We start from the raw sequence: 288,358 nt of genomic DNA, 5'->3' as shown, positions 1-288,358 counted from the left end.
GGATGGGTTGTGTATTCATAGGTAGAGAAATGCATTTCAATCATGTGGAATAACTTATGGAATTAGTTACTAGTTCAATAATTCCTCTTAGCTGAGATATCCAGTATGGCCCTTGATCTGCCTATAACTATTTCTAACAGTGGCTGGAGTTTGAAAATGTTTAGATGAAAAGTAAAACAATTTAGTCCCTCTTTCTCTCTGGCCTCTATTTTCCTATGAATGAAGCCACCCTCTTTCCAGCTCTATCATTTAAAAATTCCAGTCAATGTGATCTTTCTCATTTCATTCTAGCCACTGTGTTTTCAGGGGTGAGATTCTTGCAAACTTTCCTTGATAGACCAATAGGAAGGGAGGTTTACTGAAAGGAAGTAAGCATTTTATTAAGCACCTAGTAAGTGCTAGGTACTATTCTAAGTGCTTTACAAATATTATGTCATTTGATCCTCACAACAACACTAGGAGGTAGGTGCTTTTATTATCCCCATTTTACAGCTGAAAAAAAGGCAGACAGAAATTAAATGGTTTGTCCAGAATGACTCAGCTAGAAAAGGTCTGAAGTTGGATCTGAACTCAAATTTTCTGAATTATTAGTCCTAGGTTTTCTCCTAGTACAATTTGGCTTCTGGAAGTTAATTTTCTCAGAGCAAATCTTAGAACTAGTGAGTTATTATAAATGACTTGACCAGGATCACATAGCAAGCACATGACTGAGAGTAACTCTCTATGTGCTGTTGCCTTTATAATTGTATATATTTGTATAATTATAATTATCCTGATTCTGTTAAACTACAATGTCTTTTACAGAAAGGATTAAACTAGTCAACTTTATAAATATTGTGTCTACTAAACATGTTCACTACCTTCCTCTGCCTTTGCTTAAAACTCTTTATAGTCACTATCTAATTAATCTTAACTGGGTCCCTAGGAGGTAAGGAACCAAATTTTTATTATGCTCATTTAACAGCAGAGAAAACATTGAGAATCAGCATTTTCCCCTGCATCTCCTGTGGCAGAAATGCAACCCAGAACCAGACCTGCCATTTAAGAGGTCCATGAACTGACCAGTAAACCACCCTGCTCCATCTTCAGATGCTCCAGGGAAAGGGGAGGAGGGTGAAAATGACTCTGAAAGGGTCTCTAGCTGTGATTTAGAGAAATGCTGCTAGAAGGGTCCCCTGAGGATCTGCCTGCTCCCTCTGTCCTTGGAAAAAGCAACAGTGATTTCTTTGAGATGTAATGAGTTTCTAGGACAGAAGTTTCTTTTTCATCTCTCTGGGAAATTTAAATTTTTGGAGTCTGTGTTTTAAAATACATATATTGACATCCAATTATGCAGCTCTACTTTCCTGGCTTAACTTCTTTCATGTGATCCCCATCCAGCCCCAGCTGTGACCTGCTCTTATACTTGGTTTATTTTCACTAGGGAACCATCTCCCAGTCTCCTCCTCCTCCCCCTCTGAGGCTTTATGACAACCTATTCTCCCTCAGAAATACAAGAGGTAAGAGGAGGGCCATATCCTTGTCCAAAAAGATGCTTATTCACAGAGTGAGCAATCAGAATGTGGTCAGGGCTGGTCCCAGGCAAAATGGCTACGGAAAAAATAGCCATAAAAGCTACCCCTATTTCCCCTCTGGTTCTTCTTCACTTCAATGTTCTCCTCCCTCACCCACACACAAAAAGCATACTATTTCTTGATGCTATCAAGGTCCTCCTACCTGGACTCTGGGCCCCAAGTCCATGCTCTTTCCCTCCATTCTCCATTTTCCAGCTTCTCAGGCACTCAGATCCATAATATCAGTATCATCTTCAATTCCTCCCTCCGCTTCACCTCATTCAGCCACTCAATAGCTAAATATGGTCAAGAATATTCCCATTCCCAGGGACCTGTATGTGCCAAAATGTTTGTGGCAGCCCTGTTTGTAGTGGCGAGAAGCTGGAAGATGAAAGGATGCCCATCAATTGGAGAATGGTTGAGTAAATTGTGGTATATGAACGTTATGGAATATTATTGTTCTGTAAGGAATGACTAGCGGGATGAATACAGAGAGGACTGGCAAGACTTACATGAACTGATGCTAAGGGAAATGAGCAGAACCAGGAGATCATTATATACCTCAACAACTATACTGTTTGAGGATGTATTCTGATGGAAGTGGATCTCTTCGATAAAGAGATCTAACTCAGTTTCAATTGATCACGGATGGACAGAAGCAGCTACATCCAAAGAAAGAACACTGGGAAATGAATATAAACTGCTTGCATTTTTGTTTTTCTTCCCGGGTTATTTCTACCTTCTGAATCCAATTCTCCCTGTGCAACAAGAAAACTGTTCGGTTCTGCACACATATATTGTATCTAGGATATACTGTAACCTATTCAACATGTAAAGGATTTTTTGCCATCTCGGGGAGGGAAGGGAAAAATCGGAACAGAAGTGAGTGCAAGGGATAATGCTGTAAAAAATTACCCTGGCATGGGTTCTGTCAATAAAAAGTTATTTAAAAAAAAAAGAATATTCTCATTCCCTTCTTTCTACTCAGTGCCCCCCCCCCAGTTCAAAACCCTCCTCACCTCCTGCCTGGATTATGACTGTATACTCCTAAGTAACCATTGCTTCACTTCTCAGTCCACTACTATCTAATGTCGACCTCAGTGATATCAAGAAACTCAAATAGAAACTGGGGCCACTTAAACCTTGATAAGGATCCTTATGGTGGTTTGTTATTGACTTAGAAAACCACATATTAACTTTATCTATGTTCTATTGTATTTTCATTTATTTTGTTAAATACCTTTTAATCTACTTCAGGCTGCACTTGGGAGTATTGTTTGATAACTCTGTTCTACATAGCTACCTAAGTTATTTTAATAATTCCTGGATCTGGAAATATCACATCCCTGCTCAATAGACTCCAATAGATCCCTATTACCTCTAAGATAAAATATAGATTTCTATCTGGCATTGAAAGTGTTTCACAGACTGCTCCCTTCCTACCCTTCCAAGCTTATAATACATTACTTATTTTTAAAATAGCTTTTTATTTTTCCAAATACATGAAAAGACAGTTTTCAGCATTCACCTTTGCAAAATCTTATATTCCAAATTTTTCTCTCTTCCTCCACCAGACAGGAAGCAATCCATTATAAGTTAAACATGTAACATATAACTTATATCCATGCAGCTTATGATCCATCCATACTGAGAGATTTGCTGCTCTCAAAAGTGAGACTCGTGTTCTCCATATCTGACAAATTCTTTCTCTTTACCTCTACTTCTTGGAATCCCTAATTTTTTTCAAAACTTAGACATCACCTTCCACATCAGTCTTCCTAATCAATCTATTTCTGGAATCTCCCCCAAAAAAGTGGCTTTTGCATATACTTATATATGTACATATTTTCTCCCGTATGAGAATGTAAACTCCTTGAAGGCAAGAAATATTTTACTTTTGTCAGTCTGTGTTCTCATCACTTAACACAGTGCCTCTCACATAGTGGATACTTAATAAATGGTTATAGATTAACTGATCTGACCTGCTTCCCCAGAGCCTACCTCTGTGATGGATGACAACTAGCAAACTTACTCAAATAAGCCATCAAAAAATAATACTCATTTATTTGGTCCTTCTAAACTTACAAAGCACTTTTTTCCACAATGATCTAATGAAGTATGGAGTGTTCTCATTATCATCCACAGATTCTAATAAAAGTCAATTAGTAAGTATTTATTGAGTCCCTACTCTGTGCTGAGTGCTCCAGATCCATAGAAAAAAAAGTCAAACAGTTCTTTGCCCACCTTCAAAGACTTTTTATTCTATCAAGTTTTCTAGCAGGAGGGGTCTCTAGAAATCAGTTAGGTGTATACTAAAGAGAACCTCCAAAGTCTTGTTGAGCACTCTTCCTTATCTAGGATTTCGTTTCTGATTCTGGAGGCTTCTTCTTACCTTATTGTTCTTACTTCTGTTCCCCTTTGCTCCAACATTTTCTTACCTTACAAGAATGAGAGTTCGATTTCAAAGGTATCTCAGAGATGGAGATCTAGGGAGGACCTTTGAGAACACCTAATCTAATTCCATTTTCCAGATGAGGAACCTAAACCCCAACAAGTCACATATGTCGTTAAACTAGAGTCAGAATTTAAACTCAGTCCACATGATTCCAAGTCCAACAATCTTTCCACTCAATCAGGATGCATCTATCAACCACCAGAATTTCTTAACCTGAGGTCCATGTTGCTTTTTAAAAAATATTTAAACAACTGCATTTCATTTCCTTTGTGATCTTATATATTTCATATTATGGATTTTAATGCATTATTCTGAGAAGGCATCTCTAAGCTTTACCAAACTGCCAAAAGATCTATCACACACACACACACACACACACACACACACACACACTAATGAAGAGTTGCTAGTCCCACCATCTCATTTCACAGAAAATTGAAGCCAATAATAAAGACTGAGTGACTTTTCTCAAAGTCACCTGGCTAGTCCCAGGTAAAAGCTACAACTCAATCCCACATCTTCTGACTGCAGGCTCAATAGTTCTCCCCCCCCCCCAACCAGACAAACAGGTGGCTTAGTGGATCTGGTAGGAAGACCTCAATTCAAATGCAGCCTCAGAAACTTATTAACTCTATGAATCTGGACAAAATACTGTGCACTTCCTCAATTTTGAAATAGGGATAATAATAATACCTACTTTCCAAGGCTTTCTAAGGATCAAAGAAGATAATGTTTGTAAAGTACTTAATGCCTGACACATAGTAGGTATTTTATTAAATAAACACTTGGTCTCTTCTTTTTCATATTAATATGATTATAAAGGAATAGGGCTTAATATGTTCTCTATCCCATGGATCTTTTTGAAAGGACCTTTTTAGGATGCAAACTTTTAACCCAAAGGAATCATCCTATTCCCAGTGACTGAAGATGGTGGAAGAGATATCTGGAGTCAACCCCAACCTTTTTTATCTCACTATGCAAGGATATATTATTCCATCTGTGTTTAGAGCTAATTCTAGTGGCAACCTAAATCATTTAAGTCAAATTTCAGCATTTTCCGCTGACCAAGACAATTAGCAAGTGACCCTTGATTTCCCACACCTGCCCTGCAGGAATGCATGCTTTAGCAATATGTCCTATAACAGGTCTTGCAAGCCTCGTTTCCCCCCATGCTTTTGCCCAAAATTCCAATATTTCATCATAAGATCCATCAGTGGACTTAATGCAAGGAGAGACATATAGGTATTTCTGCAAATTCTCTGTTTTATTTGCTGGTGACCAAATCTTCTACTTGCTGGTAGTTCCCGACAAAGTTAATTAAAATGCAAGGAGTTAGCATTCCTGTCTAGATATACAAGATAAAATTTCAACAACTGAAACATCTGGTGTCACAGCAGCACAGATGTGTGCACCACACATTCAATGTTTTTCCCAGTGGGCACTCAAATATTTAATCAATGGTGATGATGACATTATAGAGGGTACATTTCTTCTAATGCTGTTTTCCTTCATTTGAATTCCTTACTTTCCAAATCTGTCTCACCAACTTAGGTTTAAATGCCAGTTACTCAGATAGAAATTCTGCTTCATCCACATATAGTGCCTTTGCCCAACAACAAGAGACTTAGACTTGGAAAAATCTGACTGTGATGTGCTTTGGTATAGTTTATTTAGCCACACAAAATCAGGTACTACCTTAGGAGTCTAGAAACCTGGCTTTTTGGCCCAGTTCTACCATCAACCAAGCATATAACAACCCCCCAGGTTTACTTTCCTCATCTATAAAATAAGGAGTTGAATTAGATTATCTTCAAGGTGCCTTCCAGATTTAGAAATATTTTTTTATTTTATGATTCCTTCCAGAATTGCCTTTGCGTAATAAATACATGCTTGAAGCATATTACTGAGCATAATGACCAAAAAAATTCCTGGGTTATAGTGAATAGTGGGATGGAGAGATGGAAATGGCACATCAGGTACCATGAGGATGCTGTTCAGTCTCCAAAGGAGCAATGGTCAAGTTTTACCAACATTATTAAGAGGCCTGAAGCTCCCATATCTTCTCCATACATTCCAGAAAGCACTGCTACCACTTTTCTTTCTTAATATCACTTCTATGTGCTTACATACATACAAAGAGAGACTGGTAGTAGTTCTCAAAGTATTCCATCCATACTTGCCTCTTCTCCATAAGCATCAAGGTAAGGACCTAGGATAGGAACAAAAATTTCCAAGAAAAAAGAAAAAACAGAGGAAGTTACCACGTCCAGACTTGTAAGCAAAATCTGAGGCTTTTCCTACATTTTTTGCTCCCCAACCCAGCTCTCCAAGTAAACATTGATGAAAGTCTGATAAGGATGATTATTGATACGTTGCCCCAATATACATACCAAGAACCTCCCACTGTATCTTCCCATCTTCTGACCCTAATAATGTGGTACATAAATCTAATGAATATTAGGTCCTGGAAGAAATGAAGGAGAAACATGGAAAGACTTGCATGAACAGATGCAAGGTAAAGTAAGTAAAATCAAAAAATATATATACACAATAACTATAACAATGTACATGAAGAGAATAACTCACAAAAAAATCAGAGGTTAAATGTTGCATGACTCAAAAAAAGAGCTATGAGAAGATATTCTCATCCCACCTATTTGCAGAGATTGGAAGTTTCATAAGTGTATTCTGCACATATTTTCAGACTTTTTTTGACATACTGATCAATTAAGTGGATTTTTTCCCTTCTTTTTGTCTTAAAAATAATATTTGTTCTAGATGGCACATGGATAGAGCACTGGTCCTGGAGTCAGGATGTGAATTCAAATCCAGCTTAAAATACTTACTAGCTATGTAACCCTAGGCAAGTTACTTAATCCTGATCACTTCAAAATAATACTGTTTGTTGGAGCAGCTAGATAATGCAGGATAAAGTACTAACCCTAAAGTCTTCCTGACCTGAGCTCAAATCTAGCCTCAGATACTTAACACTTCCTAGCTATGTGACCCTGGGCAAAAAACTTAACCCCAATTGCCTCAGCAAAAAATATAGAATATAGAAAATAACATAGAAAAAAATTATATAGAATGCCTCTTAGGGAAAGGGGGATGGATACTGGGGAAACATCAGTGATGTTAAAACAAGACGTCAATGAAAATTATTAAAATAATAATAGCTGGCATTTGTATAATACTTTCAAATTTGCTAGCATACATGTGACCCCATTTAATCTTCCTAACAACCTTATGAGATAGATGTTCTTATTATATCCATTTCACAGAGGAGGCAGCTGAAGCTGGATTTGCCCCAGGGTTATACATCTAATAAATGACTAAGGTAGAATTTGAACTCAAATCTTCCTGATTTTAAGTCTAGTGCCCTAATCATTACACCTCTTATATGCTTTCTCCCTAATTCCCTAGAAAGTTAGAGTAGAATTCAGGAAACTAGGATTCAAGGAGCTTTTATATACACATTTAAAATATACAGATTAAAAATACAAGATAATTTGGAGTGGAGGAGTACTTTAGGTTGTCTGGAGGTTCAGGTAGAATCAGGGAAACTTCAGACAGATAATATATAAACTAAGCCTTAAAAGAAACTAGAGATTCTAAGAAAGGAAGATGAGTTTCCTTCAGGAATAGTAAAACAACTTATACAAAGATTGTACTGGGAAAACATACTAACATTGGTTAATTAGAATCATGTCAATGTAATTTATTATTATTATTATTACCTTGTGATTTGGGCAAGTCACATTTCTTCATCTGTTAAAAAAAAAAAAAAAAAAACGACAATTGGATAAGACTTTCCATCTTGAAATCCTATTATCACACTGCTGATAAGGACAAAGGAATTCTTACCTGGAATACACAAGGATTGTACTTAGCATTACATAATGTTTTTGACAAGAGTCACTATCATTCTTCTTCTATATAACAACTTCAAACATATTAGTTCCTTTTAAGAACACTATACATATACACACATCCCTAATCTCCTCCATTCTTCTCAATTATCATCCTCAACACTTCACTATCCTCACCACCCATATCCCAATTTGTTGCCAAGACACATCAATTTCATCTCTGTAATATCTTTCCAATAAGCCCACCTTCTCTGCCTGGTGCTCCCACCTTGGTCCAAATGCTCATCACCTCACACCCGGGCTATTTGCAATAGCCTACTGGTGGGCCTCCCTGCTTCAAATTTATCCCTACTCCAGCCCATTTTACATTCAACTATCAAAGTATTTTTCCTAAAGCACAAGCCAACCATGTTACCCTTCTACTCAATAAATTCCAATGGCTTCCTATCACATGCAGTATCAAATATAGACTCCTCTAGCTAGCATTTAAAGCCTTCCACAGTCTGGTCCTCCTATCTATCCAGTCTTCTTATACTTTATGTACAGCTCCATCATGATCCAGGAACACTGACCTCCTTTATTTTCTTCAAACAAGATATCCCCTCTCTATCTCTGGTCATTTTCACTGGTTCCCTCATTTCTTTCTCTTCATCTCTGCCATCTGGCATCCCTTAAATTCTGATTAAAACCTTATTTTGTATGCATTAAGTCTTTCCTTATTCCTCCTAATAATAGCGCTTCCCTCTGCTGGAAAATTGGGTTTTCTTCAATTTATCCTATATATATAGCTTATTTGCATATATTCATTTGAACCTGTTCTTCCCATTGACTGAGCTACTTAAGAGCCTATTTTTTGCCTTTTTTGCCAGTGCTTAGTGTAGTACCTGATACAGAGTAGATGCTTAATAAACATTAAGTTATTTATTGATAACTTAGTCCAGTCTTCTATGCTACTTCTACTTGCCAAAGTTAACATTCCTACATACATATATCCTTGATTTCATTCCACCCAAGCTTCTCTACTATCATCCCTAAATAAAAACTCTCACTGGATCCTATGTCTGTTGTCTATCATCTTATTATTTCTACACTTCTCAATTAAGTACCTTGAAAAAACCACATATGGCACCTATTCTTCTTCCTTGACTCTTCTAAATCTTCTACAATCTGACTTTGGAACTTATTGATCAACTGGAACAATTTTCTCTAAATTTATCAGTAATAATCTCTTAATCACCAAATCTGTTCACCTTTTCTCAATATTCATTCTTTTTGATCTCTTTGCAGCATTTGAAACTGTTGGCCACTTTCTTTACTTTTACCTTTACCTGATATCCTCTCCTCTACATTGACATCCTTTTTAAACCAAGGTACACAAAACTGAACAGTCTAATACTGAATACTCTAGTGTCACTGAGACTTGGTGGGGTATCATTCATGACTGGAATATGCCTTTATGAGAGTAAGTCTTATTCAAAGATAACATTTTAGATAAAACAGATAGTAAAATGATGTTTTATATTAAGAATATATATTTATGCAAGAAAAACAACAAGATATAATGGAAAAAGTAAAGTGGTATTAGAATCATTGGAAGAACAAAAAGAAGTATTATTGATAGGATATACCACTCAATCAAAATCAGAGATGGATGATGAATGGATATAAATTCAAGAGACAAATCACACAAACTGTCACAGAGGCATAAAATGGTATTAAAGAGTACTATGCCTGACTAGACATCTATTTTAGAGTGTCTATTCTGACACTCTTCTCCTCTCTTCTTTTTTGATTGTTCTTTCTCAATATCCTTTCTTGAATCTTTATCTACATCAAACCAGCTAATCATGGTATTTTTCAAACCTTTATCCTAGATTTTCTTCAATTTTCTCTTCTTGCCTGATGTTCTTATTAACTTCATGGGTCCAATTTTATCTTCCCTATGAAGATCATTCATAGATTGATATATCTAAACCTTATCTACTCCGACATTTTGAATTGTATATTCTATAGATATCCCAAACTCAAAACACCCAAAATTGAACTCATAATCTTTTCCTCCAAACCCTCTCTTCTTTTGAACTTCCTTAAATCTGCCAACTACCATGCTTCTAGTTACCAGATTTACAACCAATCATCAATCTGTCCTCTTTTGGATACACTCTGTTATATTAATATCCTTTTTAAACCAAGGTACACAAAACTGAATACTCTAAATGAGCTCCAATAAGGAAAGAGTAGAGTAACACTCTTAAGTTCCTATTCCTAGAAGTTATGCCCTAATTAATAAAGTACAAGTTCCCATTAGCTTTTGTTGGTTATTATACTTTTGACTCATATTGAGCTTTTATTCCACTAAAATCCACAGATATCTTTTAGAACAATACTCTCTAAGCATTCATTGCAAAATATGGAGGCAAATTCAAAAATAAATAGGTGCTGGTTTACAAAATGGTGTCTGGTAATGAGATTTGTATTTTTGACATAGACATGATATACTCCTACCCAGAAATAGAATATATTGAATTAAAGCCAATAAAAATATATATAGGGACTTTTGATTCTAATTAAGGGGTATTAAATTAAAGCAGAAAGCAGAAAAAGAGAGAAAACTGCCAACATATCTACCAGGCCAGGTATGACAGGGCATAGCAGACTTAATCTAGATACAAGAACATCAGTGGAGAGAGAAAGTAATTCAAATCAGACAACATTAAAACAGAGTAGCAATAAAATCCTTGGCCTCAGATGTGTATATACAAATTTGCAAAGGATGGGTAATAAACAAGATAAACTAGATATCTTAATAAAATGAAGCAAATTTTACTTCCTAAGTGTCACTGAGACTTGGTGGGGTATCATTCATGACTGGAATATGCCTTTATGAGAGTATGTCTTATTCAAAGATAACATTTTAGATAAAACAGATAGTGAAATAATGTTTTATATTAAGAATGTATATTTATGCAAGAAAAACTACAAAATGTAATGGAAAAAGTAAAGTGCCATTAGAATCACTGGAAGAACAAAAAGGAGTATTATTGATAGAATATACCACTCAATCAAAATCAGAGATGAATGATGGATGGATATAAATTCAAGAGACAAATCACACAAATTGTCACAGAGGCATAAAATGGTATTGAAAGGGTACTACACCTGACCAGACATCTATTCTATTCTTTCTGTGTCTTCCTCTCTATATGGTTGTCTCTGTCTCTGTCTCTCTATCCCTGTTTGTCTGTCTGTGTCTGTCAGTCTCTGTCCCTCTGTCTCTCTCTGTGTGTCTGTGTGTGTCTGTCTGTGTGTGTGCATCTCTCTCTCTCTCTTTTTCTCTCTCTTTTTCTGTCTCTCTCTGTCTTTCTCTTTCTCACACACATACACACAGGCATATATATTTTTTACTTCTCTTATTAATATTCTTCAAAATGTGAATGAAAGGACCAAGAGATAAATGCTATTCTGGATCTGATTTTCACCAATAAAGAGGAACACTAAATGATAGGATCTTTAGAATTGCATGTCAGCTTAGTCTTAGACTTTGTAAAAGATAAGGAAAAAGCGAGTTTAATCTGATTCATACCCTAGATTTGGAGCAAATAGATATCAAAGAGGCTATAAAAAGTAGAAGTAAATTTTCCATGACAAAATCATTCCAACAGAAATGTGAAGTTCTCAAGAATCAAACTCTAAAGACAAAAATCAAGGACTGTGATACTCAACAGAAAGAAGAATATTACAATAAGACCCATGTAGCTATGTAGAAATTCATCAAATAAAATGGATTTTAAAAATACATATATACATATAACTTTTAATCTATGGATACTTGGATCACTGAGAAGGATAGAAGAACATTTGTGTAAGGAACACTAATAAAATCAGATTAAGAAGAAACACAACCCCTCAGATAAAAAGTGTCTGAGAAAAGATACAGACTGTTCTGACAAGCTGAGTGAAAATTACATCCCAGATAAATGTCCTGAGAAGAATTGTTTTAAAGCAGAGCAATGATTGAAGTAAAGATGACTGAATCTTCATGACACTATGTTCCATCAACTCATTTACACATGACTGTTTTCAGTTTTGAAAGGTATAAACGATAAGCTATAAATCAAATGACTGTTAGGGGAATATGACATGATTACATAAGGACTGATGGGGTCCTACCTGAAATAATGGTTTTTTTTTTAGTTTTACAAAATAAATCAGAGATGGATTACTTCCTTTAAAGAGCCCTGATTTGAAAATAAATAAATAAAGTGGAAGAATGTGAGTGCAGAAGTCAAGGATAGAAGCTAAAGAAGGTGACAGGAGAAGGTATTTAGAAAAAAACAGAATACAGATACTGACAAGAACTGAATTGACAGGCAGGTTCCATTGTTATTTTGCTGGAAGTCATGGTAACTGAAAAAGAAGCATTTCTTAGGTGACAATTGATTGGCTAGAGAGGGGCTGAGTCAACTAGATGAGCTGACGAGGCAGAAAAGCTCTGCAACTGCTGAAATATGATTGGAGGAAATATTGGAAGAAAGCAGAATCATCACTTTGGATAACTGTCTATAGATTAAAAGAAGAGTTAAGTGAAATGGAAAGACATTTTATAGCTATTTTGAATTATAGAGGGATAGTGTACTAAAATGAAAATGTAACACTTTTTTCAGTATCCTGCTAAGAGTAGCTATGTCCTAAAAGAACTTAATACTATTTCAGTAGCCCAAGAGCAGCAAAGGATGTTTGTCCAGAAGGAAAGCTATGAGGATCAAAGGAGGAAAAGGTAGCAGAGAAATGATTTTACCCAAAAAAGGCATATAGTATAGACCCTTCTCTGAAGAGACTAATGACATTAAAATTTGCCTCTAGCATTGTAAATGTGGAAAATAGGTTTCTTTGCTCACATTTTTTGGTCCTAAATTTTTTAATATTTTTTTAATTACATGTAAAAATAATTTTTAACTTTTTTAAAATTTTGAGTCCCAAACTTTCTCCGTCCCTTCCACTTTTTCCCCCTCATTGAGAAGACAAGTAATTTGATAGAGTTATTATGTGCAGTCATGTCTGTTAGATTTCTATAAGTATATGCCGATTCTCTTCCAGGTTCTCAATAGATATTGGTGGGAGAGTGTGAAGCAAGTTTGTGGGCTGACTATTGGTTGGTTGGTTGTTGCCCTTAGTTCTCGAGGAAGACCAAAATGGTATCACTATATTAGAGTTGAGTTACAAGGTGTCCAACTGTGGCTGATCAGAGTGATACAAGCTCAGAATGCTTTGCCACAGGTGGGACACAAATAGTCCCTATGGACATTTGGTCTGGTTTCTCTAGCTATATTTTGGTTATATATATTTTTGCCTTCTGTTGAGAAACTTTTATGACTCTTCTTGCTTTTGTTTCCTAGTTTAGTAAATATTTTATGTTTAATGGACAATAGTTATTATTGTAATATTTTATGTAAATTAAAGACACACTAGTGCTACCTACAATGGGAAGTAGCAATAGAGTACACAATAGAACTTACCTCTAGGACTTTATGAGAAAGAGTAAATAGTAGCTGTGTGGCCTTCCTCTCTTGGGAATCATCCTGACCTGATATAAGTGAGTATAGGAACCAGTTAGTCTGGAAAGGAACTATAACTTGCAGCATCTAGAGCTGGGGCACCAGCCGTGAGCTTCATCATCCCTGTTATCCAATCATACAATATCCAAACCACCACTAAGGTCTCCAGGACCAAGCCAAGAGATGCCCTGGGGTGGACAGGTTCTCACCCCACTTGGCTGCTCAGTTCTGGCTCTGGTTCTTGGCTCTGGGTTCTCTTTCACCTCTCCAGGTCAAAAAGTCTTACTTTCACTTATACCATTGCCACCCTGACAGGCCTTCCAATCCCACCATTACAGTTATTCCAATCCCACTTTCTCAAAAGCAGAAGGGCTGATGTCCATTCCACTCCTATAAACCACTGAAATCTTGATTCCTACAGCTGATGGTAACACTGTAGTCATTTCAGGTATTATCACAATGATCTTCATAAGCTGATCTGCTCTTAGTCTTGATCATGATTAAAATTTACTTATAAAAGAAAAAGGCAGTTATATCACCTATTAGTCTTGGAATAAGGAGTCAATGCACCTCTGTAATGGAGAATGACTCAGTCCAAGATAAGGAAAAAGAGGAGCATTTCATCTAATAATTCCCAAGCTCCAAAAGAACTTCTTTGCCCTCTAAATAGAAATTTCACTAAGTGCTTAATTTATTAGGTGAAAGATGCATCAAAAGCTGGACATAAGTGTTGATAATTGGCAATGTAATTACTCCAGGTTGGTATCTAGAGACATTCCTGATCCAATTGCCAGCAGCAGAGACTTAGAAAACAAAAGGAATCAGAGGAAGCAAATTCTATTGCCTTTAGGTAGATCTCTGTCATGAATTCTAATGTCATAGGGCAAATAGTCTTTATAACTGGACAGGGTAGGGCTAACTCATTGGGCATACGGTCATTTACCCAGTAACCTCCTATTCTCTTATTTGATGGGGAATAGTGATGGGAGTTGCTCAGTTCCGGTCCATACTGTACATCCTAGCGGCATCATGTAACTTAAGAAGAATCCTAATCACTGGTCCCAAAAAGTTATCTGACATCCTGATTACGAATGCAGCCAGTTTGGGAAGCAGGAGGATGATAATAATGGTGGAAATGGTTTAACGTATTAGCTGACCTTTCCTGCTGATATCTAGGTCTTCCTTTTCCTTGAGCCCCTGTTTCCCAACCCACTCTCTTATTCCCAATCCAATCTTGTATTTGTGATATTTTTCATATCAGAATTAAAACTTCATTATTTGAGTTCTTAATACTCATTTACAGGAAGCAGAAAATAATAGTAAGCATTAAATTATGCACATTTGGGATTTATCTGTTCCAATTCTGGACAAATCTGTAGCTTACACTCCTGGAGCTAGCGAGAATATAAAACACATATGAATATTATCCAATATGTGCATGTTTACTTAGTCATAAATTATAAATGTGTGATTCTGTACTGATAGCTATATATATTATATAAATGGCAAAAAAGACATTTAAAAGGATTAAAAGAAGATAAAATAATATATGATACATAGTTGGGGAGTAACATGATAATTTATGCTATTTAGGAAAATCGCTTTTTAAACTATTTGTGGAGCACAGGTTAGAAATAATAGAAAGAGCTGGAGGCAAAAACTTCTGCCTAAAATGACTTCTTGAACCGAAGCAGGTGGACTAGCTCCCACATGCCTACTCAAGCCAAAAAAAAACCTAAAAAACTAAAAATAGCAACACCAAATAACGATCAAAAAATCCAGTGATAAACAGCAAGTGATTTCATCAAGCTAAAACTGGACAAAACATTGGAAACTCTTGGGTAATAGGAAAGGGGGACCACCAAAAGTGTCAACTTTAATACAAGTAACCACAATGAAAACCTTCCAGCATGACCTTAGAGATTGGCCAAGGTCATCTCTAACCTGCTATGAGCAACAAGAGAAAGAAAAACTGTCCTGAGGTGCTCAGAAACCCACAGAATGATCCTTGAGAGCAACTTGGAGCATCAATTTTCTGTCTAAGCTGCTCCAGGTTCAGGAGCTCTGAGATCTATAATGTTCTATCCTAAAATGCTTGAAAATCTAGTTATGGACATCAATTATGCATAAAGAATACATAATAGACTTTTCAAAAATTAAAATAGATTAAATGAAAATCAATTACATTATGAAAGAAAAAATATTTAAATAAAATAAAAATGTTTTTAAATAGAAGATATTATCTATTAAAAATAACTGACTTGAAAAATAGGATAATTTAAGAATCAATGGACCCCCTGAAAAAAAAAATTTAAGAACACTTTATTTCAAGAAATCATAAATAAAAACTTCTCCAATTTAGTAGAACTAGAGGGCAGAGCAAAAATAAAAAGAATCCACTAATTACTTCCTGAAAAAAAATCCCCATAATCCCAACTTCCAGATCAGAGAGACTTGAAGCAAGGTGACCAGTTTGTAGGCCTTTACAATAGTCCAAGCAAGAGGTAATGAGGGCTTGAATTAGGGTGGCAACTGGATGAATACCAAGAAAAGGAAAGATAAAACAAATGTAAAAATAATAACAATAATGGCCAAAATTAGTCATATGAGATAAGGGAAAATAAGGACTTTAAAAAATTTTTAATTTTAGCTTTCAATTCCAAATTCTTTCCCTCCCCCACTTATTGAGAAGGCAAGAAAAAATGCCCATTATGCATAGGAGGTCATGCAAAATATATTTCCACATTAAACATGTGGCAGGGAAGCAATAAAAATATAGAAAATGAAAAAATGAGTATAGGGAGGATACCTTGTTCAGGGAAAGAGAAAGCATGGGGAGAGTTGGAGGTCAGTAACACAGTCAGGATACATATAAATTATTAAGTAAGCACAGTAACTAAGATCAATTACAAAAGAGTGACAATCTTATTTTTGTGTGTTTTTTTAAGTGTCAGGAATATTCTAATAAAGCTCAGAATTATCTGAGGCTAGACACAAGTGCTAAAGTCAACAAAAACAAGCTTTGTAAGCTATGTTGGAGGCCAGAATATAACAATTGATAACAATAAATAATTGATTTTGGAGAAAGCCAACCTATGCAGAATAAAAAGTCAACCTTGGAGCCAAAAGGTCTAAAGTTCAAGTCCATGATATATACTGATTATATGACCCTGGGCAAAGTCAAACTTAACTTCTCAATATTTGGGGCAATTATAAGCCTTTAAGTTACACAGAAGATGCTGAGCTCTTTTGATAATGAAAGTTTCCTGTTTAAATGAAATCATAAGTCCAATCCCTACCCTGTCCCTAAAGAATTAATAGGATGATGCTCTGGGTGTATGGGGCAAGGACAATAAGATGACAGAGAAATCAGAACTATTCAACTCTGAGTGAGCTTCCATTTCTTGGCTAAAGAGAATGATCTTCAGGCTAAGAAAGATAGACTATAAAAGTTAACATAGAGTAGAAATGAATACGTGAGGAGATGATAATCACTATTAAGCAGCTACTATGTGCCAAATCTTGCGAAAGAACCCATCTGCCCTCAATAAGATCCCAAATGAATTCTATCTTAAAATAACAAGAGGAATGCCAGATGTGATTGTTAAAACTTTGCTGATATTCCTAGATAATAGAAAGGAGATTAAAGATTATTGTTTTTGTTGTTTTTTAGTCATGTCCTATTCTCTGTGACCCCATTTGGGGTTTTCTTGGCAAAGATACTGGAGTGGTTTGCCATTTCCTTTTCCAGATCATTTTACAGATGAAGAAACCAAGATAAATAAAGTTAAATGACTTGTCCAGATCATACTGCTTTTAAGTGTCTGAGACCAGATTTGAACTCATGAAGTTAAGTCTTTCTGACTTCAAGCTTGGCATTCTATCCACTGTGCCACCATTTTTCAGATAGAGAAAGAATGTTAGTCATAAAACTATTGAGCAGATAGTTTTACTTGGATTAGGAGCAAAATTCAAAAATATATTACTAAAGGGATGCTTTGTTAATGTTTAGATAGGGAAGTAGGGGGAAGATTCTGGGAAGAAAGCAGAGTAGTTTGGTAAATTTCAAGCTCTCCCCATTTTCCCCACAAATAGAACAAATTTGTGCCTCTGGGAGAACACAGACTAGTGAAAACCAAGAAGACTTTGGGCAGAACAGGGGGTCTTCCAGATACCTACTGACAAGATCTAAGACCCATTAATCTGTCTGAAGTGCAAACATCTCCGGGATAACTCTGCAGAAACATCAAGTGGGGTAGCCCTGGGGCTAGCTGGATATAGTTGGAGCCTCAGCAGGAACCACAGACACTTTCACCTCCTGAACTGTTTCTTAATTTAGGGTTTCAGTTCAGAAAAACTGAGGGAAATTCGACTGGTTAGGAACACCAGGGCTGGCTGTGCTGCTGAGACGTGGCCCTGGGGGAGAAAGACCTAGCACCTGGTGAGTGCAGAAGCAGGTGGGCAGGGATGCTACTGGCTGCAGGCACTTGCAGGAGGGTGGATCTCTTGGTTTTGGGGTTCCAGGTCAGAGGGGAAGACCTGAAGGGAAGTTTGAGGTATCATTCCCCTCTCCCCCACTCCACCGCCACCACAATTAGAAATGCTTACACTAATACCTCTTATTTTTAAAAAATGAACCAGTAAAAAAGAAAGAACTCCACCATTGAAACATATTATAGAAACAGAATACTGAGACTCAACTCATCTTTAGAGGAGGACACTTTAGTTTAAAAAAAAAAAAGCTTCTACCCCAGAGTAACATGAAATGGCTCCCAGTCCAGAGAAAATTTATAAAAGAATTCAAAAAGTAATTCAAAAATCAAATGAGAGACACTGAGGAAAAACTAAAGAAAAAAAATAAAACCAAACAAGTAAAACAAGAAGATTATTGGGGAGGGGGGAGTTAACCACTTAGAAAAGGAGGAATGGAGTCTCAAAGATGAAAATTAGAATGAGACAAAGGGAAGCCAGAGAAGCTATGAGAGACCAAGAAATAACAAAACAGATTATAAAAAATGAGAAATTAGAACAAAATATGAAACATCTCATAAGAAAAACAACCAATCTGGAGAACAGATCAAGAGAAAATATTAGAATAATTGTACTGCCAGAAAGTTGGGACCAAAAAGAGAACCTTGACACAATAATATAGGAAATAATCCTAGAAAGTTGTCCTGGAGTGATAGGACATAAGGGAAAAGTAGAAATAGAAAAAAATCTATTGATCACTATCGCAAAGAGATCCTTCGTGGAAAACATATAGGAATGTTATTGCCAAATTTCTAAATCCCCAGATCAAAGAGAAAAAGACAAAATTGTACAAGAAACAAGAAAAAAATTCAAATATGCCAGAGCTATAATTAGATTTGTACAAGACTTACCAGGTACAATAAAAAACTACAGATCCTGGAATCATATCTACAGACAAGCAAAAGAACTAGGCCTGCAGCCAACAATAGCATATTTAGGAAAATTGTCTATAATTTTCAATGAGAAAAAAAAATAGACATTCAATGAATTTGCAGATTTTCAGGATTTTCTAACAACCAAACCCAAACTTTAAAAATTTACCATATAAGAGTCAATATTAAAGAGCAATTTTAAGGAACTCAACATCAACAAACTGTTTAAAACATGAACCAACTGTTTGTTTTTTTTGCATGGGAAATGTTTACTTTATGTTTAAGATTTACATCAACAATAGGGTAAGTTCAAAAGAAAGATTGGCAGAGTAAAGGTAAAAATAGTAATTATGTTATGCAAATGAAGTACAAAAGAAGAATAGATACAGAGGCATTAAAAGGGGAGGAGGGCTCATAGTTCTGAAAATCTACTCACATTTGGAATGGGTTTAATAGGCAACACTACATATATACCATGAAGCGTATAGCATCCTCCAAAATCTATAAAGAAAAAAGGAGGAAGGGATAGGTGTTGGGGAAGCAAACTGTGAGGGAAGAAGCCAAGGGAGGGATCCTTGAGGGGAAGGAGGTTAAGTAATAGTAAGGCAAGTAATGGAGCAGAATTTCATGAACGAGTCAGCAGGGATAGGAAAGACATGTGTATGTGGGGCATATATATGTGAGGGTGTGAGTGTGTGTATATATGTATGTATCTACATATGTATACATAAATATATCTTTTCTCTACATATGTATACATAAATATATCTTTTCTTAACTATAGCTTGCTTGAAAGGGGATGAAAGGGAGATATATGTCTGTGTGTATGTATATGTACATATCTACACATATATACATAAATATATCCTTTCTTAACTATAGCCTTCTTGGGAGTTGGGGGAAGGGGGGATGAAAGGGGGAAAAAAGAATAAAGTTAATAAGACATGCAGCAGGGAACAAAAGTACAATTTACAAGGAAGTGAAGAAAAGATGAACACTCATGAATATAATTTCTTCTACTAATATATATCTATATATTTTTTTCTGAAATTGGTATTTGTGGTCATAAATTTTGAATCCTTTCTGATGTTCTGCTGAGCCCATGACAATGTTCTCTTTTGTTTTATTTCATTTTGTTTTGTATTGCTTTTCTGTTTTTCTTTTTGATTATTCTGTTTCTTCAAGAAAAATTAAATTAGAAGAAAAAATAAAGGGAAGTAGTGAATACTGAAAGCAACATCAGTTCAGAAACAAGTTACTTCACATATATTATTTATTTATTAAAAGGTTTTTTTTTTTTTAATTAAAAAAGAGATACTAAACCGATGGATCAAGTAAATATCATAGAATACTATAATAACTAAATTTTGGCATGACATTTGCCACTGTTTCATGCTTTTCTTTCAGTCAAGATGGAGAGATGTAGACTAGAGGACTATAAAGTTTGGTACCATACTCCACCAAAACTGTAATTATTGATGTGTTGGTATCAACCTGAAGGAAAGGCTTTAGTAGGAGTGCCTTTCTTAGCTTTAAACTGATTAACTTTTTTTTTCCCAAGAGATTCTGATGGATAAAATTTTCAGATAACAAGAAGATTAGAAGTATAATAAACACAACAGATGACAGAATCCAAAAATATTTCAACAGCCTTGAACAATGGATCAAACTTATTAGGATATTTAACAGAAATAAATGCAAAAATTGACATAGGTTCAACAAATAGTCTTACAGAAATGCTATCTAAAATGCTATATAAATATCATTATCATTATTATTATTAATTACATTACTATTAGTACATTGGGGTTTAGCAAGACAATCTATGTTCATTCTGTCTGTCCCTTTTGAGACTGAGATTATGAATTTAGGGCTGGAAGGAGCTTACAAGCTATCTAACCCAAATCCTTCATTTTCACAGATGTGGAAACTGAAGCCCAGAGAGAGATTAGATGGCTCCCCCAAGGTCACACAGATGGTAAGACCTGCAATTTCATAGCCCTCAATTCTTCTCAGATATTAGCTTGGTGTACTAAATGTTTTAAACACAAATTGTGCACTTAGTGAAATTTTACAGTCTGAAGATTTTTGTAAACCCATAAGATGGTGAAAATGTCCTTGAAAATGCAACCTCATCCCAAGGCTACTTGACCTCTATGGCTTCTCACAGCATCGAATCTTATGATCCTATGATCCTAAATTCACCTCTGCAGTTACAGAAGAAAAGAACCACCATATCATTAAATCACTGTCTGGTGTGTGACGGGTTTTTATTGGAACATTAATTCATTTCCCTAAGCCAATAAATGTTAATTCTTCACCCTGGAGTTTCTTGTCAGTCTGGTTTTATCCTTATCAAGCCCCTGAAGCTGCCATCAATTACTCATGTTTAGGTTTATGTCTCGTTATGGGATCACTTTAGCTAGAACTACCGGGAAGTGGTATGACAATAAAGATAAGCTTTGTTCCAAAAGAAATATAGTGATGATGGTAGTCACCTAAGCCCCATTATTCTTTCCAATCCCCCTTTTTGGAAAATGAAGGTTTCTGCTGCAGTGATCTCTTATTTTTAGATTCCCTACAAAATATTCATGTTGACTAATAAAGAGTATTCTGGGTATGGGGGCAGGTGTCTGAGGTTCAATTGACCAATTGGCCAATGATGGCTTTTGTGTCCTTAGAAAAGATGCTCACCCTTTCTGTGCTTCAATTGTCCCTTCTGAAAAATGGGGCTGATTATATCGTTCTCCACTTTATCCCACTAATAAGGATGATATCAATCAACTTTGGAAAGTTTACAGTTTCTTTGAAGAAGAAAAGCTACATTAGAACAAAGTCAAGCCAGTCACAGAAGAATTGGTCTATTTTTTAAAAGTTGAATATTCTCTCTCTCTCTCTCTCTCTCTCTCTCTCTCTCTCTCTCTCTCTCTCTCTCTCTCTCTTTCTCTTCTCGCCTCTCTTTCTCTCTTCTTCTCCCTCCCTCCTTTTCTCTCTGCCTCTCTCCCTCCCTCTATCTTTCTCCATCTTTCCTGTGTATCTCTGCTCTCTGTTTCCCCGTCTCTCTGTCTCTCTCTCTCTCCCTCTCTGTCTTTCTCTGTCTCTGTCTCTATCTCTGTCTCTCTGTGTTTCTCTCTCTTCCTCCCTCTCTGTCCCTCCCTCTCTTTCTCTTTCTTCTCTCTATGATGGGGAGATTTCTCTTTAAAAGTGTCAGCTTTTTTCCCCCCTCAGAAAATGGTTTCCTTTGTCTGCACCATATATAACTTCTGAGGGAGGAAAAATGCCAACTTAGCAAAAAGTAGAGGTGAACTGAAAGCTTGTACATCCCATTCAGGATAAACTGCCCTTGGTGTAAAACAGTCAGTAACATTTTACAAGGGAAAAGTGTGGATAAATGACTGCAGTCCCAGGATGGTGCTGCTGGTATTTTTTTTATATAAACCTTTTGTTCTGCTGCCTGAGCGCCTTTATTTCTACCCCCCCTTATTTTCTTTATGCCATCCCCACCTCCACCCCCATCCAAGATGCTTGCATGCATACACACACACACACACACACACACACACACACACACACACACACTTCTGTAGTCCCAGAGAAAGTATGTACAATGTTTAAAGGATGCTCTGATGCCACAAGCCAAGAGAAGGGGAAGTCTGACTCCCACCCACTTGCTAGGTAATTCTGTTTTCTGGGCTATACCTTTTTGGTCTACAATCTACTCCTGTGAGTCACCAGGTATAAAACTGAGTTGGGGTTAGGGGCAGAGGGCAGATAGGAACTAATGGTGGGGGTGATTCATGAACAAGATTTGTAGAATTAGAAAGTTGAATTTTAAAATTAGAAGGAACACTATATAATTCAATCTATTCATTTGACAGATGAGGAAACTGACGTTCAGAAAATAGACATGATATAAAGCATGATATAAACCTAGAAAACATTTAGAAAAAGCTTTAAAACCTTTCCAATAAACTTTTATCTGACTCAGCAACTGTTCTTGAACCTACATGCAGTAGCATCCAGGCTCATGCAAAGATGTCCTATATTTTCTATTTCTTCCACATACACACAAACCAATGGTTATTGAAGAAAGTCATGATCACTAGATCTCAAGCATCCACCTGGGCAGGGACCCTCAGGATGGAAACACTCAAATATAAGTTCACATGAATATCTTGCTAGGTAATTTTAAAAAGAAGAGTAACATCTTAATAGATCTTGGTTTCAGTAAGGAATTTGAAAGGTAATCTGATGTCAGAAAGAGCACTAGATTTAGAATCAAAGGGCCAACCTATGTTCAAATCCCAGACCTTAATAAATGGGTGAATCATTTAACTCCTCTGGACCTCATTTTCCTCATCTGTCAAATAATGCAGTTAGAATAGATGATTTCTAACATTTCTTGCTCCCTATAAGTCTGTTTTGCAAACAAGGATGCAGGACACAAATACTATTATAGTGGATTTGGAACTAGCTGAACTAGACACAAGGAGTATTGACTAATGAATTAATGCCTAACTTGAGGTAAGTGTCTAAGGTAGGGGCCTATTACATGGTGCTGTAATGGGTTCACAGACTTCCAGAGGTAGGAGGGGCCTTAGGTTGAATCTTCTCATAATACAGTTAAAGAAAGTAAGATATAGAGAGGGAAGGCTCATGCCCTTTGCCAATGATTGAGATGAAGTTGTACAAGGAACACTTATCAGATTAGCAGATGACACAATATTGGAAGACATGACTAATACAGGGGATAAGAAAATTGAAATTCAAAAATATCACACACTGAATTTATAGACTTAAACTCCCAAGATGAGACTTAATAGGGAGACATATAAAATCCTGCATTTAACTTCAATCAGCTGTACAGGTGCAGGATCAGGGTATGAAAGCTACCTAGGGAGTTCTCGTTAACTGCAAAGCCAACATGATCATAGAGTGAATATAGCAACTGGAAATGCTAATACAACTTTTGTGGAGGGAGGAGAGTTGTATGTTAAGGTTTGTGTTTGTTGATAATTGAGTCATATATTTAGAGCTAGAAAGAACTATGGAAGTAATTTAATCCAAGTCTTCAATCTACAAATGAAGAAATTGAGATCCATAGAATCAGAGTAATTTGCTCAAGTTTATATTGTAAGCCCAGGAAGTTAGGTGGTACAGTAGCTCTGGAGTCAGGAGGATTTAGTTCAAATCCAGCCTCAGAGACTTACTTATCTATGTGACTCTGTACAAGTCACTTAACACTGAATTGCCTGCCCCCTCAAAAAAAAAAAAAAAAACTAAATTGAAAGCAAGGAGCTAAAAGTGCCAAAATGTGAAACTAGAATCTCTGACTCCACGCTCTGTGACAATGCCACCAAACCATGCTTATGGGGTCCATAAAGAAATATATATATGAAATATATATATATATGAAATATATATATCTATAATTTTTAAATGAAAATGCTTTGAGAATATATGATAACAACATTTAAATGGCATTTCTAGGTTCACAAAGCACTTTACAAGTTTTTTTTTTTCATTTCATCCTCACAACAGTACCAGAAAGTAGAAGCTCTTATGAGGAATCTGAGACAGATTAAATTATTTTCCCAGTCACACAACTAGTAAGTCACTGAAGCAAGATTTGAATTCTTAACTCAAAGTCCAGCAAATGTTCAGAACACATACTTCATAACCTGAAGTTCATACTTCAAGAATTAAATACAATTCAACAAGAATTTATTAAGTACCTATCATTTGCAAAGTACTGCGATGGCCCAAAAGAGACAAATATACCTTTCACTCAAAAGATTACATAGAAGATAATGTAAATGTTTAATATATATTGGATTACTTGCCACCTAGGAGAGGGGGCAGGAGGAAGGGAGGGGAAAAATTTGGAACACAAAGTTTTGCAAGGATGAATGTTGAAAAATTATCCATGCATATGTTTTGAGAACAAAAAGCTTTAATTAAAAAAAGAAGGTAATGTGAAGAGGGGTAGTAGACTAACAGTTCAGAAAAGTCAACAAAAGCTCAAGCTAATATTTGAAGAAAATTAAAGATTCTAAGAGAGACGAGGAGGAAATGCATTCTAAGAATGGAGGTGGAAATAAGACAATGGCAAAGAGGCTAGTTTGATTGGAATGTAGAGTGAAACAAAACATGAGTCATTTCTAAAAAGGTAAAGTAGATCAAATTATCAAGAAAAGTTTACAATTCATACAAGAAGTAATTGGGAGACAATGAAAATTCTTGAGTGGAATAATGACATAGTCAAACAGATCTATACTTCAGGAATATGACATCGGCTATTAGAGCATAAATCAAATAGAAGAGATAAACTACTTAGAAGTAATAAAAATAATCCAGGTAAGAAGAAATGAAGGCTTGAATTAGGACAGTGGTCATATTAATGGACAGAAAAGATATTGGTGGCATAGAATTAGCAAGACTTAGCAATTATTTGGATACAGGTGAGAAGGAGAGAGAGCAGTTGAAAATAACTCTAAGCTTGGATAACTGGAAGGATGATTGTACCCTTAATATAAATAAGGAGGCTTGTTTGTTGTAGGAAAGAAGAGGTTTAGAAAATATGATTATAAGTTCCATTCTATATATGTTATATTTGAAATGACTAGTGAATATTTTAAATTGTTGCTGCAAGACTGGAATTCAGGAAAAAAATACGAAGGCTAAATACACATATACATATATGTGAGTATGTGTATGTGTGTGTGTATACACACCTATAGATGGACAGGAAGAATACCAAAATAGAGCAGTCTTACAAAAGTCAGAAAAAGGGAAGATGTGCAGAAAAACACTTAAAAGATCCATAGGATGATCAACTTACTGCTAGTAGAATGGACCTTGGAATTTATAAAGTCCAACCCATTTGGTTAAGAAAGCTGCATTCCCTTCATTCAAACATCTCTAACTCAAAATGTCTAAAATGTCCCTATTTCAGTCAAGGACCACTGTCCTTCTATCTCTCAAGATAACAGTGTTGATATTATCTTCTTCTACTCACTTTATCAATAGACTCCAGTGCCTCCATATCACTTTTAGGATAAAATATATGTGTGTGCATATATGTATGTATGTATGTATATATGTATGTATGTATGTAAGAGGGGGATTAAGCAGATTAAAATGTAACTAAGAAATATTCAATAAAATAAATAAAAATATAATACAATATAGATAATATTAATTTCCAAATCAACATGTAGCCTTCAAGGATCCATTTCCATTTGAGTCTGACACCACTTGTCAAGCCAAATTGGCCTTGTTAATATTCTTCACAAATGGTTCTACATCACCTATCTCTATGCCTAATCTCTTCCTTCTCTTCCATCCCCTTCTTCTCTGAATTGCTTTGTAATTATCATGTATTTATTCTGTATATACTTACATAGAGACATGTTGTCTTGTCTTTGTGCCACCAGTACCTGGAATAATATTTGGAATTTAGTAAATGCTTAATAATAAATGCTTTCTGGTTTGTGTTGACCATTGATACATATCACAACATGCCTTCCATGTCCTACTAAATAGTGTTCTTGAATTTCTGGAACTAAAAAAAAGAAAGAAAGAAAATACTTTCATCATCTGGATACACACTTTTCCACACTTCGTTAGGATGCTCCATGTTTGAAGCCAAATTGTGTTCTTCTTTGTATTCTTCTCAAACGATTCTGTTGGCTTCTATCCACAACACTGAGGCATCAGAATAAGGTTCCAGTGGAAGTGGGAATAGAATAAGGAAAGCAATCCTACTAGCTCAACAGTAGTTGAAACATATTTAGAGCTTTGTCTTGGATGCCACATTTTAAAGGAAAAGACACTGGCAAACCAGAGGGCATCTAGAGAAGGTGACCAGGACTGATGTCTGGAAATCATGTCATAAAAGGAACAGTTTAGGAGAATAGGGATATTTAGCCTGAAGAACATAATAGTTCAATGAGAGCTAATAATTGTTTTTTTAAATATTTAAAGGATTTTTATATAGAAAAGAGATTAGACTATTTTAATATAGGTCCAAGGACAAAATTTAAACCAGTGGGTGAAAAATAATAATACTGACATGTATAGATGTCTATACATATAGGTATATGTATACATACATATAGAATATGTATAGATAGATATAGATATATGTGAGAATCTCTCCAGGAGTCCTCAAACTACAGCCCGCTGGCCAGATGCAGCAGCTGAAGACGTTTATCCTCCTCACCCAGGGCTATAAAGTTTCTTTATTTAAAGGCCCACAAAACAAAGTTTTTGTTTTCACTATAGTCCAGCCCTCCAACAGCCTGAGGGACAGTGATCCCCTATTTAAAAAGTTTGTGGACCCCCGATTCTAGACATTGCAAGCATTATATATATACAGAAATATATGCATAGATGTATACATCTGGTATTTATGTATATGTGATCCAAATCCTATCCACCTTTCAAATATAGCTGAAGCCACTGAATTTTAATGGAAAAATGGACTTTTCATCCCTCTTCTGTCACCAACTAATTATGTGACCATGGACTTGTCTTTCAGGCCCTCTAAATCTCGTTTGTCTCATCATTGTAAATGGAAAATTGAGTTGTTAAAATCCTCTCCCTACCCAACATACTTTATATTTCTTTCTCTGAATTCATTTTTTCATCAGCAAAATATAAGACCTTTGAGTATAGGACCTATTTTGTATTTATCTTTGAATCCCTAGGGCCCAACTGCACATCATGCACATAATACTTATTCAATGAGTCAAAAGTCAGTATTTCATATACTCAAATATTCACCCAATTTATCAATTCCAGTAATCCCACTGGTATTGCAGATCTCCACCCATAAATGTTCATCCATCTTCACTTGGGTCAGTTCCATCTCTTTTTCCCATCATACATGTCCTTCATTATATCTTTTGTGGTACTTTTAACAAACATTATTGCTAATATGTTGCAGTCCATGTATATATACCATGTATCTTTCTACTGTGCTTTGAATCACCTACATGAGATTACATGGGTATTCTGTGATATATAGCATCATTAGGGAAAATTATCACTAGAGCCATGTTCAGATCCTTACAGCTTGATAGAAACCTCTAAAATCTAAGCTCCACTAGCATAGACTTAAATATTCCACAGGTCTTTTGACACCACATTGTTGCATGGAGTTGGATTTCAGTGTAATTGTTTTCTTGTATTGTTCTCTATAGTTTGCTTCTGTGTATATTGTGTGTTTATGTGTGTGCATGAGTTTAATAATGAATTGTGAGTCTCTCTACTGTGTTTTCTCCACAAGATATTGCATGTTTGTCACAATCTAGGTGCCTGATTCTTATTGACTTAACTAGATGTAATGGGAGAATTAATTCCCATTTTTTACATGAGAGCATGAATTATAGTGGGTCTTTTTTCTGTGTTCTCTAAAGCACTAATTGTAAAGACCATCTGTAATTAGCAGGTAGTTTAGGGAGGGAAAATTGCAACTGTGTGCATTTGACCTATAGACCTAAACTTAATTAATAAGCTTAACAGGTATTGAATGAATCTCAGACAGGACTTTCTGGCATAAAACTAGGGGCGCTGTTTTTCCTTGTTTTATTTTTGATATTACCAAAATTATGATAATGAAATTATTTTGGTATTTTGCTAATGACAAATAATAATGATGATCATCATAATAAAGCTGAAAATTCTGTTTCTGATGCCTCACAAATCCTGTTTGTCATTTTGAATTCCAATCCTCTGGGGAGAGTCACAAATCCAGATAATGATCTTGAGTGTTACATTGTTCATTTGGATCTCTGATTTAGCTAAACTGACAGATGTTGGGGGAAAAACATGTCTAGCCTGAAAACTCTCTAGTGGCTACCCAGCTGCGGCTGCTAAGGAGAGTGAAGTTCTTTACCAGAGTTTCAAATTCATTTGCATTCAGAATTTGACATCAGATTTTCCTTGTTGTAATGATATATGTAAGAGCACAGGGGTATTTGGGAATGATCTTCTATCCTAATTCTATCCTGGTCTAGATATAAACTACACCAACAGTTTATCTCAGAGTCGCACAAGTTACTTAGATCACAAATGCTTAGACAAAAGATTTCAAAGTAGAAGGTTCAACCTTTTTCCCACCCTCATCTCTGCCATTTTGCAGAAAAGGAAATTGAAGTCTAGGAAGTGATTTGACCAAGATCACAGACCTAATACTAGTCACAGAGCTTACATACTAAGCCAGGTTATAGGATTAGGAAGAGCTGTCACAGGTCATCTAGATCAACTCCTTCATTTTATAGATGAGTAAACTGAGGCCCAGAGAAGTTAAGTCACTTATCTATAGTCATGCAGATAATAAGTCCAAGAGCTGGTCCTCTAATTTCAAAATCAGGGTTTTTTTTTAACTTCTCACACCAAATCCAGCATTCTTTATATTATGTTAGATTCCAATTGTTTTTATAAAAGTGAGTTCTTCATTACATAGTCATTCTTTATACCTGAGACCCCAAATTACATTAAATAAACTTAAAAGTTGATGGAAGAGATATTAGACTCACTTTCTCTTGACTCTAATTTTCCTACCATCAGCTTGCATCATAGATGCCACTGAAAGAAATACAAGAGGGAATATGGCAGGTAGATAGTGTTGTAGATAGAATGTCAGGTCTGAGTAAGGAAGATCTGAGTTCAAATCTAACATCAGCTACTTATGTGAGACCTCTATTTCACTCAGTTTTCTCATCTGCAATATGGGGATAATAATAGCATCTACCTCCCAGAGTTTCTGTGAGAATCAAATGAGATAATAATTGTAAAAAGTTTAGCCCAATTCCTGGAACATTATAAGTGCTATATAAAGATATAGCTATTAGATTATAGATATTGTGTTATGCTCCTGGTAAATAAGAGAATTTATTGTTGATTTCTTGAAAGTCACTTCTCTCTCTAGGCAACAATTTCCTCCTCTGAAAGTAAAAAATAAAAATTCCTTGTTCTTAAGGAAGGAAAGTATTCTATGTTGATATATAAGATGCCAATAGATATTTAGTAGCAAGTCAAAGTTGAATCTCCCTCTATAGAGGTCAGTAATTAAGACCAATGCATGGAATAAAAAAAGGATTAAATGAGGATGAATTTCAATAATCTACAGCACAAAACTTATAGCCCCTATGAGGTTATAATGTTTTCCAAGAAACAGATGCCTTACTACGACTTGGAATGTATGAATTGGGACTTCGGGCACCAATGTTTAACACACTGAAGGTTAGCAACTAGGAAATGGAGGACAAATTCATAAAGGCAGTAATATACAATGCAGTTGAACTAATTTCTAAGGAGAAAAATTTTGATTGTTCACTTGTCATTGTTTTAAATTTAGAATTAGTAAGAGAAGAGTTAGAAAAGAGAACCCTAATTACAAGATTACTTTTAGTTTTGATAGTTCCAAAAATCAGAAATTGGACTTAGCAGGGGGGAAGAACTTTAACCAAGAGGGTACAATTCATTTTGGGGGAAAATCAGTAACATGGAAAACATGTTAACAGATTGTAGGGTGGGTAGGAAGCTTTTGATCCACAGTCCTCTAGTCATCATTGCTTAGATTTGGAAGTTCAGTCTTTTTGTACTTTTTTTGGTCCTCAAATACCCAAGATTCTTAAAGACTATTTGGTGCTATCTATGATCTGAATTCCTTTAAAAGCCAGTTACTTCAGGTCAATGATTATTGATCTTCCACTGAAGTCCTACTCCAATATATCATCACGGTGGAAAGGTGATTTTAGTTCTTGAAGAGTTTGATATGCAAGGTCTGCCAGAGCATTCCAACCCTTAAAGGCTTTGATAATAGTCTGCAACAAACTATCATTCAAAGCCTAATTGAGATAACTTCAGCATAATGCATCACCAAATATTGATCAACAGATTATGAATTTGGGATGCATAATAACTCAAAAAACATACTTTGGCACAGAGTTTGTGATTGGAAGTTGTAAAGTTAATCATCACACCTTGAAATCATGATTCTTTTGAAGTATCAGAGTGACTTTAGTAACACTGCATCTTTCATGTTTCAAAAATCCATGACTTTTTTAGTGATCCCTAACCAAATACAACTCTTCAATATCTTGGAATGGTCAATGAGAGTTTCACTGGCTGAAAAATTCTTTCAGTAAGTACCTCCAAATTGAGTTAGGTCAGTCTTTGAAGCACAGATATTGAGTTTTCTAGCAGTTCCACACTGCAAGTCCCTACAGCTTGGTGACGCCTGCCAGAGCTTACATTCCACCAGCATAATTTTTGATATCCAGGAGTCATCTCCATGTCACAATAGGGCATCCGAGAATGACTTTAGTGGAAATGTTTAGAACCTACCACTTCACTTTCCCTTTTCCATTTACCAGCTATAATTTCACTGTAATAAGCAAAGACAAATTAGATTATATATTCTTCCCACTAGAAGCAGCTACTAGTCCAAATTTATCTGGTATATCAGTTTGTTAACTACCTTTTCTTAAGCAAATACTATGTGCCAGACGATGTGCTCAGTGCTGGAGATACAAATACTAGTAAAAAGAAAAACAGTTTCTTCTCTCGAGGAGCTTATAGTCTAATGGAGAAAGGAATAGGGTAACAAAGGAAGAGTAGATATGGCAGTGGTAGATATGGAAAAGGAAGTCAGGAGATTAATTTGGAGAATAATGAGACTTGGTTAACCTAGGCATCCTTCTTAAAGGGAGTTTGGAGGGAGAAGCCATCCAATCAGAGGGAAAAAGCCAGAGGAGCAAAGAGTACTTCCAATATGTGAATTCCAGGGCTGGAATGAGCTTCAGTAAGTGGGAACTTAAAAGAGGGAGTCTAGAGTGCAACCTGAAGAGGAATAAGACATTGCTGGCATGAAAAGAGCCATTCAATCAGAAAAGACTGGAGGCTTATAATTTAGGGTTCAAGTCAATAAAAAGTTTTATTGCATTCTTAATTACGAGCCATGGCATGGAAAAATATTGGATGGCGCATAGAGCAGGGAACGGAAATCTCTACAGGGCAAACATAATTCTGAATATGAGCCCTTTCCCACAAGTCTCTTCCTTTATAATATAAAGAAAATTAAAAACTTTTGCTGGTTTCACAAATAGTCAGCCACAGGCCTTGGGACTTTGTTGTATTCCAGAGCCTTCCCAATATACAAGTTTGTTTTTGGCCTCAAGATCTAGGACAAAGGAGACTATTTGTCATCTCAACAGCCTAATGCAAGGACTGGGCCAGAAGAAAGCAAAGAAATGGATAGGAAGAGAAAGGAGATAACTGTCCATTTATACTGAAATGGAGCCTAATTCTTAAATAAAGAAAGTGAAAATGCAACCCCACTTCTCACCTCAATATGGAATAGTGAGGGGGGGAAAGGTATTGTTCTAATAGCCTATTCTCAGAAAAAATTCCAGAGATTCATATGTAAGAGTGTTAGGCTAGTAAGCAGTCAGGCAGATTGTCAATCATTTAAGTCCTACCCATATATCTTTTGGGGAGGTTCTAAGTACTCTTTCATTAAAGCATAATCTTTTTTTCCAAACAGCACCAATTGCACCTTCTCTAAGGAGAATTTGACCAGTCCTTCATCTTCAGGTCCCATCCCTTTAGTGATGAATATCCATTCATTCTTAATTGTGTGTCCCTAGTTAATTATAAATCTCTTTCATATTAGGTTGTGAGTTTCTTGAAGACAAAGAAATTTTTTGCTTTTCTTTATAATTCTAGAGTTTAGCTCAGTGTCTACAACATAATAAGTTCATAAAAACTGTTGTTTGACTATGGGTTTTTAATTGTTTTATGTCAGTAAATATGACACTGATAATTTACAAAACTCTTAAGTTAGCAAATTATATGAAGGAAGAGACTCTGTTCCTTCTAGAACATGATATATCTCCCCCTACCATCTACTACTAGTATTCTGTCTACTGTGGGTTCTCAGTACATATTTATTGAGCTTAATTATGTGATCATAGGAATTAGAGTTGGAAAGAACCACAAATACAACTCCCTCATTTTATAGATGAGGAAATCAAGACTTAGAAAACTTAAATAACTTCATAGTAAGTAGCAAAAATGAGATTAAAAACTAGGTAACCTGAGTACAAATCAAAGATACCTTCTTTTTTGTTCATCTTTTTTTTTCTTTTGTGAGGCAATTGGGATTAAGTGACTTACCCAGAGTCACATAGCTAGGAAGCTGGATCTAATTGCCCCATCTGAGCTACTTTCTACTATGCCATGAGGAAACTGAATGGCTTACACTTCTTTGTATCTCTAGAGCTCAACTCCATGAGCTCCCACAGAAGATATACAATGGGAGTTTATTATTATTATATCAATAACTACAATACATTGTATTTGGCAGTTTATAAAGTGCTTTATATATATTATTTCACTCGATCCTCTTGATAACCTAGTCAGGTGTGCAGTTTAATTATAATTACCATATTATAATTATAATTATAAATTAATTTTTACTGATAAGAAGGAGGAGGCTCATAGACATTACACAGGCCATACAGCTAGAAAGTTGCAAAGATGAGACCTAAACTCTGGCCTTCTTAATATCAGTCTATGACTTTTCACTATATCATAGTTGCTTTCCACATATTTGATGATGATGATAACAATAATGATGCTGTTGCCAATGTAGCAGCAAAACATGAGGCTCTCCTTCTATGCTCTTCTGCTCAAGGTTCTAAGAATATTTCATTCTATCTTGGTTTTCTAAGGTCAGCGTGTATACCTAAGGACTTAGGTAGGATTTGCTAGAAAGTTATGTGAGAATAAAGTCAAAGGAAAGGACTCTCCTTGACAATTTAGTTATCAGTTAAAGGACCATCTACCATAGAAAGAAAATAGGAAACATGGCTAGAGATAGCACAGTGCCATTTATTGAGGGGCAAACGACCTTAATTCCAGTAAAATGGATGTAAAAATAAAAAAGCAAGTTTACAGCAACCAGCTCTCAGCTGGCAATCAGTGGGTATAGAGGAAAATGAATCTAGCCTTTTGTTGGATTAACTGCTGGCCTTGTAAAACGGAAGCTGCTGGGATACAGTGCCAAGTTTAGGGCTCGCTAAATCAGGTGGAAAGTTCCGGTGCTAAAACATACTCCCAGACATTGGCTCTCTGCGACAGCAAGACAAATGGGCATTGCTGGCCCAGTCATATTTGGTGGAGAACAGCTCAGCCAGGGACACAGACTGACTCCACTCCTGCCATACCTCAAGCAGCTTTGAACTTTTTCGACTGAACTAAATCCTCCAAGCTTCATTAAATCACGCTTTAGGACCACATTGTAGGTCCGTCACTGTTCCCAATGTTGTACGTCAAACCTGTCTCTTCACCGTCTCGGGTAATAAAATGTTTTATGATTTTGCTGGATGATTGCTCTGCATCGTTTTTATTTTCAAAATGGCACATAATAAATACCCCCATGGAGAAAAGCCTGATTTGATGGAAGACATAGAACTGGGGAGAGCCAAAAGCAATCAGGCTCACACGGGAATGACAGCACAGCTGGTCAGGGTTCTGGAGTCACCCAGTTAACAAATGTTGCTTTAGTCATTCAGAGAAAACAAAACCAGGATGATGAATCAGTTTGACCCAAATATGTAGACTATAACTTAAGTTGATTCAACTGATTTGCTTAGACTTGCCATCAATCCCATCCATGGTACAAATTTGGCCAGCTACATATTTGGTCAAAGAAATCAAGCCAATTTTTAAAAATTAATTATCATTCATTATGGGAACAATTAACAATTAACAATTTTATTGTTTCTTTTTCATATATCTACAAATTCCAAAGCCTAATTCAATAATTCCCAAATCTGTACTTGACAGTTTGGCTACAAACATTCTCAAATAATACAAAGAGAAAGAAAAAGGACAACTGTGAAAACAGAAAAACGTTAGATAAGGAACTCATCAATCAATTTAGATTGTTTAAAACAGATGCACAGATGATGGAAGCAAGGGCAGATAATAAAGAATAAATATCAGAAAGTGTTGAAAATTTCTTAACAATTAGAGCTTTCCAACAGTGAAATGGGCTACCTCATTAAGTTATGAGCTTCCCCTCACTAGAACTTTTCAGACAAAAGCTGGATACTTGTTGAGTATTTTATTGAGGGAATTCATGTTAAAGGATAGAGTGGACTAGTTGTTTTGTGAGGTCTCTCTTTATTCAGATCTGTAGTTCTGTGAGTCATTCATGCAATAATAATTTAGTAAGCACTTAGCATGTGCAAAATTAGCACTGGGAAAGTTAGAATATAATGAATGCATAGTCCCCCAAAGCACTTATAATCTAACAGCTCAAACAATCAAACAGAACAAACAGTTCAAAAATGCTCCTTGCATTTTTATTATTATTAATCATAATAATTATTAAATTTTGATGGCTATATAATTTAATCAACAAGCCTACTCTTTACACCAGTGAAGACTAAAACCTATCCTCAGCTTCCCATTCTGTGTGATTCTTGTCCATATCTTCTAATAATGTTCTACCAATGAAGGGAGGCTTCTTCTAGGTCTTTTGAGAATACTAGTGTAGCACTTCAGATTTCAATCTAATATATCTTAGCCTCACTGGCCCATCTCTTTTTCCAAACACATATTTCTTAATGATATCCCATATGGAATTTCTTCCATACAAATCATTGTTGGTAATATGCTAAAATCTACTTATACAGCTTATGAAGTAAAAGAGAAACAAGCATGACTACTTCAAGTATGAGATTCATAGTTCATAATAAAGTGAAAAAAGCAGGGAACCTAGAGTTAGAAGGGCTGAGTTCAAATCTTAAGGCAAATATTATCTTTGTGATATTGAAGAAGTCTTGACTTGCAAAAGAACTTCAATTTCTTTATCTTTAAAATGAGGCAATTGATAATGACCTCCAAGATCCCATATCTGTGTAATTGTGATTTATGATCCCCATTATTCTCTAAGATCTTTGTTATAGTTAGATTCCTTGTTATACAAATTTAGATGTCCATGTATTATACTGTTATCAGTAGATTCTGATACTGTATGAGAAGGCTTATGTGAGTACTAATTCTGTGTCTCAATATTACTATTTAAAGCAAAGGGATGCCATCATATTTGTTTCTTTTAAATTAAGGTCATTTTAAATCTTATTTTCCTTTTTTCTTTTTTTTTCTTTTTTGTTTTACATTTCTAAGATAATGACAACTTTTGACTTGCAGTGGCCCATCTATTTCATCTATAGTATTGTGAGAAAATAACCAGTAATGATTGCAGGGTAAGTAGAATATAATTTATCAATATGCTAATTGTTCTCTAGTAGGATATTAGTTAGCATTTAGTCTTACCCTGTGATGAACACATGGGACTTTGTTTTGTCTTTGTCATATCACTCAAATTAAAGCAAGTTGTCCTTTTCTAAAAATCTCAGTCCCAATGTAAGATAGCATTATCAGTTTGGGGGAGGGGGCGGGATTTATCTTAAGTAAATGATCTAGAGAACATCCTACAAACAAGGGCATTAGATGCTATGTAGCAAAGTGTTTCTTAATCAAAAATCCTCAAGAGAAAACTCATTCCTATTCAACAAACTCTTATTAAACTTTATTCTGGAAATGCAATAGTGAAGGGAAGAAAATAGAGATAGCCCCTGACTTTGACAAGTTTAGAATATAATGAATAGGGCATGTACATAAATAACTATAAGTTAAATGATACATCAGAGGAGAGATCATATACAGTGATATAAGATTTGAGAGAAGGATCATTTTCAGTTGGAAAAGATTTCAGAGAAATTGATTTGAAACCCATTTGATCTGAGTTCAAAACTTTGCTCTACTACTTATTACCTAAGTGAATTTGGGTAAGTCATTTAATATCCCTGGGTCACAGTTTGCTTCTCTGTAAAATGATAAGATTGGGTTAAATAATAGCAAAGAGCCTTTTATAACTCTAAACTGCATGATCCTATGAGTAGACACACATAATGGGCCTTAAAGGAATGAAGATAAGTTGATTCCAGGTTTGGAGGATGGAATATATTTGCACATGAAAGTAGGAAAGGGCAGAAAGAGATTAAAGAGTAGAAACTAATCTCATTTGGACCAAGTTACATAGTTCATAAAGAAAAAGAGTGAAAGAAATCTCAAAAGGTAATTTGGAACCAGATTCTAAAAGGTTTTGAATTTCATATTTAAAAGTCTATATTTTGTTTGATAGCCAATAAAATCCCTGAAGACTTTTGTATAAAATGACCTCATCTATGTATTAGGAAGATTATTCTGGAAATCGTGGGAAGGATAGATTGGGTGGGCAGAAAACTTCTTGGCTTGCGACCAGCAGAGTACTTATCTAATATGTTCTTTTTCACACTGGGGGAGAAAATAAGAATGTCATCTAAGTAGGGCACAACGTGTTGGTCAAAAAGATCTGCCAACACCCAATTAATCAAGTACTAAAAAAGTGTATTAGCCAATTCAAAGGGCATAACCAAATATACACAATGTCCAAGATTGTGGCTTTTGCTTGTCATAAGCCATACATCTAGACCTACATATAATTCTAGCCTGATGTATATCTATGCTTCCTGAACCCTAGTCAAACTATCTGAAACCAGAGGATGATGGTTAATGATGATCACAATCAAGTAACAGTCAATGAAAAAGTGCAAAGTGGAAGGGAAGGGAAGGGAAGGGGGAAGAGAAGGGGGAAGGGAAAGGAAGGAAGACAGAATGAGGTAGAGAGGGAGAGAGAGAACAGTAATAAAAAAGAATATGACATTAACGTGGTGAATGAGGTATAAAATGTCACACAAGATAGATCTATTTTTCACTCTTCCAATGGGGCATTAAAATACCCCTACTTCTCCATAAGTTTGGCTTATTCCTCCAACCTGTTCCCATTAGTAGATTTAAGTTCCCAAAGATAAATTATCACCTTACATCAAAGGTAACCCTACTCACCACCCTATCTCTTAAGCCCCCCTCCAATGTGTTTTCTATCTATACAACCAGCCACTGACTATAATCACATTTTTGAATCTTAAACATAACCACTACTTTCTAATGAGAGAAAAAGAAATAATAATACAAACATATTAGAATATATATGTGAAATTAGATTGTATTCCTTCACCAATATACTCAACAGATATAAAAAAGAGTAGGTAAATGTCTATAGAAGTCTAGATGGGAAACATGAAAAGTCACATGCATGGGATAATTCATAAACCTAGTCTTCAGGTTTCAATGTTATTGGTCCATTTAGGAACATCTATATCATATCAAAATGCTTCTGCCTCCCTGCTCCTGCTTGAGTATTAAATTTCATTACTCTTCATTCTGTACTAGAATATAGACCTTATATGTTCTTTCATTTAACCAATACCCTTAAAGAGAATGTTTAGAAAGTATTAATTCTTAATGTGACTATCAGTTCTCTTTAAGCTAGAGAACTATATCGATTGTCAAATTGTCTGTCTTTGACAGGCTGGGCCAATCATGCACTCCCCCAGATGCTGTACTTCTCAAACAGAATAAAGTCACAGAAACATTGCTCTAGAATACCATGAAACAAAAGCCCAGTCCACCATTTCTTTTCAAGCCACAGGTGGCAAAAAGGAGCAAGAATGTTTTAAGAAAAGCTACCTTTTTCTCAGATTCTCAGGGATGTTGAAAGCAATAGCTATCACTGGAGCTTTTGGCCAGTGAACTCAATTATTGCTCTCTGTACAGGAATCACTCAGACTGAGGCTTCTATCTTCATAATGTTTCTAACTGCCATTATTCCATGGGAGCAGCTCCTCAGCCCTCCCTACTGTGTTTTCAATGCTTCCTCAGTTCCTCTTATTCTCCTGCTGCTATACAGTCTGTTTTAACTCTGCTCTTTAAAAAATCTCCAAATTTCTCCTCTCAAACAAATAGTTCTTTTTTAATCATATCTTGGTCTCCAAAGTGAGAGATTATGTGATTTCTCATTTTCTTGGTTTTACCCATTTTAGTCATAAAAATCTTTATGTAAATTAGCTGACAATCCATCATTTCAGCTCTCTGAAGTTCACAACACAGTCTTATCTCTTTTGTACCTTTGGAACTATGTTTCTTTACATATACAGCTCTCTAATTTTTAATAAATAAAAGATCTTCCTCTGCCTCTTTATATTTTTAACGGTTCCCACAAAAGCAAGGTGTCACTCTACCTTGCTGACAAGTGCCAAGTCCTCAAATGTATACCATAGATCATTTGCTCTCTGAAACTGTCCAAATCTCATCTCAAAGCTGTTTTTTCATACACATAAATTAACAGTTTAAAATAAATTTTTTCTTCTAGTCATGTGAAATATCAAAATGTTCATCCATAAAAGCAAAAATATCTTACATCTTTTGACACTCAATGTAAATCTCTTTCTTTATACAAAAGTACATTTCTTGTCCTTTTCATTATTAACTGCTTATAAAAAGGACCTAAGGAAGATAGTATACTTTGCAGAAGGAAAGAACTTATTGATGACTAGGAATAAACTTTTTTCCTAAATACTCTCACATTGTATCTTCACAACCCAGAACTGAAACCATCAAATTTGGCATAGTAAAAGAATGACTGCCCCTTTTGTTGTGTTTCTAAAATTATAGTTCTTGCATCATGTTTACAATAAGGTAGTTCAACATCATTAAGAGTCTACTTTAGAATTTCTCAGTATAACAATTCTGTTTTTTCTTTTTTTTTCTACTGCATACTTTTCTTATTTATTCTTTTTTTCCTTTTTCATCCCTTCCCACCTCTCCCAATCAGGCTATAGTTAGACATCACACACACACACACACACACACACACACACACACATACATACATACATATATAGGATAGATGCATACAGAAAGACACATATACATGCACCCACACATACATATATATACATATATATTCATAGCCACCCACAGACTCACACAAATATATATACATACATAAAGCTATATGCATACATATCTACATATACTCAGATACACATATACATATATAATATGTACATACATACATGTATTTTTATCCATATGCAAACATGCATCTAAAACAATCTTAGCATGGCTGCCATATAATGTAGATTTCTCTCTTGTTGAATCTTTAAATTCAATTTTGTCTAAGATCAATGATTACTAGCCATACTTTTTTTCCTAATAGATTCTATTCCTGTTCCTTGTAAAGGTGTTTGTATATATCTTTTCTTTCCTATCCCTGCTAACTTTTCTGCTTTAATTTTGTTTCTTAACTTGCCTTTCTATTACATAACCTCCCCTCACCCATGGATCCCTCCCTTGTTTTTGTTCCTCACCCTTTGCTTCCCCTTCTGCCCATCTTTCCTCCTTTATTTCTTTATAGATTTTGGAGAGTACTATATTCTTGAAAATGTATATGTAGTGTTACCTACATACCTACAGCCATTGCTGATATGAGTAGGTTTTCAGAACTACCAGCCCTCCTACCCCCTTGAATGCCTCTGTATCTATTCTTCCCCCACACTTAATTTATATAACATAATTACTATTTTTACTTTTTCCTAGGCAATTTTGCTTTTTGAAGTCAGATCATATTCAACTCTGTCCTAATCTTTCTTTTGAGCTACCCAATTGCTTATGCTAATCTTAAATATATAATAAACATTTCCATGTAACAAACATAAACAATTTATCCATGTTAAGTTCCTTGAAATTGATTTTTGATACTGACTCTTCTATGTTAAATTTTCTATTGAGTTGTTAGGGTTTGGTTGAAAGAAAGTCCTGAAAATCTACAAGTTCATTGAATGTCCCTTTTTTTTCATTCAATATTATGGATAACTTTGCAAATGATAACTTTTTGGTTTCCATTCTAATTCTTTTCGTTGCCAGTATAGATGATTCAGAACCTGCAATCTTTTATTGCGACTGCTAAATCCTGTACAATTCTAATTGTAGCTCCAGTATATTTAAATTGTTTTTTCTTGTTTCTTGCAATTTTTTTCTTTGATCTGGGGATTTTAAAAATTTGGCAATAATATTCCTATGTGTTTTCCACAAAGGATCTCTTTGAGGTGGTGATCAGTGGATTTTTTCTATTTCTGTTTTCCCCTCATGTTTTATCATACAGAACAATTTTCTTGGATTATTTCTTGCATTATTGTGTTGTTCTTTTTTGGTCACAGTTTTAAGATATTCCTATTATTCTTATTTCTCTTCTTGATCTTTCTCCAAATCTGTTATTTTTCTTATAAGATGTCTCATATTCTGTTCTGTTTTTTTTTTCATTTTTATATTCATTTTTTATATTTTTATATTTTTTATGTTCATTTTATATTTATATATATTTTATATTTATATTTTCATTTTTATATTTATATAGATACAGAGGCATTCAAGGGGGTAGGAGGGCTGGTAGTTCTGAAAACCTACTCATATCAGCAATGGCTGTAGGTATGTAGGTAACACTACATATATTATATTTATATAATAATATATAATATTGAATATTTTATATTCATTTTATATTCTGTTTTGTTATTTCTTAGTCTCTTATAGCTTCATTGGTTTTCCCTTGACAAATTCTAATTTTCAAAGAGTTATTTTCATCTTTAAGACTCTGTATCTCCTTTCCTGGTTGGTTAACTTTTTTTCATAATCTTGTTTTTCTTGGGGATTTTTTTAAGCTTTTTTCTCAATCTCATTTGATTTTATGGGTTTTTTTTTTAGTTCTACGAATTCTCTCTAGGCAGGGAGCCATTTAACATTACTCTTTGGGATAGAAGAAGCTTTTTTTACTTCTTCATCTCCTCTGAAGATGAATCCCATTTTTCCTATTCCCATGGTAAGTTTCTATGGTTGGGTTCTTTCTTCTTTGCCAATTCATTTTTTAATGAGTATTATGTAAGCACCTCTAATTGTGGGGTAGGGAGATGACACTTCTAGTTTCATTTCTGCTCTCCCCTCTGACCTAGAATCCCAAAACAAAAGGTTCCCCGACTCCTGCAAGTGCCCACAGCTAGCAGAATCCCTGCCCACTGTTTCTGCACTCCTGGTGTGCTGGATCCTTTTCAACCAGGGAGGCATCTCTGCAGCACAACATTACTAATCAATCCAGGTTCATTCTGTCTTCCTGGACTCAGACTCCTGACTCAGCACACAATCTGTTTGTTTTTCTGAAGTGAAAGTTTCTCAAAGTTCTTGTGAAAGCTCCAGTCAAATCTAGGTATCCTCAGGGAAGGGAGGGAAGGGGAGGGGAGGGAAGGGAAGGGAAGGAAGGGGAAGGGAAGGGAAGGGAAGGGGAGGGGAGGAAGGGGAAGGGAAGGGAAGGGAAGGGAAGGGAGGGAAGGGAAGGGGAGGGAAGGGGAGGGAAGGGAAGGGGAGGGAAGGGGAGGGAAGGGAAGGGAAGGGGAGGGGAGGGAGGGGAGGGAAGGGAAGGGAAGGGAAGGGGAGGGGAGGGAAGGGGAGGGAAGGGAAGGGAAGGGAAGGGAAGGGAAGGGGAAGGGGAAGGGGAGGGAGGGAAGGGAAGGGGAGGGGAGGGGAGGGGAGGGAAGGGAAGGGGAGGGAAGGGGAGGGAAGGGGAGGGGAGGGAAGGGGAGGGAAGGGAAGGGAAGGAAGACAGAATGAGGTAGAGAGGGAGAGAGAGAACAGTAATAAAAAAGAATATGACATTAACGTGGTGAATGAGGTATAAAATGTCACACAAGATAGATCTATTTTTCACTCTTCCAATGGGGCATGTAAAATACCCCTACTCACCACCCTATCTCTTAAGCCCCCCTCCAATGTGTTTTCTATCTATACAACCAGCCACTGACTATAATCACATTTTTGAATCTTAAACATAACCACTACTTTCTAATGAGAGAAAAAGAAATAATAATACAAACATATTAGAATATATATGTAAAATTAGATTGTATTCCTTCACCAATATACTCAACAGATATAAAAAAGAGTAGGTACATGTCTATAGAAATCTAGATGGGAAACATGAAAAGTCATATGCATGGGATAATTCATAAACCTAGTCTTCAGGTTTCAATGTTATTGGTCCATTTAGGAACATCTATATCATATCAAAATGCTTCTGCCTCCCTGCTCCTGCTTGAGTATTAAATTTCATTACTCTTCATTCTGTACTAGAATATAGACCTTATATGTTCTTTCATTTAACCAATACCTTAAAGAGAATGTTTAGAAAGTATTAATTCTTAATGTGACTATCAGTTCTCTTTAAGCTAGAGAACTACATCGATTGTCAAATTGTCTGTCTTTGACAGGCTGGGCCAATCATGCACTCCCCCAGATGCTGTACTTCTCAAACAGAATAAAGTCACAGAAACATTGCTCTAGAATACCATGAAACAAAAGCCCAGTCCACCATTTCTTTTCAAGCCACAGGTGGCAAAAAGGAGCAAGAATGTTTTAAGAAAAGCTACCTTTTTCTCAGATTCTCAGGGATGTTGAAAGCAATAGCTATCACTGGAGCTTTTGGCCAGTGAACTCAATTATTGCTCTCTGTACAGGAATCACTCAGACTGAGGCTTCTATCTTCATAATGTTTCTAACTGCCATTATTCCATGGGAGCAGCTCCTCAGCCCTCCCTACTGTGTTTTCAATGCTTCCTCAGTTCCTCTTATTCTCCTGCTGCTATACAGTCTGTTTTAACTCTGCTCTTTAAAAAATCTCCAAATTTCTCCTCTCAAACAAATAGTTCTTTTTTAATCATATCTTGGTCTCCAAAGTGAGAGATTATGTGATTTCTCATTTTCTTGGTTTTACCCATTTTAGTCATAAAAATCTTTATGTAAATTAGCTGACAATCCATCATTTCAGCTCTCTGAAGTTCACAACACAGTCTTATCTCTTTTGTACCTTTGGAACTATGTTTCTTTACATATACAGCTCTCTAATTTTTAATAAATAAAAGATCTTCCTCTGCCTCTTTATATTTTTAACGGTTCCCACAAAAGCAAGGTGTCACTCTACCTTGCTGACAAGTGCCAAGTCCTCAAATGTATACCATAGATCATTTGCTCTCTGAAACTGTCCAAATCTCATCTCAAAGCTGTTTTTTCATACACATAAATTAACAGTTTAAAATAAATTTTTTCTTCTAGTCATGTGAAATATCAAAATGTTCATCCATAAAAGCAAAAATATCTTACATCTTTTGACACTCAATGTAAATCTCTTTCTTTATACAAAAGTACATTTCTTGTCCTTTTCATTATTAACTGCTTATAAAAAGGACCTAAGGAAGATAGTATACTTTGCAGAAGGAAAGAACTTATTGATGACTAGGAATAAACTTTTTTCCTAAATACTCTCACATTGTATCTTCACAACCCAGAACTGAAACCATCAAATTTGGCATAGTAAAAGAATGACTGCCCTTTTGTTGTGTTTCTAAAATTATAGTTCTTGCATCATGTTTACAATAAGGTAGTTCAACATCATTAAGAGTCTACTTTAGAATTTCTCAGTATAACAATTCTGTTTTTTCTTTTTTTTTCTACTGCATACTTTTCTTATTTATTCTTTTTTTTCCTTTTTCATCCCTTCCCACCTCTCCCAATCAGGCTATAGTTAGACATCACACACACACACACACACACACACACACACACACATACATACATACATATATAGGATAGATGCATACAGAAAGACACATATACATGCACCCACACATACATATATACATATATATTCATAGCCACCCACAGACTCACACAAATATATATACATACATAAAGCTATATGCATACATATCTACATATACTCAGATACACATATACATATATAATATGTACATACATACATGTATTTTTATCCATATGCAAACATGCATCTAAAACAATCTTAGCATGGCTGCCATATAATGTAGATTTCTCTCTTGTTGAATCTTTAAATTCTATTTTGTCTAAGATCAATGATTACTAGCCATACTTTTTTTTCTAATAGATTCTATTCCTGTTCCTTGTAAAGGTGTTTGTATATATCTTTTCTTTCCTATCCCTGCTAACTTTTCTGCTTTAATTTTGTTTCTTAACTTGCCTTTCTATTACATAACCTCCCCTCACCCATGGATCCCTCCCTTGTTTTTGTTCCTCACCCTTTGCTTCCCCTTCTGCCCATCTTTCCTCCTTTATTTCTTTATAGATTTTGGAGAGTACTATATTCTTGAAAATGTATATGTAGTGTTACCTACATACCTACAGCCATTGCTGATATGAGTAGGTTTTCAGAACTACCAGCCCTCCTACCCCCTTGAATGCCTCTGTATCTATTCTTCCCCCACACTTAATTTATATAACATAATTACTATTTTTACTTTTTCCTAGGCAATTTTGCTTTTTGAAGTCAGATCATATTCAACTCTGTCCTAATCTTTCTTTTGAGCTACCCAATTGCTTATGCTAATCTTAAATATATAATAAACATTTCCATGTAACAAACATAAACAATTTATCCATGTTAAGTTCCTTGAAATTGATTTTTGATACTGACTCTTCTATGTTAAATTTTCTATTGAGTTGTTAGGGTTTGGTTGAAAGAAAGTCCTGAAAATCTACAAGTTCATTGAATGTCCCTTTTTTTTCATTCAATATTATGGATAACTTTGCAAATGATAACTTTTTGGTTTCCATTCTAATTCTTTTCGTTGCCAGTATAGATGATTCAGAACCTGCAATCTTTTATTGCGACTGCTAAATCCTGTACAATTCTAATTGTAGCTCCAGTATATTTAAATTGTTTTTTCTTGTTTCTTGCAATTTTTTTCTTTGATCTGGGGATTTTAAAAATTTGGCAATAATATTCCTATGTGTTTTCCACAAAGGATCTCTTTGAGGTGGTGATCAGTGGATTTTGTCTATTTCTGTTTTCCCCTCATGTTCTATCATACAGAACAATTTTCTTGGATTATTTCTTGCATTATTGTGTTGTTCTTTTTTGGTCACAGTTTTAAGATATTCCTATTATTCTTATTTCTCTTCTTGATCTTTCTCCAAATCTGTTATTTTTCTTATAAGATGTCTCATATTCTGTTCTGGTTTTTTTTCATTTTTTATATTCATTTTTTATATTTTTATATTTTTTATGTTCATTTTTATATTTATATATATTTTTATATTTATATTTTCATTTTTTATATTTATATAGATACAGAGGCATTCAAGGGGGTAGGAGGGCTGGTAGTTCTGAAAACCTACTCATATCAGCAATGGCTGTAGGTATGTAGGTAACACTACATATATTATATTTATATAATAATATATAATATTGAATATTTTATATTCATTTATATTCTGTTTTGTTATTTCTTAGTCTCTTATAGCTTCATTGGTTTTCCCTTGACAAATTCTAATTTTCAAAGAGTTATTTTCATCTTTAAGACTCTGTATCTCCTTTCCTGGTTGGTTAACTTTTTTTCATAATCTTGTTTTTCTTGGGGATTTTTTTAAGCTTTTTTCTCAATCTCATTTGATTTTATGGGTTTTTTTTTAGTTCTACGAATTCTCTCTAGGCAGGGAGCCATTTAACATTACTCTTTGGGATAGAAGAAGCTTTTTTTACTTCTTCATCTCCTCTGAAGATGAATCCCATTTTTCCTATTCCCATGGTAAGTTTCTATGGTTGGGTTCTTTCTTCTTTGCCAATTCATTTTTTAATGAGTATTATGTAAGCACCTCTAATTGTGGGGTAGGGAGATGACACTTCTAGTTTCATTTCTGCTCTCCCCTCTGACCTAGAATCCCAAAACAAAAGGTTCCCCGACTCCTGCAAGTGCCCACAGCTAGCAGAATCCCTGCCCCACTGTTTCTGCACTCCTGGTGTGCTGGATCCTTTTCAACCAGGGAGGCATCTCTGCAGCACAACATTACTAATCAATCCAGGTTCATTCTGTCTTCCTGGACTCAGACTCCTGACTCAGCACACAATCTATTTGTTTTTCTGAAGTGAAAGTTTCTCAAAGTTCTTGTGAAAGCTCCAGTCAAATCTAGGTATCCTCAGGGATTCCCACGTGGCGTTTCTGTGAAGCTAGCCTGGATATGTTTGCACTTCACACAGGCTATTCCCTGGTCTGAGGTCTTTCTGTGGATCTTATGTTGTAATAGGGGGACCCATATTCTGGCCCAAGTCCTCTTGATTTTTCACCAGTCTATGTTTACCCTGAGATGCAAATCTGTTCTATTTGTGGGAGAAATATGGAGAGCTTGAAATTTCCTGACCTACTCTGCCATCTTCCCACAATCCTCCCATGACTCTGCTCTTTCAATGAGAGAATTATCCAATCAAGAAAGGAATTTTCCTTTAACAAAAGCCACCTCTATCTGATCTGCTGCAAAACTGTGAAGCTGTGTGTAAAATGCTTGAGTTTACTGGGCCTTGAAGATGGGAGACACTACATAGAAGACTTAGAGAAAGTTGGAGGTACAGTGACTTACAATATTGAAAGGGTAGGCACAGTAACAGAAGTCAGCCTATATAATCACTACCTTTAAAAATCACTTACTAAAAGTAAGGTAACCATTCTCTAAATTTGGAACAATCTTACTAGACCCTCTGGTAGATAAAAGAAGGGGGAGGAAAAGAGAAGAACTCATATTGCCAGGAACATCCTTGTGTTTGGATAGCTCAAGGACTCCTAGGATTGAAAGAGCAGAATATCAAATAGATACAATATCTAAATCCAACCTGACCTGCTTTAGGAGGTTCAGATCATCACTGGCTTAAATAATAAAGAAAGACTAATTCCTGGTCAATAGGAAAGCAAAGAGTTGTGCCACAGTATACAAGATGCTCACCAGGAGGGAAACCTCTCAACTTCACATGGGAAAACTCTTCATACAAAGATTATCACAATCTTGATGATATGGTCATATTCATCTGGATCTTAATCATTCTCCAGTTACTTTTATAATTGTAGATGACAGTCCCTAGCCTCTATAATAACTATCAGTGTCTCACAACATTTCAGTGAGAGTATAATACTAATCCTCATCAGATTTCCACAGTCTTTTGTTTCCTGTTGGCCTCATCTATAAAGCCAAAAACACAAAAAAAGATCCAAAAAGAAGGGGCAAAAAGTACAGAGATGCAAGCCACTGTAGACCTTTCAAAAGGTAATGATTTAAGATCAAGAAGGAGAAATGACAGAAGATTTTCTCTCCAAGCCTAACCTATCTTAAACTTTACCACATTGTTCCATTAGTGATGAAAAAGTCATACAGAATGATTAAAATACTGTATAGCCAAACCAACGAGAAATCATGCGAGGAAAGAGAGAACTGGGTTGGAGATTCCTGCCAGTGACAGATTTTTGAGGGAAAAAACCTGAGATCTTAGGACCTAGTTTCTGATTTTTTTGACTTGACTTGACTTGACTCTCTGGATCCATAGACAAATAGCTTGCCTAGTACCTTGCCATATTTCATTTTATTCCTTTTATTTTATTTAATTGATCATGAGTAAAGATACTTTACATAATTAAGCTAAGCTTCTATAGTCATTTCCATTATAGCATATTCACATGATGCATTAGTAGAAATGCCACAGAGAAAGCAAAGTCTTCTAGTATGTGGGGCTTAAATTAATATTAAAATTGAATAAATACACATTGACCACAGCTCCTGGATGAACAAGGTGAGTGGCCACCCCTCCCAAAGAATAGAACTATGAAATAAAAATATCAGCACCCTGACACAATAGCAAGATTGGTTCTTCCCCAACACCCATTGGTGTTGGGTAAAGCAATCAACTATTTGGGTGATAGGATTATGAGACCATTGGTACTTAAATGTCTAGATAACTAGATAAAAAAGCCTCATAATAAGCTAAATTTCTAAATTCTTCACTTCTTTCTCCCAAGATTCTATTGAACAATCAAGATGACTAAGACTTTGCCCTAGATTCCAATATTCTAAGAGAGGATATTATCAATGCTCTTCCCATAGTATCACCACCTCTATCTTTGTCCTCAGTTCTGGCTTCCTAGTTAAACTTGCTCTATCACCTAACATCATATTACCACATTCAGGGTTCCATACCATTATATTCTTCTCCCACAGAACCTTCCCACCAAGATTTGAATGACTATTTTAACCTCAATGAGTTACATGCCCTGGAGACCCACATGTTGCAAGAATCCCAGGATAAGTAAAGAATAAGCACAGTGAGGTGAGCAATGAATAAAATTCACCACTAGCTACACTAGCTGTATTATATCCCCATAGCACTCCCCAGTCCTTCTCTGCCATCACTTTCTGTTGCATCCTTTGGAATATTTGCCAGTTTGGGGATGGTGAGAAAATGGCTGGATTTAGAACCAGAAAACTTTAGTCTGCATTTTGATTCGGCTACTTATTTCCTATATGATTTTGTATTTTTGCTACTGTGCCTCCTAAAAGTCTCAGTTTTCCCAACAATAAAATAAAAGGGTCTAAATATCTTCGAAAATCTCTTCCAGCTCTGTGCATACGATTCTTTGATAATAGATCTCTTTCTCAATCTTTCCACTTTTAGTGTTTACTGAAATCTAGTTTTCTTCTGAAGAAATGTTAACAAATCAACAAGCATTTGTTGAGCCCCTACTCTATTCCAGACACTGTGAGAAGTATTGAGTATATTAAGAAAGTTTAAAACAGTCTCTTTCCTTAAGGAGCTTCCATCCTAATGGGAAGACAACATGTAACCAACTACATACAAACAATAAATATATGGGCTAACATAATCTCAGAGAAAAGGCACTGGAATTAAGGGGGATTAAGAAAAGTATAGATGAGGTGAAAGAGTATTGAAGGCATGGGGGATGGCCAGTGAAAACATAGAGTAGGGACATGAACCATCTTGTGCAAAAAAATAGCAAGACCAGGGTCACTGGATCTTAAAGCATATGAAAAAGAGCAAAATGAGCGCCAGGAAATGTAGGAAGAGGCCAAAGTATTAATGACTTTAAAAGTCAAAAAGAGGATTTCTCTCTAAGATTGGGTTGCTCCTTTCTCACACACAGGGCCAGGAATAAAATATGGCCTAATTCCAGATCTTCAGTTTGCCATCATCATTCAATAGCCATCTCTCCTTTAAAGTTTATTCTATGCTGTCAAGCTCCTTTTTATCATCTATGGACTCCTAGATCACTCTTCCTCCCTTTAAATAAGTTCAGTAACTTTATCATTTAAAGCAAATTCTTATCTATCCCAACCCCTATCCTTTTCAAACAAACTGACTTCCCAGTTTCTCAACCCTATTAATTTCCTTTCTTTATGCTACCTCAACCACAAACAGTAACAGTCATACATTAGGCACGTTGCCCCACCATACAACTGAAATTTTCTAACATGCTAGTTCTTAGTTATGATTCTGACCCTCTATATATACTTTCTGGCAGACAGAATAGCCTCATTTGAAACTGGATCAGTGTTATCCCTTGGCACAGTACCAACCAAGTGTATTGCTCTCCCCTTTGCCATTGCCTCTGGCCATGGTGCTGACAGTAGCACTTTTATAGCATTTGCCACATTCCACCTCATGTTACTTATTTGTGTGCATGTGTTGTCTCTCCTATTATATTATAAGCACCCTGACAGCAAGAAAATATGCCCTCTTATTCTTATTTCCCACAGTGCCTAGTATAGAGGTATGCAGATAGTAGACACATGATGAATGTTTAAGAAAGGAAGGAATAAAAAGGAATATTGAATCTGCCTACAAACTATAAAGAGATGTAAGGCTTCTCTTAAATGCTCCCTGCTGAGTGTAAACTAATGACTGGAAGGAGGAAACATGAAATGATTCTGCCTCCTTTGAAGACCTGGGAACACAAAAGAATTTTGTTAGGTAGGGAGTATAAATCAGAACTTGGATAAAATGATCCATTTCATGTATCTATTACAGAAAATTGAGTCAGATTCCTGTCTTCAAATGATTTCTTTTCCTATGCAAGATAAATTGCAATATTCTCTTTTCCTGGTCTCTAAAGGCAGAGTTTTTTAATAACTTAGATATGCTGATCACTCATCTAAGAGAAACTAGTGGAAGTTTGCAAATTCTTACTAGAGACTATCTCTGCAGAGACTTTCTGGCATTGGGCAGGAGCAAGAGAATCATTCTTCCTCCCCTTTGAAAGTAATGGAAACTGGGGTCCTGTCAACTAAATGAACCTTTTCTTTGAAAGGCTAACAAATGACAAAGTCTTGGTTGAGAAAGAATTTTGGTTGCTTGCCTACCCCCTCATAGCACAAGCTGTCCTTATCAAACCACCTCTCAAAGGGCCTCTAGCTTCTCAGTAACCTTTTCAACATCTCACTCAACTTGATCAATAGCTTTCCATTAGTACTTTCAGAACCCGAGGGAAAGGAATAGATGGAAGTCGGTGAGAAAGATGACAAATATTAGAGCCACCCAAAGGCAAATGACCATTTCATACAGAAGCTCTGGGAGAGAAATTCAACTTGAATGTACAAATTTCCCAAGGAGGAGTGAGTGGCTTTGTCACTCTCCTGGGTTCTGAGCTGACTATTAGCTACTCAAGTATTAACCTATCTTTTCCTTCCTTTCTTTGAAGAATGAAAGCTCTTTATTAATATCTCTCCTGAGAAACTCCTAGAAACAGGGAACTTAGAAACTGCTCTCTATGACTGAGATATATATACCAGTCTGTTCACAGATAACCCCAATATACATAAATACACCCAAGCAAACATACATACACTATAATTTTATTGGAAATCTAGATCTATAAATAACAAACAGAAAATGACATATATGAATATGTATTTTAAGGCTCCTTTAGAATTATTTGACTTTTATAAGTACCTATTTTAAATAGGTAGTTCCCCAAAGAGGGATATTATGATATTATGACCTTTAATTGCTCGTATATATCAATGACATTGGAAAGAACCTTAGAATTCATCTAGTCCAACTATTTAACTTTGCTAATTAGGAAAATGAGGTCTAGAGAGAAGATAATGCTTAATCAAAATCACATTAACTATTTAGTTTTGGAGAAAACACTAGACCAAGGATTCCTGATAATTCTCTGGTTCTCTTTCCAGTGGATAGAGAGATCTGAGCATGTTGGAAGGTGAAAAGGAAGAATCAGATGGAAAGGATAGAATCAAAGATACAAGAAATAGAGAAAGTATATATGATGAATTTCTGAAAAAGATTGAAAAGGATATGATCAAGGAAGCAGGTTGTAATGCAATGGAATTACAATCAAAAACATTCAATTTGGACACTTCTATTAATAGAAACAGGCATTCCATTAGTGACTTTTTGGTGGTCACATACAACTGCTGACTCATTTTGATCTTGAAGTTCACTCATACCTTAGATTGTTTTTCATTGTCCAGCAATTGAGGGGAAAAGGATTCTGACTCACTGAAATACTAACATTTTTTATTTGTAAAACATTGTCACTCTTTTATGTAGATCTTTATTTATTGAAAGGAGCAAGAAAATGATTCTTGTGAGAAACACAGGGAAAAGTAGCTTAAGGAAAATCACAACAGTTCTGAGGATTTGAGAGATAACCATCCTTCAAATAAAAGGACTTAGAAAACTTGAGTGAAAGAAGCACAGAGACTAAAGATTGATGTTAGAGGTGGCTGAAGTGCTTTTTTTTCCATTAACTAATTTGAAAATTATTCTTTTCAAGATTTTGGATTTTATTGCTGGGAAACTCTGAATCAAAGATGTGTTTGAGTACAGTGGGGAATTTTATTAAATATTTGTATCAGTGATAAAAGTTGCTCCCCACATGCAGAATAGGGATGCCATTATAGACTTCAAAGGTAGACAGACTAGACTTTTCTAGCACCTTCTTCTCCATCCTTCTCTATAAGAAACTTTAATTCCTGCTGAAAGGAAAAGGAGATTGGAGCTAGAGTCCATCCCTTTGCTCTTTTCAGAAAAAGGGGTACAAGATTTGAATTACATCTGCTTCATTGAATATTATTAGTGTAGGATATGTAGTTTTAAGATTCAAATGACATGTTTTATTGCTGTTTCTCAAGAGGGAAATAAGGGCCCTACACTTTATATCTATGTCATCTCCTTTTCTACAAATGCCAATTCCACAATGAATACTAATAGCAAATAGTAAAAAATAAATAAATAAATTTATCTAAGTTAATAGCAAACAGAAATCAGAGAAAGCATACTTAAGAAAGCATATATACACATTACATGTGCAAATACATTTGTATATACATGCACATTGTACATACACACATATGTGTGTGTATATACATACATACACATAGGTATACATGTACCATGTATTATAAATAAAAAAGGTTTCCCATTGAAAGCAAAGTATCTTAGTTTAACCAAAAGAAATAATCCAAGTTTTCACCCAGGGGAAATTCCCTAAAGTATGCAATGTAACAAGCTAGGGATAAGAATATAATAGAGGTTACCAGCTCCTATCATATTAGCTTAGTCACAGAGTCTTTTTCTCTCTTAAGTAACTTGAAGTAGAATTGGGACCATCCATTTTATCTTTCAAAGCTATAAATCAAAAGAGCCAAAAGTGACTCAATAAAGCAAAATGACGGCTAGAGTAAAAAGAGATTTCTCTTTTCTCCAGCCCTCAGTACCTCCACCCTAATACCCTAATGTAGGCACGGCACTAATTTTTCACCAATGGATAGAAAATCTCCACCCCAATGGGCTTCTAATGGTTTGAAGGGCTCAAATGATATGTCACAAAAAGGTGAATCTGTAATTTTTCAGCTAAAATAGAGGTGGATCACTACAAATGAAAAAGTCCTGATTTTAGAAGAGTCATTAAGAAGCAAGATGTGAAAGAAGATTCTGGCAAGTTGACAGTGTAAGCAGAAATTTCCAAATTCTCCAGATTTCTCCCACAAACAAAACAAAATAACACCTCATAGAGAATGTAGAATGGTAAAAGTAAATAAGAATTGGGGCAGAATAGTGGTCCACCTAGGACAACCAGAAAAGATGTGAAAAAAGATAAAAGGAGGGAGGTTTGGTCTCTGTGAAGTGAAAAGACCTCCAGACTAACATCACTGAAACAGCAAGCTATAAGCCCTGGACACACTAGATTTGGGAGATAGCCTCAGCTTCAGCCTCAGCCACAGTAATTTTCACTTCCTGGACAGTGTGAAGAGTCAAGGGTTTGAGCTGGGAAAGACTGGAGGAACTCCTGCTGACAAGGGATGCTGGGCCCCACTGTGCTTCTGAGACATGTACCGGGGTGAAAAGGAACTAGCTCAATCTTGATGTGCAAAAGAAGCAATGGGGTTGGGATGATGCAGGCACTTACAGGAGAGAAGAGTTCTTCGTTTCAGTTCCAGGACAGAGGAAAGAACTTAGGAAGGACCTAAAGCCAAAGGAATCATTCTTCATATCCCAGAAGTACAGATGATTACAACAAGCTGCTAAAAATAATTTTTAATGAGCAAGCAAATGAGAAAAACTAACCACAACTAACAGAAAGTTACTGGGATTTATCTTCAGAGGATACTGACAAAAAAAGCCTCTCCTATACCCAAAGACATGTCAAATGTTTACCTGTCCAAAAAGAATTCATAGAAGAACTTTAAAAAAAACTTTTCAGTTTTCAGTTGAGAGAGATTAAGAGAGTTTTATAAAGTAGGAACAATCCAAGAAAAACAAGATTATGAAAAGAAAGTCAGCCAACTGGAAAAAAAAGATCTAGAATCTTAACAAAAAAAAATGACTCCTTGAAAATTAGAATCAGGCAAGAGTAAGCTAGCAAATTTATGAGACCAAGAAACAATAAAACAAAATATAAAGGACAAAAAGATAGAAGAGGATGTGGAACATCTCATAAAAAAAACAAGCAATCAAGAAAACAGATCAAAAAGAGAAAACTTAAGAATAATTGAAGCACCTGAAAGCTACAATAAGAAAAAAGGAATCTTGGAACAATAATATAAGAAATAATTTTTAAAAGTTATCCTGAAATGTTAGCACAAGAAGAGAAAATAGAAAAAAAAATCCACTGATCATTATCTGAAAGAGATCCTACAAGGAAAACCTATAAGAATATCATAGTCAAATTCTGAAACCCCTAGCTCAAGGAGAAGATATTATGAGCAACAAGAAAAAAATAATTGTAATAAGGCAGAACTATAATTAGAATCACACAAGACCTAGCAGTAGCTACACTAAAAGACTGCAAATTGTGGAACATGGTATGTCAAAGAGCAAAAGAATTGGGATTGCAGCCAAAAATAGCATACCCAACAAAGTTAAACATAATCCTGAATGGAAAAAAAAAACCAGAATGGAAAAAAACTTTCAGGATTTTGTTCCAAAAAGATCTAAACTTAATACAAAATTTGACATATAAGATCCAAGAGAAATATAAGGTAAACATCAAAGACTAATTACAAGGGACTCAATAAGTACAAACTGTTTATTCTTTATGTGTGGAAATATAAACTGTACGTCTAAGATTGTCATTAGTAATTGAGTAGTTCAAAAGAAAGATTGGGGAGAACTGAGTATAATGTGATTCTAAAAAGCAAAGCAGTGTAGAAAAAAAGTAAAAAGAATAATTATCTTATGCAAATGAAATGTGAGAAGAAGAACTGACACAGGAATTAGATGGGGAGGCAGCCTGGTAGTTCTCTCTCTCTCCTCAGGAATGGGTTAAAAACAGAAAATTTAGAAGGGCATAAATTTTTTCTAAATTCAGAAAGACATAAGAGGCTAAGGGAGTAGGGAGGGGAGATAATAAAGGAGGGATTTTTATAGGGAATCCTACTAACATCAGATCTGGATTTTTAAAAGAGCAACTTACTTAAAAAGGAATAAAAATTTTCTAAAATTCTAAAGAAATAAGAGGTTAAGGAATAGGATAATGGGGTTATAGAAGGATGTGTAGAATAACAGGCAACAGATAAAAAGAGAACATACATGTATATACATACATATATATAGTTATAAAAGTTCTCTACATTCAGATAGAAACAAGATAGTAAGGGCATTGGGTGGGGGAAAAAATAAAGGAGAGATCCTGGAGGAGGTAGGGGATAGATTAAATAATAGGAGGGCAAGGGAGTGAGTAGAAGTAAAGCAAAGGAATCAGAAAAGAATAGAAAATAAGAGCTACATAAAAATGTAAAATGAAGATCAAGAGTAAAATATATTAGGTTTAAAAAATTTGGGTGGTAATCATGATCTCAGACAAACTTAAAGCTAAAATAGATTTAATTAAAAAAAAGAAAAATGTGAAACTATACTGTATGTTAGCCATATTAATCAATATTGTTTTCAACTATTTAGAATAACTAAGCTATATAAGACTGTAATATTGCTAAGGTGTAGGAAATGATGAGCTGGTGGATTTAGAAAAATATGCAAAGACTTGAACTCATAAAGGAAGATATTATCTACCCTCAGAGAAATAGGACAAATTAGTATAATACAGTCTCACACAGATGAATATGAATATATGTGTGTGTGTGTATGTATGATTATAGATATGTATGTATAAGTGTGTATATCCTAATTAATTGTGGCTTTCTTGGGGGAAGTGAGAATTAAGAAAGAGAGGGAAAGAATAAAGTAAAAAGTACATAGCAGAGAATAAAAGAAAATCCACTGGGAAGCAAAGAAAAAATGGATAGCTCCAAACACAATGTGTAATATTTATTAGCTAGGCTTTCTTGAAATGGAAATTCATGGCTTTATATTTTGAATCTTCTCTTATGTTCTGCTGGAAACATGGCAATTTTTTATTCTTTTTCTATTTTGTATTTAAGTTGTAAATAAATTAATTATTTTTAAAAGGAATCAATCAGTGATTTCATGATACAGGCATAAAGTTAGATACTCTTTTCAGGGAATACCTTTTAGTAATTCATTCCTTTTTCTTATTTTCATTTCCTTAATAGAGCCAATTTTCAGAAAAGACTCTCTGCTGTGGTTTTTTGTTTGTTTATTTATTTTAATGGAATATATATTGCTGGTTTATCTCTCTCCGGGAAAACACTGACTGCATTTCTAGCCTTATACTAAATCATCGAATAGCAAATATTTTATCCCCTATTAAAGGAATTTTAGCCTTTAGTGAGCAGGTAGAGGAAAGCAGGGGAAATGAGGAAAAGATATTAAATTTTGACATCCTTGAAACTGCCATGTAGGTGGAGATCTACCTGAGAGGTATGTGATATGGTGGAAGTAGACTGAATTAGGAATCCAAATACCTGGATTCTTCTATCAATTTAGCTTCTATTCATTTTCTCATCAGTAAAATTTAAAGAGCTAGATCAGTGGTATCAAGATGAAGTGGAAATGAATCCCTACAGACCACATATTGTCTTAGAAAAATCACAAATATTGTAACCTATTCAACATGTAAAGGATTGCTTGCTATCTGGGGAAGGGGGTGGAGGGAGGGAGGGGAAAAATCAGAACAGAAGTGAATGCAAGGGATAATATTGTAAAAAATTACCTGGCATGAGTTCTATCAATAAAAAGTTATTTTAAAAAAAAAGAAAAATCACAAATTAACATTACATTTTATTAAATTTTGTTAAATATTTCTTTATATAATTTTAGTCTGGTTTAGTCAAATGTTACAGGCCTCAGGCTACATTTTTAATATCTCTGGACTAGACTAGATGGCCTTTCAGAAAAAAAAGAAACAATATGAGAAGTCAACGCTCAAGAAGATATTTAAAAAGTCAAATTTGGAGAAGCTGACAAGGTAAGCTAAAGAGAGAAGCTATTTACAAAAGACAGAAGAGAAAAGTCTACAATGCTGAGATTCAGGAAAAGAGAAATTAAAAGAAGGTGACCCAAACTAATACAGTTGAGAAGCTGATAGAACATAAGCATAACAAATACCAACTGATTGGAAAGCTAATTAGTTTAAAGAGTGTCTTGCTCCTTAATGCCAGCTATAATGTGACAGAATAGAAACCCTTAGCTAAAGGAGCTTAACATGGCTTCAGTGGTCCAAAAGTTTCAATCAATTAATGAACAAACATTCATAAAGCACTTATTACCTACCCAAAAAAACCTGTATTAGGCTTTGGGGATTCAAGTACAAAGAATGAAATAATATCCACTCACAAGGAGCTTACATTCAAATGAGAGACAAATTCATACATAAAAATATTCAGCATAAAATTAAAGTGAATTAATAGAAATATATACAAAGTCCTAAAGTCCAAGATAGTTTGGACATTTGAGGGAATCAGGAAAGATTTAATGCAGAAGTTGATGTTTAAGCTGCATCTGAAAAAAGAGAGGGACATTGTAAGTTGAGGGTGAGGAAAAAGAGAATTCCAAACATGAGCAATCCAAGGGAAAGACACAGATAGTATATAGAGGATAGTACTGAGGAATAGAAAACACTAGTTTGGCTAGACCACAGAGTGTGGGAAGAGGAGTAATCGCCAATGAAAATAGAAAGCTATATTGGGTTCAGTATGTAAAAAGTTTTTTAAAAAACCAAACAGAAGAGTTTATATTTGATCTTCAAGACAATAGGAAGCAAGAGGAGTTGGAATTAGTTGAATAAAAGAGTCATATAGTCAGAGAATGGTACCACATCATCTTCAGAAACTACTATATATCAATTTAGAACTTTATACTGTTTTCCCAAAAGTCTACCTTATATCATTTAAGGTAGTGTTTCCTCTTTATAGGGAAGGAAAATTAGGTCCAGAGAGGTTGTGACTTGCTCAGTATTAAAGTCACTCCTGTAACTGGAACCCTCTAGACAAAAAAAACCTAATTAAAAGCAGAGCTGAGACCAAAAAGTTTCTTGTTTCCTAGTCCATTGTTCCTTCTGCATAAACCTTGACTCAACTGAGAAAAAAACAAGTGGTGATGAAATAAATTTCTTTAAAAGATCCTAATCAAAAAGCATGGTAGAAAGGCGAATGGCAGGAGATTAAGCATGACTTTGGGATATATTTGTTGCAGGAGATATTTTGAAAACATTTGTGCCAGTCCATCATTTTTCTTCCACTTGCTTTTTATCCTGGATAGCTACCCCTTTCTCATGACTTACTATACGCAACCTCCTTGGGCATATGAGCCCAAAAGAACAGCAAGAAGATTTTAAAAAATAGGTAAGTAGAAGGAAACTTCCTTGTCTTTAGTAATGGCCATGAAAGCTCTACTATTCCACTTAAACTAGTCTAATGTCTACACTTCTAATGGAGAGCACATCAATGAGGGCTCAGTCCTAAGAAGATGTACACCCATATGGTGAGTCTTATTTTAGATGTGCTTGATGACATGATATAGAAGATCCTGGCCCAGATTTACCATGACTATTTCCTGTGTAGTTATTGCAAAAAGGAAAAAAAGAATTTTTGATTGAGTGCTAAGATGGAACTAAGAGTATAACAAAAGGCACTAATCAGATAAATAAATCTCTTTGTGTATCCTACTGGCAATTGAAGCAAAGACTATTCTAAACCTCCAGGTGCAAAGTAAGGCACTGATTTCCCCTATTCAGATCAACATGAAGTTGAGCATGGTATGGCTGTTTTTCTCTCTCTTTTATGTCTACATCTTCCTGCTATTAGGTGACAGTATATTTAGAGAGGGAAGACAACTAGGTTACAAAGTTATGAGTTTTGAAAAATCCAAAGAGTCACCAACCAGAGTTTCAGGATCCAGAATTTATACCAGAGTTGAACAGAAGCCAAATCTAGAAATCCCACAGCAGTGAATAGGAAGTGAGAAGCCTTGTTACATAAGCAAAAGTGAATTTGATAGGACTTTTATAGCACCTGCTTTAACTTTCAAGCTGGTTTTCTGAAGGACAGAAATGGTGAGGGGGGATTATATTCCAGGTATCAGAGAAAAATTCTCTGTAGCTTCTGATCTTGTCATGTCTTCTTAGTAAAATATATAAAAGTTTATTGATTTTAATTGATTAAAATATTAGGGTGATATTAGTCATTGGGTCAATCACTGACAGATGCAAAATAGTAACTCTAAATAGCATTGATGATATCAAAGAGATAACTGGTGAGTGATATTCTGCAAAACACACCAGAATAGGGCTCAAGCTAACAGCTTTAGAAAATAACTCCTCTGCCTCTTGGGCATACCACAGAACCCTAAGGGGAAGAAGTAGCTATACTCTAAGAGTACAACCTGCAAGTATAAACGGGAATTAGGATAAAGGCCCTCAAAGTCTCTTTTTACACTATACACCTCCTAAACAAATCCCCAACCATTGCACAAGAAGAAAAAATATTTCCAGAGAATCTAAGCAATTCTTCAAGGATACTTATTTGGGTTACTAGACATAAGAGGTTAGAAACCAAGTCTTTACATTTCCCCCCCAAAAAAAACATCCAAGGATTTGCCCATGACAAAGAATGTTCATTCTTTCTTGGAAGAACAGGCAACCAGGTTTGAAATTAGATTACAAGCTGAATTGCAACCAAATAACACTAAAACATGATGCTCAAGTTTTGGGTCAGGAATACAGGGTCTTGACTTTGATGGGGCTTAAATGAATCAAACTGAATTACCAAAACTAAATTCAACTAAATCATGTCAATGACACAATCTAAAGATATTTCGGTGTCTGGAAAGAGACTTTTAAGTAAAATAAAGCTCTACAATCAAGTAACATTTCATATGCTCTGTGGCACAAATAAAACATTAAGAACTTCACGACACTAATGTAGGTACAATAACTTATCTTTTTTTAATACTTAAAAGTATAGATAGATAAGGAGGATGGAAGGAAAAGAGGGAGAGAAAGAGAAAAAAAGGAGATAGAGGAAAGAGAACGAGAAAGAGAGAAAGAGAGAGAGACAGAGAGAGAGACAGAGAGACACACTCACAGAGGGAGAATATTTATTACATGCAAATGCAAGTAGGAGAAAAATCGTATCATTGCCCTAGAGTACCTTATATTCTAATTGAGAAAGATACCTGAAAGGGAAAGTACCTGGAAATCATGATCTGGACCAGGCTTGAAGTGAGTGTGGCTCACATGAATGCTTCCTCAAATGGAAGTTTCAAGGAAGAATTTAGCAGTCGGAGGAAAAAGTAGAAACAATAGGGGCAATGACAACATAAAAAGTTCACTGGAATGCAAGTGGGGAAATAGGCAATTCATAAGCTAGAGTGGTTCTGAAATGGACATAACTGGCATAAGTACTTCCTCAAATGAAGATTCTAGGGAGGTTTTGAAAGTGATTTCCTCACACCTCAAGATGTGGTATTCAATATATCCCTCCAGTTTTACAGATGAGAAAACTGAAACACAGAAAGTTTAAATAATTTATTTAACATCTCACTGAACAGCCTGTGGTAAGACCATGAAAAACAAGAACAAACAAAGGTCTAGCCTCTTCCCAACACTAACTAGATATTTATAAGCTTAAAATCATAAACATTTAGGACTGGTGTTTTATGTTTGGATTTTCTTGTCTTTTATCAGTTTAAAAATAAAAGCACACAATTCATGTCCCTGTCGGGCAATTCCATTCTACAATGCCAAGATACGAAGAGAAGAGATCCTCATAGTTGGTATTCATATGCTTCTATCTACTTAAAGCCATTTGGGACCTGTGATAAAAAAAATGGTAAAAAACCAAATTTCCATTCTTCAGTTTTATATCCTTAGGATCTTTGAAATAATCCCCAGCAAGATTTAGTAGTGTAATAAATATCATTCTCATACTTCTTGGGCTAGAAATAAGTTGAGTTAAGTGGAGAAAAGAGTCAGCTTGGAGGTAGGATAGAGAATCAGACTTGTACTGAATTTAATTCTCAAATATCTTAGTGCTTTTGGTGGAGAAAAACAAAAATTATAGCAGGGGGTCTTCAAAACCAGAATTGTTATGAACCTCTGCAAAGCAACAAGTTGAATTCCATCTTGCACTTTTTATTGTCTCAAATGTTTGCTTTTATTTTATTTTAAGCATCATGGCTCTATCATCACAAAGAAAGAATTGTCTTTGTTTAAACTCCAAGTATTAAATCTAATTCATCACATATATATTGATTGCCTACTATGTGCAAGAGACTATATTAGGTGCTGAGAGAAAAACAAAGTTGAGTTGGAAATGGTCCCTCCCTCTAAGAATTTATAATCTAGTAGAGAAGACAAGACACAGCCATGGTTACATAAATTACTTTTGGAGTTAATCTTAAAGGCAAAGTAGTTCCAAGTGAAATCTAAAATTCAGTCATAACCTACTAACTGGCCAGATAGAATTGGAGGAGATAGAGTTGAGAACAAGAAGCCAGAATGTTAAAAGTATGAGTAAATAAATGAATTAATGTTTAAATCACTCAGAAAAAATGATTCACATCCAATAAAAATGACATTTTACAATGAAAACAATACTGATATTTACATTAAATTTTTTCCCCAGAATACATCTTATCTATCTACTCTCTTTTACTGTCAAGTGCCTAGAAAAAAAATCATCTGTACTAGCTAGCTGCTTCTACTTTCTCACTGCCTACTCACTTATTAATCCCTTGCAATCTGTTTTCTGACCTCACACTCTATTGAAATTACAATCTCCAAGGTTACCATTGTTCTCTTAACTTCTGCCTGATGCCCTTTTCTCAGTCCTCTTCTTCTAGCTATCTGAAATTTTTAATGCTGTTGAAAATTCTTTTCTCCTTGGCGTTCTCTCTTCCTTTGGCTTCTTTGATTTTGTTCCTCCCTGATTCCCCCCCACCCCAATCTGACTACTTACTCCTCATTTTCTATTACCATCTCATTGATTTCTTGACACCTTAGAATGAGTGTTCTCCAGGATTTATCCTGGTGTTTCTTTGTTTTGTTTTGTTTTACACACTCTCTCTGTCTTGGAGATCTCATCAACTTCCATGGGTTCAAGTATCACCTCTGTGCAGATGACTTCCAAAAGCAGGTATCTAGAACTAAACTTTCTCTTAAATTCCAATTCTGCATCTCCAACTTCCTGCTGGAAATTGCTGCCTGGATGCCTCAGGGATATCTTAAACTCAGGATACTGAAAGCCTAATTCAAACTCTTTCCCCCTAAAATCTCTCCTCTTCCTAACTTTTCTCTTTCTGTTGAGCACATCATCTTTCCAATCAACCAGGTTTATGATAATTTAGGCATCCAGTAAGTTTTCAAAACTGTCAATTCTGCCACCTCTTCCATCTGTCTTCCCCTCATACCTCAACCACACTAGTTAAGGTTCTCATTACTTCTTGCCTGAATAGTCTCCTAATCATATTATATCCTTGTTTTGGAAATGGTAGTGGTGAGTAATTTTTCAGTGATATCCCATTTTTTATGACTCTACTTGGATGTTTCTTGACAAAAATATTGGAGTAAATTGTCATTTCCTCCTCTAGCTCATTTTACAGATGAGGAACTGAGGCAAACAGGATTAAGTGCCTTGCGTGGAGTTATACAGCTAGTAAGTGTCTGAGGTCAGATTTGAACTCATGAAAATTACTCAGCACTCTGTTCACTGGGTCACCATCCTATACATGTTACCAATTGATATTCTTATAGCCTAAATAATACCCTGCTTAAATAGCTCACTCAAATAACTCTCACTTTATGTATCAAATACAGATTCTTCTATTTATCTTTCAAAGACCTTCCCAAGAAAACTCTAGCCCATGTTTCCAGACTGATTACACATCATCCCATTTCACACACACAATCACAACTGGCTTATTAGCTATTCCCCAAACATAAAATTCTATCCTATTTCCATACCTATTAACTGGCTGTCATATCTGAAACATTCTCCCTCTTTACCACCACATCTTGGAAACTCCTAGCCATCTTCATGGCTCAATTCAAGTGTCATTTCCTTCAGGAGACCTTTCTTAATCCCACAAACTGTTAATTCTCTATCCCTAAAAGTATTTTAATTTATTTTATATATTCTATATTACTTATCTGTGGATGTGTTATATCATGCCAATAGAATGTATATTCCTGGAGGGCAAAAGTTTGTTTCAGTTTTATATTTGATATACACTTTATGAAAAGGAAACCTTGGTAATAATTCATCACTGCAAGTCTTCAAAAAGAGCCTTCATAACCTCTTTTCAGAATGCTATAGAAGGGATTCCTGTTCAGAAACAATTTTAAATAGATAATCTCTGAAGACTTTTCAGCTCTGAAATTTTGTGACTTTATGTTTTTATAAAATCAATGTTAAGTTTCTTAAAGACAGAGAACATAAGATCTAATTAGCTTTTCATAATGCTTAGTTTAATTTGGTGTTATGTAGACAGTAGGTACATATGCAATGACTTTCAAAAATGTAGTCCTTCAAATTTGTATATAAAACAAATTTTATGTGTCATCTTGTGTTGTTTCCATCAGGCTCTAAGACATTGCAGATACTTCTTCAAAGAAGTTTGTCCCATCCATAAACACATGAAAAACCAAATGGAAGAATATCTATAGCCCAGATTTCAACATGCATCCAAATATTCATCCAATAGAATTTATCTAGCAGTATGTATATCTGAGGTCTATAGAACAGATGGGCAACAAACTGGGCAGTGTCGAAAAGAAGGAATAGAATTGACTAGATTGTTTCAGGAAATTGTAAAGCCCTCCTACTAACATCAAGCTTTTTCTAAATGAAAAAAAAATTTTTTTCAATACAAACATTTTAGTAATAAAGCTATGTGGCAGTGAAATATCATTGCCTCTACAGTACAAAGGATAAGTATCATACAAAGGGCAACAAAAAGGCACATGGTCTATAGCATATAGCCAGTGAGGAACTCCAAAGAATAATGGAAGTAAAGAATGACATCAAGAAATTGGATAACATAGGTAGGGTTGAGAGAGAATGTGGGATGACAGATGGATGGCCAGAATGCTGCACTGATACCATAGGCATGTTGGAAGAAAGCAAGGAAGGACTCCGGCACATTGAGTGGACCCCCTCTGGAGAAATTTCAAGAGAACAGGGAAAAGAATCACACCAGATGGACAGGCATAAACAGGTGTTGATTAGCATCTTTGGAGGGAACTCTGAAATCACAGATCTCTTTGAGTATTGAAAGCAAATTCTATCTTCCCCATTGACCTCTTTCAGTGGGATAAAAGATAGTATCTTAGAATGGTAACTCCATTTTACTTCTCCCACAAATTATAGATACTGGAACTATAGTCATCACTTAACAATTCATTTTTCCTTTACATTATCTTCCCACTCATTTATACTCTACCTCAAGTTTCCCTGATTCTAGACTCAAAGGTCCTAGAGATTTGCTCCTTTCGTCCTTTGTGTCTGAGTATTTATGAGGTCTAATAAGATTTTCCCTATGCTAAGCTTGCCCTTTACCAATGGGTAACAGATTATACAATAGCCTATAGTCTACAAATTCTCTAATTTTAAGACTCAGGATTCTGCAAAATGAACTCCTTTCCTACTCTATCAATTCTATTGTTTTAGAAATTCTGAATATTGAGTTTACTTATAATGGAATATATATTAAATCCCCATCCAAATGGAAGTTCAAGCCCTAAAAGAATATGATTTGAAAATAGCTCTCTATTTCCCAGTATGCATTTTGTAATGGAAAACCACACTGATCCTTAACTAGTGTTGTGACACATGAAGTTTTAATTATTTACAAGTTCTTAATGCCTGATTCATAATTAATATCGGAATGCAGTTCTTTCCCTAGCTGCTCCTTGATTGTTGCCATTGCTATGGCATTAGCATATCAAAATCAGAATCATATTTTCTTTGGAAATACATGAATATGTATCCAGTTCATTGAAGGGGAAGTTTGGAATGCAATTTACCAAAGCATTAAAGAGATAATGGGTGGTTAAATTGATAATGGTCATTTTCTTAATTTGAATTGATTTAATTAAATTTAAATAAAATATTAATATATCTAGGAAACTTTATTGGGCCTTTGCCACACAAATAACATCAAAATTATCTTCAGATTTTTTTTAAAGTGGAATAACTAGAAATAATTTCAGCATTGTCCTTGTGAGATTCTTTATTCAAGAGTCCAAACTACAAAACCATTTTCATGTCTCTGTATCAAGTTAGCAACATAAACATTCTTTTCCAGTAGGTGGGATTCGAATAGACTCTCTTGTGGTCATTGGTCAAAATAACCTGGGTTACTTATCATTATTTCTCTGGCTCTCCTCTAGTCAAAACCATTTTCCTAATCAAGATTTATCTAAGAGTAAAATAGATTGTTTAAAGTGGTTTTGGACTTTCTAAATCTGCTTGCTTTTCTGGAAAAAATGGAGATTTTTCTCAATAGCAAATAGAAGATCTGTTAAAAATCAACCACTAAGAAAACAAGTTAAACCTCTCTTTAGACAAATGATGCTAGACCCAAGTTTCTATGATTGGTGTCTGTTGAATACATGTTTTTATTGATTTATTATGAGGTTGGATTACAGAACAATGAACTCATCAGGATTGAGTTTGTCCAGGGCATCAATTCAACTACCCTGGTCTTAGTGGTAATTTGACATGCTGGGAAGAGTATTGGATTTGGAATTAAAAGGTGATGGGTTCAAATCCAGGCCCTAATACTTTCTGCCTGTGTTTCTTAAGCCAATCACTCTGGTTATAACCAAACCTGCTACATCTTTCACAGAACTTTCCTACTAAATGGAGAAAAAAAGACCATTAGACTCCATGTAACTGTGAAGGGCAAGAGTTTGGGGAAAGAAAGGCATTCTTCATTACTTTTTTGAGAGAGGACACATATGGTTCCAGACTGCCTTAAAAATTAATTTGCAACAAAGAAGTAGGGGCTTTGGAAGGCTGACATAAAATGAAGTTAAATTCTCAACATTTCCCTTTTTTTCTGCTTGCCTTTTTTGATGTTATGTGGAATTTCATCTTGGGTGACAGTGGAGTTTCTGTCTAAGGGACAGATTGTCTGTCTGAGGGATTGTCTGAGGGAAGATTTCATTCCATCCTATCAAAAAAGCAAATAAGCTTTTTTATTACTTTTTTATTTTAAGTTTTTATTTTTATTTTAAAATTATTTTAATTAATACTATTTTATTATAAGAGTAAAAATACTCTTTTATTATATTCTATTTTATATCTGTATTCTCCATTACATTCTATTTTATAGAACATCAGTTTTTGTTGTTTGTTATCTGCTTGGATATAGATTTAACCACTATCACTATTTTTCATAGTCTTTTGTGTAACTAGCATTTAGTTGGAAGAGATCAAGTTTGAGGGAATAAACTTTGGCATAGCGACCAAAGAAGCTGAGAGTTTTTTTGTTTTGAACCTTAACTAATGTGGCTCCAGAAAAAACAATATTTATTGGAACAGACGGATTTAACTTTACTCTGATATCCCTCTCGTAGGAGGAGGTCAAAGTAACTGTCAGTAATCACAGTCTTCCTTAGAAAGGTGGGAGCAAAAGTTCAGAGGTATCTGCCTCTCTGGAATCTACATTATACCCTAGTTTCTTAAACTGTGGGTCACAACTCCATATGGGGTCACATAACTGAATGTGGGGGTTGCAAAATTATGAGTGATTATCAGTATATGTTGAGTTTCTATTTCTAGTTTATATATCTACAAGCTTGGAATCACATAGAAATTTCATGGGTGAAAAAGAGTTGTTAGTAGAAAAGAATTTTAAGAAACTCCAAATTTTAGATAACCTAAGAAGACAAACATACTATACATTAGCAATATACATTACATATAAAATGAAGTAGTTAAACTAAATTAAATTGTGGCCTCTTCCAAATCTAGATCTATAAACCATTTCTAGCAAATTAATAAAAATGGATAACCGAACTATTTGGTCTGTCTATGTATTTGGTCATCTATATGATCTAATTAGATTCTTTTATTAGTGATTTAATCTACTATTCAGGACTCAGTTGCTTTGTCAGTAGGGAATGGTTTCTCCTCCCCATCCCTCCCCTAAATATTCTAATCAAGTCTCCATAAAGACACAATCTAAAACTTCTCAGAAATTCTTCTCTTCTAACACTCCCACAGAACAATGCACCTAGTGAGCCCTTTGTAAATATTCATTAAATATCACACTGTGCATCCATCCCCCAAAGACTTTAGCATGATAAGCTCTTCTGTCCACATCACTTTTCATTAAATGCTGTCCACAGTGCCCAAATAGAAGGCATTCTATGATTATACACCAGCTAATTGACTTTCCTTTCGTTTCACCTCAGATCATTTTAAAGAAAGTTTCAAGGGACCAAAACCAGTGCTCGGTCTTGCCAAACAGAACACATTCCCCACAAATCCCAAAGGCTGCATCAACACCAATGCTGGCAAAAATCAGACCTCAGAACAAGCCTCCTGGTCTAAAAAAATGAAAGCCGATGCATGTGGTACAATTCTAACTACTGTTGTGGTTCAGCACCAGGCCCTGTCCCCAGTCAGGGAAGCAGGCATTCAAGTGAGCTGATGACTCCCTTAGAGAACACACTGGAGGTGGCCCACTTAGATCTTAATTCTGGTAGACATGTGCTGACATCAGAACACATTGGGTTTGAATTGTCTCTTACTACAGCCTGCCCTCCTGAGCCATAAAAGGACAAGATTCCCTCTTCTCCTTCCCCCCTCCTAATTCAAGTCTTGCAAGGCTCACAGCTGGTCACCCCGGAGAGTCACTCAGCCACTATTGCCTCCAGGCTCTCAGCTGCCCAATAGCTGAAAATATTTTTTTTTCTGTGTGCTCCAAGGCAGTTCAGTGGAAATGATGATGGAGTGAGAAAGGAAGGGGCTCTTGGTAGGTTATAATCACTAAAGAAATGCACAAGCTGATTCTAGGCCCTGTAGCCGTATACTGAAGACAATGAACTTAAACGTCTTCCAGCAAACACAGGTAAAGAAAATAACATACATGCAATCTTTGAGCAGAGCCATATTTAAGATCTAGTAAATTAGGGAGGTTACTTAGACAGGAATTGAGGAACTCTGCCCTGCTACAACTTACCTGCTAGATGATGATGATTCATAGAAGTAGGATAGGAATGATGTGGCTCTGCCAATTCTAAAAAAATTTCTGAGGTTGATTATACATGGATACATGAATCTCTATGTTCCCACCTCCAGCACTGCCATGACAAAATCAATGGTGTCCCCTTACTTCTACCTAGGGCTCCAGTTTAAGAGCTGGGAGGAATGGGACTTAAAGGTCATCAAATCCAGCCCACTTATTTTATAGATGGGGAAACTGAGGTACATCTATTAAGTGTATGGAGAGGGACTTAACCCAGATCCTCCTAACTCTTTGTCCAATTAGTCTAAATCCCAAGGAGTCAATATAATATAGTATAGAATAGTAAAGTATAGAAGAAAGAGTAGGTCAGGAGACCTGAGTGTGAATGCTCACCCTGATATTTAATGGTTACTTAATTTTGACTAAGTCATGCAAGCTCCCTAAGACACAATTTTTTCCTCTGCAAAATCAGAAGGAAAGTACTTGAACTACCTACCTGCCTTTCAATAGGCTTACAGTGAGAAAAATGCTTTTTAAGTATAAAGTACTATCTAACTAAGTTGTTGCCTATTCTCTATCTTCTTTTCCCCTTTGTGGTAAGAGCAATATTTACTAGACATACTGGATAGGCTTGTTCGTGTTCTTCCCCAAAAGGGCAAGAGAGCAGTTTTCCAGTCATCTCAAAGCAGGGTGTGCTGGTAAAAGTTTAGCAGTCAGTTTTCTGGGAAAGATGTATGTGGGGATATGGATGTGGGGGGATGTATGTGCACCTGCATACACTCTTAGGACAAACTTTTAAGTTTACTAACATTTTCTCTATAACTTTTTCAAGTCTAGACAGTCAAGAAAACAATAAACAAATGCACCAAGATTTCTGAGGTGCATAACTGCTCACCCACTAAATTTAATAATGAGTTCTCTCAAGCCAGTTCCATCCCAATCTAAAGGCACAAAAAAGGCCAAGCCATGTAGTGAAGCAATGTTCCCTCAGGCTTGGCAGATATTCCATTGACACTAACTAGAGTAGTTTCTATAAGAGTGATCTCTATCTATCTGATTAAGTATTGTGTTCTTGGATGGTCCTTATCATATAAATACCCAAATAATGGCCTTTTGTTAGTTAATAATAGTTAGATGGTCAACAAGTATTCAATCTTGACCTTGAACTACCAGATTTACTGTCCTTAATAATCTTTTTTTAGCTTAATTTCACATACCCACAAATGATAGGGAGTCAATAATAAAATATACCATATGCTTTTCTTCCCTTTGTCTTTGCACTATAGGAGTATTTCTGGGCTTAAACCTCCCCTTAGGAAAAAAATGCTACCTATGAGGAAATTCAAATTGCATTTACAACTATATCTCCCCCACTATGAAGAGGAAATTGAGTCTTTCCTTTCAGTTAATTTCAGGAAGGTGTTTGAATTTGATGAATTATTTCAATCAATCAAGTATATATTACGCCCTACCATATCCTAGCTCTGTGGTGCTAAGTATATATGAAAGTGTTGTATATTATAACTAGAGAACCATTAAGTGTTTTATTTTGTTTTGTTTTTAATCTATGTGTTTTTCCTTAGAGGACTGGAGCTGAGCCCTGAAAGTGCTGCTGAGTATTAAATAAATGGAGAGGAAAGAAGGACATTAGCAAAGTACCAGGAGATGGAATAGGATATGGCATGTTCTAGGGAGATACCCATGTTTTAACTTCATTGTCACTTTGTCCTTTGTTCTCCTAAACTAATCAACCAATCATGAAGTATTCATAAAGTCCCCATCCTCTTCTGGACGTTGTTAGGTGCCGGCAATATAAGGACAGAAATCTTGTCCCAAAGACCAAAAACCCATCTCCTTCACCAGTTTCCACTGCCTTGGACAGAGGAAGAAGGATCCGCTGCAGCTGTTGCTGCTGCTATTCTGGACAGACTTTTCTAGTCCCTCGGGCTAAACCTAATGGAATCCTTTCTAAAGCATCTCCATTCTTCTCCTGGGTAAGAGGGGCAAGAGTAAGCAAACCGGCATCATTTTCTGAATGCCTATAGGGAAACAATCTGCAGTTGCACGCTTATAGAATCAATACATTCAGAGAGCGAAATTGTAGTGTATTTGCTGGCCAGCCAGGAGGATATTTATGTGCACATATATTTTTGTTATTTCCCCTAATAGGTTCGGGAAGATGGATGAATGTTGAGGTCCATACTAATGGGATACACCTCTCAGCCTTATTGTACAGCAGGGGTCGCCAGAGCTACTAGGGAGCCTGCACTTGGACTAGACTTTCAAATACATAACCTCACATACACACATTTGCCCCTTCCAAACACGACTATTTCTTCCTGTAAAAATGAACACCCAAAATGAATTCCTTCTCACAAACTATTTTCTCCCAGCCTTTGGACCTCAGCTGAAAGCGAATAGCTCCGCCGTCAATTCACAAAATACAATTATCCGCTGTCTGGTTTTTTGATTGCCATCCTTTGTGGGGGAGGGATGCAACTCTAGAGTCAGCTGTTGGAAAACCTCAACTCTAGAAAAAGGGGAGGTAAAAGCGGGGCACACACCAGGACCCGCACCTATTTCCTAGAGCATCCAAGGAGAGAATTGAAAAATTTGCACTTGTAAATTAATAGCGCAAGGTTAAAGATTCCAATCTTCACCATCACAAAAAGTGAGAAAGGTTGTATTAGTTTGTTTCCGTGATGCTTTGGAAGACAGTGTTTCCAAATTTGGGGTTTTCTGGTTTAGAAGCCTTAGGAATGAAGTAAGGAAAGCAAGGTAGAAATTTTGGATCACATTCTATGATCTCATTCTCATATTCATTCTCTCTCTCTCTCTCTCTCTCTCTCTCTCTCTCTCTCTCTCTCTCTCTCTCTCTCTTTCTCTCTCTTTCTCTCTCTCTCTCTCTCTTCCTCCCTCCCTCCTTCCCTCCCTTCCTCCCTCCCTTCCTTCATTTAAACCCACACAGATTGTTCTCCATTAATTATCTCTTCTCCTTGGTTTATGGATATGTAACTCCCACTAACATGACTGGGAATATCGGACCCAATTCTGTCATGAGCAAGAGTGAGTGAAGTAGTCTCTAGGGGAGCACAGTGCTCGCTTGTGTGAGGTAAATTACCTTTTCTGGAGTGCAAAATGGTTGGGATCCTACCATTTGGGCCCAGGAAAACACCCTCCTGGGAGCAATATGCTCAACAGCTTGTGATAAATTCAGTCTATTTTTAAACCATTGTCTCTGAAGTGTCTGAGCATCAGTACAGGTGAAGACACATACAAAGGAAGTCAGTAAAGTTAACTTTTTCCTCTATTAAGAAGATTCTAAGCAATTTCTTTTTCTTCCCTGCTCCCTTCTCTCACACACACTCTCTACACGTGATCATATTCTTTCTCTCCTATTTTTCCTCCTGCTGCTTTCTTTTTCTCTGTCCTCATTCTTGTTCTATCCTGTATTTCTCTTTCCTTTCTCCACTTTTCTATGCATGTCTTCCTGTGTCTTGTTTCTCTTTTGGCCTGAATCTTCCTCCTTTTTTTGCTGTCTTTCTTTCTGTCTCCTCCCACTCACTTCTCCTAAAAAATGAATTATATTAAACACATAGCTTCAGGTTTCTACTACCAAAAAAATGGCCAAAAAATTCATTTGTCAGGAAGGGGGGTAAAAACATGGTCTTTCTAATGCAAGATTTAAACCTTTCAAAGGCTTAATGAAATTTTGGCACACATATAGTGTGTGGGGCTTGCATCTCTGCACTATAAATCTGACATCAGCTCATGGATATAATGACTTTGGCTCCTTGCCTTCCTAAAAGGAGAAAAAAAATGTTTGCACTCATTATTGGCATTACTGTCTAACCAGAGAAAGGAAGACTCTAATTATGACTAGACAAATCATGAGCAAGGTTCATTTCATTGCAGTCCTAGAAAAACAATGCACTGGGGAAAATTAATGAGGGCAAGAGGTGGATAAAAGAGAAATGTCTTTAATTTGCTGGCTGTCCTTGGCTGCTCCCTCAGATTTAGCTATACTCCTAGAATACAAGCTTCCTGCCCAAGTTAAGTCTCTGCAAGTTCTCCCCTTGGGGTTTTAATGCTCTATTAAAACTGCCTCCTCTCAGACTGTCTAAAGATCTACCTTGCTTTTCACAATAGAACATTTCAAGGAATCCTTTTGTAAAATGAAGAATTCCTTTGTTGTTCAAATAACCATCCCCTTGTGTCTGATTTTATAAATTCTCATATTCATAGATCAGGTTTTCTTAGAGTTAGGGTACTAAGTACCATCTAAAGCTAATTGACAGTGTCAGAATCATAGCAACATAGATTCAGAGATGATAGAGACCTCAGAAATCATACAGTGCAACCCCTTGCTTATTTTGTTGTTGCTGTTAAATCATTTCAATCGTGTCACACTTTTCATGTCCTCATTTAAAATTTTGTTAGGGGATTCAGACAAAGAGTGGAATGGTTGCTATTTTCTTCTCTGTTCATTTTACAGAAGAAAAAAACTGAGGCAGAATTAAGTGACCTGGCCAAGGTCACATAGCTAATGTCTGAGAAGAGATCTGCACTCAGGAATATGAGTATTCCTACATTCAAGTCCAACACTCTATTCATATTGCTACCTAGTTGCCCTCCCCTTTCTTCCAAGGAAGGGTAAGTGATTTGCCCTGGTAAGAAGTATTAGAAGCAAGATATGAATATTGAGACTGGAGATCCAGAGTTCCTTCCACTATGAAACCTTGAATCATATACAAACAAAGTTCAATACAATACAATTCAACAACTATTTACTAAGTGATTGAGTCCTAGGTGCTTGGGATATAAAAAAAAATCCCTCCCCTCAAAAAATGTGCAGTTTACTTCCTATGCAAGGTAAGAAGATTAGCTGCTCAGATAATAATTCAAATGAAAGATTCATCTCTAAAATGAAAAGATAGATTACATGATCATCTATGATCCCATCTAGTTTTAAATCTATGTTTCTATAAACTTAGGACCAAAGCCTCAGAAAGCACCAAGTCAGAGATTCCCCACTGCACATTTTGGGCTAATGTCCAAGGAATTACGAGGGACAGCCTGAACCCTCCTATGATGGTTTCAGCAAGCTGCCCCTCCCCCTAGCCTCAATTTAAAACTGTCATTCCCAAAAGTCTGCTGCTCCACTACCACCCACCCCCAATTTCCATCTGCTGATGGAAGAGAGAAGGAGGAGAGAGGAGAGAAAAAGATATATACCCACATTACCTCATTATTAGTGAGCGAAAAAGGAAAGTAAAGGAGGATGAGGAGCAGGATTTAGGGGGATAAGAAATCTGAAATCCTCCCTAATTTAAGACCTAGAAATGCTTTACCATGGAAACTAACCCTAGCATATACCACAAACCCTATGTGGCCTTTGGATACTCAATCGATTTTTGATGAAGGCAATAAGGAAGATGATTATACAGCACTGGGCTATTCAGTTGCTGTTAATACACAGACTTCCAGACTTCTAACTTCCTCTCCCTTTTTGGATATTTGGCTATTCACTACTGAAGCTCATTAGCCAGTGCTGTTGTTTGTGCAGGGAGAAGACAGGAGGACATTGTTGGGCTTAAAAAAAAACAGTTTTTATTTCTTGGATGTCATTGATCTAAGCTATTCCAGGCTCCCTTTGCCATGTATAATTGAGAATAGCATCTACCTGCCCAGGGATCTCCAAAGCTTGTTTTTTCCATAAGCAACCACTGTAGAAATATATAAATGGGAGGAAAGTTAGATATATTTTTTTGTGCTGAGACAGACATGTTTTTGCTTCTCCTAATAAGCATGCACGTGCAGTGGCATGTGATAATCAATATTTGGCGTTGTGTTTTATTTAGTACTACCTTCTATTTGAAAAATGCTAGAACCTCATTAATTTGAAATGCAGGGAGGGAAGGGGAATGACTGAATCAACTCATTTCACATTACCTGATATTTTCTATTACAGAATAATGGGGCATCAAGGCATCTGGGGAAGAGCAGTTGCTTCTAATTAAGAATGGTTTTGAATAAAGCAATATTGATTTAATGATGTTTTACTATAGGTCAGCAGTTCATATGTGCACAAATTATTGACCTTCCAAAGTCAAGCCCAAAAATGGACGATAGGCCTGGGAAGGAGAAAGTAACCTACATTTGTTCCTGGGGAAATGCAGGGGGAAACTTAGAAAGAGCATTTTCCACACTTTATGTGACTGCTTCAAATGGCACAATCTATAGTATGTCTACCTGTCACTCCATCAGCTGCCTAGAGGAGACTGCGTAGGCTCAGGGGGAAAGGAGGCAGCAGAATGAAGATGACAACTTGGGCATCTATTTGACAGAGCCCTAGTGGTATTGCTGAATGTCTGGATTACAAAAAGTATCTATTTCTATGCCTCAGTTTCTCTTTAGGCAAAATGAACATAATAGGGGGGACAGTAAAAATTGCTTAACCTAAAAAAAAAAAAAACCATGTCTTTGTATGTTTCTCAGGACACCAATTGGTATTCATTTAATAAAACAAACAAGGTGTTTTTCACTTCCTTCAGAGGCAAACAAGAAAAACAACTGCTACCATAGTATCATTTTCAATTTCTACTTTTTCATATTAAAATTAGTATGATTATCTGATATATAACTAATGCCAACCAGTGGTATTTTTATTCCATCATAGAAATCATCTCATTTCTATCTACATTTGTAAATGTCTAATCAATATTCAAACATGTATATATTTTATTAAAATTACCCATATTATCTAATTTGTTCTATAGACCTCTGGTAGGTAGGCAAACCAGATAATGATTAGTAGTATTTTATAGATAAGGTTATATAGGCACACAGAAGTTAGTGACAGATGTGGAATTAAAATCTTTATCTTCATATTTTATGCCCAGTGTTTTTCCTGACTCATAAAAACAATAGGCTTGTACAGGGAGAGCTGGAAAGAAACTCACCAGTTATCTACACCAACTTTTTCATTTTACAATGAGGAAACAGAAACCCAGAGAAGCTTACTCTAAATACCCAGAAAGTGAATATCAGAAATGGGATTTAAACCAAGAATATTTCCACTGAACCCTAATCTCTTCCTCCACTCAATCTTTCATACCTCTCTAGTTCTCCCCTTTCATTCTCATTTTTGTTCTTCAACAATTTCCCCTTCTATTACTGCTTTCACTATTTCCTGTGAAACCTCCATCCTGTTAATGGCAAACTCTATTTCCCTTAATCTTTTTTTACTTCTCTCTATATCCTCATTGTATACGTAGTCTGACTGTCCCCCAATGACACATTTTCCTCTACCCTTCCCTCTGAATGTCTTGCCTCCCACTATGGGGTTAGCCAATTTCAAACCACTGATTAACAGTCTCTTGTTCTATCTATTCATTTACAGTTCATGACACACCATCTCCAAATCATTGCTATTGTAAGACTGCCAAGCCCCAAGATCTATTTCCACCTTTCTATAGGACTTCAGTACTTGGCTTTTATTTTTCCTCCCAACTCTTTCCCATGATGATTCTCAGCAACGTCAGTATCTATTTTGATACTCACAACACCAATTTCACAGTTCATTATTTGTATTTCAAAATCTCAATATCAATATTCCCAATCCCCAACTATAACCACTTTATCTGTCATCTTGGCCATCTTCCCACTGCCAATAAACCCAATCTTTACCTTTACTGATAACTTCAGCTGCCCAGCCCTGGTTATGTCTGTCTCCCTATACAGCAAGGATTGCATGATCAGCTACTCAAAAGTAATACTCGCATCGCTCAATGCTGCATTGCTTTCTTTATGCATTCAAGGAAGACCTATTTCTCTGCTGATCCCTTTTAAGGGCTGCTTTTCACTTTCAGTATTCACCTGTTCCACCTAATTCTGTGACTCCAAGAAACTGTAGCATGAACAGCAGCCACATCTCAGTAAATAGTTTCAGCAGAGAGGCTAAATAAGGTTGAAGGTACCTGAGGGATCCCAAATCCATCAATTAGTTAAGGGAATGTCTACCCCAAGTATGTGAAGATTTTCCCTAGTAGAAAGGAAGGGTGAGAATAATTTGTACCAATGGCCGCTGGCTGAATTTAAAGCTTGGTTAGACACTGATGATGTCACAGTCATGTACTGTCATCAGCAGTCATTTTGACCCTGTCCTGTCTCTGGGAGAAAGAGTAAGACCAACAACTTTGTACAAATCTACCTCATTTAAATACAATTTATGCATCAATCTTTTGATTCCAATGCACACACATACACACTGGTTCTCAGCTCAGGATCCCAACTAATATTCATTTTCTCTGCTCATTGCTACCAAATGACAAAGTGCTGATAGAAGAAGGTGCAAAAAACATGAGAAACCAGCCCATTGTAATTTCATACTATCTGACCAGTATAATGAAAAGAGCTATGCATTCAGAGTCAAAAGATTTGGATTCTAGCCCCAGCTGTGACACGAATAATGATAATAACTAAGAACTTTCCTCACAAATCTCTAAGAGCTGAGGTATACAGGGTGTTCATGGAGGACTAACACTTTCGTGAGGATTTGTTGCGCTTTTTTCAGGACTATTCATCCACTTTGGTGCCCATCTTCACCCAATTTTCTGCATATAGTACACACAGTATCCACATTCCAGTCCACAAAATTGTTTCAGCAGATGGGCTAAATCAGTTTAAAGGTAATCAACAGGACTCAAATCTGCCAGCAAATTAAGGAGATGTCTACTCCTAACATGTGAAGATTTTCTCCATTGGAATGAGAGAATGAGAACAATTTGTTTCAATGGCTATGAAGACGAGTGAATCACTAAAATTACCTCTAAGACCTTTTCTAGTTCTAGCATTCTATGACTCAGTCTTTGTATATAACTTTAATTGGTCTCTCACCATTGATTGGTCATCCTTGAACTCATCTCACTAATGTTGATTGAAGTCTACTCAATACCCATTTCAACTTCTCTATCCTCAAACAATCAGGTTCATTCACCATCACATTAGTGCCACAATTGCACATGCATATAAGAACTACAATTAGATTACCTTAATTCCTGCTTTACCAAGGTGAAATCTATCCTGTGTATATTCTATCATTTATTTTCTTTTCCTTTTCAACATACCTTTGTATCAGCTTCTGTCTTTTTATTCATCCCAAAACAGTTCATCTATAAGAAGAAATGATCATAAAAGCAATTTGGAAGTTATTAGTTATTCTCCTTTTGACAGAAAGAGAATTCAAGAATCAGAAATCCTAACTCTGCCACTTACTACTTTGTGACCTTGGTCAAATCACTTAACTCCTCTCATCTTATAATTTCTTCAACTATAAATTAGAGGGTTAGGTTACATGACCTCCAAAGTCTTTTCCATCTATAAATCTATGATTTTATGCTTTTATGTCCAGAAAATTGAAGCTACCTATACTACTATATCATGTCATCATATCAAGCTTATGATCTTTTTCTCAAACTCCTCATCTATTTTTTCTTTCTATCCAAGTGACCTATATTTTTTTAGGCATTTTTCACTTGTGTCTAACTCTTCATGATTCCATAAGGGGTTTCTTGGCAAAATACCCTAGAATAACTTGCCATTTCCTTCTCCAGATCATTTTACAAATGGCAAAAGTGAGGTAAACAGGATCGAGTGATTTATATAGGGTCACACAGCTAACAAATGTCTAAGATTAAATTTGAACTCAGGAAGATGAGTATTCCTGAGTGTTCCTGACTCCAGATCCAGGATTCTATCCACCTAACATTCTATCACATCTGTTTATATCTTCATTGATGTTTACCCAAATTCTCTCCACCAAGCTTTACCTTTTGGGTTCAAGTATTTGAAGAATTTTCATGTGGAAGAAGGATGAATTTTGTTTATTTTGTTCCCAAAGGGTTTAACTAGGAACAATGGTAAAAATTGCCAAGTAGATTTGAGCCAATATAAAGAAAAAATTCCTAACAATTAAGAGATGATAAGTGGAGTGAGCTACCATAGGAGGTACTGAGCTCCCCATTACTGAAAGCCTTCAAATAATTAATGGATTTCACTTGTTATGGATCCCTATTCAAATATGGGTTGAATCAAATAAACTCCTCTCTGAATCTTTGATTCCATAACCCTGACAGACAATAGTAATATAATTGGCATCCTGAATAACCCTGGCAAGGCAATCTGGCAAGTCACACTATCACTATGGACTCTACCCCAGTACCCAGTACCCAGTACCGGAAAAGACTTAATGGCTTTGGCACTGGCAGGGTAAATAGAACTACAGAGATTTGCACAGTCAAAATATACCAGGACTGTGAAGCTTTCACCAACATCCCCAATTGTAGTGACACTGCTGCTGTCCAATTCTGCTATTGTCTATATCCAGGGCACTCCCTAGGCCAGTACTGGCTTGTCTTTAAGTACCAGCCATAGACCTTTTCAACATAGTTGGCAAAATACGTTTTATTGTGAGCATATTACACAAAGCTAAGCTGGGCAGTCCTTTTATTTGGGACAAGAGGAAATCCCTGATAAGGAAGCATCATCTGTTTAAAGGAGGAATTCTGGCCACTTGAAATTTCCTCCATCACAAGCAGGGCTTAGCCACTGCCATGCTAGAACTCATACTGGGAATATGGACTTTTATAGCCAATATAAATTAATTCCACCAACTGAGAGCCATCTTGAGCTTGGAGGAGGCAATGCTGATGAAGTGTTTTGAAAGGGCTTAAATGAGAATTTTAAAGACTTCTTTGTAGGGTATTCTATGTCTAAGGACTTGGAAGACAACTGATATAACTGTATACCTAAATAACTGCCTCTAAGACTAGAAGTGGGAGCCTAAGAACACTAAATAAAGGCACTGGGGTAGGAGGAGAGCCCTGAGTCATGCTGTTATTGTTCAATCTGAGATTAAAATCAGCTAAGAGGTGGGAGCTTCTTGTGTTGTACCCCCTATTCACTTGGCCTACTAGTACCAGTGGGCCAGAGATTGGAGCTATAGAAGGGAACAAAGAAAGATGGTCATTATTCAAAAACACATCAGCTAGAGACACCCTACCAAGGTACAACTATTTTATCCTCCAGTGTGAGGAACCCAGTGTTTCAGGTAGCAAGTACTGGAGTAAGGTAGAATAGAGATTCTATTCTATGGCATAGAGACATATAATCACTGGTTATCTGTGAGGAATTATTTTTCTTAGGTTACAGTAGACTAGACAGAGTAGATGGTTTAAATCCTGATAAATCAATGATACACATCTAGCTGTCTTCAATGAGTCCAATCACCTGGGTCAAATAAAAAACATCTTAGGATTTTGAAAGAAACTGTAATTACTGATCCATTCCCTATCTATGATCTTTAAAAGGATTGATTGTGTAGAAGAAGAAAGGCACAATTGGATTGAAGAAAGGCAAATATCTTAATGCTAAAAAAAATACTATTAGATACTGCAAAATATAGACCAACAAGCTTAATTTCTATTCTTGCCAAAATTCTAAAAAACATGATTAGTTTGTGAGTTTATATAAAGAGAAATAGTAATTACTAAAAGCTAGCATGAGTTTATCAGGAAGAAAATTTCATTTTTTTTTCTTTTGATACAATAACAAGACTGATAGATGAAGTAAATTTTATAGCTATGGTATATTTACATTTTAGGAAAATATTTTTAAATTAAGTTCCTTAAACTTTATATGTGGATAAAATATGGAGATATGGATTATATACTCACATACTATGGTTAGGCAAACTTGATACCATTTGAAATCCAAATAGCAATTATTACTGGATCAGTATCAACCTGGAAGGAGATGTCAAGTAGAATGCCCCTGGGAAATAAGCTATGTTGGCCCACATTTTTATCAGTGATTTGGATAGATGGCATGGTTACTAAACTTGCAGATGAAACAAAGTTTGAAGAGATAGCTCACATATAGATAAGAGTCCAAAAAGACCTTGGCAAATTAGAGTGAAGGCCTAAATCTAATCTGATAGAATTTCATAGGCATAAATGTAAATGTATTGTAAAGCTGAGTTCAAAGAATCATTTTCCCAAAGGAGAAGAACTGACTAAATGGTAATTCTTATGAAAAAGATCTGGGGATATGAATTGACTAAATGCTTAATATTATTCAACAGTATAACATGGTTCCTCTCTCCCTCTCCCTCCAAAAAAAAAGTCTCCAGAATAAGAGCTAGAATTATACTTAGACTATGACCTAATTAGATCACAGCTGTAGTCCTATGTTAAATTAGCCTCACTAAAGGGACCCCTCTCCTGGACCCACTTGAATCAGGGCCACTCATGGTAGCAATTTTAAAGAGGGCTATTTCTGTGAGTTCTAGTTATGGAGTGAGGAGACTTAATCAAGACACTGAATGCACTTCAATCCCTACATTTGGTAGCAAAGGACTCTCCAAATGAGTGATTAGGTAATAAATTAGCATCTGCAAGAAGGAGGAAGAGGTAAAGGAGAGAAAAGAATGCACAATCAATCAATGAACAAGAATTTATTCAGTGTAGGATATTGTGCTAGATTCTGGGAACACAAATACAATAAATAAATAAATAAATAAATAAGCAATCCCTACTTACAAAGAATTTACTACAATGTTCTAATGGGTGAGGAGAAACAATATTTAATTAGAAATATATAAAGAGAACAAATACAAATAAAAAGAAGGTAATTAAAATACAAGATAGTTTATAAAAAAGACATTAACAGTTGGAGGGAAATCAGAAAAGCCTTCTTGTATAAGATGGTACTTGAATTGTAACTTTAAGGAAGTTAAGGGGGCCAAATCATCCCTAACCTGTTTTACCAAAGAATTCCAATGGCTTTGGAGGATAAAGTGAGACTGGTGACTTTGCACAGTCCTGCCTCGGTTAAACCACTTGCAATTCAAACACCACCCTCTTGATATCATTGGTCCTCTTCTATACTGAAGGACACCCAGCAGCAACAAAGAAGAGGTAGTAAGAGATAGTAAGACATGAAAGAAAAATGTATCCCAGCATGAGTAGCAGCCATACATGAAGATAGGAGATTTTTTTTAAATATAGCTAGATTGAAGAGTATAAGAAGGAAAGATAGGTAAGTAAAGGTTGAGTTGTAAAGGGCTTAAAAACCAAAAAGTAGTTTATATTTTGTCCCAGAAATAATAGAAAATGGTTAAATAGAGTATGGTTATAGCTGTGCTTCAGGAAAATTACTTTGTCACCATAGTAGAGAACATATAGTGGAGAGAATAAATAGTGGAGAGAAACTTGAAACAAGGAGACCAATTAAGAGGCCATTGCAATAGTGATAATGAGAGCTTTAACTAAGGCAGAAACTGTATGAATAGAAGGGATGAGAAAAAAAGATATTGTGAAGACAAAAATGTCAAAATTTGATAATTATTATATATTTAGATATATAGATAATTACATATTTTAGATATTATTAGATATATAGAATGAGGAAGAAGAATGCAAGGATAGTGCCAAAGTATGGACCTAGAGTAAAAGAATGGTAGTATCTTCAGCAGAAATAAGGAAATTTGTTGAGAGATTTATTTGAGGGGAAATATAACAAGTTCAATTTTGGATAGGTTGAGTCTGAGGTATCTCTAAGATATCCAGTCTGAAATTTTCAATAAGAAACTAGCTATATAGCACTGAACATGAGCAGTCTTGGACTAGGTAGATAAATAGATGTAGGAATTATATTAATAGACAAATGATGAAGCTAGTGAAGTTGCCAAGTAAGAATGTACAGAGAGAAAAGAAGTTCCCAGACAGGGCTATGGGCAATACCACTAATTAAGAGCATTATATAAATAGTGATCCAGCAAAAGGGATGATAGAGTAGACAGCCAGATAAAAGAAATCAAAAGATAATATTGCCAGGTAGACCCAGAAAGGAGAACTTATCCTAGGGTAAAAAGTGGATAGTTGTATCAAATCCAGCAGCAAGGTCATAAAGGATGAGAACTGAAAAAAAAAATACCATGTGATCTGGCAATTAAGAGATCACAGATAACTTTAGATTGCTGAGAATAGTTTCAGGTGAGAAATTAAATCAGAAGACAGACCCCAAAAGTTTAAGGAATCAATGAGGGGGACTATAGAGTATGGAAATGAATATACATAGATTTTTCCCCTAAAAGTTTGAGAAAATGAGGAGAGATTCAGGATGGGTAGCTTGAGGGAATGGTAATGTCCACTAAAGGATGTTTTGGGGTTTTTTAAAGATAGGGAAGCTTTGGGCTTACAAAACTGTGAATACCCTTTAAACCAGCAACTACTAGGTTGCTACTAGGTCTATATCCTAAAGAGATCAAAGAAAAAGGTAAAGAATTAATATGTACAAAAAAAATTTATAACAGCTCTTTTTGTAGTGGCAAAGAATATTGAGGTGGGATGCCCATCAATTAGGGAATGGCTGAACAAATTATGACAGATGTTTGTGAGAGAATACTATTAATTAAGAAATGACAAATTGGATGCTTTCAGAAAAACCTGGGCAAACTTTATATGAACTGATACAAAGCAAAGTGAGCAAATATTGTTCAATCTTGTCAGTCATGTCTGATTCTTCATAACCCCATTGGGGTTTTCCTAAGCAAAGATACTAGAATGGTTTGCTATTGCTTTCCCTATCTTATTTTACAGATAAGGAAACTGAGGCAAACAAGAGTTGTCTAGTAATCACATAACTAGTAATTAGTAAGTAAGGGCAATTTTCAACTCAGGAAAACTCATCCTGATTACAGGCTCAACACTGTGCCACCTAACTGACCTTCTTACTTCTGCTTTTGTGAGCAGAATCAGAACATTGCACACAGTAACAGCAATATTGTAATGATAATCAACTAACTGTAAAGGGCTTAGCTACTCTGATCAATACAATGATTCACAATTCCAAAGGTCTCAAGATGAAAAATGCAATCCATCTCCTGAGGGAGAACTGATGAACTCTGAGTGCAGATTGAAGCATATTTTTTACTTTATTTTTCTTGCTTTTTTTGCAAAATAACTTGGGATCATTGAGAGCAGCTTCAATTGAGTGATAAGATCAGAAATTAGATTATAAAAGCTGGAAAGCCAGTGAATGAAAAGTATAGATAAAGAGAATAGAAATGGGCATACATAGATTTCTTTTTGGTAGGAGTTTGACTGAGAAAGTGAGGTTGTTGGTAAATGTGGAAATAGGTTTTGCATGGCTTTATATGTATAATGTAGTTCATATTGCTTGCCTTCTCAATGGAAAGGGACAGGACTAAAGGGAGAGAGAATTTGGAACTCCAAATAAAAAATTAGTGTTAGTTTTTTTTTAATGTATAAAATTAAAAACAGAAAATTATAAAGAAAATTTTAAAATAGATGAGGAAGCCTTGGGTAAGTTGATGACAGTAAGTAAAGAACTAGTAGATAGAAAAAAATCAAAGAATATAGAGAGAGGACATGGCAAAGAAACAAAATTTCTGGATGAAAATGAGACAAGAACAAGAGTACAAATAGGAGAAGGAACACCTCATTATCAGTCTGGCATAAAAGAGTAGAGAATGGAGAGTAATGTCAAAGAGTTTTGAGGTGGAGAGAAGGAGAAAAGGGGGAATTCACAGCACATGACTGGATAAAATCTCACTAGGGCATAGTAAAGAGTGAAAAAAAGATTAAATAAATTCTGTTTGGCACCAAAGAGCAGAGTTAGGAGAAATGATTGGGAGTTGCAGAGAGGAATAATTAGGCTTAATATAAGGAAAGGCTTCCTAACAATTACAGCTCTCTAAAATTAGGATGAGTTGTCTCTGGGGGTGGTGGCAACATACTCCCCCTTGATGGAGAATGACAAACAGAGTTGAATTACCTCTTATTGAGTATGTTGCAGAAGGCTTTCTTCTTCAGATATGGGTCATACTAAATGACCTCTGAGGCCTATTTTCCCTGTGATTCTATATAATTTTGAGAATTATACTTCTTGCAGTTTACCTGTGAAGTTACATAACACTCTCCAGGGATGGTTTCCTTCAACAAAATACTCAGTGGAAATCCCCCTGTGAAAGTTGGTATGATAAGAACCCACTCCTAAATAGCCTGACTTGTCAGAGGTTCAATCAGACTGGGTCATTTCAGAAGAAATCAAGCAGGAAAGTCTCTTCCCTGTTGGAGTTCACATTGATGTTTCTCTTCAGAACCTAATTCAGAAAGGCAAGTCTTCAATCCCTCTAGAGGCTCCACTACAATGGCTGGAATCCTACTCAAGATGTCCCTAAGGAAAAATCTCCCAATAATAGTGGAAAGCCAGAAGACTGGGCTCACAAGGGCAAAGAGGAGGGTTCTTAACAAATAAGCCTTTTAAATTTCAATTTAAGACCAACATCAAGAAGTTCTCAACAAGGGACAGGAGCTGGCAATTTACTCTTCCTGATAGAACCCTAAAAGTAGAAAGATGGAAGAAAAATAATTGTATTGACCATTAGAACAAACCATACCCTTGAAAGAATGGGAGGAAAATAGTGTAAATATAATAAGTTCTATAATGGATCTTCCTGGTTCCTGTTTCTAGTCTGTCTAATTTATTCTATGGATAGCTATTGGGTTGATCTTCCTAAAATGTTTCTTTCATCTTTTGAATTTCCCTTGGTAACTCCCCAATGTCCTTCAGATATCTCAGATTGCCCTTTCTGCTCCACTAAAGTCCCTCTTAAAAGATTTCTACAACAAATGCTTAAAAGGAGGTCTATTGACAGCACCTCGAATTGCTCTTTCTATAACTCTAAAGTCTCTCTTAAATATTCTTACTACAAATGCTTAAAAGGAGAGCTATTGGCAGGATGAGGCTGGCATTGGCTGGTAGCACTTAGACCACCATCAGTAACCACACAGTGGTACCAAATGAGGGCAGATAAACAAGGGGCTTCTGGATTGTTTTGTTTTAGCATTTTTCATTCTTTCATAGCAAGAGAATCCCTTTTTATAAGTCATAGAATCATAGCACGTAGAGCTGTAAAGGACCTTGGAGAGCATCTAGGAAAATCTCTTCATTTGACAGATAAGGAAACTGAGTCTTAGTTTATAAAACTTCCCCAAATCTATACAAATAGAGACAAAGAGAATATTTGAATCCAGGTCCATTTATTCATCATCCAGTGCTCTTTCCACCATGTCAAGCAGTTTCTCCAACCAGCTCTCTGTTAGGAATTTCAGTGGAATGCCTTCCCTTCCCTTTCATGAGGGAGAGACCATTTCCATCATGCTTCCACCTCTCCTACTGTTGGGGAGCCTCAGATTCCAGGCCAAAGGAGTCTTCCAGATCAGAAATGCACTTTGGATATTCAGCTACTTGATTACAGTGCTTGGATGTGGTGACTGCCAGAGTCACTAGACCAATGAATGCAGTAAAAACAACAATTTGCATCTGCAAAGTGCCAAATAATGCCACATGGAGTCAAACCGAGATTTTTATGCTGCCATTAAAGCAAAGTATTAGCAATTCCTCCGGGAGAAGGAAAAACCAAAAGTTCAAAGGACACATTAGCAAGTTTCCCAATTAAATGCCAGGCAGTAATACAACTTTGTTTTAACACCCTCTTACTTAGTCATTTCATTTTTCTTGGAGAAAAAAAAAGGAGGGAAAGCAAAGGAAAGCCTCCAGGGTGCAGAGTCTAATACCAGACTAAGCAGACGGATCTAATGTTTTCTCAGAGAGGCTACCAAGCAATATATCTGATTATGTCTATTTCTGAGCAGGAAAATTGATCAATTAAGAGAAAAAGAGGTTTGCAGAGCCAAGCACTGCAGAAGAGCTGCAGGCATTGCTCCTATTGGGAGCTAATGAAAGCTAAACACTCAAAGTTAGAGTCAAAATTGGAGGCCATGAGAGCCGTGTTCGCCTCAATCGAAGCAAAGCTGAAGAACATTTTGGAAACAGGACTAAGCAAACAAAGCTACCGAATTTACTCAGTCAATAAGCTTTCCTTGGGTGCAGGGTAGCTTTCTGCAGGGTCTGATCTCTGTAGCTTCTGCCCTTATATCCTTGGCACCTCCCACAGTTTCCTGAACAGAATAAGGATTTGAGAAATGCTAAATGAATGAATGAATGTCATTAGTATCTTAGATTGCCAGTTCAGAGATGCTACCGATATTTAATTTGGTTTGCATAATGCCCAGCACATTTCCACCTAATAAATGTTTTTAGAATGGGCTAAACTGGATGGAATTTAATTGAATTGAGTTAGAATGAATTGAATTGAATCAAATCAAGTTGAACTAAAATGAATTAAATCAAATCAAATTGATATGTTGTATTTCTCTGTAGATATATGAATTCCCCCCTTACTTCCCCAGAATAGAATCTCTAGTTTCCTTCAAGTCCCAGCCTACATGAGTTCTTTCCTGAGATTCCCTATAGCTACTATCTTCTCTGCAAATTACTTTGTAATAACTGTATAAATATTTTCATTTCATTATCTACATTTATGTTGTGTGTCCCCCCTCCTAATAGAATGTAAGGTGCTTGAAGGAACAGAGTATTGCATTGCAATACTTTGTATTGACAAAGTACCTAACTTCACCAGTACCTAACACACTGTAAGTGTTAAATAACTGTATGGGGAGGAGGATTATCAAATGCCATTATTGTCTTTAATGTCCCCCTAAAAAGTGTTACCAGTATTTCATTTGGTTTGCATAACATCCAACTGGTACCTCAGGTATTTAATAAATCCCTTTCCTATCCATCCATTCTTTCTTTCAGCAAACATTGATTGAGTGAGTATTAAAACACACTTGTACTTGAAATATCACTAGTGGGACTTGGAGTAAGAAGATTTTTTAAAAACAAAAAGTAAGAAAAAGTGAAGTATCCAGATTGAATACTCTCAAGAGATTCCACAAAAAATTCTGAAAAAAAAAGAGTGACACTTTAAGAAAGACTTTGGTGACTAGCTAAGAATCCCAAATGAAACTCCTGAATGAAAAAAAACCATATATAGTCATTGTGATATATAATGAGCCTCAACACATCAGAAAGTCAATCTCTCTCTGAACCAGTCAGCACTGCCTAAAATAGAGCCATCCACCCAACACGCGAACTGTGTTGCTAGTTTGTGACATGAGAAAGGTCAATAGAAAATCAGGACAAGGAGAAAGAACAACTGAGTATATTTATTTTTCCCAAGAGATCTTTAAGAATATTGAAAAACATCTGTGCAAAGGGCAATATGGTAAGAGTGAAAATAACTCTGCATTTGGAGACAGGAAACCTGAATTCAAACTTTGGTTCAGCTACTACCATTTGAATAATGCAATACACAGAATACTAAGTCTGTTATCAGGAAGATCTGACTCCAAATCCTGTCTCAGACACTATCTGACTTTATCTCCCGAGAAAAACTATTTTATTTCTAGTCTCAGTTTCTTCATCTGTAAAATGGAAGGAGGGGCAGATTTCATGGATCTCAGGTTCTCTTCAGCTTTATATCGATGAGACTATGAATTTATCATTTGGGGCAAGTTATATAACCTCTGGGTTTCAGATTCTTCATCTATAAAATGAAGATCTTGAACTAGGTCCCATTTTCTTAAACTGTTGTTTGTGACCCCATCTATGTCTTATAACTGAATGTGGGAGTTGTAAAACTATGATTTATCATCAATAAATATAAATAAACATATATATTATTATATATATCATATATTATTGCTATAAACATTTGATTTGTATACCTATTTTACATACCTGGATACCCAGGGTCACATAAAAATTTCTTAGGCAATCTTGGGGAATGGCTGAATAAGTTATACATATAAATGTAATAGAACATTATTGTTCTATAAGATATGATGAGCAAGCTAATTTTAGAAAAACCTGGAAAGGTTTATATGAACTGATGTTGAATGAACTGAGCAGAACCAGGAGAATGCTGTACAGTAGCAACAAAATTATATGATGATCAGTTGTGATGGACTTGGCTCTTCTCAGCAATGTGATGATCCAAAACAATTCGAATAGTCTTGGAATGAAAAATGCCATTCACATCCAAAGGGAACTATGGAAACTGAATATGGACCAAAGCATAATAATTTCATCTTTTTTGTTTTATTTTCTTTTGTTTTTGCTTTCTCATGGCTTTCCTTTTTTGCTTTGATTTTTCTTGCACAACCTGACAAATATGGAAATGTGTTTAAAATTATTGTACTTGTATAATTTCTATAAGATTGCTAGATGTCTTGGGTAAAGGGAAGCAAGACGGGGCAGGGGGAGTTTGGAATTCAAAATCTTACAGAAATGAATGTTGAAAACCATCTTTACATATATTTGGAAAAATAAAATATCATTGAAGGAAAAAAAAACTTTCTTGGGTAAAAAGGGGTCACAAGTGGAAAATTTTTTAAAGTCCTGGACTAGATGACCTTTTTCAGTCTCCTCCAGCCTATTTCTCACATCCTTATTAGTGGATAAGGGGATGAGATATGGACTACATGGCTTATGAAACTGTCTTTGAGATGTTGGGGTCTATAAACATTAGGATGTTTCATAAAGACCCCACCATACCCCACATATATATGCCCACACACTGATTTTATCAAAAGCTTCTCTCTCCAGGGTTATTTTTATTTTGAAAAATAAATATAGCCTCTTTAATAGCATCTAAATACTAGAAAGAATCTCATAGACTATCTAATTTAATCCTTCCCCAGTTAAGAATGCCTTATGTAATAGCTGTCTCAACTACCTGGGGACCATTATGGGTAAGAGATATTAAACTTACTCTATTTGGACCCAGGACACAGAAACAAGGAAATCACAAGAAGACAAATTTAGATGTGATTTCAAGGAAAACATTAATAACAATTAGAATAATCCCCCAAAAGGGGAATGGGTTACCTAAAGAAGTGATAGGTAGGTCTTCTTACTTGGAGATCTTTAAGAAAAAGCTGAATTCCCTACTTAACAGGTAGAAAATAGTGAACATTCCTTTAGGTTGTGACTTGGACTAATGACATTTGAGGTCCTTCCATTCTCCAATGTCATTAGAATAGAGTACTGGATCTAGAGTTAGGAAGTCCTGACTTCAAATCCACCTTCCAGATACTCCAGATATTTACTAGCTGTATAACTGAGCAAGTCACTTAATTCTACTTGCCTCAATTTTTTCATCCATAAAATGAACTGGAGACAGAAATAGCAAACCACTCTAGTATCTTTGTCAAGAAAACTCCAGATGGGCTCATGAATTGTCCAACAAGATTTAAAGAAATGAACAACAGCAAACAGTAACCTCAATAGATTTGGCTTCTACCCATAACTACAATTATGAGAACCAGAAGGTATTTGATAAAAGAGTAAGATACATCAGTCCTGTAGCATGTTTATTTCTCATCTCATTTAATTTCTCATCTCTAATTTCTCCTCTTTAATAATTTCATCATAAATACTGGGTATTGGACAGGGGAGGCCCAGCTGAATTAAACAGGGAATGGAGGGATAGAGTTATGAAACTTTCCTGAAAAGAACACAAGGAAGAACTATTCTTAGTGTCCAAGAAAGAGGTAACTTGATACAAGTAAGTCCCGTGTGTCTCAGAGAGACCCATATGCTTCAATATTTTTGGACCATAATAGATTCCCACATCATGAAGTTTCATCTTGGGCTTCATAAAAATTTTGGGTGGTTTTCTGGCCCCAGTACAATTCTAAGGAAAATTTTATTTTCAATATTTGTTTTAGTCCCATCCAAAAGAATACCAAACTATCAAGCCAAAAGTTATCTTCTGAGAGTCTTAACATCTAGAGTCATATCTCTTCAGGACTGAGAGCAGCATAGACATGGGCAGAATTAAGACCCACATCAAACTTGTGATGTCATAAATCTATTTATCATTTACTAAGCTCTCAGGGAAGGCTAGGTTCTGCAACTTCTCAGAGAAGAAAACTCCCAATACTTAGAGCACTCACTTGGTAAGCATCAGGCCTTTTAAGAGTCCCATCAAATCACAGGTTTAACATTGCTGCTCAGAGCCCACACATTCTTCCCATTTTTCCCCAAGACTTGTGCTTTTTTTCTATTGAATATGGCAGGGAGGGGCTGCAAATCCAGAGAGATTCCATATATGTCAAATTATTTGCTACATGAAAAAGATAAGTCTTTGAGAGAAGCCCATGGAATTTTGTGTTTCTTTCTTGTTAATTTGTGAGTGAGAATGCTCTCACATAAGGCAAGGCCAGAACTCCCATCATCCAAGGCCTGGGGAGTCCTGTGGTGAATACAGACTCCCAATTACCCTATCCCTCCCTCCTCCGAGTTTAATTGAACAGTTTGCGAGCCATATGGCAAAGGTTGAGGTCAGACAGATAAAACGTTTCATTGCTATGAAGAATGGTTAACAAACGAGTGAATGTAAATTCTAACACATCGTAAAACTGTTGCAAACTAGGCTGAAAAGAGACTTTAGCTACGGCAGGAAATCTGTTTTCCAGCTCCACCCTCGCCCTTCCAGTTCATTACAGGTATTGTAGAGAGAAAATAGAGTTTTGTGTTCTCTCCTGGCAATCTGGGCCCTGCTCCTCTGCCAGATTTCTAATGACCTCTCAATGATGATTTAGAGGTTTTGTGCCCCAGGAGTTGTAAAGGATTTCAGCTCTGCTAGCCCTCTCACATGCATCCACCAAGATGCACAAGCACAATCTCCCAACAGCAGTACCAGCATCAGCAACTTTTGTCCTGGCTCCGCTTCAGTGCCCACTCTCAGCTCCACAATGCACTAGGAGGTCAGTGGATCAAGCCAGTGTCAAGAGAAATCCCCCCCAAAGCTCAATGGTTTACATTGGAATTGGATTCATGGCAATTTGTAAACTGTGTTGGTGGCAAGACCACCCCCACCACCAAAAAGAAGCAACTCCCCATGACCCCAGAGAGGAATTTGAACTGAAAGCAGGCTCTGTCCCCACAACCTGACAGCCATCTCACAGCCCCCTGGCCCCTAATGGGGCAGCATCTAGGAAAGAAATCTGAATACCACCCAGCCTTCTGCCTCGAATCTTCAGGCAGCATGAATTCAAGATGGAAAGAGACCAGACTGTACAAGAAGAAATGAGGGGACCGTCAATATAGTCAAGTTTCAGATCTTGCAAAATTTCCCTAGACCCTACTCCCTGGACCACCATAGTCAGCATACATTTACATGTTTCCTCCCCTTCTCAAACTCTCTTCACATTCACTCTTTCCCACCCCTTCTCAATAATGGGTCTCGCTGCTTCAGGTTCCCCATAGTGTCTACCATGATATTCAGATGGATGTCCTATTCATCAGGTTCTTGGACTCATTTAGCTGAAATGGGACTGATAGTGGCCCAGGGGTGGTAGTTTAATCCATTTTTCTCTCCTTTTGACATGGGAAAGACATTTAAGTTGAAGGAAAAGTAGAAGTTCTGTAGAAAAGGGAGGTCACAACCAGGAGTCCACAATGCCCCCTTCTATTCAATAGTACTTTATAAAGAAGCACGGATTTAGAAGGGACCTCAAAGATCATTCTAATCTAACCCCCTCCTTTTACAGATGAGAAAGCTAGGACCCAAGAATGACCAAAATCATGCAGATTGTAAATGACATAGATAAAATTTGAACTCAGACTGATTGAAAGGCCAATGCTCTTTCCACTGACACAATTTATTCCTTCCTCAGTTTTTCTACCTGTGAAATAGAAGCTATTATCTTTTTTTTCTTCCTCTCCAGGAGTAACAAAGCCCTAGTTATCTTTTGTTTTCTATGATTTCTGTGCAGCTATTTTAAGTTAATCAATAAGTTGGCCTGCTAATTAAAGAAATGAAGTATAATGAGAAAGTCAATGTATATTAGATCACTCTCCTCTACATTCTGTTAAACTTAAAATTTTTTCAAAGATTCATGTTTTCATTTAGATAAATACTCCCTCCCTGACACAGAACACCACCTTTCTTTACCTTGACAGATAATCTGCCTAACTTTATAGAGCTAGAAAGAAAAGAGGTCAACTAGTCCAAACTCTCAATAGTCAAAGAGCAATTTGGTCAAGGTCACACAGTAGTAGTCAGAGAACAATTTTGAACTCATATCTTCTGACTCCAAAGTTGGTGATATTTCTGGTCTATCATGATGTCTCCCTTATATGGAGTACAATATCTCTAGTTGGATTTGCCAGTAAAACATTTTATCATCTGGTGGAAGGAGAAAAGGAAGGAAAGAAGGAGGGAAGGAAGGAAGGAAGGAAGGAAGGAAGAAAGGAAGGAAGGAAGGAAGGAAGGAAGGAAGGAAGGAAGGAAGGAAGGAAGGAAGGAAGGAAGGAAGAGAGGTAGGGAGGGAGGAAGCATTTATTAAATACCTCTACATTGTGCTAAGCACTTTACAAATATTATCATATTTGAACCTCACAACAAGTCTGGGGTGTAGGTGCTTTTATTATTATTATCCCTATTTTACTGTTAAGGAAAGTGAGGTAAACAGTAGTTAAGTGATTTCCCCAAAACTATGCAACTAGTAATTATCTGACTCTAGATTTGAATTCGGGCCTTTCTGATATGAAGTGGACCTGTGATTTCATTGATACCGGGAACTCCTGAATGAGGAAACTCCCTCTTCCAAAGCTGATCTGCACCTGCTTGAATTTTAAAGAGCTGACTGAAACTTGGAGAAGTGATTTGGCTAGAGTTCCACAGTCAGTATATGTCAAGGGCAGGATTTGAAACCAAGTCTCCTGTTTTGGAGACTTCCATCCACTGTGACATGCTGGTTCAATATGCTTTCCCTAGCCATTTCTACTTGGAAGTGTTAGTGGTTACGACTAGCTTTGGAACCATCAAGGTTCATCTTAGAATACAAAGTTTTCTTTTTGATATTTGGAGATACATGTCTCCTCAAAGGCTGTGGGAATGTGTGCTCCAAACAATTCCTCATCTAGTGGCCAACCTTCTGAAAAGCCTTCCAAAATCTGATCCAAACAATCAATAATCATTCTGTTATTTTGCTCCCAGTCCCCTATTAAAAAAAAAAAAAAAGACTGTCTCTGGCTCTGGAAAAGGATAATAGCTTATGGAATAGTAAGAAGCAGTTTCTCTTCTGGGAGTTTTTGAATTCTGCTGAACCGTCTATCTTTACTGAGAAAAAGTGAGGAGTTTATCCCAGGAAATCTTCTTAGAAACAATTCGTAAGATGGAGTCTTCAGTCCTGAAGCTTCTGAGAAAGATTCTTTCAAGCATCACATCACAAATATGGCATTAAATTTCTGGTTTTATAAACTTTCTGACTTATTTTGTGAATCTCAGTCAGCAATCGTTTTAAATTGATCAAAGGGAAAAAAATCATAACTCCAGGTTTCTGAGATCCCATAAGGAGATATATAAATAAAGATATATATATATATATATTGTTAGATGGGGCAGAGGATGTTGGGGAGAGTCTGGATGTTCAGGATCAGGGAGGGGAGAGAGGAGGTCTCAAGCTATAGAAGATGAAATTTATTTATAACTTGAAAATTATTTATAAGAAAGCTTGTGAAAATGGCCCTTTCCCTTTGCATTAATAATATTTGAATAGAAAAGGAAACTTTTCAGCCTTTAGCAAGCAGTTTGGGACCCTGCCCCATCCCTTTGCCTCAGCTCCTTCCCTCCTCCCACATACACCCCTCCCCACTCTGTCCCTCACCAATGATTGATAGCTGATATCAGAGACACTGACATTCCCTTTCTTTTCTTCCATTTCTTAGGCTCTTTATTTCCCTTCCCCCCATACATTCTTTCTTCCCTTCAAGAAAAGAAAGGCTAGGGGAAAAGGGAGGGGGATATATTCTTTCAACTCCAAGCCTTAAAAAGAAAGCTTTCTCTGAGGGAATAGGGAACTGAAGTGTCATTCAGGAACACTTGGGGAGTGTTTGCTTTTGACTTCCAGCACTATATTGCTCCCCCTTACTTCATTCTCCTCTCTGCCTCATCTGGTTCCCAGTGTTTGCCTCTCTTTCTTCTCTCCAAGACTGGAGTCCTCGGTATCTCCCCTGGGGCATCACTCCCTGACCCAACTGGAAGAGAAGCGAGCCCAGAGGAGGAAGGAAGATCGGGTTGTGTTGAATGCCGCTGTCTGAGGGTGCTAGGGAGGTCACCCATTATCAAATGGTACAAAGGATGCATCAGCACAATAAATTGATGGCCTGTTGAATTTTAGCATCCACTTATTTTGATGATTTTAATTAAAATTCTTTGTGATCTTAGGAATAAAGACCTAAAATAAGAGACCATTACCTTCACACTTAAATGTTTAATAGATACATGTTAAGAGGCTTCATGCATAAAGAAGTGCATAACAATAAAGGGACATTTATGCCTTGTCCTTAGTTATACCTAGGCTAATGGAAGAATCTAATTCTTTTTCTGGTAAAACACCATCCCTGCTGATGTGCTCTGCTGAGTATACTTCTGTCAAATACCTATTCAATAAACAAACAGCAGGAAATAAATAACAAAGCTCGACATAGACAATACCAATGGATTTTTCCTTCTTAGTAAGAGCCCCTAATACTTCTATCACAAGTGCTTATAGAGAAAGAGCCTTAATAAAGGGGATCAACCCCCAAAAACCTAAATCAAACCATTCCAAATTACCCAGAGCCAGAATAATGCTGAATCTCTGAGCTATCTTATAGGCAGTTATCTCATGAGTAAGAACTATGCTGTGTATCTTATGGGCTCCATTTTCATTCAAATTTTGTTTTCCTCAGCCACAGGATTTCTTTAAACTCCCAATTCTCCTCAACCCACCGCACTCCACTGCAATTCCTCATCTTTATTTTGTATATTAACTAATATAAGCTCCTTGAAGATAAGAACTGTTTGATTTTTGTATTTATATCCTTAGGTAGCCCAATGCCAGGGCACTTGATAAAGGCTTGATGGATGGATTGATTGACTTTTTTTGCATTAAGAAGGCTAAGCTCAAGTTCATGTTGATGGTTGGTCAATGTCCACCTCTAAAACCTCATTCTTTTAAATTCTAAGCAAAATTACATTGGTAATTTGCTAGGTTCAAATACCTAAAAGAACATTATTGCATCTTTTTTTTTTACTCTTGAAACTATTAATCAAATTATGATCTGAACAGTTAATCTAGGGACTTGAAAAGTTAAAATTTAGGTTCAGTATGCCCAAAGGGCTATCAAACTGTGCATACCCTGTGATCCAGCAGTGAATCCCCTGGGCCTGTATCCCAAAGAGATCATAAAAAAGGGAAAAGGACCCACATGTGCAAAAATATTTGTGGCAGCCCTTTTTGTAGTGGCAAGGACTTGGAAACTGAGCAGATGCCCACCCGCTGGAGAATGGCTGAATAAGTTCTGGTATATGAATGCTATGGAATATTATTGTTCTGTAAGAAATGATCAGGGGGACGATTTCAGAGAGACCTTGAAAGACTTACATGAACTGATGCTAAATGAAGTAAATAGAAGATTATACAAGGATCAATTCTGATGGACGTGGTTCTTCTCAATAATGAGATGATTGAGGCCAGTTCCAGTGATACTGTGAAGATGAGAGCCATCTACATCCAGAGAGAGCACTGTGGGAACTGAGTGGGATCACAACATAGTATTTTCACTTCTTTTGTTATTTGTTTGAATTTTATTTTTTCTCATATTTTTTTCCTTTTTGATCTGATTTTTTGATTTTTTTTGTGCCACAAGATGTATAAATATGTATGCCTATATTGGATATATATATATATATATATATATGTATATATATATGTATACATATTTACCATGTTTAACATATATTGGATTATTTGCCATCTAGGGGAGGGGTGGAAGAAAGGGGGAATTGGAACACAAGGTTTTGCAAGGGTCAATGGTAAAAAATTATCCCTGAATATGTTTTGAAAATATGTTTCAATTTTTTAAAAAAGTTTGCTTACCTTCTGTATTTGGCATTTGTTTCCCAAGGAAACAATTTTATATAAGATATTGTTCATTGTTCAGATGAGTGTCCTTGAGGGAATATACAATTGAGTGAGGCTTGGTTGTTCAAGGATACAAGGCAAGGGAGAGATTCTATTTCTAATTGGTGGAATTACCACCTGGAGGCTTGAGACAAACCAAAGAGATGTTATTGATATATATTATTAAAATTCCCCCAAAGCAAAGGAAAGATTAAATTAATAAAGATCATTCTGGATCTTCTTAAGACATAAATGGATCATCAGTGTTCTAGTAAAAAAAAAAAAAGTTTGTTAAGTAGCAACAGGGGAAAGTCCATCTAAGGCAGTGGGCTCCTCCCTCCTTACCCTTCCCTGTTAGTGATAATGTCATTTTTAGGCAACATCCAACTCTTTGGGACCCTTTTTGGGAGTTTTCTTGGGGAAAATACTGGAGTAATTTGCTATTTCCTTCTTCAGCTCAATTTACAAATGTGGAAACTGAGGCAAACATGGTTAAGTGACTTGACCAAGATCACACAGCTAGTAAGTGTCTGGAACTAGATTAGAACTCTGATCGTTTTGACTTCAGGCTCACTCTATCTGCTGTGCCATCTAGCTGCCCTACAACAAATCAAGGAGTTCCATCCTTTCCCCTTCCCCTTAACAATAAATAGGAACGAGTGATATTCATAGAGATATCCATCAGGAGAATGTGGGAAAGAATAACTGTTCACATGAGACCAACTCCCAACCACCATTAGACTAACACTAGCCTTGTGTTTGTTATAAATGGTTTTGTGCTTATTCATTCACACATTCCCATCTTGTTCCTTTGTGACAACTAGATTAGGTTCAGTAGGGAAGACTAGAAGAAAAAAAGGGATGTTCCTGGACATCTGAGAAAATAAATCACAACATAAGAGGAAATTAATACTTATGATAACTTTAGAACCCACCTCTGGATTTCATTTCTCTGACAATTCACCATTCTTTCAATCCAGACTATTAGTCTTCTCCAGTTAAAGGCTACATAAAATAGGAGATGTAGGGGACAATAAGCCCACCTGTAGAATAATCAAACCATCTAATTAATATTGATTGATTAGCAAGATATTTATTCTTTCAATAAACCTGTGTCTACTATGTACAAAACAATGTGTTAAATCATCATCTTATTCATTCAATTTAGTGACACTAAAAAGGTCATAATCCAAAGTTTTTGAACTCATTTTCCAGACTCTGAGGCCGTCCCTCAATTCCATGACACTACATTGTTTTTCTCAGAGGAAATGTGAGCAGTTCAAGTAGGGGTATTTGCAGGACTCAGAAGACAAACTAGAATTAAAAGGAAATCTAGTCCCTTAGGTAATAAAGTAGGTTGATAGCTAAGTAAGCAGCTGACAAGACTGGAACTTCTCAATCAAGCTCAACTACTCATGAGGATACTAGACCTAGAATTTGGGGAGTCACTAGGAATAGAAAAGCTCAGAGATATCAAAGATTATTTTCATGATTTTGCTGTAAGTGGATAACGTACTCACATGAGTAATCACATGATTAATGTCCCATTGAACTCAGGGGGCATCCGATCTTTAAACCAATCATCTTGCCTCAAATCCTATTATGTCACCCACTAAGCCACAGGACATCCTCCTAGACTCAGGTATATTTGACAAGTAAGCTTATTTAACATGAGATGATATAAAAGTAAAGAAGGTAATGTTTTTGCTCCTGAGATCAGGATTAGAGTCTGAAGAGAAAACTATTTCCAGAATTTCTCTTTTCTCTTTCTACAAATACCCCAACCCCTTCTGGAGTGTCAAAGCAGGGAGGTGGAGGATGTGCTGGAGGGTTGATGTCTTTTGGAGATCTGCCTACTCCCTCCAGGTACCTTTCTGAGTACTGATTTGCATAAGCCCTTGTCTTTACTGTTCTGTCTCTTTTCCAATAAGCAGTTTGGTCCCTAGGAACAATGTGTCCCCGCTTTCTTCTCAAGCCAAAGTGCACTGATTGTTTGGATGGGAGGACAGGAAAGGGGGGAGATAGAATAGCACTGTTGCAAAGAGTCACACCTTACCGCTCAGCGGAGGAGAGCTGGGGCTCTCCACATCTGCCAACACTCCTAATGCTACTGTGCACAGGAAGGCCCCAAGACAGATCCAGAAAGGAGCAAATTAATAATTGCTGGCAACTGAGTTCCCACAGCCAACCAGTTCTTCCCCCCTTGAGGGACTGTTTGCCCTTCCCCAAACTGTTCTAGCAACAACTTCTCAAACTGACTTCTTTGTAAAAATGAAAGTTGAGAGAATCCTTTGGAGCTGCCTCTGTCAACATACCCACAAATCCCCATTTCCAGATGAACAGTATAGTGGCAAGACCACTGGATTGGAAGTCAAGAGCCTTGAGGCTATCCAACCTTAAACAAGTCATGTCCTCCGTCAAAGTCTCAGAGAGGTGGTTCGAAGAGATGATTTATTACTTGGTTTATGAGATAGTGAAAAGAATACTTGATTTAGAGCAGAAGTTCTTAGCCTTGGGTCTTAGCCTTGAATTAAAAAAAAATTAGAAAATGGTGTTTCAGCATAATTCCTTACTTTTGTAATTTTAAGTGTTTTCTTTTATGCATTATTTTGAAAAGGGGAAAATAGAGTTAAGCAACTTGCCAGGATCTGAAGCTAGATTTGTACCCAGGAAGCTCCCTCATCTAATTGTCTCTACCTAGAAAATAAAATGAGCCGGACTTAATGCCTATGATCTCGAAGGCCCTTTCTAAATGTAAAATTCTGATTTCATGCTTTCATGATCTACTATATTACCACAACAACTAGCTATGTATCTAATCAATAGACCTTCAGTCTCTAGACCTCTGTTCTAAGTGTCTTTGGGAGCAAAAGACATAAGAAGCTTGGGAGCAATGGACAATTATCTTCTGGCATTTATTTCAGTGATGAACTTCCCAAGCTTAATGAATGTGAGAAAATATCTGAGTACATTACAATGGGAAAACATAAAGTCCTATTGAAGAGTCTCCCTTCTACTGAATTTCTAATTTGGAGCTTTTGCCCTTTCCAATCCTCCCATCCAAACAATTGTGCACTTTGGCTTGAGAAGAAAGCGGAACACTTTGTTCCTCTACTCAGCTTTCCCTTTCCTTTCCTTTAGCACTTTAAGTTAAGCAGCAGCATATTTACTTCATTCCTAATAAATGGGAATGGGAATTTTTGCTGGGATTTCAGAATATAGGGCTGGAATGTAGCTTGAAGTCTAATATTTCTTTTCATTTTGTAGATAAGGAAACAAACAGAGAAATTTCACTACTTGCCCTAATTTAGTGGTATTAAATTCAAATAGAAATAGTTCTTATTATGAACTATACATGAGAATTTCTGCTGCAATACTCACTGACATAGAAAAAGCACATGTTAACATTATCTGTGTTTTATTGTATTTTATGTATTTTGTTAAATATTTCCCAACTGCATTTTATTCTGATTTAGGCAGTCGCATTGTAGGATGCTGCGTTTGATACCTCTGTCCTACATCACAGAGCTGGAATTTTTATCCCATGTATTTTAATTCCAGATTTCGTGCTCTTTTCACTGCACCACAAGCCTCCCCTTTTAAACATGCACCAAAATTTTGGATGCTTGAGGTGCTTGGTTGTTGGTATTTGTCTCTTAGTGCTGTCACACAAGGCGTGACGTGTTCATATGGTAGGTTTCACAGTAGCTCAATTCCTAGAACTACTGCTCACTTTTTCAAACTGAAACCCAGAAAGCAAGAACACTGGTGTTTAGGGCCTTAGATGAGGATGGCCATGGCATAAGACTGACAGGATGCCTTCTTAAAATAAGGCTATGGGAATACTGTACAGGTCTGCCATTAAACAACTGTGGGACCTTTAAAAGGTCACTCCACCTTTCTGAGTCTCATTTCTCTAAGTCTACTAATGTATTAGGATGAAACAAAGACTTGGAGCAGGACCTAAGAGGCAGACCAGTTATTGGGCCTAAGAGATAGACCAGTTATAAGCATCAGAATTGGGATTTGAATCCAGGTCCTCTGACTCCAAAGCATTATTCTCTCAGTTAGGCGAAAATGACTTGCTATCCACAAAGCACAATATCACTGTGAATTATTGTTATTTTTATACTGCCCAAGAAGAGTAGAAAGAAAATTATAGTTCAGAGTCAACTTAAGGAAACAAGCCTGAACAGGGGGATCTTGGGACTTTCCTTGTGAGACAAAGAAAGAAGGAACGTCCAAAATCCTGAAAGATGCTCCTTCTTCTAGTGTGTAGATATGCCATAGGGACCTCCTGCCTCTCACTATTCAGAATGAATATGAGTCGTGCGTGGAAGGCACATCTCCCCTAAAGGCAAATGCATCCACCTACTTACCCCTTCCTCCATGCTTTCCTCCCACCCGCGGTGCTGAAATAGCAGTACTGGGGGAAGCTCACAAAACCACATGGCTCGGAGTTTTTGATAGGGAGGGAAAGGGACCATTTTCAAGAAAGGAAGCAAATGTTATCCATTCTGCTGCCTCTTTCTGAGCCACACATTCCAGGAGCGTTGAAATAATCTATCATACTGTTTATCACAACACATCCAGATGCTCTGAGCAATAAAGGCCCTCACAAGGCACAGTCATCCCATTTAGGAAAGATGTTCCCAATCACGCCTTCCCAGGAGATCTTTAAGAACAGGATCGACACCCATCTGTCTGGGAAGAGGTAGTGCTGCCTGAAGAACTCCCTTCCAGCCCTGTGGCATGTGCAGTGGGACCTTGCGTGCCAGTGGGAAATGGCAATAAAACCTAGTCCAACCGAGCCGGCAGCCATTTATGAGGTTTTTGTAATGCATTCATCAGAACAATGCTCCTGTTTAAAATAGAATGTGCATTTTTGCTGTGGAAGGAAAATAAAACTTTACAGAAAGAGGTTTCTACTAAATGACTGTTTCTAATTCAGAGGGCAGTGGATTTGGAATCCAAAACCTTAGGTCAAATCCCAGTTCCATTGCTTTCAAACCTGTCAGAGGCTAATAAAATAATCTGACCTCTTTGGGACCCATCTTCCTGATATATAAAATGAAGCCATTATTTCCAATTCTAAGAACCTATAGTCTGGAATTAAAATGGAAACTCACTTGGGAGCTACTATGTTGGATCACTGTGATTTTTATCTGCATAAGTAATACTCTTTCAAATTTCTATATGTACTCTCTCTCTCTCTCTCTCTCTCTCTATATATATATATATATATATATATATATATATATATATATAATATATACACAGATATATCTGTGTGTGTGTATATATATATATATATTACTCTTTTACTTTCTCTGTATATGTATATATACATATATAAAAATACTCTCTCCCTCTTCTTTCTCTGTATCTCTGTGTCTCTGTGTCTGTGTCTCTGTCTCTGTCTCTCTAGGTAGGTAGGTAGATAGATAGGAAGATAGATAGTAGCAATGTGTATTTCCTCTTTCTCTGACTTAACAAGTAATCAATCTATATGAATAAGCAGTCTTCCTTAAGATTGGGTGACCTCTGAGGAGCTAAGAAAGAGCTAAGACTGAGGCAACAACAGATACATTCATCAGTTTATTCTATCCCCATGCTTCCTAACTATCTATCCTGGGCTCTATTCTCCTCAAATGCTACTCTCCAATCCAATTTAGCATACTGTGTCTTTCCACAGTCTGTCTCTGCTGCCTGGAATGTATTTCCTTCTAACTCCTACCTCTTAGAAATGCTAGCTCCTTTCACAATTCAGTTTATATGCCATCCACTGCTAGAGGAAGTCTTTCCTTCTCCCTTTAGTTGTAAATTAAATAATCAAGTCTATATTTAACTGTTTACATTTTATATCCAACTCTTCCTCACTCTATTCCCCAAAAGAATATAAGCTCTTTAAAGTCAAGAACTTTTTTATTTTGTATCGATAGCACTTAACACAGTGAGACTTGGAAATAATAGGTTTTTAAATGTTTGTTGGATTGATTTGATTGGATAAAATTAAAATCTTACTTATTCAGAATTGCTGGCGCTAGTAAAATTGATAAGTATTAGTTGGCAGGACAACTGCTGTTATTCAAAATGAAGTTCAGAATGTGTTGATACCAGAATGTGTTTTCATGTGTTCTCTGTCCCAGAACAGGAAGTTAGTGGTTGCCATAATAAAAGCTACCAAAAAAAAAAAATTCAAGAAGCCTGTTCCTACAATCTCAAAGAAGGATTTTTCATACTTTGCATACAAGATTTCAACAGTGTTTATCTAAAGACGATTTTCCCTCCACCAAAAGTATCAGCTTTAGTAATTTCCAGATAGACTTTAAAGGGTGTGATATTATAAACATGATGTAAATATAAATTCATGAAATTCTTTCAGGATATTTTCTGAATCTCAAAGAAAAATTAAGCTTCAGAATAGTTTTAGTTTTTAAGTACATCTTATTGGATACCATTTGGGTAATTTTATTCCACAAATCATGCATATATAGTAGTTTTTTACTAACCAAAGTAATTTATTAACTTCAACACTTCCCAATCTCAACCAGCTAAGACTAGGTTTGTTGTATTTTCCTTTAAAATCTACAGAGAAATCTATATTGAAAATATTCACTTTTCTGTATAAATTCAAGTATTATAAAGTTAAAAGATGACAACTTGATATAGGTTGTTTGGGATTTTGAGGATTTTCATAGCCTAAGGTGATACAAAAGTGATGTCTAGCAGCTAACATTAAACCATTTGCTTGTGTCCGTGTATATATCCATGTGAAATTCATTCAAACTGTGCTTATCTCCTGAGTCCCTGATTTGTATTAGTTCCTTTGACTTCTAGAAATATAGTCAAAGTTCATAATCACCAACAAAGGAAAGAGAAATTAATTCCTCTTAAAGACATCCAAACTGCTCCCTAAAAAAGTATTTTCTTTGCAAATAATTTCTTTCCACCAATTCATTTTTAAGGAGAATAGTAATTAGGGAACAGATGCAAGAAGGCAAGACACAAATAACCAGATCCCCTCCACTCTAATATAATTTTAATATATAAAAATACAAGGTAATCTGACATGACCCCAGTATCAATTAACATGGGAGGTTATTGGATTTAAAAACAAAAAAGATCAGAGAGAAATTATACCTTTTGTTGCTTTGCTAAAAGTGTTGGTTAAGAAGTATAGTTAAATATCAAGTGGACCTAGAAAAGTTGTCACTAAAAGGAAGGAAAATAGCTCAAAAGATATATTTGAATAAAATGACTCTTGTTGGATTGGCTGGGTACAGCTGTAGGTCTGATTCACAATAGGACTGAAATAATGCTGAAGCTACAGACTATGCCTGCAAAAGTTATAAGCATTCTCCTTCAGAAAAGAAGCTATATAAGAAACTGTAGTTTTTTTTGGAGAACCAGCAGATGTCATGAACCATTCAAAAGAGTGCCGGCAGATGGCAGCTCAGAGCAGAACTAGGAGATAAAACTGCAGCTCTGTGAAAAAGCCAAAACATCAACTTTAGAGGCAGAAGATTGTTTCCAGCAGGGGTACAGCCTAGGAACATGAATTTACTACATGTATTGCCTCTCTTATCAGTATAGAAATATGTTTTAAAAAAAAGTGGGGGGAATGTGTCTCTCTGTGTGTAGAGGGAAAATGTTGATATTTGCATTACTATTGTATTTTTAATTCTATGGGGGGATTAGTTAATGTATCTAAGAAGAAGAAGAAAGAGAAAGAGGAGGAGAAGAAGGAGGAAGAGGAGGAGGAGGAGAAAGAGGAGGAAGAGGAGGAGAAGGAGGAGGAAGAGGAGGAGGAGGAGGAGGAGAGGAGGAGAAAAGAAGACGAGAAGAAGAGAAGAAAAAAGAAGAAAAAAGAAGAGAAGAAAAAAGAAGGATGAGAAGAGAAGAAAAAGGAGAAGAGATGAAGAAGAAGAAGAAGAAGAGATGAAGAAGAAAAAAGAAGAAGAGATGAAGAAGAAGAAGAAGAAGAAGAGATGAAGAAGAAGAAGAAGAAGAGATGAAGAAGAAGAAGAAGAAGAGATGAAGAAGAAGAAGAGATGAAGAAGAAGAAGAGATGAAGAAGAAGAAGAAGAAGAAGAAGAAGAAGAAGAAAGAGGAGGGGGAGGAGGAGGAGAAAAGAAGAAGAGAAGAAAAAGGATGAGAAGAGAAGAAAAAGGAGAAGAAGAGATGAAGAGGAGGAGGAGGAGGAGGAGGAGGAGGGAAGAAAGAACAACTGCAAGAACAAGAAAAAAGAAGAAGATAAAGTGGCATTGGATAGGGGCTCATGAGCTTTGATTTTATCAAGTCCTGATTCAAATCGTGTCTTAAATAGCTTCTGGTAGTCTACAATGATGAGAGGCTGAATTCAATAAATTAATTCAACAGACATTTATTAAGCACCTATTATGTTCACTATCTTCTGTTAGGTGCTAGACATACAATAAAAAAAAAAGAATTCATACCTGTCATCAAGGAAGCAGCATCCTATTGAGATGGAGCATACAAATCAATACAGGAAAAGAAAAATTCAGGAGGGGAAAAAGCAATATAGAATAAGGATGGAGGAGAATGAATTAGGAAGTAGCACAAACATAATTAGGGTAAAAGATGAGAGTATAAAACATTGATATCAGTCATATGCATGGAATTGATGATTAGATCTATGGAGGCTCATGAGATCTCTAAAAGACCTTTTAGAGAGAGAAAAGAAAAGAGTATATAATACCGAATCCTGGAGAATACCTACATTAAGAGGCCATGAGATTCAACAAAGATGACTCCAACAAAGGAGACAGAGAAAGAGTAGCCAAACAAGCAGAAGAAATATCAGGGCAGGGGAGGGGAGAGAGAAGTCTTCATAAAAGCGAAAAGAAGAGATTAAATTCTAGAAGAAAGATCTTTTTTTCCAAAAGGAGAATAAAGACCCTCCAAAAACCTATTGGGTTCAGCAGTTAAAATACCATTTTTAGATTTCCAGTAGTAACCCAGCTCTCCTATACATACTCCAGCAAAAATCTAAAAAGCATACCCTACTGAATAATGATCAAGAAATCCAAAAAGAAACAATCATAAACTCAGTCATATCTCATAGGACTGCACAGTGTTTGAAAAAATCCAAAGATCCCAACTAATGGGAGAAGGACTTATTATGACAAGTACTAACTGAAAAGCTGGAAAATGCCTTTTCAGAAATTAGTATACATATTATCTATACATATATAATATATAGGATACTAGAATAAGCTCCAATAAGGAGATAGAGGAGGAAAGGTCTTGTTCAACAAAGAATAGAGAATATAAGACATAAAATGGATAATTTTTATTACATAAAATGGAAATACTTTTCTATTAACAAATTTAATACAATTAAAACTAGAAGAGAACAAGTTAAGAAAAAAATCTTTGCAGGAAATTTGCAGAAAATAAAGGTCTCATTATCCAAGATATATAGGGAATTAATTCTAATCTATAAGAACAGGATCCATTTGCCAATAGATAAATGGTCAAAGGAAATGAACAAGAGATTCATAAAAGAGAAAAAGCAAGCTATTAACAACCATATGGGAATAAAACACTTCAAACCATTAATATAAGTGAAACTTCAGAAACTTCATGGCCTCTAAGATTTGCAAGGATGACAAAAATGGAAATGATAATTGGAAAAAATGTGAGATAAAGACATACTATTGTACTGTTGATGGAATTATGAATTGATCCAATCATTCTGGAAAGTAATTTGGAACTATATCCCAAAAGTCACTGAACTATACATATCCTTTGAAAATCAGTGATACAACTAATAGATAGACATACACAATAGAAAAAAGAGGGAAAGGACCCATTTGTACAAAAAATTTTGCTACTGCTGTGGCAAAGAACTGGAAACTAAAGGTTAAAAGGTGCCCAATACTTTAATAATAGATGAACAGATTATGATCTGTGAACATAATGGAATATCACTGTGCTATAAAATGATAAAAGGAATAGATTTAAAGAAAACTAAAAAGATTTGTGTAAATTAATGCAAAGTGGAGTGTGCAAACTAGAAGAATAACTTATGTAGTAATTTGTAAATAAAACTGAAAGTCTAGAGAACTCTGACCATGGGATACAAAGAAATGATGGCAAAATGTACTTCCCATCTCATGTCAGAGAGGTAATAGATGAGGGATACAGAATGAAACTTATTCTGAGAGATGGCTAATATCTGTTTTTTGTGCTTATTGGGGAGGGGAAGAAAATGGAAAGGGTAATAATAGTGATGTCAAAAATAAAATCAATTTAAAACTTAAATACTTGAAAGAATGCAAAGAAGGTAATAAAAGGAACTTCAGAGTGAGACATAGACAGGCAGGACAGCTTTGAAACTGTCATTATGAATATATTATAAGAAAAACAGTCTGGATGTAATGTATATCATGATTTTATATGCAGTGTTTCTTTTCTGTCCTAATGTATTGATATTTGTCATGTTCAGGTAAAAAGAGTTTTTTCCCTTAAAGATAATCAATAATTCTAAAGACAGCAATTTCAATAATAATGTTAGAAGATGACCAGGGATTAAAAATAAATGGATGCTGATCTAAGAAGAGATATAAAACAAGAACTCAAGGGGATGGTAGGGTCGACTCCTGTTGGAGTTCTCTGAACACATAAAAAACCCAGATATCTTGCCCTGATATTCAGTATTTTTGCTGTTGTGGAGTCATGTCCTACTCTTCATAACTCCATTTGGGAGTTTTTTGGCAGAGATACTAGAGCCATTTGCCATTTCCTTCTCCATCTCATTTTATAGATGAGGAACTGAAATAGACAGGGTTAAATGCTTTTTTTTCCAGAGTCACACAGCTAGTAAATGCCTAATGTGAACTCAAGAAGATAAATATTCTTGACTTCAGGTCCAGCATCTGTGCATTATAGTCTCACCTAGCAGCCCCCATGTGCACTATGGCAGGGTCCTACTGTATCTGATATACAACAGGGTGTAGGGACAGGGTTTGAACCTATAATTTCATTGACAAAAGGAAGTTCCAAATGAGAAAACTACTTACCAATCCATATCACTGTCATTTATAGTCTTAAAAATTGCCTAGACTTCTGAGAGATTAAATGATTCTGTCAAAATGTGTAGGATTGGATTAATCCTATCTACTATGACTTATTGCCTTCCATAAATCTAATATGCTTTAAGGGAAAGGGAAAGAAATAAGCATTTTTAAGCACCTAAACACTTTTCAAATATTATCCCATTTGATCCTCACAACAACACTGGGAAGAGGCAGTGTTAGGGACCCCTATTTTACAGTTGGGGAAAATGAGGCAAACAGAACTAAGTGACTTGGCCAGAGTCACACAGCTACTATGTGATTGAGATCAGATTTCAATTCAAGCCTTCCTTACTCCAAGTCTAGCATTTTTTCCACTGTATCTCTCCAAAAAGATATAAGGCAAACTGTCCACCTAACCTTCAAGAAGATACTCATAAAATGGATTCTTTCTCCCCTCACATGGATCTGGTGATGTCAATAGGAATTCTATCAAGTACCCAGTTGGGTTTTTTCCCAACTGAAAAATGTCATTGGTCCTTTGAATGTTTGGTCCTTTGTGATGTCAAATTTGTTAAATCAAGTTTTTGTTTGTTTGTTTTTGTTTTTTTAAGATACCAAACCAAAAAAATTTTTGCAAAGTGAAATGTTCTCCTTCTGAAATATTAACTAGGAAATAGTCACTAATAATAAAAGACTATGAAAGAATGCTGGCCAGGATCCCTTAGATTCCTACAATATTCTGAGTTGTACCAAACAACTTAGCATTTAATTTATATGCTATCTTAGATTGTCTATAAATTCTACTTATTCATCTTATCTCCCCTTGAGGTCTGAAACCATAAGCTCTTTGAGGAAAGAGACATATCTCAACTTCTGTAGCACCAAGGAGCTCAAGATATCGCTGCCCACCAAAAGACTAATTCTAGTCAACTTAATTGGATGCAACAGATGTTTGCTAAGCATCTATTGTGTGCAAGGTGCAAAGACAAAAATGAAGCAATCTCTCCCTTTAAGAAGCATACCTCGAATGGGCAAGAGAGAGAATATAGTACGTGCACAGATACATTTATGACAAGAAAATTCAAGAGAAAAAAATCTAAAAAAGAAAACTCAAGAGGAGAAAAAAAATTAATAATAACTAAAAAATAATGCTAAGCTTTGCAAATGGCTTTACTTAAATTGTCTTGTTTAAGCCTGAATTCAACCTTCTAAGATAAAGAAACTGAGGCAGGCTAAATGATTTACACAGGATCACACAACTAGTAAATAAACATATATTAATATTTGAACAAGCATCTTCCTAACTCTAACTGCAATAATATAACTGAGGGAGAGGAGTCAAAAAGATTTTTGGGGGAAATAACTGATTTGAATCCTGAAAGAATATAAGGATTTTGAGAGATGAGATGAATTGACTTACTGATTGCTTGCTTGATTGTTAAGAGATTGATCTTTTTAGTCACATTCTTAAAAAAAAAAAAAACAACTTCTGCTTATTATTACCTCTATATTATTATTTATGCCATATCTAACATGTCTTTTCCCTCCTCTTCCACTTCCATTTCCAAATTCTAACCTTACATCTTTCAAAAAGCCTTTCCCTGATTTATCCCGGATTGTTTCCCTTACTCTGGATTCCATAATCACTGAAGCACTATAAAGCTGCATGCTGTTCATGGGTTGCCTTAGACTGTCCTTTAATTATGTTGTATTCATATGAGTTAGCAGATGAAGCAAAAAGACCATTGTATTAGGAATCAGGAGACCAAGCTCTGCACTAAATTAGCTGTATGACATTCCTTCTCTGAACCTCCAATTACTACTCATCTGGAAAAAGGAGAATTAAATTAACTAATTTTTAGGTCATTTCTATCTGTGATTTTAATATTTTGGCTTGTAAAGGTCTGAGGGGCAGCTAGCATATCTTTTAATTCTTTCATATACCCACAATGAAATCAGCTTAGTACAGCATACCTAGTCATAGCTAAGTACTAATTAAATGAATATACCCCTAGCATGACCATAAACTCATGGACCTTGACATAGTAAGGACCTCAGAATCTAACTTCTTCATTTTAAAAGATGAGAAAACTGAAGCCTGCAGAAATTAAGTATTTGCAGTTAGCAACAACAACAAAAAAGATGCATTTTGAACCCAAGTCCCAAGACCAGAACCAGTGCACTTCCCATCATACCATGCTGCTTATAATCTATAAATTGATGCCATGTGAATGACTAAGAAAATATGAAGAAAAGTCCATCCATCATCAATGTCAAACTGATTTGCATACTTATATTACTTGTATTGATAATTTAACATTGATCAGAAATATCACTGCTGTCTCCATGAGAGTCTGCAGCCTATGTTTATATATTAATAATTCTCTGAGTGACTAATTTAGAGCTCATTATTTTGGGCTGTGAACATACCATATATATTCCATTATTTCAGATAGTTAATTATGCACTTGTCTAATTGGTATCTGAAGATTTCTTTACAACTATTTATATCTTTCAGCCACAGACTGGTATTGAGTCTCCCTTGAGGCTCTCCACATTTCTGAATTTTGTTGTTTGTAAAATAACTAATTTGGTTGCAAAAGGAGATCTCAAAGCATTTTAGGGCATTCATTGACACATCATTCCCATAAAAAAAATTCATGACTTCTGGGCCAAATATGGCTAAATTAGAGAGAATAAAATCATTTGTTCATAGATTTTGTGCAATTGTGAACTTAATTCCAGTGGCTCACATGTGTATCTGGATTTGAATTTTTACAGTGTTGTCTTTACAGTGGAAGCCATACTGTGATTGACAAAAAGAAACAATGCACAAAGGCAATGAAAAAAATTAAACATCATCCACCTTACTCTATGGGGCCCTATGTCACCCTACATTATCTGCATTATCCTCCACTGTCATAAGTTATCCAAGACACATGTATCATAAGGGTAAAGGTAAGGTAGCAACAGACAAAAAGACCAGCTAGATATGACCAAGAACAGGCAGGTAGAAGGAAACAAAGGAGAGAGTCACATAAAATCTTCATGAGTTGCTAAGATGTACTGAAATGAAAATCATGATTCAAATACAGCAATAGAGAGGTATAAACCTTATGGGGAAACAACAGATTGGATAAAAGGAATGGTAGAATAGCACTGTTTATCTAAAATATATATATACATATTATATATATACATCTTTGAGGAAATCTATGAATCTGAATGGGGAAGCATAATAAAGAACATTTAGATGAAGATAAAAGCAAAGAGAAACAGAAGAGATAGTGTAGTGGAAGAAAACTATACACCTCCCGATTGTAAGGAGGGAATGGATAATAAATTCCTATTGTAGATCATCAAATTGAAAAAGGCAGGATATGATATTAGTTATGATAGGGACATTCATCTAAATAGATATTAACCAAAAGTCTTAGTCTAGTATCAGAACACTTGATAAATTCTTGATAGTTTCAACTTCCAGAAAGTAGAAAAAATGACAAAAAAAGCAATTCTGGATCTAATCTTGACTATCAAATAAGATGAAGTGAAAATAACTGGACTCTCCAAAGTAAATTTTTATGCCACCTTAGAATTCTCAATAAATAAAAGAAGGAGGGAAATACAATGTAAAGTGAGACATGGACCATAAATTTTCTGAGAACAGATTTCAAAGAACTCAAAAAAGGATAGGTGAACTCTCATGGACCAGAGGTCTATAAGGAAAATCAATTCAAGATGGTGAGCTTTTCAGGATCAAAGCCTTATGAAACAAATGTTCCTGACTCTATCAGGGAATTAAAGGTAGAAGGATCTAAAGAGACAAAAATATTTGCACAAGGAACCTAACAAGTTATATTTTTAGAAAGTTATATATTTTAGAAATTAAGAAATAACTGGAGATAAATATAAAAGTGTCCTATAAAAATGACATCCAGAAGACCACAGTTTAGGGTAAATTTGGGCTTGTGTTAAATGTTAAGGACAACAAAAAGAGATGTGGAAGACAAATTGGAATGAAGAGGTATTTGAAACAGAAGATAATTTAGGAAGTCACTGGAAGAGTCCAGATGAGAGATGAGCGTATTGGCTGATGTAATGATTTATGAGAAGGGACAAGGGTTTGGATACAAGAGATAAGAGTGAAATTTAACAATTGATTGGATATGTGGGATTAGATAGAGTGAAGAATCAAAGGTATCACTAAGATTATGAATCTTGAAGGATGATGGTGCTCTCAATAGAGAAAGGAAAGTTTTGGTAGAGGAATGGGCTTAGGGAGAAAGAAAATATATTTTCTTTTAAATAAATTGAGTTTGAGATGTTTCTGGGATATCCATTTTGAAATATTGAACAGACCATTAGTGATACAGGACTAGAGCTCAGGAGAAAAATTGGAACTAGAGATATAGATTTGTGAATTATCTTCATAGAGATTATAATTAAACCAATGGGAGCTGATGAGGTTACCAAGAGAGAGTGTATAGAAATAAAAGAGGATTCTGAATAGAGCCTTAGGGTATACTAACAGTTATGGAATATGATATGGTATGGATAATGACTCAGAAAAGGAGTCTAAAAAGTAGACATACAACAAATAGAGAAATGTCACACACAAAAAAAAAAAAACAGAAAGGAGAGAATACTTAGGAAGATAAGTAGTCAACAATAAACTAAGCTGAACCAGTAGCTTACCAGCTACCAGAACCAACTCATGTTCCAAAGAAACAATTGAAAAATCTTCACTGGTGAACAACAGCTTCCAGAATTCTCTTGCCTGAGCCTTGTGGGAGCCATGAAGCTATGTCTTATATATATTTTAACAGGTTTAATATATATTGGATTACTTACCATCTAGGGAGTAGGGGAAAGGGAAAGGAAAATTTGGACAATGGTCAATGTTGAAAAATTATCCATGTGTATGTTTTAAAAATAAAAAGCAATAATAAAAAAAATTTAAAAGAAACTATGTCTAGAATGAGATGCCCCTTCCAATTCTAGGAAAATGGGAAGAAGCTAGAATTTGAGAGAAGAAATACTCATGAGTACTGAGAGGGAGTAAGGTGTTCTGAGAATGAGATATGGCTTCCATAACGAGAGTGAGTTGGATCAATGTCTTTGCAAGGAGGATAGAAGGGGGAGGAACTGCTGCCCTTGCTGCAACCTGAATGCCCAAGACAGAACTGTGAGTGCCCTGCCATGAGAACAAATTGAGACACCTCAAATAACAGAAACTATTGACCAGGGCCAAAAGTAGTCTGACAGATATGATATAGGGAGCCCCGCCTATAGAACTGCTGAGAACAGATCTGACAATCTCTATTCTCATTCTGTTTTTCTTCTGTCTCTATTGCTTTCTCAAAGGAAAGATGAAACTGTTTTTCTTTTTCCAATTCTTATTTCTGTTAAAAGTTTGTTCACCCAGATTGTTTTGTAGTGGCAAGAAACTTGAAACTAAATAGATCCCCATCAGTTGGAGAATGGTTGAATAAGTTATGGTATATGAATTTGTTATAGAATATTATTGTTCTGTAAGAAATGACCAGCAGGATGATTTTAGAAAAGCCTGGAGAGACCTATATGAACTGATGCTGAGTGAAATGAGCAGAACCAAGAGATCATTGTACATGGCAACAGCAAGACTATATAATGCTCAATTCTGATGAATGTGGCTTTTCTCAACAGTGAGATGATTTAAGCCAGTTCCAACGATCTTGTGATGAAGAGAGCCATCTACACCCAGACAGAGAACTGTGGGAACTAAGGGTGGATCATCACAAGGTATTTTCACTTTATTTGTTGTTGTTTGCTTGGATTTTATTTTTTTTCTCATTTTTTTTCTTTTTGATCTGATTTTTCTTGTACAGCAAGATGATTGTATAAATATGTATACCTATATTGAATTTATATATATATATATATTTACCATGTTTAACATATATTGGATTACTTGCCATCTGCAGGAAAGGGGGGGAATTGGAACACAAGGTTTTGCAAGGGTCAATGGTGAAAAATTATCCTTGCATATATTTTGAAAATAAAAAGCTTCAATTAAAAAAAGTTTGTTCACCTTTCTGTATTTGGCATTCGTTTCCCAAGGAAACAATTTTATATAAGATATTGTTCATTGTTCAGATGAGTGTTCTTGAGGGAATATACAATTGAGCAAGGCTTGGTTATTCAAGGACACAAGGCAAGGGAGAGATTCTATTTCTAATTGGTAGAATTACCACCTAGAGGCTTGAGACAAACCAAAGAGATGTTATTGATATATATGATTAAAATTCCCCAAAGCAAAGGAAAGATTAAATTAATCCAGATCATTCTGTATCCTCTTAGACATAAATGGACCATCAGCGTTCTAGTAAAAAAAAAAATTGCTAAGTAGCAACAGGGGAAGGCAGTGGGCTCCCCACCTTATCCCTCCCTGTTAGTAGTAGTAGTAGTGTCATTTTTAGGCAACATCCAACTCTTTGGGACCCTTTGGGGGGTTTTCTTGGGAAAGATATTGGAGCGGTTTGCTATTTCCTTCTCCAGCTCAATTTACAGATGTGGAAACTGAGGCAAACATGGTTAAATGACTTGATCAGGATCACACAGCTAGTAAATGTCTGAAACTGGATTGGAACGCTGATCTTTTTGACTTCAGGCTCACTCTATCTGCTGTGCCATCTAGCTGCCCTACAACAAATCAAGAAGTTCCATCCTTTCCCCTTCCCCTTAACAATAAAAAAGAATGAGTTACATCCATGGAGATACCCATCAGGAGAATGTGGGAAAGAATAACTGTTCATATGAGACCAGCGAAAGAAAAGAATAGATGGTGGTCCCCTTCAGCCAAACGTCTCCTCCAACTCCCGACCACTGTTAGACTAATACTAGTTTTGTATTTGTCATAAATGGTTTTATGCTTATTCATTCACACATTCCCAGCTTGTTCCTTTGTGACAACTAGTCTGCCTTTGCAAGATTCCGGACTATGATGAAAGGTCTTCAGGATCATAGAAGAAAACGAAACTATTCTTCCCATGACCTTATTCTCACAGGATCCATGCTCTAACCCATTAAATCTTGACTCCTATTCCTCAAGGGTGGGGACTGAGTTAGTTTCCATAGATACTGCTCATCATTGCCTCATTAAAAAGAAATGTCATTCAAATTCAAATACCCATCACTGAAATTCAGAGCTGTGTTTTCCCATTGAATTCCAGAAATTGTTGACATGTAATCAGACAGAACCTGAAAACAAGTTATTGAAAAAGGCACTTACCAGATTCCTTCTTCTCTGCCTTTAACTTTCACTTAGAAGGTATTTGTCTGGTTTAAGGCAAAGATCCCATAATAAAAAATAAAAATAAAAAACTATCATTTGAGAGTCATAAAAAAATGAAATACCTGCTAAAATAAACAATGTCTTATATAAATCATATTTATTACCAGCCACGGCTAGTACATATATTAGTATCTAATCCCTCCTTCCTTTTTTGTTCCCTGCCCCAATATCTACCTTCCATTCTTCTCCCACCACCCCCCTTTTCCTTGAAATATTCTTATGCTCTCCCTTCTCTATGAATACATTCCATTTAGCATGACCTTCCTGCTTTTTACTAAAATTATCTCTCTCTCTTGTCTTTCTTCAGTACCCACCACTGGAAGGAAATCAATGTGATTAAAGTACTCAAGGTCTAGAATTATAGAGGTAGAAAACACTTCAGCAAATCCAAGCCTCTCATTTTACAGATGAAGAAACCAAGACCCCATACAAGTCAACTTGCCCTAAGTCCCACTGCTGGTTTTGGTGGCAAAAATAGTTAAACTATTTAAAATAATTAGACTGTATAAGATATATAAAATGATGAATTGGTGGTTAGACAAATATGGAAAGATTTGAATTTATGAAGGAAGACATATCCACTTTCAAATAAGGCAATCATAAAATAGTTTTACATAGATGCATATGAATGCATATGTGTATATCTGTATATGATTATAGATATCTGTGTCTATGTTAATATGTGTGCATATATGTATGTATATGTACATACATACACATGCTTAATCGTAGCCTTCTTGGGATAGTGGGGGGAAAGAAAAGGGGAAAAAGAATAAAGTAAAAAGGTACACAACAGAGAACAAAAGAAAACCTAGAAAGATGCAAAGAAGAGATGGACAGCTCTGGACACAATGTATAGTATTTATTATATAGGCTTTCTTGATATGGAAATTCACTATTTTATATTTTGAATCCTCTCTTATGTTCCCCTTTGCTCATGGCAATTTTTTTTTCTTTTCCTATTTTGTATTTAAATTTAAATAAATGACATAACAATTAGTTAATTGAATGAGTCAATAAGGTATGGACTGGAACACAGGTCTCCTTGCTCTCAGACTAGTGTTCCTTCTGTCTTAATCACTTTTCACAATAATTTACACTAAGGTACAAATTATTTTTAGGTCCAACTTTATGTGACAATCATCTCAGAGGCATCTACCTTTTAACTGAAAAGACCGATTAAGCTGAAGAAATTAAATGCTAATGGTGGAACTACAGATAGTAAAATGAAGAGCTTCAGATTGTGCTAATTAAGTAATATTTATGTGATAAAAGATTTCCTTAAGAACCCTCGAGTTTTGTCCCATATTTTATTCTCCAAACCAAGAAGGGCTAGAATAGCCAGAAATTGTAGTTCCACCATTAGCATTTAATTTCTTTAGACCAATAAACCTTCTCTTTGAACCTATATAAAATACTAAAAGGAAAAAAAATTTTCCTTGTGCACAACAGAACAAAAGAGAGGATTTAAAATATAAAGTAACCAATTTCCATTTCAAGAAAACCTTTGCTGTCAGAACAAATTTAAACCATTGATTGGATGTTGTTGAGACAGTGAGGGAACATAGGAAAGAGAGTAAAGAAAGGCCAAATTTCAGAAAATCTTGAACTCTGTCCTTCTCCCATTCCCAGAACTTTCCCCATCCATGGAAAATTTCAGCAGATGGAGACACGATTTTAAAAGCTATATAAAAATTAAGCCTGAAGAGCAACAGTCAGGATGATTCAGTAACTCAGGGTGGTAGCAAGTAGGAGCTGAAGGTGACATCAGCAGCTTCCAGCCAGGCTAACAGGCAAGAACACAAAGGCTGCCTTGCTGGCACCCTTCCCAGCATCCTCACACACTCTTCGAACTGAGCATTGCCTCTGGTGAGACCATCTCAATTTTGGAACCTTCTTTTCTTGCTCTGAGTTCCATTGACCAAGGCTGCCTTTAGTGTTTAATCATAATGAGACACTAACCTGTAGGGAGGAAAATGTTCCAGATCAGGGAAATTTCCTGATCACAAGGTGAGATTTTGCCCCCTTCCTCCATTCTCCTAAAATACACACCTACTTTCTCTGCCGACACAAACCCAAGCTTGGCTATGTACCACAAACTTAAAAATTTTATGAGACTAGAAATACATTTACCTGTCCTCCAGATTTTATTCATAACAATAACCAAAACAACAGCAATAGTAAAAGTATTTATTTTTAGTATTTATACAACACTTTATGGTTTGCAAAGCATTTTATGTATCTTAACTTCATTTGATCCTCACAATAACCCTGGAAAATAGTTGTTATTATACCCATCTTGTAGACGAGGAAAAACCATTAAGTGGCTTGACCAGTGTCTTACTAATTATCTGAAGTAGGATTCAAAATCAGAGCTTCCTCACTCCAAGGCACAAACTCTACCTTTTGAGCTAGATTTTTTTGTCATACTTGCCAACTTTAACATAGTGGTGATTCATTTGATGGAAGGAAATAACAGTCAAGATTTTATTCATAACAATCACCAAAACAGCAGCAATAATAAAAGCTAGTATTTATACAACACTTTATGGTTTGCAAAGTATTTTATGTATCTTAATTTCATTTGATCCTCACAACAACCCTGTGAAGTAGTTGTATCATACCCACCTTGCAGATGAGGAAAAACCATTAACTGGCTTGACCAGTGTCTTACTAAGTATCTGAGGTGGGATTCAAAATCTGGTCTTCTTCACTCCAAATCCTGAACTCTACTATTTGAGCTAGATTTTTTTGTCATCCATCTTCAACATAGTGGTGATTCATTTCATGGAAGGAAATAATAGTCTAAAGAAGAACAATATTTAGAGGGTTTTTTTTCATTTTTATTAAATTTCCTATCTTTCTACCGCTTGATTTCATTCATGTTTGGGCAGATTGCATTCAGTCCTCCACCCCATCCCTGTAAAAGGAAATTATTTTTGAATGACATTTTAGTGTTTAAAAAATACCCCTATGGAATATTATTGTTCTGTAAGAAATGACCAGCAGGATGAATATGGAAAGGCTTGGAGAAACTTACATGAACTGAAGCTAAGTGAAATGAGCAGAACCAGGAGATCATTATATACCTCAACAACCATACTGTTTGAAGATGTATTCTGATGGAAGTGGATTTCTTTGACAAAGAGACCTAACTGAGTTTCAATTGATAAATGATGGACAGAAGCAGCTACACCCAAAGAAAGAACACTGGGAAACGAATGTGAACTATTTGCATTTTTGTTTTTCTTCCCGGGTTATTTTTACCTTCTGAATCCAATTCTCCCTGTGCAACAAGAGAACTATTTGGTTCTGCAAACATATATTGTATCTAGGATATACTGCAACATATCCAACATATATAGGACTGCTTGATATCTAGGGGAGGAGGTGGAGGGAGGGAGGGGAAAAAATCGGAACAGAAGCGAGTGCAAGGGATAATGTTGTAAAAAATTACCCTGGCATGGGTTCTGTCAATATAAAGTTATTATTAAATAAAATAAAATAAAATATTTTAAAAATACCCCAAGTTAACTATTGTTGCAACAATTTTATACAATAATTTCTCCTGAGGATGACTGTTTATCCAAAAAAAAAAGACTGCTTTTATTTCTGTACCTCGCTTGGGAATTGCCATACTGCTAGTTAGAATGAAATGTCCTGGGGAAATTTGTCCCTAAAGGAAGATACCTATTCCCCAATAAGAGCTGGGAAGGTATTAGTTAGCTGTTTAATCATCCCTCTCTTCTCTGGGCTCCCCAAACCTTCCCTACCTGTACTGAACATTTATACTACCATTTCATGTCTCAAGGATCTGTAACTCATTCTCTCCACTGGGCTATAAGCTTCTTGAGGGGAGGATCTGAATTGTGCACCCCTTTTCACAAGCTGAAAGTACTTCATGGCACTACTTCATAGACATCATTGATTAGGGTTTTCAGGAATTCCAATCCACCCTCACAGACAAATGAATAACATTTTACCATGAGTGCTCCTTCCTTTTATTGTCTTCATCTTAAAGTCTTGAGCAGAGGTCAGTCATCCTTCGACTGCCGCTTTTAGCCTTAGAACAGGATTTTCTATTCAAGTGTATCTTTCCACCCTCCCTAAAACCCTGCTAGTTCTATTGATCTTCTGGGAAGGGAGGGTTAAATGGAATGAGTGGCTGATTTTCTCCAAATGGCACATTTCATTCATGATGCATGATTGTAATCGTGGCTGCCTGAAACCCACCGTCGCTGGCTCTGGGAGAGAAACGGCTATTTTCTGGAGTGAATACATTGAAAGGGCAAGAAATCCATATTCATTTTCTTGCCTTTCGGCTGGGCTCTACATTTTGCAGGCAGGTGGAACAAAAATCTTTAAATATCATGCTGATCCAGAGAACGATGGGCAATATTTAAAGAGCTTCATGGGCCCACCTCACCGCTGCCTGCCAATGCCAGGAAAGCAGCCACCAAGCTACGGTGAACTAGCCTGCAGACCCAGGGTTCAGATTAACTGGCGCGTGACCTTTACAAAGTACTATAGTTTATAGGAATGTTGAATTTTTCAGCAGTGCAGGAGGCACAGGAGCAAGAAGGGAGCAAAGAATGGGAAATCGCTGTAGGACTTTTAAACCTCCAAGGGGAAAAATGAACTCGGCCTGGGCTTTAATTATGTCTGCCAGCCTCAGTAATGCACATGAAAGACAATGTACTGCTACAATTCATAACGATTTCCTTGCCATTGGCATGATAAATAACTTTAAAGGGCTCTTCAGAACTTCATTTTGAGCCTGCCTTCTCCCCAAGCAGCTCTCCTGCCCACCCCCAACTTCCTTTTCTGATGGCAGATGGCTGAAAATCCCCAGACTCTCTAGTGCCTTGACCTCCTGCAGATGTTGGGATAGGGCTGGGATGGTCCTAAGACCGTCCAGAGAAAGAGAAGAAAACCTCTTAATGTACCATGGCCGGGCGAGCCGTGGGGTGGCCCACTAACTACTTTATTACTGTCACTTACCAGCTCTGATTCTCCTCTACTTAAAGAGTTATGTCAGCAATTGTAAAGGAGCTGAGAAGGAGACTGATGCATGTGGTGGCAAAGTATTATTGGAAACCGGGTCAATAGGGGATGAATGAAAGATGATGAGCTGGGCAAACGACCACAGTAAGCGATGCTGCGAGGAACTAGACATTGATACATTGTCCTCTTGGAGATGTTCTGACAGGCTATTATGGCGCCCCTAATGAGGTTGTCATGCATTTCTCTTTATGTAGCCATTAAAATCTTGTCTACATCTGTTGAAGTTTTCCTGGGGTTGGGGGGATTGGGGATGGGGGGGGGGACAATGCTCAATATTTTCTCTGTTCTGCAATCTGCCTTTTTTTGAAAGAGAAAAAAAGGAGGGGGCACTTGGGCTTGACCCCACAGCAAAGACAGCCCTTTAAAGAGATTGGAATGGCGGGAAATGGTTCTGATTTTGAAGCATAAAATGTAAATGGGGGAAGGGGGAGGGAGAAGCCCCCATCTACAAAGCAGCCGAGGGGATGCTGATCAAAGGGCCTTGTGGAATGGCCATGGCCAACAAAGTGACACTTGTTCCGTCATTTCTTGATCATCCCAGATGGCAAAATAACATGGAATGTGATTCTCATCAAGGAAAAAATCCTTGCATGTCATCTGTGAATGGTAACGGCAGCCAACTCCACTTGATGCTGAATCTGAAACAAACACTTCAGTTTTTGTCATAAGAAAAGGAGAAAGAGAGAAGGAGGGAGAGGGGAAGAAGGGGGGATGGAGAAGGGAAGAGAGAGGGGAGACCAGACAGACAGAGACAGAGACAGACAGACAGAAAGGGAAGAAAGAAGGGAGGGAGAGAGACAGACAGACAGACAGACAGATAGGCAGGTAGACAGAGAGAGAGGAAGAGAAAGCGAAAAAGACAGAGAGAGAGAACAAAAAGAACAAAGAAATAGAAAAAAGGAAAAAAAGGAGAAAAACAAGACCAATAGCACAGTACATGATTAATTTATCTATTGCCTTCCTCTTTTCAATACATTCTGCTAGTATATAACTAGAGGGCACATATGTGTGTTGAGCATGTGTGGGTGTGTGATGTTCTTTCCCAATTAGATTTTTAATTCCCTATCTTGACTATTCTTTGTTCCACCGAAGCTCTTTAAGGGAAAAATCACACATGCTCATCAAGATTAACTTTGGAGTGAAAAGCTCTGAGAAGTTTAAAAGCAGAGGCCTAGGACAGATACCTTCTCCTATAATTAAGCTGCTCAGGGATTTCAGTCTTAAAGATGGGTGACATATTCTGCTGACTTCTTGGAAACATATCCTAAAGTTGGATAGTACTAGGTACGGTTTAAAATTGAAAAGCTCACCTTTTTTTATGCTGAACAGTGACAAAAGCACACATTCAGATGTATGTGCCATAGCCAGCAATTGGTGTTAAAAAGTCCCCAGAGGGTTGCCAATGAATAGATCAGGGTCTGGAAATTGCTCCACAAGAGTCATGAAATGAAAGTTCCCTCTACTCCGAGGAGGCAAATTGCAATGGGTGAATGCATTTTGATGCACAATACATCAGTGTCTGGTTTGTTTTAGTGAAACAGTAACCTCTCTCCCTTTTTTCTGGGTAAATGCAATACAATAGACCAAAGCCACATGAATCTATTATGTCTTCTAGGGCTTTTAGCAGGAGTATGACTGTTTAACCAGGCAGTGACACGAGAAGAATTACTATTAGACACTCCAGCTGAAAGTAGAGATTTTATTGATTCCCCACACTGGCCTGCCTTTTTATCTTTGATTGAGAGGCTTTCATGAATCCAAAAAGGTAACACTCTTGCATTGAAAACAACAGCAGGCAGTCCAACCCTGACTGAAACCATCTGTCAGTCTAAAAGAAAGATGAAGGTGCTTCCCAAAGTATCTCTCTATCTACTTTGCTCCCTCCACAGACCCATCCATCGCCTTCTCAGGAGGGAGCTGGAAGACCCAGCTTCTTGGTTATAGGGCTCCGCAAGGCCAGCTAAATCTTGACAGAAGGTTTAATGAAGAGATAAGCAAAATACACCTTCCTATAATTAGGACACTAATTACACCCTAAGTCAGAGTAATTATGTCCCTCTTTTTAGGAAAGCAGTTAGTCCCACATATTTCAGCTCTCCAGGTTTTTGCTATCATTATTTTTTTTATTGTTTCCAGGGTCTCATTTGAAAAACGATTGGATTTGTCTCTCTGTTTACTAAATATCAGACATGATGTACAAACATCTTTCAATTAGGTGTTCTGCTAGGAGCCTTGCTCCCCCACCTACCCCCTCTCTATTTTAAACAGAACTCATTTGCATTCATGGGCAAATTAGAATTCAGAAAAGCGTATGAGCAATGTGCAGGTTTACACTTCAGTGAATATTCATAAAGTCCCGATTCTCCTTGCAACCATTTCCCTGCAAATGGCACTCCCACTAGGAGCCCGGTGTTTGTCATTCAGGGGGCTTCTTCATTTGTTCTCAAGTGCTGGGTTTGGAGAGACAGCGGAAATGTGATTGGGCAAAGCCCTGTGAAATCCAGAAACTGGAGGAAATGGTATTTGTGTTCCATACCACAGCACTCCAGGCTTGGCATCCTAGCAATTAGCAGGGCCACCTCCTAGAGCAGGTGTAAGGGACATCATCAAAAGTGACAAATGGGTAAGGCTGGAAATAGAAGCAAACAAAGCCCTTGCTGCTCTTGGCCATGGGAGCTCATGCTAGTGACACAGAATATGTGTCTTTGGAGACGTGACTTAGTCCCACTGAGAAAAAGTGGATTTCATCCCTTTTGGCCTCAGCCCTGTTTGTTTCCACACATAAAGAGCAATTTACACAGCAACTAGCATTTGAAAAAAAGCAAATGGAAAAAGAGAATCCCATGGTGTTTTTGGAAAGCACACTGGATCTGGACTCAAGGGAGCTGAGTTCAAATCCTTACTATCTATGCTTCTTGTCACCTATGTGACCTTGGGCAACAAACATTATTTTTTTGCATGTTATTGGTAAAGGAATAGACGAGTTCTAATACCCTAAGAGATGAGCCTAAACCTCATTACTCAGATAAAAGTCCGAAGAGCTGCATGTTTTTCTATTTTTGCTCCAAGCTATCTCTTTAAAACACAAGAAATCACTGGGGCAATAAAGGAAAAGAACCAAAACGGAAGACATGGCACAGAAGAAAAATAACAGTGAATTTAATGTCTAAGACCCTGGATTCATATTTTAGTTCAGTCCATAATTCTATCTATTTGATCATTGCCTCTATGAACCTGAAGTGTCATATTTGTAATAAGGATCAAGGATTCTTAATCTTTTTTCAAATTGATGAACTTATGGAACCCTCCTTCTCAGAATAATGTTCTTAAATGCATAAAATAAAATATGTAGGGTTACAAAGGAAACCAACTGAAGCATAATTATAAAATTTTTTTTAAAAAACAAGTTCATGAACCTCAGGTTAAGAACCCCTGGAAATAGTATTTCTCTAAAGCCCAGTTCTAAATCAATAGGTCTTTGATGAGCCTGGAAGCTAACTGTTTGTTTGAACCCTGAACAGTGCTACCAACCCTCCCCTGTATTTTGTAGTTTAGATTGAAACATCTGCTTGCATGATGCTTGGAAGTTTGCAGAAAACTGGAGGAAAAGAGAAGAAAGAAAAGCACCCAATAAATTTCTTCCACATTTTAAAATGTTATAGTATATGAATGTAATGGAATGTTATTGTTCTATAAAAATGATGAGCAGCCTGAAATCTGATGATTTCCAGAAAAACCTGGAAAGATTTACATGGGCTGATGCTGAGTGAAGCGAACAGAATCAAGAGAACATTGTACACAGCAAGAAAAAATTATGCAATGATCAATTATGATGGACTTGGCTCTTTTCAATAATGTGGTGATCAAAGAAATTCCAATAGACTTAGGATGGAAAATGCTATCTGCATCCAGAGAGAGAAAACTATGGAGACTTAATGTGGATCAAAGTAAAGTATTATCATCTTTGTTGTTTTTGCTTGGTTGCTTGTTTTCTTTTTCTTTTTTATGGCTTTTTTCACTTTTAATCTGATTTTTCTTGAACAACATGACAAATATGGGAACATGTTTAAAAGAATTACAAATATTTAATCCATATCAGATAGCTTGCTGTCTTGGGAAAGAGGAAGGTAAGGGAAGAAGGAAGAAAGGAAAAAAAATTGGAACACAAATTTTTACAAAAATGAATGTTGAAAATTATCTTTACATGTATTTGAAAAAATAAAATACTATTGGGGGAAAAAAAACCTCTTCCACTTCCTATCTCCCAAAAGAGGACTTCTGAGTAACTTACCCTTTGGATCAATTTTTTTCTGGGATGCCAGTATATAGTGTACCTACCCACAGATCAAATCAAAGTCAAAAGAAAAGAAATTTAAAACAATAAAATTCAGAAAGAAGGAAGCAAAACTAAGTTGTACAGGGGACATTGTAGGGTAACTGATTAGCAGGTAACCTTGAAAAATAAACACCTTTTGAAAATCATGAAATGACTATGATGGAGATTGGTTCCAGAAGTTACACAGAATCACTCTTTTATTCAAACAAAAACTTCAATAAGAGCAAGATCCCAATAGACCAATGAACCTATCATCTTGGGAACAAAGACAAGTAATAGTTTTATATACGAGTAATCAGCTAAGAAACTTTGCCCATGGTCTCAGAGTTAGTTTGTGTCTATGGCAGGACTGGAGTCCAGGGCTAAATGATCCCAACACAAGCTCCTAATCACGACTCCATGCTGTCACTTCTGAATTTTGAACAATTCAAAAGTTCTCAGGGCTTAGAAACAAGTGAGGGTGATACATCAGCACATGAGCTGGAATTGGCAGCTTTATGCAGATTGTTAGTGCTAGGGATATGAGAACCATTTCAAGAGAAAAGATTGTTAAATTTCCAGCTTCAGGGCTGCCATGTTGGGACAGAACTAGTTGACTGTCCATTTACCTGAATGGCTTCCACCTCTCCAGCCCACTCCAACTTTATTGATTTTTTTTTAAATAAAGATTTTAATCTGTATGGATTTACTGTGTCTGATTTGTAAGGAAAGTAGGGACAGAAGAAGTATTTTTTAATTTGGGTATTTGTTTGGAGCATTTACACCTCCAAAATTGGCAAATGCTACAAAGCGGGACTTGATTTATTGTTCTGTTGATTATCTAGACTTAACAGAGTGTTGGAAAAAATACTAATACCGATTAAACTTAAAAGGGTATCTTGGGCACAATTTTAAAACATCTGGTTATTAAACATTTACCAGCACACTCGACACTATAAAGTAGCATTATCTGTGTCTTGTGTTTTCCTCTGCTCACCTGGGAGCTTCTCTGAAGCAAAGAGTATCCTGGCTCTTGTACATTATAAATATAATTCATTTGATCCAAAACAACCCTGTGAAGTATGTCCTGTATTTTTCCCCTCAGGCAATTGGAGTTAAATGACTTGCCCAAAGTCACACAGCTAGGAAGTGAGTATGTCCCATCTTTTATTCACATATTACAAATGAGGAAATTGAGTGAGTGAAATTGATAAACTTCTCAAAATAATGTTCTTAAATGCATAAAATAAAATATATAGTGTTACAAAGGAAACTAACTGAACCATAATTGTAAAAGTTATAATAATATATTATTGTAATATAATAAGCATAATTATAGAGTTAAGTAATTCATCCAGAGTCATTAAGTAAATAAGACAGAATTTGAACTCAGATTTTGTGACTCCAAGTTCAGTATTCTATCCAAAATATCACCAAGATGCCTATTTCTGCCAAGAGTCCTTTTCGGTCCCATTCCCAACACTAGGGAAGAAATAGCTTGAAGAAAGAGAGTTTAAGTTGCATCAGGAAACTGCTGAGTGGGATGATAGGAAGGCGGCTGTAAAGGAAATTTCATCTTCTTGCTGGAGGGGGAGCACGCAGAGATCACACACCAGCATCCCTGAGTGGGCCCACCCTTTGTGGCCTGGGCTGTTAGCCTCCAGATGAACTGGCTGATGAAGGAAGCTGCTCCACCGCTGAGCCAGCGCCAGCTGCGGCTTTCTGAACACGTTTGGGCTTTCCTTTCCAACGGGGAGTTATTGCCATTGTCACCCGCTCCTCAAAGCTCAGGGCTGCCAACCCAAAGCAGGACCACCTGACCCGCGCTGCAGCTGCTGTCCCAGATTTTTCTCATCCACCTCTGAATGACACAACCCAAATTCTGGCCCTTGAGAGCTCCCACTTCAAGGCTGCCATGTTAGGGCAGCCCTGGCTGACTGTTCATTCTCTTGGATGACTTCTGAGATCCTGGCCCACTCCAACTTTATTGATTTCTTTTCAAATCAAGATTTTAATCTGTGTGGATTCAGTGTTTCTGATTTGTATGGAAAGTAGGGACAGAGGAAGTAATTTTTAGTTGGGTAGTTTAATGATTCCAATGTAAAAAGAAAAAATCAAAAATGTTAGATTAATAATCTCAGATCTTAGGTCCCAGATAAATGGGAAGACCAAAGGAAGAAAGGGATAAATCACTTCTGGCTGTGTCTCGGTTTCCTTATTGGTAAAATTTAAAACTGGATTAGATGCTCTTTCTAGTCTCTTCCAGTCTAATGTTCTGTGGTTCTGGGAATTCAATGCTGTGCTAGCCCAAATGCAGATGCTGAGAAGGGCTGCCATCTTTGATATGGGATAGGACATGCAATAATGCAGAAAGCCCCAGTCACAGAGAAGAGACTCTGCTTCTGGGCCAAAGGTTTCAGAAAATGTGTTGGGCAGATCCGTCCAAAGGCAATTAACTGCTTTGCTGTAGTTTTTCCCCTAAGCTGCTTTTGGATCTTCCCTTCTCTTCAGCCACCTTTTGGCCTGAAATTAATTGCTTCTCGGCAATTTGGCCATTTCTTTCTTCTCGCTCCCCCAGATAACCACAAATATTAAAAAGCAGCTACAGTATAATGTGGCAAAAGCGGGGATGAGCAGAGGGGTCTGCTGGAATTACAGTCTCATAGGGACACTCTGACCAAAACACACATGCTTAAGGAACATCACAGCAGAATCATATTTCAGATTTTTCATCTTAAAATTTCATTGCTTTTCATTTTCTCTCCCTTCTTCCATGTCTGCCTTGCCATGTCAGGGACACCTGGATGTTTTCCCTCCCCACCTTCAGCTGCACAAGAAACCTTGCCCAGCCACCCGCACCTGCTCTGAGGGGACAGTGATCCCTAAGCACCTTGGGAGCTGTGGGGCTGCTAGAAGTGCCCATTCAGAATCTCCTGTGCATAAATAAAGCCTTTGGATTGCCACAGTGACTAATGATGGTGTACTGCCTTGTGTCTATGGGATTTGGTTAATAAGGATAGACTCCAGAACAGAAAAAGTGGTTGTTGCAGCTGCATCTGAATTCTTGCCCACTGAAAGAATAAGCTGGCAAGCAACAGAAGGCAGAGCCCTCACCTGAGCTGGCGCAGAGTCAGTGATACAGAGCAGCTTGGGTTGGTGCCAGCCCTCCTCCAGAGCCATCACCCCTTCCTCTAATACACTACAGCTGCTTCAGATTCTCCCCTCCCACTGCTTCTTTCTCCCTTGCCCAGCCCCAGCCCCAGGCACAGTTCCTAAAGAAGGAAGACCTACTACAGAGAATCCCATGGCTTTGCAGAAAATCAGCCTTGAGCCAGGCCTGGAATGGTATTTTTTAATTCTTTTTTTTTTCTTTGTAAAAAAAATATATTCATACTTTTTGTTTTTACATAATCTTCATTTCTGAATATATCCCTTCACTCTCCCTTACTCAGCAAACCATCCTAAATAACAAAAACTAGAGAAAAACAAAACAGTTCAGCAAAATTAACCAACAATTCACCTGAATCTGACAATATAGGAAGTGTTTCATGGATATAGTCCTTCCTCCCCTCTGCAGATGAGGAGGGCAGATATTTTATCCCTCCTCTAGGGTCAGGCTTGAAGACCTGGCTCTTCCCAACTCATCTCTCAAGCAGACTCACAATGTGACCCCAAGTTATTCCCTTGATTTCTCTGTACCTGCTTGCTAGATCTTAAAATGAAAATCACTATCCTACTTTCTTAGGTTATTCTGAAAAAGAATTTAAAACTTTGAATAACCAACCCTAAAATCATATCTGAGAAGCTTCATTCAAGACCTTTCCATCAACAATACTGCTTCTGAGTAGATAAGGATTCAATCAGGCTGAGCTACCAAAGTTTGATGAAGATAAAATCCAAGTAGATAACAGAACCTAGATGCAAGTGGAACACTTGTATGAGAAGACTGTCAGAATATGAATGATAATAATTGCTCAAATTGTTAATTATTGTTTTTGTTCAGTTATTTCCAGTCTTGTCCGACTCGTTGTGACCCCATTTGGTTTTTCTTGGCAAAGATACTGGAGTGGTTTGCCATTTTCTTCTCCAGCTCATTTGACAAATGAGGAAACTGAGGCAAACAGTGACTAGGATCACAGAGGTAATAAGTGTCTGAGGCCAGATTTGAACTCAAGATGATAGATATTCCTGATTTTAGACCTATCATTCTCTCTACTGAACTACTTAGCTGCTTTAAAATTTGCAAAGCACTTTACATATTGTATCTCATGCTATTGCCACAATACCCTGGCAGGTAGATGCTACTATTCTCAGTTTACAAATGGAGAAACTGAGGCAGAGTGGCGCACACTCCTAGTAAGTGTCTGAGGAAGGATTTGAATTCAGATTTTCCTGTGTGCAGACCACCTACCTGCAAGTAACACCTTGAAGGATTTTTCTTGACTCATAGTTCTTTTAAGCAAAAAACTTTGTGTTGAGAAAGCATTTTTTTTCCATCAGGACTTGCTATTTCATAAAGGCAAAAAAAGTTCCTAATGAAGCAGCTTCCCACTCATTCAGGGCAACTTGCTCAGGAACATTTAGCTACTATTTGTCAAAGAAAAGCCATGAGTCCAATTCTTCCTGACTACAGCCCTCCACATCCCCATTAGGTATTCATAAAGCCCTGGAATCATTTAAATTCCTAAAGATGAAGGAAGCTTTTTCCCCACCAAAAACACCTGTCTTTGCCAGTGGGGACGGGGATAGAAGAATAGGAGGAAGAGAGAAATCTCTCTCACTCCTTCCAGCTTCCTGCCATCCCTCATATTTCTCATCAATGCTCTCACCAGCTCTCTTGATTCTATCATTTGGTGCTGCTGTCTCCCACAATGGAAAAAGAAGGGGAAATCTTCCATCGCCTTTGTCCTCTCCCTGGTTATCCTGCCTTCTCTCTCCCTCCCTTTCTCTTTTTCTTTATTCTTTTTTCCCCCAGCCTTCACCAGTTAAGAAACGGCTGATCACAACATAAGCCTACAGGCAGATACCTTTTTTTCTCTCCTAACTTACTGAAATAAGAGAAGGAAGGAGAACGAAGAAATATCCCAGCACCTACTACATTAATAGTCTTATATAACTTACATTCATAGGGAACTTTATGGTTTGCCATGTATTTTCACACATCTTATCTCATTTAATGCAGAAAACCTGTGTATGGCTCCCACTCTACAAATGAGGAAATGGATTCAAGAACCTAAATTACTTACTTAAGGTCACAGGACTAAGAAGTGGCGATCAGGACTCAAACTTAGGTCTTGGGTCCAAGTCCAAAGATTATTCCTCTACAAAGCCTCTCAAAATGTATCCTTTATCCCCAGAAAAACACAAGAATATTTCTAATTAAACAAAATAAAAGCCTTATGTTTGTCCGTGACTCGACAGTGTCATCAAACTTTTAGTTGACTTGTTTTGGCTAAATCTGATGGAAAAATGAAAAAACATTTACAGGTTCATTTATTTATTTAGGGATTTTTTTACTAGGTGAAAGAGGAGGTTCTTTTCCTCAATTGCTACCTAGCCTTAATTACTGAATAAACACAATTTCAGTCAAACTGAGACCTCTTGAAGACCATAGCTGAAAAAGACCCAGGTCTCCCATTTCATCCAGGGCCATTTCCAGTAGTCTTGATCTATATCTGGCCACTAGACCCAGATGCTCTGGAGGGGAAAGTGAGGGAGGTAACCTTGCACAGCCCTCCCTCATTTAAGTCCAATTCACTTGCATGTCATAGCATCACCTCCCTGATGTCATGATCCAATTTGAGAATGAAGGACAATCAACAACAACAGCAAAAAGTGCTTAATATGCGCCAAGCAGTTTGCAAATTATTGACAATAGAAATATAAAAGCAAAGACAGTTCCTGTCTCCAAGAAGCTTCCATTCTAATAGAGACAACATACAGAGAGGGGTACTTTGGTTAGGAAAGTTTCAGAGATGGTGAGTGGGGTTATGGGGGGATGGATTTGGCTCAATAACCTTCCTGGAGCATAAACCACAGAAAAAACAATAAAGAATTGAAAAGGGACATGTCTCTGGGTTTCTTTAGAAAGAAAATAGTTACAGCATACTTTGGTGAGCTCCATTTCTCTTCTCCCAAGAGAAGTCATAGACCTGCAGTGTTGTGTAGTAGCAAATTATTGAATGGGATATTCCTGCTGTCACAAGATGGAAGGCTAATTTTAGTATCAGTTGCTCTCTCATATTTCTCTATAGGGAAAGTGTACTCCTTGAACCTATCATTGTTCTTATACTTTCCCTTTGAGCCCAATAATCTCCAAGATTGGTCTCATGATATGATCCCAAAGGGGTATGTGATCAGATTATAGGAACATACCACATTCCCTAAAATAGCTAGACATGAGGTTTCTCTCCAATACATCTCTGCCTGTCCTTACCCTACATCCCAGGTGCCCACCCCAACTGGGTAAGCTCCCTGACTCCCTCAGGGCGGTCATAACATAAACATGGTTTCTCAGATGCCATTGGGAAAACACACACCCTTGCTCCCCCAGTCAGCTCTTATCGATAGCACAAGTCCCTTGGAAGGAGGGCCCTATGCTCAAGGACAGTGACCAGCAAGAGCCCTCATTGTGAACACTAAACTTGAAATCAGAAAGACCTGAGTTCAGATCAAGTCAGATTTATTATTTATTAGCTATGTGACTCTTGAGAAATATCTTAATCTCTTGGGACCTCTTTTTCCTCATTAATAAAAAGCATGCACCCAGGCTTAATGATCTCTAAGGTCCCTTCTGGCTCTAAATCTATGATCTTGTATTCTCCTTATTCTGGCTGGAACACAATGGTGAGTCATATAACATGAGCAGGTATGGATAAGTTTTTACTGCATCACAGATCTCATTACAATCTTTCCCCCAAAAGTAATCCTTCTTCCAAACTTCCCTATTACTATCCCCGACAGCACCATTCTTAGAGTCCTAATTTTGCCATTTCTTGTCTTTTGGATCTTTCCCCCTCTTTCTACTCACCTAGTTCACCACCACTCTAGTTCAGACCCTCTTCACCTCTCCCTGGACTATTGTAATAGCTTCCTTACAGGCTTCTCTGCCAGAAGACTCTCCCCTCTCTAATCCATCTTCCAGACAGCTGCTAAGTGATTTATCAAAATTACAGATTGGCCCATCCCACTCCCTTACTCAATAAATTTCAACAGTTTCTTATTGATTCTGGAATCAAATACTATTATTTCTTTATCACCTCCTTTTATAATTTCATATATATATATGTGTGTGTGTGTGTGTGTGTGTGTGTGTGAGTGTGTGAGTGTGTGTGTGTGTGTATAATGAATACATATATAATTTATAAACAAGAGGCAGCCACGTCAGTCAGTGAGTAGAGCACTGCAGTTGGAAAGAAGTTGCATTCAAATCTAGCTTCAAATATTAGCTGTGTGGGCACTAAATTTCTTTGGTTTTTCTCCTCTGTAGAATAGGAACAATAATAGCCCCTCTTTCCCAGGTTGTTGTGAGGTTAAAGTGAGAAAATAATTGGAAAATGCTTTGCAAACATTAAAACATTGTATAAATGCTAGTTGTTAATATTACTATTGCTAAATAGATGCATTGAGAGATATGCTTTTTTTTTTAGTCTTATGGATCGTGCAGCCAAAAAATGTGTAAAGTACTGTTTTAGTCTGTCCCTATCTCAACACCATCCTAAAACTTTTGGCTTGAATTTGAAACTCTTCTGCCTTTACCTAGAAGTATAATAGTATGCCCCCAACTATCACTTTGTGCCCACTCTGCAATTCAAAGACTTCATTCCCTTATGTGCTTTATATATATATATATATGTATAGATGTATATCCACATATAGAGAGAGATATATATCCTCAAATTTCTCTTCAGTCCAGTGAGCAAGTAGGGGTGGGAAGAATTAAGTATATACTGGCTACCATGACTTCCAGGATGTTCTGCAGTTTTGATAATATGTAGATTTCTTTGACTATAACAAAGAAACACTAGCTATGAGTAGCTGATTATTAAATTTTTCATTGTGAGCATTTACATCTCAGAAATCAGCAAACACTATGAACCAGTTTTTGATTTATTATTTTATTGATTGCCTAGACTTTAAAAAGTGATGGGGAAAACATTAATGTCACAGATTAAATTTTAAAGTGTCTTTTGTTTCCTCCCCCCCAGTCAATTACTAGCACATCCCTGTACTGGGATTGTGTGAGAAGTATGATAAATCATTTGATGCCTTTGAAGTGCTTTGAGATTCTCATGGGTATGGACTGGCCTCCTGTGATTTCACAAACATAGGGAACTTCCAAGTGAGAAAAATTCCATACCGATGCAGATCAGCACCTTTTCTGCAATTTTAGGTCTTAGGGAATGTACCTGGGGAACTGAGAGCAGTACAACTACAAGTAGAATCCAGGTCCTGAATCCATGTTCTGCTAACTTCAAGGCTGGTTCTATAGGTCCTATATCATGCTGCTGTCAGGGAGAAGCATGTTTTTAAAATGACAAAGCTGTGCTTTATCAGCACATTCCCTAACATCAGGGGGTCAATGGGAGGGAAAATTGGCCTGATTGGATATTAGCAACCTGAGCAGAGACACCTGACAGTTGATTGTCATTGCAGAGTTCCATCCTCATAATGACCGTCCAGTGACTGCTATTGACCTTCCATTGACTTCTCCTGAGATGCTGGGGTTATATGAAGAATGGGAGAAAATGGAAACACTGAAATGACTTTTCTATCAGGGGAGAAAAAATCGTTCTAAACTTGGGCACTGAATTTGTATCAATAGATTCAGTATGAAAGGATTTCCTTCTAAGAGGCAGAAATGGAACCTTAAAAGGCTTCTTTTACTCCACAGCAATGCCTTCCCCCCTGACTTAAAAATAGCACCTCTTTTTGGCAATATAAGACCTATTTCCAAAAGCTGATGGAAGCATGGATTTTCTATTGACTTCAAAGGGACCTTTGTGCTCTTGTCAGCCTCCAGGCAGGAGGAGGTGGAGCAAGGAGCAAGATATGCTACCTGCCCTTGCTCTTTCCAAATTCACACATTGTCCCTTGCAAAATCTTGAAAAATCTGTCCGTGATGTTTTAAGCTAAATGTGCTAAGGTCCCTTTCTACCGTAAGATTTGGCCATCTTTTCATTTCTGATAATAGTGGAAAAGTGGATAATCTAGTGCTACTGTCTCTCAGATTTATTCTTTTCATATCCTAAAAGTCATCAAACATTTAGTAAGTACCCACCACGAACAGACAAATCAGCTAGCATTTATTAAGCATTTACTATTTTCCAAGTATTGTGTTAAGCACTGGGGATACAAATATAAATAAAATGAAAAAATCATTCTTTGGCTCATTCTAATGAGAGAAGACAATCTATAAAAGGGAGCTGGAGACAACAGTGGGATAGGACAAAGGCTAGAGAGAAAAAATGGCAAATTTAAGCTCTTCCTCAAAAACAGGTCCTGAAAAGAATTCACCAATGGGAGAAGGAGACCTCTGGTATAGAAAGAGAAGGCAACTAAAGCATGGTGGCAAAGTCCTATGGTAGAGTGGGCAAAGACCAGCTTTGGAGTCAGGAAAATCTCAGTTCAAATCCTTCCTTTTATATGCTCTCAGTGGACTCATGGCAAGTCACAAAGCTTCTCAATGCTTCAGGGGAGTAGTGAAAGGACTTCAATTTCCTATTCAAAGTTAGTCACATCCATCATACACAAGCTCAAGAGGCCCCAAACAGGCATCCTAATCGTATGGCAATCTGTCTCCACTGTTACCTAATTGTCCAGACTTCTGGTTTCTTCATCATTTTAATTCCTGTTTTTCCCATTATTGTTTCTTCCATCACCTATCATCCTACATAGCTTTTTATGCTTTTATCTTGGAGGAAGGAGGGTAGTTATTTGACATTATTTACTATACTCCTTTACACATTATATTCTTTTAAAAGTTCTATTCTGATAAAGCACTAAGTGATTTCAGCATAGACATTTACCCAGACCATCTACTAAGACATGGGAAGTGTTTTAAATCTGAAAGATTGTTAAGAGCTCCATAGCAACATCACAAATCTTTGAAATAATCAGTCAATATATAAGCATTGAGTGAGTACCTACTATTTGCCAGTCACGATGCTAAAGGCTGTTGGTACAAAGGCAAAAATGGCATGATCACTTCCCTCAGAGAGCTTGCATTCTATAGGAAATCAACATGTACACATTACATACAAATCGATAAAAAAGAAATACATTAATTTGGGAGTGGGAAGAATCAGCAATAAAGAGATTAGAAAGCTTCATGTAAAAGGTGTCACTTGATCATTCAGCATTAAAGGGATAATGTTTAAGGTTATTTTTTTGTGGAAATTAAAAATCTAAAAATCTAAGATGAGGACATAGGAGAAAAGGTCATGGAAGATACATACAGTAATGAGTAGTCTCTAAAGTCTCATCTAGTTCTAAAATCCCATGATCTAGAATGGAAATCTCCAATCAATTCTATAGGAAATTGGACCTGAGGAGAAAGAAAAGCTAGGAATACAGATGATAGACTTTTAAGTCATGGGGTTTTAAGCTAAAAAAGAATCTAAAGAGCCTGTAGTCCAACTTGATCCCTTTATAAATCAAAAAGCTGTGAGACCTAGAGAATTTTGTAGCTTTCCAAAATTCATGGGACTCATTACCAACAATAGCAAAAGAGCCAAATTCATAGAGTGCCAATCTAAAGCTTTTCTCACAACTCTATGGCCTGCCTCAGGGTGAAGGGAAGAATCAGGTTCACAGGCAGGAAAAATATGGTTTAGAAATCTAGAAAGATGGTATTGTGCTGATGAAGGGGAGGAGGAGTGGGAAGGGATGCTCAAACAATTGTCACTGAAGTTTTTGTGACCATTAGGCTAAGGGAAAGAATTTAGCTGAGGAGATCAGCCATGGACACAAACACTTCGGCTGGGTGTAAGGATTATCACAATCAGCTCCAGTTTCCATCATCACCATCATAATCACCAAATTTATAAAGTTTTAAAGTTTGCAAAGTGTTTTACATATTTTTATCTCATTTAATCCTCACAATAATCCTGGGAAGTAAATGCTATTACTGTTCCCATTTTATAAATAGGGAAACTAAGACAACTAATAAGAGTCTAAGATAGGATTTAAATTCATGTTTTACTGACTCCAAGTCTGATACTCTATCCAATGTGCCAAACTCCAAGAATAAGGTTCGTCTACATGATTCCCAAGTTTTCTTCCCTGTTTCTGTCATCTAAATATGCACATAGAATATGATAAATAATAAATCTAACTTCTAATATCTGGATTGAATGAATTCTAGGAGTTCCTGAGGAAGCTGGACCAGATAACCTCTATTGTATCCTCCAGGTCTAAATCCTGTTATCCTCTGCGCACTAATTAAACTTAAGTGGTTTCAATGATCTGGATGCCATTTGCTTTTTGAACTGTGCATAATCAAAAGTGAAGGTAGGACTGAGCTAGTTACTTTCAAGAACAGAAAGACATTTTACATGGAAGGTGATGTATAGTCACTCCCTATTTCCAACAAGAACAGTACCAGAAATCATCGAACTTTCACTGAAACAAGGTGAGATTTAGGTTAGACATTAGCCTGTAAAAACTGTCACACTATATATGATCAATTCTCCTTTGTGAAATTTTAAATAATAGATAGCAGTGGTTCAGAGAGCAGTCACTGAAGATCTCGTTTGATACCTCACAGTGGTATGGAGTCAAACCTATATTCTCTGAGGTTATGTCAAAGGGACCCAAACTCTGGAGGATACCCCAAAATGGAATAGCTACAGGTCTATCATCTGCCCAGAGTAAGCTCATCATCAAGTCAGATACAAGGGAACAATACACTTTTCAGGCACCACAATTCTCAAAAATATATAAACAAGTTATAGAAGGGTTCCAAAGTACATTCAAAGAATGCAGATCCTTAAAGTATTAAAAATTGTTTCCAGGGATATTTTAAACAAAAATAAGAGAATGTAATCAATGCCCCTGGAGGTCCTTTTCATCTTCCATGTTTATACAGCACAGTAAAAAGCCCTTTGCAAGGGTGTCAAGGGGGCAATAATAATTTTGATCTTATAATTACCAATGCTAAAAACTGTGAATGCAGAGGATGTAATGCAAACTGAATGATTTGATTCAATGGCTTATGATTTAAATCTTCAAGGACACTAAGTCCAAATCCCTCATGATCTAGAACTATTAAAATGTAATTTGGGAATATTTCATTAAATTAATAAAATACAATAAAATATAGGTAATGCTAATATGTGATTTTCTAAATCAACATATCTCCACAGCAATCCTTATGTATAGATTAATGATCCCTATTTCTTTTTGATGCTGACACCATTGTTCTTTATCATCACTTTGCTTCAAGACAATCTAAGAAAGAGTTTAATTTTTAATTCATTTTAAAAGAGATGTCCCTTACCCTGATAGCAATACAGGATAAGCTGTTTGATGTTTCAGCTTTCAAAAATGATGTTTTAAAGTGTCTTTTTGCAGCATTTACACAAACATGAGGCTCTCTTACTGCTTTATTCCTACTGTATTCTGCCTGAGTCCAGACTTGAACAAGTATTAAGAAATTCATTCACGTCAGCAATCTCTTCTTTTCTTTAGAACATCCTTTATTTTGGGCTACTCTCAACTGAGGGCATCATTCTTAAATAAAGACTCAGGATCCAATCCTAATTTGAAAAACATATGATCCAGGATCAATAGTCCCTGCAAAACTCAACTGACCAAAAGACTGGGATTTTGGAATTCCAGTGCCATCTGGTTTTAAATCCCTGTATTAGTGCCTTGAGCCAATGCCCCTTTACTGGCCTCTCAGCACAGACCCGAAGCAATGAATTGTACATGGATGACTGGAGAAGAGGTATAACCCTGAAGAAGCCAATCTTGTTCTGGGTGAATAGGGTTCTTAAAACCCAGATGGACTACCCCCCTTCTTCCCCCACCATAAGCCCCTTCAGGACCTGACTGCCTAGGAAGGCCTGAGGCTGCCATTAAAAGGCTACACTCGTCCAAAAGCTTCTTTTTTTTCTTTTTTTCTTTTTTTTCTCTCTTTTTTTTTTTTAATGCTGGGTCTTCCTATCATGCCCAAGCTAGAAGCACAGAGACTACTGACAATCCCCACTGATCCTGTAAAAGCTGACCTCATCTACTTTTTGCTACTACCCTATCTCCCCACTCCAAGCCTACCATGTTAGTGCTAGACTTAATGGAAATGTTATTTTTATTGTTATTATTCCCCTTTCAATGTTTCTTTATATTATCATATATATTTTTCTTACAGCAAAAAATACTCCATTAAATTCATGTGTCATAATTTGCTTAGCCATTCTGAAACTGATGGGCATCTACTTTACTACCACAAAAAAGTGCTGCTACAAGTATTTTTTTAATCATTGACGTCCTTGGGGTGTATGAATCTCTGAGTCAAAGGTTATGACATGTTAGCATTTTATTTGCATAATTCTGAACTGCATTCTTAATTAATTGCACTAATTCACATTTCTACCCAAAAATATATTACAGTGTTTCTCTCCCCACAGTCCTTGCAACATTAAGGATTCTCAGATATTGCCATCTTTGCCAGTTTGCAAAGTATGAAGTGAAACCTTAGGGTTGTTTTGATTTGTATATTATTATTATTGTTTTGAAGCAAGGTAATAATATTTAATAATTCTTCTTTTAAGAAATATTCATCATAATCTTTGCTTATCTATTGAGGAATGACTTTTTGTGATATAATTCTATTAATTGTCTATATATCTTGCATACCAAATCCTTATCTGAGAAATGCAATATAAAGATTGTTTTACAATTCAATTCTTTCCTTTCTTGTTCTAGATACACATTTTATTTGTATAGAAATTTGTCAATTTAGTCATCAAAATTGCCTGCTTTATCTTTTCTAATTGCCTCTATCCCTCATTTGATTTAGAATATAGGTGCTTTATAAATGCCTGTTGATTTGACTTGACTTAAACACCTAATCAATTTAGCCTACTATTTAATTCCCAAGTTCAAGCAATCCAGCAGCCTCAACTTCTCAAGTAGTAGGGATTACTAGCACATCCTGAAGACTTCCTTCTTCACAGTTCATGACTCTAGAACAGAACCTGCTGGTTGCTTCCAATTAGAAAGCCCTAACCCCCTTACCTTATTCATTTCTCTCATCCTGACCCTACCCCCCTGACCTCACACATCTATCCAAATAGATGGAAACTTAAGCAATCCCCATCACATTCTCTCTTCTTACTCCCACCCAACCCCTGATCAATCCTCTCCCTATCAATCCCACTGTGCTCTAACTAATCTACAACTAAAATGCCTTCTCCAATGTTTTTTTTTTTAAACAAGAGCTGCCCAATTGCTACAACTCTTCCCTGGGGAGCAGTCTCCATTATTTACACTTTTGGTTCTCAAGGAAAGGCAGAAAAGGCCTATAATTCCCTTCATAGGCTATGACAAGGTGCAATACATAATGAACAAAATGTCATAATAGCTTGATAAAGGCACTTTGTAAAACACATGGAAAAAGTAATTAAAGAAAAAACTAAATGAAGATTCAATTCCAAGGGGAAGGATGCCTTTGGGTTTTTTGACAAAGCAAAATATTCCCCAACCCAATTGTTTAATAGGGCTTTCCCCAGAAGCACTAGCACATATTAATTCAGATTTCAAGACAGTGTGTTTATTTTAGCTTCAACCTACTTTCATTGGTGGGTAATTAGGGAAACTGAAAGTGCATATCTTATTGCTTAATTTAGAGTCTACCACTGTGTTACCAGGCTTTTCTGAGGATGTTTTAATGATAAAGAGCCAGGAACAGTTTTTATTCTACTCCTAAGTCCTTGAGAAAGGCAGAAAATCAAAATGGACATTCTCCACCTGTGTATCAAGTTCCATAATCTGATTTCAAAGAGTGATCACACATTCATTATTGGTTCCTCAAAACAATTTTACACATGCTAATTAAGAGCCCAGATAACAAATTTCACCAAAGATCTCAAAGCACAATAAAATGTCTTTGAAGTCTTGAGCAAGTATCATAATTATCATTTCCATCTCTATCACCCGATATTTATTGAATGTCCATTGTTTCACGAATATTTAGAGTACAAAGCAAACAAAATTATCATTGATGTTTGTATACAAAGTACTTTGCATTCATTATCTCTTTTGGTTCTCATAACCAACCTATGAAGTGTATAATACAGGAGCATCTGTGATCCTGAGAGTGATCAAAATCCCTAGTACATATCACTTGTAGTAATTATATTAAAGTTAAGTCTATATTCAGGGAGCTCACTATCTAATAGGAAAGATAAGCACCTACAATGGAAACAAGGATAATTAGCTCTATAGAATTCTAGACTTAAGTAGGAAATTTGAAAGGTCCAGAAATCCAAAAGCCCATTCATTATAGGATTGTCTTTTACTACACTCATTTCTAGCCCCAATTTAAACACTTCCAGAGACAAGGAGCTCACTACTACCACAAGGGATCCCAATCTATTTTCAGATAGCTCTAATTATTAGAAACGTCTTCCCTATATAGATCCTAAATCTGTCTATCGATAACTTCTTCCAATTTGTCCTGTTCCTACCCATTGGAGTAACAAATAATGAATTTAAGTATGAATATAGTGAAAGGTAATATATTGAGGACAAGAACACATAAGTAAACCTATTCATATAGTTTTTTTTAATTTCTGCAGTTAAAGAAGGTTCAAGAAGATTAAAATAATTGTTATTGACTCCATAGAATGAGAAACTATTAAATGAGAGATACTACCCTAACCACAAATTTTGTCTTTTAAATCCATACTTTGGTAGGCATAGAATTGGTTTTGTATCATGAGTACAATTCTATCTTCCATGCCAAAAGGCCACTAGCAAAATACCCCACAAAATACAGAAGATAGGAAGCTCTTTCCCAACCTGTTCCCCTTAGACTTGGGCTGATGCTGCCAGCAAGCCACCAATTCCCTAACAGCACAACTGAAAGCAATCTATGAAGTAGGAAGGCAATTTTCTGGAATTCCATTTGAGGGGAATTACAAAACCAGTTTGCCATGAAATATCTATCCTCACTACAGATACTACCTGTCCCTGAACCCCTTAGTAGATAATCAAAGCAATGAAACCAGAAATACTTTTCCTATAAATCCTGTATTATATTCAAGGCAAAAAATCAAGTGTTTTAAGTAAGGTCAGGGTCTTAAGAAAGTGTGATACAAACCCACTTTGTGTCCCCATGGGTCAAGAGAAAGGGGAAAGAAGAATTAAAAGACTATCTGTGGAAAAGTTGATCTGTGACCAAACTCAGACCAAAGAAGCATATAATATAATCACCAAGTGTTAATGAGGTATTAAAATTAATCGTAAAAATCTGACTACACTTAACTATAACTTTATGGGGTTCAAATGTCTTTCTGAAATAGAGAAGGAAACCTTACTGAATGAGCCAAAATTGTCTTGCAGACACACCCTAGTTAAGCTTCTAAGGAGTTAAAAACAGGAGCTGCCTGTGGAGGAGACCTCTCAAAGGGAGAGTATAGAATTTCTCTTTTGAGACAAAACTACTCTATCAAGAGGAAATCAGAGACACTTTGTGAGATAGTAGAGCTCAAATTTATGGGATGTGGGAGAATACTTAATTGTTGTTCAGTAATTTTTAAGTCATGTCCAACTCTTTGTGACCCCAACTAGGGGTCTTCTTGGCAGAGATACTAGAATGGTTTGCCATTTCCTTCTCCAGCTCATTTTACAGATGAAGAAACTGAGTTCAGTAGAGTTAACTAGTATATGTCAAAAAACAGATTTTAACTCAGGAAGATGAGACTTCCTGACTCCAGACCTGTCACTTTATCCACTACATCACCTAGCACACCCATTTTTACTATGTTAACTTAGTAAATGTCTTTGTTACCTAGCTATATTTGTTTCTTGCGTCTCTTGGCTGATTATTGTGGAGACTTGTGAGCTATATAGTATTAAAAATGTAGTCTCACAGTTGCAGCCACCCTCTGGGGTTCCAATCACTAAAACTCAATTTAGCACCCTCTGTTGGCTACTGCTACTCTCAAACTGAACTCATTTTAGTGAGTTGGATTGAGACAATTAGCATACCTGGCAGGTGTAAACCACAAATAAAACTAATTGTGACTCCCCTTGTGAATAATCCCTCTTCCATTTAGACTAAGTAGAATGTGCTCCATAACAATGTCAAATATTTTTTCAAGCATGTTTATCCCTGTTATATGCCTTGTTTGATATTAATAATCAGAAGATGATTGAACTAAGTTATTTTCATTTTTGTATCTTTACTGGAATCTTGTATGATTTTGACTTATGCTTGGAAGACACCTGGTTGGTGGAGGGTCTACCAGAAATTTATGTTTTTTGATAATCAACAAGCAATAAACACAATGAAATCTTGTTTTTTTTTTAAACTTTTTTAGTCAATCTTGTGACTGTAAAGATGTGATCTTCTGCAGAATATCATTTGCAAAAACCTGTCTTGCTTTTTCATACCTTCATCAAGTATGTCCTTGGTACGTCTGTAGATTATCCTCACAAAGAATTTATAGAGTTGAAAAAGTAGGCTTATGGATCAATAGTTATTGATTTCTTTTCTTTTGTAACAGTACTAACATCTGTAAATTTTTTTTCAGTTTTTAGGTATCTTCCCCTTTTTCAGATATCTTGAAAAATGATCCTCAATGTCCTCAAAATCATGTGGTCTCCTATATGAACTTCCTTTGTGTAATCTTTTTTTCTTCCAGCTATTCTTTTCATTATTATTGCCCTTCATTCTGTTTCTACTGCCTCAAACACCACCATGGGATGAGGTAAATATGAGAAGGTAGAGTATGCTCACCATTCAGGAATGAGAATTAGTGACAGAGAATCAATGACTGGAGAGAAAGAATAAGGTGACTAGACAGTTCAAAGCCTTCCCGTGAGGACCAACCTCATGGCAGTGGTGAGGTAATATACTTGAGGTCCAGCCCAACTCTAAGCAAGAAGGAACAGACAAAAGGGTGACCTTAATGAATTCAGACAGTTTGAAGCAGGTCTGGTCCCAGAAATAGTCTCTGGTGCAATGGAAGAGGCCCTGGGGTGAAGAAAGAAGCTGGGAAACAGGTGACCTAGATCTGGGACTGACACCAGACTCCCAGGAAAGGATCTGGAATGAATAGGCTAGAAGTGTGTAACCCAGATCAGGGACAATGGCTATACAAGAAAACAAATTCATTCAACTCCTTTTTAATTTTTTTTGGAGAAAAATCTGTAAGGAACTCTTCCATTCAATGACAACTTTCTTATATTTTCTGATTCTATTTATAACAAGAATGTCATTATCAATAGGATTCCTCCAATAATACATCAGCTCATCAATCAATGGGCAAATATGTCATATTTAAAGGATCAACAATCAAGTTAATCTTTATAGAAGGTGGAAAAGCTGGATGAGTCTTTGTTCCTTGTAGTAGCAGAAGGCAATTTTATATGTTTTTTCCTTTGTTTATATGCTTCATTACTTACTATGGCCAAGATTTTCTTACCCAGTGACCAATGTACTCATGAAGAGTCACTACTTAACTTAACTACACTAACTTAAGCTAGCCCTTAGACAGCACACATAGTGTATCTCCAGGAACACCACCAGGTTACTTTCACACCATGGTAAGGCGTTAGGGGAGGACCTTTAAGAACCACTATACAAGAAAACCAATTCATTTAACTCCTTTTTAATTTTTTTCTTGGAGAAAAATCTGTAAGGAACTCTTCCATTCAATGACAACTTTCTTATATTTTCTATTTATAACAAGAATGTCATTATCAATAGGATTCCTCCAATAATACATCAGCTCATCAATCAATGGACAAATATGTCACATTTAAAGAATCAACAGTCAAGTTAATCTTTGTAGATGGTGGAAAAGCTGGGTAAGTCTTTGTTCCTTGTAGTAGCAGAAGGCAATTTTATATGTTTTTCTTTGTTTATATGTTTCATTACTTACTATGGCCAAGATTTTCTTACCCAGTGACCAATGTACTCATGAAGAGTCACTATTTAACTTACTATACTAGCTTAAGCTAGCCCTTACACAGCAGACATAGTGTGTCTCCAGGAACACCACCAGGTCACTTTCACACCATGGTAAGGCGTTAGGGGAAGACCTTTAAAAACCAAATCAACTTTGCAAGAGAGAGGATAAAATTGGATTGTAAATTAAATCTTTTATGGAATACTTCATACATATATCCCACTGGCATAACTTCAAGACTGGGTCACTTCCATACCATGGTAAAGCATCAAGGTAGGGTCTTTAAGAACCAAATCAACTTTGCAAGAGAGCATTCTTCTAGGATAAAATTGAATTTACAATGAGCCCATTTTTGATTCTCTCATATCAAGTAGTCAAACAAAGGCATATTGAGGAAATGGATTATTTGCCCTTTCATCACACTCCACCTCTATAATAAAGAAAGGTGGTTTATGTTTATATTGATGATATGAGATTGGCGGTCAGGAGAAAGCCAAAAAGGACTACCCCCTTGAAGAAAAATGTCTTGCCTAAGATTGCATACATAGTAAGTGTTTGAGGCAGGATTCAAATCCATAGCTTTCTGAAACCAAGTTCAATACCACTATAGTAACATTTATTCAGAGCACCCTGCTCCCTTTGCAAAGTCCCACATAGAAACATAAGTGGACACAGTGACCATGTACATACCCCTCACTCCAATGTGCTTATTTTCAGCCTGTGATGGAGGCTCCTTTGCTACCGTAATAAGGCTAGGGAAAGGAAGTAATTGTGGCAATAATGGAGCAATTCCACAAGTTAGATACTTGATGCTGAATGAGATTTAGAGATTATCTGGTTCAACCCCTTTCCTGTCCTTTTACAGATAATGAAAGTGAAACCCTAAAAAATTAAGTGATTTGACCACCTCAGAGAATTCAGAAAAGAAGAGTGGATTTCTCCTCTCTGTATACCTCACTCTCACATGAAATGTGATATGTGACCTCCCAATGACAGGGGAATTGAGCCCCAAGCTGGATGCCAGAGATATTTGCAGGTGTGAATGGAGTTTTTTTTTCCGCTAGATGTAATAAGCTAGAAGAAATCATTTTATAGTGAGGCTGAGAAAATTCATCTATTTCTCTTGGAAAGTGTTCAACCACTATCTATGAATTTTACTTGCTGACCTTTCTCTGCCCCTCTGATTCATCCCAGATCCAAACAGGAGAGGAGTTCAGAGGATTTTAGGATTACCTGGACCAGGGCTGTACTCCTTCCAATTAAAGGTAAATTGACTCCCCAATATTGTTTGTATGTTTCAATGCCCAAAAGAAAGGGTTGCGCAAAAGATTGCTGAAAACTATGGGGAAAACCTCTCCCCTATCCATTTTTAATTGCTATAGATTGCAACAGCATTCTCTGAAAAATAAATACTTAACCACCTTCCCTGAGATTTTTCAGTCCCGGAGGACCACGTGATGTAGAGCCTTCAGTTAATAGCCAAGTTTATTCTAGTGTCATTTCTTTTATTTCCTTTCAGCTTTTTATTTATGGCTTAAATTTTTTTGCACCCCAGTGCTGGGCCTGCTTTCCTCAAGAGGATAATTAAGAAAAAAAGAATTTAGACATTTCAGGCAGTTTTTACCACGATGCTTGAGGCAGTGTGTGTTTAGAGGAAGAGAGGGAAAAGAGTAAGAAGGGAGCTGAGGCCCTTCCACTTCCATCCAACCCTAAAAATAAAATCTGCTATTTCCTTAAGTGCGTTAACATGTTATTCTCAGCACTTGTGGTAACACAATCTATTATTCTAACACTTGTAGCATTCTGTTAGGTAAACAGCTAAATGACAGGACTATGTTGTGTGAACAAATGACAACAGAAATCATCTGTAACCAAAAGGTCCTAAAACTGAAATGGGATCATGGATGTCTGAAGTATCTGTCTGCCCTATTGCTGACCCAATCTCACTTCTTCTTCGGGTCTCTGAGACAGCGGGAATGGAAACGAGGGCCACAATAAAAATGAAGGAGCATTGCTCCCATTATGTAAAGTTCATGTTTAATTAGATAGGGGCCATGAATTGCAGCCCTTAAAAAGGGAGAAGTTTCTCTGTAAGTGACTTTTTTGTGCCTCTGAAGACAATGATAATGACACTGACAAATACACCTTAGAGGATGGCTTTGAGAATCAAATCGATACATTTAATAATTTAGGAATTGCTTGCAGCCATATCACCCATTAAAATCTGAAGGCCATTGTATTCTCTACTTCCTTGGTCCTTTTTCTTCCTCTTAGTTATGCTTCATGGGCTTTAATAAATAAGTAATACAGAAGAAAAAAACACTTATCTGGAGTGCTTTGCAACAGCCCTGAAGCTTCTCTGATTTTTTCTTCCTCAAAATGGATGGCGTCAAGGACAATCATCTCTCCTAAGAAAAGTGATGTGGCAGGGTTAAACCCCTAGATGTGCCCCAGGCAGTCAAAGGCCCCACAACATTGACTATTCAACCAAGAAAGATTTGAGAGCAAATGACAGATTAAGAGAAATTTCAATAAAAAGATAGATCTTTCTAAGGGGGAGGTGAATAATGGGAGACTTCCCATTCCCTAAATGGCATGAGATTAAAGAGTCTCATATAGGAATTCAGCTATCACTAAATCAGAATATAACTATTAGAATTTGGGCCAAAAAGAAGCTTGTATAATTCTACTAAAACTTTATTTTCTTGTGGTAACTTAAGAAAACTAGAAGACACACAAACTTCTATATTGTTTTAGGGAAAAAAAGTTAATCTCCTCAATAGTCTGCTGATTCTCCCCCTTCTGGGTTAGATATAAGCTAGGTCTACATTCAGAGTCTTAACTAAGAATTCCTGAGCTTGTGGTAAATTCATTTGAGTGTGGAGATGGGGCAGAGTGGGATGATAATAGTAATACGGTGGCAGCTCAGGGAATTGTCAGACCACAAAAGGCAATTGCATTGGGATGGAGGATGGCCCATACTATACAGGCCCATACTGTACCAACTTCATTCCCAGAAGATGGAGAAAATGAACCACAGTGATAAAACTCTGGTCCTAGAAGCCCCAATAAAATTGTGATACATGCAAGCATGGAATAGAGAAATTAAATAAGAAAGGGATTGGATAGTAGTTGCCATAGAAATAAAGTATGTCCTTCCCCCTGGAAAGGAAATATGCCTCTGAAGAAGAATTCACCCACCATTAATGTTGATGGACTGAAGCAAAACACATTCCTCTTGCATTGGTTATAATCATGTTGAAACTCATCTCTTCCAAATATGAAAGGATAAGCCCCCAACCTCCCCCTTTGTGGAAGTAGAAGATCCACAAGATGTTTCATGTTCTACATGTTTTTGGATTTTTTCAATATATTGATCAGTTATGCTGATTTACTCCTCAACTTTTTCTTTTCTTATTTTAAATATTATTTTTCATATGGGATAGCTCTCTAGGAGAGAGAAATACTGGGAATAACTGTGTTCAATCATTTTTCATTTGTGTCTGATTCTTTGTGATCCCATTTGGGATTTTCTTGGCAAAAATATTGGAGCAGTTTGCCATTTCTTTCTCCAGCTCATTTTACAGATATGGAAACTGGAACAAACAGGGTTAAGTGACTTGCCCAGTTCACAAAACTAGTTATCTAAGGCTGGATTCGAATTTAGGACCTCGAGAATCAGTATTCTATCCATGGTACTCTCTAGCTGCCTCAGTTGAAAATAACTATAATGATGTAAAAATCAGATGATGTCAATAAAAACTAATTTCAATTTTTTAAAAATAAACTCATTTCTTTCCTTGAACTCAGATTCCCTGAGAGATAAGAGGTACTCCAGTGACCTTGAAATAGGTTTTTCTACTCTTTGAAGGACCCTTAGAGAATAACAAAAATAACCTACCTAGATGGTAAATTCCTCCCCCCTCAGCCAGCAGAGCACCAAAAATCCAGGTTAGGATAGCCATAAAGCACAATTAAGCATTTGCCATATAGTTTATAAACTATTAACATTTTATACCTTACTAGAAGTAGGTGTTTTGTATGCCTAATGCTTACCACTTACACAACTCTAGTTGTTGGAAAGAGGGAGTAGACTCAGTGATACTATTCAAATGGGCAATACTCTCCTGGATATGAACACAATGCTCATCAATCACCACCTACTTTTCCAATTCTGCAACTGGCTATGTAAGGACTGAATCTGAAGTGTGAACCAAGCCAGACATCTGTGAATACCTCTGCTACTCATCATCACAATGAATATGCAATGGGAGGGAGCCTGCACACTCAGGATGCTATCACTACATCCTATCTTCTACTCTCAACCAGTCACACCCCAGTTTCATGCTCTGTCAGCAAATGTTGTCTCATTGCCAAGTGTTGGCTTGTTTAACCCAAGAATACAATAGCCCCCTGCCCGCCATTTGGCTCCTTTAAATATCCTGGCAGAAGTGGCAATACAATCCACTGCCACTCAATTCTGCTCTTTCCCATTTGGGAAACATCCCAATGGAATCTCTCATGCATGGAACAAAATGCCACCTGTGCTCTCTTCTACCACCATCTCCAGCCCTATTCTTCCTACTGTAGCAACAGTATTCTCCCTCTAAGATCCATCTTTGCCTTCTTCCTCCTTCAGGAAGGGACAACAGTGTCTTTCCATGCACTCTAGGGGGGACACCAATTAGCAACTGCCAAGTGCTTTGAGTAGCTATTAATCAACTCTTTTCTGATAGGCAGGTGTATCTTCAAAGGAAAAAAGCTTTCATATCCTGTCTCAATGCTTCCCTGTCTAGCATTCTCTGACCCTTCTTTCAATGAACCTCTCTTTCATTCTCTGCCCTTCTCTTTGAGAACTGGATTTTATGAGAACACAAAAATAGTGGTCCTTTTTGTAGTATTAATTTTTCTCCAAGAAAGGCAGATTATCAAATCCTGACATTTTTTCTCTTCCTACAATTTCTCCACCTAAGGTGGCCCATGTGTGGAAATTTTAGAGAACCACATTTGGAGATGATATTTTTTTAAAAAAAAGACTTACTAAAAGTTGCAGTGACATATGTAAGTATTTCTTGAAAGAACTGGGAATGATCAGACTGGAGAAGCAAGAAGTCAGGAAACATGAACACTTTCTTCGAGTATGTAAAAGGCTATCCAGATGAAAGTAAATTAGACTTGTTCAATGAGAAAGCTGAACAAGAAGGAATGGGTGGAAGGTACAAAATGGAAAATTTAAGCTTTGTGTAAGAGAAGTGAAAAGTTCTGTTGAAGTCTAACCTGTCCTAGAAAGTAGTGAGCTGCCTTAGACATCTTCAAGCAAAGTCTGGATGACCATCTGTCAGGTATAACAATGATAAGAATAATAACAGTTTTGTAGTATCTTATGGTTCGAAAAATGTTATATGTGGGGGGGTTCACTCATTTAATAACATGTTCAAGTCTAATTCAGTCAAGTAGTATTTATTAAGTATCTATTATGTGTCAAGCACCAGGGACATAAAGAAAGGCAAAGAATGGTCCCTGCTCCAAAGGAGCTCCTGGTCTACTGAGAGATACAATGTGGAAAAAATACATATACAAAACAAGCTACATAAAGGATAAATTGTTGATGATAAACCAAAGGTACTAATGCTTCTTATAAAAGATGAGACTTAAAGGAAACCAGGAGACAGAAATGAAGATGCTGAGAGAATTATGCAATTCTCCATTATGGAGGACAGCCAGTGAAAACATCTGGAGTTGAGATATGGAGTAGGGTGTGTGTGTGTGTGTGTGTGTGTGTGTGTGTGTGTGTGTGTTTGTAAGAGAGACAGACAGACAGAGAGAAATGAGAGATAAAGAGAGAGAGATAGAGAGGAGGGAGGGAGGGAAGGAGAGGGAGAGAGAAAGAGAAAGAGAGAAAGAGACTGACATATAGAGAGATACAGATACAGACAAAGAGATACAGAGAGAGATGCCTAAAATTACTACATCATACAGACTATATGTGAAGGATGGGCAGGAAAGAAAGGGACATAAGATAATAAGACTGAAAAGTTAGGGAAGAACCAGATTATGCAGCTATTTAAAAGCCAGAGAGGATTTTTATATTTGATCCTAGAGGCAATAGGGAACCACTGTAGTTAATTAAAGGGGAGGGAGAGAGTGATATTGTCGGACTTGATGTAAGAGAAGCCAGAAGTCTAATTAGACTATTGAAATTGAAGTCTAATGAGCCATCCATAGGTAGTGGATTCCCCTGCCCTAGGAAGATCAATTTGGTAGTTAAATGGTTAGGGTAGAAGGCCCCTGAGATCATTTCTAACTAAAATTCTATGTCTCTGTGATTATCTCCCAGTTGATAATACTCTCTCCTTTCTCAATTTTTCTGATACTAACCTTAATTTCTGTGCATATTTTCTCCTACCCTACTCAATTCCTTGCCAATTCCTTGAAGGAAGAGATGGTTTCATTTTTGGTTTTGTATTCTTGGGGTTTTGGAGCTAGTAGGTGCTCAATAAATATTTAATTTGAATTTACATTGAATTAAATGTACCTAGGAAAAAGCACGGTATATATGTAAGATTTACGTCAGTACTTCTGTAGTCAGTCTTTCCTGTCAAACTGATATCTTGGCCAAAGTTCCTAACAATAAGAGCTCTCCCAAAGTGGAAAAGGCTATCTAGGGATGCCTTGAATTCCTCTTCATAAGCTACTTGTCAGCATTGTTATGAGAATTCATCTGAGGATATGGGTTGAATGATAAGGTCCCTTCCAACTCTGAAATTTTGAAATGAATTTGATATTTCATCAAATTTTTTACCAAAATTTTGTAAAACGTAGTCCTGATCTTATCAATTTAGTAACTCCATCAAAAAATAGGGTTATTCTGGTGAGATTTTTTTTGTTGATGCCATGCTGTCTCCTAGGGATCATTATTTCTTTGTTTTAAGGTTCATTAAGCATCACTGTTATACTATGCTTTAGAATTTTACCAGAAAGCAAAGTGAAGTCTAGTAGTCTATTGTTTAAAGACTCCATATTTTTTCCCTCTTTAAAAAATCAGAACACTTGCCCTCCCTAAGTACTTTGGCACTTCTCCTATCCTCCATAACCTTTCAAAGATCAGTGACCCTGATTCAGTAATTACATCCACAAGTCCTTCCCTTATATAAGGGTGAAGTTCATTCAAGTCTGATGACTTGAATTCCCCAATGACAAAATAGATATCCTATCATTTCTACTCAGAAGATCATTATCCTTGGCAAAGAAACAGAAACAAGGCAATAATTGCCCAGGTCTCCTGGTTCTCAATTCATTGTCTGTTAATCATCATTTCATTTAACCCAAGAGCAATCCTATTCTTTTTTGATATCTTTTCCCCAGTTACAACTTAATAAAGAACTTCCTATTGTCCTTAGCTTTCTTTGCCTGAGCTTTTCCTCAGCTCATTCTCTTGTTGCTACTTCTGTACAAAGACATGGAGATAGGAGACAGAATATCAAATATGGGAAATAGCAAGTAGGTCAAATAGGTTGTAATACAGAATCTAAGAGTGGGAGTAGAAGGGAGGGGAATCGAGGTAATGTATACTTAACCTAGAAAGATAGATTGGAGTCATATTGTAAAGGGTTTTTAAATTCCAAACAAGAGAATCTGTATTTTATTGTAAAAACATTAGAGAATCATTGAAGTTTTTTGAACAAGGAAGTAGCATGATGAGATGTGTGCTTTAGTCATCACTATTTTGAAAAATTACAGAGGGATCAAAGAAGATGTGGAGAACAAAAAAAAAAGTCATTGGATTTAGGAATCAAGAAATCTTTTTGAAATGGCAGTTATTTGAGTTGTGTGGATAGAAACCAGACCACAAAGGGCTAAATATAAATTGGTTTTAAGGAAATGGAGACAGTGAATGTGGATGACTCTTTCTTGAGGCTTAGCAGTGAAAGGATGAATAGATATACAGCAGAAACTTGGGAGAATGGAAAGGTCAAGTGAAACCTTCCTGTAGAGAGTAAACTCAGCTGGTACAAATTAGAAAGGCAGCTCTAGCTTGCTCTCTAACCACAAATCCCATCATCACTTATTTTCTCATTTCTTATAAACACTGCGGGGGAGTCCTGAAGTTGCACAAAGCCCAAATGCAGATTGAGATAGACAACCCCAACCACCCTCCATTCACAACAATACTTGAAAAGGAATCCAGACACATTGATCTGCCTCCATCTATCACATTTCACTCTCTACCACCAAAAATTCTATCATCAAAAATAGACAGATAGATGATCAATAGATACATAGCTAATGAATAGATAGATGATAGATGAATAAATAGATAATGGATAGATAACAATAGAGAGATGAAAAATGAGAGATAAATAGTAGATAGATAGATGCATCCATCTATAGATGGATGTTAGAGATTATTTATTAAATGCTTACTGTGTGCCTATCATTGTGCTAAGTACTAGAAATACAAATACAAGCAAAAATACAGTCCCTACCCTCAGGAAGCTTACATTCTTGCATAAAAGAGATCTTTAAAGGGGAGGTGCTGTAAAGGTATACACTCATAGGCAAGATGGGGAAGTAACCCAGGAAATCATGGATTGGTCTGGGTTAACCAAGAGTATTAATACACCAGCACCCACCTATGATCTTTTTCACCAAATAAGCAGAAATTGGAATAAAATTATTTGCCACTGGAGTCAGCTATTTTCTACAACCCTGGTCCCATGGAGAATATTTTAAGGGAATCTCTTAGGCCAGGATCAAACATCCCTACACTTAATTCTGCTTACAAAGGAGGATAAATAAACAGTAAAAAGAGACATTCAAAGTCACCTGTCTCCCCTGGAAAATCTGGCAACATGGAAGCTTCCATAGCATACTTTGTAATCCATCCATTCCAGAATCAAACAGGCACATTGTTTCCATATAGCAATTCTCTCTTCCAAGACTTTACATGAGAACACTTTGTTCTTTAATGTTCTGACTGGGAAATGAGCATGGGACTGAACTTTTCAGATGAGCAAGGAGTTCTGGAAGATGTGATATTCTTTGAACAACCCATAAGAGCACAGAAGGAGCCTCAGCACCTCCTTCTCCACCTTTCCCTTGTTCCAAGCCCTCCCATCTCCACAAATTTCTCTGCCAGTAGTTAACTTATATTCCAATATTAGTTCCATACACAATTTATGAAGTCACCAAATGTTAGTGCTGTAATGCACCCCTGGGATCTCCCAGTCCAAGCATTTCATTTTACAGATGAAGCAATAGAGGCTTGGAGACTGGAAGCAAATTACCCAGTGTCACGTGGGGAGTTACTGGCAGAACAAGACCTAGAATCTGGGTCTCCTGGCTCCCTTTCTACTACATTAGATTTCTCTAGGACAGCCCATGCCAGCCATGGTGTGCTGCTTCATTTATGGGAGAAAATTAAATGCAAATGTGGAAATCTGCCCTTTGCTTCAGAAAAACTTTGGTATTGGCAATAATGGTCTGGCCAGGAGCTTATCCAAATGCCACCATCTGTTTTCTTTTTCCTGTAACAAGAAGTCCCACTCCATTTATGCCACAGAGCCCACAACACTAAACAAATATATGACTGAATTTTTTCCTTCTCAAATCTAAACATTGGGTTATTTTGGCTTCACGGGGACAGAGCTACTGGGAATTAAAGATGCTTTGGCCTGATAAACAAGCACTAGACCAGGTCCATACAGGCAATAAATTGCCCTACTGGACAACATGGCTTTTGTGTTCTTTTCCCTCAAAAAATCGGATCCATTCCTGTAACCCTATCTGATAGCAAGAGGGTACATGAGACGCCTTCTCGAGATCCTTCCTTATTGCAAAATTCTATGTAATAAGAAGGAATAGAAGGAAGAGATGAAAACAAGCCTGCCAAACAAGAGAAATAATTTTCAAATAGGCAAATCTGTTAGCTGGCTTTTTAATATACCATATCTGGTCTGGGAAAAAGAAAAGGTATTATGCAAAATAGAATATTCTTACAAATTCTCATAATGTTTCTACCTATGTTTCATTTAGCTGGTAAGCTATATTTCAGACTATATGTAATAGAAACTCAGGAGACAAATCAGTAGTGCTGCTATCCACAGACCCTTCTGAGGAAGGATCATCTATTTTCTACATATCTCTGCTGTTATTATGGCTTAGGATATTTGCATGAAAACCAAACCATTATCCCCAGGGGGTGGCTCATTTGCAGGGGCTTCGCCTTGCTTAAAGTTGTAATTCTTCAAACCCTTTCTCATAATCAGCTAGCTCCCTGCCAATGAGGTAAGCAGTCTCCACTGAAGAAGCATTAAGAGACATGACCGCATTCTTAGAAGCTGAGGGTCTACTCCTCCTCTTTATGCTACCCTCCAATTTTATATTTTCAAGAGTAAATAAGACAGGTTCCAAGTTCCACAGAAAATAAAATAAAATCAACTCATATTTATTGGGCCATAATTATTGTGGAAGGAAACAAGCCCTTGTAAAGTCACAGGGGCTGTGGCAATGCACATTTACTTAGAAGGGGATAGTCAATAATGGTATTTAAAGATGCACATTAAACACTATTTATTATGAATACTCATTTTCAAACATCCTGACTTTTGCATGTTATGTGGTAAATACATATTTATATATCAATATCTATCTATCGATTTCTATAGACAGCAGACAGCTATAGAGAGAGACAGGTAGGTAGGTAGATAGGCAGAGAGAGATGGATGGATAAATAGAAGAGCGAGAGAGATAGGTAGAGAGACAAACAGACAGATAGATAAGCAGAGAGAGAGATGGGTAGAAGATAGAGAAACAGGTAGACGGACAGATGGATAGACAGAGAGAGAGAGAGAGAGAGAGAGAGAGAGAGAGAGAGAGAGAGAAGAGAGAAAGACAGGTAGACAGAGAAATAGGTAGAAAGAGAAACAGATAAACAGATAGATAGACAGACAGATAGGTAGATAGATAGGAGAGAGATGGATAGATAGAAGAGAGAGAGAGAAAGAGGTAGACAGAGAGAGAGACAGACAGAGACAGACATACAGACAAAGAGACAGAGACAGGGAGAGAAGTCAAGCTCCCTGCTCCTATAAACTTTCTGCAAATCTTGTCATCCTGGACATCCACATAGCCTCCTCTGAGAAGGTCTTCTGACTTGGTCATCACCTTTAGCAAGGAGTTGGTGAAACTTTAGTTCAGGATCTCTCCTTATCCTTCCTCCTCCTCACAAATACTAATGGAACATTTCCAAAGCACAGGTTTGATCATCTCACTTTCCAGCACAAAAAGTTCCAGAGGCTCTTTGTCACTTCTAGAATCTATTGTCTTGACAACTTGGTTTCTGCCTACCTTTTCAGAATTATTACATACCACTTCCCTTCCTGCACTCATGACTCAGTCAAACTGGCCTTCTGGCTGTTTCCCACCCATAGCACTCCGTCTCCTTGCTCTATTCTCTGGACAAGGCTGTCTAAACTCATTCCCTCATTATCCACCTCCTCCTGTTAGAGTTCCTCACCTTCTTCAAAACTCAACTCAGTGAAATGAGCAAGACCAGGAGATCATTATATACTTCAACAACAATACTATATGATGATCAATTCTGATGGACGTGGCCATCTTCAGCAATGAGATGAACCAAATCAGTTCCAATAGAGCAGTAATGAACTGAACCAGATACACCCAGTGAAAGAACTCTGGGAGATGACTATGAACCTTCACATAGAATTCCCAATCCCTCTATTTTTGTCTGCCTGCATTTTTTATTTCCTTCACAGGTTAATTGTACACTATTGAAAAGTCCGACTCTTTTTGTACAGCAAAATAACTGTTAGGACATGTATACATATATTGTATTTAATTTATACTTTAACAGATTTAACATGTATTGGTCAACCTGCCATCTGGGGGAGGTAGGAGGGGGAGAGGAGGGGAAAAGTTGGAACAAAAAGTTTTGCAATTGTCCATGCTATAAAATTACCCATGCATATATCTTGTAAAGAAAAAGCTATAATTAAAAAAAAAACTCAACTCAAGCATCCTCCTTCTGTCCTTATTTTTTTTATTCTGCTAGAGCCTCCCAACCCTAATCACCTTGTATTTACTTTGGATATCTTGAACACAAGAGACAGAGACATGGTGAATAAAGAATTGATCTTTGCCTTTTGTCCTATCTCTGACTGTGTGACCTGGACAAATTATTTAACTTCTCAGTGCTCTGAGAAATGTTCCATAGATGATGCATTTCAGAGAAGGCAGCCATCCATATCTACAAGGAGAGTTAGTTGCTAAATCAGTGAAATCCCAAGGATAATCCCCCTCCCTATATTTTGTACCTAGTTTTATATGAATGTAGGGAAGCTACAGGATAGAGTGCCACATCTAGCATCAGGAAGATCTGAGTATATATGCTCAAAAAATTATCAAATTGTGCACACCCTTTGTCCCAGCAGTGTTTCTACTGGGCTTGTATTCCAAAGAGATCTTAAAGGAGGGAAAGTCCCACGTGCAAAAATGTTTGCAGCAGCCCTTTTTGTAGTGATTAAAAACTGGAAAATGAATGGATGCCCATAAACTGGAGAATGGCTGAAAAAGTTATGGTATATATTATTATTGTTCTATAAGAAATGACCAACAAGATGATTTCAGAGAGTCCTGGAGAGGCTGATGCTAAGTGAAATGAGCAGAACCAGAAGATCATTATACACAGCAACATCAATATTATATGACGATCAATTCTGATGAACGTGACTCTTTTTAACAATGAGATGACTGATGCCAGTTCCAATAATCTTGTGATGAAGAGAGCCATCTATACACAGAGAACTGTGGAAATTGAATGTGGATCACAACAAAACATTTTCACTTTTTTTGATGTTGTTCACTTGCATTTTTTCTTACTCATTTTCTTTCCTTTTTTACCTGATTTTTCTTGTGCAACAAGAGAATTGTATAAATATGTTCACACATTGGATTTAACACATATTTTAACATGTATAACATATATTGGATTGCTTGCCATTTAGGGAAGGGGGTTGCGGGGAAGGAGGGGAAAATCTGAAACACAAAGTTATGCAAGGATCATTGTTAAAAAATTATGTGTTCATATGGTTTGAAAATAAAAAGTTTTTTTTAAAAAAAAGGAAGATCTGAGTTCAAATACAACCTCAAACACTTATTAGTCATATGACTACATAAGTGGCTTAACCCTGTTTTCCTCATCTATAAAATGAACTGGAGAAGGCAATGGGCAAACCACTAGAATGTGAACTCCTTGAATAAAGGAGCTGTTTTATATTTTTCCTGTATATTCCCAATGCTCACATATTCAGTGTTTGATAAATACTTGCTGATTAATTGATTGGTTGATTTCCTGAGCCCAAAAACAAAGACTAAAATGGTAGGAGTGAGCAAGATGAGAATGGATCCCCTTTTATCTCTGATCAATCAGTAAATCAATTATTCATTAACGTTCATTAAGTGCCTACTATGTGCCAGGTGCTATGCTAAGTGTTAGGAATACAAAGAAAAGCAAAAACAGTCCCTGCTCTCAAAGAGCTTACAGACTAATGAGGGACACAACATAAAAACAACAATGAACAAACAAGATATATCAGGATAAAATGGAGAAAATCAATGGAATGAGTAATCAAAAAGCATTTATTAAGCTATAATAAGCCAGGAACCATACTAAAATCTAGGGATAAAAAGAAAGACAAAAACACAGTCTCTGCCCTCAACTAATTCACATTCTAATGGAGAAAACACATGTACATAAATATTGTCAAGATATTAAGAACCAACCTATTTTCCAGAGCTAAAACCCAACAAGCAAGCTTTGCCCTGAGGCCGGCACAATTCTTTGCTCTCACCCTCTGACAAAGTCACATAATAATTTTATTGATTTGTCCAGCAACAAGTATTCTCTGAGCTCCGACAAAGCACTGGACAAGTTCTGGTCATGAAATCCTGCTATGAATCAAAGTGCTCTCAATGTTACTGTTAACTCTCATTGGCAGAGCTACCAGTCACTGTGCAGCCATCACCATAAGGATCAAGATCTCCCCACACTACCTCAGGTCCTCCCACTAGGGACAGGGCCCTGGCACATGTATCTCATTTGACTCTGTTTGCAAGCTGTTTCCCTCACTTTGAAGTTAAGCTTCTATTTGGTTCCTAAGTCTCCTGTCTCCAGGCTGCTCTTTTGGGCTTATGCCATCCACAGGTTAGGGCCAGCTCAGTCTGGCTGACAATATGCCCTCCCAACATATAAAGAGTGTGGGGAAGGTGACCTTAGAAGTAAAGACACTGGCACCTGGGAACCACCTTATGCAGAAGGTGATAGTAGAGCAAAAGGAAGTAAGAGATTCTAAAAGTGCAATTGAGAGAAAAAGTATTCCAGGTATGAAGGATAGTCTCTTCGTAGACATAGAAATAAATAACAGATGCAAGGTAAATAGTGAACAGTAGCAAGTAGACTAGTATAGCTGGACCATAAAGTTTATGGAAAGAAGACTAAGAAAATCCACTATTGTCCAGGAACAGTCTTCACTGCCCTTTTTTATGTGAAGAAAACCGTATTCTCTCAGCACACAAGCTTTATTCTCCCCCTCATAGGAGCATAATTCTGAGCAAATGCTTGAACCAATGTCAGACATGCACAGTCAGCATAGATGATCTCCTAAGTCATATGATTTGGGGGATATCATTGAAGACCTTCCCTGCTGAAAAATACTCTCAGGCACACTGTCAAAGATTCTTTACTTTATTCTACTGCCTGAAAGTCAACCAATTAGAAATTCAGTTGCCAAGTCTTATTGCTTTTCTTTCCCTAACATCTCTTTCATCCATCCCCTTCCCTCTTCTCAAACAGTCTTTATCACCTCTCACTGGGACCATTTCAATAGTCTTCTAATTGGTCTCCCAGCTTCTAGGATCTCTGCTCTCCAAAAACTCCTTTACCCTAGCTGCCAAATGGATATTTCTAAAACAAATCTGACCCTTCATGCCCCTGTTTAAAAAAATCTTCACTAACTCCCTACTGTTGATAATATAAAATACAAAATAGTCCTAAGTTTTACAAAATCTAACTCACATAAACTTCTCAAGTCTTATTTCAGATTACTCTCCTTTATTCACTCTTTATTCTGGCCAAACTAGTCTACTAGGGTTCCTAGTCTACTAGGGGTCCCTTCTACTTGACAGTCCTTTTCCTGACTCTTTGCCTATAGAGAAGTTGAGGTGTAGAGAATGAGGTGGAAAGAAGAGGTCTATTTGGAATATGGGGCACTACAGAGAAAAAGAATAATCATGGCTTGGCCACCAAAGCATGGAATATTAGGCAGAATGAAGGTGGTAAATGTTTAGGATGAAGGGGAGGAATGTCAACATCTTCTAGGATACTGCCCAGTGCTTAGCATAGTGCCTGGTACAGTTGTGTTTTTTGTTTACTGAATAGAATGAAATGGAGAGGACCTGAGATGGTAGAGCAATGTGGGAAAGGATGTGGATAAGCAGCAAAAATAATCTTGACCCACTTCCAAATTTAACTAGAGCCATTTCTATTAGAACTTAAAAAGGATGAAGAACAAGCCTTCTTCTTTATGCCTCAGTGTATGAAATGATCCCCCCCTATGCAAAACGTGAAGAGGAAATAAGCTCATAATGTTTGAAACTACTGTTAGTTCTACAATATATAAATTTCCTACAGTCAGGCCTTCAATCTGTCCTTTTATGACATTTGCCCTTACTTGTGTAACATTAACTCAACAATATTCCCCACCCAAACTTCCAATTTTATAGAAAGTTTATTGAATTTAAAGTCAAGAAGCTTTGAGTCTAAGACTTGATTGTAAGCTATGTAAACCATTTGACTTTTTTACTCCTATAAAACAGGAACAACAATATTATAGCATAGGTTTCTTATAGAGAAAGTACCTTTGAAAACTTAAATTATATATTAGTGCCAAAAAAAACTTCAAGCAAGTACCATGTAAGTCAGTGTTGACTCTGTTCCCAAACTTCAATGATGTGTGATTTTGTTGGCATGGATACTCCTTCTACCAAAACAGATGGCAACTCCTCTTTGCCTTATTATAAGCTCTTCATTAGTGTCTGTGACCAAAAAAACCCCATTCCCCAGAGTCCCACCTTCTGGTGATGAGTCTCTGCCTGCTGCCAAACTAGGCTGGATCTCAAAGGATAATAATAATAGCTGACATCTCTCTAACACTTGAAGATTTACAACACACTTTATATAAGCTATCCCTTTTGATTCTTACAAAAATTCTGTGAGATAGATACCATTGCCTCTATTTTATAGATGAGGTAAACTGAGACTGGATGAATTTGAGTAATTTGTTTATACTGAGAGGAAGACTTGAATCCAAGTTTATCCTGATTCCAAACCCAATTGTACCATATGGCTTCTGTTTAGTCAGCTGGTTCGCACTAATACCTTTCCTCACTTGGCAAGACTGGCCAGAGCAACCTTTCCCCAACACAACCCTTCAGAACACAAGCCCATCACCAAGACAAGATTTTAGTAGAAATAAGCAAACGCCATGGAAATTCTAAATCTTCAGGCTAAAGCTTTTTTTAAAGAGATCCCAAAGTAAGTGTTTGGAGTCTTCCTTTGTGTTAAATAAGGGAATTAAGGAGTGAATAAGTTTTCCTCAGAATTCACCTCAAACCTATAATAAGGGGCCTTAGGCAGTGGCCAACAGATGCCATTTCAGGGACAGCCAGAACCCTCCAGAGGACACTAAGTGTTATGGTTAATGTCAAGATTAACCCTAATGGTGCAAAGAAAGAGGAGAAGTAAAGGAAGCAGGTGTGAAACTGGCCCCTCTTCTCCTCTTCCCAGAATTGTCCATCTGCTGTGGGTTACCACAGACAAGTGCGAAACACTAGAACTGCCTCTCCTGAAACGTCCTCCCAATATAGTCGTTAAGTGAGTGGGGGCATTCTTGGGAAGAGTCACTAGACAGTGTGGTCTGCTCAAAGACCAAAAAGAAAAGAACCCATTGATGAAAGGAAAGACTTCTTCCCTCTGGACCCCCATCAACTACCCCAGCACAGGTTACAGCTGCTCTCCACTGGAATAAGAGGAAAGTGCTTGAATGGGATAATGTCTACGTGGGGCTACATGAGGAGGGGGGGATGGAGAGAAGGTAAGAGCTCCCAGCTTCAGGAAAGTTGGGCCCCAACCCCTTTTGGAATTTAAAGAGAAAAAAAAGTTTTATTCATGAGTTGTTAACCATTTTGTTTAGCAAATCGGTTTATCCCAATGACCTCTGCAAAGGTAGCAGATGGCTCTAAAGAAATCCTCCTAAAGACTAGCCCAGGCTGTTTGCTCACACTGAGCTCAGGAATCAGCATGCAATGCACAAGTCTGGGGGGAAAGGGGAGTGGTTTGGGAGAGAAAGATTGCTTTCGTCTGGAGGGAATAAAATAAGATACATCTCAGTGCTCAGGATGAAGCTCTTTGGTTTGTAGTCAATCGTTAGAAGAATTTTTCCAACATTTGCAAAAAAAAAAAAAATTGCTCTTTACAAATGGACGAGCAACCCTGAAATGGAGGCTTTTCCCATTCGATCCTTGAGAAGCCATGATATAAACACATACACATTAATTTTAGAAGCCTTGAGCAGACAAGTATGACCATTTGGTCATGGATTCAGGAGGGGGCGGGGACCACAGGATAATGGGAAGGGGGGAGGGAGCAAGGAAATCCATGAGAATCAAAAGAACTGGCAGATCAGGTGCACCTGTATGAAAATACAAATAGGAACAGGGCAGGAGTGTTGGTAGGGGCAAAGGGGATGGCACTTTTAACTCACTGATTCAGTCAATAGGCTTGTAGCCAGCCTCCTAAGCCATCTGGTCTCTTCTACTGTATGGGAGAGACTTTGCAAAGCAGATCCTTTGGCCAGGCGCCTGACAAAGATTCTGAAAAGGAAAAAGACAGATCAGAGTTTTTCGAGGCTTTATTGCCTTGAGTGAGGGGGAAGGCGGGTGGCAGAATGACAATAATGAGCAGATCTGCCTTTTAAAGTTGTATAAAATGGCATGTTGGGGGGGATTCATTAACCAAGCTAAACTGCGCCTTTCATCTGTGTCTACTGACAGACTCTACCTGGCTTAGTAAGGGAGAAGCATCCCCAAGTCTGTGTCTGAGGGCTATTTCACCACCTCTTGCTGTTTGTTTATAAAGATGTTTAAATTTCCGTGATCTAAAATAGGGATGCAGCAGCTCCTAAGTAGGAATCTCAAGGGCTTTTTGATGATATTTGCAGCCTGTTAAGTTGAAAGAACTTCCCAGAGTATGGAAACATATCCTACCAGTGGTCTCCAAATGCCTTGTTTCATTACAAAGCGCAGCTGCATAAAAAAGATTGAATAAGACTGGATTTATTACACAGCTTTGCTTTACTGCCTCAGTGATGGGGAAGGGGTCAGAGAGTGAGTCATCTGCCCTAACACAGTTTGGCATGTACTGTCATTGGGAGCCCAGAGAACTTCTCAGAGAGGAGGAACTTGTGTAGTGGAAACTACAATCCAGTTCTACAGATTGTACTTTTGTAGACTCGGTGAACGCCGTCTAGATGCATTCACTTGATTCCCTGCATTTTTTCCTCCGCTATCTGCCACACAATAAAACCAATAACCACCTTGTAGCACGGCAGGTTACCACTGTAATTCTAGCAGCAAACCACTGACAATGTTGTGAGTTCAAGCCATAGAGATCAATTAGCCAGGTAGCATGCCGTGAGATGCCATGATCAATAGCACTATTAGTTTTTTTTCCTCTCTCCATCATGAGGTGGAGGCTCCTGGCATCTCTGAGATCTGGAGAAATTTCCTCACGCCATAGAATGAGAAGGAGCCCATGATGAATTCTGTACAGATAGAAATACCACTTCTTTCGTCTAAGTTCACCTGGTGATAGAGGATGGGTTTTCCAAACAGTTGCACCAGTGTTTAAGGGGGTGGGAGGTGGGGGGAAGTGAAACCAAGCAAATTTTAAAATGAACCCAATGATTGAGTTACAAAGAGCAAAAGCCTTCCATCAAAAGATCATACATTTGAAACTGAAAGAGTTCATCTAGAGCAGAGACTCTTGACCTGTTTGGGGTTGAGGTCTCTGGCAATCTATTGGAATCTTCATTCAAATATTAAAGAAATGCACACTTTCATTTACAATGAAAATAAAGATCTCATTTTATTCTCATGCAAGTTCACAGACCCCTGAAATCTACCTATGGGCCCTAAATTAAGAATTCCTACGCTAGATCATAAACCCTTATTTTACAGATAAAAATCCTGAAACCTGGAGCAATTAAATAAGTTAAACAAGTTAATTAAATAACCAAAATCACACAGAGCCAGAATTTGAGTCCAAATCGTTTAAATCTATATTTATTACTTCCTTTTGCAAAACATTGTTTTGGGGGCTATTTAATCCCACTTTCATCTATACAACATCTGGATTTGACTACCATTGGACTATTACATATTATCTCCAGAAGATGATCCTGTCCATATCTCTATCCTAAATCCCATGTTCTTCTTCCCTTTAAAAGCAAGCAAGCCTCCTAGACCATCTCATGAAATTTTATCTCATGTAATGTAATTTGCACTTTTAAAGTGCTATATAAATGTTAGCTACTAGCTACTGCTATCAAGGAAATACTCAAACAAATCCTGAACAAGTTTATAATGCCATATTTAATAATAATAGTTGACATTTACATAGTGTTTTTTGATTTGCAAAGCACTTTACATACTTTATCTCATTTGATCCTCACAACAATCTAGTGAGGTAAGCATTACTATTATTTTACAGATAAGGAAATAAATAGTGAGAGGTCTGAGGTGGATTTGAACTCCATGTAGCTGGCTCCAGTAGCCAATATTAACAGCTGATTATTTATATAGCACTTTCAGATTTGCAAAGCATTTTAAATGCATCATCTTATTTGATCCTTAGATTCCTTTTATAAACTTTCCCTTCAAGAAATGTTGTTGCTTAGTCATTTTCAAGCATGTCCAATTCTTCATGGGAAGGAAAGGAGGGAGGGGAGGAAAGAAGGAAGAAGGAGAGGAAGGAAGGAAGGAAGGAAGGAAGGAAGGAAGGAAGGAAGGAAGGAAGGAAGGAAGGAAGGAAGGAAGGAAGGAAGGAAGGAAGGGAGGGAGGGAGGGAGGAAGGAAGGAAGGAAAGGAGGGAGGAAGAAAGGAAGGAAGGGAGGAAAGGAGGGAGGGAGGGAGGGAGGAGGAAAGGAGGGAGGAGGGAAGGGAGGGAGGGAGAGAAATAGAAGGAAGGAAAGAAGGGAGGGAGGGAGGGAGGAGGAAAGGAGGGAGGGAGGAAAGAAGGAAGAAGGAGAGGAAGGAAGGAAGGAAGGAAGGAAGGAAGGAAGGAAGGAAGGAAGGAAGGAAGGAAGGAAGGAAGGAAGGAAGGAAGGAAGGGAGGGAGGGAGGGAGGGAGGGAGGAGGGAGGAAGGAAGGAGGGAGGAAGAAAGGAAGGAAGGGAGGAAAGGAGGGAGGGAGGGAGGAGGAAAGGAGGGAGGAGGGAAGGGAGGGAGAGAAATAGAAGGAAGGAAAGAAGGGAGGGAGGGAGGGAGGAAGAAAGGGAGGGAAAGAAGGAAGATGCAAAGATATTCCCTTCCTTTCCCTTCTATTTCATTCTGTTCTATTGCATTTCTAAAGCACTTTGAATATATTATCTCATTTGATCCTTCATCAATCAAGATGAAATTTCTGACCTACTATTACAAGCTATATGTTATGAATTCTTTCTTTTCATTGGTAGGAAGTTTTCATTGAAGTAGTCATACTTTCTTGCTTACTTGTCCTTGAATCAAAACCATACATTTGCAATAATGTCTAAGCAAAGGGAATAGACATTTTTAAAAATGTAAGTTTAAAAAATATAGTACATTTCTCTAAGTTCTTAACTTACCATGGAGGGACTTGAGCATTAGGAAGAAAACTCAAAACATTTATACAATGAAAGTTGATTTTTACTATTAAAGAGATGTATGTTTTATATATAAAGTTGATTTATTTTCACTTGTTCAGTAGACCAATGGTTTCCTGAATACTTTGCTCTTAGTTCTAAAAGTATCAAGGTCTGTGTCTGGGGAAACTGATGACAGTACCATGGTGCTGTCCTGTCAGATGCAAGAAAAGTGCTGTTTCAAACTCTTGAATAAATAATCCTTAAAAGTAACAAATGTGAGCTAAAGGGAGAATTTTGCTCTAAACACAGCCATTTATATGTAGTCTTTGAATCTCTTAGTCTCCATTCTCCCTTCCACAAGGAGCAATGTTCCAGTTAACTGATGATTTCTTTCCTAACAGGGACCCAGGAGTGTTTTCTAAAGGTTGCAATTTAAACAATGTATATTCAATGCTTAATCATCATCACATCCAGAAGTATTTTTCTATGTTAGATCCTTTTCTCTATATACCAAAGTCAGTACCTTAATATGATTTTATTCCCTACTTCCTTCTCCTTACCAAAACTCAAAAATCCATACTTTTTTTCCCTACCTCAATCCTCAAAGTGTCCCTCCCTCTCATTCTCTAGCTAAATCATTCCTTCAAGCATCAATTCTCTCTTAACATAACAGCATATTCTTTCTCTTTGATTCTCGTCTCTCTGACCCCATATTTATGATGACTTTCACTTGGTTCTATTAATCTAATTTCCAGTGCAGTTTTACTCTGATGACTCATTGCATTCCTAAGTTCTTCATGGTATCCCCATATAGTATAGCTGAATTCTAAATGGTTCTAGATTATGAGATCCCTGAGAACAAGGACTTGTTTTTTGGTTTTATCTTTTTTTGTATCTCCAGTGCTCAGTAAAATGCCTAGAACATTGGAAGCACTCAATAGATGCTAGTTTACTGGTTGACTGCAAAAAAAACAAATTTAGACCTGGCAAATGAATGATACTTGTCACCCCAGAACCAGTAGAGTTAACTTCAGTTTCATTACCAGAAGATTGGCCTTGAAATAATCCATTGTCTTTTGGCTATGAGAACTCTTGAAGACCAACCACTAATTTGAGAACATTTTCTAAGTATTTACTATGTGCCAGTCACTGAGCTAAATGCTAAATATACCCTTCCAAAAAAAGGGCAAAAATATAGTCTATGTCCTCAGAGAATACACATTCTAATGAAGGAGATAGCATGGAAACAACTTCATAGCTACAAGATTTACAAAAAGTACAGGCTTAGTTTCAAGAGTTGCTATGTACAAAAAATAACTCATTATTTGTGTCACTGGAGGGAATACTCATACTAATAAAATCATAGACAGGATAGAGATTAATCCTGTGACTTCAGTAGTATAGGGAACTTCCAGGGGAGAAAATTCCCTCTACTAGTCACCCCTTCTCTGAAACTTAAATTCTTAAAGAGATGACTAGACAGGATGAGTGGCTTGCCCATGGTCAGAGGCAGGACTGTCAGAGGATAAAGAGGCAGCTTTCCATCCATTATACAACATAAACTCACAGATACTTAAAGATAAACTAAAAAACTTTGTCCATTTGACATCCTTCACTCTTGCCACATGAGCAATACATTTTTTTTCTGTGATACAATTCACTGATAAGAACCTTTACTCCTGTTCTTCCTCAGAGTTCCTCATTGGTCTTTGGTGGCAGCTGGCTCACAGCCCACCAAGACCCTCTCCATTCTCTTTCTTATGAGACTCACTTTTAGTTCCTTGGAGGCAGTGTTGTTCAATGTCTCACTGCTACAGAGGAGCACCATTTAGAATGTTAGTATTGAAAAGGTGAGTTTCTCTTCAACAATGAGATGATTCAAATCAATTTTAATTGTTCACTAATGAAGAAAGTCATCTACATCCAGAGAGAAAACTATGGGAAATTAATGTGGACTACAACATAGCATTTTAACTCTTTCTATTATTGTTTGCTTGCATTTTTGTTTATCTTCTCAGGTTTTTCTTCTTTCTTTCTAGATCCAATTTTTCTTGTACAGCAAGATAGCTGTATAAATATGTATACATATAATGGATTTAATACATACTTTAACATATTTAACATGTATTGGACTACCTGCCATCTAGAGGAGGGAGTGGGGGGAAAGAGGGAAAAATTTGGAACAGAAGGTTTTGCAAGGGTCAATGTTGAAAAATTACCCATGCATATGTTTTGTAAATAAAAAGCTATAATAAATTTTAAAAAATAAAATAAAGTTTGTAAAGAAAAAAAAAGAAAGGAAAGGTGAACCTTTGATTTTATGGGAAATTGGGGTTCAGTTTTTACAATTTCTCCAAAATAAAACAAATAATTCTTAACCCATCAGCATTGTCTATTCCACATATGCATACTATTGAACAAGCTTAATATAAAAGTGTGTCCATATGCATATTGAAATATGGACAATAGACATTCTTCATCTTCTCAGTCTTTCCTGTGTGGATAGACAGATCAAATTCCTTTGGGGGATCACAGATCTCTTCCAAGAAAGTCTTGCAATTTGGAGGGCTTAACTTGTGCAAAATAGAACATCTAGAGGAGATCACAATCACCATGGACTATGAGCTGGATCTGTTCCATTACAGTGCTCTTTCTTTCATGTCTCAGCTGATATTTATTATTAGAGGTCATTATTAGAGGTTGGGTTATTTCTGCTGTTATATTTTCCAAGAATTCTTTAATGATCTGTTAAGCAGAATTGTGTCCTACCAAGCCAAAATTTTCATAATCAACAAACAATAAGTACCATAGGACTTTATATTCTCCACATCTTTCAACTAATTATGAAATGATAAAGACGTAGGCTATTGTTTATCATTTGCAAAAGCTTGCTTATCCCCAACTAATATCCTCATTAATAATGCCCTTTATTTGTATGTACACGACTCACAAAATTTCTGACTAGATGACAGAATAGGTTTATAAGTTAGTGGTTACTGATGTACTCAGTTACCTTTTTTCAGGATGAATAAAGTCTGAGACTTTTTTCATGTTTTTAGTACCTATGTGGCCTTGAGTACCAGGCTTGGAATCAGGAAGAAGAGAGTTCAAATCTGCCCTACTGTGACCTTGAACAAGCCATTTAATACTGTTTGCCTCAGTTTTCTCACCTGTAAACTGGATATGATAATAACAGTATCTACCTTCCAGGGTTCTTGTGATGATCAAATGAAATATTTGTAAAGCACTTAATATCTGCCTAGCACATACTAAATGCTATATAAATGTTATTTTTTATCTGCTACTAAATATCATGTATAGTGATCCCTCTATTCCTCTATAATTCTGTCTCTTCCATCATAGATTTCCTCTATATGTTTAGTCCAATTTAGTTGCTTTTCCTTTTTTGTTCTTTTTACTAACACTTACACATCTTTTATAAGCACATATGGGACATGATTTTATAGTCCAAATGTGGTAGTTCTACAATTCTTGGTAGAGAAAACAGTTTGTTAAAATATTTTTTGAAAATCTTTTTCCTTGTTTTTCTTCTATTTATGATTCTTCATTTTCATCTTGGAATGATTCCCTTGGAATGGCTTTGATTAGTTGGATAATGTTGCCAAGTTTTCTTTAAATGAGTTTTACCTTTCATTGTTTCTCTATGCTTTATAATAAGACAGTATTGCTCATAATCGTACATCATCCTTTTAAGATTTACAAATTAGTTTATATTCTAATTCAGGGTTGCCATTGGCAACTATCTCTCTTCTTTGACAAGTAAGTCAAATGTTTGCTAAGATTAACTCTGGACTCTCAGTAATTTCCTTGTGATCATTAATTATATTGGTTACGTTTCTGGGTGAAATTATTATACTCAGTGTCAATGTCATTTCTGCTGTCCATTTCCTACTTTTTATTTTTAATTACTTGTAAAAATAACCCAGGGCTAAGCAATTTCAATTATATACCATGTCTTTTTCTTACAATTATTCTTTCTTTTTTTTTTATTTATGATCTCATTTCTGACTGAACAAAGACAAATAGGAAATTCAAGGACAATTGTGTTTTCTTATGAGTTAAAATAGAATATAATTTATTCTTTATGGTGATATTTGATGTTTACCAGTATCCCATCCCTGCCAATTTTGGAGGGAATAATTGATGCAAACGATGTGTGAAGTTTCTGAGTAATATCTAACACATATAAGAATTTTTTAAAAAACAGAATAATTTGAAAACAGAGATCACTAACAATTGAAAAGCTAAGGAAAGATTTCCCATAGAAGACAGCATCTGAGATGAAGCTTCAGTGATTCTTACGTGCATGGGTGAGATAAGAATGCATTCCAGATATTGGAAGCAGCTTGTGAAAAAGTATAGAGGCATAAGATAGAATACTTCCTGTGCTAGAGAAATAGTAAATAGCCAAATTTGGTTGAAGCATATGAATGGAAATAGTAAGGAATTAGTCTGGGAACATAGGCTGGAGCCAGGTTGTAAAGGGATTTAAGTGCCAAGCCAAGGAGTTTATATTCTAGAGGCGAAAGGGAATCACTGAAAAATATTGAATAGATGACTGACATAATCAAATGTGTTTTGGGAAGATGACTTTGGGAGCTATGCTAGATTAGAAAGGAGAAAGACTAGAAAAAGATAAATCAATTGCAATAGTCCAGGTAAGAGATGTAAGAGTAAAATGGTAGGTTCATAAAGAAAGAACAAAATACGCATGCAAGATATGTTATGCATGTAGGATTAAAAAGACTTGGCAACTAATTATATTTGGAAACTGGGGGAGTAGGTTGACTGTCAGAGTCAATAATGACTCTGACATTACAAAACTGGGTGACAGGAAGGATAATTGTGCCTTCAACAGAAACAGGAAAGTCTGGAAGTGGAGTAGGTTTAGGGGGAAAAGATAATTAGCTCCATTTTGAACATAATGAGTTTAAAATGCTGCTAGTACATTAAGAAGCTAATAATATAGGACTAGATAAAGCTTAGTAGAGAGACAACTGCAGTGTCTATATAGATTTAGGTATCATCTGCCTAGAGATAATACTAGAATTCATGAGAGAAAAGATACAAGAGGCCAGGACAGAGATTTGAGCACATCCACAATTAGAGAAGAAACATGCATAATGATCCAGCCAAGAATATTGACAAAAAGTCATCATACATGTAGTAGTAGAGCTCAAAAGCACTATGTAAGCCACTGAAGGAGAGACTATTAATGAGGAAAAGTTGGTCTGCAATATCAATAAGTGCAGAGGTCAAAAAGGATGAAGACTTGGAGGCAGACTTACAAATGATCAAAGGATATAAAAATAATTTTCAAAAGAAGCACAGACAATATATAGACACTTTAAAAAACAGGTGCAAAAACCATGAATAATAAGATAAATGAAAATTTAAACAATCCTGAGGTATTACCTCATATCCATCAATCTAGCAAAGATGGTAAAAGATAAGAAAATTCATTACTAGACAGGTCTTGGGAAGAAAAATGCACAATTTCACTGCTGGTAGAGCTATGAATTGGTTCAATTGTTCTGGGAAAAAATTTGGAATTCTGCAAGAAAAGTTATCAAGTTGTTCATACACTTTGACCCAGAGATTGCACTATTGAGACCTCAAGGAAGTTATTGAGAGTAAGAAAAGACCCATATGTATTTATAGTAGCAGAATTACTTGCAGTGATAAAGCTGGAAGCAAAGTAAGTGTCAAAAGAATTGGAGAATGCTGAATAAATTATGTTATATGAATGTAGTTGAATAATATTGTACCATAAGGAGTGGCAAATATGCAGATTCGGAGAAACATAACAAGACTCTCATGAAGTGTGATAAAGTGAAGAAAGTGGAACCCAAACAGAAATATGTAGTGACTACAACAATGTTAGTGAATTGAACATATAAAGGTTAAAAAAAACCCTCTAGTCAAATACGATAACCAATATTTGTAACATATTGACATGATTAAATGACATATCTCTCCTTTCTGTTGCTATCATTAAGTTAACTTTTTTGAGGGTGAGGAAGTCTGTTGAATCCAAATAAAATGTACAAATAATTCTTTTAAATGTACACTAATACACAAAAAAATAAATCAATCTTATGGAAGAAAAGGCAGAGGGGAAGAAAGGAAAGAAGGGAAGGAAGGAAAGAAGGAAGGGAGGAAGGAAGGAAGGAAGGAAGGAAGGAAGGAAGGAAGGAAGGAAGGAAGGAAGGAAGGAAGGAAGGAAGGAAGGAAGGAAGGAAGGAAGGAAGGAAGGAAGGAAAGAAGGGAAGAGGGAGGGAAAGAAAAAGGAAGAGGAGGAGGAAGAGAAGAAGAAAAAGGAAAAAAGGAGAAGGAGAAAAAGAAAAGGGAGGAAATAATGAGTCTCAAGGAGCATTAAAATCACAAAAATTAAATTATAGCAATTTAAATTGTAACAGACAGGAAGCAACTGGTGCCTAGTATGGAAATAATTTCAGAATCCATTGCCTATATACAGGAAATTAGAAAAAAAAGGTTAAAATATGATTAAACTAGAAAAAAAGACTGAAGATGAGAAAATATGCCTGCCATTTCAACAGTTTCAATCTGATCTATTCAATTGAGCTGCTAAAAACAAAAGAGAGAGAGAGAGAGAAATGGAAAGTCAAAAATATTGACCTTAATTATCACTATTTCCTGCAAAAATTTAACTACTACAACAATGAGCCAAAAAAAGGTCAGAAAATATTTTAGCCAACAAATACTTGACTTCCTTATCAAACAGACATCAACTAGAGAAAATCCCAATTTAGAATATAAATTAATTTGCAAAACACTGTAGAGAAAGATGACAAAAGATTGTGAATAGTATGACCCCATAGAACAGCAAAAAGCAGTTGAGGTGAAAACATCTGCAAAACACATGGAATGAAATTAAACAAAGCCACATCATACCAAGTGTGTATATAAATGAAACTGTCAGCATGACAACAAATAGATGTAAAATAGAATGAGTTTGCCCATGACAACCTATTTTCATCATTAGTGTCAGCAAAACCACCACATTTGCAGCCAACATCTCCATCCTCACTATTGAAAACAGAGAAATAGAAAAGACATTGAGGAAAATGAGGTGGGGAAGACTCATAGGACCAGACTACACAATCATGAATGTATCGAATGGTTATTTTATAATATATCTCAGGGAAGGGAAGATGCCAAAGGAAAAGCGGAAAAAACCATAATAATGGAAAAAGGAGACTGAGAATAGATGAATAGATTCATATCCCTACTTTCTCATCTCTGAAAAATCCTTATGAGAATAATTTATTATAGGTATCAAGGGTATCCTCAATAAAAATATGAGAAGGTAACAGTCAGGTTTTTACAAATTATTTTCCACTAGAAACCACATATTTACAGTCCTACTATTGACTAAAAAAAAGTGCAAAGAATACAAAATCTCATTGTTTGTTGACTAAGAGCAAAACAAAACAAAACAAAAACCCACTCAGATTTCTCTCACTAGAGCAAAATGTAACCTTAAAAGCTCCATTACAATAATGCAATATCATACAAGATGCATTGATAAATAAACACAAATAAAATTGTTCAATAATAGGATGTAATAAAATTATTTTTCATTATAATAAAAACTTCATGATGTATGAAATTGTTTGTTATATCCCCAGGACTTAGCATAGTATTTAGCACAAAGTAATCACTTTATAAATACTTATTGAATTAAATTAAACAACTTTTTGATTTTAATGTCAAGTGAAGTATGAATATTTAACATTTTTATGGAAGAGAGAAGGTCATGCCCAGAATGCTCATGGAAAAGAAAAAATATAATACAATCTTTCAAAAGCTTCCATAAATATGGATTGCTTCAATTCCTAGAATACAACAGATCCACCTTACTGAGCTCTATGAATAGTCCAAGAAAGTGGTCTAGCAATCTATACAGAGAAAACTAAATGGATGAAAACTGCTTACGATTCTATCAGTAACTCTTTCTATAAATAATCATTTTAGTAATTCTGTCAGTTAATATATCTGAAGCAGACAAGATATAAGGACAAGAAATTGATCTCAAAATTGAACAAGAGGAGGATAGATCTAGATTGCATTTCAAAAATTGTCTAGTGCTTTTATTGATTTCAACCTGCTCCCAATCACACACACACACACACACACACACACACACACACACCTCTCTTTTTAACACAATTATTCTCCAAGTATTGCATATCTTAGAACACATTAATGAATAAGTCACAGATCATCCAAAGACAATAGACATGTGGGAGATACAAGTAAACTGCAACAAACCTTAAGAATGACCTAACGCAAAAAAAATTAAGATTTTCAAGAAAATGTATGATCATAAATGGAAGGGAAATAAGCATACATTGAGAGCAAGAGGTGTCTCATCTTTTCACACACACACACACACACACACACACACACACACACACACCTTAGTTATTCCTGTTTTAAATAGGGCTATGTTATTTATGATAACCCATGGCCTATGTTCCCACCCAAAGTGATTCTTTATTATTAGGCATCTCAGAGACATATAAAAGGCAGGGTTGCATGCTTTGGAATCACGGATATCTTCAATGAAACTATGAGAAGGTAACAGTCAGGTTTTTACAAATTATTTTCCACTAGAAACCACATATTTGCAATCCAACTATTGACTAAAAGAGTGCAGAGTACAAAATCCCATTGTTTGTATACTAAAAACAATTTACTAGATGTATAATCCTAGACGAGTAACTTCACTTCCTTTTGGCTCAGTTTCCTTATCTGTAAAATTAAGATGCAAATGACTGTAATACCTGCCTCACAGGATTCTTTTTTCTCATTATTGCAAACAAGATAATGGATGTAAAGTGTTTGGCAAACTTTAAAGTAATATAAATATATCAGTTATTATAAACAAATCCATAAGCAAAACATTTAATTAAAATGAAAAAGAATGTAAATTAAAAGGAAGATAATTAAATAATAAAATGTTCTCTGCATTCATATACAAAGGAATGCAAATCTCCTACACCTCCAGGGGAATTACAATATAATTTCTCCTTCAATTCCTCTGATGCCTCAGCCTACTAGGAGGAGACTATTACTTTGTCATAGTCCAAATATGGTGATTCCAACACGGTCTCCTTTTTGGAACTTTTTCCTGTAGTCATCCAGGCAGGCTGGAGAATAGCTCTCATTTTAGCTCCATAGTCACCATCATGATCCAGACTGGAGGTGGGATTCAGGGTACTGTGACTGTCACACCCACTCTCCAGCCTAACTACAGCTTTCATCCACTTATCCTTCCCCTCATGCTTTGAAGAGCCTCCTCTCCAATCAAAGTTCTCTTTCACAGCCCTTCAGGAGATGCTGTCTCATCACCACATTGTAGGAAATTAAATCATTATTATCCCTTTAAGAGAGATATCTCAAGGGCAACATTATATGAAATGGGGAGGGGGGATCTTGAAGACTTTCCGGGAAGTGGCCCCCAGAGGATATGTGCATTTATGTTGTGGGAAGTCATTGAAAAAGGTAGGAGAGTGTCCTCAAGGTTGGTCAAGGACATCGACAAGGACAGGGAAAGAGTAATATAGTCACACAGCTTGAATTTCAAAGGAGGAGAGGCTGCCAAATGCATCTCCATCACTTCCCAATCCTGTGAGTTGGGAGCCAGGGAAATTGAGGGTGGAATAAGGGAAAGAGCCTCTAGTACTGAGAGAGGTACCAAGCACTGTGATCATCTTCATGGGAAAGTCAAAGGCTCTTTTAGGGTGAGAAGTAAGATATATTGGGTGCAAGGTAGAGCTATCTCAAAATCAGAACCAAACTGTAAATTTTCAGTAACATTTTGTTAGTGTCATTGAGTCACTCCAGTCATGTCTGACTCTTCATGACCCCTTTTGAGGGTTTTCTTGTCAAAGATATAGAAATAGTTTGCTATTTTCTTCTCTAGTTCACTTTCCTTGTCCAAAGTCATATAGCTAGTGAGTGTCTGAGATCATATTTGAACACAGGTCTTTCTGACTCCAAGCTAAGTGTTCTATCCACTGAGCCACTTAGCTACCCTAAGGAAAGAAAAATAACACCATAGTTTGAAGGTTTAGCAGTATCTCAACTAGTATTTTTATTTTACTTGAATTACTAAATTTGAATGAAATCCTAAGCCTTTCTTGACATGTTTCTGAATAAGAAAAATAAAATTCTAAAACCAAGGGCAAGTGCTAAGAATTCTGACACCTAAAGCATAAGCAGTTGAGTTGTGACTGGAGAAACAGTATAGTCTAAGGCAACCCTTCTTAAGACTTTTTCCACTTACCCTTTTCACCCAAGAAATTTATATGCAACCCCAGGTATATAAATATATTAAAAGGTCTACAAATCAAACATTTACTGATAATAAATCATAAAGAAATATATTTTAAAATAATTCTTTGGCATGCAATTAATTTTACTATTTATTAAAGACCAAAGCAAGTTTACTTTAATAAGATGAACGTGCTTTTTCATTTTTACTTAAAGAATTAAAACTTAGAGGCAGCTAGGTGGTGCAGTGGATAAAGCACCAGCCCTGAAGTCAGGAGGATCTAAGTTCAAATTTGACCTTAGACACTTAACATTTCCTATCTGGTTAACCCTGGGCAAGTCATTTAATCCCAATTGCCTCAGCAAAAAATTATTATTATTATTATTATTATTATAAAGAATTAAAGCTTGGTAGAATATTTGCTATTCTGATATCAAACTTTTCATGACCTCCACATTCAGTTATAGGGTTGCAACCCACAGTTTAAGAAGTTTTGTTCTAAGGCATATGGTAGAGGCATTGGAGACTAAGGTCACAGGAACTGAAAGCTGAGGACAGGGTATTATTCTACATGGATCGTGGGTTAGGGGTTAAAGAGGAAAAGATTATGGTTGGTCTAGCACTGAAACTACTAGAAAGAAAAGAAGTGACCTAGATGCCTTAGAAAATGGCATCTGTGCAAGATAAAGGGAATTTTAAAGAAGAAATAATTACCAAGAAAATGGTAGAGGGAGGTCTGGAATTAGTCATGGAGAGGAAAGAGAATGCCAATTTCTCCCATTGGCCCTATTTGCCAGACAATGTGATATAAGGAGCCTTGTATGGAATCTTCAAGAGAAAAGCTAGTTTCAGTGAATACTAGAAGATGAAAGGAATGTGAAAAGAATAGATTTTAAGCCATAGAATCAGGATTTAAACTCATCTCCCTCACTCTAAACCCAGCAATCTTTCTACTATACCATAATTTAAGATCTTAGAGGGCAAAATATAAAGCAATGATAGAAAAGAATAGTGACTGAGAGAGAGCTAGGAGTAAGTTTGTTATGGGGAGTATGGAATAAGAACAAATAGAGGTCAGCTAGGACAACTACAGCTAGAATAATTTAACAGTAATATGTTCAGATCTTTATGGTGAATATGAAAGCCATGTGAAGTATGTATGGTCCCAAAACGACAGAAATTAACCACCTGTAGTATATGTTTATAATATAGCACCTAGACCAGTGTTTGCACAATTTAAACTTGGTTTTCTTCTTTGACTTTGAAGAAGTATAACAATCTTTCTTAAGTCATCAATCAGCAAGCATTCATTAAGCACCTACCATGAGCCATAAATTCTTCTAGGTACTGGGGTTACAAGAAAAAATAAATAGTCTCTATCTCTGACTACTGAATTCCCTCAGACAGTCATACTTAATATCACTGTTATGATATTATATCTAGAGATATTATGCAGCTGATGTCACAGCTACTCTCCTAACTATAACCATGACCAAAAAAAGACCTTTCTATTAATTGATTTCCAATGGATGAAAATAAGAGGACAGATTAATCCTAGAAACTACATCTCCCAAGTGTCATTACATAAGCAGAAAAAAATATTTAAATGAGAGTACCAACCACAGGACTCTGCTCAGTTAGAGGCCAAAGAGAAAGTCTCCTTCCCTGAGCAAGACCTGAAGACATCTTCCCTTTTGTAGGTTTGCCACTATCTTATTGTCAATCTCTGGATCACTTTAAAATTTAAATTGTTTATATTTTGACTATTATCATCATCTTAGACCTTTATAAATCATGGGCAGGATTTACTAGCTTACTCCAAGGTGAACATTCTAATTGACCCTTGATAGGAAGGGAAAGGGTCAATAGAATGTTCATTTCAGCATGTTCCAACACACTCAGAAACACTCAGCCCATCGGTCTCTGTACATCTGTCTGAAAGGGTAATACGTAAAATATCAGTGAATATACAATAGTTCAGGTGCCATAGTGTTCCAGACAGATTAAAAGTTCTTAATCTTTGTTCTTGCAAAAGTATTAAATAGCAAAAAAAAAAAAAAAGAAAAGAAAAGAAAATGGCTATGGTTGTAGGGAAAGTTCTTTCATCATCATAAATCTCTTCTTTAATATCCCAGGATGTATAGTGTCTCTCCTTTGGCATTGAGGACTGTTCCAAAATATATAACAGCCCCGAAAAGGCAGAGTTAAGATCGGAAAGAGGAATTCTGCCATGTTACTTTCAAACCACTAAATAGGCTCCCTAATGATTCTGGGCTAAGGAGTTTTGAGTATCTGAAAACCATAAGAGACACTAAGTCTGCTGAAAAGAAAGGCACATGTGGGCCAGGTTGGCGCTCTGATCTGGACATCATTTTAAAAGTGAGTGATCAGTTTGATAAGAACAATATAACTCTGCAACATTTTACCATTATTATATTGGAGGGAAAGGTCATCAAAGAGCCCTTGGCCTTCCTTGGTGCTGCTTACTGCCCCAACCATGTTAATAGCCTCATTGCCACTGCTTCACCACAGCAAGGTTTTATACATATCAAAAATTTAGACATTAACCCCTATTTACAACATTTGTTCGAAGCATACAGCAGAGAACCTTTTTAGTAAATCACTTGAGATAAGCTGTCTGGCCCCAAATAAAAGATGTTTGCCAGTTTCTTGGTGAGGCAGGAGAAGAGCTCTTTATCAAAAGCATATTAGCATATTTTGCCTCATTAATAACTTCACTGCAGCATTAATTTGCCTAATTATCACATTTAGAATTCAACATGGTGGCTAATTAATTCAAAGCCTGAAAAACAAATCCAGAATTATAAAACATACCGACATGTTCCTGCTTCAGCATTTCTCCTTCCCTGTGTGTATATGTGTGTTTGGTAAAATTATATTTCATTATTCTGTTCCCAAGGAACATGAAGTAATTTTTTTAAATAAAAGCTTTTGCATCTGGTAAGGGTAACATTCTCTGTGTCTTGAAATTTGATTTTTTGAGCTGTTTTCCATTCAATTGCTTCAGTTCACATTTCTATAAATTTTCTTTCTCCTGGGTTCTCCCCAAATTTTTCATGGGTGTGTGTGTGTACCTCAAAAACACAAGGGTCATGTCTTTGGCATCTGGAGATGTTTTATAGCTCTCTTTTCCCAGCTAATGCCATCAGCATTAGGTTAACCAGCAACATCTGTCCCCTTATCCTCCCTACAGAGAAAGCTCTTCTAACCTATTTTCTAGTAATCCAAAGTGAACATCAGTCTGTACTGTCTAGAAATAAAAATTAGACAATATTAACCAAATAGAAGATAACCAACTACTTTTAAAGTTTTTAGCTTAAAAAAATAAAATTACAAAAATCTCCAGCTTCAAAACTCAGAGCAGACGCTGAGCCAGAAGCAATGGCATCCTTTCAACTACTAATTCATCCCTCTTGCTTAAATCTGATAGTAACAATGGGCCATATGCTGCCATTGTCATAAAAAGATACAGAAAAGACTAAGATCTACATAACATTATAAGAGAAAAAAATAGTCATTTAAGTTAATGTGTTCTAGCTAGGCAGCCCAAAAGATTAAAAAAAAATTCCTTAGTCAGAGCAATAGCCATAGATACAAATGGCTGCTAAAGGTCTATGTATTACAGAAACCCAATTGGAGAGCAACGTAGAGAATGGCCCAACTAACTACCTGGGAAGAAAAATACAACTATTTTTGTACCCCTAATACTCTGAAATCAATGTGGATTCTTAACTAAAAAATCAAATACTCCTGTAGGAAAGAGCATCACCCTTATTCAATCACCTATTCAATCAATCATTTTCCTAGGATTAGAGATTTATAACTAGAAGAGACTTGGAGGCCATCCAGACCAACTCCCTTTTTTTACAAATAAGGAAGCTGAGATCCATGAAGATTACATGATTGCTTAAGATAATAAGTATCCTAAAGTTAGCATCCTTCCCACTACACCCATATTGGACAAAGAATTTCTTTTATGAACTTAAATTGTTACTATTTCTAAATTACATATTTCATTCTTTGACTTTACAATCTAGTACTTCCATGGCAATAAGTTCATATACCCAAACTTAAATTAATTCTAACCATTCATAATAAGTCAAATTCACCAGTTCACCTATTTACTTAGCCAAAGAGCCTGGTGAGGGAGGAGAGATATGCAATTAATAAATGAAACCAACACTTAGCACAGTGTTTGTCACATAGTAGGTGTTTAATGAATATTTAAGGATTGATTGATTGTAGTAACTTTCTCCTTGGTACACTAAATACAACATGTGTCCATATATTTCTAGATCTCTTTAAATAATTGCTCTTCATACAAACAGCAACACTTTCACAAATCTCACACGAATCCATTTTCCCATTGTAAGACAGCAGGACAGAAAAAACAAGGTCTTCTAGAGTTTGGGCTCTCAGAGACATCGGTTTCAGTGTAGGATGAGAGGAAGGGGGAGGAGGTTTCATGGCAAGTTAGGAGGTTGAGTGCCCAGGCCAAAAGAACATATGGGCCGATAAATCTAAGGCACAATAATCAATCCATGTCAAAGACATCTATTAAAACAATACTATTCTGTGCCATCTCTTTTTCTTGTATTTTCCAAGGGACTGACTGATCAAAGTTTGTCCTTAGTTCACCCATGTACATCCTACATATGGGAAAAATTTAATAGAACACATTGATAAGGATAGAAGCCTGCTCTATCTAGGCTTCTAGTCTTTTAGGAACCAGTTTAAGTCCCCAATTAAAGAGTCTTTCAGGCTACTCTGAAAACAGGCATGAATCCACATCGTAAAACTGCCACACAATCAGGCAAGATTTAGTGTTTATTCAAGAGACCCAGAGAAGTAGAATAACAGGGGGTCCGAGGTTAAACAACATGACCAAGGAGCTGTTTGAGCAAGCTGCACCTGCCAACATTAGAGCTACTCTAACCAATGTGTCTTCCCACTCACTGGCAAGGGCCCTGGATTCATACATAGCCATTTTTTAAATCTCAAGAATTTTCTAAGAACCCCAAAAGCATTTTTTGGATCCTTCATGCTCAATAAAGACCGCGCAGGCATAAAATCCCTCATTTAAATTGCTGCAGTTTTAATATAAAACGTATTCTACAGAAAAAAGGTTTTATTACCACTAAACGCCTGCTGCAATCCAACAAAAGAGGAGACTGACCTTGATTTTGAATCTCCTGCTTTTCCTCCTTTAGTGTCTTCAGTTTGACTTGCTACATACACTTTCATTATTTCACTTCCTTTCCTAAGAAATAATGATATTCCCAAGAAGGTTAGAAAACGTGTATTGTTTTCTCAAGACAATCAAACATATTATTTTGCAAAGAAAGGCTAGTACAAAAATATTCTCTACCCTAGAGACCAAAGCAACTCAATCTTTGAAAATCACAAAGGAAGCCAGTTTTCTCAGCACTTGCAGACTCTCAGTATGAAAAATAAGGCAATAGAAGTGGTAAAGCAAAAGGAGAGTAAAAGGGAAATAAAATTATTTGGTCATTCTAGCAACCATTTCCAAATGAGGGATTCTTAAGAAAGATACAGGGACAGAGGGATAGAAAGAGAAAGAAAGACAGAAAGGTAAGAAGAGAGGGAAAGAAAGAAGAAGAAAAAGAAGGAAGGAGCAAAGAATGAGAAGGAAGGAAGGAACAAAAGAAGGGAAGAAGGAAGGGAGGGAGGGATGAAAAAAGGGAGGAAGGAATGGAGGAAGAAAAGGATAGAGGGAAGGAGGGAGAGAGGAAGGGAGGGAAGAAAAGAGAAAAAAATACCCTGGCCAATAGAGTCAAATATTAGGATAGGGAGTAAATAAGACTATAATCATATAGCTAAGACCAGTCATTAATGGTTCAACATCATTTGAAAGGTCTCCAATAGAGTGCCACAGGGAGTCTGCCTGTGACTCTGTACTGTTTTAATACTTTTATCAATGACTTAGATAAAGTATAGATGGCTTGCTTAGCAAATTTGCAGATGATACAAAGCTGTAAGTTATTACTAATGCACTGCATGACAGAGTCAGGATGCAATAATATCTCAACAGGATGGAACATTGAGCCAAGATGAGGTTTAATGGGAATAGATGGAAAGTCTTATATTTGGGTTCAGAGTCTCAAGGACAAGATGGGGAGGTGTGGTTAGACAACAGTTTTCTGAAAAACAAAAACATTTCCAAAATAGAACTCATTATTTTTTCACTAAATTCACCCATTCTCCTAATTTCCTTACTTTTATCAAAAACACCACCATTCTTCCAGGCACCATATTCACAAGTTGTTATGACTCATTCCCCAAGCTTTACTCTCACTTATCACCAGCCCCTTAACCAAGAAGTTGACAAGTCTTGGAGATTCTACTTCCTCAAGATCTCTTACACCCACTTCTCTCAATTTGTAAACAACCACCCTCGTTCTGGCCCTGGTCTCTTTTCACTTGGACTATTTCAACAGCCTTCTAATTACTCCTCTCTCTATTCATACTCCACAGAGAACTGTCAAAGTGAGAAAACTAAGCTTATACTTGTCCATGCCCAAGAAGTGTCGCTGACTTGTAACATAAAAGACAAATTTTTTTTTTTGCCATTTAAAGCACCTAACTCCTGGCTATTTTTCTGGCCTGATTATACATTACTGTCCTTCCCATTCTCTATTCTCCAGCCATACTGGCTTGCCTACTATTTCCCAGAGACAAAATTCTACCTTCTGCTCTCATGTCATTTCACAAGCTGTTTTCCCTACCCCAAGTCTAAAATGCTCTCCCTCCTCACTTCTACCTCTTAGAAATCTTAGCTTCATCCAAGGCTCCAGAGTCCCCCAATTGCCAATGATTTCCCCACTTCCCCCAAATTAATTTGTATTTGTTTATATATATAAATAGTGTTCTCTCCTCTTCCTCCCTCTTTACCCCTTTCCTGAATATAAGATTCATGAGGGCAGAGATATTCTATTTTTGTCTCTGCATCTGTAGCACTTAGCATAATACCTCATATAATAAATGCTTGTTGAATTGAATTAAAAAAGAATCTCAAGAAAGGAGACCAGGATAGTGAAGGGCCTTCCCATTTTATGCCATTAGAGTCAGGTGAACTAAACCAAAATGTTCAGCTCAAAGACATGAATGACCTTCAAGCTGTCACACAGAAGAGGGAGTAGAAATGTTCTGGTCCCAGAAAGCAGGAATTAGAAGCAACATATAGAAACAAGTACAGATTTGAGGGGAGGAAGACCTTTCTAACAATTAGAGCTACACAAAAGTGGATTTGGCTCCCTGAGGAAGAAGAGGAATTGGGGAAGCTAGGTGGTACAATGAATAGAGTATCAATCTTGGAGTCAGGTCTCAGATACTCACTAACTATGGGGCCCTGGGCAAGCCATTTAACCCCAATTGCCTCCCAAAAAGGAAAAAGAGGTCTTTTCTCCCAGTTCAAGATTTTCTAATAAAAGCTGGATTTGTTGGATATACTACAGATAGAATTTTTGTTCAGATGTGGTTCAGATTCAATAACTTCGACATTCTTTTCAACGGTGTGATTAGGTGATTCTGTGGTATTTGAACCAAACATGGTGGTGTTCAGTCATTTTTCAGTCGTGCCTGAATCTTCATAAGCCCATTTGGTGTTTTCTTAGCAAATATAGTGGAGTGGTTTGTCATTTCTTTCTCCAGCTCATTTTACAGATTAGGAAACTGAGCTAATAAGGATCTGAGGCCAGATTTGAATTTGGGAAGATGAATCTTCCTGACTACAGACTAGCTTGGTATCCACTGTGCCACCTAACTGTTCTAAATCATGGTAATTGTGCCTTTAATAGGCAAGAAAATGAACTGGAATATAAAAATCTAGGAAAACTGGTTTTTTGGCCCAATTTATTCAGTTTGACTTTTTTAAACAAACAATAAAATTAAACTGAATTAAAGTTAAACTGAATAGAATTAAACTATCTTCACATATGGACACAGCAGCCTCATGGCACCAGGAAGAGGGGAGAATCATCTAGCCGAAACCCTTCTTTTTAAAGACAAGAAAATGAGGTATTAAATGACTCTGCTGATGTCCTATGGATAGCAAGTGGCTAAGTCAGAATTTGAACCCTGTCCCTGACTCCATATCAAGTTAGCCCACAGTATGAAATTGATCAGTTACTCCACATCCTTTCTTGGTTTCTAGGATTTTGCTCAGAAACAAATTACAGACCCCATAGCCAGAGAATTAGTCAGCGAAGATATTCTCCCAGAATCATCTGCCTCGCTCTCTGGCAATCTCCACAGGCAGCTGCACTGATAGCCCTAGAGTTGCCTCTGGGCATGTCATGTGGTTAGGCTAGAGTGGCTCTGGCGGAACATCTTTGTCCTCCTGGACACAGTTTCCCTTTGATTCACCTTAAATCAAAAGCATACAGGCGCTGTTATTGTACTTAAAAAAAAAAAATAGGTTATTGAATAAATCCCACACAGGAGCTTGACAGTGGTCACATTTAAGTAAAAAGGCAACTGTTTCCTTTTGTCTTTGGTGTAAATCTACATATTACTTCTAAAGCCCATTCACCTCCTAGTACAAAAATTGCTTGTACTATACTTTTCACGAGATGTGAGGAAGGAAAGTTTACAGCTCTTCTGTACTAAAATGTAATAACTTTCTCCACATTGCTGCACAAAGGATTTCTCGGGGAACAGGGGACCAAGTTTCACAGTTGCATAAATATAAACTAAAGTAAAAATCCATCTTTAAGCCTGCTAGCACATAGTCAACATTGCCATTTTTCAAGATTCTGAAGGTCATTCTTTACTATGTGTTCTTTCTGCTAGGCTTTAAAGTTAAGCTAGTTTAATAATTCATGACATCATACCCATTAAAATATGAGTATTTTCAACCAAAGGAAACAGCGGCTTTTCGTTTTTGTCTTTCACAGTGGAAGGAATTCAGACGAGCCCTTGAACTCCTAAATTTCCACAAAAACACTTGTTTCCTTCTTTGTCATTGGATATAACAATTTAAGGGAGTGAAACTCACCATGAACCAAAGGAGACAAGGCAAGACTTACTTAACACTTCTGACAATGATTCACCTGAGTTTCTAAAAGAATACACAAACCATGTCAGGGGGTGTGGGGAGGAATTAATACTGTTAAGAAAAAAATGAGCCTAATATTATACAGGGATAGTTATTTGTTTGAGCCTTTTTATTATTTATTATTACTATATTCTCCACTCACAGATTTGGGAGCTTACTGACAAAATGTCAAAACAGATACAATTTAAATATTTAAGGAAGGTTGTGAAACTGTTTAAAAATAAACCTTTTAAAGAAGGGCTGCATTGTACCTACGTTGACAGACTAAACTAAATGATACAGCTGGCCCAGCTCTTTAAAAGTCAGTAGACTGGATAATTATTACCTAGGTGAGAAATGAAAATTCTTCAAGTTATGGATCTTCCATGGAAAATGGTTTCAGGAGCCTCCGGCTTGTCTTAAGAGCTGTGAGAGAGAACAGAGTCTAATATAATAATAAAAGTTTACTTTTATATCACATTTTAGAAAGTATTTTGCTTAGAATATCTGTGTAGAGAACATGAATATTATTATTAGCACAGGAGGGGGTTCTCTCTTTCCTTCTCCTCCATATACCCTCTAACAACAGGAATGAAGAATAAGTGCTTCCTTCAAAAGCTTATCAAAGTTTCAAAGTCATTGTCATGGTTCTGATTATCATGGGCATATCAGGACTTGAAAGGAATTCACTCTAATCTGAGTAAAGTTGAAAAGGGTCTCAATAGATATTGGAGGGTCCCCTTTAAACAAAAACTCTAATAGCTTCTGGCTTTATATAACATTTTGAGGAAGTGTTCAAAACACTTTATAAATATTGTCTCATTTGTTCCTCACAACAACTGGGGGATATGAGTGTTATTGTGATTCTCATTTTATGTTGAAGGAATTTAGGCAGAGTTTAAATGATTTGCTCAGTATCTAGTACTGGACATCCTAGTTCTAGTTCTAGTTCTGGAGGTTGGATTTAAACTCACCTTTTCCTGATCAAGCCCAGAGAGTTCTATCACTGAGCCGCAGAGCTGCCTTGTGTGTTCCACAGTGTAACAATGATTCTAACAAAATGTCTTGAGTAGTCCCCTAGTATGTTGTCCAGGTCAATGTCACATTTTAAAAATAATTCCTTGTGAAGATGAAACACCAGCAAAAGATGATAGAGGCAAAGAAACTACAAAGGACAGTCGTGGAAACAGAGTAAAAGCAGTTTTTTGGGTGGAATGGAATAGCAACAAGCTATAGCCAGTTGTCAAGAGGCAGAACTGTGAGAGGTGCTGTAGATTCAATTCAGTTCTAGACCTGTGTTGTCTGGATTGTGTTCTCTCACCCATTTTGTGGGTGGTTGTAGCTCTTGTGTGTATAGAGGATATAGAATGATTCTACTGCTTGGTTTTTAATTTTTATTTTTGCTATTCTGATCAATTTTTTTTTAAAAAGTCTTAATACATATTTGATTTATGATTCCTGTCTGGTCTCTTACTACTTGGTAGTACCAGTAGAGGTTGGTAATGAATAGGATCTCAGACTTTATCTCCATGATTACAATTACCCAAAATACCTCTAGATGAATGTGGCAGAGCAAAGTTGTTGCATAGTCACACAAAAATCAAGTTTTGTCCATTTTATGGATGATGAAACTAGGACTCAGAGAGGTCATGGTTATATAATTTAAAAGTAGCAAGCTCTGTAACTTTGACTGCCATCAAAAAAAGAGCCTAGCAGTGCCCACAGAAGTAACAATCAAAATAAGAGTTGAAAGAAGGAGATGATACAACAGTGGAGAGAAACAGAGACAGACAGACAGAGATAGAGAAAAAGAGAGAGACAGAGAGATACAGAGAGACACAGAAAGAGAGATACAGAGAGACACAGAGAGAGAATCAAGTGGGGAAAGGGATGGAAGGAAGATTAAAAAAAAAAAAAGAAATAGGGAGAAATGTAGAGAAAAGTCTGACAACAAGCATTTGAATAAGTGCCTACTACGTGCCAGGCAATGTGATAAGTGCTAAGGACGCAGAGAAGACAAGTTAGATTTATTTTAACTTACAGATAGATTAGGCTGTCTGTGGTACTAACTCCTTAGGCTATGAGAACAAGTCATACTCTCTTGGGCTCAATTACGAATTCCACAGTTGGTTAGAAGAAGGCTGATGAGCTCAAGGAAGACTGAGGGAGGCTCCAGGCATGTACAGTTGGTAGGAGGTAGTAGAAACTGCAGATGGTAGGAGATGTCGAAATTGTTTCAGGTCTTATTCAGGGATACATGAAGCTTAACCAAGTCTAGATCTAAACCATTCAGGATTTTACAAACTTATGTAAACTGTATCAGTTGAACTCAGAGTCAGATTAAATAATCACCATCAGTCCCATATCATTGGTTCAGGGTAGTTTAGTCCCATTTCTAAGGAAATACATTCTATTCTTAATGAAACCTCCAAATAAACAGAAAAGACCTTCCTGCACACACTGTGTTGCTGAAAAACTGGCTTGAGCATGAGTTCCTGCCTCTATATTGTTTTTAAATGCCCTGCCTCCAAACCAGCAATCCTTCCCAATTTCCTCATTAATTGTTGCCCCATTCTCCCAGTCCTTTGAGCTTGTCATTTTAGAGTAATTTGACTTCTTTACCTCCATCTCTAATATCATTAAATCCTATTGATTATTTTCTCATGATGCCCCTCATATGCATTCTTTCTTTTCTGTTTGCATAGACAGGACCAGGATCTCAGTTCTTATTACTTTGTATGAGAACTATAATTTCAACTATAATTGTTTCCTATCCAGTATGTCTAACTTTGTGAATTCCATACTTAATTCCAACCTTTACACAGAAGCTACAATCATTACCCACCCCAATGCAATTTTCATCTTCTTGTTCCTCTGATTAATCACTTATGACACTTTCCAACTACTTGTCAATGAAGTCCCTTGGTCAAACTTTCAAAACTGTATACCAATTGCTTTTTCATACCCACATCATACACCCGTGCAACTCAACTACTCATCCAATCTCTTCCCTGGCATACCCAACACTGCACAAACATCATTTTTTGGACTCCCTATAAATTTATACCCCAGGTTCTCAGTCATGTCCCAAACATCATTTTGTTAGATCTGCCCAATACAAATTTATGTCACACATACATTCGCGGGCCATATCTTAATTTCTTGAATCTTAAAAGAAAAATGTCTTTTAAGTCTGAAATCATGCTGTACATTGTTATACTGTAACACAAGTTATTCACCCTAACAATGGCTTTAGTTGTTTTTATATGACTATTGTTATTCTAATTGGCCAACTGTGACTGCATTTAAACAGACCATTTTGCTTTCCTAGTTTCCTCATTTTTCCAAAAGTCAGAATGCCAGAGAGTACAAAGTTTTGATGGATGGAATTTGCTATCAGTTTAGAATACAAACATAAGCCTTAGGAAAAACATGAATCAGATGGTGTAATCTACAGCTCTTGTTCCTCCAGTTTTGGTTTTTTTTTTTTTTTAAATTTGCACTAGTGGTGATATTACTTGACCCTTTTACGAGTAAAGAATTCAATTATTACAGTCTCTAACTAAAAGAGGAAGGGACCTAAAAGATGATCTTGCCATCACTTTAGTGATCAAGAAATTGGGATCCAGAGAGGAAGAGTGACTTTCCTAAGTTTGGAAGAAGGATAGGGGAGAGGGAAAATATATGAGCATTTATTAAGTACAGTGCTAAGAATTATACGATACTGTCTCACTTGATCTGCACAACAATCCTGGAAGGTAGATACTATTATTATCCTCCCTTTATAGTTGAGAAAACTGAAGCAGACAGATGTTACACACTTAGCCCAGAGTCACAGTTATCAAATATCCGAGGCTGCATTTGAACTCCAAAACCAGTACTTTATCCTCTATGCCACCTAGGAAAGGAGCTACATTTTTAACAGAAGCTCTGATTGCAAGTAGGATTCTCTTTCCCTGGCTCTATGCTCTCTTTAATAAATCACTGGAGTCATTATGTAACATATTTGCCAGCAACTTTTCTTCCTTAGGACCTTGTCTGATTTTAATAACTTAAGGAGTAATTATGTCCTTTTGTTTTAAGTTTCCCTTTGACTTATAAGTTTGCCTTTCTCTTTATGTCTCCTCTGTGTGTATCTATATAAAGAGTTGATCAGGGGAGTTTATGGAGGGGTACACCTAGGTGGAACAGTGAATAGAGCACTGACCCTGGACTTAGGAAGACTGAGTTCAAATCTAGTCTCAGACACTTACTAGCTGTAAAACCCTGGAAAATCACTTCATCCTATTGACCTCAGTTTCCTCACCTGTAAAATGAATTAGAGAAAGAAATGTGAGCAAGGTGCTTGGACTTTAAGTCCCTGCCCCAAGTCATAGAGAGGAAACAGCAACATTGCAGGGCAAGAGAAAGAAAATGGAGTTAAGCATTCAGGGAAACTCTAGTCTTTGAAAAAGTGTCAAAAATTCCAGAATCCAACTTTCGAGGGTTAAAAAGGAAAGTCACTGGACATCACCAGCCTTTGGAGAGAAGAACATTATTTACACGGCCCCAGGACTGGAGAAGCAACAAGGAACTTACTGAGTCATAATAAAGCTATTCCAATGATATCTCCCTGGCAACCCCGAGTTTGTCTCCATCTGTGGGAATTCAAGCTCTTAAAATAATACTATAAAACTGGAGGTCTGCCTGTATAGGTCCCCAAAATTAAAATAAGGACTCAGCAAAATGAAGGGAGAGCTGCTTCTCTAGAAAGCCCACGTTCTTTTCCCTTCTAGGATAGAGCCCCAACTACAGAGTGGAGCTTAGAATTGGGTAGATTGTAGATGTGGGGCTCACCAGAAAGGGAGGAGTACCCTTATTGCTTAGGAGTTACTTTGAGTCCTTTGTGTTTCCTGCCTTCTCTCAGTGAGGCATTTCTATGCCAAATTCCTTCAAATGGTTACACTGTAATTGGAGGGACACTAATAAAATCAGTGGAAGCTTAGATACAATCTATATTATAAGATTCTATAGGGAAACTCAAAATGGGTAAAAACAAGTTAAAATTCAAGATGGTGGAGAGGGGAGGGGAGAAAAGCCCACTCCAAAGCCTCCAGGTTATTTGTACATGTAAGAGAAGAAAACAGACAGAAAGAAGAAAGATGATTCTTTAAGTAACACTAACCCTTTCCCTGTTTTGTTTTTGTTATTTGTCACTTACTATTACAAGATAATATGTCAAGTTCTAGGAATGAAATAACATAAATAAGATAGTGCCTAATGTCATTACATTCTATCAAAAGGAAACATGGGCACAGAAAATAGGATTTCAGAAGAAAAGATAAAGTAACTAATTAAATGGATCAGGGAAGGGTTCAATGAAGAGGTAGCACCCTATGCAATCTGGCATCTAACCTCATAATTCAACTGAAAACTGCCTTCTCCCATAATAATATTGATATCTTAATTGTTCAATCAATGTCTGTTTCTTGATTATTTTCTTTCTTGACTTCTCTGCAGCATTTTACATTCTTGATCATCTCCTGGATATTTTCTCTTCCCTAGGTTTTCATGACAGTATATGTCTACTTGTATGACTTTTTCTCAGTATCCTTTGCTGGACCCAGGTTACATCCACTAACTTCAGGAGTCCCCCAAAACATTGTTCTGTGACAGATTCCCTCTATACTCTCTCACTTGGCAATTTCAGCAGCTTCCCCGGGGTTTAATTATCGTTTCTCTGCAGATAATTCCCAGATCTATGAATCCAGTACTGCAACATGCTGAATTTTGGATATTTCAGAATGCATTCCTGTAGGCATCTAAAATTTAGCATGTCTAAAAAAGAGATTATCTTCCCCTCCCCCAAAATTCATCCCTTTTCTGAACCTTCTTATTATCATCAAATATGCCATCATCTTTCCAGACACCTAGATTTATAGCCCCACATCTTACCTTTTTTCTCTTAACCATTTATGCAATTATTTGCCAAATTTTGTAAATAGTAATATTTGCATCTGTTTTTCCCAGCTACCACCCGGTCCAAACCCTCATCACTTTTTGTCCTAATCATTACAGTAGCATTCTAAATGATCTTTCTGCTTCAATTCTCTCCCCACTTCAATCTATCATCCCTTCTAAAAAAGTGATTTTCCTAAAGTATTTGTTTGATTGTGTCTAGTGGTACCCTATTACCTGTAGGATCAAGTGTAAGATCATCTGATTGACTTCTAAAGTTTTTTGTTGTTTTTTTTTTTATAATTTAGCTCTTCACAAACTCTATAATCTAGCCATGATGAACTATATGTTACTCCTTACACAAATACTACATTTTTAGTCTCTGTATATTTGAACTGGCTTTTAACCATGCCTAGAATGTTTTTTTCTCTTTATTTTATACCTGCTATTTTCCCTTATTTATTATGACTCAATCAAATTTCATCTTCTATTGGAGACCTACCCCTTCCCCAGTAGCTACTAGAGCCTTTCTTTCTGACATTACCTTCCAACAATTCTTTGTGTGTATATGTGTATTTATGAGTGAGTACATATGAATGTATGCATGGATATATAGATATACTTATTTTAAATGTTATCTCCATTATAAGAATACAAACTTCAAAAGGGCAGGAACTATTTTTGCCCTTCTTTGTAACCTAGTAATTGTCTACACAGGGTTGGTACATAGTAAGCACTAAATTAATGCTGTTGGCTAACTTACTGTTTTATGTCTTTTAAAAAAATAATAATTCTGAGGAGTACAGATGAAAAGGAAGTATATTCCAAGGCTGGAGAACTACTTTTAAGCTGCACAAATGCAAGAGATAGAAAGTCAGATTTGGAGAAGAGACATTCATTCTGAGTGGTTGAACTAAATCATTGGTACCTTTGCATGACACAAGTGATAGCAACTTGGTTTTATCACCAGTTTCCAAGATCTTATATGATATGAAAAACTAAGAGAGTAATTATATATTTTGGCTCCTTTTAGTTTCCTCTAAAAGTCAATAGACTAGATAATTATTGGCTAGGTGAGAAATGAAAGTTCTTCAGATTATGGATCTTCCATGGAAAATGGCTTTGGGAACTCCAGCTTGTCCTAAGAGCTATGAAAATGCCCAGAGACTAAGATCATAACAAAAGTCCACTACTGAATAGCATTGGAGGCTTACAAAGCACTTTATATACATTCCCTCAAATGATCCTCACCACAAAACTACAAGATAGGCAGTATGAGTTTTATTATTCTCCCATAAGGAAAATTTCCCCCGATATCAATATGAATGTCATTGAATGTGAAGTGAGGCTGAAATCATAAATTAAAGTCAGATTATGGAAGGTCCCAAATATCAGGCCAAGGAGTTTGGGTTTTATTCTAGAGTTTTTAGTAGGTTATTCCCATGATCAGAACTGTGTCTTAAGATTTTCTTATCTGCTTTGCAGAGAATGGATTAGAGAGATGAGGCTAGGAGGAGCAACCAAGAATCAATTACAGTGATTTTCATGAAAGGTGATCAGGGCTCAAAGTAGGGTGGAATCTATGTAAGCTTAGATGAAGGGAAAATTAATTATAAAATAAGAACAGCAACTAGCAAAATTATACAGTTTTAAAGTTGCAAAGTGCTTTACAAATAACTCTTTTTATTCCTGTAACAACCATGGGAAATAGCCACTTTTATTATCCCCATTTTACAGATAAAGAAAATGAGGCAAACAGAGGTTACAAGACTTATCAGAATTTCACACCTAGTAAGTATCTGAGGCTAGATTTGAACTCAAATACTATTGACTTTAAGCCTAATGCTTGTACACTATAGTACTACCTAATTATCTCCTGTGGAATGCTGAAGATGCTATATAAGTAGAATCATTGAGATTTGGTAGCTAATTAGGTACAGGATAACATGTCAATAGAATAAATGAAGTATTTATTAAATATTTCCTATATGCAAAATGCATATATGTGTGGCCTGGGAATATAAATAGAAAGTGCAGGACAATCCCTGCTTTCAGGAAGCTTGTATTCTAATGTGGTTTCTAATTGATCACTAAACCCAAATTATCATTTACTTCAAGATCTATAAATTCTCTAACTGAATCGACCATCTGGTAATATCCCTTGTCCTTTCTGTTATCCCTATATCCCCATTCTACACATGAAAGAATTTAAGATTTGTAACTGAAGGAGAAAATCATTCCAGATAGCTTTAAATCTTTTAGTCTATCTCTCAGACAACAGGATCTAGACTTGGCTATGCAAAGAAAATGGGCCTCTGTTTTCTGCCAAAAACTATAACTTCTTGTTCCAAATGATTCCTGCTCTGTTTCTCATTGGCTTGGGGTTTAAAGGCCTCCTGTTATAAAGTATACCATTGCTCACACATTTCATCAAGCAGAAACTTATGGTAGAATTGCAGCCAGAGCCAGAATCCATTGAGTCTTTGATCCTCCACAAGTACACTCCTCATCTCCACCCACCTTCCTATTTGAGTGCTGTGCAGTCACAGGCTGTGACCCTTCCTGAGCCCTGCCAATCAATGAACTATTGACTCAAAAAGCCTCTTAATAGCATGAATATACCATCATCAATTTTTTTTTTAATCTGGAGCTGTGATCTCATTGTTGTAAAGAATTCCTGATCATTCAACTCATATAAATCATGTTTGGCATATTCATGGTAGTTCGTGATTAGCAACTTCCAGCTTTAGAAAGCTGCTATAACACCAGGAGATTTAAGCAACCTACCTAGTGTCTGGGTAGGATTTGAACTCAATACTTCCTGATGGAGGCCAGTTCTCCATCTTCTATATCACATTGTCTCTCCTATACTATCATCACATAGAATTTTCACCCACTGTAAAGAAAGCAAGGATCAAAGATGGACCTCCTGAATGTTGTACTGGTATCCATGAAAAGTGTTTAATTCAATTAAATTGTCCCAGAACAAGACATCCAGTGATTTTCTGTGGAGGTTTCTATCCACCATTGAAAACATAGAGACCATACCATAGCTTGTGATGAATCATAGAGTGGGTTGTCTCCAGAAATGACATTCAGTCAGGGAGGGATTGGAGACCGCTTAGGGACAGGTTCCTAAAGGACATCAACTCACACTGCTTCATCATTATGGAAGAATAAGCACACTGAAGAAATTATGGAAATAGACAACTAGGTAAATTTAGTTCAGATTAGCTATTTGTACCCTCAGGTGTCACTTGCACATTGATTACTCATTAGATAATGCAATTGCACTCGACAGAAGGCACAGCATGGGGACTAAATGATTTTAAATACCATTCTCACCATTTGGGGCTGAAACATACTGAGAGTAACTAAATGCTATTTTTCAGATGTTATACCTGAGTACAGCTTTTTTAAATGCTCATCAAATGGGTCCAAAAATATGTCATTCCCTTTCCAGATTTGCTATTAAATTTTGATGATTGTCTCTAACATGTTTGTTTTCAAAAGAGAAAATAAAAACTTGCAGATTGGGGGAAGGCATGGAGAAGGGGTGAGGGGAAGGACCTGAATTATAATTCACTTAGGTGTTCCTACAGATGTACAGACTTCTTACAAGGTGGGACATAGGAACACCAGTGCCATCAACATCTTGTTCTATGATTTCATAAAATCATTTTCCTGTCTTTGGCCTGTTTTTTATTGGCCACAAGAAACCAGAAGTCCCTCTTGTGTCTAGGAGACAATGTAAAAGAAAACTCATAGAAGTGATCATAATACCTTCTGAAAATAGCAATGGCCGATACATCTTTGGCAGTTACATGCCATCTCTATCTTTCCCTAGGCATATGGAACATATACTAAATGTCAGAACCTCATCTTCCAAATGTATCAAACAGATGGAGTCTGTTTCAGGTTGTGAAACAAGGGTCAGTACAACCTGTATACCACTAATCCCAGAAATAGTAAAATCCAATATCAAATATTTCTTCATCCATTCCTGACATTCAGAAAGAAGACATCACTTTGAAGAGTCTGCCATCTGCTCCAAGAAAAGCAGTACAGTGATCTTCAAATACCTTTTTTCTCCCATATTTTCACCTTGTTTATATCACTACTACTTTCCCAATTTCCATTCTATAAAATTTTAAGATTAAAAAAAATCATTATTAAGAGTAGACATTCTAAGTATGTGAGGATGTGTTCTTATTCTCTGACCATATTAGAAGTCCTTCTCTGGACTTCAGTTTTCTCATTTGTAAATTGGGAAGAGGGGTAGAATGAATGAGCTCCAAGTTTATCTCCAATTCTGAAATCACTGTAGTAGTCATAAACTTGGGGTTGTGCATTTAATATTTATGTACACATTCCTGTCAAATCTATGCATATGTATTATTTAGAAGTTGTTAATTATTGCTTTTGCCATATTAGAGTTTTTCTTCTGGGATATGGGGAGAAAGCTAGATTTTTGCCTCACGGGGTTTTTTGTAAATAATAGCAATGAGCTTTCATAACAGCTGGAATGTAAAGGCATGGTTCCAAATCAAAGGATTATGGGATGTAGATCAGTGTGGGGTCTTAGGAAGGCACATACACATGCATACATATGCATACATTTATACACTCTTTAAAAATGAGAAAATTGATGCCCAAAGAGATTTGCTAAAATCCCACAGGCACTTGAACCCCAGATCTTACAACTAACTCCAAATCCTGCTCTTTCCATTGCACTATACTGTAAAATGATGTCATGAAAAGAGTGATGAATTTGGAGTCACTTGTCTAGAGTGTGAATCTCAGCTTTCTCACTTGCAACTACAGAACCTTGAGCAAACTATTTCAACTTCTGAGCCTTGTTTTCTTTCTGTTTTCTTCTTCCTTCCTTCCTCTTTTCTTCCTCTATTCCTTTCATTTCTCCTTTTTTCTTTCCTTCCTTCCTTTTTCTTTCTTTTTCTTTCTTCCTTTTCTTTCCTTCCTCTCTTCCTTTCTTTCATTTTTCCTTTTTCTTTCTTTCTTTCTTTCTTTTTTCCTTACCCTTTTCCTCCTTATCTTACCTAGGCTGAAATATAGAGACCAGTTACAAGAGTCTGGTCACAAGTCTGTTTGGCTTGGGAACTTTGACCTACTTCATTTCCAATTCAGATGAATTTGTACCTTCTTAAGCAACCTGCTGCCTCTTCCCTTCCTGGGAACTCATCATATCAATTCTGTTAGATTTTTTTTAATTTGCTGCTTTTCAAACTCAAATTATCTTTAAGATTTTCCATGTTAGTTATGTTATAAACAAACAATGAAAAGCAAGAAACATAAAGAAAGTTTTAAAAGTATGCTTCAATCTATACTCAGAGTTCATCAGATATCTCTCTGGAGGTTTATAGCATTTTCATTATGGGTCCTTTGAAATTGTCTTGGATCATTTTCTTGTAGCTGTCTTTCACAGTTGACCATCATTACAATATTGCTATTATTGAGTACCTTCTTCTTCTGGTTCTGCTCACTTTACTTCGTATTAACTCATTTAAATTTCCAGGGTTTTTTATTTAATGTTTTTATTTTTCCCCAGTTACATTTAAAACAATTTTTACTTTTTTAAAAACTACAAGAACTACAGATTCTCTCCCTTGTCCCCATCCCTATCCCCATTAAGAAAACACATGTGAAGTTACATCATAGCATTTCTGAACTTAGCAGAGAGATACAATTGGCTCAGTCAACTGCAGCTCAGAACACCTAAAATCAAAAGATCCACCAGATTCAAGCTCCCTGGTAGCAGCAATTACAATACCACCACACTCAGCTGCCTTTTTTTTCTCAACTGTAAAATTTGTGTGTGTGATGAGGTACATTATATGATCCCTAAAGTCCCTTTCAGCTCTAAATCCTATGATTCTAGACATTTAAAATCCAAATTTATGTGGCATTCCATCCCCTAAGTGGACTGTGGGTTTCTGCCCTTACCTGTAAGAAATTAGGTTTTGCCAATCTCTACAGAGATTTAGGAATAAAAGAAAAACGTGAAACCCTTGGTTGTCTGCCAAACTCCTAGACTCCTCACTTAAGGGATAAATGGCTTTAACACCTCACTAATAGCTGTCTCACATGTAACCCTCTCATCTTTAAAAGTGCCCTTTGAAATTCTGATTAACCAGGGGACTGCTGATTCTGGTAATCATACAGCCTGCCAAGTCAGAAATCTTCCCAGCTACAACAATTGCCAGGGTTCACAGATGATTGAACAATATCATTATATTCCCCATTCTCCCTTCACCCCCAGGCCCTAGAAGAATGTCTGGTAGATTTGCCACCATCAGATCTGTAACTAGGAACTGTCACACCTGGGACAAGTACTAAACATCATTCCCAGGTCAAGCAGCACACATTTAGTTCTTATTGGGGTGGAAGGGGACAGTTAGGCATGGATATCACCCAATTGGTAGGGGAGAAAGAGACAAAGATTTAAGGATTACAAATAATCAGCTGTGTCTTCAATAAGGTGTTAAAATGGGGTTGTAAGTCTTACAGAAGACAGGTGGATCTCTTAGAGAAGGAGTGAAAAAAGAGCATAAAGACAGCTCCTCCAGAAAAATCCTCAAAGTATCAAGTTAAAAGCTGGGAGGGAGGTAGAATCCACTGAAATCTAAAACTCATAGGATCAGAGATTGTTTGAGCTAACAGGGACTTGGTTCAAGATCTTTTTTATACAAAAGATGTAACTCCTAGAGTGAGTATCAGGAAGAGATTAGAACTCGGTTCTCCTGATTCCCAGTAAAGTTTCAATCAGATTAATGAAATTTGGCAACCTCCAGGGACATAAGGCGTTGGGAGCATCAATTCTTCTGAAATAATAGCCTCTAGTGTCATGATTCAGGACAAAAAGCTAAGTGGGTACAGGATTCCTTTGATTTTCCTAAGTCCACCTTGGTTTCCCAGACTTTGTTACCCATACACTTTGAAAAAAAAGACTTAGTAGTTTGAAAAAGCTTTTAGGAAAAGAAAAATCCTGAGGATGTCTGAAGCAGATATTCAGAGGTGTTCTAAAAGTTTACAATTGCACCAAAACTTTGGGGACACCCTCTATTTACCAGAAAAGGCTGAAGGGATGGCTTCAACTTCTGTTTTGCCACACCTGTAGCATCTGAATACAGATGTTTTCAGAATTGGAGAGAATTCCTAGATCTAGAGAAACTTGTAACTCAGGGCAACCTAAAGTACCCAGCCCTCTCCCCTCACAAGATGGCCCACCACATTTCTAACCTGGCCCTCTTTCCCAAAATCAGGGCTTTCAAGAAACTACACAAGGAAATAAAAGGTCCACAGAATCAAGAGAAAATGTACCAAGCAAGGCTCAGTCACTTAAAAGGAGAGGAAATGCTTTCTCCCTTTTCTATCATCTCTCTTGCTTTCCTTGCATATCCAATACCACTCAGAGGAAGAGGCTCTGCTGATCTTGCTTCTGTTCCAAGGCTGACCATAGTTCTACATATCTAACCAGTTTCTTCATTTCCACTTCCCACTTCTTCATTCTTTAGAGAAATATAATGCCTTATTCAAATATAAAAACAAATTCTCTATCCTTGCCAAAATACTACCCTGTTTTAGTCACATCTCTGCCTACCACTATGGAACAACCACTTCTAAGGAAGATTCACTATACATTCTCTACTATACACCTCATTACTTTATTTCTTGTGAAGGGATGAAGCAAGGTTTCCATGGTAATGGCCATATAGGACAAAAAAGCCTTTTCAGGCAATCAAAGGAGGAAGAATCTGAGAAAGGGGTTAAGGGAAGATTTTTGTCTCTTTGCATTAAACAGGATGTACTTCTGGTAACTTCCTAGGAGGAAAGGGAAGAATTAAGTATATGAGAGAGAAAGGAAAAATAGAGACAGATAGATAGATGGATAGATAGATAGATAGATATACATAAATATATATCTATGTGTACACATGGAGTTTTACTGAGAAATTAATTAATGGAAGGAAGGGAATCAATTACAGGGAGTAAACAAGGGGCTCCTTTCACAGCATAATACCTCTTGTCAGTTTGTGGGTCAACTCAACCATAAAGAGATTCAGAATCTAGAACTGGGAAAATTTTTGTAGTCTAGCTTCATGTGTTCAGGCATAATGATGTTAACAGAAACTATAACAACCTGTATTCATACTCTACTTAAAGGTTTACAAAGTAATCCCGACACACATACATTGTAAGGGAGAGGGATGGGGATAGAGAGCTCACTATGAGGTAGTTCCTCTACCAATGCTACTTAAAGTATTCAGAATTTAAGTCATTTATCCAGCATCACACAACTGGTATATGTCAGAGACAGATTTTGAACCCAGGTCTTCTGGCTCTGATAACAGTTTCTGATCACTAGTCACTGCCTCTCATATGAAGTAGATAGTGAGGCTAAAATCTCTGAGACCAACAGCTGCCTATCTTCTTTTTTAGTATCTACTAAATAGAAGAGATTCTACAACCTCTCTTGATATTCCAGTGTTTTATCAGCCCAATGTCAAAAATATTTTTCTATGTTCAACATAGTAATGTTTTGGTATAAGTTTATTTCACTCAGAAAAGAAGAAAAGACAGAGGGAAAGGAAGGAAGGAAGGAAGGAAGGAAGGAAGGAAGGAAGGAAGGAAGGAAGGAAGGAAGGAAGGAAGCAAGGAAGGAAGGAAGGAAAGAAGGAAGGAAGGAAGGAAGGAAGGAAGGAAGGAAGGAAAGAGAGAGGGAGGGAGGGAGGAAAGAAGGGAGGGAGGAAAGAAGAAAGGAGGAAGGAATTGCTTTTATTAATAAATAACATTTATTATTAAACTCTTTCTATGTACCAAAGACAACCAAGACTCAAGAAGACTACATGCACTCCCTGATTTTCTGCATATTACTTTTATCTACCTGTTTGTTAAATAGATATTTAAAGGGGAATGTGCTATTTTGCACATTCTACAAAGCCAAAAATACTTTGGGTCATACTCAATATGTCCTGGCAACAATATGTCCTGGTCTCCTGTATAAGAGGCCAGACCAAGTACAAAGAAGCTTATCATCAGTGGACCAGCTCCGATGAATTCTTTGGCCATGGCAACCCATATAATTGAAGACATTTATCAAATGACCACTTAACTTTCTCTTCTCCAGGCTCAACAGTCCCAATTTCTTTAAACTTATCTCATACTATACAAGATATTACATATAAAAGGGCAATTTTTATTCTTGCATATGTGTATTATTTGTATGCCCTGGGGGGAAAACTCTATAATTATTATGCTATATTCTTAATTCTTTTATTTATATGAAGTGCCCCCATAAATCTACACATGCAAAAACAATTGAAGCATCACTCCCCAGTGGTCACAGATCTGAAGTAAAATGCCAAAATATTCCTAGAATGGAGTTGGTTGTAATATTCTAGCAACCATGTAGATTAGCACACTTTTTGAATATCTAGTGACTTCCCACATGTTCCTATTTTATACTTAAGCCATTACCTCCTCTGTTGTTATAAGAGCACTAAATGACTGAGGACTGGACATTAGGATTTCCATGAGGATTTCTATAAAGTAAGTTAAAATCCCATCCCCTTTTTCAAACCCAGTAAAATCTGATTACCAGAGATACCATTGGATCTTTTGTAGGATTCAGGCTCCGGGGACAGGTTCAGAATGCTGGGGGGGGAAGCTGCTAAAATTCAGTGCAATTGCATTTACACCTCAAAAAAACTCATTAGCATGTGTCAGAAATGCATACTGAGTACCAGTGTGTGAAGTAAGAAGGAATGAGTCCTACTGCTGTGGAATTCAACTGCCTGACAATCCCAGAGGCTCTGTCAACCATGTAAGCCACAAGCAGACCCAAGAGAACTAACTATACTCCCTGGTTCTTTATGTATCATCTCATCTACCTTGTTTATTAAACAGAGACTAACCCCGAGGTTTTTGTGGCTTGAATCTGTCCTGACTCCACTGAGTTTATGGTTGAGTTTATCCTAAGCCAACAATTCATTTGAAGGTCCCTATAATCTATTTAGTCAATTGGGAAATGCCATTAAATGTGGGAAAGTGTTAAATGCTCCTGATAAATAGTGTTGAGTTATTCATTAATGGTTGTGAAGTATTCTGGGACTTTGTGTCAAGTGGGTCATAGGGAAGAAGGAGGGAGGCTAGGATCAGAGAGAAAGTAGAAACAACAGCATTTTCTAAGTACAAAATGATGAAAACGTAAAACTAAGCTGGTCACAATGATGAATGAAAAGGAAAGATTTCCAAAAAGTCACTAAACTGTGCATAACCCTTTAACCCAGAAGCCCCTATTAGACTCATACTTTGAGAGATCAAAGAAAGAGGAAAAGGACCCATGTGTAGAAAAATGTTCTTTTTTTGTCATAGGAAAAGAAAAAAGTCAACAAGCATTTATTAAGCATCTACTGTATGTCAGGTACTAGGATAAGCACTGGGAATACAGAGAAAAAAAAGAATAACAAAAGTCCCTGCTTTCAGAGTTGGTTCCCATCAACTGCGATTCACCTGAATGATTGTGGTCATGAACGCAATGGAAAATAATTGTGTTGTAAGAAATGTCCAAAAGGACAGTTTCAGAAAAACTTGATGCAGAGTGAATGGAACCAGGAGAACAAGTTATACAATAATATCAACATTATAAAGACACAAAGGGCAGTTAGGTGATGCAATGGATAGAACGCCAACCCTGGAGTCAAAAGGATCTGAGTTCAACTGACCTCAGATACTTATTGGGCAAGTCATCCAACCCTATTTGCCTAGATTTCCTCATCTATAAAATAAGCTAGAAAAGGAAATGGCAAACTACTCCAGTATCTTTGCCAAGAAAACTCCAAATGGGGTCAAGAGCACAACTGAACCAATTGAACAACAACAGAAGACAAACAAATTTGAAAATGGAAAAATCTGACCAATAAAATGACCAACCATGATTCTAGAGGACTAATGATGATTTCTGTCACTCACCTCCTGACAGAAAAGTGAGCAACTCAACATGTAGAATGAGATGTACATTTTTGACATGGAAATGATAGGGTGGGATTTGTTTTGTTTGAAGATACATATTCATTACAAGACGGTTGTTTTCTTTTTTTTCTCAGAGGGGAAGGGAAAGTTGAAGAGAGCAAATATAATGCATGTTAAATTTAAAAATACAATAAAATAAAAATGACACATTTTTAAAATATATGACAGCTTTGGGGGGGAACAAAAAACAAATACACAGAGAAAACAGGAGAAAGTTCAGAGGAAAACACAGACAATAGGACAGTTTATAAAGAAATGTGTTGAATTTATTAAATACTTTTTAAAAGGACAAGCTACACAATACAGTGACCTAAAACAATTCCAATAGATTTAGGATGGGAAATGCCATCTGCTTCCAGAGAAAACTAAGAAGACTGAATAAGGATAGAAACATACTATTCTCAACATTTTTTTGTTTGCTTGCTTTTCCTTTCTTGTGGTTTTTTCCTCTTGTTCTGATTTTTCTTTCAAAATATGGCGAATATGGAAATATGTTTAAAATGACTGTATATGTAACATATCAGATTGCTTGCTGAATTAGAAAAAGGGAGAATAAAGGAAGGAGGGAGAAAAAATCTAGAACTCAAAATCTTACAAAAATGAATGTTACAAGCTACATAAAATATAATTGTGATTTCATGTGCAGTCCTATTTATCTCTATTCTACTTAGTAAAAGGATAGAAATGATCACCTCTTTTTTTGGTATTTGTTAAGTGCAGAATAATATACACAGGTCATGATGAAATTATCAATAAAGGAATGGAATGAAACAAATAATTTAAGAATCACAGAATTGGAAAGTTTCTCAAAGGCCTCTTAAATCCCAGAATTGAAAAGTGCCTCAGAGGCCACTTAATCCAACCTATTATTCCAGGAATTGCTTCTAAAACATTCCTAGTTTTTTTTAAAAAACATTCCATCTAGCCTTTGAAATACCAAAGTTTAGAATCCATGTGACAAGGAAAATAGAGGTCTGCTGAAAAAAATCAGGGGAAAAAGCCCAGGTTTTCTTTTTTGGAAAGAGGGCAGTAATAATAACAACAACTAATATTTACATAGCACCTAAATTGTGCTAGGCATTCTGCCAAGCACTTTTACAAATATCTCATTTGATCCTCATAAAAACCCTGGGAAATAAGTGCTATTATTATCTCCATTTTACAGATGAAGAAATTAAGGTAGGCCACAATAAAGTGAAAAGCCCTAAGACACATAGCTAATAAGTGTCCAAAGCCTGATTGAACTCAGGTTTTCCTGACTCCAACTCCAGTTTAGTTCTCTATATGTTGACTTTAATATGATCATCAAGCATACAAATAAATATATCCAATAAGCAGTTAAAGATAAAGATATGGGATTCAAGTGATTAATCAGAGCAAGCTTTGAGAGTTATCTACACAGAAGAGACAAATGAACAATTCAACAATTCCTCTAACATGTCCTATGTTATTAACACTACCTTAATTTAGACTGGAGCTTCTTAACTTTTTCCACCACTGACTCCTTTTCACCCAAAAAGTTTTTATATAACCCCATGTAAATAAGTATATAAAACAGGTATAAAAATCAAACACCTAACTGATAATTAATCATAATTCTGTGACCCCCACATTCAGTTATAAGACATCACATGAGGTAACAAAGCACAGTTTAAAGAGATGTGATTTAGACACATTTCTCACGTGAGCTATTGTATTAACTAACTAGCCTTTTCCCCAGTCTTCCCACTTATACTCTGTTCCCTTCCAGTACACATCACACAGCATTGCCAGGTCTCCCTGATGATCAGTAAAAGAAAACTTTCTATGACACTCTATCTACCCAATGAAGCCCAGTGATCTTAATATCTAATTAGTCCATTACAATCTGACTTTTATCATCCTTTCCAGGCCATGAAATAGGACTGCAATGCTAGAGTCACATACTCTTTGCTCCAGATAATCGTATTTTGTACTCAATTTATTTATGTGCATGTATCATTACTCACTGATAGATGATAAGTTCCTCGAAGACAGGAGTTGAATTTTATTTTTTTATATCCCTTTTAACTCTTAGCATAAAGCATTGCTTATATTAGGTGCTTGGAGAAAATAAATGCTTTTTCATTTAAAAAATAATTTAAAATAAATAAATAAAAGTTATGTTTGCTTGGGGGAAAAAACATTGAATCAAATTCCTCCAGAGGATAAACGACAAGAGCATATAAAGTGAAGGTTGAGGACTAAGTATTGAAAAATGTTCACAGTTAAGAGAACAATAAGAAAGGTGAACTGCTGAAAAAGATAGAAATAGAATGATATGATAAATAACTTCTTCCCTAGTTATACATATTATAATTTTACCTCTTTTCTGATATTGATTCTGAAGTAATTCCTATAATTGAATCAAATCAACTTTTATCTGTTAAGAAGTAAATTTAATGTTTTTGTTGTTTTTCATTGTTCACTATGTCTAGCATATTTTGGCTTTCTTTTTGAATAAAATATTGCTGCAAAGAATTGGAAAGTATTGTACAATCGAGTAACATCACAAAAAAGTCAACTTAGCTCTGTACCGCATGAGATCAGATTTTTTCCTGCTTAGAACAAAGGTAAAATCAGCATCAAATTAGGAAAAAAAAAGATTAAAATGAGAAAATGCTGTGAGCCATCACAGCAATCCCAACCCAACATGTTTCATCAAACTTCTGACCTTGAAAAATGAAAAATGGACAAAGGTAAAGAAATTGACTCTACTGCCATTTATTAAATAAGTTTAACTGACACAAAACAGTTACTATAATGAAGAGACTTTTCAGTCAGAAAACAACACATCTTTGCCATGCTGACAAAGATATGGCAGCCAAAGGGTGACATTAGTTGAAAATGCAAGGTTTTTTAAGAAACATTTCAGAGGAAAATCGCAGGAGATTATGAGCAGTATTACTTGAGGAAAGGGGGTAAATGGAAAATTACCTTGCCCAGAGCTTGACAAGAAACACAACTAAATCAGAACGTAATGAGAGCATTTGAATATGAAATTATAAGGGAAATTAATGTTTAACATGGAACAAACTCGTGTGTCCTGTGAATCTATTCTCATTGACAGTAATAATGGAATTGCCACATTTTGACTGCATTAACTCAATACCCATCTACTATTTGGAGAAGTCACAATAGCACTTAAAGGAGGAAGTAATGAAGGTTGCTGAACCTGACCAAAATGTACACAGAATAAATCCATGAAGGAAGTGATTCAATTTTCTAGTCACTCAAAGATCAGTTTTCAAATAAGGACAAAGAGAAGTTTACAAAAGAAGGGAGTAAAAACACAGATGCACTTTTACAAAAATAAAGAGAAGGAAAGAAAGAAGAGAAAAGAATGAAGAGGAAAGAAAGAAAAAGAAAAAATGGAAGATAAAAGAAAAAAGAAAATACAACCATCAATTTGCTTTCTTATCTCTGCCAAAGCTTTATGAAAAATTATTTATGTGCACATAAAAGTTATAATTGATGGAAATATAAGAAAGAAACCAGCATCCCTCACAATCATACAAGTGACTGAAAGACATATGTAATGTCAGATATTTCTGTTCTATGGCTTATTAATTTTTTAATTGACTGTAGAACAAAAAATAAGGCCAAATGACTACAAGCTATCTCCCATGCATGTGGGATAATTTTATGAGGTGATTCCATGGGATTCTATTAGAGATACAACTACAGAAATGTGCATTAATGGTCAAGAATCTTTAACCTCATCCCTGTGAGTTAATAGATGTGAGAGAAAGAGAGAGAAAGAGAAAAAGAAAGAGAGAGAGAGAGAGAGAGAGAGAGAGAGAGAGAGAGAGAGAGGCTTTTGCAGTCTGTCCTTAAAGTTTATGTCCTCCCTTCTCACTTCTATCTTTTAGAATTCCTTAGCTTCCTCTAAACCTCATTTCAAATGACTCCTCATATATCAGGTCTTTACCTGATGCCCTCCAGCCTCAAAAGGGTTCCCTCTCACAAAAATTACTTCATATTTATTTTGTGTATTTTCTATATTTGTCTATCCAAGTACCTGTTATTTCAATGGAAAGATTTCAAGTTCCTTGAGAACAATGATTTATTTCCTGTTGTTATATGGTGCCTAGTTTGGTATAAATGTTGTTTTGATACATATATCTTCAAAATTGTACATATGGACAATAAATTGACATAAGAAGAGGAGATCAGGCTCTATAACATTGAGAAATCAGTCAAGGGATACCTGTTCCCACTCTATTCATTTCTGCATCTTTTGTACACCAGTTTTCTTTAGTGGTGCTATATGATTACAGATCAGGGAAAACCACAATCTCAGAAGATTCAAAATTATAGGTAACTAAAAGTGTGAAAGAAATGTGCATGGCACAAGACAATTATACTGCCAAATGTTACCCCAATTACTTGAGTGAGGGGACATAAAAAGAAGCCACATGTATTTTTAAAAGTGAAAGGAAGTGGGACAAAAAAAAAATAGCACAGGATAAAAAGGCATTGGATGGCCTGCAGTTTCCACTGAAAAAGTAAGCATACGGATAAGATCGTGGATTCATTTCAAGATCGAATAATTTGCTATATAAGTAAACTTATTTTATAGATATGACATAATATATCATATGCTTGGGGATTTGAGGGAAGGAGAGAGAAAATTCCAGACAGAAAGGGTAACCAGCATAAAAACACAAGAACTAAAGGTGGAGTGTTGTAAGTGAAAAAACAGCAAAATAAAATAAATTTTGACCAAGAGAACTGACATCAGGGAATGATATGTAACTGGTAGGAAAAGGAATATATATATGTATGTGTAAAATGCATACATAAATACATACACACACATATACACATATGCATATATATTACCCTTAAAGATAAACAAAATCTCAGGCCCTTTTCATATGGATTTTTGCTCCAAATATTTTTCATATTTGATTTAGATCATCATTCCAGACTGTCAAGGTATGCTCTGAAAACACATCCATTTCTATCTTTTATGTAATTTGTTTTCTTTTTCCCTTAGTTGCCTATCTGTGAATCAATAAGCATTTATTAAAGCATCAAGCACAATGCTAAATGGTGGAGATACAAAGAAATGGGGAGACACAACAGATACATATATCAGTTCATACATGATAAATACAGAGTAGATAGAAAATAGCCTCAAAGGCAAAAGCAGTAGCAACTGGATAAACCAAAAAAGGTCTCCTGCAATGAGTAGCATTTGAGCTGCCTTAAAGTAAGCTAGAAATTCTACAAGGCAGAGGTTAGGAGAGAGAGAATTCCAGGCAGAAGGGGCAACCAGTGAAAAACACAAGAACTAAAGATGTAATGTTGTAAATGGAAAAACAGCAAGCAGACCAGTATAGCTGGATCCCATAGTACATGGTGGGGTGTGATGCATTAAGAGACATGAAGAGTTTAAATAGCAAACAGAGGACTTTATATTTGAACCTAGAGGTTTATGACATAGAAGGCTGAGATGGTCAGATCATTTTTGGACCCATGTGGAAAATGGATTGGAAAAGGGAGAGGCTTAATGCATGAAGTCCATTCAGAAATCTATTGCTATAATCTAGAGAAGAGGTAATAACAGCCTGAAGTTGGCTGTTGGCTGTGTGAATGGAGAGAGACAGAGAGGTGTAGTGAAAGAAATTAGAAAATTTGAAATCTGATTGCATATGTGGGGTAAGAAAGAGTAAAGAATGAAAAATGAAACTGAAATTACAAACTAGGTTATTCAGGATGATTTCAGAAAGGCCTGGAGAGACTTACACGAACTGATGCTGAGTGAAGTGAGTAGGACCAGGAGATCATTATATACTTCAACAACAATACTATATGATGATCAATTCTGATGGACCTGGCCATCTTCAGCAATGAGATGAACCAAATCAGTTCCAATGGAGCAATAATGAACTGAACCAGTTATACCCAGCGAAAGAACTCTGGGAGATGACTAAGAACCATTACATAGAATTCCCAATCCCTATATTTTTGCCCACCTGCATTTTTTATTTCCTTCACAGGCTAATTGTACAATATTTCAGAGACCGATTCTTTTTGTACAGCAAAATAATGGTTTGGACATGTATACTTATTTTATATTTAATTTATACTTTAATATATTTAATATGTATTGGTCATCCTGCCATCTAGGGAAGGGGGTGGGGGGAAGGAGGGGAAAAATTGGAACACAAGGTTTGGCAATTGTCAATGCTGTAAAATTACCCATGCATATAACTTGTAAATAAAAAGCTGTTAAAAATTAAAAATTAAAAACTAGGTTATTAAGAGGATGGTGATGTCCTCTACATTAATAGGAAAGCTTGGAAAAGGGAGATATTTGTTGGAAAATATCAGTTCTGTTTTGGACATGTTTTTGGTCTGAGATGCCTACAGAGAAATTGAAATTTCCAGTAAGCAGTTGGTAGGAATAAAGCTCAGAAGAGATTTTGGTCTGGATGTATGACCTAGGAATCATCTACATAGTTGTTATCCTTTGTTCTCAAAGAGAAACAAAATAACATCACTAGGTTAGAGTCAAGTTACAGTATGTCTTGACTGGCTGATCAAAACAATACACAGGTCAATCACAAACAATCACAAATGTGAACATTTGGAGTGCATCTCATGTTTCTTTTAAGCTACTTCAATTCTGCTTTACTCATAGAGCAGAACACTTTCTCTAATGAGGGTACACCATCTGGGCAGTCCTGGGCCAGTATCTCCCATATCATGCAATAAATTCTAAAATTCTTATGAGAGACCATGAAAGTGTCCTTGTATGGTTTTTTCTGACCACCATATGAAGGCTTGCACTATGTGAATTCTCCATAAAATAGTCTTTCTGGCAAGCATACATTTAACATTAGACTAATGTGGCCAGCCTATCAGAATTACACTTTCTGCAGGTGAGTTTGAATGCTTGACAGGTTAGTTCAAGAAAGGACCTCAGTGTCTAGTAGCTGATCCTGCCAGGTGATCTTCAGAATCTTCCTAAGACAATTCAAATAAAAGTGATTCAGTTTCCTGGCTTGGTACTGGTATCTTGTTCAGGTTTCACAGGCTTACAGCAGTGAGGTCAGCCCAGTGGTTCTATAGACCTTCAGGGTGGTAGTCAGTCTAATATCTCTTTTCTCTTTTACTTTCTTTCAGAGCCTCCCAAACGCTGAACTCACTCTGGCAATGCATGTGTCGTTATCAATGTGTACATCCCTGGAAAGTAAACTGCCAAGGTGAGTGAACTTATCCACAGCATTCAAAATTTCATTTGCTATAACTGATGGTTCCACCTATAGGTGGAATGGTACTGGCTGATGGAGAACCTGTTTTCTTGGTGTTAATTGCTAGACCAAAATTAGCATAAACATCAGGGAACTGATCCATATTTTGACACATCTCAGCTTTGGAGGCTGCATTGAGTGCACAATCATCTGCAAGCAAAAAATGATGCATCAACACTCCCTCCACTTTAGTCTTGTCTTATAGTCTTTTCAAATTGAAGAATTTGCCCTCAGTGTGATAGTTGACCTTGATGACATGTTCATCTCTCTTTAAGGCACTTGACAACACGGCTTAAAATATCATGCTAAAAAGCATGGAAGCAAGCCCATTTCTTTGTTTCCTTCCTTTGGTGACTGAGAAAGCATGAAAGCATTATTCATTATCCAGGACTTAAGTAATCATCACAACATGAAATTGATATACAATACTGATGAATTTCTCTGGGCAACCCAATTTTGACATAATTTTCCATAATCCCTCATGAGCAACAGTATCAAAGGCCTTGGTCAGATCTACAAATGTGTACGAGCTCCTGGCATTTCTCCCAGAGTTGTCAGGAAGCAAACATCATACTGATCATACCTCTGCCTTTTCTGAAGCCACAGTGGTTCTCAAGTAGATGATTATCTTCCAGGTGAGACTATTAAGGAGGACTCTGGCAAGAATCTTTCCAGCAATGACTAAGAGAGATACACACATACCCTCACCACTATATTGTCACAGAACAATCTATTGCCTTTTTCCTTTATAAAGATGGACAATGGTGTTATCCTTGAACTCCTGGGGCATAACCTCCTCTTACCATATAAACTGTAAAATTTCAGTCAGTTTGTTTATGAGCCATGGACCCCCCCACCAGCAACTTGTAAATCTCAATTGGAATAAAATCAGTCTCAGGTGCCACTTTTGCCATATTTTGGCATTTAAAACCTTTTCATTGGAACTTCAGCTAGGGAGGGATTGATTTCAACCTGAGGTAAAGTCATGACTTCAGCATTGATTTTATTGAGAACACTATGGAAATGTTCAGTTCATCTCTTGAGGATCATGTCCTTATCATTAATTAATGTGTAGAGTAGAGATGCACCCTAGGTCATTAGCTTATAAATAGCCTTCAGAGCACTAATAAAAATGCTTTGGGTTGTAACTATCCTCATAAAACTGAGTTTCCTCTGCCTTCCTACTGAGCCAAGTATCCTGTATCTCTCTACACTTCATTTGTACTATACTTTTGCTGGTATTGGATTCTGCCTTCTTAGAAATGGATGAATTATCCTGTTGGCAAACCCTGTGGAGTTCTCGTTTTTTCATTTAGTAGCTTCTGAATCTTCCCCATCATTTTTGTCAAACTAGTCTTGACACTTGTGAGTGTTCTGACAAAGATGAGCAAATTCAATGCAGCACATCACCAGATCTCTGAAAGCTGCCTACTCCTTTTCTGTTTTGTTGTTGCCAGCTGTGTGTTGACTCAACTTTTCCTCCAAGTTAGCAATAAACTATTCCCACTCAGAGAAGTACTATAATCCATTGACATTAATCCTTCTGGTAGTCATTTTGCCTTAGGTGCCTTTGTCAACACTTTTTTTGAATGCAAATATTTAGCTTGAAGAGGATAAGTTTATGATCAGTAGAGAAATCTGTACCACACATTGCTTCATCACTCTTACATCCTGTCTGTGTCTTCTCCTTACAATTACACAGTCGATTAAATATCAATGTTTGCTGCAAGGGTGCATCCATGAAGTCTTATTGCATTTAGGTATTACAGGTTGGTGATGAGAAAGTCATGAGATACAAAGGTCTTCATAATCACAGACTACGGCTGTTGCAGTTTCCAACTCCATCCTTCCCAAGGACTCCCTGCCATGTCTAGCATTAAAGTCTCATAGAATTATAAGATTGTTCTCTTTGGGCACGTTGATGATAAGGGTCCCCAGGTTTTCATAAAATTTGTCTTTGGCTTCATCAGGTTCATGATAATGGAAGTATAGACACTAATGATGGGGGCAAGTGGCAATCACATTGTCATGAACCTGTCATTCACTCCTTTTGGTAGACATACAAGCTTGTTGACTAAATTAGTTTTGACTGTAAAACCTACACCAGCTCCCCTTCACTGTGGCCACTCCAGAAAAATGTGTATATAGCTCCAGCTTCAGTAAACTGGTCTTCATTTGTCAGTCTTGTTTCATTCAGGACTGCTTTTTGGATGCAATACCTGCTGAGCTATGTCACAACAAGATCTTTTGATCTTTGTGAAGTTTTTACCCTTTTTTATGTTTCGACCACATGGTGGAATCCCCACTTGTCACAATAATCAGGTCAGGGTTGAGTAAGCAGACAATTTTTAGAGCACCTTTTCTAGCCCTTTCCTCACACCAGGAAGTGAGCAGTGTAATCCTTAAAAAACTGCTCTGATACCCAGGAAGCTGCTGAATTCCACCACTGCTTCCAGTGAAAAGACCATTCTATGGCCTGAGCTACCTATGGGTTGCGACTACAGTTCCCAGTGTATCCACACTTGCAACTTCATCACTTTGTCTGTTGCCGTAAGACTTTGAGATAAGTAAAAATGGTGAAATGGCATGGGTGATGTCTTTTGATTCAGATATGAATTGGATTTAAATGAGGCAATGTTGCACCAGGTAATCAGCCTCACTCTCTCTTCCAGAGATGTCAATAGTCCAGTGGTAGGACAAAATCAAGATGACTGGTGATGGCTCAAGAGGCAGTGGATACCCAGACAACTTCAACGTCTATAAGTATTCCACAGCACCTGCCTTCATGCCCTTTGGAATTGTTCTATCTGTCCCATTACACCAGGGGAAGACATTCCCTTAACTCATTAACAGGTCTGAGATCCTTCAATTACTCTCCACCTGGTTTACCTTTTCTACCAAAATAGTTTACTAAGGTGTGGCCATTGTGCATGCTACAGTTTCTTGGTGCCATAAATGAGAGTTAGTGGATCAGGCAAACACCAGAGGTGTAAAACATCCATGAAAAGGCTTGGTGACCTTCACACCAGAGATACTAGTCTTCCCTAAACATCCCCTACATCTCCATCTGCATAAAAATGATCATTGAACCTATGAAATCACCAAGTGAGAACATATCAAAAAAGAAAAGGAGAGACCCTAGTTAAGTTCCTTTTGAAAAACTGTAATCTAAGATTAAAAAGGTATTCATCTACTTCTGTGCCAAGAGCTGTTGGAAAGTTAAAAACCCTTAAAAACCATAGGGAGTGCTAGCAGCACGTATTCCCAGATCCCGGGAATAGCAGAGAATGTAGTTATTAAAGGGATGAAGACATTCAAAGAAATTTATCAACAAGCCTTTATTAAGCACTGACAGGCACTACATTAGGCATTGGAGATGGAAATACAAAGAAAGCCTAATCAGAAAGAGCTTATATTCTGATATGGGAGTGAAATACATAGAGGTATATACAAAACAACAGAAAAAATGCAAAGTAATAAAAACTGGGAAGGAGGGGGGCAGCTAGTTGATATAGTGGATAGAGCACCAGCCCTGAAGTCAGGAGGACCTGAGTTCAAATGTGACCTCAGACACTAAATACTTCCTAGCTGTATTACCCTGGGCAAGTCACTTAACAACAACTGCCTCAGCCAAAAAAAAGAATTGGGAAGGAGATCAGTAGCAATTGGGGGTATCAGGAAAAGTTTCTTATACAAAGTGCTTTCCTTTAAAGCACAGAAGATTCTGTGGATTGAAGAAGAGAAAGGGCATTCTGGGCATGAGCAATGGTCGGTACTAAGACAGAGAGAGACAGAAGATGGAATGTTATATGTAAAGAATAGCAACTAAGCAATTTCACTGGATAACAGAGTGAAGAAAGGGAAGTAATACACAATGAGGCTGGAAAGCTCTTGTGATGGGTTTCAAAAGTTAAACAGAGAGGTTTATATTCTGTCCTAGGGGATAATAGAGAGCCACTAGAAGTGATTGAATAGAAGAGATATGGTCAGAGATGCACTTGAGAAAATCACTTTGGCAGCAGTAGGTACGATGGTTTTAAGTGGAGAGGGACTTGAAGCAAGGAGATCAATTAGGAAGCAGTTGCAATAATCAAGGTAAGAAGTAATTATAGAAGGTGGTAGTTATTTAAGTAGAAAGAGTGAGGTGGAAGAGATGTTATGGAGGTAGACAATGGCAATTGAATATTTTAGATAAAAGAAAGTGAAGATTCAAGACACTGAAGTTACAAACCTGGGAGTCTAGAAGGACAATAATGCCTTAGAAGTAGTAAATCTTGAAGGGGGTTGGGGTGGAGTTGGAGAAAGATAGTAAATTCAGTTTGGGATATGCTGAATTGGTGATGTCTCTGGAAGGTCTAGTTTGAAATTTTTACTAGTCAATTATTAAAGTTCTGGGGAAGAGACTGAGGCTTAGTATAGGACAAAAAAAACCAGCAAAGTTTCAGCTTAAAAGGTTAATTGTTTTTGACCTGAGGCATCTTCTAAAGTCACCAATCCTCTCAGTTTCTTCCTAGGTTAAATCCTATGCCTGAAACAAATCACTCTCTTCCACAACCCTAGCTCACCGAGCTTTCTGTTTCAATAATCTACTGAAATCCAATCTTCTCCCCATGGTTCTATCCTATTTTAACATGCAATAAATAAATGAACAAGCATTTATTAAGTATTTACTATATGCCAAACATAGTACTAAGCATTAGGGATTCAACTAAAAAAATAGTAACAACATTCTCTGCCTTCAGGGAGCTTACCTTGCAATAGAGGAATACAATTCTTTATGAAATGCATTGAAATTCAACAAACTGTTGTAAACTACATAACTATATAAACTATAAAATACAAACTATTAAAGTTTTGTATTAGGTGATACATCAAGCAATATACACACAAGCATCAAAATATCATCATCGTCAAAGATCTTACATTCTATGGAGGAACAAGTGCAAGGGAAATACAATACAAAATGCCCACAATACAAAGTAATTGTGTTAGCAAATTACAGATCCAAAGTACTCTTTTTTTTCCTCATGAGGCAATTAAGGTTAAGTGATTTAACCAAAGTCACACAAGCTTAACTGTCTGAGGCTGAATTTGAACCCAAGCCTTTCTAACCCCAGGACCAGTACTCTAACCACTGTGCAACACTCAAAGTATTCCTGAATAATTGGAAGAGGAAAAGATCACTTTAAATTGAATAAAGGTGGAAGGAATAATTAGGGAAAGCTTCTGGGAGGTATTAGTACCTGAAATGGTCCTGGAAGGATTTCCTTGAAGAGAGATAAGAGAAAGTATTTTATGCCTAGGAAATAGTAAAGGTAAAGAAAAGAAGGTGGAAAACAATAGGATGTAATGGGGAGCAAATACCTCAGTTAGGTTAGAATTCAAATTAATATAACTCAGAATCATTTATTATGTGTCAGGCACTGTGCTTAGTAGTGGGAATACAAAAACAAAAATTAAACAGTCTTTTGTTTAGGGAATAGGAACAACTTATATATAGATAAGTAAATACAAAATATAAAGTGAATCAGAAAGAGAAGAGAACAGATGATTAAGGTAATCAGGAAAGGTTTCATATAGGAAGTAGCATTTGAGATGAGTTCCAAAAGTTAACATTAAGTGAAGTATTCCAGGCATAGAGGAAAATCTATACAAAGACATTAAAAACTAGAGATGCTGGTATGGCTGGAAGGCAGAGTACATAAGGTGGAATAATATGAAAATAATCTGAAAATATATATTGGCTCTAGATTGCAAAGGCACTTAAATATCAAGCATAGAAATTTGTATTTTGTGTTAGAAGTCCCCTAGGGAGCTACTGAAGCTTCTTGAGTGATGGAGTGTTATGGTCTATAGGAATATCAATTTGGCCTCTTTGGAGAGGAGGAAATGGAGAGGAGAAAAATTGGAGATAGGAGAAACAATTAGGAGACTATTGCAATCACACAGGAAATACATTTTAACTAGGGTGGTGACTATATAAATGGAAAGAAAGGGACAGATGCAAGAAAGGTTTTGGAGGTAGAATCAAGAAGATTCAACAATAAATTAAGGGAAGGGAAATAAGGAAGAATGAAGAATAGAAGATGACTTTTAAGTTGCAAACCTGGAGATTAATAGGGACACCAACAAAAATAGAGACACCAACCTAAGGATCAATTAAGGGGGAAATATGAGTTCTAGTTGAAAGACATTGCATTTGAAATCTTTTGAAACATCTGGGTAGAAAAATTCACCAAGCAATCTAGGACTGACACTTAGGAGTGAGATAAGGGTTAGCAATATGAAACTGGGATTCACCTTTATAGAGATGATCATTGAACCCATGAGAGCTGATGACATTCCTGAGAGAAAAGAGAAAAAAGCAGACAGAGTCTTGTAATGGGCTCACACGTGGGGAATAGGCAGTGAACATTGATTCAGCAAAGGAAATCAAGTACAATCAGTCATACAAGTAAAAGAAAAACCAAGATAGAGCAATATTGAAAAAAGCAAGGAAGTAAAGAATGGGCAGGAAGAAGTCAAATGGCCAGTTGAGTCAAATGCTGCAGAGAGATAAATAAATAGGAGAGCTGAAAAAAAGACCAGCTCTAACAGTTAAGAAATAATTGAAAACCTTGGAAGAGTAGAGACAAATGGTCGAGTTAGAAAATATATTGCAAAAAGAAATGAGTGAGATGTAAGTGTAAGTGATAAAAAGGAGAGACACTGAACTTTAGGACATGGAAGAGTGAGGTGAAGGGTGTTTTGGTTGTTTTTTGTTTTGTTTTGTTTTGTTTTATGAACGTGGGAGACCCAAACATGTTTATGGGCATCAGGGAAGGAACCAGTGGACAAATAGAGATTGATGATTCAAAAACAAGCAGTATTGATGAATGTTTAGAGTTCTAGAAGAAGTCAGAGGAGCTAGGATCAGACACAATTGGCCTTGGCAAGGTCATCTCTTCCTCAATATTAGAGCAAAGAAAGAGAGAATTGGGAATGATGTTGAGGAGAGTTGAGTTGTAGAACTGGAAAGAAAAGAAAGTTGATCATAGATGACGTAATTTTCTCTCAGTAAAGTTGTAAACAAGATCCACTACTGAGAAGGATGGATGAAAAGGTAGTTGGTGAGGAGCAATTAAATAAAGAGAATGGGATGGAAATAATTTTAAATGAAGCTAGAATGGTAGATTGGATCTAAGTTTTGTAGAGCTTTAAATGTCACTGACGAGTTTATATTTTATCTTGCAAACAGCAGAGAGCTAGCAAAGGTATATAGAATTCTATTTAATGAGCATTTAATTTAGAGAACATTTAATTTAATGTTCCTCTTCATTATTTGTTTAGTTGCCTTCATTATTATCACCTATCTACATGCATGATGTTGTCTCAAATGATAAACTTGTACATAGCAGCAACGATATCTTTTTTCCTCTAATAACAGCAATGATATCTTTTTCCCCCCCAAATAACAGAAGTTGTTTAACTGGTTTTACAAGTATAAATATGTACATTATTTAAATGTATATATGTATAGAATTATGATAATGATGATCATTAAAAAATCAACAGTAAGATTTTGATTAATGAAAATGTCCTTTGGAAGTTGTCCCCAAGCACTGGCGAGGACAAACAATTCCATTATCACTGCTCAGACTTCTACTTTCTGAGGCTTTCCTAGCTAATCAGTCAAGGTTAAGAAATTTATCACATAAGCACATTTCTAATTTACTTCTGACCTTCTTTGGATTTGAAGACATATATGCCTTTGAGCAGTGCTTTTTCCAACTGTCATTTTCTACAGCAAAGAAAAATTAAATTATATGTTCAAAACCTCACTTCAATGCAACTGGAAAAAAAACATTTATTACACACCTACTATGAGACAGACATTGTGTAAGATTCTAGAAATACAAAGGCAAAAATGAAACCAGTAGCTGCCCTAAAGGGGTTTATATTCTATTGCCTCACAAGTCAAAATCACATCCCAAAATTAAACAAATAAACTTTGACTAGGAGCATTATATTAGGCACTGGAAGAAATGCTGAGTTTAGATAAGATATGGTTCCTAACTTCATAAAGTTTATAATTCAGTTGCCTGAGATGCTAAGACTTCAGATTTGTCTGTAAGCCATCTGGATCTGTACAACCTCTCTACCACCAAGGTCAGTGATGACAGAACAAAATTCATTTTGCAGGTGAATATGTTATCACAGCTGGAAACACAACTTTTAACAAAATACGCAATTTTTTTTTCAGAATTCAGTCGAACAAGTTTATCCCCACAGGTAACTTCAGTGAATGGCCTTTTTAGCCCTACAGAATCAAGGACTTTGCTCCAGGATAAATTCCTCCAAATCCTCTTTCTCTAGGAAATCAATTCACATGATTCCACTCCCCGGCAAAGAGGCTCCATTCCTCCTTTTCCAAAAGTCCAGCAATAGACTTCACTGGGGTTTTGATGGAAAGGTGTGTAATCCATCACACATCCTATATTGTTCCTCCTCCCAGCTCTCAGCTCTGCAGGGTATGGGGCCAGGCAGGGCCCCCTGGCCACAGAGCGCACAGGAGTCACCCAGTCGCCGTGTCCTGACAGCTTGTCACATTATTTTTCCCTGTGGGGGCTCTGATCCTTCCATCTAACCCTCTACTCAGTCCCCTGAGACCAAGGATCTCCTATACAAGGGCCTCGAGGCAAAGCAAAGCAAGATTGATGCCCTACAAACTGCTGTGCCCGGGAGGGCTTGCAGTTCAATGAACGAAGAGGTTTATTCTTCCTGATTTCAGGTTCCCACACTGGACACCAAAGCAAAGAGCTTGGAGCCAGGGCAGTGAGAATTCAATCTTCATTCTTCTTCCAATACAAATGATCTGCCACACTCCCCTAATCTCCCCAATTCCAGACCTCTCACCTCACCAACTCAAAAACTTTCTAAATGGGCCTAGAGGCTCCTTAGGGTAACAACATGTAATTCACATTGCCCTTTGGACAGGGAGGGGAATCAACAGGGATTCAGGAAGTTTTGTTTTTCCATGGGAAAAAAATACATATACACATATAATTTAAATATTGGCAAGGCTAATCCTTACCTTCCATTATAACCCTCCAATTCTCCACTCTCTATTTTCCCTACTAAAATAAATAAAGCATTGTGAGACTAGAAATAGGCAATTCTTCTGTCTAAGAATGAAAAGCTATGCTTTGGCTTCAATGTGACTAATATGTGATGAAAGGTTATTTATATCCACAACTCCCTGTACACATAGACACATAGGCATAGAGAGGGGGAAAAAAAACTCCTTAAGACTTAGCCTTTGGAGCTGGGCAATGGGGACATCTCAATGGACTTCAAAATAATATGCATAAGGAAGACTGGATCTAAATTCCCTAGATAGTTTCACAGATCAAGATGCATGGGAAAGGCACATAAACAATTGTTTAATTACCTGGGAATAGCTGCATATAAAATAGGGATGAGAGGGATGCAGGGTTAGGACTGTGAAGATTGCTACAACTAATCCAACTAGCTCATTTCTTCTCATGCATCTGTAACTAAAAAAACAAAAACAAAAAATCACCCAAAGTTGTAGCCAATCTCCATACAGTTTATCATTCCTCACTCCATCTTGTTCTTGAATAAATGAGATCAATGGTCTAAAAATGCTTTCAGGTGTATAAAGAAATTTATAACACTAGACTTCCACTTGTGTTGGGCAGAGCCAGTGTCCTGTGGTCCTGGACTCAAAAGGCCAGAGTAGGCTTCATTTCCATATCAAAAGTGAACTGTGACCATTTGCAGAAGCAAAGTTCAAAGTATCAGATACAGAGAAAGATCTAAGTTTTCTAAGCTTGGAGAACAATGACTTTGTACAAAAAGGCTAGTAAACTACATACAAATTTACTCCTACCTTGAAAAAACTGTAGCTTTCTACCTCCATTTCTCCTAGGCTATGTATTTTATTAATAATAAGACTTTACATTCACAAAGGTGTATCTGTTGTATTTTTTAACAACTAAAATCATCCAACTACTTAGTATAAGGACAAGATTTAATTGATTACACAGTTTTGACAGGAAATTATGAGCGCTCTTCATTGATCATTCACATGGACTACCATAATCTTTGTTTTCCATCAAGAACCACCTTATCCCAAAAAGTGCTGCATTAGAACTCACCACTTGAGCAACAAATGAAATCCTTGAAGTCCTTACATTTCTTCATTGTTCCATACTTAAAACTTCAAAATTTTGGCTCTGTTCCCAGTCATGAAGAAATTGCAGGATTCCAGACTTCCAAACAAATGGGATGAGCAGTCAACAAGATACATTGAAAAATCACTTAAATTTTTCCTGTCTAAAAATTTACTTGTAAGTCCAAATCAATAAACATTTATTTTAAAAATACATTTTATTAAATACCAAAAACATTTATTAAGTTCCTACTATGTATTATGTTGAGAAGAAGGGATACAGAGACAAAAGCGAGAACAGTATTTTACTGGACAATGCCATTTTTTAATACTTGTATATTTCAACTACCTTTTCCTAGAAGAAAGATTGATTCCCCTTCTCTCTTTCACCATATTCTTCCAACTAAGCCAGACATGTTCCAGGATCTACAAGATCTTTTTTTCAGGCCTCCTTAATCTGAGGGCTTGCTGAGATAATTTCCAATTTGCCCTATATATATTGTGGATGTGTGTATACATATATACATATAGAGAAATATAGATATACACATACACACATGTATACACACATATATATTTTTGTGTGTATGTGTATAGTATGTATGTATAAAATATGTATGTATAGATAAGTCTTGTTTGTATATAGTTGTTTGCATTTTTTTTCTCCTTCATTACACTGGGAGCTCCTTAAGATTTAAGAATAGGGTATGAGGGAAAATTTTTGGCCCCTTTTGTATCCTCAGTGCTTCCCAGAGTGCCTGACACATCATAGGTACTTAATTAATGTTGATGTGGAAAATGTTGCCTAATATGAGAAGAAAATTGCTCATAAATGCAAGCATTCACTAGGGCTAAAAGAAAATTACTTTCTAAATTTCTTTCAATCAATTTTTTAAAATTTTCTCCAGAGCCAGGCTCACAATGTACAGTACCAAGTATTCATGCATAAGGAGAATCAAATCACTTTTCATTCAACCCATTTATAAGCATGATAGCATTCTATTACTCTTAAAACAATTTATTGCCAATGCTAGGGTTGACTATTGGGCTTTTGTGGTGTTCTCTTCCTTAAAATATAATGGTTCTCTCTGGGAGCAGGTTTCTTGGGGAGGTTTTCTGGAGGCAGCCTTAGTTTCAGTTAAAAGTAATAATTACTCCAAATGCAGCCAGGTGATAAAAGTTCAGATCTTTTATTGCTTCTTCCAAAATAGCCCTGTTAGTTTTCTTGGAGGCCTATGGTTCCAAGAGCTCCCTTTGAATGTCTCCAAATCCAAAAGTTTGTCCTTCAGCCTCCAGCCAGCACAAAGGTGGAAAATGGAATGAATCTCTTGTCTCCTTGCCTGGGGCTGGGCAGCTTTCTGGAGAGCCTTTCAGACCAGGGGGGGAAGTGCAGGAGGCCAGCCACCACAGTGGTGTGAGATGAAGATGAATCTGGTTGTGCCTCTGAGAGAGAGCTTGTGGGCTTCTGTATCTCCCAGAGTGCTCTTGGCTCTCAATCTCCCAGAGTGCTCTGTGGCCCTAAGAGCTTCTTGCTTATATGAGCTCTCTAAAGGTGTGAACACAATCATTGTTTCTATCAGCTCCACTTAGTACCTTGTTTCTTCTGGCCCATAACATCTCCTTGTAAGATCAGATCAATCATACTGAACCATGCTAAATTAGATAATTATTGTCTCTACCAACTCTAATGAGTTAACACTTTGTAAGGATTCCAACAGGGTTTGACTTCTTTATCTATAAAATGAGCTTAAAGCAGATGACTTCTAAGGGGGGAACAGGCATGCTGACAAATGTTTAACAACTGGCTCTCCGTGAAAAAAAAAAAAAAGGCATATGTGACACCTTTTTAAGTCTGATCTGCATTATTAACATTTTTTAAGTCTAGACAATCAACAAAACAATAAACCAAGCCTTGGTTTGAATCATTTGCTGATTCCTAAGATATAAATGTTTATATTGAAATTTTAACAATTGATTCTCAATTCTATATGAGCTGACTCTAGCACATCCCTGCTTCTAAGTTTAGTTTTTCAGCTCTAAAATCCAATGGTACTCCATCCTGATTCTGGATGTCATAAAATCTATTTAGAACACTAGACATGAACTTCTACTAAGCTGAGTTAATGACCTATGATCCTGAACTCAGTTACCACTTGTGTAAGATTCATTTCCATATCAAAAGTAGATTGTGATCCATTTTTAAAAAGCAGTTTAAATCACCATTTCCCCTTTACTGTCCTTTCCTCACCACTCTTCCTTTTTCTCTCATTTCCCACTATTCCTAATAAATGTACTAATTTCAGGAAGAACAAGGAGAGAATCACATATTGATTCTCACAGACACTAGTGAAGCATTCTTCTTGAACACTCTGTTGGCTTCTGTAGCATCAAATGTTTTAGAACATTCCATGTGCTTATTCAAGAATTGAAGGCAGCTATTTCTCATTTCCCTCTTCCCTCATGACGATCACCATAAGTGGGAATAGATCCACATCCACTAAAATAAAATTTGCTAAGTCATTTTACTTCCTAGATGCTAGATGCTAGGATTAAAAAAAGAAATGATACAATCTTTATCTTTAAGAACCTTACATTCTAGTAGGGAGAATGAGCAGAGAACACCAATAACTATGAAACCCATCATAACAGGATAAATGTTGGGGAGAGACACAAACAAAAAAGTTGAGGAAAAAAGATAACTTATACCTGGGGAAATCATGGGAAGAGATGTTTCACAAAAAGAGACAACATATGAAGGACTTGAAGGAAAAAAGAATTTCAGTGATTGAAAATGCATACATTATGTCCTTCACTCTGTAATTGAAATTAGTCAACAGTACTTGACATTTCCTACATATAACATCCTATCTCCATCTCCAGGTTTTTGGACTGACTAGTCCCCATCCATGGTACGTTCTCCTTTTCCATACTGAACTTGTTAATACTTTATCTCCCTTCAAGGCTATGCTCAACGGCACTTCCTATAACAGGCCTTTCCCATTTTCCCAGTAGTTGGTGCCCTCTAAAATTATTTTGTATTTATGCTGTATACATTTTTATTTACTTATTGCATGCATATCATTTTTACCCTTCCTCCTCCAAGTAGAATGTAAGCTCCTTGAAGGAACATACTGTTTTATTTTTGGTCTTGATAATCCTAGCACCTAGAACAGTACCTAGAATATAGTAGGTGCTTAATAAATGCATTTTAAATTGAATTTAATATAGGAAAGATCATTCCAAGGTTAGGGAAGATCATGGGCCAGAGCACAAAGGTATAAAAAGGGCAAAATGAGATAAAGTCCAATCTTGCTAGAATGTAGAGTGCCTGAAAGGTAGTGATATCTGATCATTTGGGAAAGGAAGACTAGTGGGTCTTGATTACCAAAGAGTTTGTATTTTTATGATAAAAACCAGAAATCTGTAGAAAAAAAGTAGTTACACTTGTGCATTATGAATATTATCTACCAGTGGAGTAAAGAATGTATTGACATGTGAAAAAGCTTGGAGGCTCAAAGACCAATTAGGAAACTAGTTCTAATGTAGGCCAGGTGTTAGGCATAATGCAAAAGGGTTTTGTGAGACCCATATCACTCCCAAATATGGCCTTAACCAAATTAAAATGAAATTCCTAAATATTGAATAAAAAATATAGGTGCTGCATTTTAAAAATTAAATCAGTGTGTACTCAGTAGAGGTCTTCATATATATAATTTAGTAGCCCTCCATTTCTATTTGAATTTGACACCACTGGTCTAAACAAAAAGGTAATATAAGCTGGACTTAGGCAATTTCAATAAGGATGAAAAGGAGGGAACAGATGAGAGAGATATCAAATGCATGAAATTAACAGAACTTTACAACTGACTTACTGTTGATGGATGAGGAAGAAAGGAAGAAATTAAATATCATTCTTAGGTTTCAAGCCTTAGTAACTAGCTAAAAGAAAGATGGTGACAAACACAGATAAAGAAGCAAAGAGGAGGAACAAATTTTAAAGGCAAAATTAAAATTCAATTTTACACATACTGAGTGTGAGGAAACAAGGCACAAAGGTGATAATGTTCAACTAACAGTTGGAAAAATAAAGCTTGGAAATCAAATAAGAGATCTGAACTCTGATTTGTGAATCAGAGGTATGATGATACAGACTTCACATTCATTTGTAGAGAAACTAGTAAATAGAGGGCTTAATTTTTGAGTCAGGAAGATGTGAGTTTGAATTCTGTCTCTTTTTAACTAAGAAACTGTAGCCAATCAAGTCTCTTAACATTTCTGAGCCTCAGGTTTCCTTTCTGCAAAATGTGAACAATACTTGTAGTACCTACCTCATAGAGTTATTGTGGAAATCAAATTAAATCATCTTTGTGCAACACTTTGAAGATGCTAGTATTATTATACAAACCAAGAGAGAGAATAGACAGAGAAAAATCAAGAATATAGTTTTAGGAGATGCCCATATTTACTAAGTATTAGGAAGAAGGAAAGACTTCTTCCTTCTTCAAAGGAGGAGAAATCAAGAAGATGGGGAAAATGAATGAATGAAAAAGCATTTATTATTTGCTAATTTTATAGAAAGCACTGTGAAAAATATTGGGGTTGCAAAGAGAAAATTAAGACAGTCCCTGCTTTTAAGGAGTTCACATTCTAACAGAAGAAACTACAATTCAGACAAAAAGGCCCAATCCTCCTTTGGGTGCAGTGGTGAGACAGATGGTAATACATCTTCTTTAGTGCTGTTTTCTTTGATAAAATATTATCTGTTGAAAGATTTGACAGTACTAAGAATGTTAGTGGTGATAACTTTCTTTTCTGATTCTTCTGTAGTTTTGACTACTGAAGAGACAATGGCTATCCCTACCAAAAAAAAAAAAAAAAAAAAAGGAGAGCCAAAAGAATAAACAGTCAAAAATTCAAAGGATAGAATGCCCATTAGTGGGTGGCCACAGTGTAAAAAGCTGAAAAGGAAGTCCAAGAAAATGAGAACTATCAAGAGGCTCTGAGACCTTTCTTCCTCTCCTCTTCCTCCTACAGGAGCCATCGCAGTACTCATCCAGGACTTCAGAATGAGGCAGAAAGATCCAAACCTATTAGGATGATCTTCCCCCTTGTTTAGGCACCTTGGTTCCCTCTACTGGCCTAGGCATTAGGGCAGCAACAATGAACATTCATCTGAGTGCTCTTTGAGATTCACTGTTCCCTGCCACATGCAGGCCCCAGAATTATGCTGCTCAGATGCACTGAAATCCCTCTCTGAGCTATTCCAAAAGACCTTTTTGGACATTTTCTTCAATGAACGTGTTATAAGTTTTACCTGAGGTTGAGAAACAGTGGTATGACAATATAATACTATTTTATATTTCCTTTAAGTTGTCTTTCTTTGAAGGCTGAATGTTCTTCTTTTTCCTAAAAATCAGAATCTGGCTCCCGAATCCAAAACAAAAAATTTCTAATTCTGCTTTACCTGACTTAAACTATGGTACATATCCTCTACAGAAATGGATGAAAAAGTAATTGGAACTTCCTTCCTGTCAATATTTGGTTGCAGCTAGGTGGAGAAGACTACTAATATATTTTGCAAAGGCCTGAGAACAATAATATAGACTTCATAATCCATGCTCCTATCACCATGTTTACTTCTATAAATGGGATTAGACTTTTTGCCAGGAAGCAGATTCAGAGCACAGATGTTACTGAGGCAAACAAACAGACATGGAAAATGGTAATTATCCAAAATGCATTATTCCATTACAGCATCTCACATGAAGTACTAAAGATTTGAGTAAATAGTAGTGAACATCCTTTTGAGGAATATTGAACATTCAGTTTTCACTTTTATGATATATTTCTCATCTGAGATGTATATATCTCATCAAATAATAGGTTTGATTATATGATTTCCCATCCAAGCATCAGGTTGTATGATTCTATATGATTAATATTTAAAAAGGAAAGTTGAAAGGAAACCCTGACTAGTTTTGTGAGAAAGATTCAGAATTTAGTGGAAGGGAGAGTCTGGGACTCAGGCCTAGAAATAATAAAGGATTTTTGTTCCTCTGGAAATAGAGGAAGTTGACACATGATAAAGTTAATCAATTGAGTTAAAAGAATACATTTTCACAGTAGTGAAAACCCTAATGCCCAAACACATTCCCTACTTTCTAGATACTGAGTTAGGATTGTAGGAATCAAAGATTTAGGGTCAGATCTTACATTTAAGAATGACTGTGCCAGTACTGACAAAATTTTTTAAAAGTACATTTTTGAGGCAATCCAAAAAAAAAAAAAAAAAAGAACCTACTAGTGAGAATCCAGACTATGGAAAAGACAAGAGTTCAACTTTTGCAAATCTAACTCAAGCAAAGTCCAATATCTTCGACCCGTAAGAGCTATTCTGCAAAATATGCTTCCCCTACAAAAAAAAATGAACTGGATGCATCTGAAAAGCACCTTCTGATCTCTGCTTCACTGAACATTTGATACAAACTTCTCTGGGAGGTTTATTCCATGAAGAGAGTGTGTGAGGGGAAAACATGGTCCTGAGCTCTAAAAAGTTAAAAGGTTAAAAAATAACCCTTCTTTCTGCATCCATCCTTAGAATTGCACTTTCCAGTAGCCTAGTTTCTCTTTCCTGGTAGATCTAATCCTAATTAAAAATAAATTACATGCTGTATAGAACTTGAAATGGAAAAGATAATCCTATTACATATGAGAATATATCCTGATTCTTTCCCCCTCTAAACTGTGGGAGATATCAGATCAAGCTGAGCCACCCATTGTCGAGTCTTTGAAAACTTTCCTATAGATCTAATCCATCACGTGACACCCATGTCAATCTCACTGTCTGCACGCGAGTTTCACAATGCTGGTATTAGGCTGAGTCAGAGAAATCCAGCTTTTCTGAGCCCACAACATTTGCATTCCGAGAAAATGCCAACCATTGTGGGCCATGTTTGTTCTCATGATTGCAGAGACAGTTGTCTGCTAAGTTGCTAAGATAAAGAAAAAGGGGCTCCTTTGAGGCTGCCCAAGCCTTTTGGTATGATAACAAGGCGATTTGAGCAGCTTTTGTAGAGCCAGATCAGCGTCGGGCGAACTTTTTTTTTTTTTTTTTTTTAACCCTGCTCCTTCCTCTTCGGGGATTTGATCTGGGCGCTGATGCGCTATTTTAAATCCTATTTCCATAATCTGACTGCTACAGCCAGCAGGGCTGGAGAATACTGGCAATCCGCAGGCACCCGAGCTCACTTCGCTCGCGTGCCATCACACCTCTCGTGGTAATTACTTTTAAAAGGGATCTTAAGCACTCATTACAGACCTGGGCTGGGGGTGGGGAGGTGGGAGGGGGCTTCTTGGCACTGCTCCGGTGGCTGCTGCTTCCATAGCGATGAAAGACCTGACGGAGTAGAAAATGAAAGAGGAAGCCCGCTACCTACATTTATTATTTCCTTCCTCGTCTCTTTCCCTCAAGCTATTCCCTCCTTCATCTATCAGCCCTTCTCTCTCTCTTTCCCTTTCCCTCTCGTTGTCAGCCTGACCTTCCGCCTCATAAGCAAATCAAACGCATACAGTCTTTAAAACTGCGTAACCCAAGCCCTGAGACCCATGACTCACAAAGAGAAAGTAGCTTGACTTTGGAACAGGATGTTCCAATTCTCTAAGGTAGAGAAAGAACACAAAAATAAACAGCGATACGCAATTTCCCCCGGGTCTTTTTATGTTTAGGATGTAATAGGTTGGTGTAATAGGTTGTTTCCCATCCAAAACCCGTGGACACACACTGACAACGTGGGGAGGTTTTCCGAGAGGAGAACTGAGCAACTAGAAATGCTGCTTATCGCTCAAAAGAATTCATGCCGCTACCAGCTGAGATTTGGGCAGATGTTAATACTCAGGGTAGCAGCTGGAGTCACCTTTCCCCGATTCAATGACAGATAAGATTTTGGCACGGAGCATTCAGTTCACATCTTCCTCGACTTCTCTTGGCAGTTAAGCTCTCTAGGTGCCTGACATTTTCCTTGTCACCTCTGGCAACAAATTCGCTGTCCGCAGGGGTTGAGTTCCGAACTGATAGCAGTCAGTGGCTTTCGAGAAAGGGGGAAGGGTGGGTTGTGGAAACGTAGTGGGTGTCTAGAGTAGGAATTGGATCAGTGAAAGTTTCTTTCCAGAACCCTAAAGAGGATTGAAAAAAAGGCAAAATTACTTTGCCTGCACATAGGATTCCTTCCTAATGGAGAGAAAGATGTTACTAGGCAGTTGTGGGGAAAGGTGGAAAATAACCACAAGGACGGCGTTCATGGAAAGAAGTCACCTAATTGCCCTGAAGTTTTGGATACATTCCATTGTGTCCCAATTTTCCAGTACTGAAGATAACTTGCCTCATTTTTTTTTTTAAGCAAAAAGGGAGATGAGAAGGGGTAAGTAGGCCTCAGGGCACCAAAGAAAAGTTATGCAACTTATACTTTATGAGGTTCTCTTTTTCTCTAAATATGGGACTTTTGCAGTTTATTCAAATGTCAGATAATTACCACACTGTTCTTTCTCCCCTCTCCCTCTATAGACTACTTATGTGGGCAACATCTAAGCAAATACAATTATGAAAACCTGGGAAAGTCATTCAGACATTCAAGTCATTCAGATTCTTTATAAAAATCAAGGATTATTAGTTAACTATTTCAGAATATATATCAGAATTTCAATAGAATCTACATAACAAGTTCGTAGTCCTATACTTGTTCTTTCTTTCCTTTGTTTATTTTATTTGATTGCCTCAAGAGGGATGTATTTGTAATCAGTCTATAGTCACCTTCAGTACAGTCACCCTGAACATCAGAAATTTTTTTAAGAAAAAAAGGAAAAGTATCCAATGTACTTCATATATTAGTAATGTTACTGTATCCCTCTGGATCAAGGAGCAGTAAAACTTAATGATTCACTCTGCTCTGTCTTCTTACTTTTGTAGGCAGATGGTTGAGTCCCCTAAGGTTCGTGCCAGGTTTCAACCTCACGCTGTTATTTTGTTCTTCTGAAACGAGACTAATGTTGCTTCCCAGAGAGGCCCTATTAGGACAAAAAGAAAATCCTCTAACTAGGCGTAACAGGGCATCAGGAGGGATAGGTCTCTAAATGTACTTTAATAGGAGCTGGGCATTGTGTGTGATTCAGCGCCCATCATCGTTTAGTCAAAGAGTTATGGCAGTGATTGGGAATGAATAGAGACACATAATGGATACATGTGGCGTTTGCTCATTATATTCAACTTAGTCCAACTCTGCTGTGGAAACTGTTCAACTTTCTTTCCCTTTCCCTTCTCATACTGAAATAATACAGACATTGGTGCCTCAAATGGGATAGCCTGCCATGCTATTATATTTCTACGGCTAACGAGAGCTTCATAAGCCTTTGATACAGTCTGATCTTTGAAACCTTTCCAAATATCCACAAGCTTATGCTAAATCCTATTTGGACCTTTCCCCCCTCCCTTGACTGCTAGCGCCCACGGCTTAAAGAAAGCCATTTGGACAGTGACATGAATACTAAAATATCCCAGGAATATTTTTTGAAAGACAAATCACTTCTCTGATCGCTAGATTTCACATGAGTAAAACACAATTAGGGACTCAAATTTGAATAAAATCAATTTCCAGTTATCCTTCCGATTCCCTGGTAAGTGGGAAGGGCTAATCAGATCACTATTGACGAGAAGAAAAAAGAAACCAATATCTCAAAAGCCAGGGAAAGTATATATTGAGAGAGGTCAGTGGATGTATGCATATATAAGAATTGTAGTAAATACAAACTAGAGTTGGGGGGGGGACCAAGATTAGGTAGTAGTGAGCGACTAGTTCAAATCTCCTGATACTTGCACTCAAGGCACCTGTTCAGCAGCAGGGTGCTTGAGTGGCACAATTAACAAAACACTCAGCTTATTTTACTCCACGCTCCCAGTGCCAACTCATCTGCGGATTGCTCTCAAAAATTTTTCTGAAAAAGAGTTAAAGAAAACAAAGAAAAGATTCCCTAATTTTCCTTTCTTGTTTTCCTCTCTAAGCCTTTCCACATTAAAGGGATTTTCTGAGAGGCATTCAGGAGAACAGTGTGAAAGGGACGCTTGTCATTGGCTGTAAAGCTCAGTCAATTTGCATATCCGCGTCTACTAAAGGCAAGATCTTGCAGCTCGGCTCTGAAGCCAGAGAAGCAGGAGCGGGGCGGGAGGGAGGGTCCATCGGCATCTCTAGAGCTAGAAGGACTCAAGCTGCAGACCGCACGCTCCATTTCGTAAGAGAATTCGAGCAAAGCATGTTCACGGAGCCTGACGAGCGAAAGGCTTTAAATTGAGAAATAAAAATATATAGTAACTGCAAGAAGACTTGCCCCTAGCCTTTCAAAAAAGCAAATCGGAGCAGGTGGCATGACTCCTGTCAGGCAAGGGGGCAGCCCCTACCTTTTTTCTTTGCAGTTTTTCTGCCTTTGCTTGCTATTCTCACTAACTCTGAGCAAAACAGTGAGATATAGCACTTTTGAAGAGGATGTCCCAGGTACAGTTATAGGTACATTGGCTGAAGATATGCATATGAAAGCATCCGGAGAAATGAGTTTCCGTCTGATGAAGCAGTTCAACAGCTCTCTGATTCGGGTGAGAGAAGCTGACGGACAGCTGACCGTCGGGGAGAACGGTATTGACCGAGAGCAGCTTTGCCGGCAGTCCCCACAGTGTATCCTGGCTTTCGACGTGGTCAGCTTCTCCCAGGAACAGTTCCGGCTGGTGCACGTGGAGGTGGAGGTGAGAGATATCAATGACCACTCGCCCCGCTTTCCCCGCTCCCAGATCCCTGTGGAAGTGTCAGAGAGTGCGGCTGTGGGCACCCGCATCCCCTTGGAGGTAGCGGTGGACGAGGATGTGGGTTCCAACGCCCTCCAGAGCCTGCGCCTGACCGAGCCACATAGCCCCTTCCGTGTGGAGCTGCAGACGCGGGCGGACGGCGCTAAATGCGCTGACCTAGTGCTACTGCAAGAACTGGACCGTGAGAGCCAAGCTACCTACAGCTTAGAGCTAGTGGCCCAGGACGGGGGACGCCCTCCACGCTCCGCCACAGCAGCCCTCAGCGTTAGGGTGCTGGATGCCAATGACCACAGTCCAGCCTTCCCGCAGGGCGCTGTCACCGAGGTGGAGCTGGCGGAGGACGCACCCGTGGGTTCCCTGCTACTCGACCTAGACGCCGCAGACCCGGACGAGGGTCCCAACGGTGATGTAGTGTTCTCTTTTGGTAGCCGGACCCCACCTGAGGCTCGGCGCCTCTTCCGCTTGGACCCGCGCTCAGGCCGCCTCACGCTAGCTGGACCTGTGGATTATGAGCGGAAGGAGACCTACGAATTGGACGTGAGGGCTCAAGATAGAGGGCCAGGGCCCCGCTCTGCCACCTGCAAGGTCATTGTGCGCATCCGCGACGTGAATGACAACGCGCCAGACATTTCCATCACCCCTCTGGCGGTAGCCACGGCCGCGGTCCACGACCCCCCTGGCTCCCACACGGCTGCCTCCTTCGCAGCCCCAGTCTCGGCCTCCTCTGCAGGGCCTGGAGGATCGGAGTCTGGGGTAGCCTCGATTATTCCGGAGGGGGCGGCGCGAGAGAGCCTCGTGGCACTGGTCAGCACCTCGGACAGGGACTCAGGAGCTAATGGGCAAGTGCGATGCGCCCTCTATGGACACGAGCACTTCCGACTGCAGCCGGCCTACGCGGGCAGCTATCTAGTGGTGACGGCGGCGCCCCTGGACCGCGAGCGGATCGCCGAGTACAACTTGACCCTGGTGGCCGAGGACCGCGGCTCCCCTCCGCTGCGCACTGTGAGACCCTACACGGTGCGTGTGGGAGACGAGAACGACAACGCTCCGCTCTTCTCCCGCCCTGTCTATGAGGTGTCAGTGCGAGAGAATAATCCCCCGGGCGCTTACCTCGCCACTGTAGCAGCCCGAGACCCGGACCTGGGCCGCAATGGCAAGGTGACCTATCGGTTATTAGAGGCCGAAGTGGGTCGGGGTGGGGAGGCCGTATCCACTTATGTGTCAGTGGATCCATCCACAGGGGCTATCTACGCTCTGAGGAGCTTCGACTACGAGGTGTTGCGCCAGCTGGACGTGCGTATCCAGGCCAGTGACGGCGGCTCCCCGCAGCTCTCGAGCACCACGCTAGTGCAAGTGAGGGTTCTGGACCAGAACGACCACGCACCAGTTCTTGTTCATCCCACGCCGGCCAATGGCTCCCTGGAAGTAGCTGTGCCGGGGCGCACAGCCCGAGACACTGCTGTGGCGCGCGTGCAGGCCCGGGACGCAGACGAGGGGGCCAACGGAGAGCTGACCTTCTCCCTGTTGCAACAGGAACCCCGAGAGGCTTTCTCCATAAGCCGCCGGTCAGGGGAGATAGTGCTCACTGGGGATCTGTCCCAGGACCCCCCGGGTCGCGTGTTCCGCGGTCTGTTAACAGTATCGGACTCTGGTCACCCTCCACTTTCCACCACCGCCACTGTTAGCTTCGTGGTGACGGCGGGAGGTGGTACCGGGTCGTCCCTGCCAGCAGCAGCTGGAGGCCCCGAGCGCTCCCGTCCCCCGGGATCCAGACTCGGGGGCACGGGGTCAATGCAATGGGACACCCCCCTTATCGTGATCATTGTGTTAGCGGGGAGCTGCACACTCCTGCTGGCTGCCATCATCACCATCGCCACCACCTGTAACCGCCGCAAAAAAGAAGTGCGCAAAGGTGGGCCACGCAGGGAGGAGAGGCCTGGTAGTGCCAGCGGTGGACCTTCGTCCCCGAGCTCCCCGGAGGACCGAAGTCTGGGACCCAGCTCTCGGGCCAACATGTTCGACGTGCTTGCTTTCCCCACGGGCAGCAGCAGCAACAAAGCGCCCTTCGGAGGTTCCACAGCGGAAAGCTCCCAGACTGCGGTTGCTGCCACTGAAGTTCCAGGGACCGAGGGCGGCGGCGGAGCCAGGGAAAATGCCTGTCATTACGAAGGACAGAAGCGGCTCCGGGGCGCACATGCTGAGGTTAGGCGTCCCATTCGGGTACTTGCCTGTAAGGGTTTTGGAGAGGGTAGGATTGGGGAGAGGAGAGATGGTAAAAGGAGGTAGGAATGGGGTGGCTGGTAGCTCTTAAAAAATGCCTGAATCTTTTCATTCCTTTCTAAACCCTTTCGACCCTTTTCCCCCCTCTAGCCCTACAACAACTCCCCTAGTTATGGAAAGGAACCGGCGCCTCCTGTGGCCATTTGGAAAGGTCACTCTTTCAACACCATATCTGGTCGGGAAGCCGAGAAATTCAGCGGCAAAGATAGTGGCAAGGGCGACAGTGATTTCAATGACAGCGATTCTGACATCAGTGGAGACGCCCTGAAAAAGGATCTCATCAACCACATGCAGAGTGGTAAGATTCCGTATGATTTTCGTAGCCACGGGGGGCTTCTCAAAACTCATACTGGGTGTTTTTCTTTTTTAAACCTCTTTTTTCCTTTCTTTTCCTCCTTTTTCTTAAAAAAAAAAAGTATTCATTGGATCATAGCTTGAGAGCTGAGAGAAAGACCATTAGAGATGTACATTCAAAGGCAATTTGGGCCAATTCCTTCAATTTAGGGGGGATGAGGTGACTTTCACAGGTCATACAGGAAGTTGCCAAGCTAGGATTTGAACCCAAGCCTTATGACTACAAATATGATATTCTTGCACTCCCTACGTGTCTTAACCATAAATTATCATCTTAACATTAATTTTTGAAAGGAGGTATTCAAAAATTAATCAGTCATTCTTTTAGGCAGAAGATTATGGTTAGTCTCTCAGCATAGATTTCTTTAACAAGAAACAACACTTCTTGTCTGGGGAAAATCTATTGATGGCCTCTAGTTTTAAAGTTCCCTTTGAAAGGTACAGGAGAGATCCATAATATTATTGTTATTTCATGAAAATATCTTTAATCAGTCTCAAAATGTTTCAAGTCATATTTTAAATATACTCAAGAAATAAATGAATCAGCAAGTATTTTAAGTGCCTACTATGGTCTAGGTACTATTTGGTGGTATAGAACTACCAAAAAAAAAAAAAAAAAAGGAAGACATTCTAATGAGACTTACAATAAATAAGTGCAAAACTACATGCAGAAAGATATGAAATAAACAAATGTAAATATATACAAAGACATTAAACATAATATATTTGGGGGAGGACACTAGCAATTGGTTGGGGGAAGGAGGTGGAGATCAGGGAAATCTGCTTCATGTACAAAATAGTGCCTGAGTTATGATCTTAAAGGAAGAGAGGAGGAAGTGCATTCCAGGAAAGGAGGGGGTGGAATGCCATTGTAAAGGGACAGAGATAGAAGAGGGTGTAGCTAAGTGAAGAACAGAGAGGAAAGTGTGTATATTTAATTAGTCTGAAAAGAGATGGAGTTATTTAAGATTTGAAGATAAAAACAAAGAAATTTACATTTGATCCTAGAAGCAAAAGGAGTCACTGGAGTGATTTGAATAGGGGAGTCATATGATCAAGTCTGCTTAAATAATATTTCTTTGATAGTGTGTAGGAGTGAAAAAATATAAGTGTATATGTATAACCATAATCTTCATATTTTCTTTTTTTGTTTTTTTCCTCCTAGGATTATGGGCTTGTACTGCTGAGTGTAAGATCCTAGGTCACTCAGACCGATGCTGGAGCCCATCCTGTGGTCGAACCAATGCTCACCCTTCTCCTCATCCATCAGCTCAGCTATCAACCTTCTGTAAGAGTACCTCCCTGCCTAGGGATCCTCTTCGACGGGACAACTATTACCAGGCTCAGCTACCTAAGACAGTAGGGTTACAGAGTGTCTATGAAAAAGTATTGCACAGAGACTATGACAGGACAATCACTTTGCTTTCCCCACCCCGCCCAGGGAGACTCCCAGACCTGCAAGAAATTGGAGTACCCCTCTACCAACCCCCTCCTGCTAGGTACCTGCCCCCTCAGTCAGGGACCAATGACAATGTTTAACCCCACACTGCATGTATTCACACATATACAGGTCACTCCAAAAGCCCCTAAGTTATTGGCTGGTTTCAGTGTTGTATATATAAATATGCAAGATGTGCCTTAAAATGAAGTTGTTGGAAAATATTTCCAATCACGTCAGTACTGTTTGGTATTTGCAAACAAAAAAAAATGTAGTTAATGTAATTTTTATGAAATGTGCAGTATTTAATTTTTTTTTACCATGCTTTAGATTTTAGTTCCCTTGCAGCTTGTCATTTTCTTAGTGTTTTTAACCTGTACATTGTGTAATGTAATGTTTGTACATAATGAAATTTTGTTCTATTTTTATATAATAAAAGCTAAAACTGGAAGTTATTGCCAAAGGAACTGTCTGTAAGACACAAAAATCTCAATATGTTAGAATCACTTACTAGAACTTTTATCTTTCACCTTAAACAATCTAGTGTTTGTGAAGTTTGCCTTGCCAACTGTGACTTGTATACCTTGAGACTGTGGTAGATTTCAAGTTCAATGTTATTTAATTACATTTGGTTTTCTGTAAACCGTGTCACTTATAAGCACACTAATAAAGGATTCGTCATGTGTTTAAGGACTTTGCTATTGAATTTGGGTTTAAGTTCATAGTTCTAAGTTAAGTTCTTTAAATGTAAAGAGCCCCAAAAGTCTAGTCCAACCCCCTCATTTTATGTTGAGTAAACTGAGGTCTAGAGCAGGTAAGTGACCTCCTCAAAGGCATACAAGTAGTAAATAGCAGATCCAAGATTTTAACCTAGATTCTTTTGGCTCCAGAACCAGCACTCTTTCAAAAATACCATATGCCTCCCAATTTCTTGTACTTTGGTATTTATAAATAACATAGAGAAATATACAAGTTTTTTTTAAGCACAGATTATTTTTTTGAGATTAATGTCAATCTTTCAACAGTCAGATTTTGAAAATTAAAACATCTCCTCCCTAGAATAAAAAAAACTATTGTTTTAATATGAATAAATACATATGTATAGATATGTATATACACATGTATATATATATATGTATATATATTATATACATATTTGTGCATATTCATTTATGCCAGGCGCTTCATAAAATCCCTATGTTAAAGGTAGAGAAGGTGGTCTGGAGAAGAAAAACTACTCAGAAGATATGACTAAAAGAAGAAACTGAATTTTCCCTAGAAATTGTACTATTCCTTTTCTAATCAATGATTTCTAAATGTTGGAGAAAGATTCATGTCTTTGTCCTATATAACATTTGCTTATCTTCCTTGAACACTTGAAAGGAACAAATAAGTGAGAATACATACACACCCGAAAAAACAATTTTTTTTTGCATTTAGTGAGATATTATTATTGAAGATCTTATAAAATGCTTTGTGCTAATTTATCATTAATTATGACTAGTAACAGTATAATAAATAGAAACTATCACTTGGAGCTTCCTATAGAAATCATTATGTAAATATGACTTCTCCTGAGCCTAGCAGAAGCATATGCACACAAGAGCTCTTAACTATTCACCAACTTTACACAGTTCAGCTGCAGGTAACTAAACTTTGCACTAGACAGACAGAGTCTTGCCTGTCTTTAAATAAACTGTCTAATGGAAGTTCCAACTAGATTCTAAAATTGTAACATGGCCTAGCAGCTAAAGAAAGAACCTGCATTTTCCAAATTAAGGGATAGGATAAGCTTTAAGTTTAAAATTCATTCCTTTGAGGCAAGTTCCTTTTCTTCCCTGGTAATAGGTCTTGGTGATTCAGGTTCAGAATGCCTACTAAAGATAGTAGAAGCTTCTATTAAAAAAAAAAGTAGAGCTAGGCATGAATGTACTTAAACTGTGCTCTAACGTCTTCCAATATGGGAAAGTATATATCTAGGCAGGAAAGAAAGAAAGAAAGAAAGAAAGAAAGAAAGAAAGAAAGAAAGAAAGAAAGAAGAAAGAAAGAAAGAAAGAAAGAAAGAAAGAAAGAAAGAAAGAAAGAAAGAAAGAGAAGAAAGAAAGAAAGAAAGAAAGAAAGAAAGAGAGGGAGGAAGGAGGGAAGGAAGGGAGGAAGGGAGGAAGGGAGGAAGGGAGGAAGGGAAGAAGGGAGGAAGGAAGGAAGGAAGGAAGGGAGGAAGGAAGGAAGAAGGGAGGAAGGAAGGAAGGAAGGAAGGAAGGAAGGAAGGAAGGAAGGAAGGAAGGAAGGAAGGAAGAAAGGAAGGGAGGGAGGGAGGGAAGGAGGGAGAGAGAAAGGGAAAGAGGGAGGGAGGGAGGGAAGGAAGGAAGGAAGGAAGGAAGGAAGGAAGGAAGGAAGGAAGGAAGGAAGGGAGGAAAGAAGAACAGAAGGAGGGATATAGGAGGGAAGGAGGGAAGGAAGGAAGGAAGGAAGGGAGGGAAGAAGGACAGAAGGAGGGATATAGGAAAGAAGGAGGGAAGGAAGGAGGAAGGGAGGGAGGGAGGGAGGAAGGAAAAGAAAGGAAAAGAGGGAGGGAGGGAGGAAGGAAGGAAGGAAGGGAATTCTATTACAAGTATTTCAGTTTGCTGGGAAGGGGAGGAAGGAAAATGTATTCCATTGAGAAAAATTCAATCTCAAAATCTGAGGGCATTATATCTTATGCCCACCACCATTAGGAATAGAAACAAGAGACAAAAGTAGTTTATTTTTGCTTAAATTCCCCATAAATTAATTACAATATTCATTTCTGGAATTTGTTTTTCATATTCGTAGTGCTTTTTCTTTTCAGGGACTACCAGCAGGCATTCTAGGAATTAGATTAGGTACCATGAGAAAATCTAAAAAGCTATACCTTAACTAAAAGGTTTTGAACCCTCAAGTAAAAAAAAAAATTGAAGAATTTTGCCCTTACTCTTTATTAATAACTACCTCCTTATTCATCACCATCCCTGTAAATGCTAAAGCAATTTTTTAAAAAAAAGTATTTAAACATCCTTACTTAAAACTCCTTTAAAGGTTCCTTGAATCAACTAGGTAGCAAAGCACTGGAGTTAGAAAACTTGAATTCAAACCAAGCCTCAAACACTCACATGTGATTCTGGATAAGTCACTTAACCTCTATGTACCTCAGTTTCCTCAACTATAAAATAAGAATAATAATATCCCCTATCTCACATGGTTATTGTGAAGATTAGTGGAGAAGCTGTGTTTAGCACAGTGCCTGGCACATAGTGGGGCTTAAATATTTGTTCCTTTCCCCTTCTCTATTTTTACCTGTGAAGAAAAGAAGCAGCTGCTTTCATCATAGGTAAAAATAGAGTACAAAGGACTGAATGAATGAATGCATGAAGTAGTTAGCATATGTAAATGCAATATCTTGTGGAGCCGTAAAGATCTCTGGAAGTATTCCTAATATTTCTTGCTTAAATATTACAATAACAGAATTGTTATGGGTGAGTCCCTAATAGTGTACTTTTGAGTTTGCTCTCAGGATTTCTCCAACCTCTGAACCCTTAAGTCTTATCACTTGGAATGGAAGATCTTTCAATACAGTCACAAGACTGTGCCCATGCCCATCACCCTTTTATATATCTAAAAGATTATTATTCAAAAACAGCAGAGGCCGTTGACAACCTATCACAATTTGAGAGGTCCCAAGTGTACCCTTGTACAAAAATGCTTCTCCTGTCTAGAAGCCAAAGAGCCTAAAATACCCAAAAGTCTTACCCTAATGTTATTATATCTAAGATTCCTTGAAAAAAAAATCCCTTGAACATGTTCTCCAAGAGGAATAACATATTAAATCCTTATCTGTTATAGACACTAGCATGAAGTCGCTTATTAGATTAGTTCTTGCAGAGAACAGAAATAGAACCCTGAGGGAAGAGAACCAAAGAAAAGTTTTGAATGAGAGGGAAGGAAATTAGAAATCTGAAATATATAACACAGTCATAGAAAGTCAGAAAAAGTTAAATATCCCACCTCTAAGAAATCAAAGTATAACATAAACAAACCTAGATTTCAGGACTGGTCAGAAGTTTAAGGAGAATAAAGTATGTCACCAGTGAGAAAGGGACAAAATTTATCTACTCCACAATTTTGTCTAGGACTCACCCTGATGGCAAGACTGTCCTATACTTCCTATAATAAAATATCCATCAAGGAAACCACTTAAGAAAATTAAAATGTAAGTGGTTGCAATAGATATTGGAAAGTGCACTCTAAAATAGAATGAAAACAGGATACATTTCTCCAAATACCAATATTTAAAGAAGAGAAAAACACTATTCTGTAGTCAGGATGAGTTAGTTGTCATCCTTTTGCCTCAGTTATTTTTAGTAGGATCCTCAGCTAATTTTACTTGGCAAATACAAGCTTTGATCGTTTTTTAAAAACTCATTTTGAAAGAACAAACATGTTCACCATGATACTACATTCACTACCACAAGGGTAATTTGAACTACTGAAAGGTCTGGAAGCAAACACTATCAAAATAATACAGTGCTTGGGATCTCTACAGAGCTCTGTAACTTAGAATTCCCTAGGTCTTTGCAAATACCCTATCCATTTTCAATATTCTCTCTATAATAACTCAGCACAATAGTTATTAACCTCTCCTTATGAAAGGAGACAAGGTGCCATGGGATCAGTGACAGCCTCACAGTCTCATACAAATTGAACAAACCCATAGATATAGAAACTCAATTGTTTTTAAAAGCCACCATTTACCCACTAAATCTCAAGCCTTTCTTTAAAGTAGTGGGGAAATTGTCATTAAAAGTGGGAGTTAAGGAAAATGCTTTTACGACACAAGCTTTAAAATTTCAAATTTCAGGACTTCTAGTAACTGAGAGAGGAAGAAGGAAAATTCTATTTGCCAACCAACAGAAAGTCAAACACAAAAGGCTAGGACTATCTACAAATCTGGCAAAAGATTCATTCTCTCCCAGTTGCTGCATTTTATTAAGGACACATCTACACAGAAGCAGCAGAATCAAATGTGATGGAAAGAAATTCAACCTGTCAGATTTGCCTCAGTCTGTATGACTCCATGAATTTTGGTGAGTCCAGAAGAACCACACATACCAATTAAGAGTAAGTCTTCATGACTTAAGAATAATTAACTAAAATCTTTCATTCAGTCACAGCAGATTAGTTGATTCCCTGTAGACTCAAGGGAAACATTTCCTGATTCCTTACCATTTTCCTTGTAAGGAATAGGTATGGATCAAGGAAATCCCTCGTCAAATTAAAGAGTTCTCCAAATCTGATCAAATTTTAGGATGTGATTCATTATTAGTCTAGAATTGAAGGGTTTCTTAATCAAACTGATGGAATTACAGGATAGGAAGGTGTCATTGTTTGAAGGCAACGGATGGGAAAATAGTACCTTTTGATTGTTGTCCTTTGAAGAAGTCCAAAATGATATCACTATATTAAAGTCGAGTTAGTGTGTCCAGCTGTGGCTGATTAGTCCAATACAAGCTCGGAATGCTCTGCCACAGATCAGACAACAATTGTTCTTCTATACATTTGGAATGGATTCTCTAACTTCACACATCTTGAATTTCTCCTGCCCTAATTCAATTCTGTTTTGCTCATAGAGCACAGCACCTTCTCTAATTTGGGCACGATATGCTGGGTGGTCCTGTGCTTTCTATGTCATACAATCAACTTTAAAATTCTTAAGAGAGACTTTAAGAGTGCCCTGGTATCGCTTTTTCTGATCACTTTGTGAGCACTTGCCCTGTGTGAGTTCTCCACAAAATAGTCTTTTTGGCAAATGTACATTTGGCCTTTGAACAATGTGGCCAGCCCAAAGGAGGATCTCCTAGCAGCAGGCTGATTGAAGATCCTTCACTTCTTGTATGGCATATAAAAGCAAGTTATTCTCGATCTCTGGGATTCAGTCCTTGGGAACTTCCCTCTCCTTTTCACTAGAACCTTCTTCTGAATTAAAGAATGGGAAAGGAACATGCACACATACACACATACCCCTCAAAAAAAAAAAAGTCACAGCAACTTAAGAGAACAAACATATGGTCACTTTGAGATCATGTGTTTGCGAATGTAGCTTGAGAGATTTCAAAAAAAAATTCTCTTAGGTAGAAGAGAAAGGATTTGTAATTCCTTGGAAAGCAAGATGCTTGAATTAACTTTCTAGAAGAAAAAGGGAAATTTCTTTGGCAGTACTAGCCTTGAGATTTGCCTTCTTAAAAACATCAGGTTGATGAGTTCCAGAATTTGAGATTTCAATTTGACCTTCGAGAGATAATTTCTAACACAGCATGCTCCTTGTAGTATAAAAGGAAAGTCCACATGGTTCTTCTGAAGCATCTTACTTCCAGAGTAATTCAATGAATTATTCAGACAATGCAAATCCAAAGAGAAGGGTTTTGTTTGTTTAGCAAAGTCCAAAACATACTGACTTTTCTGGGGATATCTAAACTGCAGATGATGGTTGGTACTTCTAGCCTCAGGGAGAATTTGGTAGGACTCCATGGAAAAGAGGAAGTCATTGGAATGGCAGAAAATTTCTCCAACACTAATCCCAAATTTGGTGAACTTTTGAAAGAAAAGGGACCACATGGGATATTTGTTGATTCCAGTGAATTCTTAGCATCTTAATCATCATCTATAGAGTGAAATAAAGATTATATCATATACAAGAGCCATATTATATGTTGAATAATTATGCAGGATTTGAAGATCCTGTGCTTACCTTTGGGCCATCATAAACATGACTATGCTTAAATTTTATTTTGAAAATTTTTTCCTGAATTTTGGACAATTTTCCTGAATTAATCTATGTGAAGGCAAGAAACTTTTTCCTTGTAGTCAAGGAGTTGATCCAAAAGAGTCCAGACTCTTTGGGGGTGAGACTGAGAGGAGGAAGGAATGGTAAATGGCTCAGCCACAGGTTATACTTTTTTAATGGAAATTTAGAAAGAAATCAATACAGATCACAGACCAGAAACCCAAGAGTAATCATTGGTCCTGAGAGGCCCTTGTAAATTGACAAAGTCCCTCATATATCAATCAACCTTCCCTGCCCTCATCCCCAGAGACTGCAGTTTCTTAACCTAGGAAATAGCAGCAGTGGGAAGTAGTGTGTGGTCCTGGACCCCAAATTCTTTGCCTCTGGTTGCTACAACACAAGCCTAAAAGAGATGTGTGATGGTTGCATATCCTGTCATCCACATGGTTCCAGGAGAGAGAAAACACATTTCTTAGTAATAAAAGTTGCTGAACCTTTGGCCACCTAGAGAAAAAGCCTCTCTAACAGTCCCAAGTTAAAATGCTCTGGAACCTAACCTAATGAGAAGAGATGGAATGCCCGAGCAGCATCAACTCATTGAAGAGGATACACATGATTTCAAAAGCTTGAAGAGTAGCCAAGGACTAAGCCTTGACAAGAGAGAGGTGGGAGTGGGAAAAAAGGTCAAAAAAAAAAAACTTTGGGGGCAGCTAAATGGTGCAGTGGATAGAGTACCAACCCTGAAGTCAGGAGGACCTGAGTTCAAATGTGACCTCAGAAACTTAGCTGTGTGACCCTGGGCAAGTCACTTAACCCCAATTGCCTCAGCAAAAAAAAAAAAAAAAAAAAAAAGACTGACTTTTGTGATTACATTCAGACAATAAAGTTCTCACTAGAAAGACCCTAACAACTCCTTCCAGGAAGGGTCCAAACTCTTAGGGTAGTATTAGAGTAAATCAGTCAATGAGCATTTATTACTTGGGAATACAAAAAAAAAAGGCAAAAAAAAAAATCATCCCTGTCCTCAAGAAATTTATTCTAGTAAGAGAGGCCACATACAAAAGAGTGAAAAAGCAGAGTCAAGAAATGAAATTCAAGTAATCACCAAAAGGCCAACATTTCTGAACCAGAGTGCATGAAGGGGACTAGGGTGTAAGATTAGAAAGATAGGAGGGCATTGGATTATAAAAGATTTTAAAAGACAGAGAACTTTTACATAATAAAATCAATGCAGCTAAACTTAGAAAAGAAGCAGGTAACTGGAGGGGGGAGGAAATCTTTGCAAGAAGTTTCTCTGAGAAGGTTCTCATATATAAGATATGTAAGAAATTGGTTCATTTTTATATTTAAAAAAAAAGGAAAGCCTAATTGACAAATGGTGAAAGAACATAAATAGGCTTTTTTCTGAGGAAGAAATCGAATCTGTCAACAATAATATGGAAAAATGCTGCAAATAATCAATAATTAGAGAAATGAACATTAAAGCAACATTGAGGTTTTATCTCCAATGTTAACAAAATTGAAAAATGACAAATGTTGAAGGAGATGTAAGAAAACAGAAACATTAAGGCACTATTGGTGGAGTTGTAACTTAGTATTCTGAAAATCAATTTGATTCTGGAAATCAATTTGGATTGCACATTCTTTGATCTAATGATACTACTACTAAGCCTAAACTCCAAAGATATCAAAGAAAGAGAAAAAATATCAATATTTTAAAAATTTTATAGCAGGTTTTTTGTGGTAGCAAAGAACTGGAAACAAAGGTGATGCCTTTTAGGGAGTGACTAATGGAAAGGCATTTTTTAATAAGAAATTTAATATTCCTCATTCCTGCTACCTTCCCTGCACCATCCCCATCTTTCAGCTTCTTTCTGTGTTGTCTTCTCCCATTAGATTTTAAACTTCCTGAGCATAGGGAATTATCCTTTGTCTTTCTATCCCTAATACTTAAAGGACAATACCTGAAACATGGTAAGCATTTGATATACATTGATTGACATTTTCAGAGAAACTTAGACTGGATGAAGAACTGGTGTAGTGTGAAATAAGAAGAACCAGAAAAATAACCCCTAATATCAACAACAATATTGTAAAGATGAACAATTTAAGAAAGATTTAAGAACTCTGATTGATACAGTGGCCAACCATGATTCCAGAAGACTACTAATGAAGTATGCTACCCACCTCTGGGTAGAGGAGTAATAGACTCACAGGGCAGAATGAGACCGATTTTTTTTGACATGGACAATTCCTATATTGTTTAAGTGTGCATATTTAGTACAATAGGTTTCTTTTCCCCAGTGCAGAAGTGGGGGAAGTTGGAGAAAGCTAAATTAGATTCTTATATTGGGGAAAAAATCCTGAATCCTGAATAGAAGTTAGAATTCTCAGAGAAGAAAATTTCTGTGGGGTTTTGTGAACTAATATGTGATTTCTGCATTTTCTCTGAGATGAAATAAAAATGATCATGTGTTTGTCTCCTACTTTTAAAAAAACACTCCATAAGGAAGGTTATACTGTTTTTCAGGCTCATTTGATGAGCTGAATTTTCTGGATTAACTATCAACATACATCAAATGAACCCAATTATTGTGGAAATTCTCACTTCACTGAATCATAAAATATTTTGTGTTGGGCAGGACCTTGTATCCCACTCTCACAAAACAGATTAAAAAACTGGCTCACAGACTAACTGAAACCCTATAATTTATTTACATCAAAGCTAGAACTCATAACCAGATGTACTCACTCCCAGGCCAGAGTCCTTTCCATATCACTATATTATCCCAACTCTTTGCTTGGTATTGTATAAAAACAGCAGGTGTTTTGCTGATTAAAGTATCAAATTACATTCTGCCTGTATAATTATTTTCCATGTTCGTTTTCATTTTTAAGCTCCTCTTTTCAGAACCTTGGCTAATTAGTCCATTTTTCTATACAATGTAATTCGCAGAGGGTAAGTTGGAGGTGTTCTCTGTAGGAAATAGACCCAGGACAAGTCTTCATGGTGATGCTCTCCCACTTCAATTTTAGAAAGATCAGGGATGGGCTATGCAAAAAAAAAAATTGCTGTCCATAGTTATTCAGCCGATGACTTGCAACCATAAATTAACCTCTCTGTGCTTTATATTCCTTCCCTGATAAATGCTCTTAATTATCTGTTTCATTGAAAGTTTTTGTGGAGGATCAAATGGTAATAGCTACAAGGATGCTAAGAATCTCTGCTCTCTGCTCACTGTGCACATACTTTACATGAATTATGATTAATGCTCATTTTCAGTCTTTCTTCAGTTTTTGTATTGTAAATTTTCTTTCATGCTAGGATCTACATACAAAACCAAGAAGGAAACTGAGACACTTTTCTAGTTCAAAATGAGTTCTTTTTGTCCCAAAAGTCAATGTTACAGAGGCAAGAACAATTTGAAATCAAAGGACCTAGGTTTAAATACCACCTCAACCACTTGCCAATTTTGTGACCTTAGAAAAATATAAAGATTATGGTTTGAGTGTGTATTATTCTGTGCCCCAGAGGTTTGCTAATGTTCCCTCTCTCCAGTAATGATTTTGAGATGAGACTGTGAAAGAAAAAGAAAGAGATTCTGGAGTCAGAAGTTTCAATGATCAATTCTTTCCATTTTTCCATGTTTGACTGAAATTTCATCCTCTTGCATTATTTTCTAATTTGGTGTAGGGTATACCCCTTAACTCACATACTAATCTACCAGTTTCACTAAGAATCAATTCCCTTTCTCCAAATAGAAAAAAAATAACCTCATAGAATAGAGAAAATATGGTGGTATGGGGTTCTCTCTACTATACTCTTTCTCTTTGTAATCCCATGTGCTACCACTAATTCAATTCTTATCTCTTTGCCAATGACTTCTAAACCTCTAGATTCTGATCTAATCTTTTCCCTAAACTACAGTCCTACATGTAATGGACAACTCTATCTAAATTTTCCTTTTGATCTTCACATTTAACATTCCAAAATTGAAGTCATTATTTCCCCCTTGAAATGTTTCTTTTTTTCCTGTTGATACCTCTTTTCTCCCAAATACCCTTGCTGAAAAACTCAGCCACCTCTTTAAATATTCCTTTTCCATCATCTCCACAGCCACCCTCAATCCTACATTCAGTCAGTTGCCAAGCAGCAAGGCACTGTGAGGAAGAGACAAGAAGTCAAATGAACCAAGTAAACCGAACCACTGTCACACTTCAACCACCATACTCCCACATACCCCAGTGGAGACAGCCAAGATCTTAAGTCCAAGATTTCTGGGAAAAGCAAAAAAATTCAGGTCACTGACCCTGCTTCCAGCCTGCCTTCCATAGCCATCATCCAAGGCTTATAGAGATTTTGATTTTGCAAGAATTATAGTTTCTTCCATTTCTCGATTATTGGATTATGCTTACTGAAAATAACAATAAAAATGATAATAACAATGATAGCCTGAATTTACATAGCACTTAATGTCATCCAAATGCTTTATAGAGTCTCTCATTTTATTCTTACAACAACCCTAGGAAGTAGGTATTATTATTATTATACCTATTTTATAGATGAGGAAACTGAAATAATTGAGGTTAAGTGAGTTGCCTACAATCATAAAGCTAATAGGTATCTGAGTGAAGATTATAACTTGAGTCTTCCTAACTGGAGCTCCAGTTTTCAATTCACCATACAACCTAGTTACCTCTTAAGTCCTTGGCCCTATGATTCAATATCAGAAATGGATGCAGTTTTACCAGTAGAAATAACTGTAGTTGCTTTTTTAGTCATGTCTAACTCTTCATGTTTCCATTAGGGTTTTCTTGATAAAGATACTGGAATCATTTCCCATTTCCTTCTCTAGCTCATTTTACAGATGAGGAAATGAGACAAACAGGGTTAAATGACTTGGCCAAGGTCAAACAGCTAAAAAGTGTCTGAGGACATGTTTGAACTCAGGAAGATGAGCTTTCCTGACTCCAAGCCTGGCACTCTATCCATTGAGCCACCTAGTTGCCCTTGGAAAAAAACATTAGAATAATGCATTTACCTCAGCTCTACAGCTGAACCCCAAAGACCACCAGGCCTTTCCATGTGACCTGCTCCTGTAATCTCTTATATGGATTATCTCCCCCATTAAAATGAAAGTTCTTTTATTCCCAAAGGGTTTTGATTCAGCATAGTCTCTATGGAGAGTGTATCACAAAGAGATCATAAAAAAAGGGAAAAGAACCCACATGTGCAAAAATGTTTATTGCAACTCTTTTTTGTAGCAGCAAGGAACTGGAAATTGAGTGGATGCCCATCTATTATTGAATGGCTGAATAAGTCATGGTTTATGGACGTAATAGAATATTATTGTTCTATAAGAAATAATGAGAAGGCTGATTTCAGAAAAACCTAGAAAGACTTACATGAACTAAGACTGAGTGAATCGAGCAGAATCAAGAGAACATTATACACAGTAACAAAATTATGTGATGATTAACTGCAATGGGCTTGGCTTTTCTCAACAATTCAAAGCAATTCCAATAGAGTTGGGATGGAAAATGTTATCTGCATCCAGAGAGAAAACTATGGAAACTGAATATGGATCAAAGCATGATATTTTCACCTTTTTGTTTGTTTATTTTTTTATTTCTCTTGTTTTTTCCCTTTTGGTCTGATTTTTTTCTTTTGCACAATATGACAAATACAGAAATACGTTTAAAAGAACTGAACCTATTTAACCTATATCAGATGGCTTGCTGTCTTGGGCAGGGAGAGAAAGAGAGGGAGGGAAAAAATTTGTAACACAAAATCTTACAAAAAATGATTGCTGAAAAAACTATATTTATTTTTGGAAAAATAACATACTATAGAAATTTTTTTAAAGAGTGAAAGTTCTTTGAGAGCAAGGATTGTCTCACTCTCTATATATATGTATGTATGTATTAAGTAAGCACTTGATAATTTTTTATTCATTCATTCATTTTAAAATAATTATCAATTCTACCTCCCAAAATCCCTTGTATCTATTCTCTTCTCTCCATTTCACTTATGTATTCATTACCTCTTACTTAGTCTAGAACTATGAAGACTGAGTACAGTTCAAAGCATAGTATTTTCACCTTTTTTTTGTTTGCTTGCTTGCTTTTTCCTCATGGTTTTTCCCTTTTGTTCTGATTTTTATTTTGTGGAGTGACTAGTATGGGAAAATGTTTGGAATGGTTGTGCATGTATGGCCTATATTGAATTGCTTATGTCTTGGGAAAGGGATAAGGGGAGGAAGGGAGGAAAAAAAAAGTTTGGGGCTTGGAGTGTTGCAGGAATGAATACTGAAGGCTGTTTTTTCATGTGGTTGGAAATGACATGTTACTGAATTTTTAAAGATTTTTCTTAGATTTATTCTTTTGCCTCCTTCACTTCCTTATCTTATATTTATTTAGCTACATTCATGTCTTTTCTGCACCCTCTCCAAGTAGATTTCCTTAAAGAGCAGATTATGTACAATTTCTCTTTGTATCCCCCAACACAGAAGCTGCCTTGTATATAAGATTATAAATCTAGAACTGAAGGGGACCTCATTCAACTTTCTCTTTTTTATTATTATTATTATAGCTTTTTATTTACAAGTTATATGCATGGGTAATTTTACAGCATTGACAATTGCCAAACCTTTTATTCCAATTTTTCCCCTCCTTTCCCCACCCCCTCCCCCAGATGGCAGGTTGACTTATACGTGTTAAATATGTTAAAGTATAAGTTAAATACAATGTATGTATACATGTCCAAACAGTTATTTTGCTGTACTAAAAGAATTGGACTTTGAAATAGTGTACTATTAGCCTGTGAAGAAAATCAAGAATGCAGGCGGACAAAAATATAGGAATTGGGAATTCTATGTAATGGTTCATAGTCATCTCCCAGAGTCCTTTCCTTGGGGTGTAGCTGTCAACTTTCTCTTTTTACAAATGAGGAAACTGAGACCCAGAGAGGTGAAGTCCAGAATCATACAGGTAGTAAATTTCAGAAGTGTGACTGGAACCCAGTCCTTCTTATTCCCCAGTCAATGCCCTTTCCATTTTAACTCTCTGTTTCCATAGTAGTACTTGATAAATTTTGTTGAAAGAATAAATAAATAGGCCTTTTGTTTTCTGTCACATTATATGAATCATATCTATGGGACTGTTACTTCTTTGTAATGCCCTAGATGGAGCCTCATTTTCCAAGCCATTTGAATCATTTTTATCCATCATTCCTCACATGAATTCAGGAGGGAGGTCATGATTACTGCCAGCAAACCATTGAGCCATTTTCCAGAAAAACTGCCAGCCTGGCTTTTTCCTAGTTATACCACCCTCTCTGTCTTTAGCAGCAATTAAACAGAGATATTTATTCAGGACAATTACCTGGACTCATATTGATTTTTAAATCATTTACCAGTTGAGTTGCTATGCTGGTATTTTGGCTGACCCTCTCCATTCCATCAGGTGATAAGGAGGCAAAACTCTGCAGACTGGTTCTGTACAAATAAAAATAGGATCAAATACAACCATGAAATCACAGGAATCTGGTTTGCATGTGAAGATTGCTCTATGAATAGCAGGAACTGATACATTGAAGAGTTCAACCTTCAGCTGACTTCAGCTATCAGCGCCATCAAAAATTTCAAAAATCTTCAATTCTGCTCTATTCAAATACACTGAAGTTTAGATGTCTTCTGTCTAGGAGTAAAGGAAAGAACAGGAGATGGATCCACTGGGAAGATAGTTTGCTGCTCTTTATTTCAGGAGCAGAGCTGACAAACATTAGGTAAGATGAGCCCCATTTATTTACTCAGGCACTGTGGGGAAAGAAATGTGACATAATCAGTACCCTACAAGAAGTTATAGTCTAGTTTAAAAGTTAGGACTAGCACCAAAAAAATACAAGACAGGCTACAAGAGTTAAGTTAATACAAAAACACAACTTACTTTTTATTTGCTGGTACAAAAAGCATTTCAGGTTCTCTTCATGCTGCAGTCAACGATGCAAAATTTTAACTGTCATTGGATCATAAAAATAGTAGTTAATAAAGGCCTGGTCAACAGACATTATAATATTATGATTCACAGAATCTCAGAGCAGGAAGGAACCTTATAAGTCATCTATGATTCCACAGTCACCTGAATACAATTTATCAGAGTAAATAGGATGCTGGACTGAGAATCAAAAAGACTTGAGTTGAAATCCTGCCTCAGATAGCATATAACCGTAGGAAAGAAATTTTAATGAGTCTGAGTTTCAGTTCCTTACCCAGAAAATAAGGGGTTTAGATATGATAGTTTCCAAGGTCCCTTCCAGCCTTTACATCCATAATCCTATGATCTCCAACAAGTGGTTATCCAGTTTTTGCTTGAAGACTTCCAGGGAAAGGCAATCACAACTATAATTATTAGAAAGTTTTTTGTTTGTTCTCTCATATTTAGACAAAATAGCCTCTCTCCATCTTCTAATGGCTCTTCCTGAGTCTCCTTTCTGGAGCCAAGCCGACCAAGTCCAATTCATCTTTAACATAATGGCTTGTTAATTGCTTGAAGATAGATAAAATGTGCTGCTAAATCTTCCAGCATCTTGGCTAAACCTTTTCCTTCAAATGATCCTTACATGACCTGGCCTCCAATCTTTTTAAGATCAATCCTCTCACCCTCCTCTGGACCCATAACTGGTTATCAATGTCCTTCCTAAAATATGAAACCCTGAATTGAAAACAAAACCCTGGGTGGGTGTCCGAAATGTACACAAATAGTGGAGATATTTTCCCTTGGTTTTTGAACAAATTTATTAGGAATATACCCAAAAGGCAGTGATAGCAATGACATACTATGAGATCAACCATATCCCATGAACTGGAATCTCATAGAGATTATCTAGGTCAGCCTGGAAGTGGGCAGGAGAGAAGCATAGAAATGGTTAAGAACATCCAGGTTAGAAAAACCTGGAGACACACGAACTGATACAAAACTAAATGAGCAGAATCAAGAGAATATTGTATACAATAATAGCAACATTGTGGGATGATCAACTCGAAATAACTTAGCTCTTCACAACAATACAATGACTTGTGATGGAAAATGCTATCCACATCCAAAGAAAGAATTTAATGTAGTCTGAATACAGATTGAAACATATTGTTTTCACTTTATGTTTTTCCTTTGAACTGTTTCTTTTCTTACAACATGACTAATATAAAAATGTTTTACATGATTGCACACATATAACCCATTAAAAATTGCTTACCATTTCAGAGAGAAGGAAGAAAAGAGATAGAGGGGGGACATTTGGAACTCAAAATTTTTTAAATGAATGTTAAAATTATCTTTATATATAATTAGAAAAAATAAAATATCATTTTTTAAAAAGACCCTTCTAATCAATTGATGAAATTATGAGCTGTACAGTGTTTCTACTGGGCTTATACCCCAAAGAGATACTAAAGAAGGGAAAGGGACCTGTATGTGCCAAAATGTTTGTGGCAGCCCTGTTTGTAGTGGCTAGAAACCGTAAATTGAATGGATGTCCATCAATTGGAGAATGGTTGAGTAAATTGTGGTATATGAACGTTATGGAATATTATTGTTCTGTAAGGAATGACCAGCAGGATGAATACAGAGAGGACTGGCGAGACTTACATGAACTGATACTAAGTGAAATGAGCAGAACCAGGAGATCATTATATACCTCAACAACGATACTGTTTGAGGATGTATTCTGATGGAAGTGGATCTCTTCGATAAAGAGAGCTAATTCAGTTTCAATTGATCAAGGATGGACAGAAGCAGCTACACCTAAAGAAAGAACACTGGGAAATGAATATAAACTGCTTGCATTTTTGTTTTTCTTCCTGGGTTATTTCTATCTTCTGAATCCAATTTTCCCTGGGCAACAAGAAAACTGTTTGGTTCTGCACACATATATTGTATCTAGGATATACTGTAACCTATTTAACATATATAGGACTGCTTGCCATCTGGGGGAGGGGGTGGAGGGAGGGAGGGGAAAAATCGGAACAGAAGTGAATGCAAGGGATAATGCTGTAAAAAATTATCCTGGCATGGGTTCTATCAATAAAAAGTTATTTAAAAAAAGAAATTATGGGCTGTAAGGGATAACAACAACAATAGCTTTTATAAAACCCTTTAAGATTTGCAGAGAACTTTAAGAGATTTTATCTCATTTGATCCTCAAAATTACTCCCCAACAAAAGATTAGAAAGATAGATGCTATTTATTATTTCCATTTTATAGATGAGGAAACTAAGGCAGACATTCATTAAGTGACTTGCCAAGCACATTACAAATGTTATCTCACTTGATATTCACTATTATCCCCATTTTACACTGAGTTAAGTTGAGGCTGGCAGAAGTTGTCACACAGCTAATAATTATCTGAAACCAGATTTGAATTCAGATCATCCTAAGTTCAAGTTCAGTGGTTCTATGTCTTTTCCACCTAAAATTAGTGGTAAAGTTCCAGAGTTTCCCAGATCATAAAAGGCAAGGCCAGAATTTAAATTCAAGTCACTTAAAATCTATTCCTAGTAAGTTCCCACTATACACCAGCATCTCTCCTTTCCTATTGCTTCTACAAGAGCATATCTTTCTTTCATCCTTCTGGTAAAGGGAGTGAAGCCCCCATTCCTGATAAATAGTGGCAGCAGGGAATTGGGGAGGGTGTGGGGACCTTGAAGGAAAAGGGACTTTGAGGGGAGAAAAGGAGCAGCTCATTCCTGTTTCAGTTGTTGGTACCCAAAACATGTTAAAACTCCAATGATAAGCTTTAAAAAAAAAACTTCACACATGGATTCACTTAGCTTTGCCAGTCTTTGCCAAGTTTATGTTCCAGATGGCATTTTGCATTCCACATCTGATTTACTAGAGGGGAGAACAGCTGTGTCTGGTACAGCATCTCAACATAGGGCAGATGCACATCTGGCAGCCAGTTGGTAAAATTCTCTCTATATGACATTTGTGCCCTCATATGATATTCCCCAGAGCAATTCTCCCTCTACCTGTCAAGATTTTTTATGTGTTTTTCTCTTCTCAGTTTACTCCTAGAACTACAGTTGAATATTTGTGACCAATAGGTCCACGGAGGTGTCTTGTTGTCAGAGAAAGGACTTTGACTGAGATATTCTGACAATATTACCCACCTGCCCAAGGAGAGCACATATCACTGAAATCCACGTGTGACCCTCAAATTTCACTTTTAATCATTAGTTTCAATCTTCTTCACTGACAAAGAACAAACTAAAACAGCATGAGCTGGCATTCTGGCAAAAATGCCGACAAGTAAGTGATATTGTCTAGAATCAGGCAAAAGGAGGGAAAGGGGGAATCGAGAAACATGAATCCTCAGGCTGGATAATCAGCCCATAGATACCCTGAAATTAGAAGAGGGACAGTCATTATACCTTAACCCCACTGCTGAGCAAACTGTCTGACCTTCTTTATTGCCTCTTGCTGGATTTACTTAAATAGCCTCCCACATTAATTGGTTTCCTGGCTTCCAGTGCCTGCCTCTCCAATCCATCCAACACATATTTGTCAAGTTGATATTCCTAAAGCACATGTCACTCTTTTCCTCAAGAAGTTTTGGTACTTCTCTGTCTCTTCTAGGATAAATTATAAATTCTTTTGTTTGGCATTTAAGACCTTCACAAACTGGCTCCAGTCTACCTTCTGATCACATAATTCTCCCCTTCATAAATAGACACACACACACACACACACACACACACACACACACTGCAGCCAGATTGGTCTATTTATTATTCCCCCATATGGTACCTATTACTATTCTTTCACACAGCCTGTCCCTCATGCCTGGATACTCATCCTTTGCCCCGAGGTCTTGGAATCCACATATCCTCTCAATGTTCAAATCAAGAGGCATCTCAAGAGGTCTTCCCTCATTACCCCAGTTATAGTGTTTCTCACAAAGAGAAATTCTAATAACCCCCAAACTTGATATAACACAATAAATCATCACATTGGGAGTCCAGGAGTATAATCTTGAAGAAATCATTTTCTCACATTCTCTACTTCTTTGCCTATTAAATGAAGTTAATAATTCCTGCTCTGGTAAGCGCACAATAATGTGGTGAAGACCAAGCAAGAGAATACAGTCTACAAGTGAGATATTATTAGGGAATAATTATTCACTACTTTGAGGTCCCTAAGACCTTGTGAGATGATTTTGAAAAGAGAGAAAATTCTGAACTGAAAGGTATTGTACAGTTCACCTTCATAGTTTCCAGTTCTCTTCACAAACATTAAAGTCACCTGGCTGTACATATTTAAATAAAAAGGAGCAGAGAGGTGTGTGAGAGAGAGTTGAAGGACACAGAAAAAAAAGCAACCTAATGAACACTGTCAATCTGAAAGTTAAGATTGTCTGAAAATCTTCCCTCTCCTTCTTTCTTTCGCTTTTTTGTTCGCTTTCATAAATTTTATTTCTATCCTGACATTATCTAAATTATTATTTGAAATTCATTTCAAGCAGGATAGATAGTGGTTGTGTTTATACATTTTTTTTAAAACATTTTAATTTCTTTCCTCAGGGAAAAAAAAGCAGAATGCAATCAATACAACTAAGGGGCTGATGGCTGTGCACTGGATGACGGGAGTAACCAAATGCATAAATTTAATAACTATTCTCAAAAGCCTGAAGATGCTCTTCTCAACAATACCCATCAGACTTCAATGCAAGTCTTTTTAAAATGCTAAGATAATTAACTGTCAACATCCACACAAACACCTCTGGAGTAGTAGGAAAGTTTGCATTATCTGCATTTGACAAAGGAGACTGAGTTTCTGGGAAAGGAGGTAAGTTGCCCTAACCACACTGCAAAGTGATGAGGTTAGCCCACTGTCTGGCCCATATCGAACACTAGTAAATGCTTAATTGAATAAATGACTGATTGATGGATGGATTGAAACTATCCTGGGCCTAGATGATTCCTTTGAATTTATGAGGTTCAGTGGAAGAAAAAAAAGGAACAACAACAGTAAAAGAAATTTGAACCACCAACAGATGAGCTGCTGAGAGAAATGATACAAGTAGAAGCTTGGGTTTCAGTCATGTGAGGCAAGGAGCCCCTGGATTCAGCTTGATCAGTAGAACAGGAGTAGAAAGTCAGAGTATCAGGCTACCTCAGTGATTTAGTAATGGTAGCCACCAGATTAAGCACTTACAAATTGTTGGACATTGTGCTAAGTTCTGAAGGTACAAAGAAAGGCAAAAAAAATAATAATAATAATAAGTTCTGTCTTCAACAAACACATATCCTAATGGAAAAGACAACCTGTAAATAGACAGTAGAAAATAAATACATAACAGGTGAACATAATCTGAATTGGGAGAGTATTCACAGCTGGATAATATGGGGAAAGGTCTCCCAGAGAGGATGAGATTTGAGCAAAGCATTAAAGAAAGCTGGGGCAGGTGTGAGGGTGCAGTATATTCCAGACATGGGGGCAATTAGTTCAAAAGCAGAGAGATGGGAGGTGACTATGGAGTATTATGTTCAAGGAGGTGCAAGTAAGCCAGTGTTGCTAGATGGTGGATGTGTGGAAAGGGCATAAAAAGGTGGGAAAGTAGGAATGGGCTTAAATGCCAAACAGAGCATTTTATGTTGATCTCTTTGAAAACGAGTCGCTGGATTTCACTGAGCTGGGAATGTGACATGATCACAACTACACTTTAGAAAAATCAATTTTCAGTTTAAGATGATAGATCAGAGTGGGAAAGCTTGAGTCAGGGAAACCAGTTAGAAAGGTATTGCAATAATGCAGATAAGAGGTGATGAAGGTCTGAAGTAGGGTGGTGACTGCTGAAGTGGAGAGAAGTAGACATAGAGAAATAAGAGATTTTGTGAAGATGGAAATGACAGGGTTTGGCAATAGAGTAGACATGTGAGGTGAGTAAAAATAAGGAGTCAATGGGGAGAATGAAGTTTTAGATCCTGAACTAATTGGGAGGATAGTTTTGCCCTTGATAGTAATAGAGAAATTTGGAAGAGGAGAAAGATAATGAGTTCTATTTGAGTTGGGATGATTTGAGATTCTTACAGGATATCCAGTTTGAAATGTCAAAGAGGCAATTAAAAATGTATGGCTGAAGATCAGCAGAGGAATTAGAAATGGATATATAGATTTAAGAATCATCTATATAAAACTGATTCTTGAAACCACGGGTGTTTATGAGAAAACTAAAATAGTATAGTCGGAAAAAAAGAAAAGATGGTGCAGGAAAGAGCCACTGGGAACTCCCACAGATAGATTCATGACAGGAATGAACAACCAATAAAAGAACCTAAAGAGAAGCATATGGAAATGTGGAAAGAGCACAGAAAATATCAGTATGATGAAAACAGAGAAAGGATAGAGTATCCAGAAGATAGTGATCAACAGTGTCAAATTCTGAAGCAAGATAAAGGATTTTCAGCATTGAGAAATAGCCATTAGATTTGGCAATTACAAGATCTTCACAAATTTTGGAGTTTCCGCTGAATGGTGAGACTGGAAGACAGATTGCAGTGTTTAGAAGAATTTAAGGTTTAAAAAAAGTGTCAGGAGAAGCAATCAAGACATCTCTTATAGATTGTTTTCTAAAGGAGTTTAGCTACAAAGTGGATGAAAGATATGTGATTATAGCTATTAGAAATGATAGGATCAGGTGAGATTTTTTTAAGGATGAGTGAACCAGATGCATGTCAGTAGATAGTAAAGGAATGAGTCAGTGGTTGGGGAGAGACTGAGGATGAGAGATAGAATGAGAATTATATTGGACCTTTTTGTTGAAGAAGTCAGGAGCAAATGGGATAAAAGAATTGCTTTGGCAAGGAGAAGGGTGAAGTTTTTTAAAAAGTTGTCCAGACATGTATACATATATTGTATTTAATTTATACTTTAAACTCTGGGAGATGACTAAGAACCATTACATTGAATTCCCAATCCCTATATTTTCACCTGTCTGCATTTTATATTTCTTTCACAGGCTAATTGTACAACATTTCAGAGTCCGATTCTTTTTGTACAGCAAAATAATAGTTTAGCCATGTATACATATTGTGTATCTCATTTATACTTTAATATATTTAACATCTACTGGTCATCCTGCCATCTAGGGGAAAGGATGGGGGGAAGGAGGGGAAAAATTGGAACAAAAGGTTCGGCAATTGTCAATGCTGTAAAATTACCCATACATATAACTTGTAAATAAAAAGCTATTTAAAATTTTTTTTAAATTTATACTTTAACATATTTAACATGTATTGGTCAACCTGCCATCTGGGGGAGAGGATGGGGGGAAAGGAGGGGAAAAGTTGGAACAAAAGATTTTGCAATTGTCAATGCTGAAAAATTACCCATGCATATATCTTATAAATAAAAAGCTATTTAAAAAAGAAGTAAATCGGGTTTGCTGTCAAAAAAAAAATTGTCCAGAGCGGAAGGTGATCTTAAACTTTTCTCTATTTCCCACAGTTGCCATGGCCAAAGAATTCACCACTAGTGGAGAGCTTGCTAGTGCTGAGCTTCCGTATAACTAGTTAATTTGGTCCTCAAAGTATAGGTACAATCCGTCCCTGGAATCATACTTGTCATGGATAAAGGTCAGTGGCTCAAGGTTAAATCTGAAAGCAAACAAAAAAAAAAATAGATTAAAGAAGAGACCAAATTCCAGAAGAATCTAACAGAGTTTGGACCAGGACAAACAACCTGAGGCACGGTAGTAATCAAGTAATAATATTTTGGCTAACTACTTATGATGTGACAAATACCCACCATTTATAGTCAGAACATTTAACATGCTCTGCTGCCCCAACCTTTGTGACCTTGGATAATTCACTTTATATCTCTCCCTACTTCAGATTTATCATCTATAATATGAGATAAGAAACCCCTGCCACCCAGAGTTGTCTTGATAATCAGTTGAGGTAATGCACATGAAAGTTTTGTAATTTCCAAATATGAGGAATGATGATGATGATAATGGTGGTGATGGTGAAGGTGATGACAATGATAAAGATACCTAAGTCTTCATAGTAGTTGACCTGGTTTTAGAGGATGCTATTCATCTTATATCCTTTCCATCTATTTATTTAATGAATTTAAATCTATGGAAGTGATTATCCATGTAAGCACTTTAATCAATTATCTGTGGTTGATAACTTCCCCAGAACTTAATTAGCAAAGTTGTTCCCCAGCCTAGCAATATCTGATGTCATCATCTAAAAGTCACCTCAGAGAAGACAGCACAATTCATTAAAAATCACTAATGGCTGCAGGGTTTAAAGATGTAAAGTGTTCATTTGGGGAATGAGAAATCAGCATACATTGACTCTTACTGTCCATATTTGTCATGCTCTGTGTACGTGGGATGACTCACGTCGGTAAGGACCAAGTTTAATTAACATGCTTATGCCGCAATGATATTTCCCATTCCAACAAATTAAATGTTTAAACAGCCAATGCAAACATTTAGATCTAAGTCAAAATTGTTTGCACTCTGCCAGTTTAGGTATTTAATTTATTATAATCCTTTACATAATACATGCCTTGAAAGTCATTTTTTTTGGCATGGAGGAAAGCTATTAGTATTTCATCTGACAATATTTAATCCGAGACGATCAGAATGTGAGGTGGAAACTAATTTGGATTGCAGGCAAGGATGATAAATGAGATAATAAAAGAATCCTCATCTGTCCTGACTTCCTCAATTGGCTAGGTGATAATAGTGGCAGGTACCAGTTCTGTGCCTGAACTTTGCCCCGGAAAGCTGAGCTGTCTTTGAGAGATTGCCCAGGGAGATGAAACAATAATCTGACATGCCTCTTGAACATTTCTTTTAAGGAACTCTCTTCCTTCTACCTTGAACTCTTTCTCCCCAGGGCAATTTTTAGAGACTACTGTTTGCTAATTCTCCATCAATTCCACTTTCTCGGGGGTTAATCGAAAATAAGAATGCCCTGGAAAAAAGGAAAAGATAGCACAAAAGTTCAGTTCGGTCATGCAGACAGCAACGGTGCAGATATTAGATGGATGGATGGATAAAGGACAGGATGGAGATGCTCCAGGCTTTGACCTTCCAAGGTTAACAGGAGGCCACAAGGTGGCAGGCCAGTGCTTTTCTGCTTTGGCCCCTTTGGCCCATAGTGAGGAGGTGGAACAAATGGATGTGTCCAAATCCAAACAGAGAGAGAGAGAGAGAGAGAGAGAGAGAGAGAGAGAGTGTGTGTGTGTGTGTGTGTGTGTGTGTGTGTGTGAGAGAGAGAGAGAGAGAGTTTGCCTTAATAAAAACATATTTAATTTCATTATGAATTATACAAAGCTAGAAAATACTTCTGACAAAAAAATTATGCAATGATCAATTCTGATGGACGAAGTTCTTTCCAACAATGAGAAGCTTGGGACCAATTCCAATAGACTTGTGATGGAGAGAGCCCCCTGCACCCAGAGAGGGGACTATGGGGACTGAATGTGGATCACAACATGCTAGTCTCCCTTTTTGTTGTTGTTTGCTTGCATTTTGTTTTCTTTCCTAATTTTTTCCTTGTCTGATTTTTCTAGTGCAGCATGATAATTGTGGAAATATGTATAGAAGAATTGCATATGTTCAATATATATTAAATTACTTGCCTCTAGGTTGGGGGGAAGGAAGGGAGAAAAAAATTGGAACATGAAGTTTTGCAAGGGTGAATGTTGAAAACAATCTATGCATATGTTTTGAAAATAAAAAGGAGAGAGAGAGAAACAGAGAAAGAAAGAAAGAAGAAAGAAAGAAAGAAAGAAGAAAGAAAGAAGAAAGAAAGAAAGAAAGAAAGAAAGAAAGAAAGAAAGAAGAAAGAAAGAAAGAAAGAAAGAAAGAAGGAAGGAAGGAGGAAGGAAGGAAGGAAGGAAGGAAGGAAGGAAGGAAGGAAGGAAGGAAGGAAGGAAGGAAGGAAGGAAGGAAGGAAGGAAGGAAGGAAGGAAGGAAGGAAGGAAGGAAGGAAGGAAGGAAGGAAGGAAGGAAGGAGGAAGGAAGGAAGGAAGGAAGAAGGAAGGAAGGAAAGAAAGGAAGGAAGGAAGGAAGGAAGAAGGAAGGAAGGAAGGAAGGAAGGAAGGAAGGAAGGAAGGAAGGAAGGAAGGAAGGAAGGAAGGAAGGAAGGAAGGAAGGAAGGAAGGAAGGAAGGAAAGAAAGGAAAGAAAGAAGAAAGGAAGGGAGAAAGAAAGGAAAGAAAGAGAGAAAGAAAGAAAAGAAAAAAAGAAAGAATATGTTTCTGAGTTGTGACAGGACAAACAGAAGAAAATATGATGAGTTTTCTGTAAAAAAGGCAGAGGCAATCAAGGTCTACATTGGGTATGGATAGAATGCTGTAGAAAAAGCAAAGGAACTAGATGAAGTCGATTTGAGGCTTACTTCTTTGCCCTGAATTAGATTGGTTCACTACCTGTGGAGATGACCAGACAGTTTCATTAGACTAGTTCATAGTATCACATATTTAGAGTTGGAGGAAACTTAAAGATCATATTCTAGATCTGGGATTTTTATTTTGGGGTTCAATTTTGAAGAGTTTTATATTTTGAAAATTGTAATGAGACAATTCTAATAGACTTGTGATGGAGAGAGCCATTTACATCCAGAGAGAGAATTATAAGGATTGAAAATGGTTCACGATAATATTTTCATCTTTTTTTCTTATTGTTTGCTTGTTTTTTCTTTCTTGTTTTTTTTTCCTTTTGATCTGATTTTTCTTGTGCCAGCATGATAAACATAAATCTTATGTTTAGAAGAACTGCACATGGATTACCTATATTGGTTTACTTGCTGTCTAAGGGAGAAGGGAGGGAGGGATGGAGAGAGAAAAATTTGGAGCACAAGGTTTTACAAGTGTTAAAAACTATCTTTGCATATATTTTGAAAAAAAATTAAAAGCTACTATGAAAAAAAGAAAGTTGTATTAAATCAAAAAGACTCATTTCCTAAGTTCAAATCTGGTTTCAGATACTTATTTAGCAAACCCATTTTGCCTTGGTTTTCCCATCTGCTGGAGAAGAAAATGGCAAACCATTCCACTATCTTTACAAAGGAAACTCTAAATGAGGGCATGAAGAGTTAGAGATAACTGAACAACAAATTTTCATTATAATTGATTCCTTTTGTGATCCTATGTATTTTATTTTATGTATTTGAAAATATTATTTTCAGAAAGGGTCCACAGATTTCACCAGACTATCAAAGGTATCAAACAGAGGGAGAGAGAGAGAGAGAGAGAGAGAGAGAGAGAGAGAGAGAGAGAGAGAGAGAGAGAGAGAGAGAGAGAGAACCTCTATCTTAGATCAAATTCTTCATTTTATAGATGAGGGAACTGAGGCAATAACTTCCCCAAGATCACATAGCTGGTAAAATTGAAGAGCCAGAATTCAAAACCTATGTCATATTGGCTCTCAATTGTTTCCTTATTTATTCAAAGCATTTCTTCTGAGTGCAGTGAATTCCTTCCCTTTGTTGGCATTTAGTTTTTATCAACCAGGAGGGTTAATTAAGAAATAAAAAGACATAAAATTCTTTCCTACTGAATCTCTACTCTAAGGAGTTTTTCAGTGTTTCTAATGTCTGTGTTATAATTAAAAGAGGTATTTGTTGTCTTCATTAAACAACTATTTTTAAAAATTAAAGCATTACCATCTGCATGTGTCTATAGCACTGATTGCTTTTAGTTTTCCCAAGATCCTGGCACAAAAAGCTTTTTTTTAATGGAATCTGGGTCTTGAATGAATTTAATGCCCCTGAAATCATGCCAGGTCAATAGAAATTAAATCTATGTTACAATGAATAATGAAGAAACATTAAACTTAAATAGATTTACAGAGATTCACCTAATTCATCTCTCTACCTCTATTAGGGACTAAGTTTAAATGAAATGGGTGCCTACTCTATTCTTTTAAATCAAGTGTTTTTAACCTTCTTTGGATTGTGGATGCCTATAAACAGTCTGGTGAAACCTATGGACTCCTAAGAATAATCTTTTTTTAAATTTATAAGACAAAATACATAGTAATACAAAAAATTAATTATAGTGAACATTATATTTTTTAAAATCATAAATGCATAGACCTCCCCCTTTCTGAAATCTATCCAGAGACTTCTTGGTGCCTCAGGTTAAAATCAGGTTTTAAATCTTAATGGGGAAAGCTTTTCCAATACATATATAACAGGGTTTTTTACATGTTCAGATCATCTAAGATAGAGAAATCCATGTTAGGGACATCTAGGAGAAGACATCCTTTGTTCTCCCACCAAATAGATGTGAAGAGTCTTTTTCCACTGGCTGGATGCATAGCTGGAACAGGCTGCACCTTTCAAATTATTACACTGAGACTCTGTGTGTGTGTGTGTGTGTGTGTGTGTGTGTGTGTGTGTGTGTTTCTGTCTCTGTCTCTGTCTCTCTTTGTCTTTCTGTCTCTGTGTGTGTGTCTCCTCTCTCTCTCTCCATCTCTCTCTGTCTCCCTGTCTCTCTCTGTCTCTCTGTCTCTTTGTCTCTCTGTGTCTCTGTGTCTCTGTATGTCTCTCTGCTTGTCTCTGTCTCTGTCTCTCTGTCTCTCTCTCTGTCTGTCTGTCTCTCTCTCTGTCTGTCTGTCTCTCTGTGTGTGTGTGTGTCTTTCTCTGTCTTTGTCTCTCTCCCTATCTCTGTGTGTGTATCTCTCTCTGTCTCTCTCTCTTCCTGTCTCTCTCTCTCTGTGTCTCTGTCTCTCTGTCTCTCTCTGTGCCTCTGTGTGTGTGTGTCTCTCTGTCTCTGTCTCTCTCCCTGTCTCTCTCTGTGTGTCTCTGTTTCTGTCTCTCTCTCTGTGTCTCTGTCTCTCTGTCTCTCTCTCTGCCTCTGTGTGTGTCTCTCTCTGTCTCTGTCTCTCTCCCTGTCTCTCTCTGTCTCTCTGTCTTTCTCTCTCTGTCTCTCTGTCTCTCTCTCTCTGTCTCTCTGTCTCTCTCTCTGTCTCTCTCTGTCTCTCTCTGTCTCTGTCTCTCTCCCTGTCTCTGTGTGTGTGTCTCTCTCTGTCTCTCTCTCTCCCTGTCTCTCTCTGTGTGTCTCTGTTTCTGTCTTTCTCTGTATGTCTCTCTGCATCTGTGTTTCCCTCTCTCTGTCTGTCTCTCTCTCTGTGTCTGTCTGTCTGTCTGTCTCTCTCTCTCTCTCTCTCTCTCTCTGTCTCCCTCCCTCCTTCCCCACCTCCCTCCTTCTCCCTCTCTCTCTCTCTTCCCATCTCTCTCTCTCTCTCTCTCTCTCTGTCTCTCTCTCTCTCTTTGTCTGTCTCTCTCTCTCTCTCTCTCTCTCTCTCTCTCTCTCTCTATGTCTCTCTGCATCTGTGTTTCTCTCTCTCTCTCTCTCTTTGTCTCTCTCTCTCTCCTTCCCCCTTTCCTCTCCCCTCTGTCTGTCTCCATCTCTTTCTCTCTGTCTGTCTCCTTCTCTTTCTCTCTGTCTCTGTCTCTCACCCCTTTTCAAAATATGTGGAACAATTATCTCCCCCACTCCCTTCTAAGTCCTTTGACCCCAAGAATAGGGTTCAGGTTTGATTCTTTATCATTTGTCCTTTTCCTTTCCAATGGAGGCAGTATTCCAGGTCAGATGATGCTGCCAGCCCAGTCAGAAACCCCTGCAAAGCCAGAGTGCTGGGATGCAAGCCCAGGGAGAGCTTTACACTTGGAACCTGATGCAACAATGCTACACAGAGACTGAGTTTTTAAATGGTGCATTCCTCCTCTCCACAAAAAAAGATAAAATAAAAAGAGTTGGTGTAAGAAGGATTTTGCCCCCAGGTTCGGTGGCTTGGGACATTGAAGATCATCTATTGCATCCCAGGCCATCACCAATTGTCCTGACTTTTGTCCTTCCACTGGACTTCTATGATTGTAGAAGAGATGACTTTGTGCAACTCTACCCCACTTAAATCTAGTCCATACATGACTGAAGACATCTCCGTGATGTCAGTGATACTCTTTGAAAATCAAGGACAAACAAAAACAAATATTCCTTTGTAAAATCTAATTTGCTATAGAGTTAATTGAAACTGAGACGCTGAGGATCCCCTAAAGTTGAGGAAGCACAATCAACTTGGGGCTTGAGTTAATGAGAGATTAAAGATATCTAATCCCCTTAAGAATACTAGAGAACCCCCCAGTCAGGTGAAATATGGCATCCTTGGCCTAAAAATAGTCACCCACAATATTGAAAACTATCTTTGCATATATTTGAAAATAGAAAGCTTTTATAAAGAATTTTTTAAAATAAAATTATACTTAGATCTATGTTGCATGTATTTTGAAAATAAAAAGCTATTATAATTTTTTTAAAAATAAAATTATACTTAGAGCTATCTTTGCATATATTTTGAAAATAAAAAGCTATTATAATTTTTTTAATAAAATTATACTTAGATCTATCTTTGCATGTATTTTAAAAATTAAAAGCTATTATAATTTTTTTAAAAATAAAATTATATTTAGATCTTTATTTGCATGTATTTTGAAAATAAAAAGCTATATAATTTTTTAAATAAAATTATACTTAGATCTATCTTTGCATGTATTTTGAAAATAAAAAGCTATTATAATTTTTTTAAATAAAATTATACTTAGATCTATCTTTGCATGTATTTTGAAAATAAAAGGCTATTATAATTTTTTTTAATAAAATTATACTTAGATCTATCTTTGCATGTATTTTGAAAATAAAAAGCTATTATAATTTTTTAAATAAAATTATACTTAGATCTTATACTGGGTCAAGTCATTTTGCAGAGGGCACCAGTTAATAGAACTGATAACTGGAAAAAAATATAAATGTGTAACACCAGAATGCTAAAGCTAATAGTGGAGCACAATACTGAATACATAATCTGTAGGAAGAAAACAAAAGTTGAAAATAGTAATGAATGATGACTGTGGAAAGCTGTGCTCTTTGAAGGTCAGGTCCCAGCTCTTTGGTACTGAGTATGGAAGAGTGGAATGAAGCAGGAGGCCAGGAGGCCGGGAGGGACCTGGCAGTATCAGTAGCAGGAAGGCTAACACAATAGAAGCAAGAACCTGCAGCAGTGATGAGCAAGAATATGAATCACCTAGCTTGCAATGACTAACTTCCCTAGATGATTTTAGAGAATTCCAAAACAATCATGAGCTTTTCTTTTCATCCTGTGCATTACATATTCAGCATTAGACCCCAATTTTATCTTCAGCATCCTAGTGTTCTACATTTATATTTTGCCATTTATCGGTTCTATTAACCCAGGCCCTCTGCAAAATGACTTGTCGTTAATAACATGAACTGGCTTTTTCAGTTTAGACAGAAAGGAAGATAGGGAATTGAAGGGAGGGTGTTATCTAATGCATTTTCAAAGAGATTTGTTTAGTGAGAGTACTTGTTAGAAATAGCTCAGCAGAGAGCATCGAGACTTTGACAAAATATGTATTTGAAATATAGCTAAAAAGCCTTTTAGGGATTGAAGACTCCCAGAATGCACTGCCACACAATTGATGGTAAAATTTTAGCAGCTAAGAAATTAAAATGTGACAAACATATTCATGAAAGGCATCCAAACTCTTTACCCCCATGGGGAAGAGACTGTTTTTGTCATTGCTATTATTGTTTTAAGAAAAGATGGGGGGGGAACAGTTCCATGTGAGGATAGAACAAATAGAGAGGCTATCAGAGGACAACATCATTAATCAAATACTCTTCAAGCCTGGGGACAAATGTTTACAACAGGCAACTGAGGAGCTGAAAGGGAGGTTAACAGAGATCTGCTTTAAGAAACACCAGCAGTCTATCAGGGAGGCTGAAAGCGTGCATTAGTACTGAGAGCAGAGAAAGAGCTAGTCACTTAATTTGGAAAAGAAGAGATTAGCAATTTTACCTGTCTCTGTCTCTCTGCCCCTGGGTCTCTGTGCCTCTGTCTTTGAGGACAGAATCTTCCACAGGGGACACACCCCACCTTAAACTCCTTCAGAATTTGGTCACTGTGAGAGACCATCAAGAAAATTAATAGCCAAAGCAATGAAATGTCATTTATCAAAAGGCACACAGCCAGTTTTCTATGATTTAGGCTAATAGGGCCAGGACATGTATTACCTAATGGCAATAGCTCACACAATTTATACATACAATATCTATAATATATTATTCTATTAAATAATAATAAAATATATTTGTGTAGCATACTATATTTTAATATATAATATCATTATTTTTTTCAAATGTAATCCTGATGAACTAATAATTTTTCTTAAAGCAAATCTCAATTAAGTTCCCTTTTAGATTCAGGAAATCAACATAGCCCTGTCTATCCCCAAAAAGGAATCCTTTCAAATGGATACCCCTTCAGTTTTTCCCAAAAAACTTCCTATAAGGGAAAATCCACAACTAAAGTTTTTCTTTACATCAAACCTTTTCTTTCCTTTCCTCCTGGTTCTGTCTTATAGAAGCAAGCCACACAAATCTAATCCTCCTTCCAGCTAAAGAGATAGTGGAAAACAAATATCATGTTGCCATCATGGCAATACACTAGACAGTTCCCAAGACAGACAAATTACTGCTGCCCCTTCCCAGGTCTCAAGAAGTGTGCCAAAAATTTAGGTTCTGCCAACTGACACAAGGAAGAAAAAAATCAAAGGAGGAATAGAGCCGGGGTGAGAGGGCTATTACGAGGCAGAGCGACAGCAAAATGACAAGACTACTCCTCTCTTGTTTTGTTTCTGTTATCTATATGCAGGAGAATGATTCAGGCCTGGGAAATGCTGTAGTCTCCCCAGTTCTTAGCTCAGCCTCCACTATCTAGAACCTTGATCTTTTAGATTCAGTTGTTAATAAATCACTAGACCACATAGAATAGGGAAGCAAAACAGTATAATTAGGGAAAATTACAATTTCCCTGGTAGGATAAATTGCAGCAAAAAAAAAAAAAAACTATGTCCCCAAGGTTAACATTATTGGGGGGAGAGGAAGCAGAGAGCACAAGTGCCTTCTCACAGATCCTCTCTGCCTTAACTCTCACATTAGCCACAAATCACAAACCTGTCATCTCCCAAAGGAACACATCAGGAGAGGAAATCAAGAAATGTATGGCTTTCATTAACCTTCAGCCTCCCACCACAGTGGGAGGGGAAAACATTTCAGTCAAGGTGAAAACACAGGTATTGGGGTGTGTTGTGAAAGTTTCTATGATTTTCTCATATATGTCTCTTCTTCCTTCTCTCTCTCTCTCTCTCTCTCTCTCTCTCTCTCTCTCTCTCTCTCTCTCTCTCTCCCTCCCTCCCTCCTTCTCTCTCTCTCTCTTTCTCTTTCTTCTCTCTCCTTCTCTCTCTCTCTCCTTCTCTCTCCTCTCTCTCTCCTTCTCTTTCTCTTCTTCTTCTCTCTTCTCTCTCTTCTTCTCTCTCTCTCTCTTCTCTCTCTCTCTTCCTTTTTCCTGTTTCCCCTCCCTCCTTTCTCTCTGTCTGTCTCTCTGTCTCTCTCTTCTTCCTCTCTTTTTTCTCTTTCTATAACTCACACATACAAATATTCTCTCTAATATACACACTTAATAAATTTAATTTTAAGATTAAATATAAACTTCCATGTTTGGCATTCAAAGCCCTTCACATCGTGACCTCAACATACCTTTCTAGCCCTATTATATATTTCCTCTGCTTCCTGTCTTCTACCTTCTAGCCAAACTTTCTTATTATTCACAGCTTTAGAACTAAAAAGGATTTTACAAGTCACCTCACCCATCTCCTTTATTACAAATGAGTAACTAGCTCAAGGTCATACAAATAGTAAAGCACAGCTAAAATGTCAACTATAAATAGGAAATTAAGGTATGATATATCCCACCCATATAATGAAAGAGGAATAGATTAATTTTGAAAACTTTCTGCCAAGTTGAAATCAAAAACAATTCCCCTTTTACTTGTGGTTTCTCATGGTATATGGCAAATTTTTGAGGGTCAAGTCTCCCCTCCTCCACTTCAGATCCCTTCTCCCCCTGCACTGATGCTCACTTCTGTTTCCTTTCAGAGCCCTAATTCTAACATCCTTAATGATGGAGAAAGCATCTTTCACCTCCTCCTGGAGGAAGAGCACAGATAACACTAATAATCTTAATAATTTGACAACCCTCCTCATTTACTGATGAGTGCATACAATCAAAGCAGTTTGGAGACCACTGATCTAATCCATTCCTTTAATTTTACACTTGAGGAAATTAAGGTTCAGAAAAGTTGATGACTTTTCTAAAATCACAAAGCTAGTTAATGACTGAACCAGGAAATGTTGGTTCCCTGATACCTATGAATAAGCTAGGTAGCTCATTGCATAGAGCTCTGGACCTGGAGTCAAATTCCATTTCAGACACTAGCTATGTGATCCTGTGCAAGTCCCTTATTTGACTCATTTTCTTCCAGTGTAAAATGAAGATAATTACAGCACTTATCTTCAAGGGCTGCTGAGGCTCAAAAGAGATAATATCCTTAAACACCTAGCATAGTATCTGGCATGTAATTAACTCAATAAATTCTTTCTTCATTTTTCTTTCTTCCTCATGGATAGTCAGGATATGAAGAGCTTTAAATGCCAAAATAGAATCATTCCCAATATATGTAGGAAATTGATCCAGATTCATAAAAGTATGAGCCATTTTTTAAGTCAATAAGTGGTCAACTGAGATGAAAAATAGTTTTAAAGGAAAGAATCCAATGACGTGAAAAAAATTTCCACATCACTAATAATTAGATTAAAAAACTCTGAATCTCCATGTCATGCCCATCAAATTGCAAAACTGACAAAAAAGGGAAAAAATATGAGAAAGTGGAGCTATGAATTGGTCCAACCATTCTGAAAGCAATTTGGAACTATGCCTAAAAAATAAAGATCTGGAAACTAAGGGATGCCTATTAACTAGGGGTATAAATTAAGTTCTCATATGTGAATAAAATGTAGTATTACTATGCAGTGAAAGTGAAAAAATAAACTGTATAGACAAACTTGGGAAGACCTGAACTAATAGAGAATGAAGTTAGCAGAACCAGAAGAACTTTTTACAGTATATATTTTTACAGCATTTTTAACACTGTGAAGATAATTAACCTTTAAAGACTTAAGCACTCTGATTAATGCAATAATGGTCCACTTTTTCAGTTTTCAGTTCCTAAGGAAACATGCTATCCAACCTCTTGACAGAGAGGTGATAGACTCAGGATGCAAAATAAGACATATACTTTTTGCACATGAACAATATGGGAATTTATTTACTTGACTATGCTTATTTGTTACAAGGAGAGATCTCTTTCTTTTTAAGTGAAGAGAGTGAGATGAAAGAAAAAATAGATTTTTCTTGATTAAAAAAAAATTCAAACTTTAGAATTTAAAGAATATGCCAAATGGAAAAATTTTCATTCTCTCCTGAAAATAATAGAGATCCACTAGAGTTTATTGAGTAGGGGGTTTACATAGTCAAATCTATGCTTTAGAAAAATCATCTTAAACTTTGAGAAGCTAAGATAGAGGAGTGAGCAGTAAGTCACTGTAACTCTCCCATATTCACTTCCAAAAAACCATAAAATAACATATCAAAATAAAGCCTAAAATGACAGAACCAGCAAAAAGACTGGGCGAAACAATCTTTTATTCCAAAAAACTTGAAAGGTCAGCAAGAAAGATTTGTCTCACTCGAATAAAAGGGAAGCCCAGTACAATATAGGAAGCATTCCAGCAAGCCATCGGCCAGTCTCACCTCAGCAAACCAGTCAGAGATCCTGAAACCCAGTATGGCGGAACAGACATTCACCAACATTATGTGATGATCAAATATGAATGACTCAACTCTTTCAGCAACACAATAATCCAAGACTAATACAAAGGACTCACAAAGAAAAATGTTGTCAACGTCCAGAAAAAGATGGACTCATTGCAGATCAAAGCATACTTTTTAAACTTACTTTATTCTTTATTATTTTTTATCCTTACTTTATTGTTTTATTGCTTTTTGACCTATTTCTTCTTTCACAACTGTGACTAATGTTTTACATGATAGCACATGCATAATCTAAATCAAAGTGCCTACCATTTTAGGAAAGAGGGGGAGGGAAGAAGGGAAAAAATTTGGAAAGCAAAATCTTGTAAAGAAAAATTCATGCTAAAAATTTTCTAGATGTATAATTGTGAGGAAAATAAAATATTGTTTAAAAGATTTTTTTAAAATCATCTTGGCTCCTCTGTGGAGGTTGGAGGAGAGTGGGAAGATATTTGAGTCAGAAAGACCAAATAGAAGTCAGCTATAGTAGCAGGGAAGAAGTCATATGGTCATGAATCAGGATAATGTCTATATGGGTAAAAAAAAAGACAGAAAGACAGAGATAGACAGACATATATGCATGTATACACACACACACACACACACACACACACAACACAAGATGTTGTAAAGGTAGAAATGTTAAGATTTGCAACAGATTAAATGTGTAAGTGAGAATGAGAAATCACGGATTATATCTGAAAGATACCTGAAAGGATAATCATGTCCTCAACAGCAGAAAGGAAATTTAGAAGGGGAGATAGGTTCTAGGAGAAAAAAAAATAATGGTTTTGCATGGAATTTAAAGACCTTAAAAGACATCTAGTTTAAAATATGCAAAAGGCAATTGGTCTTTGAAAGCAACATTACTGATAGTAATAGCTGATATTTAAGTCGTCTTCAATGGGGTACAAAATATTCCTTCATTTGATCCTCACCACAATCTCTAGAGGTAGGTAGTAAAAGTATTATTAGCCAATTTTATAAATAAGAAACCTGAGGCTCAGAGAGGGTAAGCATTTGCCCAAAAACACACAGCCAATAAGTGATGGAGATATAATTTGAATGCAGATTTGTTTTTTGTTTTTTTACTCCAAATCCAATCCTCTTTCTTCTGTACTATAATTGCCTCACCATATCACCCAGAGAGGTGCTCAAATCTCAATGGAAATCAGTCAAGCCTATGATTTGAATTTTACTTTTGCTTCTTGACTCACCCACAAAATGTAGATTTTATTTGTCATGACTGAGAATGCTCACAACAATCTGTTTTTATTCTTCAGGAAAGGGAAACATCTTGATCTCCCCAAGCGAAGGCTAATTTGGGCATTCTACAAGCTGGTGCACAAACTGATTAATGTGACCTGAGGCCACCAATTCTTCTTACACAACTCAACAGTCAAACACTGTACTTTCTGTGATCCGGTTATTGTCTTTTTAAAAAGAAAGAACTCAGTGTTTTAGTTCAAATAGTCAGTGCTTGGTGACAGGGTTTTTTTTTTCTTTTTTTTTTTTTTTTTTTTGCCCCTTCAGTTCCATTATAGCCAGGTGCTTCCTTCAAAAACTAGATGAGAAAAAAAAAAGAGCGATTTTGGAAGTCCCTGAGAGGATAGTGTAGATTTCACAGAATTGCCTGGATATCTGGGACTTCAACCAAATGAAACATCACTTTATCCAGGTTCAATTTGGTGAAATCATTGACATTCTGGTTTAATTCCAAGTCAGTCATTTTTTAAAAAACAATATGATTCTGTTTCAGCTGGAATTTGGGCATCAGGCATTTGTCACCACTGATTTCCCAGGAAGCCTACACAAAATTCCTTTAAGGGAAGGAAAATACGCATTTATTAAATACCTACTACATGCCAGGCACTATGGTAAGCACTTTGCCAATACTATCTCATTTGATCTTCGTAAAACAATAAGTAAACCAGAAACCATTGTGAATTCAAGGCTATCATCAATAATAATCCTAATGCCATATTTACCATAATGGTCAAAACACTGGCCACATTCAAACATGAGCCTCATCCTAATTTATCTATCTCACAGGCTTACTCTTAACTTCAATTAAGATGATAATCATAAAGTATTTTGAACACTTTCCAAATTTATTATTGTTATCCCTAAAACATGATTTGTATTCCCCATCAGAATATAAACTCCTTGCATGCAAAAACTGTCTTACTTGATTATATACCAAGAGCTCATATACTTTATAGTAAGCATTTAATAATTGCTTTATCTATCTAAAATGAAATCTCTTTGGAAGGAAAAAAGATAGGTTAATAAGCCGTGATTTTATTGGTGCAAAAACTTAGAAATCTACTATAACTTAGCAGATAAGCCTTAGCTGTTAGAGTCCAAGAAAGGTAATTACTCATCCATGATCACTCAGCTAGAAAGTGTTAAAGGTGATATTTGAACCCTCACTTTCCTGATTCCAAGTCAATTCTGCTAGCCACTGTTGGGCTGCTTATCTCCAAAGACAGAATATAATTTTCAAATTATCTTTTTTTTGACCTCTCTGGAGATGGGCTCCCTGCCATGAGGGTAGGTATATCCATAATGAAGGGAAGTGATGTGGGACCAGTGGTGGGACCATTCATCATACTGCAGGACTTCAAGGAGGAAATGAGTTGCAAAGAAATGAACACAACAGGCAGGTAACAGTGGGTCAAGAAGTTAATCAGTGAAAGGAAAGCTAGAACCAGAAAAGAAACTAGAAGAGACAGCAGGATTCAGAATAAAGTTTTTTTTTAAGATAGTGAAAATATGTGTGTCTGTGGAGAGGAAAAAACCAGAAATGCTAGAGATAACTAATAAATACAAGAGAGCTTAGGAAGGCAAGGTCTTGGAAGTGGAGGCAGGAGATGAAAAAGAGACACAGAATGACTCATCTTGGAGAATAAAATAATTTAATAAAATTCACTATAATATAGTAAGTAGAAAGACACTCAAATCAAAGACATAAAGATTTAAATCTCAGCTCTTCCATTTATTAGTTATATGATCTTGGTCAAGTCACTAAGTCTCCGTGTCTGTTTTCTCATCACTAAAATTAGAATAATAATGTTTGCCTCGCGGGCTTACTGCAAAGAAATATATTTCACAAACCTTAAAGCCCTGAATAAATGCAAGTTATTATTCCCTCTTCCTCTGAGACCTAGGAAAGGATGAAAGGAGGTCTAGAAACACATACACTGAAGCAGCAAGCATGATATTAGATGAAAGAGCTCATGATACATGGCTCTGATGTTTTCAGGAAAGTTGGAGGTAGAATCAAACACCAAGAAATGGACCAGTGACTGAGGGCTTGAAATAATGAAGAAGATGGTTTAGAGTGAACATTATTTGGAGAATTCTGAGGTATCAATAAGAGAAGAATAAAAGGATTGATGATCAAAAGATGCTGAATTAAAGTTATCTTAATTTTTATAGCCTCCATATATCCATCAATACTCTGGGCTCTGGGGGCAGGAATAGAAAAGGCAGACAATGAAAATGTTCAAGACTGGAGATGGGTACAGTGAACCCACTTCAAGGTCAAGAAGGTGAGTGCATCTGGGTTATCACTAAGGGCAGCATTAAATCAGATGGATATGGAAGTATAATCTGAAGGGAGCTCTGGTTAGAAATCCCAGTAAGAGCAAAGAGCCAGTTGAGTAGATGTGGAAGAATGAAAGAAGTGGCAGTTAAAGAACAGGTTTTGACAAATAAAGATGAAGGAGAATGAACACCAAGTTCATCCAAAATGGAGCAATGTACCCTATAGCAGATCACAGGTACAGTGAGATTAGGTTTGTGAGAGTCAAGAAGGATAAGAAGCTATGAAATTAGTAGGTAGGGCACGGATGCAGAAGTCATAAAATCTGGTAACACAGATGAAACAGAGAAGAAAGGATGCTCTGAATACTCCTAGATCCTTGCCACAGATGAAAGAGAAGAAAAGGATGCTCTGAGTACTCCTAGACTCTTGCCCAAAGATGAAATAGAGAAGAAAAGGATGCTCTGAGTACTCCTAGATCCTTGCCACAGATGAAAGAGAAGAAAAGGATGCTCTGAGTACTCCTAGACTCTTGCTCCTAGAAAACACAGTCTGACTGATAAGTAAATGGAAGATTATATTAAAAAAGTAAGTTTAGCTGATATTAAAAGAAAGTGAAATAGAAAGAGTCTTGGCTAGATGGACCATTCCTGTGTGCTTGTTTCCTTGGTGGTGCTATTAAAAGAAAAAAATCTGTGAAATACTTTTCCTGACTTTTTCACCCTTTCATCCAGGTCTTGAATTAGAACTTGAGTCGCATTAAACATTCTTAGGTTGAATGTAATGATCAACAAAGGGTGAGAAGTTCAACAAGGGTCCTTGGTTCAAATCTTAATGAGTCATTTACCCTGTCTATATATTTTTTTAACTTCAGTCCTTTGCCTTCTTAGGACCTCTGTCCACTCAGCTGTAAAATTGACTTGAGTAGAACTGTACCTCCCCCTTGAAAAAGGTAGGTTCTGCCTCTGAGCAGAGCCCCAGAGCCAGTTTCTATGGGGATATTTATTGCCCCAAAAGAAATCAACAGTGATTTCCCATAGACTCCCTTCTGCAGTGTCAATATAATCTCAAGCTTTTGACAGCAAAACTATTTCAGTTTAAGGCTCTGGAGGCTCCCGTGGCAATGTCTGAGTCTTATTAAAATGATGTCAGTGAATGTTATGTTACACATCTAGCTCCCATCACAACCCCTAAGCGAGGGAGCTATCACTCTAACTAATCTCCATGGTAGCAGGACACTGGTTTATTAGGTGGAATCCTCCATGTTCCTTGAGCTATTCCAGCTTGGGAACTATAGTTTATCCTATTTGAAAGATATTAAACTGCCCAGTTGAGAACTGGGCGTGTTCTCAACATATACTTTTGAAGATTCAGATTCAGCATGTCCTATTTTTGCCAATTACTAAAAATGGGGTAACTCTAGCTTCCTCCTTGGCAATACTAAGGCATTCCTGCCTTATTTACCTGAGATGATCAGGGTGAGGATGAAAGAAGAAAATTGTGCAAAAAATATTTTGTTAAATATAAAATCACTGTCCAAAATTAGGTTGTTTATTTTTTTTTATTTATTTGATTGTTTATTATTTATTATTAATTTATTAATTATTATTATTAAATCCACTGACTTAATCTTCAGAGTGCCTCTAGGGTTCAGGTTGACAACCTAAGGCTAAACTGTAACTAGCCATGTTTAGAGAAAAGCAGTCCTGAACCCCAACAAATTGGCAAAAGCAGCAGAGAGGGAGGGGAAGAAGAGGAGGATAGAAGCAGGAGATGCTCTCACAAGACAACTATGAGTTAGGCAACTACTGAGTTATTAGGTAAATGACTAAGGTCTGTCCTCTAGGTCATGGGATTCACAGAAATAGCCATGTCCTGGGGTTGCATGGATCAGAGACCAGATTTACTCGGCTAGACTCTTTATATCCAATAGACTCTTTGGACTTAGATTGTCCATCATCTTACAGGATTCAAGAAATATAAATTCATGGAAAATACCTGCAGTAGGGCTTGGAGTCTGAGTGGAACTAGGAAAGTCAAAGCACTATTCATGATTTCCTTCTCATCTATAACAGCTTCTAAAAGCAACCCCAGCCACCAGCATCAAGCCACTAGCTACCTTCTTCCTCTCTCTATTCATTACCTCTCTACACTCCCATGACATGAACCACACTCAAGCTACATTTTTGGGAAGAATGGTATCCTTTATGTCCCCATACTATTGTAATATTGTCCCATTTATTTCTTCATTTCTTAGTCTTTCCCCTCTCTATTCCATCTTTCTCCCAGCTGCCAAGATCATCTTTTCAAGGCACAAGTTTGACTACATCACTCCCCCATTCAAAAAGCTTCAGCGACTCCCTATTGAATTTAGGATGAAGTACAAACTTCTTAACTTGGTTTTGAAGTCCCTCACAATCTGGCTTTAAACTGCCTTTCGAGTCTCACTTCATTCTTTTAATTATTGCTTCCACTTTCTAGCCAAACTGAACTGATACCTGTCCAATCTGATTTCTCTCACCTCCAGAATTCACAGATTCTTCCTATCCCTACCTAGAATGTTCTCAGCTCCATCCTTTCCCTCATCCTCATCTCTGCCCCTTAGAAACTTTCTCCCCAACCGAAAATAAGCTCTTTCTTTAAGAGCACTCATAAATCTTGGCCTGGATTTTTTTTTATTCACTGTTATAACACTCTACTTTATGTCATCTGTAGTTGTGCAAACATCTAACCAGAAGATATGATACCTGAGAATAGGGTATGAGTGCCTTTTTTTTTCTCTTTGCCTTCCCATATCTAGCAGTTAGCAAGAGATTAATAAATGTATGTTATTGGATTGAATGAGAGGGATATTTTCCAATTGATGTTGGAGGAATATAAAAATAGACCTTATAAAAGTTGCCATGATTATTTGCCAAGAAAGAAAACTCCATCTTGGAACTCATTAAGCACTTTGGATTTGGGCCTATAATCCAGAAAGAATGGGATGTTCCTAGCCATTTTGAGTGTTTTCATCACTTAATCACTTAATCAACAAGTATTATCAAATACCTGCAATAGATTTCACTCAATACTAGGGAGAGTGATACAAACATAAATTATCGCAATCATAATAGCAGACATTTAGATAACATTTTAAGGTTTACAAACCAGTTTTTAGACCTGACTTTCTTTGAATCTCACAACAACCCATGGAATACCTACTTTTTAGAACCCCACTTTATAGATGAAGAAATTCAGGGGCAGAGAGAGTTAAATGAATTTCTTGCTCAGGGTCACACAGCTGGTACATTCTTGAGAAGGAATTCAAATCCAGGCTTCTCTAAGTGTACTCTCCTATAACTATATAAGTATTAGAAAGCGTTTTACATAATTCAAAAGCTTACAATATAATTGAGAAGACTAACATATACAGAGAGAAACAATGACAGCATATAACTAAATGCTAGTTTGTATGCCAGAAAATCTAAGAAATGTCTAGGAGTTCAGAAGAAAAGATCGATCTTGAAATGTTCCATAAAGGAAATGGGCCTTGCTAGCTGGGAGAATGGGAAAGATTTGGATAAGCAATGTAATATAGGTTAAAAACACTAAAATTGGAGTCAAAGAATTTAGATTTCAGTCTTGACCCTTGGACCTACTTCTAGTGAGTTATTTCATCTTCCCAGGAATCTGGTTTCTCCACCTATAAATAAAAAATACCCTTTAAGGTACCTTCTAAATCTAGCATTATCAACCTATAAAGTCATTTAATCTTCCTAGGTTATATTTTCCTTTCCTGTAAAATGAGGGGGATGAAACCTATGACCTCTCAGGTCAATTAAGTAATCTATAAAAGGATTAAGGAGGCTCTAGGAAGGTACAAGATTAGAACCTTAAGAAGATAAGGAGAAGGTAGTTGACAAGACAATACAAATTAAAAAAGAGAAAGTAATTGGAACAGTTAGAAGACAGAGCAAATTGATACAGGGGATTGGTATATGAGACAAATTGATGAAAGAGAAAGGTAGTTGGGACAAATTGTTGAGACTAAGGAAAGGACGTTGAGTAGGGTTATCAAATTATTAAAATATAACTGTTATCTGTGTTCCAAGTACTGTCTAATCTCCCTCCTAAAGGAGGTGAAGGGACTCAGTGAATGCTTCTCCAGATTCAAGGTCTTTAGGACGAACTAGGGTTCCTAAAGGAAACAGAAGAGAAACTTCAATGCAAGTGGAGTAAAGGGATCTAAAGTGAAAGAAGGGAGACTTGACCCTTGTCAGGATGTTAAAGAGTGGAAGAGTATTATTTCAAAGATAATAGAAGGCTTTTCTTGAAGAGAAAACTGAATGCTTTGAGGAAAGGGGAGTTACTTGTCCTCCAAAGAATGATACAATAGAGTAATAGAAAATATCAGATGAAAGATCATCCAGAGAGCCTGGGAGCCACAATTTCCTGCTCAAGGGTAATGAGGCAGCTACCTTTCAAATCTATGAAAGCAATGGAACCTCCCAAAATTTCAAAATGGATGACAACTGTCCATTTCTGATGATTTACATAGGCACAAAAAAGGAACTACCAAAAGGAAATTTCAAACATTATCAAGTTTTTCAGTGTTGAAAAAAAAACCTTGTGAAAAATGAGAACATATCTTATATTTTTCTCTCTTTTTTTACTGAAATCAAGAGATGCAAGGATTAAAAAAAAAAATCACTCTCAAATAATCTGCCAAGAATATGATGTGGATCTCTAGACCATGGCTTAAAATATAATGAGGCTGACTTCTGGCCAAAGATAATAAGCCAAGACTAATAAAAATGTATTTTCCAAGTATCTTTAAAGAGCTTTAAAATTAAGCCCTAAAAAATAATGGGAGACTACCTATGGACATCTCCTAAGTTAGAAACCCATAGAGAAGCTACAAAGAAGGAAAAAGAATAACAATACACCTAGAAGTTCAGAGAAGAAAAATCCAAGATTTATAACCACATAAATACCACGACTTCAAATGTTCATATATGAATGCTCAAAGGTTAAGCAATAAGCAAGTGATCCTAATGCAGAGGCAAATTTGCTCTCATAGGTATCACTGAAATTTGAAAGGATGAAACCCATTACTAGACCTGGACTCTGGATGAGAAATACCTTATGCAAAAGAAACAGAGAATAAATAATGTAAAGCCCTATTTTATATTAAGAAGGTATCCTCATATAAAGAAATCCAGGGATCAGAGCGGGGAAGCAAGACAAAGAATAGTTGGGTGAAGGTCAAAGGGAAAATGTCATTGTTATTGAAATATAAATCACTTGGACAGAATTAAAAGAATTGGGGAAATCCAAATCTGACACAGAGACGTGATATGGTAGTTTTTAGGGATTTCAATTATCCAAATATGTTCTGAAAATCTTTCTATATAAAATCCAGAGCAGTTTATAACTTATTTATTTGTCTTAGAAATGAATATATATTTCAAAAGATGGGGGAATCTACAAAAGAAAATTCTTTTCTGGATATGATTCTCATTAACACCAAGGAACTGGAACTTGAGTAGAAATGATGCTGGAACGTTATAGGGTGATATTGGGAAGAAGGGAATAAGAGTATGAAGAAGAGGAAATCTGAACATAACCTGACATGCATTCTGAATTCTGAGAAAGCAGATTTCAAAGGGTTCAGAAGATAGACAAGCAGATTCTCATGGACTAAAACACACCAAGGGAAGTTAACCCAAGAACAATGGAAGATGCTCAAGCTTTAAAATCTGAAGACAAAGAGAAATTTTTCCTATATGGAGAGGAAAAAATGAGATTTGTGGATCTACAGAAGACACACCAACAAAGTTAGATTTTAAAAAGAAACATTCAGCAGATGAAAATAAGGTTGTAAAAGGGAGACTTTCTGAAAATATAATGATCTGCCTAGACTTTCAGGAAGTCTTTCTATATGCTGACCTTAAACAACAAAGGAAATCTTCTTGCTTCGTTTTCCCAAAGAGCCCTGAAACTGGAATCCATACTTTATATGACTTAGTCTTCTCTCCTTCAAGCTTAGTGATCTTGATATATTTAGCCTTTCTTCACACATTTTAGGTTCCAACCTTCTAGTGATTTTTATCTCCTGTGTAATCCACATATGTAGAAATGTGAACTAAATGCCATAATTTAATGAGGACCTCCCCATGCAAAGATCCTATTCCTTTTTTTGGCCCTCTTTCCCTCCCCCAATATTACAACAAAGAAAAATATCCTTTTTGTTCTTAACTTGCCTCCAAGCTCTGCTCATTCTGAGTTTAATCATAATAATTGGCATTTAAATAGTTCTTTAAGGTTTGCAAAGTATTTTACAAATAATATCTCATTTGATTCTCACAAGAACCTTGGGAGTTGGTGCTATTACTATCCCCATTTTACATATGAGGAAACTGAGACAGACAGAAGTCTTCACAGAGGTGGCTTGCCCAGGTCACCCAGTTATAGAGTGTTTGGGCAGGATTTGGATTCAGGCATTCCCATCCAAATTCCTGACCCAAGGTCCTATTCTTAGAAATTTCAAACCAATAATTCATTGAAGATATATCAAATAAGTATTACTGTTGATCCTGCTCTGACTTTAGCCACTTAAATTAAAATTAAATTAAACTCTAGTAACTTAACTCCCCCCTATTTTCTTATGATTGGTTCCCTTCCTAATAACCTATTCCCTAACTGAGTGCCTTCTTCCTAAATTCCTGTCTCCTCACATCTTCCACCAGACCTCCTCAAAGCTGTCCACATACCATGTGGACTTCTGTTGATTGTCTGACCTACCTTTGCTTGGATAGTCACCTTCAATCTTGGATTTGCTAATGATTCCTAAATCCTTCTGGTTTACCTTTTTCCTTGTGGCTTGATCGCCTTGTACAGAGCTTGGCTTTCAGATCCACCCACCTATGTGTCTGGCCCTAGTTTTGCTCTCATAGTCTGACACGGAGCCTTTAACAAACTTTGCCCTAATTTGACTCTCCATTTCAACTCTCCCCAGTCAAACTTCCACCCAGAAAATCCTTGAGGATTTTGGAGGTCTCCCCAGTAAATACATTTTAGAATATTCACTAGTTACCTGACACTGTTCCAGGTACCAACCAAGGGCACAAAGTGCCAACCAGAGACATGATTCCCACATACCAGGAGCTTAGCACAGAGTGGGAAGATATGGCTATTTTATACGGCCTTGTTTAAGGACAGTTTCATTGGTTAATGTGTTAATACACAGTATAGACAGAGAATAAAGCAATATATAGCAAGATATTGTTTATATGGCACAGATAAGTGGACTCAAGAGGTATTAGATACAATCCTGCTAGGAAATGACCTTGAAATGGAAGCTTTAAGGAAAAAAAGAACAGGGCTGAATTAGCCACAAAGGTGGAACTGTGCCCTAAGCATATAAGGTGCCCTTGAAGGCTCAGGGGAAAGGGAAGGGAGGGATCCAAGGCTGGAAAGCCTGGGATCAATAGAAGGCTCTGTCTAGTCCAGCCACATGTTGCTCAAAGCTTATGTTGACTCAGAAGCTCACATGGTATTTACTTAAAGAGTGCTATTTTGGGACTCTTGGAAAAGCCAGGAGAAATCAAAATTACAAAATAATCTTAGGTAGGCCTGAAGAGCTGGACTCTAGTAAGCACTAAATCACACAAAATCCCATCTCTTTTCTCTTCCCCTGGCCAGGGATTGCAAAGAAAAATCAAGGACTGGGAAAACTCTACTGGCCTTAGTGCATAAACAAACATCTCACAATTTAAAATACTGCTGCCTGGAAACCGTACTGTGCTTTCTTTTCATTTCCCTGCTCTTATCACCAGCGCACCAATATCCCCTGGACCACTTGGGGCTAGTTTGAATGAGATTAAGATGTACAATGTCCACATTCCAGGAAAGAACATCCATTAGTCTGTGGCAATATAGGAGTCTCCACTTGGAAAAAAAAATCTCCTTTTTCTGAAAAACTCTTGGCAGAGGAGGAAAAAAAAAATTCCCAGTATCTGACATTTCACATTCAGGACAACTTACAAGAAGAGATAATAGGGAGAGAATGGGGTATGAGCCCATTTTGCAATGCTGGATGGGCAGCTTAGTCTATGACTGGGCAGTTTGCTACCTTCCTGCCCATTGAGAGGATTTCCTTGTTATCAAATAAACTGAACATTAAATAAAATGAACAGTTAGGTGGACTAGCCTGTATAACTGGGAGTTTGTTGCTCTCTCTGCCTGTAGCCCAGATAGGATAAGCCTCTCTCAATTAGGATTGCCATCACTGAGCAACCAGTTTGTTCATCACTGGAGGACCATGAGCTACCCAATTAATAGCAATCTAAATATTGCTCTGAATATAGCTTCTAGCCACAATTCTTAGGGATCATTTCCAGTTCTTGGACATTCTATTTTCCAATTTAAAAGATTGATAACAGAAAGGCTGATCTCAATCTTCTGTCATCTATCAACTAAAAAAATTTTTTGTCTAGACTCGTAATTTGATTTTTATAGGCAATTCTCAGTAAGGAAGTGCAATCTACCAATGGAGATGAGCACCTATTCTGCAACTTATTAAGAGTTACCTGGGTAACTAGTAAGAACTTACCTAGGTAATCCACCCATGGTATGTCAGAAGTAGAACTTGAATCCATTCTTCTGGAGACCAATTCTAGCAGTATCTAAGTATCAATGATCATAATGCCTGAAAATTTTCCATTATAGATTCATTATTTTCTTGAAGGTTTTACAAGAGTCCATTCCAGGCTAAGACATTCACCACTCCTAATGAAAATCGCACACCCATGTGTGTGACTAATACCTTGAGTAGTTATCAACAAATAGTAGGGATTAATTGATAACCACCTGAGGGAATGTGAAAATGTAATACACTATACATGAGAGAGGATCTAAAGAAGGGAAGTGGGCACTAGTATTAACAGGATTGAGAAGCAGGGGATAAATATCTTTACTTCACAATTATGTCAGTCTATGGAGCAATGAAGCAAACTGCAGGTTGATCCAAAATAAAAGTCATAAAAGATATGTATATCTTGTTTTATATGTAAAACAAGAAAACTCCATTTTTAAAAATGAATAGCCTAATAAAGGATCCAGCCTTCAGTCTAATAGCATGCCCAATTTTATCAGCTTCTGTTCTAGCTGATAAATGCAGCAACAATCTAAGGGCTTTTACCCTTGGCTCTAAGCTTTCTTCTCTGATAATTTCTATCCCTTCACTTTACCTCTAACCCATGGCTCAAAGTAGGAATGACCTTCTTGGTCTCTGAGTCAGTGTGGTTCCCTGGGTACAGATATATGTTATACCCACACAAACAGAATCACAAAGAATCTTAAAGGTAGAAAGGAACTTGAAGGGTAATGTAATGGTTGTTACTAATATCTTCTTGAGAAAGTCATAAAGGTTATGAAGTTGACTTGAAATCAATTTTTGAAGGTTCAATTCCTTCCTTTTTCATTTTAGGATTTAATGAATACAGGTTGCTCAAATGTTAGTCTAAACCATAGGTGAAAAGGAATCCCTTCTATAACATTCCTGACAAATGGTCACCTGATCTTTTCTTGAGGACTTTTAGTGGGTAAAAGAGAATTTACTAAATCTCAAGGCAGACTATATTTCACTTTTAGACAATATCATTAATAACGTTTTTTCCTTAAATCAGCCTTTCTGCAACTTTTATCCATTGTTCTTTATATGACCCTCTATCTCATGACACTTTCAAATACTTGAAAACATATACAATGCCTCTCTTAAGTTTTCTCTTCTATAGATCAAATATCCTTCACTCTCTCAACTCTAAATATATGACCTCTATCCCTCAGCCTCCTAGTCAAACACCTTTGTACATAATCTATTTTGTCTTTAACCTAAAATATAGTGTTCACAACTAAATACAAATCTTAATTATCTATCCTTTTTATTCAGTCACTATTCAATTATAACACCTGCTTCCTTGTGAATTTAATCAATAAAAAGTATGTGGAAGGGAAAGGAAATTATAAATATATTAACAACATACTAGGATATGACAAATAGAAATACCTATAGATATCTAATTCCACAAAGAGTAGTTCCTATTATTTTTAAATCTCCTCTGTTGTTAAAATTCTCTATGTACAAGTCTTCCCCTCCTGATTCTTTCCAGATCCAGGGTCATGCCAAAGTTCCATGCTCTCCTCCCCAGACTATTCCAAAATGGCATCTTTTTGCTTCTCATCATCTATACAATGAGCTAGAAAAGGAAATGGCAAAGCAGCCTACTAATTTTTTTCAGGAAAATCTCAAATGGTGTCACAAAGAGTCGGCATGACTGAAACATCTCAACAACAAAAATTTGATATTTATGCCCTTGAAGGTTATCATAGAATTCATTCCTCCTACTATCCCAGTTTCCCCCTCCCTCCTAGCCAATCAAAAAGCCTTCTGACCACTGATGGTTTAGAATGTTCCATCTACATTCCTACATAATATTAGGTATCTAATATAAACTAGTAATGGTTACAAAGGAAAAAACAGTAATTCAACTAGATAGTTCACTCCTAAAGTTCACAAAAGATAATTCCTTTCATTTCATGACTTAACAAGATACGGAGTACATAGGGGAATGTTGTCTAGAGATTCTTTTTTCCTTCTGATGGATTCACAAACAAAAAAAGATGCTGGTTCATTGTTGTGAGGTAAACTGCTTCATCTCTCTGTTCTTCCAGGTAAATATTTGTGATGCTGTATTACTGATGACTTCTAACCTTCGACCAGAGATGGGATGCCCAACAGTTCAGCTCTTATGGATAAGTTCTACAACGAGAGATTCACAAAGATCTCTGTGATGAAAGCCTATTGGGAAAGTCCTGACTACACTAAATGCATCCCTGCATCCCTAATGGCTCTTTCTCCAGGGGTTAGAAAAACAACTGGATAAGGTGAAATGAACATTTTAGCGGCAACACACAGAGTCTTAATCTGTCTCTTAAATTGAGGGCTTTTAGCTATAATTGAATGCCCCACTGTGTTTATTATGAAGAGGTAGAAAAGGTGCAACAGTTGTGGCTTAGGAGAGCCAGAGAGTAGAAGGGAAAAGAAGCTTTCCTTCAAAAATAAGCCATAATGGTCCCTTTGTATCCAAGGACTTGGAGAGTTATCTATTCATTGTAAAGGAAGACAATAATATATCCAGGGGCACTTAAGGAATAGACTGAGTCACAGTGGAAGCATTAACTATCATTTTTAGAACTCCTAGAGGACTGCTCAGGTGGTTGATGACTAGAAAAGAGTCTATCTTTAAAATGAGAAAAGAGGCAGCCCTAGAAATTATAAGCCCATCAACCTCACTTCTCAACCTAAAAAAACCCCACTGGAACACATCTTCAAAAAAATCCATTTTCATGTTCACAGGGTATTGTAAGATTTTGTGAAGAAGTAATCCTTTCACCCTAATTGCTACTCAGCTTCCTTCAGCAATAGGGAACAATCCTGAGAGTTCAAGAGGGATAGAAACACACCTTCCTCTCCAAGAGAACTAAGAAGAGAATTCATGAGAAGTGACAGGAGACCTCTGAGAGGAAGGTGTGATATAAGTACAGGATGCTCCTTTAGTTCCATTATTACTATTATTATTTCGCTGAATTGTCTTTGAAAGATCATTCCACTTACTTAAGAAGGAACTCAGAATGTGGAAGTGAATTACTTTTCTATTTTTTTCTTAAGAAAATTGAACTCCTTGTATATACTTAGCTTTTTTTGGAGCGATGGAGTAAAAGATGCCAGTAGACTTCCAGTATCCTATTCCTTTAAACAGAACCAACAAGGACATAGGGTACTCAACTATAAGCACTGTTGTTTGTCCTTCCTTTTCAAAGAGGGCCAATGGCATCATGATGTGATGGATGATATATCTTGACTTGCCTATGAATTGGATTTAAGTGAGACAGAGATGTCCAAAGTTGTCAGCCTCATTCTCTCTTCCGGAACCATCACGGTCCAGTGCCAGGACAAGAGTCAAGACACGTAGGACCCAGTGGATGACCTTAGTGTCTGAGGAGGATCTAAGCTCTGGTCGCCTTCAGGGCTTCTAGTTTGTTGTTATTTGCCCTTCTCCAACGGCATCAGCAGGGACATATCCTGATTTATAAGTAAATTGGATTTAAGTGAGGCAGAGCTTCAAAGTCTTTTTTTAATTTATTTTTTGTTCTTAATGTGTACATTGCTTTATGAATCATGCTGAGAGGGAAAAATCAAAACAAAAGGGAAAAAGCATGGGAGAGGAAAAAAAACAGAAAAAAGAAGTGAACACAGCATGTGTTGGTTTACATTCAGTCTCCATAGTTCTTTTTTTGGATGCAGATGGCATTTTCTGTCCAAAGTCTACTGGGATTGCTGAGAAGAACCACGTCTTTTATAGTTGATCATCGCACATTCTTGCTGTTATTGTGTACAATGTATTTCTGGTTCTGATTGTTTCACTCAGCATGGATTCGTGTAAATCTTTCCAGGCCTTTTCAAAATCAGCCTGTTCATCATTTCTTATAGAACAATAATATTCCATCACTTTCATGTACCACAGCTTATTCAGTCATTCCCCAATTGACAGCCATCTATTCATTTTCCAATTCTTTGCTACCACAAAAAGGGATGCTAGAAACATTTTTTTTTTGTACACATGGGTCCTTTTCCCTCCTTGAAGATTTCCTTGGGATACAGACCCAGTAATGGCACTGCAAAGTCAAAGAGTATGTTCAGTTTTATAATGCTTTGGGCATAGTTCCAAATTGCTCTCCAGAATGGTTGGATCATTTCACAACTCCACCAACAATGCATTAATGTCCCAATTTCAATGAGCATGAAAGGCTTGTGCAAGGAAAAGCCAGAGTAATTTGGGTTTAAAGACATAGTCAAGAATCACAGTAGCTTTATCAAAGCCTGTTTTTTCATAAATGAAATCATAAATGAAAACATAAATGACAAAAGTGTTCATTGTCTCCATTTTTAAAAAATAAATTAGGAAAGAAAAAAAATCTAGCCCCCTAACTTCAAGATATCTTGCAAAGAATAACCACTCAAAATTTATATTCCTTTGAGCATCATGCCTTATGTTTACAGAGGGAGAAGAGGAGGAATTCTCCTAATTCACCAACGGGTTTCAGGCCTGTCAGTTTTCCTCAAACTGCCAAAAAATTTTACGCGGACATGGCCACAGCACAAGCTACAACTTTTTGGAGTGAAAGATTTAATACCACTATCAACGTATATGGCCAAGAAAAGGAAGGAAGGAAATATTTCTTAAATGCCTACTATGAGCCAGATGCTAAATGTTTTGCAAATATTCATCATAATAACAATAATAATAGTTGACATTTATTTAGTGCTTAAGTGCGTTATAATTATTATCCTATCTGATCCTCACAAGAATTCTAGGTGGTAGATACTATTATTATTATCCCCATTTTGTAGATGAGAAAACTGGGGCTAACAAAGATTAATTGGCTTGCCCAGGATTACACATTTAGTAAATTTTTGAGGTTATATTTGAATTTAGCTCTTCCTCAGTCAAAGCCCAATGCTCTATCCATTGTACACCCCTCAGCTGCCACTTTGAAGCAATTAGGAATATAAATGGGAACGAATAGATTCAAGCTCTATTAAAGATAGAAGTAATCATTCCATCCCCATCCTGGATCTTCCTCCGAAGCTATACAATGAGCCAAGAGTCACGCCACTGTCCACTAAACTGCCTCCTTTCCTTTGTTCATAGAAGCCCCTAAAACTAAGCACCGCCCAGATGGGACAGGACAGTACCAAGGTTCTCACACCCTCATGCACGCAATGCCCACAGAGATGCATACACATTAGGAAAAGATAACGGAGCCGGACTGGCCCAAGACTCAAGCTGCACTCCTCTGCTCCTACAGAGCAGGAATTAAGGATCCCAACTACAAGGGACCTGGGCCCTTAGATGGGGCAGCCCTGCCCTCCTGAGCATTGTTTCAACGTCACTGAATCCTTTGTCATATCATTGGGATGAATAAATCTGCTTTTGTTATGAGAGCTTCATTCCATCCTAATGTCAAATCTGAACAAAGGGTCTGCAGTATGCCTTCCTCTGACAACAGATTAAAAAGAGATAGCTCTTTCATTTATCCAACAAACATTTACCTAAATGTAAGGTCTATGTCGATCCCTGGAGGAGATAAAATAGAGAATTTTGAGTTTCTGTGTCATAGAGGAGATGTAACAAGTTCACAGACAGCTACAATACAACTTACATAAAATAACAATATTTTACATAATATACAAAATAAAATAAACAAAAAGTGCAAATAAGGTGTTACAAATTCAGATGAAGAAACCTGTTTACAAAAAGGGATCAGGGAATATTTCAATCTATAAATAAGTTTTATAAGGCCTTCTATAAAGCAGTGTTCTCAGTTCTATAGTCGGAGACAACATTTATATACATGTAACGGGAGTGTGTGAGGTCTGCTGTTTTGTTCATCTAGATTATGTATGTCCCCATTAGATCTGTCCAAATATGGCTCAAGGGGAGATAGAATACTTATCACTAGCATCTTCTTCTCCCGCCCCAAGGGTGACTTTGATATCTGCCAGAAGGAAAAGCAGGAAGTCAGAATCAGAGACTGACCACCCTGCTCTCCTTGAAAAGAGAGTATCAAGCTAGAATTATATCTATCTGCTTCTTTAAATATTGTCGTTCCAAGGGAAGTAATTTCAAGGCACAAAGCTGGACTCCTGATTGGTATCCCTTAACAGAAATATACGAATATCTTTTAGCAGGATATGTAGTTCCAAATTATATATCAAGGCTTGACTCAGATGTCATTTCCACAATGAACTCTCCTAGCAAATAACAAAAAAGCCATTTATTCAAACAGATGGCAAACAGAAATCAGAGTAAGTATACATATGAGACTAGAGGCAAGACAATACACAGAGTGAATGAGCTCTCCCTTTGGGAATAAGATAACTCGGTTCCACCAAAAGAAAAAGCCACAAATCTCCCCCAAGGGAAATTCCCCAAAATCTCTAGCACAGAAAGCTAGGGGTAGGGATATGGTAAAGGTTGCCAGATCTTCTCTGTGTTGACTTATTCCCAGAGTTTTTCTCTCCCTTTAGGGAGCTGAAAAGAGATTGGGACAGCTCTTTTTTCTCGAAGCTAGAAACCCAAAGGACAGATCCCGCTTCTCTCCAATTTTCCACCAATTCCATTCCCCACACAGGTACAGATCATCAATCAATCAATCTCCACCAATTAACAGGGACCCAATGAAAGTGTTACATACAAAATAAATACTAAGTAATTTGGGACCAGAGGGCTCTGGCAACTGAGAGTAGAGATCAGGAAGGGCTTTATGAAGTGGGTTTCCTTGACCATCTTTGATAAGTTTGAAATGAGAATAATAATAGCATCTCACTCCCAGAATTATTGTGAGAATCAAACAAGTTCACATTTCTAAAGCACTTACTTAGAACAGAGCCTGACACATAGTAAGTGCTATACAAATGCTATCGAAGAGGAGGAAGAAGAAGAGAGGAAAAACTTTAAGATCTATGAAGTACTCTACAAATATTATCTCTTCTCCTCTTCACAATCCTGGGACATGGGTACTATTATTAACCTCCATTTTATTGATGAGGAAACTGACAGACATTGGTCAAGTTACTTACATAGGGTCACATAGCTAGGAAGTGTCTGAATATGGATTTGAATTCAGATCTTCCTGATTGAGGTCCAGCTTTTTATCTACTGTATCCCCTAAATGTCTCAAAATCACTTTGTCCATATTTACACTGTCTTAAAAGAAGTCTAGAAGCATTTTTTTCACTCAAATCCCACTATTTCAACTGCCTTAGCTTATACACAATATATTTGATGTTCAACTGCCTTAGCTTATACACAATATATTTGATGATTATTTTCAGTAGCATCTTATTTGTCCAGCATCATCAAGGAATGCAATATTCTACATGAATTTCCATATAACTGAAATTTGCCCCTTAAAATCAGTCAATAAAGTATTTATTAAATGCCTATTATGTACCAAGAACTGTGCAATTTGTGCAAAAAATAATTTACTTTTCAAAAAAGCTCTTGTAGAGTGAATTCTCAGAAAAAGTGATGCAAAAAGAGATTTAAAAAAATCTATCCTTCTCTCAAGGATATCACAGTCTAATGGGAGTAATAACAAGCAAACAAATAGGTACAAATAAGCTACTTATAGGATAAATAGGAAATAATTAATAGAGGGAAGGCATTAAGAATAAAGATTTTCTGTAAAGCATAGGGTTTTAGTTGGGACTTGAAGGGAACCAGGAAAATCAGGAGGTGAGATGAGAAGGAAAGATTATTCTAGGAATGGGGGACAGCCAGAGAAAATGCCAGAAGCAGAGGAATGGAGTATCTTGTTTGTGGAACAGCAAAAAGCCCAGTGTCCCAAGTTCAAAGTGGTTCAAAGTAAGGAGGGTTCAAGGAAAGCATAAGAAGACTGGAAAAGTGAGGGTCAGGGAGGAGATAGGTTACAAAGGACTTTGAACAACAAAAAGAGTATTTTGTATTTGAACTTAGAAGCAATAGGGAGTCACTGTTCCATTATTTTAACCAGTTTTAATGCTTCCCAAAAGTCTTCAATACATTTCTGTCTTAATAATCAGCTTACTGAAAATAATTTCACTTTTATTTTGTGACACAGGGTCATCATTATGAACATCAGTTATTATACTGAACTGTAACATAATAAATCCCTGATGATTACTGAGATACACAGGACTATCTACACTAAATATTAGTGTTTCTTCTCATTTCTCTTTGACTTTTAGCTGTCACACACACACAC

The 288,358-nt window shown here is 36.9% G+C and overlaps 1 protein-coding gene across 1 annotated transcript; it reads left to right on the top strand.

Annotated features, from left to right (window-relative positions):
- Positions 1-228,640: 228,640 nt before the first annotated feature.
- LOC127553282 (protocadherin-8-like) lies at positions 228,641-234,041 on the top strand. The gene is made up of 3 exons (XM_051983884.1): positions 228,641-231,481; positions 231,650-231,857; positions 233,079-234,041. Exons 1-3 carry the CDS (start codon positions 228,848-228,850, stop codon positions 233,450-233,452), a joined length of 3,216 nt encoding a protein of 1,071 aa, XP_051839844.1. The 5' UTR covers positions 228,641-228,847; the 3' UTR covers positions 233,453-234,041.
- The last annotated feature ends 54,317 nt before the right edge of the window (positions 234,042-288,358 follow it).

The sequence above is a fragment of the Antechinus flavipes genome, chromosome 3 (assembly GCF_016432865.1).
Source record: "Antechinus flavipes isolate AdamAnt ecotype Samford, QLD, Australia chromosome 3, AdamAnt_v2, whole genome shotgun sequence".
NCBI classification, from domain to species: domain Eukaryota; kingdom Metazoa; phylum Chordata; class Mammalia; order Dasyuromorphia; family Dasyuridae; genus Antechinus; species Antechinus flavipes.
Note: the sequence above shows the minus strand (reverse complement) of the source record. Positions and strands in the feature narration are given on the sequence as shown.

Bases quoted from the DNA above. Each gene is read 5' to 3' on its own strand.
- LOC127553282 (XM_051983884.1), top strand. From the start codon at position 228,848: ATGACTCCTGTCAGGCAAGGGGGCAGCCCCTACCTTTTTTCTTTGCAG. The intron at 231,482-231,649 runs GTTAGGCGTCCC...TCCCCCCTCTAG, and splicing joins TCCGGGGCGCACATGCTGAG to CCCTACAACAACTCCCCTAG. The intron at 231,858-233,078 runs GTAAGATTCCGT...TTTTCCTCCTAG, and splicing joins CATCAACCACATGCAGAGTG to GATTATGGGCTTGTACTGCT.